This window comes from Gorilla gorilla, chromosome 5, assembly GCF_029281585.2.
Source record: "Gorilla gorilla gorilla isolate KB3781 chromosome 5, NHGRI_mGorGor1-v2.1_pri, whole genome shotgun sequence".
Classification (NCBI taxonomy): domain Eukaryota; kingdom Metazoa; phylum Chordata; class Mammalia; order Primates; family Hominidae; genus Gorilla; species Gorilla gorilla.
Genome location: NC_073229.2, coordinates 99,082,391 through 99,331,200, shown reverse-complemented (window position 1 = coordinate 99,331,200; position 248,810 = coordinate 99,082,391). Strand labels below are relative to the sequence as shown.

The 248,810-nt window shown below is 37.5% G+C and overlaps 1 protein-coding gene across 7 annotated transcripts; it reads left to right on the top strand.

The window, feature by feature from the left end:
- Nucleotides 1-10,936: 10,936 nt before the first annotated feature.
- On the top strand, nt 10,937-133,074 carry COL12A1 (collagen type XII alpha 1 chain). Of its 7 annotated transcripts, none has more exons than XM_063707709.1 (66): nt 10,937-11,421; nt 14,415-14,522; nt 22,323-22,439; nt 24,922-25,065; nt 25,517-25,576; nt 27,462-27,725; nt 27,896-28,060; nt 28,736-28,909; nt 33,116-33,406; nt 33,607-34,209; nt 36,056-36,328; nt 39,733-40,005; nt 42,410-42,682; nt 51,941-52,213; nt 61,524-61,790; nt 62,193-62,385; nt 63,503-63,624; nt 65,559-65,708; nt 65,791-65,910; nt 66,010-66,174; nt 66,752-66,898; nt 69,545-69,684; nt 70,236-70,365; nt 71,797-71,939; nt 72,587-72,716; nt 74,654-74,794; nt 75,886-76,011; nt 79,086-79,225; nt 79,467-79,599; nt 79,707-79,727; nt 80,464-80,606; nt 83,187-83,316; nt 84,045-84,184; nt 84,620-84,749; nt 85,960-86,102; nt 87,062-87,191; nt 87,808-87,950; nt 89,616-89,745; nt 91,565-91,684; nt 92,762-92,908; nt 93,664-93,780; nt 93,941-94,087; nt 94,631-94,705; nt 96,593-96,732; nt 98,566-98,689; nt 98,853-98,996; nt 100,493-100,657; nt 101,985-102,023; nt 102,120-102,258; nt 104,288-104,430; nt 104,717-104,826; nt 108,859-109,008; nt 111,518-111,595; nt 112,721-112,807; nt 114,207-114,260; nt 115,323-115,418; nt 115,963-116,016; nt 116,364-116,417; nt 120,720-120,773; nt 122,204-122,275; nt 125,881-125,916; nt 126,017-126,083; nt 127,107-127,295; nt 128,231-128,299; nt 129,656-129,826; nt 132,035-133,074. In XM_063707709.1, the coding sequence occupies exons 2-66, from the start codon at nt 14,450-14,452 to the stop codon at nt 132,208-132,210; spliced, it is 9,357 nt and encodes a 3,118-aa protein (XP_063563779.1). In that variant the 5' UTR covers nt 10,937-11,421; nt 14,415-14,449; the 3' UTR covers nt 132,211-133,074. The 7 variants fall into 7 exon arrangements, with proteins under 7 accessions (XP_063563779.1, XP_063563782.1, XP_063563783.1 ...); XM_063707708.1 differs by having other exon boundaries at nt 10,988-11,421; nt 74,654-74,790; nt 75,882-76,011; XM_004044298.5 differs by having other exon boundaries at nt 10,988-11,421; nt 74,654-74,790; nt 75,882-76,011; nt 130,844-133,074.
- Nucleotides 133,075-248,810: the final 115,736 nt, after the last annotated feature.

Here is a 248,810-nt window from a genome sequence, read left to right as displayed (position 1 = left end):
CAGGAGTTAAAGAATTTCTGAAGACCATAGCGCAAAGGAGATTCCCTTGTGCTTGGCAGCTGGTTCTTCAGACTAAGTGGAACGAGTCCAAATTCCAATGAAAGTCTTATTAAAACTGACGTCAGACAGCAGGAGTATTTGACACCTTGAATAGGATGTGGCTTAGCTTGCTTTTTAGCTACCAAGTGCCCAGCACATCAGTCCACAAAAGGTGACCGACCAGTCACTATCTGCTGAAAAAAGGGATCCATGAAAAAAAGTCCCAATCAAACAAACTGGTAGTATAAACACAAAAGATTTACTTTCTTAAAGGGAACATGTTCCTGCCATGTGCTGAATGTTTGTGTCCCCCATCTCCCAAATTCATATGTTGAAATCCCCAATGTGATGATATTTGGAGATGGGTCTTTAGGAGATAATTAGGTTATGAGGGTAGAGCCCTCATGAATGGGATTACTGCATTTAAGAGACATGATGGCTGTTGTGCACTATGATTGTGACTCTGAACAGCCACCGCACTTCAGCCTGGGCAACATAGCGAGATCCTATCTCTAAAAAATAAAAAGATGAAAAAATAAAAGATATGAGAGAGCTTGCTTCCTTTCTCTCTCTCTGTCTCTGCCATGTGAGGATATAAGAAGACAGCCATCTGCAAATAAGGAAGAGTCCCCTCACCTGAACCTGCCAGCACCATGATCTTGGATGCCACCAGTCTATAGTATTTTTGTTATAGCAGCCTGAACTGACTAGACAGTTTCTAAGTGCTTTATAGCGATTTATTAATGTATCAGCAATGTAAGCTGAGCTAGTATTCTATATACATATTGGGAGTAATTCTTTACATTGGTGCCTCTACTACACAATGTTTGTTAGCATCATTTTGAATTCTAGTATGCATTTAAAATGAATAAAGTGACATTCCTCTCATTATATTGCATAATTTACATTTAATCTGTCAGAATATCTTTTTGTCAATCACTCTGAAATAGTATCATTTTATCTGTCCCCTGCCCCAGCACTTCGAAACTTTCGCTTTGTGTAGGAGAATACAGATGTTTACCATTGGATTTCTATCTATTAGTAGTAGAGTCATTATTCTTTTTTCCTTCTTGCATAGTAGCAGAACCTTAGATTTTTAGATGGACACATGGGTGGCCAGAAATTTCCAGACCGCTCCCTAGCAGTTAGATGGGTCCATGTGACTAAGTTCTGGCCAAAGAGATATAATTGCAATTGTCAAAGAGCAGCTTGTGAGAACCTTCCTCAAAAGACAGCAAAGACCACCATTTGAAACTCTCCCCCCGCCATTTTTTGTCCTTTGCTTCTTCTGGTGCTGAAATTCATACATCATCTCTGAAGTGGGTGCAGCCATTTTGGACCATGTGGTACCTTGAAATGAGGCCTCATGTGTGGAATAATAGGATAGAAGGAACCTGGGTGTCTGAGGACTTCAGAAAACTGGATCAGCTTTGGACTGCCTACCTTTTGATTCTCATGAGAATTTTAGTGCCTGTTATTTCTGTTTTCTGTTACTAGTAGCAGAAACCTCTGATGAAGAAGAGTGCCAGTGGTGGGCACTCTTAGGAGAGGGGCAATTAAAAGTGACTGAGGGAATGCTCTCTTAGATGCAAAGGTGGGCTTGGGAAGTGAGCAGACATTGCCTGTCACAGGACACAAGTCCACTGTGCCGGGTCTGCCCTTTCACCTGCACTCACTGACCTGTGGACACAGGTCTGATGCTGCTAAGTAATAGGCACAGTTGCAACCTCCCCCTCTTCCTCCCTCTGAAGCAGGAGCTAATGATGTTGAGGCATCTGATCTTCTTAGCAGCTCTGTCAGCTGTACTGGGAGTGCTGGGTGGGCCAGGCACATGTAGTGGCATATGTCATCACGTATTGTGGCAAGTTTTGTTTTGCTTTAACTTTGAAAGACTGCAGATGCAGATATGTTGGATTGGTGGCAGCCTTCCACGGCTCTATTCTAACCTCAGTCTTGAGACAGGGAGGCAGTGAGTTCTAACATGTTTTTACAAAATTCATGACATGCCCAGGAATAGGGTGTCTGGAATAATGGAAGGAAGATGAGCCAGGCAGCTGGCATCTAGATTGTACTCCTGTCACTATTCAGGTTTTGCAAATGTGAAACAAGGGAGTGGGTTGCAGGAAGTCTAAGATCCTTTTAAGTTCCGTCACTGTGATAATTTCTATAATCATCAGATCAGGTGTATCACAATTTCATTGCTTTCTTTATAAGTATGCAACTAATCTGCTGAGTATAAATACAGTGAGAAAATATTACCTGTATTTCCTGAGAAGAAATAAAGCAAAATGTTCTCATCTTTGGATATATATTTTAGCATCAATGTTAGTAAGAAAAAGAAATAAATAGCATCTTGAGTGTCCTTTGGGAAATGAAACTGTATCCATGTTTCTGTCTGATTTAAACTTTAAAGTCAGGCCAGGTGTGGTGGCTCACGCCTGTAATCCCAACACTTTGGGAGGCTGAGGCGGGCGGATCACTTGAGGTCAGGAGTTCGAGACCAGCCTGGTCAACGTGGCGAAACCCCGTCTCTACTAAAAATACAAAAACTAGCCAGGCATGGTGGTGCATGCCTGTAGTCCCAGCTACTTGGGAGGCTGAGGCAGGAGAATCGCTTGAACCTGGGAGGCAGAGGTTGCAGTGAGCTGAGATCGCAGTACTGTACTCCAGCCTGGGCGACAGAGCCAGCCTCCATCTCAAATAAATAAATAAACCTTAAAGTCAATGACAACAATGAACTAGATTCCTCCCAGGTGTAACATGGAAGTGGGGAGGGTGGAGGTTTGGGAAGCAGACACGCCTGAGTTTCACACTGGCTTTATGACCCTGGCCTGTCAACTTTTCCTCTCAGTTTACAAGTTTCCTCAGAATAATTTTCCTAACTACTATTGGCTAGGCTAAACCCATAAACACTCACTTGAACCATTGATCTGGGGACCTGTATGTCCTACAAGTGACTGATTAGTCCTTCTTATCTGCCAGTTCTATTAATAGATGACTCCTCTGGCTCTTCTGGGTGACAAGGCTTAGACTAATGTGTGTCAACCCTCAATGAGCATCAGAATTACCCAGCCAGCTTAAAAAATATACAGATGCCCAGGCCCCACCCTGAGAGTTAGATTTAATTATCTGAGGCTGGCCCTTACACATTAGTTCAGATGTTCTCAGTCTAGCCTAGTGATTTTTGTTCGTGCAGCCTGGCTTGAGACCTGTCAGCACCACCCCAAGCCACATGGTGGCCTCACATGTGGGTGAACCAAAAGTGGAAGGAGTATTATTGAGGCACTGCAGGGCCCACACAACAGCCATATGGGGAAAAACCCATTATTTGTCTGTCGAGACCCTCACTTTAGTTCCAGGGTAAAAATCTGAATGAGTATTAGCCACCGCTAGAAAGTACAAGATGAATCATTTCAACTTCATTTTCATCAGTAGTAATAAAAATCATAAAGGCACAAGACTTCATTTCAAAAAAGTGTGTTAGTTAAAACAAACTCAATCCTCAATACTTGGCTTTCTAACTCTACTTTCTTGATGTGAACATGGCCTTATGTGTTCCTAACATCAGAGATCAGGAACTTGTATTTTGGGGGCAATTAGTGGTTTCGTTTTAAAGCTATTACTATCAAGAAAGAAACAAAAATATAAGAAAATAAGCTATTCAATAAGTAAAACTACAAACTACTTTTTTTTTAAAAAGTAGACCTTGTGTGAGAGTTTGAAATAATTTTCTCAGTTTAAACAATGAGTGAGGACTTTATGTCCCACAGTCTTGATGAATCTAACACTTGAGAAGTAGATAGAGGGAGGCTGGAGAAAATTGTTTAAGCATTTCCGAGATGCTTTTTGTATCACATGCAGTGTTATGCATTCAGCCACCCATGAACAAGCTTGCTGGAGAGCCAAGAAATAACAATGGCATTGTTTTCCCTTTGAATAACTCTGCCTGTTGCACAGAGTGCAAATATGTCTTTTTAGTAGTTTTTCGTGGTTTGCAATTTCCTGAAAAAAAAAAAAGAGTATATCACTCTTAAAAAATCTGTATTTGAACCTGAGACACTATTCAAATTGTATTAATATAGCAGAGAGTGTCCAATAAACTTTACTAGGAAAAAAATCCAAGGATTTTGATCATATATAAGGCACGTCTAAAGCCATTTTGTCATGTCCCCCTACAACTGGCTCACCTGCCTCACTTCTCTAATTTTCCGCTTGGCACCATCATCATTCATTCAGTCACCTGGCTTTGCTCCATCATCTTAAGATATTGTCTCGTCTTTACTTCCTAAAGCCAGCCATCTTTCTCTTTGCATGCTGCTGCTGTGAGCACCATACAGAGACTCTCAGTGTCTCTTCCTTGGATTCTGGTACCCCCTACCCCAGTCTCCTTGCTTGCAGGTTGTCTTGCCAGCAAGTTACCCTGAGCCCTGTTGCCAGATTGGACTTGCCTCATGAAATTCTTTATCTGTAGTACAGAGATAAAAATTAAATTTCATGGACTGACAAATACAAAATGCTTTGTGTAGTATCTGAAATACAGTGGGTACTCTGTAAAGTATAGTTATTTCTATATTTAGAGGAATAAAGTCTAGGCTCTCAGCCACTTTTAAGCCCCATTACTATTCCAGTTTTATTCAAAAACATTCTGCTAAAACCACTCTACTTTATTTATTGCCCAACACATTTCCTGCTCTTTGCTATTTTTTCAAGTTCTCATTTTGAACTTTGTGCTTAGAATGCTCACTCCTAGTCCTTTAAAGTCTTCCTTCTCTAGAAATTCCTCAGGGACCACTTCAACATATAGTGCTTTCTCCCTCCCACAGACTTTTAACAATTCTTATTGTTGGGAGATATTTCTCCACAAGTCTCTCACGTTTCTGCATGTCTGTTGGCAGAGGCTCTGACTGCCAGTACTGTAGATGATCTCTTCAAGGGTGTTTGCATACTAACAGCTTTGGAAGACAGTGATCATTTCTGTCTCCAGAGCGAAGGGCAAGTTTGTTTACTGTCCAGTGTGACAAAAACAATGTGTCTCTCCAGGGCAAAAGCCAGGCAGCCTTATTGCCCTCATAAAAGATCCCAAGCTCAGATTCCATTCCTATAATGCAACCCACTGCATGTGCAAGGGTCACCTGTCTCTTCTTGTATCGCCCTGTTGGAACTGGGGCTTGAGAAACTGGTGTGAATGATGACCCTGGCTACTGGCTGCTATTATTGTAAGCAATACAGTCCTTCGTTTTTGATTCCTTGTGTGTTCGGTCAGCACCCATGAAACTACAACAGGTTAACTTGTTAGCTGGCAAGTAGGATAAAATCTCAGATCCTTAATACTTATTGATAACGATTATTATTATTTGGTTGTTATAGCTCCTTTTTTTTCATAACAATCTATTTTTTTCTCTTCCTTTTTCTTGTCATTGATTTGTGGAGGAACTGGTTCAGGATAAATCTTGTAGATTATCCCTTGGAATTTTGCACGTTCTGGGTTGAATTTATTGCTTCCTGTGATGTCATTTATCTTGTTCCTATATACATCTATTTTTCCTCAAATCATTTTTCACATTGATCTTTCAGCTTTCAATTACACTCTGTCTCCAAACTTCTCTCGAGTCATGTTTGGCTTCCACGTATGTTTTTTTCTGGTCTTATTACTATACTTAAGTTTCTTATGGGCAGGACTTCTTTTGGTTTGCCTTTACAAAAAAAACTCCTACAATTCCTAGTTAACATTATGACTAGAGTAACAGCATTTGCAGAACGAGTATTCAGGATAAAAATGATTCAATGAGTCTAATCAGATAACATCCTTTTGCTCTTCTCCACCAGAGGGCGCAATCACATTAGATTTAGGAGCATTTCAAAATCTGGGTTCTTGTTTGCTTTAAATATACCGATGTCAGTATTCTATACATGTAGCTGAATGAATTAGTAAATATATATAAATGAGTTACCAGGCTGGGTGCAGTGGCTCACGCTTGTAATCCCAGCACTTTGGAGGCCGAGGCAGTAGGATCACTTGAGGTCAGGAGTTTGAGACCAAACACGGTGAAACCCCCTCCCTACTAAAAATAAAAAAATTAGCCAGGCATGATGGCATGCACCTGTAATCCCAGATACTCAGGAGGATGAGGCATGAGCATCGCTTGAACCTGGGAGGCAGAGGTTGCGGTGAGACAAGATCACGCCACTGCACTCCAGGCTGAGCAACAGAGCCAGACTCTGTGTCAGAAAAACAAAACAAAACAAAACAAAAACGAGTTATCAAATGGAGACCTGGTCAGGTTACATGTCACCCTACACAGGAGCTCCTACTGAGAGCAATGAAACGTCTTTTGACTATGATTTCATTATTACCGCGTTTCAATCTACTAGGTAATTAGTTTAAAAGCCAAGACCAAATCTTGAAAAATAAATTCCTGTGATTCTTCACATTTTCCATCAATCTGAAAGTGTATTTAAGTATACATATACGACTGCTGACACACAGAACAGTGGCCTGACTAGAAATTCTCCACCTTATGCTACTTTGATGGTTCCAAAGCAAATAGATTGCAAGATGCCTGTGGTGGTGTGATTTAAAAGTACTGAATTTTACGGAAACAAAGGAAGAAGTGGCAGCGGTTTGTTTTCTTAGCTCTTAAGTTAATTCATTTCCTTTTATCTTCTACTTTTTGCTCAAGGAGGTCAGAGCTAACTGGAAAATCAACTCCCAGTAGTACTTGACTTTTATTAAATCTAAATGATTTATCCTGAGACGTTATTGTATGTGGATACCGTGTTTTTTGAAATGTCATAGTTTCCTGTGCAACCACAGTTTTTTTTTTTTTACAATCAGCTTTTTTAGGTTGAAGCAATTATAATTTTTTGAGGTCACATGAGGTTTGAGCTACCAGTTTGCATAGTAAGAGAAATATGATGCAGTTTCTGCTTTCTGCTCCAAAGTTGCTCATTCGCTAGTAGGGGAGGTTATTTCAGTACAGGTGAGCTGGTCTGGGTGAAGTACTTGCAAAGTCCTTTGTAAAGAAGCAGAACTTGTCAAAGAGGCAAGAATGCAGCACGTCCCCTTCCTTCCTTTCAGGGTGGTTTGGTCTCAGGATTCCTAAGCTTTGCTAGTGCAGAGAGGGTGGTTGTCTAAGGCGTCTCATTTTTAATGTTACAACATGTTGAGTGCACGACCTAGGCAGATTTAAATAGGCCACACACATGAAGTTGCTTCAGGTGTCCCAGCTGTTACTTGACAGAATTTTGAGGGCAAGGCCTTGTCTTACTTATCTTCATATCAGCTACTCTGAGCTTGGCACTGTAAATAGACGGTGCTCATTAAATGTATGTTGACTTGAGTTGCACACAGGGATGGGAAGAAGAGGATTCAGACACACAGTTTTTGACTCTTGCTGGTCAGGCTGTCTCTCTGCTTCTGAGAATCAGAGCAGGTGGTGCACTACCTCCTCTCCTCACCCTTTTATTCCAAGGGGCTTGTGAGAGCTTTCTTCACTCAAGACCCTCACAGTTCACACTGGGGCCAGCCTTAAGAGATAGGCAAATACTGCACGTTCAGACGAGGTTTCCCCTTCCTTCTGCACAAATCAGCCAGAACCTGCAACGGAAGTGTTCTAGAAACTGTCTCACCTGTTGCCAGGAATGCCGGCTAAATTGACCTCAAACAAATCAGTGAAGAGGCCCCCATTGCCTTTGAAGAAGTTAAGATTACAGAAGTTAAGGGCACTCTGTAATATTAACTTCTTCCTGAAATCAATATCTCTTCCCTTGTAAACTCACCCTTTCTTTGAAGAAAGTTGAGCAGAGCCTAGAAGCCTTGGGGCAGGAATTTCTGTAAGCAGCTAATTAAACGGCATGAAGAAAGTTGATGCCCTTCTCCCCACTCGTTCTCCCATCCTGCCGCCTCTCAGCCCTGAGAATCAAATACATTAATGAGACTTTTTTTAAAAAAACTCACCCCAAGACTTGGAAACTTGTCAACAACTTCCCAGCTCTACGTTCTCTGTAACTTTAACCTCTGACGCCGGGTTAGCGCTGACCACTAGATAGCGCTGTCGGACAAGAAATCTGAGGGCTCGGAACCGCCGGGAGCCCAGGACTCAGAGGGTGAAGAGGTGGGAGCTGAACAGAGGAAGCGCGAAGGAGGCAGAGCCCGTGATATCGCCTGAGGAATAACAGCCACAGGGAGCTACCAAACGGAATAAATCCAACTGGCTCTTCCCCAGTCAATAAATATCACCAACGGATTCCAAAGGGTATTAGGAACTGGGTGCACCATTGAAAGGGGAAGGATGGAAGAGGGTTACCCGTTCTTTACCGTTTATCACACTGGGAGTCTAGCGTAAAGGCCCCAGGGGACCAAAATGCCAACCTCATGCTGGGAGGCCCCCGGATTGCCTCTTTGTACACATTTGAATTGCACTCGTGTCCCCGGGGAATGAGTGTACTTGAATTAGTTTCTGGAGGAGTCTGTGTAGTCCCCAACCCGGGAGTCCTCTCCTTCCTGTTCCTCTCATCCTACTCTGGAAGTTTTGCCTAAGGATCCTTTTTGTTGAGCTAGAGAGGAAGTTTGCAGGTGGTGGTTTGTGTTACCTACACTCCTTTGCAGCAACTATTTTCAGATACGTTAAATCTAAGTATGTGAACAAGAATGCCTCGAGCAAGAGAAGATGCCCACGCGGGTCCCCAGCACTCTGCTCTTGGCTGGAGAGGGCAATGTGCACGCCCTTGGGGACAGATGCCTCTTCCACCCAGTCTGCGGCCTCCAGCCGCAGGAAAGGGAAGCCCGTGACTGTCTTTGGATCCCCGGAGGGTGACTACTCAACTCCGGGGTTGATAGATGCATTGGCAGCTCGGAGCCAAATCAACAAGAGTTCTCTCTTTTAAACAACAACAACAAATCAACATTCAGAGTTACATGCTCCTCAGTCAACAACTCCGCCATCACACACACACACACACACACACACACACACACACACACACACACACACACACACACACACACACACACACAGAGAGAGAGAGAGAGAGAGAGAGAGAGAGAACATCTGGGCCGAAATACAAACACCAGCCAGCTTGGGCTGGCGTGCAAAGTAGAAGTTTTCCTTTTCCCTTTCTGGACGGGGTGTCGTTATCCGGGGGCTTCCCTGGCCGTTTCAGGCAGCGGAGCAGGCCAAGGGCGCAGCCCTACTGGGTGCCCGCTTGGCGGCCTGAGGGACTTCTCTGTTCTCGGGCTCGGTCTTTGAGGCTGCCACCAGTCCACGCGCGGTCTGCAAGCCTGGTTGGACTGGGCTCCCTGCTGTTTGTGTGTTGGGTGGGGAGGCGAGTGAAGGGCTAGCTTGGGTGCAGACGCCAGCTGTCGACAAATTCGGGGCTCAGTGACACCAGGGCAATGTGGCTGCAAGCCTGATTGGGCGCAACGTTGAGAAGGTCGGGTGTTTCATCCCTGGGACGCGCTCACTCACTAGGGGTTTGTCAGACACTCTGGTTGTGAGGATTTGAAGGGGGAAAATCTTGTGTACTGTGTAGGCTCTTTGTGCGAGCTGCCCAGCTGGACTTCGAGTGGGCTGTGTGGTTGGGGAATGTGCAGAGGCGGCGATTCCTATTTGTCTTCATTGTCTCCCTCTTGTCTTCTCTCTTGCTTTCGCCGGCTTCTGCTGGAGGCAGCCTGTGTGTGGGGAGATGTGCAGAAAGGGGAGCGCCCTACAAGTTCTTGTCATTCGAAAGGCAAGTTTGGAGGCTATCGCGCCTAGTGGAGAGGGAAGGCCAAATTTGCAGACGTCAGAGCCAATGGGGAAGAGAGATTTACATTGGGAGCATGCCCTCCGATTCTACTATGGCGGGCGGTTAGTTCCAGAGAAGCAGCTCCTCTGTTCCCTTGCGCCCCACCCCGGTCCTTTGTTGTTCAACGCTCCCCCAGCGTTACAGGAGTAACCTTTGGGCTTCAAGAGGCCAAAACGGTGCAGGGCCTATACTGAGGTCAGACGTTATAATCAGAATCTCTCCAGTAGCATTTTTCTGATTTCTTGGTGTGAGTGCTCGAAGCTTCCTCCCTTGCGCCTTGTACAATCTGGCAACCCTGAGTACCAGACTCCCTGCCCAGGAACAAGGGGTAGGATGCCAGGATGGAGGGGGCTGTAAGAAGAGGCGACGTTGTTGGTAGAATATCAGCCCCCTATTTGGCTTCTCCAGTATTGTGTGTGGAGGGGTGCTTTGGGGTTTCAAACTTACTCCTCTTCGCCCCTTTGGCCCCGCGAGGTTTTAAGGGCAGAGCTTTCAGTCCGAAGCCTCCGCTCGGGGCCAGGTTTTGCTCTGGTCCCGGTGAGAAGTTTCTGCAGTGGATGCAACTTGTTACTGAGCGGCTTCCTATTCTGAGAACTCCTGGGTTTCATAGCTTTCCTCTCCCTCTCTTTTGGCTCAACTTAAGCCTCCCAGTTCCGTCCTGAAGCACCAGGGGAGTGAGAAAGGACTGGGAAAGCCATCCCATCACTGAGCCCCGCGCGGGCGGCTGTCCGGGTTTCCAATCGCGCTTGGAGATTGAAAAAGACAGAAGGCGCGCCGCGTGTACAGACAGTTAGTTAATGGAAATCCTGTAAATCGGTTTTAAGTGCACCCAGGACAGAGGGGGAGGAAGATGGAGGTGGTGATATCAGATGAAGGATGGAGATCCGCAGGAGCTGGGGTGAATGGGTTACGCATCCTTGCATTTCCGAAAATGGGAGTCGCTCCCCTCCCCATTGTTCTTAATGTAGAAAAATTCATTAAAGAAATCGCAGGGATAGGGAAACCCGAGCTTCCCAGTCCGCCCCAAGTGGCGGAGTACGCGGCTTCCCTTGGCAGGGAACCCGGCTGCGGCTGTCCCCCTCTACGCTCCCTCCCTTCTCCCCGCCCCCCAGCGGGGCACTGCTACTACGGCGATCGCCACCTCACGCCGAAGGAATGCTCGAAGTATGCACACGTTCCCAAAAGTAGACCTCCTTCACCGCCGGAGGAGCATACATCACCCCGTGGCAGCCGTCCACCTTCTCAGGCGTTTCGTAACCGAGTAAACTGAGAGCTGGGAACAGCCCTCTATTAAGTAGCCCGCTGCGCGGAGTCTCTTTCCACTTGGCTAAGGCGAACCGTCCCAGACGCGTCCGCGCGCCGGCAGCTGCAGGCTCCGGCCATCTCCAGTCTTCCTGCCGCACCCGCCTCTCCTCCTGGGATTCTCCTCCTCCTCCTGGACTTCCCCGCAGCTGCCCACGCCTCGGCGGCCGCCAGGTGCTCCTGGAGCGCAGCGCCTATCGCCGGGGCGTGTGGGGGCCACACCGAGCACCAGCTTCTCCGACGCCGGGAAGCCACTGTCGCCGCCGCTACCTCTCCCTGTTGCCGCCGCCTCAGGTCAGCCTGGTTTCTGTCCCCTTTCCCCTACCCCCATCATTCCCAGAGACAACTCGGGAAACGGCGTCTAGCTTGCACCTTGCCCGGAGCGGTGAAGAATCCTGGGCGAGGACAGTTTGGACTTGTAATAGTGTAGATGGGCTAGAGCGTTGCCTTGTATACTGGGATTTGGTGATTCTTTGGGGTTTTTGAGGGAGAGGGGAATGTTGCTTTTCTTAAGAGCTGAGCAAGGTTTTGTGCACGCAAAGCATCCCGTTCAGTGTTTCCGTTTCTAGAGGAGTTTCATCTGTAGATGCTGTCGATTTCAGTGGAGGGCGCGCCGGGTTCTGGGGCGGCAGGGCCCTGGTTATCTCGCGGCTGTGGCTTTGTCGGGGAGGGCAGGCGTGCGGCGGGGGCGCTGGGAAGGTATTTTGGTGACGCACGGTGCGGAATTCTTTGGAGGGCCCGCTGAGTGCTCTGCAGCTCGTCGAGGCTGCACGGGTGTGTGTGGCATCTCGTAACAGATTCCTAGTGGAGTGTTCTGGCTCCTTCCTCCCCTACCTTTCAGAGCATCCGAGATGGTGGGTTAGGCAGCACTAGGGTACTCATTCTTGGCGGACTTTCCCCAGCTCCGGGAGAAAGTCCCCTCTCCGACTCCCTCCCGGTGCATTGGTGGAGGCCCTATTCGGGGTCTGTGAGATCTCCGCGGCGGTTTCCCACTCAGATCCTAGACTTGTGGGGATCAGAAAGCGTGGGTCGCCGGACTCGTTCACCGAGCGGAACAGGTACCCCCAAGCGGGCGACCTCGGGAGCCCTCCAGTGACCAGTTCAGGGCTCCCTGGGACTCTGGGCCAGGGAGACTCTGGATCCGGACTCTGTAGTCTTCTAGTGAATGCTGGGGAAGGATAGGGCAGGAAAGGAAATAAACGCTAAGCTCTCCTTTGGCTAATGCCAAGGTCGTGGTGGGTGGGAGAGGAGGTAGGCGACGCGCACGCGGTGTGTGTGTGTGTGTGTGTGTGTGTGTGTGTGTGTGTGTGTGTGTGTGTTTGTGTGATTTTCTTTTTAACTGGACGCGGGAGTTAAGGAATTGGGTTCTTCCAGCAGGGAATTGGGAGGGGGCGAGTTGGCAGAAGGGGACGAGTCCACTTAGCCCCCACTCCCACCCCAGTGGACTCATTTTTATTCATGAGGGTGAAGTGAGGGAGTCCTCGCTGCCACGTAGGGGCGGCCGCTTTCAGATATTTATGTCTGAGAATGCTCAATGAAGTGTTGCTAAGCATTCAAATGAATGTTTTGGCTAAAAAGGAGAGAAAGCGTTTCTTTTTTAAAACATATATTGACGGGATGCTTGGCTGGCTGGCGTTCCGATATCCCGGCGCGAGATGATTCATTCTTGCAGCTAAGTCGGGAAAGCGATAGGTGGCGATCGAGACCCAGCAAAAGTGTTACCGCTCAGGTTTTCGTTGAGTTCAGCTGTTAAAAAAAAAAAAAAAAATCTGCGCACAGCTTTTCGGTGGGTCGATTGTTCGCCTTTAACTTTTCGCGATCACGACTGCCAACTGAGTTGGAAATTATTATACCAAAGTTAAGGCAAGATGATTGGAACAATGGGCCAGTCTCACCTCTTGCTTTTCACTGATGTAGAAGAGGGTTAGAAATGTCAAACAGTTGTTAATTAGGAAGAAAGAAATTGCTAGACCCCTTAGATACTTAGGGCAGTGCCAAAATTTTAATCTTGGCTTCATAAAAAGGAGCTCCAGGCAATTTGGCACGCCTGCTCATCAGACATTTAAAATGCAATTTACACACAGGCTGAGGAAAGCTGCCCTCATGCTTTGTGCCAATAATTTGGAAAGTCATCGTTGGAGATTGTCAGTTTCTTTTCTCAAACAGGCCTCGACCTTTGGCTCATTTTTGCATTCCGACGCAGGACAGTCTCCTATCCCCCTCCATTTTTCCTGAGGCCTAGGCTGTTGGCTTACAATAATTTATGTACTTCAGAGTCAACTCTTTTTATGTTTTGCCACTGGCAACTTCCCAGTTCAGTTCCTTGCTAGTAGCTTTTGTCTTTGGGTTGAACCCTAGACTATTTTAGGAGATTCCATTCTGTAGACATGGGTTAAGTACCTACTGTGTGCTGGGAAACCACAAAGATGAATAAGATTCTTTGTCTTTAAGGAATTCATAATGTAATTACAAAATTAGAAAAAATCGGAACAGAACATATTCTCCTCTGGGGCATATATACTAATAATCTTCCAGCTTAAATAAACAGTTAAATACAAAGATTATTATTGATAATTTTTATTTAAAAACACGTTGGAAAAACAGACAAAGGTGTCTTGCTTCTTCCATTTTGCTGCCTTATTTGTTATTATGTATTTTGGAGTTGTTTTTCCCTCATCTCAGGTAAAGGATTTATCAGATGTGAAAACAACACAGTTAGCAGGAGGGTCAGGTTTCAGCTGGGCCTTACATATTTCTGTATAATCCATTTCAGATCTTAAAGAGCTGCATATTTGAAAGCAGAACAAAATGAAGAAAAAAGAGAATTAAAAAGGTTTATTATACTTTTCCAAATTACCCTGAGACCACTAAAGTACAGTTACCTAAAGAGTTCAGCAGCTAGGAAAAAGCAGTCAAATAAAATCCCCAGCTGGAAGAGATATTTAGTTGAGTGAGGGATAAAATGACCTCTGAATTAGCCATTACCCAGGCAGGATGAAGTCATGTGAGGGCTGGTAAAGGCCTTCACCCGGGATGCTAAGCAGGACCAGTCTCCAGGAGAACAGGACCCTTTTTAAACTTGAACTTCCTCCTAGGGCCATGATTAAACTTCTGTAGACGAACTTGACTTCCACTGCTTCACAATAGGCCCATTATGTGCTGGAGTAGGCCCTGTGGTTATTAAGGCAGATCTGGTCGGGTTCTGGACTAGGTCCAGGCTCCAGTGCTAACCTGGTTCAAGGCCTGCCCAGACCCAGTTCTGATGCGGTCACTGCTTCCTCCCGCAGATCTCTTCATGCCGCTGTAAGCTCGGAGGCCGAGGATGCGGAGTAGGCTTCCCCCAGCGCTTGCCGCCCTGGGCGCGGCCCTGCTCCTGTCTTCCATTGAGGCAGAAGGTAAAAGGCTCCCTTCCCCTTCACCGAGTGACAATGCAAAATTCGAGAAAGGAAAAAACACATCTTTCTTGCTTCTGTTGCTTGCTCTGTTTTCCCTGCGCTTCGTGCTTTCTCCGGTGGTTTCTCTCCTTCAGAGAAACGCCCCTTTCTCCTGAGGTTTGTCCATTTCCCAGCTCTCAGGTCCAGCTCTTTCGTATTCTGCTTAATGCATTCCGTACAGTGCTGTGTGGTCTTCTTGAGCTTGTCTCTGCGGTGTGCTGTCCACACTGCCACCTGCACTGCCGCCTAATAAGAGGACCAGCCGCCCGAGAGGGGGCGACGGCTGTAATCAGCGCAACCAACAGGACACCTCCGGGTGGCACCCAGGAGCCCCGAAGAGCGGGCGCACTCGCTCGCTTGGCTGGTAACCAACCACCTGGCTCGGGGCTGCGACCTCGGTGACCGAACACAATAAAAGACTCCAACAGCGCTGGCTCTGCGCCTCTGTGTGCTTTGTGGGGAGCTCAGTCGGCGGGGCGGACGGTGCGGGCAGATGAGCCAGCAGCCAAGCAGTTTGGGGGATGATGGCAGGCAAGCGGAGATCCGGGACCCCAGGTGTTCGCACGACCTAGGGTCGCGGCTGTCCCAGTTGGTTAGCAGGGCTCCAAGGCGCGTGGCCTGGACTGGCCCAGCTCAGACAGGTTGAGCCCGGGCCAAGGTTTCCAGCCTGGGAAGCGAGCGCGCGCCGGAGTTGCTGGGCACCACCTCCGGTGTCCTGCCCTTGCTCCATCCTGCCTCCCTCAGGGACAGCCGGGTGCGTCGGACCTTCCCGCGGAGGCAGTGGGGCGCTCCGAGATGGGTTTCCAAAACGGCGCCGTGTGGCCCCTCCTCTAGAAAATGGAGGGCTTTTGTTAGATGTCCCACCCAATTTTATTTGTTGTGTGCACTTGATGTCTTAATTTCTCAGTGTTCATTAAACAAGCCATTTCTATATGTCAACCCCATGGCGGCTTCTGTGGTCCCTCAGTTGTCACTGGAGTCCTGACAAATTAGTTTTCTTATTCTGCAAAGAAAATGGGGTAATGTCATGAAAGATATCTTTTTTTTTTCAATAAAGAAATACCCCTGATGAAGTTAAGGGAGGAAAAAAAACACTTCTGCCAAGTGACAGCTGTGGAAGTTCTGGGTTGAGGTGTGCTTTTTTAGAGGCTGTGAGAAAGTATGGTTGTTTGCATGATTATGCCAAGGTTTTCAAGGTTTCTATAGTGTTGGATTTTCTACTTCAAGACTACAGGTAAAAAAAAAATTAGGGGAAGCAGAGTGTTTCCAAAATGTATGGCATGTTAAGAAAAGTGACAGAAACTTGCTGACTTTTCTTAGCTGATGAATATTTTATGAATGTAGAGGCTTTTCAGAGTGGCCTCTGTGAAGTAATAGTCAGATGAGGTTGCTTTTAATGTTCCTTTCTATGTCGTTGTTAGGAAGGAATTTTATTTGAGGAACTTCTGGAGGCCCTACTACAGATATTTTTAGATAATTCACTGAAGTGGCCCATTTATTGCTCATTAAGAAAATAGTTATTTGAAAATCAGAAAGAGTTGAGAATTCTTAGAAAAAGAATTAGGCTGGAAATGATGTAAGTGGAAAAAATTGATTCTGAATTAGATATTGGCTGGTTAGCAAAGTGCAGTTAGAAAGAACAGCTTACTATCTACATTTCTGATTATTCCCATATTATATTTTATCTTTTAAATTTGTATTTATTTCCATTTGGTACAGCTCTTTTTTTTTTTTGCTTTCTTAAACTGTGTCTTTTCTTGTATCCCATCTCCTTAAGTTAGTATTTAATAATTATATTTTAATAGGATTCATTTTTTGGCCTTATTCTCTAGTTTGGCATTGTCAAATAGAAATATGGTATGAGCCACAAATGTAAGCCACATATGTAACCTACATTTTTTTCTGGTAGCCATATTCAAAATGGAAAAAGAAACAGGATAAATTAAATTTTATAATGTATTTTATTTAACCTAAATTATTTCATCATGGAGCCAATATGAAAATTATTAGTGAGATACTTGACTTTTTTTGTACTAAGTCTTTGACAATTGGGTGTGTATTTTATACTTACAGTACAGTTTATTCTTTAAGTTATTTTTATTTTTCCTGAGACAGAGTCGCGCTCTGTTGCCCAGGCTGGAGTGTAGTGGCTTGATCTCAGCTCACTGCAGCCTCCGCCTCCTGGGTTCAAGTGATTCCCATGCCTTAACCTCCTGAGTAGCTGGTACTACAGGGGTTTGCCACCATGCCTGGCTAATTTTTGTATTTTTAGTAGAGACGGGGTTTCACCATGTTGGCCAGGCTGGTCTCGAACCCCTGGCCTCAATTGATTCACCTGCCTCGGCCTCCCAAAGTGCTGGGATTACAGGCAGCACAGTTAGTTTTGTACTGGCCACATTTTAAGAGCTTGCTAGCCACAGATGTCTGGTTGCTCCCGTGTCGGACAGCACAGCTCTGCTGTTGACTACTAAGTGGTGCTAGGAGCCTTTGAAGGGCTAACAAAATTTGGGGCCCAAAGCCTTTCTGGGGACACTGGGCTGGAACCAGAATTTCTTTGAAATATTTCTGTTGGGGGCATTTCAAAATTTCAACTTGGGACTCTATTTGGTACCATGCCATTTTGATCTGAGTCCTAAAGTAGCCACAGTTACGTTTCTTTTCCTTTCATGACTCACACTTGCACTCTTATATTCATATTATTTTATTACCATTTTCTATGACCTTAATGTTTTGTATATTAAAAACCCAATACCTTTTTGAAAACATTAAAATGTTTTGGTATTCACTTTTTGCATTTCTTCTTTTTTATAGTGGTAATATTTTTGTCTTGTTTTTCTTCTGCTTATCTGTATTAGGAGCTATATTTTTCATACTATGTTATCTTGTCCTATAGAAATAAGAGTGGAAATGACTTTTTTCACTTCAGTATTTATAATTTTTAGCCACTGCAGAGACTTTATCAACCACATCACTGCATAGACTTTATCAACTGTATCTGAGTGGCCTAGAATGTATGAATTATTTTTGGTTCATGTATGATACAGTATGTTAATTATCCTGTAGAAAACTTAACACTTTGCATATAAAGGTTAATGGTCAGTATTCCCTGAGAACTGGGCACTTTTCTAATTAATCTAGGATTAGAGATGAATACAAGTTTTCTGAAAAACAGAGTGTTAATTTTGGTTAGTCTGATTTATAGTTTATAATATATAATGAACAATTGAATATTATCAATTCATCAGTGAGTTGTGGCTATAGCTTTGTCTTGTGTCTAGATTGAGACTAATTTGTATATATTTTTATAATCCTATGTCTAATTTGTGTTATAACAGAAATTTCAAACTAGAGGCTAACATAGAGATCATCTATTCTACTTCTCTCGTTTTCCAAATGAGAAAATGAGGCCCAGAGAGGCTGAATCACTTGGTCAACTAATGCACTTACTTAGATATGAAAAACAGACAAGACCCCAGTCTTCTAGTCCTAGGTTAGTGCTGCTTTGGTCACACTGTGCTTTCTTTGTGCTTGACAACTGGTTGATCCGGAAAGTTTAATGAGAGGGCATTTTGTAATGTGTACAAAATAATCTGTAGCTTATTCTAAAATATTATTTTTTCAACTGATTATTTATGGTACCTTGAAAACTCAAATGAAATGAATTTCTGTATCATGGCAAAGATCATTAAAGTTATGCTAATTTTGCATGGCAAATGTAAATTAATGCCTATAGAATATAGTTAACTCATCACTTATTGCACACTTGTCAAGATTTCTCCTATTAAGGTAGTGTCCTTTCCAGTGTTGTTATCACAGATATCAAACTAAAGATCTTGCTAGTTCATCAAGATATTTTAGTAGTGTATTCTTAGTTTTGATATATCTATAGCGCATTATATATACTTACCAAAACTTATTAGACTCATCTACTCCCTCTCATCCATTTTCCCACCTGTCTATCCATCCTTCCCTTCATTCATCTCTGCAGTGGCCGGTAATTTCTTGGACATAGCCCCTTTTTGGGTGCCCTATTAAAAATGTTTCAAAAAGTTATATATCAAGATGGACACTTTAGTTTTAAATGCTTGAACAAGTGTATAAAGTTAATATACCAAATTTCATCTATATCTGAATTGGAGATACCTGAATACCACATATTTATGTATATATGTATAATAATATGTAATATGTAATAACAATATTACATATGTAATACATATGTAATATGTATAATATATACACATATAATTATACATGTATGTATATATAAATCAGCTACATATAAATATTGTTTATATTTACAAGTATAGGTATATATTAAAAATACGTATATATTAAACCCATTTATGCCTAGTGTTCCACTATTGGAATGCTAAGCATGTGGGAGTGATTTATATCCTACTGCTCAAGGTCATTGCCAAGGTCTGATTACAAAAATTCAAAAAATTGCAACCTCAGGTATAAACGGGTTAAAAGCAACTACATATAAATATTGTTTTCTAAAGTTAATTTTTGATGGAAATATTTCTTCTACTTTGCATTTAATCTAGTACAGTAGAAAACTGTATGTTTTGTAGTCAAACCATGTAATCCAAGTGTTGTTGCCTATTGGCTGTGTTAATCTCTCTGAATTTCACTGATTTATCTGTAAAACAGGGATAATAAGGCCCATCATTGGGTTCTTATAAGGAAAAAAGCAGCAACACAGTAACCAGCTCTCTGCCTGTTATAGAGAACACTCAGCAAGTTTCAGCTATTATAAATCATTCCCAAAATGTCCTAAATCCTGCCAGTTTATGTAACAAAAATTTCATCAGAATGAGTCTTCATAGCATAGCGTTTTGATAACAAAAAACATTATCTGTAAATATGAAATTAAACTATAAGAATAAAGATACTTAAAATTTTAGTCTCTTCACTGTCAGTATTCAGGTTTTTTGAACATATGTAAGGTTGTTATTTATTTGTAATTTTCATTCTGTTTCTCTTGGTTTGGATTCTCATCCTATGCAACTATGGCTCTTTGCAGTTATAATCAATATGCAGCTAGTGCATAATTGAAAATTTCCGGGCTGGGCACAGTGGCTTATTCCTACAATCCCAGCACTGTGGAAGGCCGAGGAGGGCGGATCACCTGAGGTCAGGACTTCAAGAGCAGCCTGACCAACATGGAGAAACCCCGTCTCTACTAAAAATACAAAATTAGCCAGGCATGGTGGAGCACGCCTGTAATCCTTGCTACTCAGGAGGCTGAGGCAGGAGAATCGCTTGAACCTAGGAGGCTGAGTTTGCGGTGAGCCAAGTTCGTACCACTGCACTCCAGCCTGGGCAACAAGAGCGAAACTCCGTCTCAAAAAAAAAAAAAAAAAAAAGAAAGAAAAGAAAGGAAAAGAAAAGAAAAGAAAATTTCCAGCATCAGCATTGTCTTAGGGAACACTTAGACTCTGTGATGATGTGATGGTGTTTATGAATTATTTTTATGTAAAAGAAAATATTTTTAAAATTAATAAAGTACATTTTTCAGCACTGATTTATGTTGACACGGGTCATACACTCACATCTGCTTTATTATTATTTTTTCATGAAACAAACAAATGTACAAATAGAATGGCATGCCTGAAAAGCTGTACATGCAATAAAATCGGCCAGAAGAAAAGTGAAGCGGGCTCTCTGTTGTACCCATGCGGGTTGGCCATTCTTTCCTACTTTGATTCCCACATACCACAGTTTCTATGAACACCTCAAGATCCTCTGAAATGTTAAAGACTTTTCCCCACAGTCAATTTTTCAGTTTATCTGGAATCCTGGTCATTTGGATATCAACAAGGGGGGCTGCTACTGCCCTTCAGCAGTTTTAACCTAATGTCCGCTGCTTCAGGTCATTTTCCTTCCAAGGTTGGTGGTACTGTTTTTCCATGTACTGATTTTTTTTAAAAGCATGCTCAGGCCAGTGTGTCTGCCTTTGCATTAAATTTGTCCTGAGCCATTGCTATTGGAACAATATTTTATAATGATATTTTTAATACCCGTTGTCCTATTAACATCTGTTGCATGCATGTTATACTAAGTGATGAGTACAGCTAAACCTCAAAATATGATTAAAGACTGAAGAATGTTGAGTAATTAAACTATGCATGTAGATTAATAGTCTAATCTCACTGCCTGTGTATGGATAGTAAGAATATAACATTCATTCCAATACTAGTATATCCAATAAAAATAAAAAGCCATCTCCTACAGTTGGACGCAGCAGTCCACTAAAGCAAATGTTTGCTTAATTATTTCCATTAAAACATGTTATTAATATTACATAAATCTTTAACCCCAGTTAAATTCTGTGACTCATGTCTCAAAGCTGCTAGTGTATTTTAATTGACCTTTGAAAAAACCTAAAAGGAAATTGTAATCTCTCAAAACAGATGCAAAAATTCTGACTCACAAGGAATACTTTCAGACTAAAACATTTTAAGAAGAGTGTCGCTGAAAGTCATCTTAATTTGTTGACCTGTTTCAAGAGTAATAATTTTTAATTCATCAACCATGCACTGACAGTGAGTCAGTACAATGCTGCATGATGAGGCATGAACATTGTAGAGAGAATATCATTATAAAATATTTAGGAAACGTCTTTGTGTAATGACTACTGTACATGGAGGCTTTTGTTCATTGTGGGAAACTAAAAACAAGTCAACATTTCATTGACACATGCATGATGCTCTATAGTTTTGTATGTAAACTATTTCTTTCTGTACTTTTCAGTTATTCCTGTCATTGACTTTTCCAAGTTTTTATGCGCAGTCATGTCTTCAGATCACTGATCCTTCTTCACTGTTTTCTTTAAGTTCTGTAAATAAATGTCCATAAATATACATTGATGTTGTCTTTTCATAATTAACCATTGTTTTGTAAAGGACCATACTGGCATTTTAATCTAAAATGCCCTTTCTAGTATGGAGTATACCTGCTGCAAAGGAAATAATAATGTTGGTTTACACCCTGGAACATTCAGCAAGCTGGTGTAAACAGGCAGAATATTAGTTTTATAAACTTTTGAATATCACTATATATTTATAAATTATTAACATCACTTATTTTTGAATACTTGCCTATGAATATGAATATACATTTAAATGTATATTTCCTTGTCAGATATAACTGTTTCCCATGATTCCTCATTTTCATTAAAATATATTTTTCATCTCTGCTACATATTGAAATTTATCAAATAACAATGAATAATTACAAGGCAAATAATGCAGAGAATGAACCAAAACCATTGTTGATTCTTGTCCATATTATGGGAAAAAACATATTATGTCAATGTTTGAATTAACTTCTCTGGTTGTAAGCAGGTTGTGATTTGGCATGCTTGTTCAAAATGCACTCAGCATGTATCGAAATTCCTTTAATTGTTATGTGAATTGTTTGCATATGTGGTTATTATATGTGATTTCATTGTACTTGTATGTACTTGTATCCAAATATGTTTCTATTATGCTTGATTTTGCTGGCCATTCTTGAATGACCTAGCAACTCAAGAATCAAAAGTGTTTTGTGCTGTCTTCTGTAATATGTATACTCTCTGATGTTTTGTCAGCTTTTAGTTTTATTCTTATCCAACAACATATCTTTTATATTTGTTGGAAACAAATTTATGCAAAGACAATTTTAGAAAGCTTTGCTCAACACAATTCTTTATTAATTAAATTGACCATTTTGTGACATTGAAAAGTTTAATAATATAAACTCTCTCTTTTGCAGTTGACCCACCTTCAGACTTGAATTTTAAAATTATAGATGAAAATACTGTTCATATGTCATGGGCAAAACCAGTTGATCCAATTGTGGGTTACAGAATAACGGTGGACCCTACAACGGGTAAGTTTTGAGACTGGGGTTTTAGGACAGAAGCATCATGATGATATAACTCAATCTCCACCTCTTCTCCCATTTCATCATGAAGAAGCTGAGCTTTAGGAAGCCTGAGGGTTTGATCCATGTCACCAGACATTTGCTGAACTCAGGTTTCAGATTTCCAGTCTAGTATCCACTATTATATTTTAATGTTATTGAGTTTAACATGTTTTGCTGTGGTGGGCTGTTATTATTAAAAACTGACTCTATTTTTACCTGATCAGAATATTGTTAGTAACCTTTGATCTTATAGAATCAAATCCTCATTCCTTGGCATTCTTCTTGAATTACTTAATCTTTTCAACGTTTAAAGTATCAGCTGATGAAGTAAGTTGTTACACCTTACCCAGTGTCCTACACATTTCAGTATCCAGGAAACACCATTCTGTGATAATGGTAAACAACCATGATGACAGATAAGAATTTACTTTGGCTAGGTGGATTCCATAGACACTAGGCTGAATCCTTGGAAAACAAAACAAAACTTGTTTTGCTTGTTCTCAGGCATTATCTTTAGTGTTAATAATGTTGCCAAAATGTGGAGAACCAAACTCTATTGATTAATTTTTAGTTCTAAAATGGAATGAGAAAATAACCATTTCCACTGACTGTAAACTAGTTCAACCATTGTGGAAGACAGTGTGGTGATTCCTTAAGGATCTAGAACTAGAAATACCATTTGACCCAGCCATCCCATTTCTGGGTATATACCCAAAGGATTATAAATCATGCTGCTATAAAGACACATGCACACGTATGTTCATTGTGGCACTTATTCACAATAGCAAAGACTTGGAACCAACCCAAATGTCCATCAATGATAGACTGGATTAAGAAAACGTGGCACATATATACCATGGAATACTATGCAGCAATAAAAAAGGATGAGTTCATGTCATTTATAGGGACATGGATGAAGCTGGAAACCATCATTCTTAGCAAACTGTTGCAAGGACAAAAAACCAAACACCGCATGTTCTCACTTATAGGTGGGAATTGAACAATGAGAACACTTGGACACAGGAAGGGGAACATCACACACTGGGGCCTGTCATGGGGTGTGGGGAGGGGGGAGGAATAGCATTAGGAGATATACCTAATGTAAAGAGTTGATGGGTGCAGCACACCAACATGGCACATGTATACATACGTAACAAACCTGCATGTTGTGCACATGTACTCTAGAAGTTAAAGTATAATTTAAAAAATAGTAAAAAAAACAAAGAAAGAAAATAACTACTTCCACTAACATTGGCTAAATGGTAGGAAGAAGTCTTGACTGGCTTACAGTAGAGATGGAAGATGTCAACACAACTTATTACTAGAACTGTGTTTATCTATCTTTTAGCCTTTAAAAATACCAATGATTTTACATGTTGATTTACCAGGAAACATAGCTTTTTTTAAAAAGATGATTTAAAAACTTAAAAAGGGGTAAAAAATTTACTTTTTTCTCTTTCAATCTTTTCTCCCCAAATATATTTGCAGTTAACATATTCATTCCAAATCAGAAAATCAGTTCTAACAGGGTCCATCCAGTTTCTAGATGTTGGGAATAACTGACACCTAACACTTCCAAAACTGGCACTGGGGCTACCCAACCTGGCAGAGTCTGAGTGTCTTGATGTCCTCTGGGGATCTTGGTTGGTTTTGCATGTTCCACCTGCAAACCAAGAGCATTTTTCAGTGGTCTGGTGCACCTGTTATCTTTCCTAATTATTTATATTTTGATGAAAACAATATAATTAAAAATATCATCAGGCACGTAATTCCCAGGAACCACCAGGTTTCCTGATTGAATTGAGAATTAACAGAATCTAGAAGGGAGTACATAACTGCCAAAATATAAGTAAACACCTAGTATACTGGACCTTGAAATATTTGATACCTGCTTAAGTCAATGCAGAGGTCAATGTTACCTATTAAGGCATGTAGCCATTTGAGTATGGAATATGCACTGCTTCCACACAGATTTTTTCCCACTAGGGGTTGGTCTTAACCTATGGGGTTTGTTTTCTTTGAGTTTATTTTCATCTCTTATTTCTCTCTCTCTGCTCTCCTCCAATGCATAATTTAAAATTAAATTCATTTTCTCTGCTTTATCTCTCATTTATAAAACTGTTATCTACCATTAGTCTCCAAAACCAATGAAAGATTTTTAGTTCGATATTCTGGTATACCTTTAAACTAGAAATGTCTTGAATTCTCAAACAAGTATTAAATATGATTGTAACAAATAAAAGCAATACCAGTCCATTTATTAAATTTCTAAAATTCAAAATTTTAGTTTTGGAAGGCAGTAAAAAATAATGTTTGAGTGTCCTGAAAAAATGTATATACTGAATTTTTCAGATTTTGCGTACCTCTGGGAATTACAATGTATTGTGTTGTGTTATATGTGAAAAATGTTTTGTTGCATTCATATTTTTCCTTTTTATATTTCCAGATGGGCCTACTAAAGAATTTACCCTTGCAGCTAGTACCACTGAAACTTTATTGTCAGAACTTGTACCTGAAACAGAGTATGTGGTGACAATAACTTCATATGATGAAGTAGAAGAAAGTGTACCAGTTATAGGACAACTAACAAGTAAGCACACATATAAATTAAAATATTTGTATAATTTTTATTTTGCAGAAGGTTTTTCCAACTTCAGATTTAATCTTTTATGATACAAAATTAATTTATACCAGTACTAACTATTTTTTTCTGTTATCCTAGTTATTAGTGGACATGAATAATTCATTCCTGATTTATAACTCTGGTCTCTGGAAACAGCAGGAATGTTATGAATGAAGACCATTAAAAATGTTAAACTTTGCTGGACAACAATGTGAATATCTTTTTGAAATATCTCAAAAACATCACTAAAATAACTTACTTGTAAGGGAATGATTATTTGGCAGTATTCTATGACCAGCTGGGCAGAGCCATACATTTAAGAGACAATAACAAAAACTAATATAATATATTTATTCTATTTTAAAGAGAATATCTGCTTGGGTTCATTTCCTTTTGTAATAATAAAGTTTTAACTTAGTTCAAACAGGTAGTTCGACAAAGCCAGTGGAGAAGAAACCTGGAAAAACCGAGATACAAAGTGAGTGTTTCTCTTACTATTTTTGCTTAGATTCATGGAAGTCATAAATGTAGGATAGAACAGATGTTCCAATTATATACATAGATTGATCTTATTCCTATATTAATTTCTATAAGCTTTATCTAGAAGGAGCACAGACAATATAAAAATAATGTAAAACTAAGTCATTATAACCTAAGTTCTGACATTCTAGCTAGTTTTTCATTCTACTTACTAGATATTCTTTTCAATGGGAGTGTTTTGAAATTGTGTGTGTCCAACCTTTCCTGCAGGATTTTGGCAGTAGGTGAAAACAAAGCACATCTCAGGACTCAACTCATTTCTCAAAGACAAACTGATAGCAGTAGGTGGTACTTAGGAATATGTGAGAAATACAGGGCTGGAACATGAGAGAGATGCCCTCAGCTAGTGTTCAAAGTAATACAATTGCCATGAAAATACTTTTCTAAGTCTATGTGTATGTTATGCTCTTCTCTAGGTTATTTACATGGCCTTAGTTGATGGTAGTTGTAACCTTTTTGAGAGTCTCTGTAACACACCTCTTATAAATTGGTGCATTTGTAATCAGATGAAAGCAATTTTATTTAGTCTAGATCTTGCAGTTATTAGCCTCCTTTTGTCTTATATTGCTTTTCTGACTTATGGGGATAGATCCTTAAGGGGTTTCTTGGACTTCTAATTTTGTCATCTCATAAAACTTGGATTTATGACCCAGAATGACAATAAAAAGATTATAAACACAAAGGTCTCTTTATCTGGAAATATCCCCTCCAGATCACTGTTTATCATTATTTCAGATGCTAATATTTTCAACAATTATTATTTATTTTAAATTGAGGTATTATGCCAAGTATTGACTTTTTAATAGGCTTAAATTGACCTATTAAATAGTGTGCAAAACTTATTTAAGCATACAACTTGTATTTATTTGGCTTGCAAAATTTTTCAGCACCCTCTCCTTCTCTTCCTAGCCAAATACTTCTTTTATTACCTATCAGCTGACTGCAAGAACAAAATCATCATCAGAAAATTCACTTGGTATTGCATTACAAATACAGATTTTCATAAAACCAACCTGACCTCCACCATAGAAAGAAGGAAAGATAACATATTCAGTTACAAAAGCTGATCATTGTATTTTGATAATTTCAGGATACCACATGGATTTTTAACTTTTGAATAAAAATAATTGTTTACCCTCTTTGTTCACTAAAAGTAGGTTTTAATTGTCAAATTTAAATATATTGATAATTAGGACTATATATTTTGGCTATTTTGCATAATTTTATGCTTGTTTTTACTTCTGTTAGGCTCCCTTAGCCCTCTAGACTAACCCTAATGCAAACTTTAGACAATTATATTGAAAAGTGCAAGAGAATATTAACAAATTAGGTCTTCAACTCAACTGCACTTCCTTGAATGGTACAGCAATTATTTTGTATTTATTTGTTGATAAATACCAAGGAATAAAAACCCTTTGCTTATATTTCTTTTGTATGACTCCTAAATGTTTTATAAAATTTGTACTTGTAAAGAAGAGTGAGGGTATAGTTTATAAAAATGGATAGGTTGATAGCACGAATACTTGGACTTTATGCTTCCGGAGAGCAGGTTATAGATCTATTTATCTCTTTTTGTATAATGTCTTATAAAGCAATTTAAAGACATCTAGTTCCATGAATTCATCTTGATAAAGGCATTGAAAATGCTTCTATGTGTTGTTAGTAAAATAGTATATTTCTTTGTGCATGTGGGTGAAGAACAATCGGTGAATATGTTCTAACGAACAGAATGATTTAAGGAGCCAACATTTTTGCAATGTTAACATGTATTGATGAGCTGATTTAATAAAGCATCATTTAAAAAGATATCAAATGTATTTCAGAATGCTCTGTCAGTGCCTGGACTGATTTGGTTTTCCTCGTGGATGGCTCTTGGAGTGTGGGAAGAAATAATTTCAAGTACATTTTAGACTTTATTGCTGCTCTTGTGTCTGCTTTTGACATTGGGGAAGAGAAGACAAGAGTTGGAGTTGTTCAATACAGCTCTGATACCAGGACTGAATTTAACTTAAATCAGTACTACCAAAGGGATGAACTTCTTGCTGCAATAAAAAAAATTCCATATAAAGGTGGCAACACAATGACAGGTATGTTCTACAGATTTTTTTAAAGTTAAAAATAAATGAAATGTCTGTTTCAGAAAGAAATGATGCATTACCTATTACATATTAAATACTTTTGACATTGTTCACATAGTTTTTGACTTTGGAAAAATTGTGTAGTACAGAGTAAATGAACATGTTTCTTTTCCCTTTAGGGGATGCCATTGATTATTTAGTTAAAAATACTTTCACGGAATCTTCTGGGGCAAGAGTTGGCTTTCCTAAAGTGGCAATTATTATTACGGATGGAAAATCCCAGGATGAAGTGGAAATTCCAGCAAGAGAGCTTCGTAATGTTGGAGTTGAAGTTTTCTCCTTGGGTAGGTTAAGTTCAGTTAATTATTTCCATTTTACAAGTCCTACAGTATACTTAATGTTTAGGAAGATGAAAGATTGATTCCTCAAGGAAGGATGCTATTAGAAGTGTTTACTGCATTTTTATAGTGTAATATTAAAGACTTAAATTGTCTTTAAGTAAAAATTCTGCTTATCTATTTCCCTCATATAACTCCCTTAGCATATGTATTTAGGAAGGTGGTATTCACATTCTTTGCCAGCTCTCTACTTTTCAAAGAATGCTGGGCCAATGATTCTAATAAAGATCCTCCTTGTATTATCATTAAATGTTTTTTATGTGTTTCCTATATTATGTAATACTTGAAGAATTCAGAGGGCTCCAGCTTATTCAGGACTCTGGAAGAAAAAATATTATCTTTACAGATGGCAAAGACATACGATGGTATGGTTGGGATGAAAGCCCACTCTGTTTAACCAACCATTTTTTCCTCTTTGGCTGACCACTATATGTCAAATTACAAAATGTTTTTGTTATCCGCACAGTTGCACATTCGTTATGAAGCAAAGCAATTCTGGCTTATGACTTAATGACGATTTGAATATGTCTTCAGTTGTGAAAGACGGAGAAAACGAAGAACTTCTCCAAGTCAGTTGGCACATTTCCCATTTCAATATGTCCTTATCCTTTTGTTTTGAAGGCATTAAAGCTGCAGATGCAAAAGAACTCAAACAAATTGCCTCCACACCTTCACTGAACCATGTTTTCAATGTGGCCAACTTTGATGCAATAGTGGATATTCAGAATGAGATCATCTCCCAGGTGTGCTCAGGTGTTGATGAACAACTTGGTGAATTGGTTAGTGGAGAAGAAGGTGAGTAGACTGTGTAGCATTCCCCATGTGTTAGTCTTTTCCATTGATTGAGTATTTATAGTTATCTTAGAAGTAGACATATTTATTTAAATATTTCTTCCAGTGATTCTCCAATTGTATACTCCATTGTATTGTTTTTTAGCAACTCAACTTGTTGATACCATTTGTATTGTTTTTCCTTCTGGTGGAACATTCAATAAAATGTATCATTGCACAGTTCTTAAAATTTTTTTGGTGGGGAACAAGTTATGATTTACTCTTTTCTTTAAGACTCTTTTGTGTACATTGAATGTCTGTCTGATTATGCTATTCTGCTACTTGCTTTAATTACCTTGCACTCTGATTTAAACATTGATGGGCTGGAAAGACATTTGCAACTTAAAATAATAACAATGTTTCTGTTAACTAGCTAAGGACAAGGGTTTTCTATCATTATACTCTGCGTAATGTTTTGAAAGCTTTTAAGAATATTTCAAAGATCAGTCAATGTGATCCTCCCCTTAGAAAATTCTCCCATTTCTATTAGTTATTACTTCTAAATACATGGGAGAAAGAAAAGACATTTCAAAAGCATCCTTTTGAACATTAAAAATAACAACCCAAAGCCTTTATATTTTTCCATCATTGTTCTCCTCTCAGCTTGAGAATCGATGTGATTAAACATAAATTCTAAATAGTGACATCTTCAATCATACAAACTCTTTAATCTTCAATCTCTGAACATTTTGTCAAAATGCTCATTGGCCCTAATTCTGTCTCAAAACCTCTCATTACTTCATGGGCTCTCACTCTATCCTTTGTTTTACTGTCTACTATCTAACCTTTTTGCTTTGTATTATTATAAAATCCATCTCACTCACCTCCACTTTTCTGTGATTACTTCTCTTTACTCAATCTTTTAAACAGTTTAATTCTTCCTGCGATGCAGTTGCATGTATGCAAGGGTAGGCCAGACTTTTTTTCTGCCACTGTTGGAACTTTCCCTGTGTAGGGGGCTGGGGCTGCATCACAGGTGTTCACATTTCTCTTTAGTGTCTTCTCTCTTCTGCTGGACTAACCTAAGGCTTCTCTCTTCTGCTGGACTAGCCTGTACTGCCTCTGTATCCCTCAGGTTTGGCCAAATTTCCATGTGACATCTCTGTGGCTTCCCTCCTACTATTTTCTACTTAAACATCATTTTAAATATATATATATATATTTATTTTTAAAATTATTTTCATTTTTAAAACTTTTAAGTTCAGGAGTACATGTACAGGTTTGTTACACAGATAAACTTGTTTCATGGGGGCTTGTTGTACAGATCATTTTGTCACCCAGGTAGTAAGCCTAGTACCCATTAGTTATTTTTCCTGATCCTCTCCCTCCTCCTACCTTGAACCCTCCAGTAGGCCCCAGTGTGTGTGTCGTTTCCCTCTGTGTATCCATGTGTTCTCATCATTTAGCCCCCACTTATAAGCAAGAACATGTGGTGTTTGGTTTTCTGTTCCTGTGTTAGTTTGCTAAGGATAATGGCCTCTAGCTCTATCCATGTCCCTGCAAAGGACATGATCTTGTTCTTTTTCATGGCTTTATAGTATTCCATGGTATATATATACCAATTTTCCTTATCCAGTCTATCATTGATAGGGTTTTAGGTTAATTCCAAGTGTTTGATATTGTGAATAGTGCTGTAGTGAATATACGTGTGCATTTATCTTTATAATAGGATGATTTATATTCCTTGGGTATATACCCAGTAATGGGATTGCTGGGTTAAATGGTGTTTCTGTTCTTAGTTCTTTGAGGAATTGCTGCACTGTCTTTCACAATGGTTGAACTAATTTACACTCCCAGCAACAGTATATAAGCATTCCTTTTTCTCCACTACCTCACCAGCATTTGTTATTTTTTGACTTTTTAATAATAGCCATTCTGACTGGTGTGAGATGGTGTCTCATTGTGGTTTTGATTTGTGTTTCTCTAATAATCAGTAATGTTGAACTTTTTTTGGTATGATTGTTGACCACATGGATGTCTTCTTTTGAAAAGTGTCTGTTTATGTCCTTTGCCCACTTTTAAATGGGGTTGTGTGTTGTTTTCTTGTAAATTTGTTTATGTTCCTTATAGATGCTGGATATTAGACCTTTGTTGGATGCATAGTTTGCAAAAATTTTCTCCCATTTTGTATGTTGTCTGTTTACTCCGTTGGTAGTTTCTTTTGCCATGCAGAAACTCTTTAATTTCATTAGATCCCATTTGTCAATTTTTGTTTTTGTTGCAATTGCTTTTGGCATCTTTGTCATGAAATCTTTGCCAGGGCCTATGTCCTGAATGGTATTGCCTAGGTTGTTTTCCAGGATTTTTACAGTTTTGGGTCTTACATTTAAGTCTGTAATCCATCTTGCGTTAATTTTTGTCTATGGTCTAAGGAAGGGGTCCAGATTCAGTCTTTTGCGTGTGGCTAGCCAGTTATCTGAGCACCATTTATTGAATAGGGGGTCGTTTCCCCAGTGCTTGTTTTTGTCAGGTTTGTTGAAGATCAGATGGTTGTAGGTGTTCAGTCTCACTTCTGGATTCTCTATTCTGTACCATTGGTCTAGGTGTCTGTTTTTGTACCAGTACTATGCTGTTTTGGTTACCACAGCCCTGCAGCATAATTTGAAGTCAGATGGTGTGCACCTCCAGCATTGTTCTTTCTGCTTAGGATTGCCTTGGATATTCGGATTCTTTTTTGTTCCATATGAAATTTAAAATAGTTGTTTCTAGTTCTGTGAAGAATCTCAAGGTAGTTTAATAGGAATAGTGGCCAATCTATAGATTGCTTTTGGCAGTATGGCCATTTTAATGATATTGATTCTTTCTATCTATGAGCATGAAATGTTTTTCCATTGTCATCTCTGATTTCTTAGAGCAGTGGTTTGTAGTTCTCCTTGTAGAGATCTTTCACCTAACTAGTTAGCTGTATTCCTAGGTATTTTATTCTATTATTCACAACTCCCATTGTGAATGGGATTTCATTCCTGATTTGGCTCTCAGCTTGACTGTTGTTGTGTATAGGAATGCTAGCAATTTTTGCACATTGATTTTATATCCTGAGACTTTGCTAAAGTTGTTTATTAGCTTAAGAAGCTTTTGGGCTGAGACATGGCAGTTTTCTAGAGGGATTATATCATCTGCAAACAGGGATAGTTTGACTTCCTTTCTTCATATTTGGATGCTTTTTATTCCTTTTTCTTGCTTGATTGCTCTGGCCAGAACTTCCAATACTATGTTGAATAGGAGTGGTGAGAGAGGGCAACCTCATCTTGTGCTGGTTTTCAAGTGAAATGCTTCCAGCTTTTGCCTATTCAGTATAAACATCACTTTTATGTCCTACATCTGGTTGCTTTTTTGAGGAGGCGATGTGTAAATTTGGGCCTGTTTTTACACACACTTCCTGCAGGTTGATTTGTAAAAAATTATAACTATATCTTCCGGGAAGTTGATTCCATTGACAAATCCAGAATTTTGATATTGTCTGAAATATCTTAAAATACTTTATGTGTTAACTGTCAAATACGTGACTATGTTGTATGTTGAGTAAGGATCACCATTTTTTAGAGGATTGATATGCATGCGTCAATATGCATGTTATAAGCCATTGTTTCCCCTCTGTTTGGTGGCACTGTGAACATAGTTGAACTTTTTTTCTTACCCTGAAACTAGTGAAAATAAAATTGTTTAAAATTATAAGAACCTGTCATTTAAGAACTACTAAATGCTTTCTCTTTCTTGGCATATTATAAAGTATCTTTTAAAGATTACACTTTTATGATGTTATTAAGAGAGAAAAATTCCCTAAAGAATTGAATGAAGCATTGATTTAACAAATATTTATCAAGTGCCTACTTTGGTGCTTGAGAATGAAGACAATGAGTGAATACCAAAACCAGAATGGAAATGTTGGTTTCAGAGAAGAATTAGGCATGAGGTGTCCCAACATTAATTTCTTCCAAATACTTTCTTATTCCATTAACTTCTCAGCAATTTGACTAAAAGCCAAGTGTTGAACCACTTTTGGTTTGATAGGGACATGTGAAATTGGGGACTGAGGAGGGTATTGGGCAACTCTTTTCAATGTATTTAGGATTAATTTGAATAAGGAGATTTGAAGGTCCAAACCTAAAGACCAAATTAGTAAGGTTACATCTCACTGTTATTAAACACTGTCTGCTTGTAACTTTTTAGTTGTTGAGCCTCCTTCAAATTTGATTGCCATGGAAGTCTCTTCAAAATATGTTAAGCTAAATTGGAGTCCATCTCCTAGTCCAGTGACTGGCTACAAAGTCATCCTCACACCAATGACTGCAGGAAGCCGACAGCACGCTCTGAGTGTGGGGCCTCAGACAACCACGCTCAGTGTTCGCGACCTCTCAGCAGACACAGAATACCAGATCAGTGTTTCCGCCATGAAGGGAATGACATCCAGTGAACCCATTTCAATAATGGAGAAGACTCAGCCAATGAAAGTTCAAGTGGGTAAGTCAATGTGTGCATCATTGTATTTGGAATATGTGAAGATCTGTTTGACAGAATGCCTTACTTCTTTGGACTTAGTTTTGAATGAAATATTTGCAATAGTTTTTTTGTTAAGAAGCACGCTTACTAAGAAAGCTAGATATGTATATTTTAATGATTAATATGTATTGAAGTTTAATGTACTTTTTTTCTCTTTACAGAATGCTCACGTGGTGTGGATATAAAAGCCGATATTGTGTTTTTGGTTGATGGCTCCTATAGCATTGGGATTGCAAACTTTGTTAAAGTTAGAGCCTTTTTGGAAGTTCTTGTAAAAAGTTTTGAAATTTCACCAAATAGGGTCCAGATTAGTCTTGTCCAATACAGCCGGGATCCTCATACTGAGTTCACTTTGAAAAAATTCACCAAAGTTGAAGATATAATTGAGGCAATAAACACCTTCCCTTACAGAGGAGGATCTACGAATACTGGCAAAGCAATGACTTATGTCAGAGAGAAAATATTTGTGCCTAGCAAGGGATCAAGAAGCAATGTGCCAAAGGTCATGATTCTTATCACGGATGGGAAATCATCGGATGCTTTCAGAGATCCTGCGATAAAACTAAGGAATTCAGATGTTGAAATCTTTGCAGTTGGTGTGAAGGATGCCGTTCGCTCAGAATTGGAAGCTATTGCCTCTCCTCCTGCAGAGACCCATGTGTTCACAGTGGAAGATTTTGATGCTTTTCAGAGGATATCTTTTGAACTCACACAGTCTATCTGCCTTAGAATTGAGCAAGAATTGGCAGCTATAAAGAAGAAAGGTTAGTAGACTTTGAGAGTAGAAGTTATTTCTTCATGAACAAAGAATTTTTGGTTCTAAAATCGTGGATAATATGCTTGTTCAATTCTTTTTATAGACACGAAAAAGTAACTTTCCTATGTTATTGAAAACGATTGAACTTAGTTTTCTTAGCTCCGAGATATGACTTTCTCCTGGATATGGATCATATTTTAGTTGGTGAAAAAGCTGTTTAGTTGTAAGAGTCATGAGATGTTTCTGTTCCTAGATCCTCAAGCAGGTTTAGGAACAAGTTTTATCATATGTATGTGTCATTTACAATCCAAATCCCATGTATGGGGTGTTCACTATGTGCTGGATACTGAGCTGGGTCCTTCAGCTCAAAGGTGAAGAGAATATAGTCCTGCACCTTTGGATTCTTTTTATGCATTTCCTTTCCTGAATCATTTTGGGCATCATTTGTCACATCTGGAATTTTCCTCATTTGTCTGATCTACTTTTCAATGTTTAGTTAAAAGTCCCATCCCTTGAGTTTGTGTCCTTTTCAGGGACATGGATGAAGCTGGAAACCATCATTCTCAGCAAACTAACACAAGAACAGAAAACCAAACCCTGCATGTTCTCACTCATATGTGGGAGTTGAATAATGAGAACACATGGACACAGGGGTGGCGGCATCACACACCGGGACCTATAGGAAGGTCGGGGGGCTGGGGGAGGGATGGCATTAGGAAAAATACCTAATGTAGATGACGAGTTGATGGGTGCAGCAAACCACCATGGCACATGTACACCTATGTAACAAACCTGCACATTCTGCACATGTACCCCAGAACTCAAAGTATTATAATAATAAAAAGTCCCATCCTTTTCATTAAGCCTTCCTAAACTGTAACTGTCCTAGCACTATCATGCTATCACTTCCACTCAGTTGGCTTTCCTATGTACTGTTTTCTTTTCTTTTTTTTTTTTTTTTGAGACAGGGTCTCACTCTGTCACCCAGGCTGGAGTGCAGTGGTGCAATCTATGCTCACTGCAATATCTGCCTCCCCAGTTCAAGCAATTCTCGCACCCCAGCCTACCCAGTAGCTGGAACTACAGGAGTGTGCCACCACGCCTGGCTAATTTTTCTTTTTTCTTTTTTTTTTTTTTTGGTAGAGATGGGGTTTCCCCATGTTGGCTAGTCTGGTCTTGAACTCCTGACCTCAGGTGATCCACCCGCCTCAGTCTCCCAAATTGCTGAGATCATAGGCGTTAGCCCCCCATACCCTTCCTGCTTTTTTTTTTTGGTTGTTAATAATGTTGCATTCTCTCGTTTCTCTATTTTGACTGTGTGCCCCCTAAGGATATACTGTATGTGTTAAACATTGTCTCTTTCTATGATTTAGTTTAATAACTGCTAAGTTTAATAAATATTTTGTTGTTGGGAAAAATTCCTCAATTTTTACTTTGAAATATTTGTCTGCAAACCACCAAAGGTTAATATCCAAGTACCAGGGATGAATGGGAAAATGTAGATGGTTCATTTTAGGTCTGCTATGGTTTAAATATTCCAATTATGGGCAAGGCCATTCTATTACCACTGCTTTAAGAATCTCAAAATTCACATTCAAATTTAATCAGTCATTTAAATAATAGAAGTTAGTATTATAGATAGTCAAGGTGAATAATCAAGATCTCTTATTGGGTTGTAAGTTGTGGGGGGCTTTCTCTCAATGGTCAAATGTAGATGAGGTACTCAGTACAGTAGTCTCAATGAGCACCATTCTTCCAAATTAATGTAAGCCATTTTATAAACATTGAAATATTGGTTACTGTTTTGTTTTATAGATTCAAGCATTTTTAACTGTCTTTTTTTTTTTTAATAGCTTACGTCCCTCCAAAGGATCTTAGTTTTTCAGAAGTGACTTCTTATGGTTTCAAAACCAACTGGTCTCCAGCTGGAGAAAATGTTTTTTCATATCACATCACCTACAAGGAAGCAGCTGGGGATGATGAGGTCACTGTGGTGGAGCCAGCATCGAGCACCAGTGTTGTTCTCAGCAGCCTGAAGCCAGAGACCCTGTATTTGGTCAATGTGACTGCGGAGTATGAGGATGGCTTCAGCATTCCCTTAGCTGGAGAGGAGACCACCGAAGAAGGTGTGATGGGGTTTCTGCCACTGTTATTCAAAAATGAATAATTTATTGCACTACAAAGTTACAGTTTGTAATAACCATCTGCTTTATAGTTCAGAATTGCCAATGCCTTTGTAAGATTTGGCATCTTTAAAAGACAGCTTTTCATAAATCTTTTTAAAAAGAGAAAAATAACTTTTAAGTAAAAAACCTTAGACTTCTTTTGATGAATTTGAAGTTAGGAGACCTAGAGAACTGTTGATAATTATGGAATTAACTTTTGAAATACTGTTTATCCATCTTTTTTGGTCCCACATTTCAGGAATGTCATGTCTTAAATCTTTCTGAAATTGTTTACTGTACTTACAGAGTTACGGCAAATATATATATGTATATATATTGGTAATAAGTATATTATAAATTATTTTCTTTTTAAAAAGTTGTGGTAAAATATACATAACATGTTTACCATTGTAACCATTTTTTGAGTGCACATTTTCGTGGCATTAAGTACATTCACCTTGTTGTGCTACTATCACCACCATCCATCTTTAGAACTAGCAAAACTGAAATTCTGTACCCATTAAGCAATAACTCCCCATTCCCTCCTTCCCTCTACTCCTGGAAACCACCATTCTATTTTCTATCTCTAGGAATTTGATTACTCTAACTACCTCACTTGAGAGGAATCTTTCAGTACTTGTCTTGTTGTGCCTGGATTATTTCACTTAGTAAATGTCCTCAAGGTTGATCCATGTCATAGCATGTGTCAGAATGCCCTCTCTACTTATGGTTGAATAATATTCCACTGTATGTATACACCACATATCTTTTAAGATGGAGTTCTTATTATGTTACCCAGGTTGGCCTCAAAATCCTAGGCTCAAATGATTCTCTTGCCTCAGCCTCCTGAGTAGCTGGGACTACAGGTGTGTGGCATGGCGCCCTGCTTCACATTTTGTGTATCTCCATTCATCAATGGACATTTGGGCTGCACCCACCTTTTTTTTTTTTTTTTGAGACGGAGTCTCGCTCTGTCGCCCAGGCTGGAGTGCAGTGGCCCGATCTCGGCTCACTGCAAGCTCCGCCTCCCGGATTCCCGCCATTCTCCTGCCTCAGCCTCCCGCGTAGCTGGGACTACAGGCGCCCGCCACCACGCCCGGCTAATTTTTTGTATTTTTTAGTAGAGACGGGGTTTCACTGTGTTAGCCAGGATGGTCTCGATCTCCTGACCTCGTGATCCGCCCGCCTCGGCCTCCCAAAGTGCTGGGATTACAGGCGTGAGCCACCGCGCCCGGCCTGCACCCACCTTTTGTGAATATTGCTGCTATGAACATGGTGTGCACATTTTGCCAAATGTTTTAAGCAGTATTTGTTTACATGTGTACTCCTTACTGGATAGAATTGAATATATTTGGACACACTTTGTTATGTTTGACATTTAAGGCACCAATTTAAGTTGGTTAGTGGAAGACTAAGGCAAGGCAATTATTCTTTAACATAAGCATAGCAAAGTATGACAATAGATGTCAATTGTTCTTTCCTCTTTTGACTGGGAATAGGAGGTAAAGACCCTGAAAGAATAGTGTGAGGAATTTAAGATAGTTATAAAGAAGTATTTGCTGACAGGGATGGTGCACATTGGCATACTATACTGATAAAAGCTGGAGAATCTTTTTTCTCTGAAACATTTTTCAGATAAGATTGCTATTTTTCTTTTTTTTTTTTTGCATGGTTTAGGTATATTTCTTCCTGAAGTCCATCACATAAACTAAATGGCCTAAGAAGTCCTTTCGTCTTATGACTTTTGTGGTCATATAAGGGAGAAGGCTGTATTCAGATATTTCTGAGTTTCTGATGCTTTTCCTGTAATGCCCACACTGCTGCTCGATGACCCTGACCCTTTCTTTTCAGCATTTTGGGAGGGGAATGGGAAATCTGTCTCAAGAGAGGACTTGTCTCAGGGTTTTTGAGTAGAAGTCACTCCATTCCTACACACTCTAGTTTTTGGTCATTGGTCTACTACAATGGAGTTTGGTAAAGTCTTTTCAGTTATATTGTCTGTAATGGAATCTGGGATTTAAATTTTCTTTAGTTGATAAGAAAGTTTCCAATGTAATACTTTCATTAAGCTAACAATTATAGAGCTCCTGCTACGTGTCAGGTGCTCTGCTTAATGTTTTCCATAGATTATCTCATTTAACCACTTAAATAATCCTATAAATAGTCATGTTTTGCTGCTAGGGTAATCTGTGTCTCAGAATTACATATCTATTAAGCTTCAGAGCTAGGATTCCAACCCATCAGTCTATCTGCTGATTTGTTCTGACTCGTTTAATCTTTTTCCTTCCAATACAAAATGAATCATGGGTGTAAGTTGGCCAACTACCATTTCTTTCTTTCCTGGAGAGATATACTTCCTTCCTTTCTCTTCTAGAGAGATATGCTTCCTTCCTTTCTCTTCTAGAGAGATATGCTTCCTTCCTTTCTCTTCTAGAGAGATATACTTCCTTCCTTTCTCTTCTAGAGAGATATGCTTCCTTCCTTTCTTTCTCCCTGGAGTGATCTATTGATATGTTGAATATTTAAATAAACTTCTAAATGTCTGTGTGTTATTTGCCAGGCATGTTGTGCTAGGCTTTCACTCCAGTGGACTGAGAAGACAAAGACCTTTAGTTCATCTTTCCTGAATATGTTGTCTGTATGGACAGTTGGACCCATTGAGCAAGAAGGTCATTTAAACATGTTTACTAAACACAAAACCAAATGATGTTCTCATTTGGGCATAATGAAAAATGCATTTAAAATTATGAGTCTGTGGGTGTTACCCATAGTGCATCTTAGCTTCAAGATGTAGATCTAATGAGCATTCATTAAGTACCTATTCTGTGCTTGTTCCGTCCTGTGTATGGTCGAATTATTCTCCAAGTCAAATGACTATACAGATAAAAAGTTAGTGTGGGACTGACTGGATAAGACGGTTTGGTTGGGTGGGTTGATATGGTAGAGCTGGGTGTTAGGTGTTATTTTCCTAGTTTCGTGAGAAAATGTAGTAAGAGTGAAAGTCTTGGCTGCTTATATTCAAAGAGATGAATTGTTTTTATTCTTGAAGCTTATAGCAGTATAAATTTAGCATTTGATAGAATATTTATTATTTTAAAAGTTTACTATTATATACACCTTTATGTAATTAAAAAATTAACAGTACTTAGTTTCTTTCTGGATATTGTAGAATTCATATTTGCTGTTTCAGAATTTAGTTAATCTCTGGCTAAATGAGTACAGAAACCAGGATGTTTGCAAATAAATTGCTCATGGATTTCTTTAGAGAAATGGTATAATTTAGTAATAAAAAGGTAATTTTTGTATTTTTCATATAAAGTCAGTCAATTTATGTTTTAAAATCTATTTTTCCTTTTTTATTTCAGTAAAAGGAGCACCTCGAAACCTAAAGGTGACAGACGAGACTACAGATAGTTTCAAAATTACTTGGACTCAAGCTCCAGGGAGAGTTTTAAGATATCGAATTATATATAGACCAGTTGCTGGTGGAGAGAGCAGAGAAGTTACCACCCCACCCAATCAGAGGAGGAGAACGCTGGAGAACTTGATTCCAGACACAAAATATGAAGTATCTGTAATTCCTGAATATTTCTCAGGACCTGGTACTCCATTAACTGGAAATGCAGCCACTGAAGAAGGTAGAGGAAATATGCTTATCATATGGTGACAACCAAACTCTTAGACTAGAGGGGAAAATTGGGACAACTATCCAGATAAAAAACTCATGAGACACTTTGTTTCAATTATTTGAGTATGTTAGACCATAGTCCTTTTAGATTTAAGTTAAAATTTTTTTTTTTACTTAATCATGACATTATTTACTTGTGTCAATAGATTTATTTGTTTAATTAATTAATTAATTAATTTTTTGAGACAGAGTCTCTCTCTGTTGCCCAAGCTGGAGTGCAGTGGCTTGGCTCACTGCACCCTCTGCCTCCTGGGTTCAAGTGATTCTCCTGATTCAGCCTCCCAAATAGCTGGGATTACAGGCGCATGCAACTACACCCAGCTAATTTTTGTATTTTTAGTAGAAAGAGGGTTTCACCATGTTGGCCAGGCTGGTCTGAGACTCCTGACCTCAGGTGATCTGCCCGACATGGCCTCCCAAAGTGCTGGGATTATAGACGTGAGCCACCATGCCCGGCCTTGTGTCAATAGAATTTAAATGCTAGGATATAGTCTCAATATTCTTTTAAAAATAATATTATTAAATGTTTTAGTGTGAATTGAAGGATGACTAAGAATTAAAAATCAAACTGCTATGCACCATTGAAATAAATTGTATTTTACTTCTTAAGAAAGATTTTTAAACATTAACTTGTTTTTCTTTAAATAGGATGATTAGGATCCCAGTATACATTCTGATGTTTGTTGAAATTATTAATGTTTAATACGTGATTTCATTGGGGGAAAAGTGAGGCATTCATAATTTTTCATCTTATTTCCTAGCTGTAATGTTTTTAAAATAGCAGTAATAATGCCAAGAACACATTAGCAATAATGAAAAGTTACTGAGTACCTGTCTGGTGTCAGGTTCTGTACAAAGAGCTTTTCATATATTTTGTTTAATCTCTGCATAGACTTTATGTTATTATTATCATCATCTCAGCTTTATAAGAGAATTGAGGCTGAGGAAATTAAATAATAAATCAAGACCACACAGCTAATAAATGGTGAATCTGAGTTTGTGGATTTTACTGTCCTACTGCAGACATTTACAAGGAGTATCCATTCTCTCTTGGTCTGCATCACCCTTCTCTGTCCCACTGCCCTCCCTCCCTCTACATCACTCTCCCCACTCCTACTGCATTCCTCTGCCTCCTCCCCCACTGCATCATGTTCCCACTGCCCACTGCCCTCCCTCCCACTGCATCACTTTCCCTCCTCCCACTGCATCACTCTCCCACCTCCCACTGCATCACTCTCCCACCTCCCACAGCGTCCCTCTCCCTCCTCCCACTGCATCACTCTCCCTCCTCCCACTGCATCACTCTCCCTCCTCCCACTGCATCACTCTCCCTCCTCCCACTGCATCACTCTCCCTCCTCACACTGTATCACTCTTTTTCCTCCCCCACTGCATCACGCTCCCACTGCCCATTGCCCTCCCTCCCACTGCATCTCTCTTCCTCCTTTCACTGCTTCGCTCTCCTCTCTTCCCCCTGCAACCTAGCGCATTAGCCTGTTCTGCTATAGAGGCTTTCTCTTTTTACCTGCTTTCTTCCTCCTCTCTTCCATTGGTGAAGTGTGACTACTTCATTGGTTTTCTCTCTTGCTGAGGGTCTAGGGCTCTTTGTGCTGGGCACCATGATGTGACGCAATACCTCTTTATCTTTCTATTTTCTGGAGTAAAACTAGCTGGCTTTTATATGCTCAGTGGAGAGTGACATAGGGCTGGATTCCTTAGGAACCTTCAAAGAGGACATGACCAATCTACAAAGAAAGTCATGAAATAGCAGACATCACAGCTACAAAAGGATGGGTGGTCCCTCGGGATTTGTACCCAAGACTCGGTCTCACTTAGCTGTTTTTTCTCTTACTTTTTTTCCCCCTAGGGAAAGCAATATGTTTATAATTTATCATTTTTATTATATCAGAATTAGTTCCTGAGTGTTACCTTTAGATGTTCATAGCATTACACTGATTAACTGTTTTTACTGAAGATTTTTTAAAGGAATTAAAATCTGCATTGTAATACTAATCAACATGTATATATTTTATAGTGCTTTGTTCCACTTTTAAGGAAATACAGGGAAACTATTTTATAGGAAATATTGTAACATGAAAGATTTTACATGGAAGATTTTAACCTTTGTAAACACAGAAAAGGGACTGAATATCTTTCCCCTTGTTTCTACTAACATATAGGGTCTGATTTAGAGATGCTTAAGCTTTGTTGGCTGGTCAACAGTTAAAATTGTCGTAGTCTCACCCAGGATATAACTTTGATGTAGTGCACATGCATAAGTAAAGTAACAAAGTGTTTTTCAAGTCATTTTTTTTAAATAATGGGTTTTGATGATGTTGTCATTTTTTAATGAAGTTAGAGGGAATCCAAGAGACTTAAGAGTTTCTGACCCTACGACGTCTACTATGCAATTATCTTGGAGTGGGGCACCAGGAAAAGTGAAACAGTATCTCGTCACATATACCCCAGTGGCAGGGGGTGAAACTCAAGAGGTCACTGTGAGGGGAGATACAACCAATACGGTGCTGCAGGGATTGAAGGAAGGGACACAATACGCCTTATCTGTGACAGCCTTGTATGCGTCTGGGGCTGGAGACGCCCTCTTTGGTGAAGGAACAACACTTGAAGGTAATTACCATCATATTTTCTGAAAATCCAGGAACTTGTTTGTGGTGCTGCCTCTAGGAAGCTTAAAATGTTTGCAGACAATGAATCTAGAAGTGTGCAATCCTTTCTCTTAAAAAGAATGCATATTGAAAAACAAATAACCATAAAGCTCTCTGTTATTCAGAGATGTAGAATGTAAGCAACTGAAAAAAATTAAACTTGATTCAGAAGTGCCTTGGGGAGCTGGATGCATAATAAGGCCAAAGAGATGTGTTTATAGTTCCATGGGTTGGTTGAAAGGAGAATAGGTGTATGACATTCAGAGCGGGAAGGGACCTTGGGAAACATCTATGAAAAAAGGTTTGAATTGCCCAAGTTTATGCAGCTAGTTCTATCTTTCAGATCCAGATAAGAGCCATTTTCTGACTTCCATTCAAGTGCTCTTTTCATTTACCATGCATAAAAGCTCAAGAAATATAAGAATCCAAGTTTCTTTTTTTTTTTTGAGACAGAGTCTCGCTCTTTCGCCCAAGCCGGACTGCAGTGGCACTATCTCGGCTCACTGCAAGCTCTGACTCTGTGGTTCACGCCAGTCTCCTGCCTCAGCCTCCCAAGTAGCTGGGACTACAGGCGCCCGCCACCACGCCTGGCTAATTTTTTGTATTTTTAGTAGAGACGGGGTTTCACCATGTTAGCCAGGATGATCTCGATCTCCTGACCTCGTGATCTGCCCCCCTCGGCCACCAAAATGCTGGGATTACAGGCCTGAGCCACCGCGTCTGGCCAAGAATCCAAGTTTCTATTTGCTTTCTAAGTGATTTCTGAAATTCCGTTCTGTATTAAATTTTCAAAGTGATTGCGATAAAGTACTTAGTAAGAAACATCAGCAAGACTGGAGCGGTTTCCTTGGTTCTTTAGAGTTAATTGTCAGAGGCCTTTATATTTTTTAGGATCTTTTGAGATATAATCACAGCTTAGGTTTAACTCACCACAGCTACTAAGTGAATAATGTAAGGGAGAGAAAATACAAATTCAATTGCACCGCAATGAGAATGGATTGCAACGCTAAAAATCCCATGATGTTGACTCAGTCCTATAACTGGGGGCCTACATGGACTATCAGCAATAGCTTTCCTTCTCTTATCATTATATTTTATATGACTTATTTTAAATGATTATAGGGAGAAAATGAATCTGAAGTATCTTCTAATATGAAATCACAGCGACTAAGCAAAATATCCATCAAAGTTGATGGTTCCAGGAGCTTGGAAGGTTGTAGATATTGTAATTAATGAGACAGAACATACAATAGGCAGTTCTTAGAAACTTCAAGACTTAAGAATGAAAAACAAATAAATAAAAAATACTAATCTAAATAGTAGTGATCGGACAGGCGCGGTGGCTCACGCCTGTAATCCCAGCACTTTGGGAGATCAAGGCAGGTGGATCACCTGAGGTCAGGAATTCGAGATCAGCCTGGCCAACATGGTAAAACCCTGTCTCTACTAAATACAAAAATTAGCTGTGCATGGTGGTGCATGCCTGTAATCCCAGCTACTTGGGAAGCTGAGGCAGGAGAATCACTTGAACTCGAGAGGCGGAGTTTGCAGTGAGCCGAGATTGCACCATTGCACTCCAGGCTGGGCAACAAGAATGAAACTCCATCTCAAAAAAAAAAAATAATAATAATAGTGATCAAGAGTTAAATTTCCATAGTCCATGAAATCTGTTTCTAGAAAAAGATTTAAATGAAAGATTAAACACCAGTGTTTAAAGTACTTACAACTAGAAGGGTCCTAGTTGTACTGCTTAGCTGTGTGACCTGGAGTAAACCTTTAACCCCTCTGGGCCTTAGTTTATTCATCTATAAAGAAGGGATGATTATCCTCCCTCTTTCTTCCCAGAGTTATTGTTGAGATCAAATGGGAGAATGTAAGTGAAATTCATTGGAAACTGTAAAATACTCTATGTCTACAAAATTCATCAAGAGGACATAGCTTATTAACTTTAGATATGATATCTAAAAGCCTCTTGGTATACTCAGGGTTGGGGGCTGCAGATTGGTTCCAAGACCCCTGCATATACCAAAATCCCCTGCATATACCAAAGTCCTCTTATACACAAGTCCAGCAGTCGGCCCTAGGGAACCTGTATATGTGAAAAGTTGGCCCCCGGATATAGGTGGGTTTCGCATCCTGTGAATACTGTATTTTTCGTCTGCGTTTTGTTGAAATAAATCTGCATATAAGTGGACCCTCACAGTGCAAACCCATGCTATCAACTGTATAGCTTTAGTATTTCAAATATAATTGGTAACACAAAAAGTTTTGAAAAAAATAGTAGAAACAGAAATTGCCTTAAATACACAGACATAATCCAAACAAAAAAAGCATGTGATCTTTACAATCTGGGGCAACATCCAGAATTTTGGAGAAATTTGTCCTTTTCTTTGGACCTTTTGAAGTTCTGTTTCTCCATATGCTTTCCGCAATCTTTTAGCTTAGGTTGTTCGTAAGATTTTTTTAGAGGACAAACTTTCACTCTTTATTTTTTACAGGATAGATATAGATTGTATTTGTGAACATTTCTTCTTTATAAGGAGTATCTTGGAAATAATTTAATAGTTTTTCTTCTGGTTGTGCCTTTTAACCTTCTGGTATTCATTTGTGCTTTCTTGCTTTTAAAAATATATTTATGCTCAGTAAAAATCTTCTCGATTCTAAAAATTAAGGCATTTTTGCCAAGAATAATATATTACAAATTGTATTTAACAAAATGTACTTTTTAATTTTACAGGAAGCACATTCTACTAGGCTGTGATTTTTCTAAGCCAGATGTATTGCTCAATTGTTTATAATATTATAGCTCTTCACAAGTGGTATCAAAAACCTATCAACTTGTACGCATGTGTGAGTATACACACACGCACGTGTCTTTGATAAGAAACAATCTCTAAGGGAAACACATAGATAGTAAAATAAATTTTAAAAGCTATTGTTTTCTATTTCCTGAGAAGAAGGAAAGCTAGATAATTTGCAAGTTTGCTTAAAAAAATACAGTTAATTCCTAACTAAATTGTAGTAATTTACAATGGACATTTTGTTCATTTATGCTAAAGTGCTTTACTGCAGTGAAGGATTACCGAAGGGCCTCCAGCCTGATTTTGTTAACATATTTATCCCATTGCATTATGTGTGGTAAACTTGACAAATATGTGAAAGCATAGTTGTGACTAAATGAAAATAATAGAAGATTTTTGCCCCTGGTTATTCCATTTCATTTTATTGTATTAAGTCAGCCAAATCCACATACCATGTACAGGAATAGGATATGATGGTAAATGCAGGGAGTGGAAAGCCCAGAAACAGAGCCAGGCAACTGCTTTTGAGGGCTGCTGTTTTTCTAATTTGTTTTTCTCTTGGGAGAGGAGGTGGTAAGAGCAGAACTTGAAGGAATGTTTCCTTTATCCAGAGGCATGGTGTCAGCCGGCAGGAGCATTCTGTAGGTTGGACATCTTATAGATTACCTCAAATGCATTATGGCTTTCAATTCAAAAGGAAATAAAGTTGTTGTTTTGTATTTTAAAAAAATGTGTAGTGTGGTCTACAACCATCCCTAACTTGAATCTATTTCCTAGTACTTTTTTTGAAATGCAGCCAATGATCAGAAAATTCCCCTGTTGCTGGAAGAGAGATTTATTAGCACTGGCATTGGGGAAGTTCATGGTTGGCTGTAGTACTGTATGCAATAGAATCACAAAGGCAGAGTTTATTACTATTTCAGATCCAAACTTCAGAGGAATGTGAGCATACATCATTAGGTTTGATTTACATTGTTTTTTTCCCCTGTTGTTGTTAGAGCAGTTAGACAATGTAATTACAGAAACACTGCTGTATATGTAATTGAACTTGAAGTTTTGAAAGAAACTTTAATTGCCGCTGTTAGTGCTTGGAGGAAAATCTATTTTTATAAACCTCTCAATAAATACTGCCCATTTTAATTCAGAGATTTACCACAAATGAAGGAGAATTTCAATTTGAAGAATAATATGTTTTCTTGTTAAATTTTTGGGTGTTGTTTTTTGGCTATGGAAAGTATGACTTTTTAGAATTTCCTTTGTTTCAGTTGCTGTAGCAACCTGCTAATGTCCTAGATATGAATGGCTTCCTACAGATCAAACCAAGTGTATTCAGTTGACATTTTGTTACAATGAGGTTTTTAGCACATCTCAGGAATTCTGCATGATGTTGAGTAACATGGGCCCCTTAAAGATGGACTAAACAAGGCCTCTGTGTTTTCCCTGATTTACTGCTGTCTCATAATTTGAAAAATCATACATTCTGGGTATAATAACTCTGACGTTGCCAGGGAACTTTAGCACAGTCACCAAACAGTAATTTCTATTTCCGTTTTCTGTGAATTAATTGCTCGTCAGATAAAAGTTGAAGTCAATGTGGAGAGGTAATAATTATGGAAGAAACACTTTTTTGCTCAAGCTGACTTTGAAGTTGAATGGTAATTTAATTGTTAAGATGTTTCTAAGAACTGTGTATAGCTTAAAGTAACTGAGTTAACTTATCAATAGTGAACTTTGTCCTTTGGAATGGTGGCTGTAATTCACTGGTTGTAAATCAAATGTTATTTCCACATGAATGTTATCCAGAAGCAGATCTTCTGTATTGCTGTGGAAAGTTGGATGACTTTTGAGCTGAGCTCTAACGGAAAAGACAAATTGATTTAGAAGAGAGTTTATGTTACATTTTCAATGTAACTTCTATTTTTGAAAGTGGTAGATGAAACTCAATGAAAGCTGGCTGGAACAATCTATAAGATGAAATGCAGTTTTATTTCATGATGATTAATTTTTCATTTATCATTGGCTAATTTGTGTTATAATTATATTTGAATTGGATGATAATTTGCTTTTCAGAAAGAAAATGGAAAAGGGGTAAGGAAACATAGGAAAGTTACTTAAATGAGGCATTAGTTCCTTGGCTTGGTATGTGGAAAAAAGCAGTGTAGGAATCAACCCCTTCAGGATGTTCAGATCATGAGAAGTAGACCTGTCTGAATTACTTCCCACAGCAGCAGCACAGAGACACATGCAAGCACACACTAGAAAAATGGCTTTTGAATAGATGTAACTATGTTTTATAATAAGGACAGAAATGCTGAGTAGCCAAATTTCAAAACCTGATAGAGTTTTATACCTTTAAACTTATGACATTTATACCTATACTGGTACTATACTAGGAAGAATAAAGTGTAAGGGAAAACTGTCAAGATAGAATCAAAGGAATGGTAATAAAGGAATATCATCATTATAGATGATGACTTGTTTGAAATGATTGCCAGAATTTTTATTACCAGAGATAAAATTAATAGAGAGAACACAGGCATATATCCAGAACAGAAGAGAGCAAGTACTATGAGACTAAACATTATTCAAAAAAACCCTAAACAAACCCCAGCACCATAAGACACATATTTGTAAATCTTGGGGAACAGAAGAAAGAGGAGGACCTCAGAAGGGAGGGAGCCTCTGCTAGAGCAAAAGTAGATCTAGGTTCAGGGAAAGGTAGTGACTACATGGCAAAAAGTCTACTAGGATTGCTTTCTGTTCACTGCCACTGTTTCTACGCCTTCCCCTTTTGAGGAGCAGTAACCTCTCCTAGAGATATTCTACAGACTGGTCTTCTGACATCTTTACGTTCTTCTCCCTCTCTCTTTCCTATTCCCTCTTAGGTACTCTAAAAAGGGACTCTTGCATAAACCCAATATAATGAAACTAAACCAAAACAAGTCAGATAATTTCTTCCTGTTGTTACTGATGTCTGGAGCTCCTCAGATTCAGGACAAAAATGACAATGTATTGAACCAAGTAAATGCCTTGCTAGGTAACACTTAGAACTTCATTCATGTGAAAATGTGCTCAGCTCTTCAATAAGAGGCATGCGTGTGTTCAGAGCCATTTCCTGTTGAGACAAGATGGAGGGGAGAAGAGAGCAGTGAACATCCCACATGTGTCCATGGAGATGTGATGAAAACCTTAAATCATCTCCTCTGTTCTCTGAGGGTCAGCCTTGAGATTATTTTGCCGCCTAAAGCAGTGAATTTCTGTACATGGCAATATAACCACACAAAATACAAGCCACCCAGCAGTCCTACAGAGCATCATGTGTGTAATGATTTTGACCAGTTTACTTTCACCATACCTGTCTTTATTTTGAAGGGGCACCATTTCTATGTGAAAGCAGATTTGAGGTTCCTTCCCACACTGATCCAGCACACCTCCCGAATAAATGCTTCTCTAGACCTCAGAGAGGAGAAGCAGAGAGAAGAGCAAAAAGGGGAAAGAATAAAGAATTGTAGAGGTTTTGGAATCACAGGGCAGATTTAAAAGATATTTAGAAGGCACCAGTACTTAGGTGCATCCCCAAATATTCCCATTTAATTGATTTGGGTAGCGTCCAGCCTTTGTTTTTTCAGGCAATTCTGTTTATCGGTTCAAGTCCAGTCCAGTTATTTTGCTGCTGAGGGCCCCAAGGCCCCAGGAGGTGACATAGCCTGTTGGTGACCTGCTCAGATGGTTGCACACCTGGCCCCAAGACCAGTTCGGCCACTTGCCAGCTTCCATCCTGCCAACTGTACCACAGGGCGCAATCCACTTGCTTCATTTTTTGGTAATCTAATGTTTGGCCAAACCAAGATCTCATTTTTTAAAAATTCAAGGGCTATACATTTACTTGTTGTGAGTACAACTTATTCTCAAAATTCCTGGTTGTAATGTAACAGAATATTCAGCCCTCCTCCCTAAAAAAAATTATCAATGTGTTTGGGGAGCAGTATGGATTTAATATTTAGGAATATTCTTATCAAACTGACTGATTGACATGTAAGAAACCCATATGAAGCAGTTTATCGTCTCAATTGTGGTGTCTCGATTGAACTATCTTTCTTCTTTCTTTGGAGTCTATGTTGCTATGTCACTAACATGGAATGTTGTAGTGACAGTGCCTGCCTTTACATACCACAGGCAGAAACTACAATTTTTAGTGAGTTTTTTTCTGAGATTGAGAACTTACTCAGTATTCACTCAAAATAGTGTTGTCATGCCATTAATTAGAGCTTAAAAATATTTTTTAGTTGATTTTTAATTTGCATCTTAAAAAGTGCTGTTGTAGATTATTTTCAGGGTATCGATAAACCTGGGGAAAGGTCTTCATTGCATTTTACTAGTATTTTGTTCTAGCTTTACAAGTCTTGAGAGTGTTAAAATAGTTGATTAAAATCCATAGGAAGACATGTCTTGTGATCTTAGATCCTTTTGTTTTAAGCCCAGAAATATCTTTGTGAATGTATTTTTGCTTCGACCACAATTCTCTTCCTATTATTTTTCTCACAGTGAAATCACTAGCCTGTGTTTATGAGATTGATGTCTGTTGTCATGGAAATAAACAATGTCACAAATTTAGTGCTGTAGAAAGAAAAATAGGTTGAGAAGCAAAACCTTTGGGAAAAATAAAAGCTGAAATTGTTTTAAAATTACCCCGGTGTTAATTTGAAAGATAATTCCCACATTCTAGTTAACCTTATTTGTCTGATACTTTTTTGAAACGTCGTTAATGCAGCTCATTTAAATTCAAAATTGCTTTCAAGCAAGGTCATTTCACAACAGCTGTTCCTGACTGCAATCTAGGAAATTTAGAGGAAAAGGCACATATTGAAAATGGTATATATCAAGCAAAGGAAAAACGTGCTGTACATTTAAAACTTAGAGACTAGTTGTTGGGATATCGATTATCAAAACAAATAAAAAACAAAACAAAGAAACCCACAGCCAAACCAAATAAAACAAACAGTTTTAAATTGTACTTTTATATTCCAAGTAGAGAAAATATAAAGGTGTATGACCATTTACATAGTAAAGACAGCTAAAGAAGACTTTCAAATGGGAATTAACCTCAAGAGCTGAGGGTAAAAATTCAATGTGCTCTTAAAAATAAGTATTCTTTGTTCCAGTGAAATATGTAACTAATTTCCTTCCAGGGATGAGATGTGCTGTCAGCAGTTAAAGTTATTTATAATGGAGTTAGAATTTTCCATTTGGGCTTGGGGTCTGGTAGGCTGCCCAGCTTCTGTTTCATTATTTTTCCCCCCTAAATCCACCATATATGATAGGTTTTTGTCCACCTAGATTTCTTTTTCATTCATTGTTATCTTTACTTTTTGTGTTGAAATATAATTGTTAAATTATGACTGCGTTTAAGATATTCATTTTAACTCTTCGAGTTAAGTAAAATAATAGTTTTAAAAATTCTTGTAAGAGCATTATATATCATTTGCATGAATATACAACAATTACTGGTAAAATGTATGCTGGGAAGCAGATAGATTTGTATTTATGTCATACTGTGGCATAAACCCTAGTAAAGGTAGACAATATAAAGTGACCTGTATATTTATCTTACATTTAAAATATGGAGAGTGAGGGTTTTATTGAAAGACATCTGTGCCTCCTGTTAAGTTGAGGTTTCCATATTTTTCCACTTGGGTTGTATGTTTTTTGAATGAAAGAGCCAAAATTTAGTAGCAGACGTTTTTGATCAGCTAGAACAAGTGGTATGTTTTATTTTGGTGACTAATCACTTTTAAGTTTTCCAGAAGAATTGGTTGTCTTTAGTTTTGTTAGGGTTAAGCTATATTGAAAGTTTGCACTGCTACATTTTAAACTGCATGAGCAAATAAAAGTTTCACCAATAAACTGTTGTTTGCATTAAGTTTTGTAAGTGATATGAGATTGTTGCAGTTGTTGTAAATCATGCATTGAAACTGAGTTTATTTAAATTAGATCAGAGAGGAAAAGATCATGGTAAGGAAATAAAGATCTTTGTGAACAATGGGCCATGTCACAAGGCAGGCAAAAATGTGATAAAATTCTGGGACTTAGATACATTTTTTTTCCTTTGGAATTTTTTTTTAAAGACAAATACTCCTTCAAATTTGGATGTCAATCTTGTCCTGAAGGACAAGATTATCTGACGAGGCATATGAGGGCGAAGTTAAGAGGTAGGAATCAAATAGAATTCTAAAGTTTTATTGCATCAATCTATTCCACAGACAGAATAGGATGGACAACTCAGAAAGAAGAAATAGGCAATTTTAGACAAATTGAGTGTGAGTCCAGCAAGTCAGAATCTCTACCAGGATCAATGAATATAATACTTAAATACCTACTAGACATTTTAAAAAAAGATTCCCTTTTAATTTCTGTTCTAGAACGTGGTTCTCCTCAAGATTTAGTTACTAAAGACATCACTGACACATCAATTGGGGCCTATTGGACATCTGCTCCAGGAATGGTTCGCGGTTACAGGGTGTCATGGAAATCACTTTATGATGATGTTGACACTGGAGAGAAAAATCTGCCTGAAGACGCAATTCATACGATGATAGAAAATCTGCAGCCAGAGACCAAATACAGAATTTCAGTATTTGCCACTTACAGCAGCGGAGAAGGAGAACCTTTGACTGGAGATGCCACAACTGAATGTAGGTAACATTATGGGTGTGTTTGGGTGTGTGCTGGTGCTACCCAATAGTTATCAGCTCAAGTGACATGCAGTTTAATCACTTGAATGTTTTTTCTTTACATGATAAATGAAGACTGAGGAATTAGGATCTTTAAAGAATTTGGCTTAAATTCAGAGTAGGTTAGTGTCTAAAAGTATATCAAATTTTGAAATATCGAATCTCTTTCAACTACCTATATTTGTCTTTTTTTTTTCTGGTGCAATGATTGACTAGATAGAATACCCAACTAGTAAAAAGACCAGAAGCTATGAAGCGAAGAGAATTCGGGCACATTTGTATCGCTGCATGATCTTTGTCAAGTTACTTAACCTTCTTTGAGCCTCAGTTTCCTAATCTGTAGAATGCAGATAATAAATCTTGTCTCTTAGAGTTGTGAGGATTGTATAAAATAGCAATATACAAAGTGGCCAGCATAGTGCCTAGCCACTTAGAGATGACTGATAAATGATGGGTGGCTATTGAAACTATGATTATCATACAACCAAGACTTAACTTAGTTTTTAAATTTTTTATTTATTTTTATTTTTTATTTTATTCCTATTATATTTGGTAAGGCCAAATCAAAAGCCCACTCAATTTCCTGATGGCTCAGATTTACCTCACTCTTACTAATATTCTTTTTTTGTAAATAATTATGAATGACCTATCATAATCATCTGGCTGGTGAAAGATGTGTCAGGATATCTTAATTCACTGTCCTAAAAGGTTATTTGTTTAAGTGATAATCATGTGTCAGTGTAGGTTCAGCAGTTGTAACAAATGTACCACTTTGGTGAAGGATATGATAATGCAGGAGGCTGTGCATGTGTGGAGGTGGGAAAAGGTACATGGGAAATCTCTGTACCTTCTGCTCAATCTCTGTACCAAAACTGCTCTAAAACAATACAAAATCTATTAAAAACAAACAATTGAAACCAAACCAAAGCAAACGTCATTTGTTAAGCATGGGCATTTCTAAGCATTTGTAGGAGAAAACTTTAATCCTTTTGTTTTGGGAAGGTTTTAGGAAAAGGAGAAAGACTGGGCATTCATGCATTTCCTTCTATAAAAAAGAAGTAGAGGAATTTGGTGATTTTTCTGGCAAAGGAAGAGAGAGGGAGAAGTGCCATGAGCAATTTCAGTTAAGTCCTATATCTTGGTTTTAAGTTGTCCTTAAACTAAAATCTTTGTGTCTAAGTTCATTTTCTTTTTATCATTTGCAAGCTCAGTTGGATGTTCAAGTTTAAATTTGTATCTTAATTCACCAGATTTTTAAAAATCAACTTCGTTATAGGAAATTTAAATATGTGAGAAGACATAGTTCTCAGATATTCACATGATTGGTTTCTATGGTAGTAAATAAAATCTTGTGTCTGGAATATATTGGCTGATGTAGTTTAAGAACATGGTAGATAGGCCGGGCGCGGTGGCTCACGCCTGTAATCCCAGCACTTTGGGAGGCCGAGGCGGGTGGATCACGAGGTCAGGAGATCGAGACCATCTTGGCTAACGCGGTGAAACCCCGTCTCTACTAAAAATACAAAAAATTAGCCGGGCGTGGTGGCGGGCGCCTGTAGTCCCAGCTACTTGGGAGGCTGAGGCAGGAGAATGGCGTGAACCCAGGAGGCGGAGCTTGCAGTGAGCCGAGATCGCGCCACTGCACTCCACCCTGGGCGACAGAGCGAGACTCTGTCTCAAAAAAAAAAAAAAAAAAAAAAAAAAGAACATGGTAGAAATTAATTCTCTACTTTTGAGGAAATTCACTTGTCAAGAGAAGCTGTATTGTAAACTTAGGTCATATATGACACATAAAGCTAAATTTATTTGTAGGAGTACAGATACAGTTCATGTGGCTGAGAAATTACAAAAGTATATGTATTTAGAGGGATTTTTTTCCTCCAGAAATTATCCTCCATTTTGTCTTTTTCCAAAAAGTTGGAGGCTTCAAATAATTATTTGGAATTTAAAATGTCTACAAGAGATGTGTTGTCGCCAAAAGCAAATATGGTGGCAGAAACTAAATAAACCTCTGTATCTCAGAAGATGAGCATCTAAGAAATTTTCAATATTTCTTGACTAATTGCTTGATTTAAACATTGATGAACAGAAAGTCCTATTTTTTTCCCAAGTTAACTTTTTTTTTATTATACTTTAAGTTCTGGGGTACATGCGTAGAATGTGTAGGTTTTTTACATAGGTATACACGTGCCATGGTGGTGTGTTGCACCCATCAACCCATCATCTACATTAGGTATTTCTCCTAATGCTATCCCTCCTCTAGCCCCCTACCCTACTACAGGCCCCGGTGTGTGATGTTCCCCTCCCTGTGTCCATGTGTTCTTATTGTTCAACTCCCACTTATGAGTGAGAACGTATGGTGTTTGGTTTTCTGTTCTTGCATTAGTATGCTGAGAATGTTGGTTTTCAACATGATCCATGTCCTTGCAAAGGACATGAACTCATCCTTTTATATGGCTGCATAGTATTCCATGGTGTATATGTGTCACATTTTCTTTATCCAGTCTGTCATTGATGGGCATTTGGGTTGGTTCCAAGTCTTTGCTATTGTGAACACTGCTGCAATAAACATAAGTGTGCTTGTGTATTTATAGTAGAATGATTTAAAATCCTTTGGGTATATATCCAGCAATGGGATTGCTGGGTCAACTGGTATTTCTAGTTCTAGATCCTTGAGGAATCACCACACTGTCTTCCACATTGGTTGAACTAATTTACACTGCTACCAACAGTGTAAAAGCGTTCCTATTTCTCCACATCCTCTCCAGCACCTGTTGTTTCCTGACTTTTTAATGATTGCCATTCTAACTGGTGTGAGCTGATATCTCATTGTGGTTTTGATTTGCATTTCTCTAATGACCAGTGATGATGATCTTTTTTTCATATGTCTGTTGGCTGCATAAATGTCTTCTTTTGAGAAGTGTCCACTAATATCCTTTGCCAACTTTTTCATGGGGTTGTTTGATTTTTTCTTGTAAATCTGTTTCAGTTCTTTGTAGATTCTGGATATTAGCCCTTTGTCAGATGTATAGATTGCAAAAATTTTCTCCCATTCTGTAGGTTGCCTGTTCACTCTGACGATAGTTTCTTTTGCTGTGCAGAAGCTCTTTAGTTTAATCAGATTCCGTTTGTCTATTTTGGCTTTTGTTGCCATTGCTTTTGGTGTTTTAGTCATGAAGCCTTTGCCCATGCCTATGTCTTAAATGGTATTGCATAGGTTTTCTTCCAGGGATTTTTATGGTTTTAGGCCTTACATTTAAGTCTTTAATCCGTCGTGAGTTAATTTTTGTATAAGGTGTAAGGAAAGGATCCAGTTTCAGCTTTCTGCGTATGGCTAGCCAGTTTTCCCAACACCATTTATTAAATAGGGAATCCTTTCCCCATTGCTTGTTTTTGTCAGGTTTGTCAAAGATCAGATGGTTATAGATGTGTGGTGTTATTTCTGAGGCCTCTGTTCTGTTCCATTGGTCTATTTATTGCACTTCACGTTTTTGGTACCAGTACTGTGCTGTTTTTGTTACTGTAGCCTTCTAGTATAGTTTGAATTCAGGTAGCTTGATGCCTCCAGCTTTGTTCTTTGTGGGTAGGATTGTCTTGGCTATGTGGACTCTTTTTTGGTTCCATCTGAAATTTAAAGTAGTTTTTTCTAATTCTTGAAGAAAGTCAATGGTAGCTTGATTGGGATAGCATTAAATCTATAAATTACTTTGGGCAGTATGGCCATTTTGACGGTATTGATTCTTCCTATCTACAAGCATGGAATGTTTTTCCATTTGTTTCTGTCCTCTCTTATTTCCTTGAGCAGTGGTTTGTAGTTCTCCTTGAAGAGGTCCTTCACATCCCTTGTAAGTTGTATTCCCAGGTATTTTATTCTCTTTGTAGCAATTGTGAATGGGAGTTCACTCATGATTTGGCTGTTTGTCTGTTATTGGTGTAGAAGAATGCTTGTGATTTTTGCACATTGATTTTGTATCCTGAGACTTTGCTGAAGTTGCTTATCAGCTTAAGGAGATTCTGGGCTGAGACAGTGGAGTTTTCTAAATATACAATCTTGTCATCTGCAAACAGAGACAATTTGACTTCCTCTTTTCCTAATTGAGTGCCCTTTATTTCTTTCTCTTGCCTGATTGCCTTGGCCAGAACTTCCAATACTATGTTGAATAGGAGTAGTGAGAGAGGGCATCCTTGTCTTGTGCCGGTTTTCAAAGGGAATGCTTCCAGTTTTTGCCCATTCAATATGATATTGGCTGTGGGAGGCCTCTTTTGAACAAGGAGCAGATGTGGCAGGAATGAAATGTTCATTTTTAGGTACGATTGGCCCTCCATATTCTCAGGTTCCACATGTGCAAAAGTAACCAACTGCTGATAGACAATATTTTTTAAAAAGCAATAAGAAATAACAATGCAACAATAAATAATAATGCTAGTAAAATACAGTATAATAATTATTTATATGACATTTACATTGTATTATAAGTAATGCAGAGATGATTTAAAGTTCAACAAGTTCTCGAATAATATCATAACATTGATGAGAAAAAAGAATTGATTCCTGGTGGGGGTCACCATCTGTGTGGAGTTTGCACATCCTCTCCATGTCTGTGGGTTTCCTCCAGGTACTCTAGTTACCTCCCACATCTCAAAGATGTGCATGTTAGGTGAGCTGGTGCGTCCGCATGGTCCCAGCCTGAGTGAGTGTGGGGGTGTGTGTGTGTGTGCCTAGGATGGGGTTCTCCCTTTCGCCCTGAGCTGCTTGGACAGGCTGTGTCCACTGTGACCCTTAACTGGAATAAATGGGTGAATAATTATGTTACTGGTTTTCATTTATCTTTCTTAAATGTGTATATAGCTCACACATACATCAGTGTTTCGTATGAGAAGTGTTTTGGTTTTTATTGAGAAGTTTGGTGATGTTTTTGTGATCAGAAATATGATGTAGGAACTTAACTCTTGTTTATATTAATTAACCTCTGGAAAATTGGTTTCTTTATGTCAGTTGTTCAAAGTTGCAGTTTCCAAGAAATTATTTAACGTTAGGTGAGGGCTTACTGTATTAGGGAGGATATGCATAGGTTTATGCAAATACTACGCCATTTTATATCAGGAACTTGAGCATGTGAGGATTTTGGTTTCTATGGGAGATCCTGAAGCCAATCTCCCATGGATACCAAAGGGCGACTGTATGTGAAAACTGCTGAAATGTCTAAGTAAATAAGAAAGAAGTCATGGACCTTTCTTTGTTCTACCACCACTTTGTTGTTGTTTAGAAAGTATTTTCAGAAATCTGAGTGAGATCTGCTATTTGGATGGTAGAGGAATCCTAAGGTGTGGATAACTCAGCAGAACCCCGAGCCCATGCTCCTAGAGTTTCACATATGCTTCCAAGAGGGCATTTTGGGAATGTCTTTAAGATTGCTTTCACCTGAAACTCAGGGACATGGTATGCAGACCGTTGATACAATGAAACGAATACATTGATACAATGAAAATCATGAATTGGGGTTAGAAAGCCAGCAGAAGGGACACTTTCTATTGCCCTTCTAATTTATGGCAGCTGGCTTAGCAGTGGTACAGTGGATGTTTGAAAGTGTCTGGTGATAGTTACTAACACATGAAAAGAACTTACAATGTGAGAGGGTGTAACAGCATTTAATGGCATGTGGTATCCAATCAGTGATGTAAAAATTCTTGCTCTTTGGTTATGGGAAACCAACAAGGGTTTTTTTTTTTCTCCCTAAAATCCAGTTTCCCATTAAAACTAGGATGAGATATGCTGTACTGTATTTAATTTCTGTTTCTTTATTTTAAAGAGTTAATTAAAAGGCAGGAATATAAGTGAGGTTGTTAAAGCATATCAAGGTATGAGATATCACTTTTGGCTGTTATTAACATGTTTAAATTTTGAAACATTTTAAAGCTTGGCATCCCATTTTTTTTTGAACTTAAGTTTCTTTAAACATTTAAAGCTTGGCATCCCATTTTTTTTTTGAAACTTAAGTTTCTTTTTAGATCAACATTCATAAGATTTAACTTTTTATTTTTCTAAATTCTGAGTTGTGTGAAATTGGTTTAAAAATTTTGTAAGAGAGAGAATGTCTTGTTCCACTGAGTAAAAATTTACGAGATGAAACAAAAGATGAGAAAATGTATTGTAGCACAACCCCTTCTAGAAAACTGTTAGACACCCATCAACTTATTTGATATTTGTGACAACTGGTAATGCTAATAATCCAAATAGATTGTTTTTCTATATACTATTCTTTCTTGTACTATTTTCAAAACTCTAGGTAAAGTCTTTAGATTTTTTTGTTTGGAAATACATATATATGTTTATATAATATATATTTTTATATAATAATATATATTTTATATATATAAACTTTTTTCCTTTTAATAGTTCACTTACCTGGAGAATAATAATAGCAAATTGATGATTAATCTAAATAAATTTTAATATTTCCAGAAAGTAATGGACTTCACTGAGAGCTCTCTTAGTTTCTTTAAACCTAAAAATAAAAATTGCAGCCAATATAATTTTGATTGAAATTATATTTTTTATCTCTCAGAAGCATAATTCATAACCATCATAACCATATATTGAATTTGCCTACTTTATCATTCTTATCTTTGTCCTCTATACATATTATGTGTTTTAAAAAAAATATGGCTGCTTTACAGATTTTATTTTTATTACTGATTTTAAGCAATTTAATTATGATGTGTCTTGGTATAGTTTCTTTATGTTTCTTGTGTTTGGGGTTCACTAAACTTCTAGGATCTGTGAGTTTATGGTTTTTATAAAATTTGAACCAGTCCATCCCATTATTTTTTCAAATACTTTATTTATTACACCCCCACTTTATTCAGGTACTCCAATTAATTACACATATATTAGTCTGCTTGAAGTTGTCACACAGCTCACTGATGCTCTGTTCATTAAAAAATTTTTTTCTTTCCTTGTGTTTCATGTTCTATTATAATGCCATCAAGTTCACTAATCATTTTTTTGTATTTTCTAATCTGCTGTAAATATTATCTTGTGTATTTTTCATTTTAGATTTATCTTTATGTCTAGAAGTTTAATTTGAGTCTTTTTATATGTTCTATATCTCTAGTTAAAATGCTTAATCTTTCTCCTACCATTATTACATATGAAATATAGTTATAATAAGTGTTTTAACATCCTTTTTAATTCTGTAATGTATGTCATTTCTAGTTCTGTTTCTATTGATTGATTTTTCTTCTTATTATGTGTTGTCTTAGTTTGGACTGTGATAACAAAAGGTATTACTATTGACTGAGTGGCTGTAACAACAGAAAGTTATTTTCTCACAGTTTTGGAGGCTGGAAAGTTCAAGATTAAGGTCTGGCAGGGTTTGATTTCTGGTGAGGGCTCTCTGCCTGGTGTGTGGTCACCTTCCTTTATGTCCTCATATGGCCTTTTCTCAGGCTGTGAATGTGGAAAGAGAGAGAGAGCTCTTTGGTGTCTCCTTTTTTTCTTATAAAGTCACCAAGCCTATCAGATTAAGACCTCACTCTGATGACCTTATTAAACCCAAATTGCCTCCACAAAGGCCTCATGTTTAAATGTCATCACATTGAAGACTGAGACTTCAATATATGAATTTAGTGGTGGGAAACCTTCAATCCATGATACAAGTCATAAGTTTTTCCTTTTTGGCATGTCTTGTAACTTTTATTAGATGTCAGATTTTGTGAATTTTATTTGCTTGGGTGCTAGATATTTTTATGTTCTTATAAATATTCTTAAGTTTTATTCTGGAATACAGTTAAGTTACTTGGAAATAGTTTGATCTGACATTTGCTTTTAAACTGTTTCAGTTTAGGACTAATTTTGCCCCATTATTGAGACAATCACCTACTAAATATCCTACATGATGTCCCTACAGTTGTGAGGTTTTCTCTTCTGGGTAAGGGGAACATTTCTAACCCTGTGTGAGCTCAATAAATTGTTCCCTGGGCTCCTTTGGGGTGGTTCTTTCCCTAGTTTTGGGTGGTTTTCTTACACATGTGCACTGATTATCCTAGGTTGAAGACCAAGTATTTTCTCTGTGGCACTCTCTCATTCACAGTACTCTATTCTTCAAGTTCTGGTTGCTTTGGGCTCTCCAGACTTGCAACAACATCTTGACAATTAAGGGAGGCCACCAGCCTCCATCTGGATTCCCCTTTCTTTTACTGGGGACTGGAAATTCCAAGCAATAGCTGGGCAATCATAGAACCTATTCCCCTTTGTTCCTTATCTCTCTTAGGGATCAGTGTCCTGTGCCAGCTGATATCGTGTCTGAAAATTATTGTGTTTTATTTTTCTTAGGTTTTTTTTTTTTCTGGGTTTCTTCATTGTTTCAAATGGCTCTTGACCACTTGAACACGAAATTTTCTCTTACAATCAGGAAAGATTCTTTGCTGATTTTGAATTTTGTTTAGCTTAATCTTTTTCTATAGAACATGTTTATGTTCTTTTGAACACTGATTATTGAACTGAATAAAATGGTCCTGCTTATGAACTCTAATTACGTCTAAAAATAGGATGTTGTAGGTTATTTGTGGCTGTTGGTTACTTATTTCATATAGCGTTATTAATAATTGTGAAATATTAGTAAAACAGAATTTAATAAATAATTACATATTATTGATTACATATTAAGCAAACACTATTTACAGATAGTGCTTTCTGAAATACTCAGCATATACCAGTTTATCTTTAGAGCCCCTGAGATATTTTGAAGTGTTAGTTTCCTATTCTTTTGTGCTCATAGTCTGAAATGTGAGTGGCAATCATAAGAATGGTGTGAACTACAGTCACTCTGGCTAGTTATTTATGGATTGCAACATTTTCTGAAAAAGTTCAAGTAAAATGTCCAACCCTGCATTCATAATTTTTAGTATTCTCCACAGCATTATTACTGGATAAATTCTTTACAGATGGAAATATAATAAAAATTCTAAAACCTTATCTCCGGAAATGGATGTTTTCTTTACTAAAGTCTCTAGAAGGCAAATAGGAAATCTCTGCAATATGAACTTCCATTTTTTAGTATTAGCTAGATAAAATGAAAACATCTTACTGAGATCTTGATGAGATTAGGCTCACACGCCATCATGAATTTATGAGAGATTACAATGCTAAGCAATGGAACAGTGTACATATTTAAGAAGCCACAGAGAGTTTCTTTTCACATAAATGAAGAGGTGGACATACATTGTTTTTCAACATGGTATACAGTTTAATCTTCCTTTTATCTCACAGTATCTCAAGATTCCAAAACCCTGAAAGTAGATGAAGAAACAGAAAACACAATGAGAGTTACATGGAAACCAGCACCAGGGAAAGTCGTCAACTACCGTGTTGTCTATCGCCCCCATGGGGGAGGGAGGCAAATGGTTGCTAAGGTGCCCCCCACAGTCACTTCGACAGTGTTAAAGCGACTTCAGCCACAGACCACATATGACATCACAGTTCTTCCTATTTACAAGACGGGAGAAGGAAAGCTTAGGCAAGGATCAGGAACAACAGGTACGAAATAATAATTATATTTTGAGGGGGAGAGAAGGTAATGTTTTAAAAGATGACTTTGGTATGTCTACTTCATTTGTAAATGTTTAAAACTGATTCCGTAATAAGTTAAATTATAATTATTAGACAATGTCTAAATAACATGTTATTTTTACCAATCTAGTTCCTGGTAAAATGATTCTACATATTAATGTTCTTATGCAAATCTAATCTGAATTGTGAGAATTATTTACACTTCTACTTAGCTAGCACTCTGTTATCTGGACTTCTATGGAACATGCTATTTTGTGCTACCGGACTTAAACCCTTTTTATGGATATGCATTTCTGTGGGGCTAATAAAAAAGAAACCCCAAAGCCTAGTCTTACAGATAACATTTTAAAAATCTTTTTGTCTTTACAGCTTCTCGGTTTAAGTCTCCTAGAAACCTGAAAACATCTGACCCAACCATGTCAAGCTTCCGAGTGACTTGGGAGCCTGCCCCTGGGGAAGTGAAGGGTTATAAAGTCACATTCCACCCTACGGGGGATGACAGAAGACTGGGGGAGTTAGTGGTTGGACCCTATGACAACACAGTTGTTTTGGAGGAACTTAGGTAGGAATTAACTACGTTTGTATCAAAGGGTGAAATTAATTTGTTTAAAAGGTTGAATAGCTTTTGTAAATTAGTAGGCTTTACACAAATATCACTTATATGTCTGTTTGCCAGCAAAGTATTTAAAATCAGCTAAAGCTGTTTTCTTATGCTTGGTGCTGCTGGAGTTGAAGTTAGGATTCAGGGGTCAGCAACAGAATTTAGGCCTCAGCAGGATTTTTTTGTAATGTTTAATAATTTTTGTTTTTAAGGGATCAGAATTGGTGTTTTCAATAACACCCTGCTTTTAAGAAATTAATGTTCTTATTACACAATGTCACCGAAATTGTAGCCATGTGGAAGCGTGGGGGTTCCTGTACCTTTTGGCAAGGTTTGAGGGACTCATGCTGAGATCTTGAGTGTGAATCCCCCTCCAGTGTGCCATACAGGAGAAAGAAGGCAGGACCTTGTGGGTGCCAGCTGGCAGGAAAGGGCAAGGCTGGGCTCATGAAAGGTCCAGCTCCAGGCTGTGCAGTGAAAAACAAGGAAGTTGCAGTTTGAACAGCACCCTACATTCATTACAGTAAAAAGAATGAACTACTGTGTGTAGTCTTCTGGGAAGTTTGTTTTTCAATCATTCATTCAAGACTATTGAAATCTATATAAATGCTTGTGATTTACTGTTACCAGAGTAGGGAGTATAAAATTTATTGAGCTTACTATGTGTCAGGCATTGTGTTAGGCATTGTCTTATGTTACCTTGCAAGGTACAGCACTTCAATTATTTTCTTAAAGCCCATTGCTTAGAAACAGTAAGATTAGAGTCTGACCCTTCCTGACATGCTGAAAGGCAGGGTAGAGACTCTGCATCTGCTAGAAAGGCAAGACAGAAACCAGTGCTGTGAATTCTTAGTGTTCTCTGGAATGATTGCTGTCTAGTTTCTCTTGACACCTCACAGGGTAAGCATAAGTGAGAAAGAGGCGGAAATTATTTTTCTTCTCTTATAATGTTGTACACTATAAACTCTTCACAGTGAAAGCTTGTAAATCAAGAAGAATGTCTTTAACAAAGCAAAAAAAAGTGCTACGACTTGAGCCTATGGTTCTCACAGGCTATATATATACTTTAACATTTTAGGGCTGGTACCACCTATAAAGTAAATGTTTTTGGAATGTTTGATGGAGGAGAAAGCTCACCACTTGTTGGACAAGAAATGACAACCCTTTCCGACACAACTGTAATGCCAATTTTATCTTCTGGTAAGAAATTGAGTTACATTCCTCGAGGAAAACAACTTAGGAAACTATTGCAAATGTGAACTGTTAGGGTATCATACAATGGAAAACAATGATACAAATTTTACACTAAAATTTATTTCAATAATTTACATACTTAGCAAAAAAACTTCTTCAAACATCCAGTCAAGCATGCTTTTTGACAGTATTTTTTTATACTTCTTTTATCAGCATTGCATTATGTCATACTTAAATTATTACATAAATCTATTTTTAAGAGTAATATATAATTATTAATGTATTAATAATTATTAGTGATGTAATTAATGTAGTAATTTTAAATTATGTAATAATGCATAATTTAAAATTGTGCATTAAATTTATTAATGCATTTAAATATTAAATTTAAAATTATGCATTATTGCATAATTAAGCTCTATTATTTAAAGAGTTTTTACTAAATGTAGATATTGTACCTTTTTCTATTTTTAGTGACTAAGATGCAGTTTTCTTTTGTTAAAGTCATTGCAGAAATGTTTTATTTGGGCTGGGTAAGCAGTGTTAGGTTACATAAATAGGTGGGCAACTATGACTTGGGAAGCAAAATGGTAACATAAGCCCCTTAGATTTTCTGTCCCTGCCACAATTACAGCCTTTATGAACATAAAGCTAGTTTTTAACATTCTTAGAGATGGAGGTGGTGGACAGAGTTTACTTCTGATAGTTTTCATTATTGCTAAAAAAGAGTAGATCTGGGCAGAGCAGGAGCAGGCTTGTAAGGGCTTATTTCCTTGGGATAGTATTTGGGAATCCTTAATCCTGATATAGTATATAATATGTGAGTGACACATTTGTATTCTGTAGTGTGATGAGCATTATTTAATTTTTTCCAGTGATTTCTTTTGTAATATAAAGACCAAATGCTAACCTTGTAATAAACTGGAAAATTTATAGCTGGTAATATAAGCTTTTGGGAAGGAGAACATTAAAAAAATGGATGTGGACAAAATCAAGTGTCAAATCTTGCTGTTTTGCATTAATGTTCTATTGTTTCTCTTATGATGATATTAACTGACTTATATTTTTATTTTGTAGCTTGTACACTGAGGATGTTGGGATTATTTTCTCTTTCCAAAGCTTTTCCTTTGTATCAATGTTTGTGCTTATCTTTACAGCTCTCAATTTGTATATTTGTTTGCATACTTTTCTAAATTGTCTTCCTTCTTTCTTGATTCTTTAAATGTGCAAACTTCACCATCTACATTTACCTGATTTTTATTCATAGTAGATCATAAATTTAAATGATTAATAGCTAAATAATAATATATCAGGGTTTAAAAAATATATCTTTACCTCAAAAAGGTATAATTTTAAAAGTTATGTGTCTAATCCTTCATATATATGTGGTAGTTACCTAACAGCTTAGCTATTTGAAAAGATAATTTTTGGCTCACAAAAACCTTTTTTTAGTTTACATGTTTTATCAGTCCATCTCATTCTTGTCTGCTATGACCATTAAATATTGCAGAAGAATGCAACATCTAATGATTTGACTACATTACAATTTTATTAAAGTTATTAGTACTTCATAGTTAGACAGCTATACATTCTCATTTATTTATTTCAGCCTTTGAATTTGTGAGCCCATCAAATTTTCAACAATGGCTTAATTCAAGTCTCCAGGTTCTATGAAAGAGGGCAGGAAATCGAGTCAAAGATAAAGGAAAGATTGGCTACTGAAATAATCTTTGGAGGAACTGCTGACTCTTAAGACTGTTAATTGAGGTTAATAAATCAGATGGACATATTTTCAGAGTCTTATACTCCACATCACCGAGCTAGACCATAGTACTGAGACAGGCAACACTGAGGATCCAGGGAGTGGCAGAGGTGTGACAAGGAAGTACCCTTGCCAACAATTTGCTTCTTACTGTCTTGTCTCATGATTGCCATGTCAGGGATGGAGTGTCTCACCAGAGCTGAGGCAGACATTGTGTTGCTGGTGGATGGATCATGGAGCATCGGCCGGGCAAATTTTAGAACCGTGAGGAGTTTCATTTCTCGTATTGTGGAAGTCTTTGACATTGGCCCCAAAAGAGTACAAATTGGTAGGTTCTGACAACATTGGAGCCATTTAGACATTTTTATCTTTCTGTTTCACATGCACTAATGCCAGCGGTGTCATTTTAGCTCTTGCTCAGTATAGTGGGGATCCCAGAACAGAGTGGCAGTTAAATGCGCACAGAGACAAGAAGAGCTTGTTGCAAGCTGTGGCAAACTTGCCATACAAAGGAGGCAATACTCTCACAGGTGAGTAAGGACTGTCTGACACTCTTTCAGCTCATGCTTCTGGTTAAGGTTTGTGGCTGAATGGTGATGTGACTGATTCTCTTTTAAAAATCCCACTAGGCATGGCTTTGAATTTCATTCGCCAACAGAACTTCAGGACCCAAGCTGGCATGAGACCTCGAGCTCGAAAAATTGGTGTGCTCATTACTGATGGAAAATCACAAGACGATGTTGAAGCACCTTCAAAGAAACTCAAGGATGAGGGAGTGGAGCTGTTTGCTATTGGTACGCACTGAAAAGGACAGTGATGCCCCTGGGCTTACAAATGTGCTGAGGATATTTTTCGTAGTTAGAAGTTTTATCTGAAGCATGAAAAAAAACCCCATTTTTTTCTATCACATAATTTATCAAAATAATGTTCCAGGAAGTTAATTCATTTTTTTCTTCTTTTTTTGGGACAAAACTACATGGTTTCTTAAATGAAAATTAGTAGATCAAGAAGAAAAATGTGGTATTAATAGGATTCATAAAAACTCCTACTTGGTTTTCCACAGAACCATGTTTATTTTTGATATCCATTATTTTACATTCCAGAAAAAACACTGAAGAGAGTCTTTTTGGTGGGAAATTGGTGCTATATACATTTAGAAGAAGCCAATTTAAAAGAGCTTTCAGTTTGTATTATCCTTTGTTTCTGTTTTATTGTTGAGAAAAATAATATGTATGTTTTAGTTAACTAATTATTAAACTTTCATAGTTGGCCGAAAGCAGCCATGAATTAAGAAAGCCGTAAATCATTTGCTTCATTCCATTAATTTTTTTCTGAGAAGTGCTTTTAATTTGTATATATCCGTTTTTGAAGGTATTAAAAATGCTGATGAAGTCGAATTAAAGATGATTGCAACTGATCCTGATGATACCCATGCATACAATGTGGCAGATTTTGAGTCACTCTCCAGGATAGTGGATGATCTCACCATTAATTTGTGTAACAGTGTCAAAGGTCCAGGTAAGTTTAACCCTGAGTTTCTCTCCCTCAGCACTGCTGGTATTTTGGGCCAAATAATTATTCTTTTGGGTGGGGGGGAGGGCACTATTTTGTGCATTATGAAATGTTTAGCAGTGTGAAAGGCCTCTGCCGGTTGGATGTCAGTAGCATCCCCTAAATTGTGGCAATTAAAAAGATCTTCGGTTGTTGCCAAATGTCTGCTGCAGAAAAAAACTGTCCTCAGTTGAGAATCACTGCATTAGTCACTGATTTTTTTTTCTGATTTGTTTCTCGTGATGGCACCTCAATGACTTCTAGCTTATTTGAGGATATATTTAGTTTATATCCTGCATACCTGCACCCTCCCCCACACAACATATATATAAATGGGAAGGGGTAGCAAGAGAGGGAAGGAGAGATGCTTTCTTTTCTGGTATATACCTATTGTCTTAAAGCAACTTCACTCCATTTAGTTACTACATTGCTATTGGATGGTTGTTCCCAGACTCTTGTTTTCCTCAGTTTTGGTACCTTTTTTTAATTTCCTAGTGTGAGCAGGAATGAAAGAGCAGTCTTTATATCTGACTTGCTTTGCCTCAACTGTAGATGATCAGATTTGAAACTTTACACTTATAATCCCTAAATATAAAGAGAAGCTACAATTTTACAGTGTAGACATTTAGAAATTATATAACCTCTTTTTACCAGTGAAGAAACTGAGATCTGGAGAAAAATTACTTAGTCTGGGTCAAATGTTTAAAGATGTTTTTAGGGGTATTAAAAAAGTAGATATAGCTAAGGAATTAGGATATTCAAATAAAATTATAGAACTGGATTTATACCAAGAAAGGATGGTGCATAATGATTACTCTCTGTGCAAATAATGGGACAAAACATGGTAATCACCAAATTTGAAGGTTTTTTGAAAATTAATGATAAAAATTATGGCTCTTATGTGAGAAAAATTTTATTTAAGTACATGTAGATTATGGTAAAATTGTCCTTTATTAATTTAATTTGGTTTTGGAAAAGTTGGAATAAGTTTAAGAAATAATGTGGTAGAAATGGTTCACTTGCTCTGGGTGCTAGGGGTTTGTTTATTTGAATGTTCTCTCTTGGGTTTCTTTCTCCTAACTTTTGCAGATTTTCTTTTTTGAATTTTGAACAACAGATTGACCTTTTCCCTGGAGAAGTAGACCAGCCTGGCAGCCAGAATTTGTAGGCTTCTGGCTCTTGATTAGCTGAGAGAGTTGTAGTTTTATTCCATTGGAGAGAACTTTGAGTGGGATGAAAACATCTTTTATCTGTTTTGCTTTTTTTAAAAAATGAACTATGTAATAGTTCCATTCATTCTAGTTTCCCAGACAGTAAAATTGCTTGATAATTTTGTAGGTTTGACTCTTACCCAAGTACAATAAAAGTTAAGATACTAAGAATGGAAAGGCTTTCCCCAGTTTTGGCTTGCACAAAAAGTAGAAAGAGTTTACATGAGAATGATTTGCCATGCTTATGGAGTTATTGGATTAATCCCTTTCTCTTTTAATTGTTATTTGGGCCATTTTCCTGTTAGACATATTGAGCTAAATATTTCTATTTTCGTCAGCATTTATTCCAGACACTGTTATGTATTAGTCATTTCACCTATATCCACCCACAGGGAGCACAATCACAGGCGGTAGGTTGTTCCCAGATTGAAAAACACGTGTTTGTTTGCACTCTCTCCAGTGATACAGTTGTCAGCTTCCTTTGTTATGCAACTAGATCCTGTTAGAGAATAGAATGAATGAAAAATCAATTCTGTCCTCACAGAGCATAACCTTTAGTTAAGGAGAGAAGACATGAGTATATAGAAACAAAATGATAATGAGGGCAGGGAAGTTGTGTGGTGCCAATAGTGATAGGGACAATGGAGAAGCTAAATTGTCAGGACCAAAATTCTTATTTACTGATTATATGTACAAGGGTAGAGAGACAAGAAAGTATCAAAAGGTGATTCAGAGGTCTTGTATTAGTCTGTTCTCATGCTGCTAATAAAGACCTACCCAAGATTGGGTAATTTATAAAGGAAAGAGGTTTGATTGACTCACAGTTCCATGTGGCTGGGGAGGCCTCACAATCGTGGAGGAAGAGCAAGGGAGGTGTTACATGGTGGCAGGCAAGAGAGAGAATGAGAGCCAAGTGAAAGAGGAAACCCTTAGAAAAGCATTAGACCTCGTGAGACATTTACTACCACTAGAGTAGTATGGGGGAAACCACCCCCATGTTTCAATTATCTCCCTGTGGGTCGCTCCCACAACACTTGGGACTTATGGGAGCTACAATTCAAGATGAGATTCAGGTGGGGACACAGCAAAACCATATCGGGTCTTGAGTCTCAGTGACTTGTAAATTGGTAAAGTTTGTAAGGAAGAGGAGGATCAGGTTTTAAGGAAAGACAACGAGCTCATGTTTTAATCTTTTGAGGCTAGAAAACCTTTTAGTTACCTATTCATAACGGTCTTACAGGTGATGAGCCTCTAATACAGATTTATTGTAGCTACTTAGTATGTGAAAAGAAGTGTGTGAAAGCTTAGAATATGGAGCATAATATTGTTTCAGTGTCATTTCAAATATTGTCACCTTTCTACAATAATGAGAAAAGTGTATACCCTTTATTTCCATGTGTAGGTGATTTGGAAGCACCTTCTAACTTAGTTATTTCTGAGCGAACCCATCGTTCTTTTAGAGTGAGCTGGACACCACCTTCTGACAGTGTGGATCGATATAAGGTGGAATACTATCCAGTTTCTGGAGGGAAACGTCAAGAAGTGAGTAGGAACACCTACAACTTACTTCTTCCTGATGTTGAGATTGGGTCCTCCTCATTAGGACTCTGAGAATAATGTTAGGTGAGGGGCAAGAGGGATGAAGAGGGGCCAGAAATGAGTCAAGAATAGTGCTTTCTATTCTTGACTTTGCTAGGCAGGCATTTCCATCTGGCTTTAATTAAAGGGAAAGAGCTTTGCTTAAATTGTTACGGTTTCTAAGAATTGTAGAATATCACTATTTTTTTCATTAAAATCTAATTAGAAGATGCTTGATTTATTTATGAATTTGTAGTAGAATCAGAGAGTTAGCAAGGAACATTGAAGATGATCTATTTTTACCCATTCATTTTACAAATAAATAACAGCTGGGAGAAAAATTATATGAATTGTCCAAGACCTCATTGTAATCTGATAGTTTCCAAATACAAAAGACAATGGTCTAATTGAAATATAGATTCTAAGCTCACTGCAGTTAACTACTTTGTAAGTATAGTAGGAAAAAGGGAACTGATTATACATATGTTGTTGCTCTGTTTAATTTTTCCCCCTAGTTTTATGTGAGTCGAATGGAAACTAGCACAGTGCTGAAAGATCTGAAGCCTGAAACTGAGTATGTTGTCAATGTGTATTCTGTGGTAGAAGATGAATATAGTGAGCCTCTGAAGGGGACAGAAAAAACCTGTAAGTCAGATTAAAAAATTGTTTCTCATTGCTTTCTTTTCCAAGATAAAGCATGATGGCCCATTTTTGCCTACCTTCCAAATAATTTCTTTATTTAACATTCATTCTATAAATATTTACTGAGTGCCATCTTTGTGCAGGTGCCCAGAAAATACTCAGTGGTTTTATACTCCTGCTGGCTGATCCTGCCATCATGGAGCTCCACTGTGGAATAGGGGGTCACTGCCATAATAATCTAGAGGGAAAACAACCTTTAATGGAGTTATTCACTTCTTAGAGTCTTTAGACTTTTGCTTTCAAGAAAATCTCCTAAAATGCAAATATACCTTTCAGGGGGATAATTTTACATTTTACTCTGTTGTTATATGTTGACATTTTTTTAAGGAATAAAGCACATCAGGAGTAAGATATGAGGAAGGATACCATGTGGGGAGTGGGACTAAGATCAGGAAGAAGAGCGTACAGAGATACCGATTTCACTTTTACTAATGGCCAGCGCTCCCGGCTGCCAGTGAGATCTTCTCTTTTCTTTCTGGCATCTGGTCTTTTCTAGAGAAACTCTAAGTGCTTTGGCTTTGAGTAGCGCTTTTGGGGTAGATGTTCCTTGCTCCTATTCCTGGTAATGCTTCCAGAGACATATGAAAATATTCTTTCCTACTTCTTGCTTCTTGGTTGGGCTCTAGGGGGAAGAAGGAAAGCCACTTTTAAGAAGAAGGAGTGAGCATCACTCTCTAGAGCAAGAACTGACTTTATGTACTGCTCAAGTTTTAGGTCCTTATCTCTTCTCTTATATCCCTTTATATTAGACTATAGGAGGTGAGAAATAATGTATTTTATAACTTGCAGGATTAATATGATAATTTCTTAAAACTTTGAACTCAATCTTTGAACAAAAAATAATTGGAAGCAATATGGGTGTTATAGGGAGATTGTAAACTTTTTCCTCTGCTTCATGGGTTTATCTTCAAGAAGCCTATAAATCCCTGATGTTCCAGTTACTGATGTATAGTGTTCTTATTTTAAATTTATTTTTTGAAGAAATATAAAAAATAGTGTTGATTACATATATATAAAGTTCTGTGATTGAAGAATAGAAATAGTCAACTTAGTGATGTTCCAGAAAAAGAGAGTAACGTATCAGGAAGTTGGTATCTATTGTAGAGACTCACTGGAATGCCATTTGACACCTGAACTTTAACATTTTCCTTCTACAAAATAGTGGTAATGTGCAGTCTTGAATATGAAGTGCAATGAGCAATGTAAATTGGATTTTTTTGGGGCAATGGGAAGGATTATATTAACTCTTATTGATTTCTCACAGTAACCCACTGTCTAGTATATACAAATATCAATAATTGAGTACAAAACAATGGTTAAAAATGAGTGGAATGAAAGGAACTAGACTGATGGTCTGCTTTTCTGTTTTGGAAGTGCCAGTGCCTGTAGTCAGCCTGAATATTTATGACGTTGGCCCTACCACCATGCATGTGCAGTGGCAGCCTGTGGGAGGAGCTACTGGCTACATCTTGTCATACAAACCTGTTAAGGACACAGAGCCAACAAGACCCAAAGAGGTGAAAGATGTTTGTTTCTTTAACATTGGGTCTTCCCAAGACTTTATAGCTTTATAGTGCCTATTATACTGCAGTTACTTATGAACTCATTTATAACTTTACATACAAAATGGAAAAATAGAAAAGTAGGTTTGTGGTCTGCAACACATTGTAGAAAACATTGGCATGGACTGCCCACGGTGACTGACGCCTGTGTAATCTCAGCGCTTTGGGAGGCGGAGGTGGGCAGATCACCTGAAGTCAGGAGTTTGAGACTAGCCCGACCAATATGGTGAAACACCGTTTCTACTAAAAATACAAAAATTAGTCGGGTGTGGTGGCAAGTACCTGTAGTCCCAGCCACTCAGGAGGCTGAGACAGGAGAATTGCTTGAACCCGGGAGGTGGAAGTTGCAGTGAGTTGAGATTGAGCCACTGCACTCCAGCGTGGGTGACAGAGTGAGACTCCGTCTCAAAAACAAAACAAAACAAACCAAAAAAAAAAAAAAAAAAGAAAACATCAGCATGGAAAAGGAGATGTAATCTTATAAATGAAAAATACAAGCTGTATTATAATCTAGTACAAATAGACTTCAGTTGACTATTCCAAAGGTAAATGGAAAAGTTTGATTTGAATATCTTATTTCTGCTCCGCATATCCATGTGCAGGTGCGTTTGGGGCCAACAGTGAATGACATGCAGCTGACTGACCTTGTTCCCAACACGGAGTATGCAGTCACAGTCCAGGCTGTCCTGCACGACCTCACTAGTGAACCTGTCACTGTTCGGGAAGTCACCTGTAAGCTACTGCTAGTTTTATTTCCCTTCTTATTGCTGTGAGCGTAATGTTCATTAGAATTTATTTCATGTGATGCTAACAATAATTTGATAATTTATATACAAAGTCACAGAGTTATTACTTTTGATAATCAAATTTGAGAATAAATGTCTCAATTCTAGATTTATGGAGGCATCTCAAATTCATTCTAGGATGTGCATTTTTTTCACATTGAACATGCCTGAAATTGAAGTGTTTTACAATCAATGGTGTCTTACTATTATTGCTCTTGGCTAGGTGCCAATCAGAATGTACAACATAAGACAGTGGTGCATCTTATGAATGATGTTGTCCTAGATCCATGAAATATGACATATAGCATTGATGAGAATGGGAATGTTGAGTGAGTGTAATTTTGGAGGAAGACATTGGGTTTAATATCAAGGTGCTCCAAGTTCTTGTTGATGTAGAAACTCTGTGGCACATATGATTAAGTCTGTTTCAGTTAAGTGAATTAATCAATTTACCCAATGCAAAGATATATTGATCCCCTATTATATGCCAGTCACTGGGCTAGATGTTGGGAATACCACTATGAAATTATACAAAGCAGTATAGACCATATGGACTCCTTCCTGGTTTGCATTTCTCTTGTGTGTGTTGGTCAGCCTTTTGTGTACTTCTGACTTGTTTTACTAAGCATTTAGGTGCTTTTTTCTTGAAGCGTGACAATGATTGCATTTACCCACTTACTGCCTCTTGCCTTACCCAGCCGGTATTTTGCTTCATGCTTGGGGAGATTGACATGCTGGGATAGATGAGCTGGCTTAAATTTAATGAGTCTTGGCCCGCACTTCTGAGAAAATGAAGAGTTTTGAAGGCACTTCAAGGAGGAAAAAGGGACTAAGGAAACAGAGCATGATGGGGCAGAGAAGAGAAAGGTCCCCTACAGGATGGGTCAGTGTAAATTAATTGACAACAAACAAATATTTATTAATCCTCCTTTATATGTTAGATCTTGTCTGGGGCTGGTGGTTTTGTGAAAATGGGATAGTGGCAGATGGAAGGAATGGGGAGTCAGCCAGGGATAGAGACTCATGTTCTGAAAGTGCTGAGAGAGGAGACCCAAAGTCACAGTGAGATTAAAAACAAATATGGTCACAAACTTGGGTATGGTGCTGGACTGGAACAGTAGAGGAATGGAGGGCAGAGAGAGATACACAAGACAAAAATGTTGAAGAGATGGAGGCGCAGAAATGTGGAAGTGGAGCTATAGAGTTAGGAAGACAGATGTAAAGAGTCAGAATGAGAGACAAGTTAAACTAGTCAAATGGGCAGCTGGAAAGAGTGAAATACATCTCATATTACAGGAGAAAATCTCCTCATTCCTTATCCTCCTTACCCCTTTTATAATGGAAAGTTATGTTAGATTTGGTAAACATTTACCATTTGGATTTTCTTCTAACAATTTAGGTGTCTGGATTTTCTTATAAGCTTATTGGATGCTTAATGTTGGCTCATCTTCATTCTTCACTCTGTAACTATTTTTTTCTGTCACGTTCTTGAGGGTGCATAACTCTATTGATTTTGTTTTCTGTCTTGAGTTGAATATCTGATAAAGAAACATGAGCTGTACATTTATGATGAATTATGATTTATTATGGGGTTGAGTAGCAAGAGATTATTTAAATAATGTGGAAGAAGACTAATATATAATTGAGAAGTTAGCCTTGTGATAACAAAAAATTAAATATATTCTATTTTTGAAAAACCTTCTTAAGAAGAATTCAGTCTATCTGGTAGAATCATGGTACTTTTATCATCAGAATCATTTTTTTCAGTTATTTTGCCAAACACCTTTAAATTTTCTCCAAACAACTTCTTGAAAGCTTGCATGGATGCTTTGGAGCTTTGTGGTTGAGAAGCACATCTGGATTTAATATCTCATGCTTCTCTAGTGCCTTTACCCAGACCTCAGGATCTGAAACTCAGAGATGTGACTCACAGCACTATGAATGTCTTTTGGGAACCTGTGCCTGGAAAAGTGCGTAAATATATTGTTCGATACAAAACACCAGAAGAGGATGTCAAAGAGGTAGGTTGAAGATGATAGTAGATATGAAAATATTTGTTTTCCTAGTAGGTTTAAAAAAAGAACTTTATCAAGTATGGATGATAGCATGTTTTGAATACTTGTCACTTTGTTAACACAGTGTTGAAAACTTGTGATATTAATAAAGCAGTTTTTGAAAATCAATGATATATTGGACTGTCTTGTCAAAACAGAAATGTTTTGCTGTGTGATATTAATCTCAAAAAGATCATCCCTTGGTAGATAAAAAGTTATCAAATCTAAATGGTATTTCCTTCCCATCCAGATTACTTATATGGCTCTCTATTCTAAGAATTTCTAGAAAATGTCATGTTTCTAAAAATAAAAGGTAGCAAGAGGTTGCAGCAATGAAGAGGAGCAGTTTGTCAGATAACAGGAAGATAGGACACTAGAGAAGGACACAGAGAAAGGAGCAGTATGTTGTTAGAGGGGTGTCCTTTTGGGAGTGTTCTTTTGGGAGTTCCGTGATGACCGGACTCAAAGTTAGAGCAAATTAGAAGGGCTTCATGAACCAGCAAAACTTGTGTGTGCTTGAGGGAGTATTAATGTCAGAATCTCAGAGGCATTTTTGGAACATAGGAGTCATTTCTCTAAGCACTCAGTGACTGGTTCTGCTGGTCATTTGTGGATTATACAACAGCTACTTTATACATGTGCACACATTTATTTCATTCTGCATTTCCATTTAAAAGAGGTACAATGGCCAGTGGATCTCACAAGATTCTTGTGCATAGCAAATGAAGTAATGCTGTGCATAAGAGACCATTGCTGAAAGAAATAATGCAGTGATATAAAGGGAAACAGATGGAAAAATGGTTAGGTTTTTTGAATACATAGGCAGTAATTATTTTCTAGACAGTCATGTGCCATATGATCTAGTACATACATTTTTTTTCCAGTTTGGAAATATTTAAACCGTGTCCAGTTTCTGGATTCTCATGTAAATTGGAAAACACTGCTCTTTTCTGATCACAGATTTTATATTCTTACGCTGACAGGTACAGTAAACAACAGAGAGATGTCAAAAGTAAACTCTTTGTAAAAGTAGTTCCCCTGCTCTGTTACTGTTACAGGTAGAGGTGGACAGATCAGAGACCAGCACTTCCCTCAAAGACCTCTTCTCACAGACCTTGTACACAGTCAGCGTTTCTGCAGTACATGACGAGGGGGAGTCTCCTCCAGTGACTGCTCAAGAAACTACCCGTGAGTTGTGCTCCTGCTCCACTGATAATGGGAAACAACACTTTACTTGCATGTGTAACACAATTTACTGGGTCATTTTGTTTCTTAATGCTACCTTTGCCAGTGTTTAATAATGCTTGGATTCATAGATTGTTTTTCACTTATTTTTTTGTAACAAGGTGTCCCATCTTCTATCTTTGCATCCATTCCTTTTATGATACTTTCCATCAGCCACTGTCATTAATTTATCTTCCAACTACAACTACTTGATGTGCACCTGTGTATGTGTGTGCATGTATGTGTAGTGGGGTGGGCAAGTTTTCTTGACGTATGTTGCACATTTGCTTTGGAAAAGATGCATTATTTATAAATTTTTTGGGGGTATTTTACTATACGTGAAGTGTTATCAAGGGTAAAAAAATATAAGCATCTTTGCCCTCACCAGTTCATGATTTAGTTGTGGAGATAAGAAAAAATTAACTGAGAATACATGGGATCATGTAAGGAAGGTCAGGTGGCACTGAAATTGTGTGCTGTCAGATTTCAGAGGAAGGGGCGACTGCACTGTAAGTGGAGTGCTGGGGGAGACTGGGCAGCCTGCCCAGACCCTGCTTCCTGCTCCATCGGCTGCAGCTCCTGGAGATGTCAGTTCCTCTCCCTCTCGTGGTGTCTCCATAGTATTTAACACAGTCATTATTGCCTGTTGGTCTTTTGCTATGGATTCTACTTCCCCCTTGCTCTCTCCTAATGAAGGAAGAGACATTTTGCTCAACTTTGTATCTCCAGTGCCTGGCACATAATAACTTAATCCAGTGCTCAGCCCATTACATAAAGCAAATAGTAGTAAAAAAAACATTGAGGCCTAGAGCCAGCAGTGTTCCAAACAAAAATAATGGGAGTTGTATATGTAGTTTTACATTTTCTGGTGTCCACATTAAAAAAGGCAAAAATAGATGGATGAAATAAATTTTGGTAATGTTTTATTTAACCCAGTATATCCAAATATATCCATTATAATTTCAACAGCTATCAGTACAATAATTATTAACGAGACATTTTACCTTTTTTCTGTAACAGTTCTTCAAAATCCAGTGTGTATTTTACACTTAGAGCACATCTCAATTCAGACTAGCCACATTTTAAGTGCTCGATAGCCAACTACGTGTGGCTAGTGGTTTCCATTATGGACAGCACAGGTCTAGAAATTTAAGCAACTTGCCCAGCCACATCCAGTAATCTATTGATGGGACTGATACTATAGTCTGGAACCTTTTCCTCCTTTCCAGAAAATTCCTCACCAAAGGCTCAATGGCATGTTCTTTAGTGCCCAGCTGCCTATACCTAATTAGGGCATCTTGTCAAATGTTATAACCTGCTTTTTTTTTTTTTTTTTTTTTTTTTGAGACAGAGTCTCGCTCTGTCACCCAGGCTGGAGTGCAGTGGCACGATCTCGGCTCACTGCAAGCTCCGCCTCCCAGGTTCACGCCATTCTCCTGCCTCAGCCTCCGGAGTAGCTGGGACTACAGGTGCTGACCACCATGCCCGGCTAATTTTTTGTATTTTTAGTAGAGACGGGGTTTCACCGTCTTAGCCAGGATGGTCTGGATCTCCTGACCTCGTGATCCGCCCGCCTCGATCTCCCAAAGTGCTGGGATTACAGGCGTGAGCCACCGTGCCTGGCCATAACCTGCTTCTTAACTTCAGACATATCCACTTCTCCCTTTTTGACTCCGCTATTTTCTTACCATGTGAGATCTCTTAGCAATTTCATTTATTTTCCTGGCTTAAGTTCTTACCTGGTAAGGGTCATGGCTGGAGCTGAGAATTGATGCATATGCATCAGTAGACTGACAGCTTTGCATAAAAATAACATAACAGGTGTAGTGAACAGAAAAGGAAGTCAGGAAGAAAGGCTAGTGAGACAGGTAATTCAGTATAGTAGATTAATATTTTTAGTATATATTTTCCCTTAAGATTTCCAAATAATTTTCAGATACATTTAAAGTACATTCTTAATGCTGCTTTGTTTTGCAGTTGTGCTGGTGGAAATAGTACCACTCTCTTTATCTCAATGGGCCTTTTCATTGTAATTATTAGAACAAATTTTTAATGGCTCTGGGGTTTGTGTAATTAGCTTTGGTTACCAGAAAATAGAGAAATAAGTGACAATGAAAGCTCAGGAATGGTGGCAGACATGAAAAAGTGCTTGTGCTGCAAAACAGCCAGAGGACCTGGTCAATGGAGGGGTTGTGAAAGGGGATTTCAGCAGTCATTTGGGTCTCCAGGTGTTCAGTTCTCTGAACAGGGTCAGCATGTTCTGCTTCATATCATGTTTAAGGTTAGTGATCTATAGGAAGAAGCTATGTGTGGGTTACCTGGATCGTAACATGCTCAGAGTTCCTTTCCTGTGGCAATATTCCTAGATTGGAATTCACTGTATGTGTAGCAGTATGTATGTATGTTCTAATCAATTGTCAGAGTGCAATACTTTTAGTGTTGTTTACAGCTAGGCAGACATTCTCATTTTTAAACTGCAGTGGTATGTGTGTTTTTAAAAAATAAAAATGAAACTGTTTCCTTTGAGTATCAGAACAACAAATTATGAACAATAAATGAATAACTATTTCCTTGAGCATCATCTTTAATGTATAATATATTAGCATACCTAGTTTATGACATTCTCGGTTAATAAGGACTTCTTAACCCAGAGTCTATGTGTCTTTGGGGTTATTGATAGACTGGAGAAGGTCCATTAACTCTCTGATATGTGGCCAAGTTTGTGCTTTGTGTATTGTGTATTGCTGTGTGAAAGAGTCCATAGTGTTGATTTGATTCTTAAAAAGTTGGAGAAAGGTACCAAATGGTATCTTAAAAAAAATCATCATTTAAATAGAATATCCTTAATAACCTATTATATCCACAGAATGCTTGCAGTTTCCAGAGCTCTAGGAATTGGTGAAATATTTGGTTCTAAGCAATGTATTCAATCAGTTTTCAGATGTCCATTAATATAAAACAAGGCAGTTTTTATTATATTAAATTGCATTTGTAGCTCACATTCAAAAACTTAGTCTGCTTGCCTTTTCTCATGATAGGACCCGTGCCAGCCCCAACAAACTTAAAGATTACTGAAGTAACATCAGAGGGTTTCAGAGGGACTTGGGATCATGGAGCTTCAGATGTGTCTCTCTACAGAATAACTTGGGCACCTTTTGGAAGCTCAGATAAGATGGAGGTAGTTAACTCTCTTTATCTTTCTGTCTGTCTTTCATGTCCCATTTAATTTGTAAGGAAGCTTACTTTAAAGAAGTATTACTCTTGTTGTCAATAAGCATTTATTGACATTTGAGCTCATGACATGCATCAGAGCAGGAGGAACATCTGGCTAAATAATGTAAATAAACTGCCATTGAGTGTGTATGATGTAAGTGGAGACTTACTTTTGCGTGGGTATGTTTTTGTCCTCTTTCTCCAAGACCATCTTAAATGGAGATGAAAACACTTTGGTGTTCGAAAACCTGAACCCCAACACCGTCTATGAAGTTTCCATTACTGCCATCTATCCTGATGAGTCAGAAAGTGATGACCTGATTGGCAGTGAGCGCACACGTAGGTGTTTAGCTTTCAAATAGGACATTGATATTTTAAAGTTAATTTTTAAAAAATAGGGCTACAGCTATATTAGTAATGTGTTCCCAAATTCTGTTTTCTTTTAGTGCCTATCTTAACAACACAAGGTAAGAATTTAATTTGATGAATTGTTTGAATGAACAAATAATGAATGAATGTATAAATGAAAAGTACCATAAGATACATAATAAATAGGTCATCTGCTTTTAAATCTTAAGATGTTCATTGAGAACTCTTTTACGTAGGCTTTTCTTGAAAAACTTTGCTTTGCTACTACTTGTTTTGGAGTGTATTGATCAGCTTGGGGTGCCATAACAAAAGATTAGACTGGATGGCATAAATAACAGAAATTTATATTCTCACAGTTCTGGAGGCTGAGAAGTCCAAGACCAAGGTGCTATTCAATTCGTTTCTGGGTGGTAGCTTTCCTCCCAGCTTATAGCTAGCCAGCCTCTTTCTCAGTCTGTCTCATTTTCTCACTCTCTCACATGGAGGAGAGAGAGAGAATAAACTCTCCAATGTCTCTTTTTACAAAGACTAATCCCGTTATGGCAGCCCCACCCTCATGACCTAATCTAGCCCTAATTACCACCCAAAGGCCCCATCTCTAAATACCATCATATTGGAAGTTGGAACTTCAACATGTCACGTTTGCAGGGACAGAAGCAAAATGAAAGTCCATACTAAGGAGTCATTTAAGAATCAATAACCATTTTTATTAAGGGAACGAATTTAATTATAAACCCAGAGGCATAGAATTCTGATTGCCTTGGGAGCTGTATATATTTTAGGGGGAGGCATTGTTCTGTCTGCTTACTCTGTTTTTCAACAATCTTCTTTCAGCTCCCAAAAGTGGCCCACGAAACCTTCAAGTGTACAATGCAACATCTAACAGCCTGACTGTTAAGTGGGATCCTGCTAGTGGTCGTGTGCAGAAATATAGGATCACTTATCAGCCTTCCACAGGGGAAGGCAATGAGCAAACGGTAATTTTTTAATAAAAATTATAACTTGGATTAATTCTACCGTTTCTCTTCAAACTCTTTTTCCCCCTCAGTGCTTAGTTAGTCATACTTACTTTTTAAGGGATATTAAGATTTATTGCATTGGATGGAATAATCTGACTCTTTAGCTGGCACTCCACGTGGAGTGCCATCATGGAGACTCAATGGATGTTCTCATGAGAGATGATAGTTGTTCTTCATCACAGCCCCAAAGCATGAGGCATGTGCTTCAATGCATCCATAGTTCCTTTAAAAACTATTAGTGCTGGATTATCCATGACGATATCCAGATAGTTTTTGAGTCTATGTTGACCTTCCATTCCTCTCTCTAACTTAATCAACTGCTGAAAGTTTGCTAAACTTACCTATAATGTTTATTTTCTATTTATCTCATTTCCCCCTGTTTTTTGCATGTCATAGGGTATCTTCTAGATCTGGTGTTTCTAGATGTGGGAGCCTGTTAACCTAATTTACACTGTTTTTCATTTTTCTATTATCCAGATGGAGGTCCCCAAGAAAGATGGTAGGACTCGAAACTCAGTCTTCATCCTCTTTCTCTTCCCAGTCTTTCCCTATTTAATAGAACCTTTGTCCATTTTACCTCCCTTACTTTAGTTGTCTGGTTTTGGGCTTTCTACAACTTTGCCTTTTGTGAACTATGTAATTAGAACTGCATGTATTATCCTAGGTCAGGAAGCCTCATGATTTTTACATAGGTATGATTATGTTTTCTGATTCATTTCAAAATAAATCTCCAGTTTTGGTGAGGTACAGAGTTTTATTGACTTTTTTGGCTAGAATATTTTCTTATATAGCCTTAGAGACACATGTGTTATTAACCTTTAATCATCTGACTTGCCGAGCTCAAGCAAATGGGTCATTTCTCTTATCAGTTTAGAGGTATTAGCCAAGGTAGGGGTTGGCATTAATCTAAGGTGTGTGGTTAAAGATCTCCGATACTACCCAGTAAGTAAGCTTAGCTGAATCAGAAACCTTCCCATCTCTAGTGTGACTTTGAGTTGGTCTTTTGAGGCTTTTATAGCTCCAGTCTTAGGTAGTGTGATGCATTTGGACTGAGAATTTGTCTGTTTTAGGTAAATAGATTATCATTAATAAACTTAATATCAACTGTAATCAATAGAGATTTATATGAAAATAAGACAAATTAGATGGACTGATATATTAACTTCAGAAACAGAACTTCTTTTTTTTCTGTGGCATGCCAGATTTTGGTAAAACTACAAATCAGGAGAAGCTTGTTCTTAGCATTTCCCATCTTGGGGGCATTGATGTTCCAGATGCTTCTCCTAAGTCTCTTTTACTGTCTTTCAGCTGTTTGTTATCATAAAGAGTCTCGTAAACTTATCCTCTGGAAAGTATGAAGCCCTTAAGCTTTGTTAGTCTTTGGGGTACTTGGATTTTAACACTAGTCCGTGAAATCATGAAAATGATGAATAACTGATGCTAGAATTATTTTGGGGAGCTGGATGGGAGAGGTAGGTAGATGCCCCTCTGCTTACTCATAAGAGCAGTTCTCCTAAGTAGGCTTTCAGATTTGTTATGTATTAAGTTTTTATCAAAATGGCTTATACTGGTATTGATACTTTTCTCTCATAACCTCAAATATGAAATTTATTAAAATTAGCCACGGTAGTTCAGTTTGTCCGTATTGAGGATGATGACCGTGATTCACTGGGTTTTTCTCTGGAATTCAGACTACTTGAGTGGATGGGTGCTAAGTTGGAAACATCTGGTTTGTTCTAGCACATCCAGCCATCTACATGTGCACTCATTTTGGGCAGTGTGCCATTTTCATGCGATTTTAATTAGTATGACATAAACATCTGAATTCGGTAGACTGTTAATAAATTGTACAAATTTTCTTTCAACAAGATAGCTAGATGGCCTTAAGTAACGAATAAAAACTTTAAGCTCCATAATTAGAGTAAATTGAAAAGCTTCATACCACGGGGCTGGTATCATGGAGACAACTGGAAACCCCTGATTGAGTGTGGCCTGGCAAAAGGTCTGGTCATGTCGTTAACACAGCTAAGGCTGTTAGAGTGACAGTGTTCTTGGGGGAAACACCAAGAGCTTTATACTGTATGCTGAATCATTTTAATGTGTTTCTAAAGCAAATAAAAACATCTGTTAAAAAAGTAAGAATAATATTAAGTGGTGTGGAGCCTCTAAAATTATGCAATTGTTTGGTATCTTAAAGTCCCTTTGTAGCTCACTTATGATTAATCCCCCCGCCCCCCTTTTTTTTGAAGAGTTCTGTGAAATGTGTTTTGGATGAAATTTTGCAGTGCTGGTGGCTAGCAAGTTGAAATATCTTTTTGGGGTCGCCAGTTTAAAGCTTGGAATCCTTTTTATGATTTGAGGTGCATATTTTACATTTGAAGTTATACCACAAGGTGTATGTTAAACCTTTACTGTGGTATGTAATTCTGGAACTTGACAAGGGTCTCAAACAGCTTCCCTGTAGAAAGAGCTTTTTCTAACAGATTAGTGAGATGGAGAGAGCAAGGCTAACACTTACCAAGACCCTTTTTACTCAAGACCACAATAGGAGGACGGCAGAACAGCGTGGTCCTGCAGAAACTGAAGCCAGACACTCCTTACACTATCACCGTATCCTCTCTGTATCCTGATGGTGAAGGAGGTCGGATGACGGGAAGAGGCAAGACCAGTAAGTGAAACCTGAGTTCCTATAGCTTCTTTAATAGCTACTATTAGAATGGAATCATCTCTTTATCTGGAAACACTGGGGTGACACAAAGTTTTACTAATATTTAAAAATTCATTTAGAAATAATATTAATAGTTTTTTCTTTTTTTTTTTTTTGAGGTGGAGTCTTGCTCTATTGCCCAGGCTGGAGTGCAGTGGCACAATCTTGGCTCACTGCATCCTCTGCCTCCCAGGTTCAAGCAATTCTCCTGTCTCAGGCTCCCGAATAGCTGGGATTACAGGTGCACACCACCACACCCTGCTAATTTTTTATATTTTTGGTAGAGATGGGGTTTCACCATGTTGGCCAGGCTGGTCTTGAACTCCTGACCTCAAGTGATCCACCTGCCTTGGGCTCCCAAAGTGCTGGGATTACAGGCATGAGCCACGGTGCCTGGCCATATTGATCGTTTTTAACATCCTTGCTTGGAATTACTTGTCTCTGTTTGTGGAGAAAGATGTTACTTTCTAGGATAGAAAGGTGCTCTAAGACCAAAATGTCTTGTGGATAGATGAGACATATGCATCAGGCTGACGCGGACACAGTGTGTGTCGTTTATTCACTACTTCAACAAATGTTTGTGCGGTGCCTGCTATGTTCTAGGGTGCCTGGGAGATATCAGTGAATCTGTGTTTCATGTGTGCTTGATTGTTAGCACTATACTGTGATGGGATTTCTGTGCATTTCAGAACCTCTAAACACTGTAAGGAACCTGAGAGTGTATGACCCTTCTACCAGCACCTTGAATGTCCGCTGGGACCATGCAGAGGGAAATCCTCGTCAGTACAAGCTCTTCTATGCACCAGCAGCAGGTGGTCCAGAGGAACTGGTAATTATTTCTTGTAGTAAAAAATGCTAGTTTGTTTAAATGGTAGCTGAGTGATTTAAAAGTGGAACTGAAGGAGTTAACCAGTTTGCTTTAGAGCTGAAGAATTTCATATTCATTTAATAAGACTTGATAGAGGGTAAATAGTTGATGCCTTAGAGCCTGGGTAACAGAGGGATTGTGGCCAGGATTCTTCCCCCTGGCCAGGGGAAGAAGTGGCCGTTCTGGGAAGTTCTAAGTGGGGAGTATTGGGTGGCTGGAGGGGTATAGGGAAATATGTAACCTCTTGTAACAGGTCATGTGGGGGCTTATTATGACATCCTAATATTACAGAACCTACTTCTTGACTTGGTCTTGAGTTGGTATTGTGTTATTTGAATTATTATTTCTTTCACAAATTTTTCAAGTCAATGCTTTTTGTTTTATTAAAATCTTTAGGTACCAATCCCCGGGAATACCAATTATGCCATTCTCAGGAATCTGCAGCCAGATACCTCATACACTGTGACAGTAGTTCCCGTTTATACTGAAGGTGATGGGGGACGCACATCAGATACTGGAAGGACATGTAAGTAATAAAGCCAAAAAATTAATTTTTCATCATAAGTGTTGCTTTTCATTATAAAGACCGTAAAGGCCCATTAAAGAGAATTAGGAAAGTTTGGTGTGACAGAATTAAAAACATAAAAATTAGCCATAGTTTACCTTCCTAACACCAAATGTTAACATTTTGTGTGAAATAACAAATTTATAATGGCATCTTCTTTTGAAATAATTTCAAGATTTGTAAAGGTACATATAATCATCAGTATACTACTTTGCTTAATCTCTTTCACTGACAAAAATTCATTGAGCTTTGCTTTCTGCTTTATGAATTGTTGTGAAGGACTTTACAATTGGCTTTCATAGTGCGAATTGTTGAAATCTGTTCGGCACATTACTTAATTTCATATGTCTTTGGTTTGTTTGTTGAAGTGCTTTTTTGATCTTAAAATCTGTATGCTTTCATTTAGGAAGCAGTTTATGTGGTTTTACTGTTTTTTGTAGTATTGCTTAAAGGCTTTTGTGCAGATTTAGAAATATTTCTTTGGCTTTAAAAATATACTTGCTGATAGTTAAAAGGAACCAAGCATGAATGGCTTCTTTTGGTTAAGGATTAGTGGTCTAGGAAGATGATGTTATTGGTTAAATTAGAGTTTGGAATTAGTACATCAATTTAATTGGTAGCTTTTTCTAAGTTCCTATTGGGGCAGTTAATTAAGAACTGGGTATATCTTATTTTTCTCTCCTTTTACCTTTTCTATTAATCACAAAGATATTGAGTAGCAATTTGTTAAATGAAGAAGTAATGAATGGTTGAAACTAGCTGACTGAATCAGATGAGCTCAATAGCTGTTGTCAGATTTTACTTAGAAGGCAGACTCTTAAAAAATGTCTCTTCTTCCTCTCTCCATTACTTATGTTAGAAAACTGAAACTACTTTTCCTATTTCTTTTCTCTATCCCATGACCCTTTATGGCCAATCCAGTTCCACCACGTTTATTAGCTTGTTTTTAATTGAATACAATGTTGCTTCCTTATAGACAAAGGCCATACTTGCTAACTTTAACTAAATTTGGATTTGGAGAGTTTTAATCTGCCTTTGTGTGTAGGTAAGTAGAAGTATAAAGAAGATAGCATTTTATCCTGTTACAGAATGTAGGTTCTGGAAAAGTGATACAAAAGCTTGAGATATATAAACAGACTTAAAAAATAGATGTTGGCCTTCATTTCCTCAGTGATGAGAGGACTGGCAAGAAATGTCCAAGTATACAATCCTACACCTAACAGCCTCGATGTTCGCTGGGACCCTGCACCAGGACCTGTGCTGCAATATCGCGTTGTGTATTCTCCTGTGGATGGCACAAGACCCTCAGAATCTGTAAGTAATTTTGTCATGGAAACTGCATTTCCTGATGAATGTAGTCACATGTTTGTGTCATGTTTGATAGCCTGGGAGAACACAAACCACAAACATGCCAGTGTATAATACTTAAATTATTGTTTTTGATGACTTGAGGTAGGTGTATTAATTATAGGGTTAGTAAGAATAAAAAGAATTTTGGGAAAATGTGAATTAGCTGGATGAGTTAAAAACCCCAGTAATAAATGTAAATCATTGCTAGACCTTGTCAATATGTCTTTGTTATGAAAATAGTTTAAAGTTTACCTTCACTGGTTCTTACAAGTTGCCCAATCTATCTTTAATTCATAACATTATTCAGTTTTGTAAGTAGACTAACAATTTAGAAATCAGAAATTGCTAATTTCAATAAGCATAGTATCAGAATACCTAAGGGAAAATAAACTTATGAACTAATTTGACTTATAGTCTTTGCAAAAATAAACAGTGTTGACAAAGATAAACAAATGATTAACAATATATGCATTTGGTAAGAACACTGATTTTCATGTCCATGTATGGTAGGACATATTAAGACAACTTTACCTGTATGTATTGTATGGAGTCTCTATTTCAACACAAAATCTCCCCCACCACAATAAGAGTTCCTATTCTTGTGTATTTAACATGCAGGATGTTTTTTGGGGAAATATCATGAGCCTTGCATGTTATATTTGAGAATCTTTATAACAAACATAAATGGAGATAACTGAAGCTACTAAGGGTCAAGGATGAGGTCACTTTTTTTGGAAAGGGAATTTCTGAGGACAAATTTTGTTTAATGATACGGTCTGCGTGGATCTTATGGAGAAGCACAGTTGGCTTCTGATGTGTCTGGGCTCAACATTTTATTATAAATACTATTGTGATGACTAACTGAAGACTTGGTAAGCATTTGAGTTGTTGTCAGGCAGAATTTGGCATTTCCTCCCCTGCAGATAGTGGTGCCAGGAAACACGCGCATGGTGCATCTGGAGCGGCTGATTCCGGACACACTCTATTCCGTGAACCTTGTGGCTCTGTACTCGGATGGAGAGGGAAATCCCAGCCCTGCCCAGGGCCGAACGCGTGAGGCAGAAATCCTTTCTCCATTCCATTCCCTTGTAGCTAGATTGGCAGGGCTTCTCTGATTGAGTGAGTGGTGAGAGGGGGGTGGTGAGAGATGGGTGCTTTCTGCCTGGGATCCCCTACATTTACATTCCAGGCGAAAACATTGGGTCTGTGACTGTTGTTTGTGTGACGTGAACTTCTGTTTGTGTTCTCATTTGGGACGTGAGTTAAGGAGGGGTTTCTCCCCTTTTTCCCCTCTTCTGCTCTGCATCGTCCTTTTTTCCCCTCTTTCTACTCTGCAGTGAATCGTCTTACCAAATGGGGACTTTGGAAATGTGAGGGTTTAGTCTTTATGTTTTATTGAATAGATATAGTTATAGTGGTTAAAATAATTCCCCCTTTTCCTAGTCTACCTTTCAAAGCTAGCTCTAGGTCACTGAAAGTTCAGCATGTAACCATAGCTCTGAAATACACTGTTTATGATTTCACATTAAAACCATAAATGTATATTTTATTATATGGGAGGAAACATCTGAGTGAATGGTGAATGAAACACATGCCAGCAACCTCCTTAATCTGACCTAGGTAATGCTCACAGGCAGGCAGCAAACTCTATTGTATTTTATTTATTTAGTACCACGCAGTGGACCGAGGAACCTGAGAGTCTTTGGTGAAACAACCAATAGCCTCTCAGTAGCCTGGGATCATGCTGATGGGCCAGTTCAGCAGTACAGGATCATCTATTCTCCCACTGTTGGTGATCCAATTGATGAATATGTAAGTCTGATACTCATTTATTGGCACATTTTATCATCTTAGCTGAATGGACAGTGAAGTTAAACTTCTTTAGAGGTATGCTGTGAGTACGGTTGAGTCCTTGATAGTCACACTTTAGGATTTTCTCTGACATGACTTTGGGACCACCCAAATGTGCTTACTTAGTCTTTCTGGCCTCCCATACCACAGAGAAGCAATGTCTTTGGGCTCATTTTTATTCTAAAGACAGATAGAAAAACTATCTTATCACATGATTAACTGAACATTTCTAACCACCTAATGACACCACAGGAACCAAGTTTAGTGAAATATGATACCTATCATTCTGGAATGTCTAAGTTAATATTCAAATAATGTATTTATCCAAATCTTACCCTTTCCTCAAATCTAATTCCTCTACAAGGTCTCCCTTAAATATTCCAGTGTTAATTGATCTCTCTTTTCTTTAAACTTAACATTTTGCGGTACACTTTAGTTTTGGAATATAAATACTCTCCTATTAGCTTCAAACTTTTTGAGTGTCATAGTTTGTCTTTCCAGAACCAGATTCAAGTTTCTGGTAGCTTACTCATAGCCCTCACTATGCACATCCATTTGTTATGAGTGGAAAAATGGAAAAACTAACTGCTTTATTTGAAATTTAGTGATTAATTGCTGTGATACGTTTGCAGAATATTGCACAAGATGTTGATTGTAAATTAGGTCTGTGGTTTGCCATCTTTTTACCACATAGATCGTCTTAGATAATTTTCCCTCCCTGAGCCCCATGTGATGAAATATTTCATCTACTGGAACTTGATATAGTAACCTTTAATTCAAGTCCCTATTTTTATTAATAAGAAACACACGTAACTACCATTTATAGTTTCTGATCAAAATGAGATAAACAGTACTACTACAGTTAGTTTGCCAAAGCAGAGAAACTCATGGTTAGTGTTTGTTCAGCCTTGCTATGGACAAATATGCAATTTCCCTTTACTTTCCGAAAACATTAAAAATACAATTTATCATTTGTAGTTATAGGACTCCAGGCCAGGATTCACTGGCATACCTTATCCATGTTGTTTGTAGAAGCAAAGCATAGGTTTGGAAGAGAGATTGAGATGTCTGGTTCATTTCCTCTTCGAAGAGGTAGTTGAATGTATTCCCATCTGTTTCAGCTAACTAGTGTCAGCCAAACTGATATTTTTGAGGCCAGAAACTTAGTCAGTTTTTGCTCACCAGTGGATTCCCAGTAGCTAATACCTGTCCCACTGTGCCTGGTCCACAGCGGGTACTGGGTACGTATTTGTACATGAAAACGGAACATGTGATGATGAGATCTGAAGGAAACAAACTTACTACTGAGTGCTGGAATACTCAGTAAGGTGTTCTGAAGCATACATGGCATTGCTTTTAATACAGTTTTCTTCAAAGATGTTAAGTCACATGGCTGTTAAGTGGCTGATCTGGGATTTGAACCCAGAGCTGTCTGATTCTAAAACCACTCTCCTATGCTGCAGAGAAGAAGTGAAGATAGTTTGTCTTGTCATGAGCATTGTGTAACAAAAATAAAATGTGAAAAAAACTACCATTACTATTTATGGGAATACATAAAACAATACTGTCTTTTGATCTGGAAGTCTTCTAGACGGTAATATATTTATAATTTAACTTCCTCTATAGACCACAGTCCCAGGCAGAAGAAACAATGTAATACTGCAGCCCCTGCAACCTGACACTCCATATAAAATTACTGTTATTGCTGTTTATGAAGATGGAGATGGTGGCCATCTAACAGGAAATGGAAGAACTGGTAAGTGTTTTGTACTCCCCCCTTTTTTTTTTGCTTTGAAATTGTCAATATCTTAATGTTACTTTTATACCTTTTAAAACCTTAAAATTTTATCTTCACCAATACATCTCAAATACCACACTAATATTATTTTTATTAGACATTAAATTTTGTCAAAATGATGACATGTGAAAGGAATTTGTTTTTAACTTTTTAAAGGTCCACTAAGAGAAGAAAAAGAAGACCATCTACATATTTTTATTTGCTTAAGATAGTTTTATTTCTTCTTTGGAAAACTATTGCATATTCTCTGAATAATGTTTCAACTGGTATGGTGTCAGTTAAGACTAAATTGTTAAGTCAATATAGTATCAGTAAGAAATATTCCATTGCGATTGAATCTTAAGTCATAAATACAGAAGTGAGATGATCAGCAATCATTTTCTGTCTACAAATTTAGCTTTTTCTAAAAAAGAAAAATGTATTTTTTATTGTACTAAGCAATTTGCATAGAATTATCAATGTTCAGACCCATTTTTACACTATACTGGTGGTAATTTCTTAGGGTTTAAAAATTCTCTAATGTGGTTGCTTGCTACAGTCACCTGAGGAGCTTTAAAAATATTTATGCCTGGGTTCCACTCCCAGAGATACTGATGTAACTGTGTGAGGTGTGGGCTGGACCTGCTGATGTTCTAATTAATGTGCAGCAATGGCTGAGAGCCACTAGTTTAGCATAAAGGTAGGATGAACTCTAGATCTGAGTTTTGTTACTGGTAGATATTTGCATTGCTGTTTTACACTTCATTCACCAAAAATCTACTTAAGTAACATGACTTCAGGTGTCTTTCTGCAGTCACTTGCCAAAAGTCTTTTTGTGCTTAAATGATCTTGACAACATTACAGAATTTGAAGAGGTGACATTTGAAAGCTCCTAAGGGAAAAGCAGGACTAGAGTTGACTCAGCTCAGTCTCTCAAGGTCAAGAATCTGTATTTATTGATATTGTTGTCTACAGCACTGAGTCAATGGAGACTCACGACTCGATGATTTTAACGACCTCACTTTTTAAATTTTCTCAGATTTTAGACTATATTTTGGGACTCTCCTGGGGAAAATGGCATATTTCAGAATTTCATGCTATCAAAGTGGATTTTTTTAAACTAGATCTTGGATTTCCCAGGAAGGGCCAAAGTCATGTTTTGTTTTTCTTATGAAAAAGAAGTTTTTCAAGTTGGATTCGTTATTTGCTCAATGCTGTGAATAGTCAACTCAGCAACTACTTAACATACTACCTGAGCAGCATTGATTTTATAAGTTGTGGGCTTGGGGGAAGTATCTCTGGAAGCTTAAGGATTTATTCTAGGTAATGCTGGTGGAGGATAGAGAGGTACAGGGAAAAAACATTATTAGGTAGCTGGGGTGGTTTTGGGCAAATAATATCTTATGTATTTGATGAAGTGGTTGGACTAGATAGTTTCTAAACTGCTTTCTGTTTCCAACAATCTGTAATGTATGACATTCTAAAAATGGTTTGAGATCTCTTTTATTTTCTATAATCCTGAGTCATAGAACACTTCCGCTCTGGATACTGCTTCCTGCTGAGAAGGCTGCTCTGGAAATCACTAGTTCTTGAGTCTATTTGAGTTGCTGTTTAAATTTGGAGAACTATTAAGCATTTTTTGAATACTTCAATGCCTTTTAATTGTTTTCTGGATAAAGACATTATGGGATATTATGAAATTGCTCCCATTGGGCTTTCCTACCGATACTTTTAAAGTTTTGTGCTCTCCCTGTGTACCAATAAAAGGTCAGTAATGTGTGTCAATGTTTGTTTTCAGTGGGACTCCTTCCTCCTCAGAACATACACATCTCTGACGAATGGTATACAAGATTCAGGGTGTCCTGGGATCCTTCACCTTCTCCAGTTCTTGGATATAAAATAGTATATAAGCCAGTGGGTAAGGAAGTGCCTTTGTCATCATAGAAATGTTTTGGAGGGTTATTTGCATATGAGGGTATTTTCTCTTTCATCCCCCACTATTGGGTTCTCCTGAGAGTTCAGATCACACCAAGTTTCCTGTAACCAAAGGCAATGTTTTTGGCAATAACATTTTAAGCCAATCATCTAAAGTACCATTGTTATTATAGAAGTAGATGAAATTCTTATTAAATATCATGATTAAAAAGTTTGACTTGGTTCATAAAGTTGCACAAATCAAAGATGCCTGTCTTCAGACATCCTATATGATCATGAAATAATGCATATTACATCAATATACCTCTGTATTTTTCCCACTATGCCCAGGTATTATTTTATTTTGGGCATAGATTCCATGCAGCTTATTCATGACAGCCTTGCTTTCAAACCCCCTCTGAAAATTTCACCTAAATTAGTATCACCTTGATTAAATTATTTGTTATTTTTGTTTTAATATTTTGTCTGTATTCTTAGAGAAACTGGAAGAAAAATGCAGATTTGTTAGGGCATCTTCCATATATCCAGCAAGAGTATGAACTAGAAAAAACATGAAAGAGAGATGGCAAGATAAAGGAAGTAAAATTTGAACCTGTGTAAGAAATAGAAAGAGAACTTAAAAAAGAAAGTGGGGTTGGTAACTAAGGACTTTAGCAGCCAAAGTATGTGGAATGAGGTCCAAGATAGAAATTCTTAGATTATCTCTACAATAAATGAAAAAGTGTCAATTGGACACCTACTATATGCAAAACACTATGTTGGCAAAATAGGGCTTGAGAAAGAAGCTTGAGAATTCATTCACTAAAGAAACATTGATTATATACCTACTATATTCCAAATACTGTGCTATGCTTTGAGAATAGGAGGGTGAAGAATTCAGTGTCTGCTTACAGTTTCATATTTGTCATATAACGTAGCATGTGCCCCAGTGAGTAAGTGTATGAGGACTATGGAATTAATCGTGTTCATAATACCCTTTGACTATAAGATCTTTAATTTTAAGCAAAATTTCATGCTATTGATGGCATGTTTCTGTGTATTTTTGTGGTTGTTAATAAAGGTTCCAATGAGCCCATGGAAGCCTTTGTTGGAGAAATGACATCATATACCTTACACAATCTCAATCCCAGCACCACCTACGATGTGAATGTTTATGCTCAATATGATTCTGGACTCAGTGTCCCCTTGACAGATCAAGGCACTACATGTGAGTCATGGATATTTTCATGGTTGTGAGAAAAACTATAGTAGAAATTACCAGGTCAGCCTGTTTTAATTTCCTGTTTCTGAACATATACATATTTCCTCAGCATTATGTAGGCAGGCTATTTTGTGTCTGGTTAGACAAAATACCTATTCAAATACATAAATATTATAGTTGAGTATATAAAAATGTATATGGTGAGAAATTTGTGTATTTCACATAAAATATTATATTTTGAATTTTAAAAGATAAAAATTATAGAAATTGTCATTTTATCCATGAATGACCTGTAAAATTAGATCTGTGATGCTACTTAGTTCTTCTTGACATTTGATACCAAGATATATATTACCTAAATTCATTGATTTAATTTGACTTAATTATTGAATCATGATTAGTGTGATTCAGTCCACAGATATATTTTAAGGTCACCATTGCTTTGATAACTATTTAACGACTTAGCAGATAGCCTTTTAGAAATAGTTTTCATTATTTTCCATGAGATGTTTTTGAAATTCTTAGTTTTGAGAGGGACTATATGGAATTTCCTTTCCTTGAAAATCAGCGAAAGAAAGGGGGGTCTGTTTTGGCAGTACCACATTTTCAAATATGATTCATGTATGTTTCTTATAAGGAAACATAATACAATTTTGAACTTTTTTTCAGCCACAGTGAAAGTTTGAAAATTGTGTTATGATTAAAAGTACATTTTTTGCCTCAATTTACAAAGTAAATCTCTTTCTTTCTTTATTTTGTAGTATATTTAAATGTAACAGATCTGAAAACTTACCAGATTGGGTGGGATACATTCTGTGTCAAATGGTCACCTCACCGGGCAGCCACCTCCTACAGGCTAAAACTAAGCCCTGCAGATGGTATGTGTGTAAAAAAGAAAAAAATGATCTGGAGCATGTAGTGGAAACATTTTAAATTTCAGTAAAGAAGATGCCATTTTGTTTATAACAATGCTATATAAAATTTTTTTGAAATATAATTGGTGATGACACTGGCATTTTCCTTTGTTGTCATAATCAGGAACAAGGGGACAAGAAATTACAGTGCGTGGATCAGAAACCAGTCACTGCTTCACTGGCCTTTCACCAGACACTGATTATGGTGTCACTGTTTTTGTGCAGACACCAAATCTCGAGGGACCAGGAGTCTCTGTTAAAGAACATACCAGTAAGTTTTTGAGGAATCTGGAAAGCTTTCATAAGGCTTTAGAATAGAATGCTCTAGGTAAGGAAGACTTAAGTGAATCCTGTGCAGGTACCTCTCCGTAGGGGTAGCAATAATGATGGGATGATGGCAGGTTCCTGAATGTGGAGTCTAAAGCTGGTTCAGGACCTTTTTCTGTAGCAATTTGCAAGTTGTCCCTGTTATCGAGCTGGTGCTACCTTGAGGAAGGGCTAAAGGAGGGAGAGATGGCTCTCGCTGAGAAGGTGAATTCATATTAGTGACTTTTACTCATTTGACCCTATCTGAAGGCCTTACATTTTCCCTTTAGATCTTTATTTTCTGTAGCTGTAGTGGATGTTGAATGACTACCAGTGACATCAATTTGGATGGAATAAAATCCCCAGCATGTCAGTACCGATGACAATGGTGTCTCATTTTGTATGACTTGATTTGGTATCCAGGATTTAAATTGCTCTTAAAATTTACTTTCTGGGATATCAAATGTGCACATGGTGTGTTTTTATAATTATTATTTTTAAATTTTAGCTGTGAAACCAACAGAAGCCCCTACAGAGCCACCCACACCTCCTCCCCCTCCCACCATTCCACCAGCCCGGGATGGTAAGTACAGCTAAATAGGCAATACGTTCAGCTGATAGGGAGTTACAGACTTCTTATTTATGCTGCATGTGCATCATTTACAATTAATATAGAACATTTCTGATCTATTATTGCTGCTGAAGAGTTTTTAGATTGAAAGAAAAGATTACCAGTAATTTGTTTCTCTCCATCTCTGGGCACATTTTGGTGTGAATAAAATCAGTCATAAATTATTCCAGATCTTCAGCTGGAAGTCTGTTTCCTCAGTTTTACAGATTTAGGTCTTCCATGGTCCATAGTTACATGGTGGACATTTCTTTCTGCTAGCTGCTGGCATCAGTAAGCGCTGTGAACCCTTTTGGCTATATTTGCGACCGAAGCCCTGAGGCTGTTGGCTTTAAAATTCCTGGTGTCCAACCTGAGAAGTTCCCTGGATTATACAATGCTAAAAAATTTTCCATTCACCAAAATTTGAAAGATAATTGTAACTTGCAGTGAACTGGTGAAACTACATACTGATTTATTAAGGTTGATCTCTCAGCATTTGAGGGCAATTCTCTAGCACTTTGTCAAATTAAATTTAGTTAAATAACTACTGTATTATTCTTTTCTCATATGCTGTTTCCAGCATTTAATAGAAAGCATTTCAGATTATATTTTTATTTTATCTTAGAAGGATGTAGAATGTTACAACTTCGTTAAACCTATTATATAAGTAAAATTAAAAATTAAAAGTGTATTATTGTAGGGTAAAATAATAATGGATTCCTTTAAATTAGATACAGAAAGAAATTCAGTAAATAACCTTGGTTTAAAAACAAGTTTTTTCTTTTTAAATAGGCTTTATTTTCTAGAGTAGTTTTAGGTTCATAGCAACATTGCAGGGATGATGCAGAGATTTTTCATCTCCCAGACAGACTGCCCTTCCCCACGCATGCCCAGCCTCCTCCACTATTAACATCCCACATCTGAGTGGTATGTTTGTTACAACCGATGAACCTACATTGACACATCATCACCACCCAAAGTCCACAGTTTGCGTTAGGGTTCACTCTTGGTGTTATACTTCTATATGTTAAGTTTTTATAAACTAAAATTTTGTTAATTGTTTTTGGAATTTTTTCTTAGCCTCTAAATCTAGATATTCCAGTAAAAATCTTCTCCTTTCCTGCATATGATTCTAGTGGCTTAATTTAAATTTTACAAAGGACTTGGCCAGGTGCGGTGGCTCACGCCTGTAATCCCAGCACTTTGGGAGGCCAGGAAAGATGGATCGAGACCATCATGGCCAACATGGTTAAACCTGTCTCTACTAAAAATAGAGAAATTAGCTGGGCGTGGTGGCACATGCCTGTAGTCCCAGCTACTCAGGAGGCTGAGGCAGGAGAATCACTTGAACCTGGGAGGCGGAGGTTGCAGTGAGCCAAGATCATCGCACCACTGCACTCCAGCCTGAAGACAGAGCAAGACCCTGTCTAAAAAAAAAAAAAAGGACTTATTTGCATAAAGTCAATCTTTAATAATTACATTCCAAATCTCCAAACTTTTTATTTGATTTCTCCTCTCATTTATTGTTCAAAACTACTTGAAGAGTTCCATTAAGTAAGATTGTATCTTTGCATAATGGATCTAAACAAATGGAGTAATTCCAGAGCAGGTATTGAGGGTCCCCACAATGCTTCTTAAATTTATTGTGCATGTGAGTCATCTTATTACTGCTGGTACTGATTCAGGAAGTCTGGGGTAGGACCCAAGATTCTGCATTTCTAACAAGCTCCCAGGCAGTGCTGTTGCTGCAGAACCACACTTTGCGTAGCAAGGTGTTATACTGCATTTTCAATTATGTGATTTCATTTAAATGAAAGAATTCATGAGATTTGGGGCTTCCTCTGCTTTCTTTTTTTGCAGTATGCAAAGGGGCCAAGGCAGATATTGTGTTCTTGACTGATGCCTCTTGGAGCATCGGGGACGATAATTTTAACAAAGTTGTAAAATTCATCTTCAATACTGTGGGAGGCTTTGATGAAATCAGTCCTGCTGGGATTCAGGTTAGTGTCATTCCGCCAGTGGCTACTCATTTGTGATGTCTTGCCTTTCCTTTGAACTTCTCTTTTTAAGTAAAAAGTCTTTTCAATATAAACTCTGTTTTGACTTTCTCTTATTTGCTATTTCTTTTATTCATGTATATTTGGGAGGGAATTGGGTATAAATGATAAATAAATAGAAAAATAAATGTTCCCTTAGTTTTTATCTTTGGCTAGATGATATTCCTGTTGGAGAACTTAGGGGATTCTAAGGGACTCTAACTTCCTGCTTAAAACTTCCAATCATGACACATTTCTATAGAAGTTCATCCAAAGTTCTGGATATTAAATTCTTTGTGATTGTCATCCCCTGTGAAGTTAGAAGAATCAGTGATAAACAGTGACTGGAGTGGGTGTGTGGAACTTGCTGCCTCTATCATTACTTTGCAGATAATTACCTCGACCAGAAGAAGGTCCATTGTTGAGCTAAAGCGTATTTCATTTGTTTTTTTAAAAGGATAACTACCAATTATCTTGCTCTGAAATCACTCCAAATATATTTGTTATACTGAAGTACTTAGAGAAGTTTATATTTCCATGAGGGGCCTCAAAGAATAAATCATCATGTAACCCTAACACAGTTAAAAGACCCGATTAAAATTTCACCCCCTCTGGTGAGGTTCCATGATGGCTTTACCCATTCCATGCTTTTGAAGAATTTTGTCTATATTGCTGCATTACAACAAATATCACTTCATGTTGTCATTAACTGTGTGACTCTGTTCTATCTAATCTTCTATCTAAATCATTGACTCCTTAAAGCAAGAGACTATCTTTTTAAAAAACAATTCTCTCCTTTTCTTTCCCATTTCTTTGGTGAATTTTCTTCTTTATTTTGGCAGTTTGATCATCATTGTGGCATTATGAAAATAAGCTATTTTGAAATAAACCACAAACAATTTCATCAACAAAACTTGTCCTCTTTTATGGAATAGTAGTATACTAAATTTCAAATCCTCAAATAATCCTCTAGACATTGATCCAACCCAAGAAGAGTAAAAATTCACCCTAGTTATATTCTTAATTTAATGTGGTTATATTCTTAATTTAACCACATTAATTCAACAAGCAAGCTTTTTTTCATCTTTTTAGGAATTTGTATTTCTAACAAAAAATACTGATCATATTTTATTAACATCTATGTACCAGTTACTTTGTATACAGGATTATTAGTCTTTAAAACAATCCTAGAAGGTAAGTATAGTTATCCTCATTTTACTGATTAAAAAAATCCATTGTCACATAGCTATTAAATGCCAGAGCTAGGATTTGAACCCAGTGATTCCTGAGTACAAAGTCTGTACTTTTTCCACTAAATCCCATTTTCAATGAGTTTGTGATGAGGGATGATTATAATCACACATGTGACATTTTTGTATTGCCATAAAGAACGGATATAGTCAGTGGGAAGTAGCAGTTAGCTGAGTCAACTGTTTAACCAACATTTGGATTTGAGATGGTATGTTCTCATGTCTAATCCTGGGATCTCACCACTCCCCAGCTTTATTCATCCCTTTCTATGTCCTAGAGAAAGGCACAACGTGAATATAGTATATTTTCATTATTAATGTCAATTATGACAATTTCATTGAAGATTGAAAATTAAAGAATTTAATGAGACAAGTGCAGTAGGTGTTGTAATATTAGCTATAAAGAGCTTACAATATTCTATCAGGTCTGAGATACTTTTTACACCCCCCCCCCCCCCCGCTTTATTCTGCAGCTAGAGAATCATTTGAAGATTGAAACATAAAATGAGATGACTTATGCTCACTGCCAAACCACATTTTCCTTCAGGTTTCATTTGTGCAATACAGCGATGAGGTCAAGTCTGAGTTCAAGCTGAACACGTACAATGACAAGGCCCTAGCCCTTGGGGCCCTCCAGAATATTAGGTACAGAGGAGGAAACACAAGAACAGGTATGTGTCTATGTAGATCTTTACTCTCCAAGCATTTGTAGTGGCAGAGCTGAGTGTATTATCTCATGCTAATATCCAGATTCTTATCAGTTGGGTGTGACTAATGGCATTTGGGTAGTTTTCACTGAAGTGACACTAAAATTTTCCATGCCACATTCTGTAGGCAAGGCCCTCACGTTTATCAAGGAGAAAGTCTTGACTTGGGAGAGCGGCATGAGGAAGAATGTCCCTAAGGTGTTGGTTGTGGTCACGGACGGTCGGTCCCAGGATGAGGTCAAGAAGGCAGCTTTGGTCATCCAGCAGTCAGGCAAGCACATACGTGAATTTGATTGCACTTGCAATTTTAACGTTTTTAAATGTTCACAAATGATTGCAAAAGACTAAATTTGCTGATGTTACTTTATTGTTTCTGTTTCACTCTGCACGGTATACCTTTGTAATGCTAGTTTATATTTAATTATGGAATGGTTTGCAACTACTCAAAAATGACATGGGGTATTCTTTGTATAAGATGTGGTTCAGGATTGACAAGGAGCAAACCACATTTTCCCATACTGGCTGGAAGGCTACAGAAAGCAATGATAATGAGATGATGCTAGAGCAGGCTTCCTGCCGTAGCAGAAATGAATCTTGATACTGCTTCCTGTGCAAGGAGAGAAAAAAGGAAGCCTTTAGCTTTAGCACATCTTTGCAGATGCAGACTTAATGAGTGCTAAAAGATATGTTGCAAATAAGGAGTATTGAGGTCTTAGGGAGTCATCTCTGGGATAGATCTTGCCAATCAAATATACTGAGAGCCTCCTGGTAACACTGTTCTTTGGATTAGTTATTTAAGATCATTAGAGGTGAAAGTAGATCTTTCCAGTACTTGCATTAACAGCCCCCCTACCCCCTGCTGTCCCAAGCAAGGTCTATGGTGGATATATTTTTAGAGAGAATCTTATGCATAATTTGTTGTAGTAAATTATAAAGTAATTAAATGGAACTTGTCATCTGTACATGCATGATTCTTTGGCTAAAATTATGAGTTATGATTAGTGCTAAGTCATACTGTCTTTTTTTCAATAGAGGTTGTTCTTGCTGATCTTTTATAAAATGTATTGCCATTATGTTATACACCTTACACAGATTTCTGCATGTTTGTGACTCCTGGTAGATTTAAGTTTGGGCTTATAAATATTTGCTTCTCACGTTACCTTATTTATATCTAAATATATTTCTAATTCCTTATATAGCTTTTTGCCCCCTGATGTCAAATTTAGCTTTCGGAGTGAAAAATGTGCTTATTTGTCATAGCCTAAATTTGCTTATTTGTCATAGCCCGTCTGTTGCCAGTGAGAGTTGTAGATTCCATTTTCAAGATGGCCAGAGTTCTGCCTTTGAGCCTGAGTTTCCTGAGAAAATCAGTTTCAAGAACCCAGATTTTAAAATAAGCCCATTCTTGACTTCTGAGTCACATAAGCTTAAAATATTAATGGCTGCAGAACTCATGTGTGTATCAGGACTGTGGATCTGTGGAAGGCAGTGTGCACCACATGAAGTCTTTCTGCTATTAAAATCTTCCTATTTGAATTGTTGGGATTTTATCTTAAGGAATCAAATTAAATGAATTCTTTAGACCAGAAAATAGAAAGACCTGAAAAAAGTATGTATTTATTAAAGAGAATTCACGTCAAGTAAAAGGACTTGCTGCATACATTAAGAAAATACAGCATCATTTCTGATAAGAAATTTTTTGCATTGTTCTAACAACAAGGACAGAAAAAGAGATACGTGATTCATTCTATAAATGCTACTTTGCAGGGTTCAGTGTCTTTGTAGTTGGTGTGGCTGATGTCGACTACAATGAGCTTGCCAACATTGCCAGCAAACCAAGTGAACGGCATGTGTTCATTGTGGACGACTTTGAATCTTTTGAGAAGATCGAAGACAATCTTATTACATTTGTTTGTGAAACTGCCACTTCAAGTAAGTCACAGTCAACGTGGATCTATAACCTCACTTATTCTGAAAAACAATTACTTAGTAGACAATTCTATATCCTTTGTGGGATCAAGTCTGTGCATAAATAGATCCTGGGAAATCACTTGAGAACCTGATGAATCACTGTTCCTATTGCGATCATGCTAAATGTGTGCTTGTCAGAAATCCATTTTTAGCCTTGAATATGTAATTTCCTTGTGTGGAAATAAAGTGTTTTAATATATCCTTTTCCCACCACCCCAATGCCTATGACATTTGGTTAAATTAATCTCAGCCTCAAATTGCATATAGAAGGCATTTCTGTGAGATGAAGGTTTTCCCCATTAGTAATCAATTGGTATTTGTTCTGTCAACATCCGTGCTTCAAGAGAGCAATGAAGAAAAATGGTTCCTCAGAAATTCATTTGGTTCCCATTTGTTTGTTTGGGTTTAGATTTTCAAGTTCAGCTTTTTAACTACAGTGAAGAACCAAAAATTGATTATTTAAGTCGATTTATTCTTATCACCATCCATTAACACCAATTCTTGGGGTATAGGTTATGGAGGCAATTAATCCTCCATAATTACCAGGAGGCAATTTATCCTACATAATTGATCAGGGGTCTGTGGCTAGTCCAGACCCCTGATCCTAGACAGGGCTATGCTTTACAAATATAATATTCCCCTCCATTAAACCTTATTTTAAAAACAAGAACTCTGGTTAGAGTAAACAAACTTTGTTGGTTTACTATGAAAATTTATGCTGAAGTTCGGAGTGGAGCTGCACTGGTGAAAGTGAGTAGGGGGCTGGAGTGGTTTCTCTTCTGTCCCAAGTAGTCCTGGATGCAGCCATCTGGTACCCTCAGCTCTGAGGGGTCCAGAGCAAAAACTACTGCACACTTGTTACTGTTACATGGTGTTTGGTAGCCAGTGTGAGGCTTGGAGACTTGGCAGAGAAGTGGGTTGGGGATGGACAAGCTCCTCCTACCTTTGCAGAAATCTAAAATTCCCTGGGAGGGAAGTTCTTTAAATCTATTGAAAAATGTGAAAAATTCCTCCTGTAATTCTATTTTATTATTTTTAAGAGTACTGTAAAAGTCCAATTGGATTAGAGAATGTTAGGGAAATATTTGTTACACTGGTTAATAGTATAATTTCTCCTACACGTAGGAAATGTACAAGAAATAATGTATAAAATATTAAATTGAGAAGTTATTTTAATAAATGAACAATGTCATTTATTACTTGAAATACGTTCATTGCTACTTTCTGTGCATATATAATTTGTACATCGTGTTGGCGAATCATACTTAAAGAACACTGTACATTGCAGGTTGTCCTCTCATTTATTTGGATGGCTACACCTCGCCAGGTAAGCATTTATACTTTGGGGCGAATTAATTTCCAGATTTAAGCAATAAAATAATTAAAATGTACTCCGTTTAATATTTTCTTTTCTGATGTAAAGGTTTTAAGATGCTTGAAGCATACAACCTGACAGAAAAGAATTTTGCTTCTGTACAAGGAGTATCTTTGGAGTCAGGGTCTTTCCCCAGCTACTCAGCTTACAGGATTCAGAAGAATGCGTTTGTGAATCAGCCTACAGCGTAAGTGTGACAACAGGAGGTTTTCCTTTTCTTAAGACCTGCAAAAAGTTCTTGGAATATTTGCTGACTTCCCAGAATCCTGGGACTTGTCGGAAGACTGCTTATGGATGACCCTGATTGGTTTTCTTAACTACAGTTAGGCTAATTGTTTCCAGGTTACATAGTTGTTTGCACACGGGAGACTAAGACTCAGGCCTCGTTATTGCCAGATCCAAGAAGCTCATGCTGGTAACAGATTACTGACCCTTTTGAATTTAAGGCTAGAAAAGCTGTTAAAACAGGAAGGCAACTTAATATTTTGAACATCTCTTCCTGTGGTGCAGAATACTGGATGGAATAAGTGCAGACTGAGAGCATTCTTTTTAGTGTTTCAGACCTCTAGAAAATGAAAGGTAGTGTTTCTTGTCCATGATCAGACAGTTGGCATTTAGTTTTTATTGGCTGATGCTCTAGCAATCTGTTGTGTAGCTGTAGATGTTATTTTACTTCATGAATGTTTGCACCTGAGTGTGATAACTGAAATCTGTATTTCTTATTCATTAAAATGAAAACTTTTTATGCTGAAAAATATGTTTGCCAATTTATGGAAAGAAAAGAACAATGAGAAATAAAGGTATTGTAAGCTCAGGACAGGGTCAGGAATGATGTCTGAAATATGAAATGCTCTGAGAAAGCTGATGGAAAATTCAGACTAAAACCAAAGCTAATTTATTTTAAGAGGCAGAGATTGTATTGTTGTAGTTTGACCACATTGTAAGTCTCTAACTCCTTTAATGGTTAACCATGTTGGCTCGGAGTTCTAGGTTTTTCAGTGAACTGTAATACCCAGTGTTAACTCTTCCAGTCAGCTCAACGTATGATTTCTACATTTTAACTTATGACAGCCTATTGTTTTCTCAAGCATCAGAACTTTTGGCTGAAAGGAAAGAAACATAAATACAATTACATAATTTTTTCACAGGCACTAATTAAGGAAGGAGAAAAATGGGCTAGGTGAGAGACGAGTTGATGTGAAGAAAATATTTTTAACATAGAATATTATAAAGATAGTTCTTGAACATATAAAAGACATCATGTCAGCTTACCCAGAGCATATGTTTTAAAAGCAAGATGGCGTTAGTGGTGTGGTATTAGGACATGAAAGCTTTGTGTCCTCTATCAAAATTCATGGAGGAATAGCTTCTTTTCTATGAGCTTATTATCTGGTTCTTTTTCTTACCTTCAGGGAGAAAGTGTTATTAAATGTTCTCAGATAGAAAACCATCAATTCCGCTTCAAAGATTCCCCCAGAACAATGATTGACTAAACTCTGGAGGGACACATGGGACCAATTTTTTGTTTTTTGTTTTGTCTTACAGCTGAGGGCCAAGAAACATTTTCTTTCAATCAATTCCCATCCTTTTATCATCACTAAATGTTTGCACATGTATATGGCCTTCATATTTAAAATGGATTTTGTTTTTGGGAATATATGAGCTCTGGGGGTGATTTATTTGATTTCAGGGGAGAAATTTGGAAGTGTAAAAAGTATTACTGATAGGGAGGGAGAGAGAAATTAAAACCTTAAGCCATTTTATGATCTCATACAGCTGACATTGGACATTAAGTATATTTAGTAAGATTCATTCTCTTTAAATGATACCCATAGTCATAATGTTTATCATTCTAAAATTATCATATAATTTTATAATACTCTGTGTCTAGAAAAATTAGTTATTAATAGTAGGATAAAAGACTTTTGTAATTTCCCAGGCTTTTGTGACTTTATCAAATTAGAAATAATAGATTATAATTTACATAACTGGTCTTTAGTGCTTGTTCTTTTGATGTGCTTCCTAAATTTTTCTCCTTCTAAGGAGAAGTCAGAAGGAGCCAGATTAGTATAAATAGCCTCTAATACTACCCATATGAGATTCTGGTGCAAAGATTTAAAAGAGTATCTGTTCTTGATGTTAAAGCAATCAATCTTTCTTTCTTCCTTTCTTTTTTTCTTTCCTCTCCTTTTTCTTTCTTTTGTTTTATCCAACAGAGACCTACACCCAAATGGACTCCCTCCTTCATACACGATTATATTATTATTCAGACTTCTCCCAGAAACTCCCAGTGACCCTTTTGCAATTTGGCAAATCACAGACAGAGACTACAAACCACAAGTTGGAGTGATTGCAGATCGTAAGAATTTTTATCTTAAGGCACATGAATACTTAGTTTTGATTGTTTTTCTTTTCTCTTTTAAAAAACTTTCTGAATATAGACTATATATATATTTATTTGCTATATACTTTTATGTTTGAACTTTTCCAAGTATAACACATCAGTAAATATCCTAATTGCATTTTATCATAACTGAAATTATTATATTTTTAAAGAAATCTCTCCAACAAGAATTATTTGCTAATACTTTAAATAAAAAGTATACAATGCATATGATTTAATAACACTTTTATGTTGATTACAGCTTCTAGCAAGACGTTATCATTCTTTAACAAGGATACAAGAGGCGAGGTGCAAACTGTTACATTTGACACAGAAGAAGTAAAGACATTATTTTATGGAAGTTTTCATAAGGTAAAAACATAAGATTATTTGAGTCTTATTTCTAGAAAAAAATATAAAACAAATTTATTATTTATTAAAATGTCATGTTAAATTGGCAGAATTATAACTATGTCTTTTAAAAATAAAATCTTGTTTTAGAGAATTTGGTTAATTCAAATAATATTTAAAATAAAACTATACTAATCAAGAGATAATGAGTAACATTTTGATTTACTTTTAATGCTTATTTCTTTTTAAAATTTGAATCATACTATATATAATATTATCCACCTACTTTTCTGCTTACCATTTGGTTATGAATCTTTATGTTATTTAGTTTGAAAAGCTTAATTTTAGTGGATTATATTTTAATTGATAATATTTCTTCTGCTTGCTTTTTATTGAAAAGTACAAACATGCCAGTGAAATGCAGAAATTGATATTTCTTCTGCTTGTATTTTATTGAAAAGTACAAACATGCCAGTGAAATGCAGAATAATTATTTTTATCAATCCAAAAGTTGTCAATATCTACCAAAATAATTAAGATAGATGTTTATGAGATTAATTTTTGTGTGAACACACTTATTCTTTAAAAACACAATTCTCTAGAAAATCTTATTAAAAGTTCTAAGATGCATTCTAGGGATTGTCTATTCTTGATCATCTTAATCAATTTTCTGTATGTCAACATCCAGCAGATAGTAGAAACTTTTTTTTTCAGGTTTCTAAAGGACAATTCGTTGACAAATAAGAAGCACTTCTTACTTAGAAAATACTGAAGTTAGAAGCATTAGAAATAAAAAGAACGATCTAGGTTAGGAATGGAAGTTAGTAATAGACTTTTTAAAAAAACTTCTATTTTAAGTTCAGGGGTATGTGTGCAAGATGTGCAGGTTTGTTACATGGGTAAACGTGTAATGGGGGTTTATCATACAGATTATTTTGTCACCCAGGTATTAAGCCTAGTATCCATTAGTTATTTTTTCTGATCCTCTCCTTCCTTTCACCTGACACCCTCTGATAGGCCGCAGTGTGTGTTGTTCCCCTTTATGTGTAGGAATTGACTTTTTAATAGTATTTCTTCATCCATTGGATTATGTTAACAGGAATACCAGTTGTTGCACAGATGCTTTAAAATTTCTCCAGTGTGGCATGTAGAAAGATTAGCCCTTATACATAAAAGACAGATGTTTCCAGTTCAAGCTGATTCTCAAGTGAAAATTGAAGAAATTTCTTCTACCTGAGTAGATTTAGCAGTATTTCTTACTGTTTCTACTCCTGAGGAATCTTGCTTTCTTTCCAGAGTGTTGTTCTTATTCATTAATCAGATTTTTGATAAGGATGGTAAAGGACTCTCCTCATCAAGCTCAAGGAAGCTTCAATGTACATATTAGTGATAACAAAAAAAAAGGAAAAACAAAAATCCCTGAGTACAATCGTATATCTACTTAAAGGTTTACAGACCTCCATAGTGAAGTGCAGTAAAATAAATGCCTCATCAGAAAAGCAAGTTCTAGTTTAGCAAGTGTTATTGGCTTCAACTGATCTTTATCTGATCTTAGATGTTGAATCTGGCAAAGGTCTTATGAACTTTTGTGGCTCAGTGAAACTTACATTTGAGTAACTTGCTAAAAAGGACTATTTTTATTTTTCCTTTCATAACCACTGAAGATATTGAGAATCTGATCATCCACTAAACCACTGATAACCATTTGGTAACTGTTATTTTAAAATTTCCAACTGTCATGGAATGCTTCATTTTATCTGAAAATTTTAAAAGGCAGTATTTTTTAGAGGTCTGTAGTGATATTAATGATTGCAAATCAGACAATTTTTTTTGACATTCTCTTCTTTATACCATTTGCCTCCCCAGAAAGGCATTTGCATTCTTGGGTTTTATATAATGCCTATTTTTTCTCCTCACAAGCTCTGTCTTTTCTTTCCAAATTCTCTACCTTCTTCTTTGTTTTTTTATTTTAATAATCTTTCTTTTAGTTTCTCCTTTTTTCCCACTGTGCTCTTTTTTCTCCTCCATTCCTTAAACCCGTTCTTTCTTTTTAAAGAGCTTTATTGAGATGTCATATAGAAAAATTGTATATACTTCAGCTGTATAATGAGATGTTCCGATATACACATACATTGTGAAATGATCTCCACAATCAAGCTAATTAACATCTATTACCTCTACAGTTACCATTGTGTGTGTGTGTATGTGTTGAACCAGTTTAATCTAAGATCTAGCATCTTGCAAATTGCAAGTATAAAATACCCCCATCCCATTGACCCACTCTCATCTCATCAATTCAAGTACCACCTTCAATCACTCTCAGCTGTTCACATTTTTTTACTGAGCCAAGGATTCAAGCACTCTTTCTTCACTTTCCATCTAATTCCTGAATTGAAGTTTTTCAAACTTGGGATGAGAATGAGCAATATTTCAAGAGCAGGAAATTAGTGACAGGGAGAGGGAACTTTGGGGAGAGGGATTAACTAAAATAGTTTAATTAAGGAATGACAGACAGTTATCCATTCCTGGGGATTCTCTTGAAAAGCTTTTTTTGTGTCTCCCTTCTATTGTTGAAAGATGACATGGATTCATATGAGACATTTATAATAAGAAAGAGAACTAGAATGGCAGAGTCTGGGAAGGGAGATGAGTGACAAGAGGGTCCCTATTTTTTTCTACTGGTCTGGGACCAACAACACATCATTTAGGAAATAGATTGGTTACTCTACACACTTGGCACAATGATGTACAGATGAAGGGCCCAATCTGAAATGTAACTATGCATTTGTTTAAACTGCAGTAAAACACACTGAATACCTTATAGCAAAATGTGCTTTTAGAATGTGTTTCTCTATGGTTAGCATTCAATGACAAGTGTTCCTGGAATAATTTTGTCACAAATTAAAAATTCTGAAATAATTTTTCTGGATACTGTGGTTTTTCACATGCCTTGTCAATGTTTGCATCTGTGGTTGTTCATATATGAGCCAAAAAGTTTTGGTTCTTATTAGATAAAAAATATCCTAGCATGGTGTTCTTCTTGAGTTCAGTATTAGTTGATTGTCCTGGGGGCATTTAAACTTTATTTTTAGTAAGTTATGTATTACTTTTATATAAAAGAAATATGGAATTTATATTTATCACAGATGCAGTAAACTTATGGTTTTGTGGTGATTTCATGTGGGAAAAATATTTAGTTTAAAAATACTTTAGAAATTATTCTTATGCTTACTGACTGAGAGCATTTAAGGGAATTTCTGTTCCTTTTAATTTGCTGCCAAACTTTTCAAAGTCATCATCAAGGGCTTACTTGAGTATTTGTGCTGTGATAAGTAGAAACTCTGAGCATAACTATAAAGACAAGGATTACCCAGGACCATTCTTTACATTGTTGAAATACAAACATTTTATTAATTATCTATACTAATAGAGTTGTTAACATTCTGTGTGTCTTCAGTAGCAAACGAAAAATAAATCAATATAAACTTCTTTCCTTAAAAGAAAATTGAATCCTGAATTCTATTGATTTCCAGAGTTGAATCCCTATAGAAGACATGTGCTAGTTCTTTACTGTATGAGGTATCTATATGGTATGCAGATTATTTCTGCCTGAGATTGGGGAACAACAAACTGAAAGTTGAATTTAGTAAAATTAGCGGAAGACATCTGAAATTTCTTTGTAGCGAATATAATAGTATATACATGATTTATTAACCTCTACTTGGGTAGCTCTTTATAGCTTACAAAGTCATTTCATCTACTATATCCTCTCTGGTCATCTCAGTAAGAGTAGATAGTGGGAAAATAAGAAATTATGCATGTGTATGTGTTTGTAGGAAACTGAGACCAGAGGTTAAGTGGCTTGTCTAATTTCATATTATTAGCAAATGATTTCATCAACAGTGCCAACTGCTCTTGGATTTTCAGAGTAAGACTTTTGATTTAGGATGAGAATAGCTTAAAAAACTTCAAAAAAATCTGATCTAAACTAATGCAGAGTCAGCTAATTTTTTAGTGTAGAAATTTTATAATGGAAACAAATTATCTTTTTAGGTTCATATTGTAGTGACCTCAAAAAGTGTTAAGATTTACATTGACTGCTATGAAATTATAGAAAAAGACATCAAGGAAGCTGGAAATATAACAACTGATGGTTATGAAATTCTTGGAAAACTCCTTAAAGGGGAAAGGAAATCAGCCGCAGTGAGTAACACATTTTTATTTCTCTTGGTACCTTGTGTTAAGATTGAAATGGCATTTTTCTAAACAACTCCTTGAGTTTTATTTTATTCTATTTTTCTCAGTGAGTTTTAAGTTGTCAAATTTCTTGGTCAGATCAAAACATTGGAAGAAGTACATTGAGAAAATATGTCCACAGAACATAATAATGTGCTTTAACTACTTGCTAGAAACAAAATAAGATGTCAAGGCACCAGGGAACACCATGTAGTCATTTTGAAACAGGATCAAATTGGAGAACACCACACAAAGAGTTGCCAACATACCCAGTGAAATAGAAAATAGTTCCTATTTTGTTCTTCAGCAATAATTGTTAATACAGATTTGTACAATCAGGATATTAAGCATTTGGGGACACTAGTTGCAACTTTCACCAGAGCCCACATTTGCTCACAGAGGAGCCATTCGGCTGCCTGTATCAAAAGGATCAGTGGAGTAGGGCAGCCAGCTGACCCCATTACTCACAACTTTCACTATCTCAGGTTTGAGGCAGGAGCGTGCCAACCCCTATCTAGTAGGGAATGCTATCTAGTAGGGAAAATTTAAATCTAAAGTTGTCATCATACCAAGCTAATTAAATTCATATTAAATGTCAATCAAAGCCAGGCACCATTGCTCATGCCTATAATCCCAGCATTTTCAGAGGCCAAGGAAGGAGAATTACTTAAGGCCAGGAGTTCAAGATTAGCCTAGGCAACATAGTGATACCCTGTCTCTATAAAAAAGAAAAAAAAAACCAATCAGCTGAGTGTGGTGGCATGTGCCTCTATTCCTAGCAACTTGGGAGGCTGAGGTGGGAAGACTGCTAGAGCCCAGGAATTTGCAGCTGCAGAGAGCTATGATGGCATCACTGCACTCCAGCCTGGGTGACAGACTGAGACCCTGTCTCAATCAATCAATCAATCAATGTCAATCAATAGACCTATTGTCCTAAAAGCAAAGCTAGCCTGTTTGGCTTCTATAGTTATTATTTTAAAAATGGCTTTATCTATTTAATTTAGCTTTCTTCCACGGACAGGATTTTCTTCTAGATTCAAAAGGAAAATTTTTATTCCACAATATAGAAACAATTAGTTCAAATGTAATAGAATTTTGATTAAAATCCAAACCTTCTGTTGAATATTGAATCTGATATTTAAGTATAAGAATTACATCAGGTTTTTAAAAGAATAACATTGTCTAAACAACTTTTTACTTTTTATCAAAAGTAGTTTATTTTTAAACTATAGAAAGATATAAAATATATGCTATCTTGAAATAGTTGAGGATATCAGAAAAGTTATTGGTCAAACCCTTGGTAATAATTTCTAAAAAGAAGAGCATCAATTGTAGAATAAGCGAAGAATTGTTTCTTTAATTTACTTTAATGTTACTTTTCTATAAGGGTGGGCTCTTAAAGCTTGATGTAGGCTGAGTGTGGTGGCTCATGCCTGTAATCCCAGCACTTTGGGAGGCCGAGGCTGGTGGATCATTTGAGGTTAGGAGTTTGAGACCAGCTTGGCCAACATGGTAAGACCCCGTCTCTACTAAAAAAACAAAAATTAGCTGGGCGTGGTAGTGGGCTCCTGTAATGCCAGCTAATTCGGAGGCTGAGGCAGGAGAATCTCTTGAACTCAGGAGGCAGAGGTTGCAGTGAGCCAAGATCACACCACTATACTCCAGCCTGGGCAACAGTGAGACTCCATCTCAAAACAAAACAAAACAAAAACAAAACACAAATTTGATTTAAATGTGTGGGGGCTTCAAATTCATTTAATTACAGAAATTAATATTCTCTTAAAAAATAACACAAGGCTGGGCACCATGGCTCACGCCTGTAGTCCTAGCATTTTGGGTGGATCACTTGAGTCCAGGAGTTCAAGACCAGCCTGGCCAACAGGGTAAAACCCCGCCTCTATTACAAAATACAAAAAAATTAGCTGGGCATGGTGGCGCATGCCTATAATCCCAGCTACTCGGGAGACTGAGGCACGAAAAGCATTTGAACCTGGGAGGCAGATGTTGCAGTGAGCCAAGATCCCACCACTGTACTCCAACCTGGGCAACAGAGTGGGACTCTGTCTCAAAAAAAAAAAAAAAAAAAAAAAAAAAAAAGAAAATACCTAACAAACAAGTGGAACAAAACTCACTCAAACATTGCATTTCAGCCAAAGAGGTGTATCAAGAGTGGGAATCTCACATACACCTTTCACTTTTCTATCTCTTTCTCGTAGACATATGTTCAAACATCGCATTTTGGCCAAAGAAGTGAATCAGGAGTGGGAATCTCACATACATGTTTCACTTTTCTATCTCTTTCTCATAGGCATATGTTTTCATGTTCTTTCCTCATGAAGTAAGGATCACATTGCTCTCAATGGCTCACACCCTTGAGAGAGTATGTGTGAGAAGTTGGCAATGTTAAAATGTGGAAGTGCCAATATAAAATGTTTTTCATGCATCTTTAGCTGATGTTGCTGTTGGTTGTTTGCAGTTCCAAATCCAGAGTTTTGACATTGTCTGCAGTCCAGTGTGGACCAGTAGAGACAGATGCTGTGATATTCCCTCTAGGGTAAGTAAAACAGAATTGAATTCTGCCATGGCTTTAACAGTCCCCCAGGAATAAACCCTTGTGCCTGGGAGAGGAAGTAGCACTCCACAGTTGTATCTTCAGGATGGAGCTAAAAGACACGCAATGTGTGGGTACGCACCAGCTACTACAGAAAAGCCAGTGCCTGTGTGATCCCTCCCTCACAAGCTGGTAATACACAGACTGTATCTGGAAATTCTCCGTAAGAGAAAAGTCCTGCTGAGTTAATGTGTTTGATAAGCCCACTTACTGTAAAGCCCTCTTATTGCTTGTAAAATATCAGCATTTTACAAAACAAGCCAGCACCTTTCTGGATGACTAAGGTTTTTAGATGGTAGAAATAACCATAGTATTTCTTTTTGAGATGATGACTTTTCTTTAATAATATCTATGTAGGTGGTAATAGTTACAAAGTTGAATGTTGGTGATGGATTTGAAGCTTTTGGCCAGCAAAGACCCACATACATCCACAGGAAGAGTGTGCATTATTTATTCAGCAAATATTTATTGAGCACCTATTATAAGCTAGGCACCAATCTGTGTGCTTGTGTTAAGCCAGTAAAAAGTGAGTATTCCAGTGAAAGGCACTGGGAGAGAAAGAATTAACAAGGACGTATATACTATATCATTGAGTGAAAGTCCTAGGATGCATAACAAATCAGGGCAAAGGGACAGACAGTGATGGTAGGTAGTAGCAGCCCTCAGTGATAAGGGGAGATTTAAGCAGAGACCTGAATGAAGTGAGGGACAAAACAATGTGGATAATGGAGAAAGAGGAAAGAATTTTGGATTTTTTTCCAAATGGGAATTGATATTTGAGATACACAACAAGTCTCTAACACTGGATTAGAGGAAATTGGATTAAATTACCGGAGATCTCAGTGGTCTTGTAAACATTTCTTTGTCAGTGAGGTTTCCTAACGTAATGCATAAAATAAAGGCATAAAGGAGCACAGCAAGTTTCAACATAAGACTATTCATAATGATAATTAAAATTATTTCTTTAAGTTGGGAAACAGACTTCCTTGTGCATGTAAGTGGGGGTGGGGATGGGAAGTCATTTTTTTCCTCTAAATTTAAAGGTAAATATTCTTTTCAAAATTTCAGAGAGATGAGGGAAAATGCCCTGCTTTTCCAAATTCTTGCACATGTACACAGGACAGCGTTGGACCTCCAGGACCTCCAGGCCCTGCAGTAAGGAAATTGAAATAGTTCCTCTGGTTTTTCCTTTGAAATCTTTAGAGTGATTATCTATTTGCCAATATGGAGTCAATAAAATACTTCAATTCATCCAGGTTTTCTAGGATAGAGCAAGCTAAATTGCAGACCATCATTTTAGTATATTTGGACATCTGAAATGGAGTAAATTGGGAAGAATATTTGATTCTGACATTTGACATATTTCTTCAGCCATGCAAGAATGATAATATTGGCTAGTCTTTAGGAGATTTTTTCTTAAAGATATGAACCTGGATTTCCATCTGTAATTACATGATTGAAAATTCCTTACGTCTCCTGAAAGCTTCTTATATGTTTGGTATAAAGCCACAGCTGAGAGGCTGACCCAAGAACAACTTGTTGAGAACCTAGAACATGTGCATCTTATGTAGCAGACATATCATGAGAATAACATATAGAGAGGGTAATTTACACATGTGATATCATAAACTCTGGGTTTGGAATAACTTGAGTGAGAAGACTATGACCAGATTTATGCATTGGTTGGGAGGGAAAGCCAAGAAAGTGCAAGGCAAAACGTTGAAGATTGCAGTGATAGAGTTCATTGATCAATGTGAAACCCCTTGAATTAGTCTATCCAGTATCTGATCTGGGCCAGTTTTGAGGATAGCTCTAATCTCCCTTGGCTTCTTTTAAGAAAATATGTAATTAACACAGGAGGAGCTCAGGGATTCACAGAACATGAAAATTTACTATTCTTGGGTCATAGCAAATAATGTAGACTGATTTTAGGTTAATTACAAGCCAGCTCCTCATATATAGAATCAAAATGCCACTGGGATTACCATTCTTTTTTTCTAGTAACAGTGATTTATATTTATAATCATGAAATTATGTCCTGGATGTGACTTAGATGTTTTTGAGATGTTGGGATTTTTTCCCCTGTAGTTGTGAGGTAACATGCTTGGATGTCACTGTGATATTTATTTCCTCTTTGTTCAGTTGTTTCTGAATTCCTGTTACGTACATGTTCTAATACTCTGAGCGATTTAAGATACTCTTCTTTTTGCCCATCATTTTCCCCAAGGAATGTAATTCACATAAATCCAAAGCTCATTTTTCTCTTTATTGTATACAAGTAGTATAATGTTTGCTTTTCCCAATAAACCTCAAATTTTCAAAAGAAAATTTGAAATTTGAAATATAATTAAAAAAAGACACTCAGAATGTACAAAGTTTTGAAATTCTCTTGCCTCACATATTTGTATGACATGAAATATTTGCTTCAATAGTTTGCAAGCAGCTGTAGAATAATAATTGTCTGGAAATTGCACTTTTTCTTGAAGAACTTTTTGTATATCAACTTCTTCCTATTTTCCTATGTTCACACTACTATGTGCTCTATGTATTTTAGGGAGGGCCTGGTGCTAAAGGTCCCAGAGGTGAAAGAGGTATCAGTGGGGCAATTGTAAGTATATTTTAGAGTGCATTTAAATTTTTATCTATATGTTGAGATCTGGTTGTTCAAATTTTCACAAAGGGGGTATGTGATCTTGAGCAAGTCAGCTCAGGTTCAGTGTGCCTCAGGTAATATAATTACCTCTGTCTTATCTCTGGATGTCATAATGATGGATTAGACTAGCCAGAGAAAGAAATGCATAGGATGCATGTCATAGCTGTAACAATTACACATGGGGAAGCTGCAGAAGATCTTTAAGGCCTTGGCCAGAACATGGGGAAGCAGAGGGGGTACCCACACCCCACAGGGAGCAGAGACCTGCTAGGGAGCTGGAGCCTGTTGGGAGCACTGCTGCTGCTTTTTTCACCAGTCTCAGAAAAAAATGCTGAGTGGCTGCGTATGTGCTCACAAGGGGTCACCTGCCCCTTCTGCCAGCTCCACACTGGTTTTCTGTAAGACAACTCAAGCTTCTCAGGGGACTATTTTATGAAGATAATGTGTAGTTTTTGGTCATAATATAATTAATGATAAAATAACCCCATTAGGAAAGGGCAAGATTAGGATGCTAACCCAGGCCTGATGCCAAGGTTGTGCCTTTTCCATCTAGACAGATTGCAAAAGAGCTCCAGCACAGGGCACCTCATCCATGGGCATCTTTTCTTTCCTTGCTTGATTTATATATCTTTTAGTCCCAGAAATAAGCTGAAGTCTAAGAGAAATGAGGACTAACTTAAAATAAATCAAATCCAGTGAAACTTAAGCATTTAATCTCATATAAATCTATGAAAATTAATATATGAATATATTATATGCAATGTATTTTATTAAAAAAATCTATTTCTAATAGGACTTTTATGGAAATGTAAGTGTTCTTGTAAATTTATTGTACTTTTCAATAGTAAAGGGAAGAAAGAAATTACATTAATGAATATATTCATAGATGTAGATTCTTAAAAGTTTACAAAGATTATGATTGATGTCTTAGAGTTATGATGACAAGTGTCTGACTAAATGTCAGCACTGAAAAGGTATTACATTACTTCGTGGTTGTCTCTCTCTTGTGTATTTTAGGGGCCTCCTGGTCCTCGTGGAGACATAGGTCCTCCAGGCCCCCAGGGTCCTCCAGGCCCTCAGGGACCCAATGGACTCTCTATTCCGGGAGAGCAAGTAAGCACAAAGCCTTTCTGTATTAAATGAGAATGGTGGATAAACATTTAGTTAAATGAATCTTTTCTACATTTTGCCAAATCAAATGTTTTCTCAGATAATTCAACGAGGTTAGTCACCGAGATAGCAGCCTCTATGATGACTGTTATTTTAGATATGTAAATAGACTATGTAATAATATAAAACTGTGTAGAAAAAATTACTGCTACTTATTTGACTTTATTAAACATTTTCTTATAAGTAAAGTAGATATCCCCTATGTTAAACTATATTCTTTTAAGGTAGGTATAATATCCCATAATTATATAAAATTACCCCATAACATTGTAAGTAGAAATTATAACACAGCATTTGTAGTTTAAAGAGTGAGCATTAATTCAAAAAAGGTTTATTCATCTCCTTTCAAAAATACCCTTCTGTGCTCATTCTGAACGCTTACACTGGATTTATGAAGTGATGAAGATTTCATAAGTGACTCACGTCTTCCTTTTTTGCTTAATCTCTGTGAAACGCCTGAGAACTGTTTTCCCATTGCTCACTCTAGGGTCGCCAAGGGATGAAAGGTGATGCTGGAGAGCCAGGACTTCCAGGCCGAACAGTGAGTTGGTCTCTAAGTTGCCCTGTCATGTGCTATTTGAAAATTTCCTTTTCTAGTGCCTCAAAAGGTGAACCCAGATTAAGTAGCAAAGCAGAAGCCTGGATATGTGTTTCACCTCATTTCCATTTCATACCCTGGTCTTAGCTTTCAAGTTGGTGCTATTCAATTCAGGTATCTGCTTGTTGACTGAGCATCTACTGTATGCTTGGCAATGTGCTTGGCTCTGTTCTCCTGTTTCTATTCAGAGTCTCTGGAATTAAAAAAAAAAAATTTGGAAAATAACAAGGATTCTCTCCCACACAGGAAGTATATTATAATGTTTCACTTGTTTGTTTCCTTCTGTGCAGGGAACCCCAGGATTACCTGGCCCACCAGGACCAATGGGACCTCCAGGAGACAGAGTAAGTTTTCTTGAGCAGGCTACAATGATGTTGGAAATGATGTCACATGGTTGCCTATTAATTAAGAACCCTTCAAAATCCAGTTTGCAAGGCTGGTAATGTATCTTGTGGAAAGCTGCAAAGCTGCAAAGCTAATGTCAGTGGACCATCCAACATCAGATCAATCTCAAGGTCTTTGAAATAAAGTGGTGGGACTCCAGGGGAGTCTTTGAAATTTTAATTTTCAGAAAATTTCTTACCATATCATATTCATAAAAAGAAGTCCAGAAAAGGAATTTTAGCTGATTAAAAAGAGATTCAAGAATCTCAGCAAATTGTTTTAAATCTTAAAATTAAAATCTTAGTTGTGAGGCCGCTTTTCTGTAACCATGAGGGTAGCCTTGACTCCCATAGCACTTTCTACAAACTCAAGACATCCTGTCTACACCTTTAGAACTCAAATACCACTTCTAGGCCTTGATGGTGGGGTAGACAGCTGGTATTTAGTAGGGAATTTGCCTGTTGGTAGCAGCTTTCAGGTTTGGTCTTGACTTAGCATGAAAGCAGTACAGGAAACCCAGTCTTCTCTAGGATAAGTTAATAAGAAGCATGGTGAACATGACCTCTATGTTCTGTTCATCAATAATGTGAAATATTTGGTTCCATAGGAGACCACAAATGCTTTAATAAAAAGAACCCAGAAATTTTAAGAGTTTCTCAGAACAAAGGAACTAATGACTTTTCAGCGTCTTATGGTTCCAATAATAGTCTGAGAGTAGTTTGTATTTTGATTAATCAATCAAGTTAAAATATATGACTAGCAGCAGGATCTGAGGAAGCCAGTACTATAACAGCTGTCGTTAAACATAAATCTATCAACCTTAACACCTCCAAGACACCATTGGGCAGAGAGGTAGGCCATTCAGAGGGAGCAAAGATTTGCCCTAAGATAATACAAAATGGTAGATGATATGCCAGTGAACTTTATTTGTTCCCATGCCTCCTTTGAGTTTGGGGGAGAGATAAGAGAGAGGTCAAAGAGAAAACTGTATTTTCTGGGATATGGGATGTGGAGGTAGTTCTGACATACACATCTTCTGACTCTTTTGAGACTGGCACTTTAGGTTTTTTTTTGAATTCTTATTTTACAGTAAAGGACAACAGTGAGAGTACGAGGGTGACAAGTCAGTCTTCTTTATTAGAAAATAAACCCCAGAATATTGCAGCTGAGAAGTGGCAATGGGCTTACTTGCTTGCTGTTGCTACGACTGAAACCTTGTTTCCATCACATCCACCCCAATGTGGGCTTCATGCAGACACACGGCGGGTTCCCTAGCACACTTCCCAGCAGGACTATCTTTCTGGACTGGTGCTCAGACAGCCATCACCATCAGGCAGCATAATTGCATCCCTGAAAAGTAAGGGACTGGAAGGGACTGTGCTCTTCCATTCTCAAATTCTAATATGCGTCCAGCTTTGTGGTGAGGCCACCCTGGGATGAGGGCAAGAGAACTTTTCAGGAAACTGTTCTCCCTTTTCCTTCACAGCCTGTGTACCTACCTACTGCTTAGTAAACTACCACTAATGCAAAAAGGAGGGTGCATAGCTGGTGGGGTATCAACAATTTTAGAACATTAGAGAGACTTTGAGTATGGGAATCTCAGCTGAAACAAAACAAAACAAAACGTGAACTCAGTAGTGGAAGTGAAGAGAAGGAAGCACGAGAGATCAAGGCCAAGGGTTGTGGTGAGGAATGAAGACTTGTTAGCAGGATCAAGTAGGGAGAAACAAGATACAGAGATTGTCTTCAGCACAGACGATTTTTGAAATGAGGCACAGTGCTGGGGGCTATTAGAAAGTAAAAAAAGAACCACATATACAGGTATCTGTACATGTGTATCTATGAAAATGGCCATCAGTCTTCTCAGCCCCCTCACTTGGGTAGAAGTGGAAATAACTGCTGTGGCTTGCAGCAAAAAATGAAGAATAAAATAAAATTGTGGCACAAAGTTCTGCAGATGGCATAGTGGGTAGCCTTTTTGAGTACTTCATAATAAATCTTCTTCACTCCAATTTACAAATATACTTCCTCTAAAAGGAAATGGTTGATCAGAAAGTTCTTAGACTGACTAAAGGAGGATTAATTATTTAGAAATATGATATTTACCATAAAAAATGAAAAAGAACATCCTATATAGTAGTTGAAGAAACTTGGGTGGAAGAAATTTTATTCAAATTGTCCGAGCAATATTATAGGGAATTTTTTTCTTAAGTGGCCCTTAGAAGTGATATTGGTGTTACATCAGATAGGCTTAGGATCTGTTTTTTTGTTAATCAGGCCTAGATCTTCCAGAAAACAATCTGAAATATTATCCCTAAAAGTTTCTGAAAAAAGTTTTTTTTGGGGGAAGTGGAATATTTCCAACAAATGTAAAAAGAATAATTTAAACTTCTATGGTAAAGTCAATGTACTAATAAAAAGTGTGGATAGTTAATTCAGGAAGAGATCCAAATGGTCAACTTTTGTGAAAATCCAAGAATATGGATGAAATGATTACTTTCATTCTCTGCGGAAAATGAGACAAAAATCTCTGACAGAGGAATGCAACAACTCTAAAAAATGACCTGACTCAGAAATCCTCGGCTGGATTTCAGAGATCTGCTGTTGAGAGTGAATGCTAACTGGGTAGCAGGATGACTCATTCCAGGCAGAGGTCATTTGGCACTGTACAGAGAGAGAGAGAGAAAATAACACATAAATGCGGGCGCACGAGCCAGAGATCAAGCCTGTGGGGAGATGTGCTCTGTTCCTGCCTGGTGAACTGATGCTGAGGCAGTTCTGGCCTTTGTGTGTGTTGAAGAGAGACAGAGCACTACAAAAATTAACTGCTTATTATCAGGATTGAGGATTTCCTCTCTTTTGAGTGGAGGTCAGTTAAGACAGCTTTGCCTCTGTTTTTTTTTGAAATAGGGTCCCACTCTGTCACCCAGGCTGGAGTGCAGTGGTGCGATCACAGCTCACTGCAGCCCTGACCTCTCGGGCTCAAGTGATCCTTCCACCTTAGCCTCCCAAGTAGCTGGGACCACAGGTGTGTGCCACCATGCTTGGCTATTTTTTTTCTTTCACTTTTTTTAGTGACAGGGTCTTCTTATGTTGCCCAGGCTGGTCTTGAACTCCTGGGCTTAAGCAATCCTCCTGCCTTGGCCTCCCAAAGTGCTGGGATTACAGGCATGAGCCATTGCACCCAGCCCACCTTTGCCTCTTTTGGGAGAGGAAGAAAGAAATTCACCAGGAGTGGAGACATAAATAGTCCTGCTCTAACTGTCTGACAGTTGCTCAGGAAATGAGGAAGGGAGTTTTCTAATTAGGTGGTCAGGATTTTCCATATAGACTTCTCTATGTCTGTATGTATGGCAGGGTATGAAGACTTGAGAGCATGTGTTAAAATAATTTTATTATTTATGTTTAATGTATATTCTTAGATAAGGGGGAATTTAAATGTGTAGTAAACTTTCATGTTAAGTATTTACTACAGAGCTTAATATTTGCATATTTGGTAAAGGAATGTTTTATAAAATTTGACAATTCCATCTTAAGGAAATTTTAGGCTTTAGAACATGATGTATTGACCAGTACATATTATAAATATTCTATTAAATATATGGCTAAAATATCTGGAAGCTGTGGTAAAAGCAATAGGGAGAAATTCTTATTGTTTTGTTGGGGCTAAAGGGTGCTGATATGATGGAAGAGAATGAAGGCGCAGAGAACGCACCAAAGGGAAAAATGAATTTCTAAGCTGAGAGTCCAATTCCCAGCAGACAAAGGAAGACTCTGCCACCATAGTATCATCTTTTATGATACCGCTTGCTTTTCTCAGTAACTTTCCTTTCCTCTCACCTGCATCCTTCCTGGGCCAGCCTGTGGACATTGACTTTTCCATAGAATGGGTAAATCTTCCTTTAGACTTCTTTATGCTATTACAAAAACAAAAAATAATATCTTCATGAAGGGAATCTGCCTTCCTGGGAGAAAAGATTAGTTTGGCTCTTAAAATTGTTTTATTTATAACTATACAAGTGAATGAGCATAGAAATTAATTATTCAGTAAAAGGCATAAGTTAAACTGAAAAGATTTTTTAATTTTTTAATTTGTTTTTATTTTTTTGCTGTTTGTCTTCTTATTGAAAGCTTACCTCCCAAACAGCAATGTTGGGCTAAATCCTTCTCTTCAGCCTTCAGCTTTAGCAACCTGTTTAGCATCTTTTCTTTTCACTTGCTCATGACCTCCCTAACTGTAATTACTTTCATTTTTACAATAGGGCTTCACTGGAAAAGACGGTGCAATGGGACCCAGGGGCCCACCAGGGCCGCCGGTAAGAACTAAATGTGTCTCATTTTTGTGCCCTTCACTCCCACCCTCTCACCTCATTTTGCTAGTAACCTGCCTTTGAAACACATTCCATCTGTGCTGTGGAGTATATCATTGAGGGAACTGTGTTTTTATTTACCTACATCAAAATGTGCTAGAGAAAACAGACGTGTTAAAATACGGAATCTTTCAGTTTAATCAAGTTACACTTGAGAAAAAGAAAAAGAAATCCCTAACTAACTGGCTACCAGCTGGTTGGTGCCTCAGTTTCTTCATCCCTACATTAAGTGGTTGGGTTTTATAACCTTGGTGGTTCGGTTATTTCCTGTTACAGAATTTTAAGAATCTGTGCCTATAACATTTAAATTTCAAGAACTTTATTATTGAACAGCCATCAGTTGTTCTGAGGAAGTCAGTTTTATCTACAACTAAAAGGGTCTTCAACGTAAGATATTGGGAAAATACTGAAACTAATGATTTTGAAACTGGCATCTGTATACTTGCATCCAGGTGAGATCCCAGTAAAATTGTTTGAGGTGATGGATAGCCTGCATGTCTGTGTGGCAGGATATGAAGACTCAAGAGCATATGTTAAAATAATTTTATTATTTATGTTTAAAATATAGATCTTTAGGTAATGGGGGATTTAAATGCACAGCAAACTTTCATGTTAAGTATTTACTATAGAGATTAACATTTGCATAATTAATGGAGTAAAGGATTGCTTGACAAAATCTGAACATTCCATTTTAAGAAAATTTTAGGCTTTAGAACATGACATATTGGCCAGTACATATTATAAACATTCTATTAAATATAGGGCCAAAATGTCTGGAAGCTGTGGTAAAAGCAACAGGGAGAAAATCTTATAATTTTGGTGGGGTTAAGGGTGCTGACAGGATGGAAGGGAATGAAAGTGTGGAGAATGCTCCAAAGGGAAAAATGAATTTCTAAGCTGAGAGTACAATTCCCAGCAGACAAGGGAAGACTCTGCCACCATGGTGCCCAACTTAGCAGAAAACTGGCCACCTTCTTAATTCTTTTCCAGCCTAAATTTTCAACCTCTGTGTTTTGAAAGATTGTCTGGTCTCGTAGTAGGAAACTTAAAAAAAAAGGGAATTGCTTTCTGCACATCCACTTTGTAACCAATTTACTAGGATCATAGTCTTAAATTGTGAAACTGATTATATACATATGCATGTATTTTTCAACTGGTCTCAAAATATATTTTAAAACTATATAGTCCATAAGGATTGCACTGTAGTTGTCAAGAGTTTTTTATTTCATGTTATCTTAAAATTTGGTTTTATTTTTCCTGAATGTGTAATTATGAGTTGTTTCATTTAAACGCGTTTAAAACAGGCTGTATTCATTTACTTTAGATGGGATTTTCCCTTTGTCATAACAGTCCCCTTCCCTCTCCATGTGTTGTAGGGAAGCCCAGGCTCCCCAGGAGTCACAGGACCAAGTGGGAAGCCAGGAAAACCTGGAGATCATGGCAGACCAGTAAGCGGACAGCTTGCATGTCTACTGACAGTCGTTTCACTGTGGAAATAAATAATGAGAACTGCAAGACTTTGTTATATTTAGGTTATCTCTGCTGTAATGTGTTTGAAGCATTTGTTGAAACCATGCTAAACTCATGGATTTGACTTGGTACTAGTTCTAAATTTTTCTCTCTGGGTTGTTATAATATTCTGGGATGAAAATTGTGGTTACTGGGTTTCTTTAAAAGGAGAATGGGATTATGAGCCAAGACACATATTTCTGCGCTGTATAAACACTCAGAGCTGGGTCAGCAAAATGATTCTTTTTAGTTAGGAGTGGTATGCTGCTTAAGATGGAAAAATACATGACGATGGTGCACAGCGCCTCCATCCCTAGCTTGCTAATGTTAACCCTTTTGTGGCATTATCCAGCTTTCCATTTATTCTTTTGTATCTAGTTGAGGAGGCTAGAACATCAGAACCAGAATTAAAATTATTTATTAACTTTATCATTTTACTTTTTTAATACTGTCCTGCCCCAATTTATACCCCATTTAACTTTCTCTTATGCAGATATTTTGGTTAAAATAATAGTTGAGATAGTAGTACACATATTTAGTATTTCCAAATTAGTATCTCCAAAACTGAATTTGAAGTTTCTAAAATATACACAAATATTTGTAATGAGTGTTGGGCTTCATATTTTTTACAAGCTTTTCCTTTTTTTGTATTTATGAAGTGTGAATTTATTTAAGCAATTTTTTTTGTCCAAATAGCATCCTGAAATATAAAAATTTATCTTAAAGACAATTAAGTCCAACTATTAGCAGTGACAAAAATTTATCAGGGCTCTTCTCTGGACAGAATTTCCCCTTTTTAAAGCATTGTTCAAATTATACAAACCCAAGTTAAAAAAAAGGTAATTTCAGAGAGACTTAGAACTGGACATTTATGTGATATGGCTTGCCTTGTATGATTCATAAAATTAAGCAAGCAACATAAAGATAGAAGACTCCCGATATATTAGGTTAAAAAGAATGACAAAAACCATAATTACGTTTGCACCAACCTAAATACTTTAAAAACTGTGTGTACCCTAGCATGTGACTTTATTACTTTCTTTTCCTCAATGGATCATGGTAGAAACTTTGCAAGTGCAATTATAAGTATATGAAACTTTTCTACCCATTCAGCATTTCATTTTGTTTTACTATGACCTCAATAGTGTCTTATATAAGAATATTACTCATATAATTGATGGCTGTAGCTAGAAGCCTAAAAGAAATGTCTACAGCTATTACTTGAAATATGATCTCTAAATATCAGCAATAAAGATGATTTCTACAAATCATGAACAATAGGACAATCTCAGAGTGCCAATAAATTAAAAAAAATCAGAACAATCTCAAAATAGCAGTAAATGTAAAAAATCCTGCATTTGCAAAATGCTCCAAATACAATATTAGTGTTTCCACAAAAATCTAATACTTTTGGCAAAGAAATAGATAACTCCAGTTTTTCTTACGATAATTATAATTTGGTATACATTTATTTAGACCCCAGCACTTCCCCTTTTCTCCTTCATTTTCCTCGTCCTTCAAAAGTAGCAAATTTCCTCTTTTTTTCTTCCCTATTTTATCTTACCTTCCTCTAATTAATGAAACCAAACATAGCATATAGGTATATATAGGTCTTAGCAGAGAGCTTGGCTTAATCATTGTTAGCTTATGTCATTAGCTATTATAATCAGTTGATATCTTCTTGCTAACTTATAGTACCTGATATTCTATAGGAGATGTTTCCATGAGATGTTTATAGAATACTTCATTAGTAAACACATATTTGTTTAGTGCCTACAATATGCTAGCTAGTGTTCTAGGGTCAGGTGATATAACAGCAAACAAGACAAAATTCTTGCCTTCATAGACATTCTGGGGGGTATATAGACAAAACCATGTAAATATAGGTTCCCGTGATAATGAGTGTTATGAAGAAGAAACAGAGTAAGGGGTTAGAGAATGATTGTGCTGGTGGGAAGGCAGCTATTTTGGATACAGTCATCTAGGAACCTCTCTGACAAGGTGACATTGGGATGAAATGAGGGAGAAAGCTATTTGATCTATGGAAAGAGGGTTCCAGGCAGAGGAAACAGCATGAATGAAAGCCTTGGCTGAGGAATGAGACTGACATGTGAAAGGAACATCCAACAGGTCTGGGTACCAAAGTGAAGGGAGTTAAATGGAGAGGGATAAAATATGAGGTCAGATAGCTAGGCATAGATGATCATATGGACCATGTAGCCCATGATAAGGAATTATTATTTTCCTCTAAATCTGATGGGAATGGGATGGGTGGCTCTTGGAGCCAAAGGAGTGACATGATCTAATTTTTCTTTAAAAAATATCATTCTGGTTTTGGTGTGGAGAATAGACTATAATATAGCAAAACGGGGAGAAGGGAGAGCAGTTAGGAGGGTATTGGAGTAGTTTCAGGCAAGAGTCTTGGTTTGGACTGCAGTGGTTTCCATGGGGATGGTGAGAAGTTGTTTGGTATGGGACATTACCTGATTTGTCAATGATTTAGATGTTCCTTCGGTGATAGCAGTTGGCAGCCTGGAAATATATAACTGAAAGACAAAAACTTGTTGCACTCTAAGGAAAACTTTTCCAATATCTCTTATGGTGAGAGGCTTATGACAGTGTAGGGACAAATATTCTATGCTTGTATTTAGATGTAGGATCAGATTGAGTTATTTAATAAAAGAAAAACCCAGTTTCTTTTTTTTAATTGTGGAATTTTTTTATTATTATACTTTAAGTTCTGGGGTACATGTGCAGAATATGCAGGTTTGTTACATAGGTATACGTGTGCCATGGTGGTTTGCTGCACCCATCAACCCATCACCTACATTAGGTATGTTTCCTAATGTTATCCCTCCCCTAGCCCCTGACCCCCCAACAGGCCTGTGTGATGTTTCCCTCCCTGTGTCCATTTGTTCTCATTGTTCAACTCCCAATTATGAGTGAGAACATGCAGTGTTTGGTTTTCTGTTCTTGTGATAGTTTGCCGAGAATGATGGTTTCCAGCTTCAACCCAGTTTCTTTTATCTCAAATGTACAAAGAATCACTGGATGAAGTTAAAGGATATATATTGAGCTAAGGAGCTGACAACAGCGTGCTGGTTCTTAGTGAGACTGAATGGAGACTAATCTCATGGACGTTCCACAATAAGCAGCTCAGATAACCAACTATGATGATATAAAGCAAAGTATGGCAGTACAAGGGCAGTCTTCATATGTATTTTAGTTCCATATGTATCATGAATTGCATTGTAAAAAGTGTGCATGGTCCATAACTTTTACAATTGTGACCACAAAATTCACATCTGTGCACTGTTTTGGAGGACATGTGCTTCAGAGAGAGAGAGAGAGAGAGAGAGAGAGAGAGAGATTAGATTCCTTTTTATAGAAAAGCAGAATGTGAGTAACATGGATATAAATGTGATGTGTCATTTTGCTAATGCTTTAGAAAACAGAACTTGTTCTCTTTCATCATTATGTCTATTCATGCATCATTTTAAAGTATGTTTGTCAGTTTCTAATGTATGTAATTCATATTTTTCAGGGTCCATCTGGGTTGAAAGGAGAAAAAGGTGATAGGGTATGTATTTTTAAAAAATCTTATGTTTATTTTGTGTGTTAAACGTTGAAGTCTAAAACTATAGAACTAATATGCTAATCATTCTCATTAATTCAACAAGGGAGACATTGCTTCCCAGAACATGATGCGAGCAGTTGCAAGACAAGTCTGTGAACAATTGATAAGTGGTAAAATTTCTTTTCTTTTTACTGTATGAATTGTTTTAAAATTAATTGCAGGAAAATGCAGAGTTTGAGTCATAAAGTTTCTAAGAGATAGATTTCTCTTTCATTTCGTTTGATAAGCTCTTGTTCTTATACATTGTCAGTTTTGTATCTGATTAGATGAAGTTAATGATATTTTAAAGATTGTCACTAAGATAAAATAATAACCCAAGGTAAAATAATAGCAGTAAACTTAAGTACTAAGACATTAGATATTTTAAGTTAAGATGTTTAAGTCATTTTATGACCTTAAGGAAGGGGGCCCACCAAGATGAATTTGATCAGTGAAAGTTGATTTTGGTAGGAAACTCTCTCTTGCCTGTTTTTCACAGGCTCTTCTTATTCCATAAGGCCTGTTAAGTAATGAAGCTCAGTACCTGCAGACTGGTGTGGGCCTTAAACCCATAACTCACTCTTAGAGAAGTCTTAATCAATGTTTTCCGAAGTGCGGTACTGAGGAACACCTGCCTTAGAATCACTTATGTTGCTTGTTAGAAGTGAGTTCCTGCACCATGCCCTAAGCTTAGTGAATCATTGACTTTGGAGATAAGGCCCAGAAATACAGATTTTTCAAGGTGCCCCACAGGCAATTCCAGTTTGCACTGAAACCTGATTATCATTGCCTTAGATATACAAAAAATTGTAGAATTATCTAATTATAAAAAAGGTTTTCTTTTGAGTGATGTCACCTGGTAAATCTCAAGACTTTATTTCAGAGCCATATTAAACTTTAACAACTCTTTTATATTTGTAGTAATGTTTGTGGCTTGTAGGTCAGCATTTTGTGGAAACAGTTATTTATCAGGGACCATTTTGTCCTCGATGATTAGACTGTCTTAATTTTATTTTTAGGATTCTAATTAGATTGTTTCCTAGAGGGGTTGCAGAATGGAGATGGATTTCACTAGACACTAAGAGAAAACAGTTTCACTCTCTCATCCGTCCTTTATTGGGTTTCTTACTAACAAGCCTTATTTCTGCTTGTAGGTCAGATGAACAGATTCAATCAGATGCTGAATCAGATTCCCAATGATTACCAGTCCAGTCGCAACCAGCCAGGCCCGCCGGGTCCACCGGGACCTCCTGGCAGCGCAGGAGCCAGAGGAGAACCTGGGCCTGGGGGGCGGCCAGGCTTCCCGGGCACACCAGGGATGCAGGGACCCCCTGGGGAACGAGGTAGGCATTTCTGGCTTCTGTATTGGGATAAAGGAAGGAATTTGCAAATGTAGGAGTTGGGACAGGTTGAAGGCATCTGAAAGGTGACCTAGGCAAACTGCTTTCACTAGTCTTGTTTGGACAGCCTCAGAAGAGCTGTTAGGCAACTCATAGGCCATAGAGATCCATGTCTTAGAAAAATGGCATGTTTTTATCAGATCTCAGTAAAGATAATGCTATTTTCTGACTTTTGTTGTTTTTAATGGGAAAAACTCTATCTTGGCAAACTAAATCAGCTACCCAAATCTTATTACTCTCTGTGACTGCGGCAAGAGTCGAGAAGCAACTGAATGTTCTTAGGCAGCCCTAGAGTTTTAGATCCAACTTATTTTGGTTCCTTTATTCAGGGTCTGGCACTGGTCTTGTATGTTTGTTTGGCTCTAATTTCATGGTATAGATAAGTGCAGTTGAAGGAAAAGGAGAAAAACAGGACTATTTGATTCCAGATATTTCAGGATTCTGGGTATCCACTTTTGTCAAAGGAGTACTTAATACTCTAGAGAAAACCTACATATTTCTATAATTCTACTGGTTTGGCTGCTGTACTAATAGGGCTACTAAAGATAAAATACCTTTAATATGTTTTTCAATGAGATATTATAACAATATCTTCAGGATTACTGTTACTAATTACTATTTAAAAATATATTAGACATGTTTGTTTGCTTCAAATAATTTTTCCCCTGCCTTGTAGCCAAATTTTTTCTTGGCCATAAATCTAGAATTACACAAATGTCTAGAAAGAACTTGGCTTAAAGAGTGAACTTCTGTGAAAAATTAGGTTCTGCTTTCACTAAGGAAATGAATTACTTGAATCAAATATTATCAGTTAAGATGAAAATTACATGTTTCCAGATAATTTTTCCCCTGTGCTTTCTCTTTTTCTCCTTTCTTAGGTTTGCCAGGAGAGAAAGGTGAAAGGGGTACTGGATCTCCAGGACCTCGGGGGCTGCCTGGCCCCCCAGGTAGGTTTGCTAGTATTTTAAACAGGCAAACAGTATAAATACCGAGAGGGCACACCATCCCGAAGAGATTCACAACTTCATCCTGTTATTCTTTTTTTTTTTTTTTTGAGACGGAGTCTTGCTCTGTTGCCCAGGCTGGAGTGCAGTGGCGCGATCTTGGCTCACTGCAAGCTCCACCTCCTGGGTTCACGCCATTCTTCTGCCTCAGCCTCCCGAGTAGCTGGGACTACAGGTGCCTGCCACCACGCCTGGCTAATTTTTTTTAATTTTTAGTAGAGACGGGGTTTTGCCATGTTAGCCAGGATGGTCTCGATCTCCTGACCTCATGATCCGCCCACCTCGGCCTCCCAAAGTGCTGGGATTACAGAAGTGAGCCACTGCTCCCAGCCAACTTCATCCTGTTATTATAGCATAAAGCATTCTTATTACCAGGCATATGTTTTAGCAAGAAGGTCAACCTCCATAACTTCATTTTCATGTTCCCTTTGTTAAAAAAATGAAAAGTTTCTATTAGGCATTAACTATAACATTAATATATGATGAAATGAATTTTAGTGACACAAAGGGTTGCTATTTCCCCTTTCTCTCTCCTTCCTTCCTTCCCTTTTCCTTCCTTCCTTCCTCCCTTCCTATTTGTTTTTTTTTGGCCTCATAGCCTTTAAAGATGGTTATATTTCCTGTTTTTTCCAGTAGTCTTCAATATGGGGCTATTAGACTGAGAAAACATAGCCTCACTAAAAGGGCCTGAGATATTGGTAAATTTCATTCACTGTTCTCCCAAAGCATTTTTATATTTTGGATAGGACTACTAGATGTCTGTCTGATGCATTTTATTTACTAGGTTGTAAATGATTTCTTTTTTCATTATAAGGCACATGATACCCTTGCAACCAAGGACAGCCCTATGGCTAAATCTTTCCATTTATGTTAACTATAACTATTGATCCAGAAACAATATTGCTTTGCATAGGCTGGAGGTGTGGAGCAGACGCTGCCTTCTTTTGATGGCAGCTCAATGTGGCTGCTTAACAGAGCTGTTTCCTTCAGGTGCTCTTTTCTCTGTGAGAGTGGGAGCAAACCAAAGAACTCACTGATATCTCTGGTTTGGCTAAATTTTTGCTAAATCATGTTTTCTGGAATAAAATACTTCTGGCATTAACTCTGATGAGTCACTGGTAAGAGAGTTCCATCACACCTTGGTTCATATTGGGTATTTCTTAAGGAAACATTTTCTTACCATACAATAGTAAATTGTCTAATTTTGAGACAGTGGAGGTGCCACTTAAAGTATTGGTGGCTACCTCAGGAGTTGTATTTGACAAGAGGGGAAATATATTTGTTTTAACTCCACACTAGGTCCACAAGGAGAATCCAGAACAGGTCCACCAGGGTCCACAGGTTCAAGAGGTCCCCCTGGCCCCCCTGGCCGTCCTGGAAACTCAGGTATCCGAGGACCCCCGGGTCCTCCTGGATACTGTGATTCTTCTCAGTGTGCCAGCATCCCATACAACGGGCAAGGCTATCCAGGTACGTTGTTGCCATTGTAGGAACCCCAACTCACCTGAAGTAAAGAACTTTATGGAAATGAAGCTCCTTAGGATTGAAGGAAGGTTGCTTTGAAGATGTCTTGAAGATAACAACTCTTTCAGTTCTGATTATATAATAATAGTGTTTGCTATCATAGCACACAACATTATTTCACTGTTAGGATTGAATTATTTTCTTTTTTCCCTATGTTTCTGCATTTACCAAATCACATCATAAACCTCCCCTTACTTCTCTTGGGACTTCAAAGCATGCTAGTAATTGACTTTTTTTTTTTTTCTTTTCCCAAAGATTGGGAACAGGGATTTGTTAAATACAACTGTAAAATGCCAAGAATATGTATTTAAAAATTGTTTTGGGAATCTAATTTATGGGTAAACTATGTAATAATATGGTATAGACAACTGAACATAGTTAACTGTCCCATACTAGCCATGGAATTAATATTCATAAAATCTGGGACTTAATAATTGTTTTTAAAGGATTTTTAATGAAATTCTAGTGTTTGACAATTGTAGAGGGCAGAAGTCTCCTATACTTGATTTTGTGGGATGTGAGGACTGGGGAGATATGCCAATCTGGAAATAAGATAGTCATGCTGTGGTCAATGGCGACCATTTCATTAGTGCACCCTCAAGCATCTTGCAAATTTAAAAAATTATACTGCTGTTTGATATGATTTGCTACTTTCAAATAGTGCATGAGTAGTTGAATATCTAAATATCTATATATCTATATATTTATATGCATAATTACATATGACCAAAAGTAATAACAAATCTTAATGTATATTTCCATGCAACCCATTCAAAAAATTGCAGTTTAATTCTTTATAAATTTAAATTACCACCTCCTTATGGGATGTGAGAATAACTAAAAATATATGGATATATATATATATATATATACTTTAACCATTACATACGTAGATGGATGTGTATTTATATTTTTTACTTAGTCATTCAACTTTTAAAAACTATCATCTTTGACCTGTTTCAGGTTCCGGCTAACACATTTTCTAAGTCGCCAGTGCTGCTTACAGTTTGAATACATGAAAATCCTGTTTCTGAGATGTTTGCGCACGTGCTTATTAGGAAATGAGTCTGTATGGAAATCTCACCACAGATAATGGTTAACGAACCGGGTTGACATCACAAAGGAGGGTGGAGACTCTTTTTACTAACTTGAATGAGACAAAAGCAGTGGTGTCAGTTTATAAGCCTGATGCATTTCAGTAATAATGTAGAAAGACATTATTTTAAAAAAGTTCCAACACACAGCCATGAGGAGCCTCAGTTTTGAAAGAGGTGCATAATAAAACTACTAACCAGAGGAGACTATGCCATTTTAAGAAAAACAATTAACCTGGTTAAAGAGAAATGTCTTATGTAAATAATAAACTAATTGTGGCTTGTAAATGATTTGTATGTGATCCTGTCGACTAAAATCACTTAACAATTCTTCAATAAGCTTCTGCATCAAAGCCTGCCGCTTGCTCTATGCCGGAATAACACCAAATGGAATCTCCTCATCTCTTGCTTGTTAGCGATGTGTCTGATTCAGGGCATCTGTCTTTTTGTTACTTTTTTGTCCGTGTCCTCTCATTTGGGTTTTGTAACTGCAATTTTCAAACCAAAGTTTAAAATCACCTTTTCTTCCTGTTTTGCTGTAGTCACTGGTGTTCCTCACCCACCAGCTGTAACTCAGTTTGTGTGAGGTACAGCCACAGAAGATGTCATGTACTGTATATTACCTGGTGATAGTTGCTTTTCACCCCCCGAGTTCAGTTTCTAGGAGCCAATGAAACTTCCCCTCACCTCCTCATCTTTCCAAGTTGTTCTTTGAATTGAGGAGTTTGAAGGCATAAACAGTTACTTGGGGATTTGCGAAAATCCTACTTAGTTACTGCGTTTACAGTTCTTTGGCCCAGTCTCTGACCCTTCCCAAGTATTTGTGCAATGATTGTGTTTACTGTTGGATTTTTGAAGGTTTTTTTTTTTTTTAAGAAAGTGCCATTTCATTATTTGATTATCACCAAATTATCTGGAAATAATTGGGACATTGTAACTTATCTATTTATAGTTATGAGATTAAGACTGGAGTGCCATCACCGCGGGTGATGATTTAGCTTTTGCTGTGTGTGTGTGTGCCTTCCAAATCATGCCATAATTGTAATGTTGAATCGGACAGAGCCTTACGTGCCCGAGGGCGGGGCCTACCTGCCTGAGCGCGAGCCCTTCATCGTGCCGGTGGAGCCCGAGCGGACAGCGGAATACGAGGACTACGGCGCAGATGAGCCTGCAGAGGAGCCTCCTGAGCCCCACCGGCGCTGGCGGCGCGCCCTGCCCCACGGACCCGGGCAGTGAACCAGAGATCACGCGCCGCGCCGCGAGGCTTGGGGGAGGTGTTGAAATTCTCATTTACAGGTCAGATAGAGCAGTGTACGTCTTTTCTGAGGTGTTTCTTCCAGCGTTGCTCATCCAGGAGTACCCTTTCTGATTGTAGAGAACCTTGTTTCTGCAGGAAGCCTAGCTCCAAGCACGCAGTCTGTAGACATTTTTGCCTTTGCCCTTGAAATGCTTGCAAAATACTTTGTTAACAAAAGCTGCAAAGAGAGAACATGCCGTGTGCCTTTAGTTAGCACAGCGGGCAGCCTCAGTGAAACTCTTAGGTTAAGCAGTTAAGTCCTGGAACCCAGAGCTGCTGTGTATTTCGAGCGGGCAGTTTATCTTTTGCTATACTTATTTTCAATTCAATAACACCACGATTCGAATAATTCCCCTCCTAAAACCAAAAAGGAGGGAAACGTCAACTCCATTGCAATTATTTATCTTCCTCTTCTATCTCTGTTATACACCGGGGCATAGAATGCTCGTATACATCTCTTTAACAACCACAAACCTTAAGCCATGTAGATGAAGTTAGTGCATCAACGGGATACAGTTCCATATTGCCTTAAACCTCCTTGTTTTAGACACACTAACATTTATACCAAATTGCAGATTATTCTGCAGAGATGGAATTGCATGTTTGTGTTGTATATTTAGTATGAACTTTTTTCAGAATATAATATTTCTTAGTTATCAAAAGCAGTTGGAAAACGTTTGCAAGACTATGAACATAGAATTGCTGCTTTTATATTTTAACTGCAGATTGTGAATTTCACTGCCTTATATTATTTATTTCTGAAACAAAAGAGGCATTTTTCAATAAAACTACTGAAAATTTGACATGGCATGTTTCTTTCTTTGAAGGGCCTTTTGGACTGCCTCAAGTGGTTGTTACAACAAACAAGTTCATATCCTTGGATACGGTTACAAATCTTGCTAATACTATTAAATTATGCTAAATAACTTTAGATTTTTAATGATACGGTGAAGTCATAGAAAGAGAGTGGTGAGAGCCTTAAAAAGCCCAGCAGATTCCAAAGGCTTTATTAGGAATATAGAGGATGTGTGGGTTGGTGGAAAAACAACTATGTATCCTAGGATACCCCAAACAACCAAATAATCTCTAATAACCCACACGATTTCATATGCATTTAATCACTTTTCTATACCATACTTAACCCAAAAACATGTTTAATTGCTAGAAGGAAAATTCCATAATGGAAAATTTTACATTTAGCGATGCCTTGCTTTTCCACTTACAAATGCAATAAAACCATTCTAAATATCAAGGAAAACAATGTAAATGTTGGTGTGAAAGAGCCAATATCAATTAAAGAGAGAGGAGTAGTGATAGAAAGTTTTCCATAGACCAAAACATCTGAATTAAGTACCTCCTGGAGATGAGGATCAAAACGAACAGATGATACATAAATGCATTACATTTAGGAGACGTCAAGCAGGTTGCTAAACTCATAGCATTCACTTGTAATTCCCAACACGTGCACTTTTGAAGCTAGAAGATACTGCTGAGACTATCCCAGACCAACCCAATTCTTTTGCTTTGCTGGGAAGAAACAGACTGCTAATTAATATTAGAACAAGACTAAGACTCTGGGCCTTGTGATTCTTAACCTAGTTTATCACTAGATGGCCTCCCCCACTCCCATCTTCTTACTCTCTGGGCAGAAGCTTTCAAACCTCCAAGTTCCATCAGTTTATTTTGATTAGTTTCTGACTCATTGGGGTTTCTGATGCTTCTTGATGAAGAACATGTGTATCAAGACCCTGAAGATGGGTGGGTCCTCAGCCACTGATCTGGTGGAGTCCCAGGGCCACGTGGATTCAAGGCATAAAGAAATTGAACCTTCTATCACTGGCTAGATGTGGGTTTGATTCTTGATGTTGGCAATGCACTGATTAACCACTTTCTATTCTGTTCTGGGAACTTGGGGCCGAGGCAATCCAAACCAGGGGCTAAGCACAAAATTAATAACTAGCTGAGATGCTTGTTGTGATTTTTATTTTCATAGTATATTTACTTAATTGTGTTTGCTGGATTCTGTGTTAAAATTACTTTTATAATCCTTGATTGAGCACTTACGGACTAAACAATGGGGAGAAGAGGACAGATAGTCTGTCTTTAGAAACTCACGGAAAAACTACAAGAAATCTAACATGTAGATGCTGGTTTATTTATCCAAACTTTTTTTGAGGAGAATACAGAACAACTTGAAACACTTTTTCTAGCCTTTTCCATTTGGAAGCATTATAAGAAATTCCTTATGTGCAATGTATATTTGGAACTAGGGCTCTCATTTTTTAGAAAGTAGCCTGAAATAAACGTGGGGAGAAGTTATAGCTTCTCATGAAGTCTACAGTGGGAAAGATTTCAAAATTTACGAATAGCATTTATATGGGTCCTAATTTCTGAGTATTTTTATAGACTATTTGTGCAATGATTTAGCAAGTTTAACAGAAGTTTGCACGTATATTTTCTTAAATACATGAGCATCCATTTTTGACTTTATACAGAATTTTGCTACCTGGGCAGTTGCCCAAGCTTACATTTTATTTTTTGTGCAAAAAAGGTCAATATAATCGTTCCTAAATATTTGTTATTCATTATATCTTTTACATTGCATTTGGCACATACAATTCTTCCTCATTTGGTTTTAATCATCATTTCTCCCTAATAAAAAGGGGTTTGTGATTATACTGTCCTCATGGGGTCTGCCTCACAAACACCGGCTAGTTATATACAAAATTGCTGCAGTGACTTTTATTTTCCAAGGCAATATTTTAAATACAAAGTAATATCGATCTTTATCTTACACCTGTGGTCAGAAAATTGATTTAGATCTGAATATCTATTTATGTAAACATTTATTAGCTTTTCCACTCTTAGATCAGGCTGCTGAAGGCTATTGGAAAAAAAAAATCACATGGACTAGCTTTTAGAGAATGACCTGTGTTTCCTGTCCCTAACCCTGATCTCTTGCCTAGTTCTATGTCAGTATATTCAGCTGTACTGCATGCCCCTCCTTCAGTTCCACAGACACCTCAAACTTAACACATCTGGTATTTATTAGGATTAAGTTCAGCTGTGAGTAACAGAAAGCTACAAAATTATAGTGGCTTAAAGAAGTAGAAATTTCTTTATTTCTCATGTTTGAGAAGTCAAGGAACCAGGCTCTTTCTATCTTGCTGCTCTGCTTTTTGTGATTTCCATGGCCAAGTTAGGCTTATGGTCCAAGGTGGTTAATAGAGACATAGCTGTTATGTCCATATTCCCCAGCAGGAAGGAGAAAGAGGTGAAGAATATGCTTCATCTTTTAAAGACACCTCCTGGAAGTTGCAAACACAATTTGTATTACATACCATTCACCATAACTTAATCATTTGGCTACATTTAGCTGTAAGGGAAATGGGAAATGTTTTCTTTATTCTGGATGGCCATGTGCTCCATGAAAATCAGCTACTCTGTTACTATGTAAGAGGGGAAATGTCAAGTGGAGGTAAACTCAAGGCTTTAGTTTTTCATGCAATGTCCAGATCTGAACATTTCTCTCCATAAATATAATTTTCCTCCATTGTCCCCACCAGCCACCAAGTTACTCAGGCTAGAAATTTGAGAGACCTTGGAAACTTCCTTCTTCTCACATCCAATTAAGTCTAGCTGATTGAACTCCTACATATCTTAATCATCTCATTACTACTCAATTTTAGACCCTTGAGATTTATTGTCATGACTATAATTCATAGTTTCTTGAATGGTTTCCCTTCCCATAGCCTTGAATTCCCTTAAAAAAATGTCTTCTACACAGCTGTCAGGGTGATTTATCTAAAATGCAAGCCTGACTCAACAATATCTCCTGCTCAACATTCTTCAGGTGGCATACAGATTTCCCTGCAAATCTTGACTCTGCCAATTTCCTATTCCTCCTGTCTCACCAACTTTTACACTGGACCACCTAGAATTCCTATTCCGTTATTAACAAACATCTCCAAATCCTCAGCCTCTATAGTGAACAATCCCAGCACCTCCTGGATTGACTCTGAAAATACCGCAGAGACTTTTTATGCCTCCCAAAGTTGGTAGGTGGGGACATGTCCTCCTCACTTCTCAGTGCTGTTTCCAGACCAATAAGTCTTCCTCCTCCTACAAAAAGCCTTTATCATTGGAGGCTCACAGCTAACTTCACATCATTATAACCTATTTACTTTGCAACGTAGTAGCTGATTTTCATGGGGTACATGGCCATCCGTAGTAAAGCCTCCAGTAGCAACTTTAGTACGTGGCTTTCAGTGCTTTTCTCCATCCTTATATCTGCCATCTTCTGGGGACAGTTCAGCATCCATATTGGATGACAAATTCAATGTCCTCAATTATTTGACCTTCTTATTTTCAAGAACTTACTGTTTTTTTTATAACTCAGCCTCAGCTACTCAGTATCTCCAGGATCTTAACTTGAACTTGAATTCATTACAAACTGCCACAACTTTGAAATCACTAATTTAGACGCTGAGCTCTTCTGGGGCTTCCAGCTCATCTGCTCAAGTACCCCACTGCAGCTGTTCCTCAGCTTCATCATGACACCCAATGCAGTGAATCTTCTATGTTCTTCCATCCATCAGTCCCTCCTTGTCTTCACTTCCTTTCTTATCCAGCTTGGAATCCATGTCTTCCTAAAACACTGTTTATTGAACAGCCTTAACTCTAAGGGGGTACAAAACCAGCTTTGTTTGTCTTTAGCCACTGCTTTCAGTTAGGTTCTATGAATACTATTTTTCTATCTTTTACCATACCTCAGACAGATCCATTTCTTTTGGATAATTTTAAGCATGAGTACTGCAATTCAGTCTATTCCAACTTAATCCAATTGAAACTTTTAATCTCAAACCTGGCTTAGTATTTATTTTCCTTTCTACCTTAAAGCCAGATCTTAGACTTAGGACTGGGACTGCAGAGTTGGATATGTCAGCTCGTTCACTGGAGCTTCTCCAGATTTAGGTAGGGGAAGCATACTGAACGAAAAGGAGTTAAGATTTCTTCCACATAACCTGTGCCACTAGAATCCTCTTTTGGATGTGGCAGGTGCGCAAACGCTGCCGCTCTCATGGGGCTTCTCAGGGGGCCTGCAGTGGGCCCACCTACTGCCCATTTATTTTCAAAATGACCTCTCCTAATGTACACTCAGCTTTTGCTTCCATGAAATGCCTCACAGCTACTTACTGCTAAGGTCCATTCCCCTTGCCTAAAGTTCTCTTAAGAAGTATTCCAGCAGGATGGCTCATGTCTGACTACCTTCCAAACGTCCATTTGACCACAGCAGACTAAAGCATCCTTGTTAAGCCAAATAAAAGGAGTCTTCCACCACAAATGCTGCTTCTCTTTGCTTGCCAAGTGCCATTCATGTTTCTCCCTTCAAGAACATAAGCCGGTAGGCTAGGTAATCAAGTCTGCTGTGTAATAGATACCCACTTACAGAATAACATGCCCTTATAGGCACTCCTCGATCTCTGTGACTGATTCCCTTAGAACCTCCTTCACATGGTTCACTTGGGGGAGGGTTCGAAGCACTCTTTCTACAATGGAGGGTAAAAGCCACAACTCTGTCATATAACAATGATAACCTGCTTCAGTGGATTCTTCTTGACTCTCAATCTTTTGCAAATATAGACTGCTTGGGTGTGGTGGAGTGAAAGTTTAGATGGAAGAGCCAGTTCTGCTAATTCTTAGAAATCCTGTGGGAATATGCTTTATGGTTTTCTTTAGAATGTGGGTGGAAAATTCTAAAGAATTTTCTTTAGAATAGCTAGAATCTTTATAGCTATTTGGCCAATTCCGAGTCAAAAGGAAAAATACTGTTTAGCATTTTGGTACCCAAATAAGCCAAATTCCCTTGCTATTTTATTCTGTCAAAGGTGCATATTAAAACCCTAACTGTAGATGATCCCAGCTGGTTGTAATCTCCATGAGTGTACCCAGATACTGAGCACAGTTGAAGAAAATCACCTGTTGGGTCAGATTGTTATGTCTATAAAAAAATCCATGATGATCAACCTCAGCTTGCCTGCCAACACTGCTTAGTAATTTGACCAGCCTTGTTCTCAACTATTTCCAAAAAATTTTAAACTTGAACTCTGTACCCCATTCTGATCAGGAAAGTTCATGCTACTTCTCATAGAAGTGATTATTTCATATAGGAATATGAAGCTAAACTGGAACATTACCTTTCTATGGCAGGCTATGAGAACACCTGCATCTGCACATATCCTTTCCTTCTGCTTCATCAAAACAGCATCCCCATTGTTTGAACTCTGGATCCCTTTTTATTCTTCCTTCCACAAATACTGAATTAAGCATTTGTTAAGTGATAGATGCATTTCAGATGGTGCTGGGGTTCTATACTGAACATAGAAAAACCAAGACAAAGTCTCTTTTCTTATGGGGATCTCATTTTTATAGTCGGAAAAAGACAATAAATAAATAGGCAAAGCATATAGTCAGAGGGTAATAAGTGCTATGAAGGAAATTAAAATAGGCGGGAAGATGGAGAATGGTGGGTGTACATGGTATGTGTGCTAGTTCAGGTAGACTGATCAGGAAATGCTTCTTTGAGCAGTGACCTGAGGAGTGGCTGAAAGCATGAGGCTCAGTTCTGTCTGATTATCATGTAAATTGGATGCTTTCACAATTATATAGATAGATTACCAACCATATCCTTAGAGTGATAGTTCTCAACCTTGCTTCCAGCCAGGACGGGAAACTTTCTACTTCTGTCTGTAGCTTCGGGTATCACCTTTAAGCTGACTACTGTATCTTTAGTTCAGTCCTCTCTTTTGAGGCATGTATATCCAACTACCTTGGTACATCTCCAGTTGGATGCTTTACAGGTATTTCAAATTTGATCTGAACAAGGGAAAATCCTGCACTCTCCCCACACTAGCCTTTCTGCAAGTTTTTTTTTTTTTGTCTTTGTGAGTGGTATATCTATTCTCTCAATTGTTTAACCCAGAGACTTAAGAATTAATATGACTTCTCTCTATCCCTCACCTCCCCCATCCTCCAGTCACTAACTCCTTTTAATCCTATCTCCTTTCTATACAGTTTACCTCCCTGTATCCTCCCTGCTGCCATTCTTTCCCTTGGCTCCATTGTCTTGTCTGGATTATGGAGGAGTCTGTATTTGATCTCTTCCATCCACTTTTACCTCCTGCCAATCCATTTTTCTCACAGCATAGCAGCCAAAATGATTATTAAGAATGCAGTTCTGGTCACGTCATTGCATTCCTTAAACTTGTCTAGTGGTATCTAGTCCAGAAACTTTATCAAGACTCAAATACCAGTGGGGATTTGGGCTCTTCCTATTTTTTGACATTATCATACCTCACTTACCTCTTCAGTTGATTTTCTTCAACAATATTGAACTTCCTGCCCTATCCTTCCTTAACCTTGAGCCTTCACTATTTTCTTTTTTTATTATTATTATTATTATTATTATTTTTTTTTTTATCTTTTTTTTTATTATACTTTAAGTTTTAGGGTACATGTGCACATTGTGCAGGTTAGTTACATATGTATACATGTGCCATTCTGGTGTGCTGCACCCACTAACTCGTCATCTAGCATTAGGTATATCTCCCAATGCTATCCCTCCCCCCTCCCCCCACCCCACAACAGTCCCCAGAGTGTGATATTCCCCTTCCTGTGTCCATGTGATCTCATTGTTCAATTCCCACCTATGAGTGAGAATATGCGGTGTTTGGTTTTTTGTTCTTGCGATAGTTTACTGAGAATGATGGTTTCCAGTTTCATCCATGTCCCTACAAAGGACATGAACTCATCATTTTTTATGGCTGCATAGTATTCCATGGTGTATATGTGCCACATTTTCTTAATCCAGTCTATCATTGTTGGACATTTGGGTTGGTTCCAAGTCTTTGCTATTGTGAATAATGCCGCAATAAACATACGTGTGCATGTGTCTTTATAGCTTCATGTCCAAAACACCAAAAGCAATGGCAACAAAAGACAAAATTGACAAATGGGATCTAATTAAACTAAAGAGCTTCTGCACAGCAAAAGAAACTACCATCAGAGTGAACAGGCAACCTACAACATGGGAGAAAATTTTCGCAACCTACTCATCTGACAAAGGGCTAATATCCAGAATCTACAATGAACTCAAACAAATTTACAAGAAAAAAACAAACAACCCCATCAAAAAGTGGGCGAAGGACATGAACAGACACTTCACAAAAGAAGACATTTATGCAGCCAAAAAACACATGAAAAAATGCTCATCATCACTGGCCATCAGAGAAATGCAAATCAAAACCACTATGAGATATCATCTCACACCAGTTAGAATGGCAATCATTAAAAAGTCAGGAAACAACAGGTGCTGGAGAGGATGTGGAGAAATAGGAACACTTTTACACTGTTGGTGGGACTGTAAACTAGTTCAACCATTGTGGAAGTCAGTGTGGCGATTCCTCAGGGATCTAGAACTAGAAATACCATTTGACCCAGCCATCCCATTACTGGGTATATACCCAAAGGACTATAAATCATGCTGCTATAAAGACACATGAGCCTTCACTATTTTCTTTACCTGGAACATTCTCTATCTTCATTTGGTCGAGCCCTACTATTACATTCTTTACATCACTCCTGTAATACTACTTTCTTTGGGACATCTTTTCTATTGCTTCCAAAGTTCAAGGTTCCTGCAATGTATATTACCATGTTCTTTCCCTTTGATACCTTTTATCATACTAGTACTTCTTTATTCAGTGTTTGCCTTTTCCTGTTGGATGGCAAGTTTTGATGAGGGCAGGCTTTTGTGTGTCCAGAAGCCCCCACAATGCTGTTATGTAGGTAGTCTGCAATAAATATTCGTAGAATGATTTCAGGCGAAACAAACTCTTTTCTCCTGATATATAAGGCTCTATTTAAAACTCACCAGAATGTTGTATGAAAGTTGGATAATTCAAGTGTCATTGGACTTTATGTCTGTTTTGTTGCAGTGCAGAGGAGGATGCCTCTGGGAATGTTTTACCCTGTATGGGAGCCATTAATGACAGAAGCCCTAATTATCTCTTACTTTGGGCTATTATATAATTGGGCTTATTTTAATGATGTTATTCTATATTTGTAAATTCAAGGTAACCTGAGTGGGGGTAATTGGATAGACTATAGGAAAAATTTTACCTTCTGTTCTTTTAGGTACATAACTGGAAAATAAAGTATAAAGATTGCTCCAAAGCCTCATTGAGCTATTAATTAAAAAAAAGCCTCAGGTGTTTGGGAAATACCACAAAGAAGAATGGATGTTTTATCTTCTTTTATAAAAAAGTTGTTTTTTTTCCCCCCAAGCCACTCTTCAAAGAGTCAACACCTGGCAGGATGGTTAGACAATATAATTGTTATAAAATTGATGTTTTGTTGAGAGAGGTACTGTTGGGAACTGTTGTCACTCATTGAAGCTTCTGATTGTAGTTAAAGTTACTCCATAACTTTAGCTTAAACATAGCATAAAACAAGCATGCCAAATGGAAAGTACCTTTACCCAGAACATTTTCTAGGGTTGCCAAATTAAAGCGGATGTGAGATATTTATCAGTTTAAATTTCTGGTGTTTAGATTACTCAAAGCAAATGCCACTGGAACATGCTGATTAAGGTCAATTTATTAAAGTGGACTCCAACTAACAAACGTAATTCACACATTTTTTCTTTTACATATACCTTCTAGCTTTGGATTTTTCTAATAAAATAAAATGTATTTTGTTTTCAACCTTCTTAGTTTCTTGATTATTGTATTTGGAACAGAATGCAAATTGTAATTGTTGCAAAAACATATAAATATTAAGAGAACTTCTAATGGAGTTATAAAATATTTTCCATTTATATTTTCAAGACAGGAAATAAAATAGACTTCTAACCTATTTTGTGCCTGGCATGGTACTAAGTGCCTTTAAGACAGCCAGGTGGGAAGGGGTTCTCAGAGAAACTCCAGCCGGCGTGCGCACTGGGAGGAGTGCGCGCTGGGGTGGAGCCACAGAAGTTCGTGCCTTTTGCAGTGGGGAGGAGCCTGGCCCTTCCTCTTCCTGGGTGTTACCTGGAATTCAATCTGCCAGGTGGGAAGCATGTACTAACGAGACTCTCAGTCTTCCTTTGTGGAGAGTCCCTGTTTCCTTTTCTTTTCCCTTTTCACCCAATAAATTCCTTTTTTCTCCTCTTTTAAATTATATGTGAGCCTTTTTTCATGATCGTGTGACGAGGACCCCGTCTTTAGCTGAGCTACGGAGAGAGTCCTGCAACACCTTCATGTAGACATTCTTGTAAGTATTATTGTCCTCGCTGTACAGATGAGAGAAAAAAACACATAAAGAAAATTAAACTGTTACCCAAGGTCATGCAGTTAGAAAAGGGAGGAGGTTTCCAACCTGTACTTTCTTACTACGCTGCACTGTCCTCACTGTTTATCTGCGGTGATGTAGGCATAATCCTGTTACTAATACAAATAATAACGTAGTTAGGAGTGCAAACTTTGCTCTCACACATGGATTGGAACCTTGGTGCAGATGCTTTCTAACTGTGATCTTAAGAAGTTTCTTAACATGTCAGTTCCCAAGTCCTGAAAACTTGGGCCTCATGCTTACTTCTAGAGTTATGGAGAGATTAATGCCAATATTAGCAATTTTTTTTTACCATATTAGAAAATTAATGTAGATACAAATCTTGTGAAAAGGCATTAGATACTCTCCCGTAGTGGTTATTCTAGTTCATAAGGGTTGTTCTAGTTCACTTGTTGAGAGGAAGTTTTCTTACTTTCTCTTCAGTTTTCATTCCATTATTTTAAATGTTAGCACCTGTTTCTCCTTTAACAGTAGATTATAGTCTTTTTCACTCTTATCAACAGAGTTAGAGAAGATAATATTTGAACATGTCTAGCATACTGGTCACTAAATAAATGCTGTCTTCTCTCCCCACCGTTGCTATCCAATAGTTCCATAAATTGGTCTCAATATAGCAATTGGGTTTCTCAATGCTTCTTGGGGGTCATGGTGAAGACCTTTGTATAGGATCTGACACCAGAGGCATCTAATATTGTTTGTCTTGATTTAGCCAGATGGAAGAATGTGGAGGAGGAAAATGAAGGGATATAGAAACAGGACAACTCTGGGAATAGTTTTATTTTCTTGACCTCTGTCAGAAGTTGTTAATAAGGATAGTTTCACAAATTTTAAATCAATTGAAATTAGGTATTTCTTAAATAACATTGTGTTCTTAGGTTATAAAGCCAAGGGTTATATTTTAAGAATAAAATAGTAAGAGCGCAGCCCACCTGAGGATTGACAGTGCAATAGCAAGGCTCTGGAGCCAGGAAGACCTGGATATGAGTCTGGACTCTGCCACTTTTTAGCTGCTTTGGGAGAGTAACTCAACTTCTCTTTACTTTCCTAATCCATCAGATGGGTATAATACCCATTTATTATACCCACTAACAGAAAATAAAATTGTGTTGGTGTAAGAAATCACTCCCTTGCAATATTGTATTTGAGATAATACATTTATAAACATGTATACATATATAATCATATATAGTAATTGATGTAATTTTTAATAGAAATTCCTAAATAAGTAGAATTGTTTTTTTTCCTATATTTGGCACAGGAACTATTTTCATGTGGTTGTTTTGTTATTGATTACAATAAGTAGGATATCAGCAAACTGTTACAGAGAATGTTCCAGAAACAAATGTACATCTCAAATGTTTCTGAGAAATGTTTCTTTTCTCAGAAACATTCTGTTTACTATGTCTAAATTATAGCTCATTAGAAATTGCTTCTCAGTCCTCAAGTTATTCAGCTATTTAGCAGAATTATCTTTGTCATGACATATTTCTTAGTAGAGATATATCTCAAGTCTAGAGGACTTCTAGTGAAGCTGATCTGCAGAACTCATGTAAGAATTAGGTGCCATCATGTTAGTAAAGGCAAGTGTTCAATAAATGGTTAGTATTGTTACTAGAAGAAATGTCTTATAAGACTATCAATTCAGATAATGGCACCAAGGTATTATTTACTATCCAAGCTGGATGCAATTCGGTTGTTTACCATAGCTTAATCTTGGGTATTTTGAATGCTGTCTCAAATTGGGCTGGCTATTAAGTGGTTATTGACTGTATTATTCCTTAGATTTCCATGTTCAAGTATTTTGTTCTACAGATCAATAAAATATATATCTAGAAAGTCACTTTAACAAATTTAGAGCTTAATAACCTACTTATAAACAAAGTGAATGTCTCTTGGCTAAGTTTCTAGTCACTGAAAACACTCTCCTTAGCCATCCTGGGACACATGAACTTCAAATGGACCTTGTTTGGGGTTTTAATTCTTGTGGGCAGGCAGCCCACTGAGTACTTTCCATGTGAAATCCAGAGTCTCTTCCTGGAACTTGTGAGTAGAGAGGAACTTCCTTAAAAATCTGGTCCAATTTCTCATTACATTTTTTGTCACCAGTGCACTGAAAATGACTGGCAATTCATATGTGAATTCTGCAGTGAAATCTTACTAAAGAGATTGTTAAAATCGAGTGTAACAATATGAAAAGAATCATTATAGATGATATGAGAGTAACTGAACCAAGTTGGCAGGGTGGGTGAAGGACAGTGGGACACTGGGTAGAAGAGAATCTTCTTGGAGAAGATTATATCTGAGCTAAGACAAAAAGAAGAAAAAGACTTTCATTTTATCACTGTTAAAGATGGTACTAATTTGAATCTGTTTTGTAAAATATGGTCTCATTATTCTTACAACATACTGAAAACAAATATATAGAAAGATTATATTCTATAAAGGCCAAGCTAGTCTTTGTTGTGATAGAAAGTGATGATACTTATTTCTGATTGTTAATGGGTGGCTTACATTTAATTTGATTAATTAATAATAGCAAACATTTATTAAGTGCTTTATTATGTGCCATTATGGTGCAAAACACATAATAGATGTTAAATGACTTAATATATGGAAAGCCCTTAGATTATTTACTGGCACATAATAAATGCTCAAAAACATTTTTAGCAATTATTATAAATTTGTCTTATATAATCGTATAATGGATGAAGGGACAGAAGTTTAGAGAGATTTATGTGCTCAAGGTCACAGAGCTAATAAATCACAAATTCGGGATTAGAATTCAAATATCTCTAACTCAGAACCCAAACTTTGAATCATTGTGATGCACTCCCCAGTTTATTAAAATTATTCTCAAGAACATGGAAGCTAAATTCAGATTAAGTAATAGAAAAACATGAGCACATCACTTCAAGCTAGACTATTGTCAGGCAGTTTGTTTTAAGTTTTGATAATGTGTATGTTGTAAAGAGCAAACATTTATTTATCAGTGAAATTTAAAACCTCAAGATGAAGCAGATGGGCATATACAGGGACTAAAGATGTACCAGGAGCCTGATACTACTTGTAGAAAAAAGTCTCAGTGTGATAAATGAAATTGTGTTGGTATAAGAAATCACATAGTGGGGAGCAGATAGGCCAACATAGGAGTCAGTAACAGCAGGGGCAGTCCCTGAGAGAGCCAAGAAGCAAATCTGATGCTCCCTAGGTTATATGCGGGATTTATATCATTTTTGACTCCTACCATAGATCTGCAAAACCTTGAAGCAATTCACTAATCAGCCACATTGATCAAACTCCAGCCAAATAGGTGTCCTGGGTTTTGTTTGTTTATTATTTACACTCCCTACTTTCTTTCAATTGCTTTTCTCCCCTTCATTTCTTTCCCTTTGATGCATTAATGAAATCTCAGAAAAGCAACTCAATTTGAAAGTAAAAAAAAAATCATAAAATCTTTTCTTGAAAACCACAGCCTTTACTTTCCTGGCAATTAAAGGTGCTCTGAGATGGAACCATGGGCCAGATTTATATTTTGAAAAGGTGGAAGATCTCTCTTCTTCTCGGCTGATGTTGGCTTATTTCTGGGGCTCTAAGAAATTACTTCTGAGATCTACCACCAAATCTGCTCCTATCAGACTGAAATTCCAGCATTAGGTGCTTCTTTCATAGCCTCTGTAGCACAGAGGGAGAGGGTCTTCCAGCATAGTTAAAATGAAGCAGAGAAAAAAAAAGTCCACTTCTTTAGTGGTTATATGAGGAATTCCTTGGATATTGTTCCCAGTGAAATAATCATAAGTAGTGAAAATTATTTAATTTGCAAGTCTTTGAAAATTGTCCTAAGGGCATATAGCAAATGAAGCAACATTTATTCAAGAGAATTTACTTTATTATGGTAAGAATAGCAAAAGTCTGTTGTTGAGCCAAGAGTTGCTCCTTCACTTCCTCTCCTCCTTGCTACCTGGACTCAGCTCAGTTTGATGGCATTTCAGATGGGTATGACCAACTAAGTGCTTTCCTCCCCCAGCTCCCAGTCAAGGACTAAGGTATTTCCCTAAGAGGATTAGGAAGCCAAAATCTCTCATATTCTCTAGCCTCATGTTGCAGAGGCTAAATTCTAGGCAAATAAAGCTATGAGGTAAGAGAATCTCTTTCTTTATTAAGGATCCACTCACCAGATGGAGACCATACTCCTGATACAGCAAGCTGTCAAGACCAGGGCCCTGAATACTCTCACCCAAGCTCTCCTGCAAGGTTGAGGTTGCATTCTAGGAGAGGAAAGCTGAGAAGACCAGAGGCTATCACCTCAACCAGGCCCTAAAGCAGAGGTTTTACTCTAAGAGAAGTGGGCTGTCTTTCCCCAGCCCTGAGAAGTGGTCTCAGAAGTTTTGCCTGGGGTGTAGGTAGGGGGTAGAGATGGTCCAGGGAGATAGAGCTCCCAAGTTATCCCTAAAGTAATTGACTTTATTTAGAACAAAGTGTAGAGATGTTCGAGCCTAAGGATGCTCTTGAAAACAATGGAAATTTTGGTGATATGCAATTTATGAGAGACAACTAGCTCTATTAGAGCAACAAGATAAACCCTAGGTCAGATAGATTACCAGAGAGAACAGCTGAGAAAAGCCTGCCTGGAGTCAGAATAAACCTCAAAGACTGCTCAAAAACTCTGTCTACAATGGGGCCAGAAATGAATTGAATTAGACTGTGGAGCAAATGATGCCCCCAAGACATTGTGGAACACAAAAGAAAAATCAGCTGGCAATTAGTGGAGCTTAATGGCTGGGTGTAATACCAACAGGGGCAGACAGGTTAATTAAGATGTCAGGAGTCTTAATTTAAGACTCCTTAATTTAAGACTTAAAGAAAGTCAAAGAGAGCTCTGTTAAAAAACTGTTATTTTAGGGTCACTATGTACACCTCTTGAGGAGAAACATCAGAGGCTTCACCCTGCAAGGGAAATAGATTTCACTAGAATATTCTAGCTAAGTCACTAAACCAATAACAAGAAGTTTTTGGGAGAAGTAGAAATCAGTATTTAGAGTTACCACAATATATTACTTAAAATGTACAGTTTTCAACAAAAAATTATAAGACATGCAAAGAAATAGGAAAGTGTGACCCATATGTAAGAAAAACCAGGCAAGAGAAACTGAGAGGGCCCAGATACCTATGAGGGTCAGATATAACAAAGATTTCAAAACAGCTATTATAAATATATTTTAAAAACTAGATGGAAACATGAATGAAGAAATAAAGGGAGATGTGATGACAATGCCCCTTTAAATGGAGGATATCAATAAGAAAATAAAAATTATAAGAAAGAATCCAATGGAAATCCTGGAGTTGAAAAGCACAATAGCTGAAGTCAAACATCCACTAGAGGGACTCAACATTAGATCTGAACTAAGAGAAGAAAGAGTTAATGAACTTGAAAAAAGATTGATAGAGATTATACCCACTACATGCCCACAAATTACATGATTTAAACAAAATAATTTCTAGAAGGACACAAGCTATCAAAACTGACTCAAGAAGGAATAGGCATTCTGAATAGACCTATACCAAGTGAAGATATTGAATGAATAATCAAAAACTATCTAAAAAGAAAGTCCCAGGCAACAGATGACTTCACAGGTGATGTCTACCAAACATTTAAAGAAGCATAATCATTATTTAGAAATTCTTCAAATAACAGGAAAGAACATTCTCAATTTATTCTATGAATCTAGTATTACTCCAATACCAAAACCAGACAACGATATCATAAGAAAAAACCAAATAAACTATCTTTGTTCATTTGATCTGCTTTAAGAAAATATCTGCCACGAGTGATCTATAAACAACAGAAACTTCTCACAATTCTAGAGGTGGGAAGTCCAAGATCAAGGAATTGGCAGATTTCGTGTCTAGTGAGGGCCCTGTTCCCTGCTTCCAAGATGATGCCTTGTTGCTGCACCCTTTAAAAGGAACAGATGCTGTGTCCTCACATGGTGGAAGGCGGAAGTACAAAAGGGGCCTAAGCTAGTTCCCGCTAGTCCTTTTATAAGGCACTAATCAGTTTATAAGAGTGAAGCCCTCATGACTTAATTACTTCCCCAAAGGCCTTGCCTCTTAATACCACTACAATGAGAATTGGGTTTCAATGTGAATTTTGGAGGGGATACATTTAAATCATAGCACAAACAAAACCACAGACCAATATCTTTTATGAATGTAGATGTGAATATCCTCACAAAATACTAGCAAACAAAATAAAGTAGCATATAAAAGAATTTATATACTAACCAAGTGAGATTTAACCCAGAAATTCAAGAAATGTCTAACATTTGAAAACTAATGAAATGCACCATATCAGCAGAATAAAGGACAAAAAACACACAATCATCTCCACATACTCAGAAAAAACATTTAACAAAATGTAACCTCACTTCAGGATAAAAACACACAACAAACTTGGAATAGAAAGAAACTTCCTCAACCTTGTCAAAGGAATCTATAAAAATCCCATAGTTAAAATCAAATTTAATGGTGAAAAAGCCAGTGCTTTCTTCATAAGATCAGGTATAAAGATGTTTGTTCCTGCCACTTTTATTTAACATTATACTGAAGGTTCTAGGCAGGGCAATTAGGTAAGGAAGAAAAAATAGAAGTCTTCCAGATTGGGAAAAAAGAAACAAAACTGTATCTATTTGCAGATGACATAATGTTGTATATAGAAAAATCCTAAAGAATCCACTAAAAAGACCATGGGAATTAATAAATGACTTGAACAAAGTTGCAAGATTTGGGGTTAATATACAAAAATCAGTTGAGTTTCTTTACACTAGCAATTAGCAATCAAAGTTAAATTGAGAAAGCGATTCCATTTGCAACAGCATCAAAAAGAATAAAATACATGAATAAAATTTAACAAAAGAAGTACAAGACTTATATCCTGAAAGTTGAGAGAATTTAAAGATGTCCTAATTAAATAGAAAGACATCCCATATTCATGGATCTGAAGACTTAACATTGTTAAGGTAGCAGTACTCTTCAGACTGATCTACAAATTAAACACAAGATTTATTAAAATCCCAGCTGGTTTCTTTACAAATACTGACAAGTTTCTCCTAAAATTTATATGGAAGTTAAGGAGCCTAGAATAGTCAAAACAACCCTGAAAAATAACAAAGCTGAAGGACCCACATGTTCCGATTTCAAAACTTACTACAGAACTACAATAATCAAAAAAGTGTGGTGTTGACAAAGGGTAGCCATATAGAACAATGAAATAGAGTTGAGAGTCCATAGGTAAACCTATACATTTATGCTGAATTAATTTGGAACAAGAGTGCCCAGACAATTCAATGAGGAAAGAAATAGTCTTCAATGAATGATGCTGAGATTCCTGGACATCCACATGCAAAAGAATGATATTGGATTCCTTGCTTATACTATACACAAAAAGTAACTCAAATTAATCCTATAGCTAAACATAACAGGTAAGTTTATAAACCTCTTCGAAGCAAATATAGGTATGGATCTTTCTGACTTTGCTTTAGGTAAAGTCTTCTTAGATTTGAGCACAAGCAGCAAAATAAAAATTAGACAACTTGAAATGTATCAAAATTAAAAATGTTTGTGCTTCAAAGGATACCACCAAGGTGAAAAGATGACCCACAATATTAGAGAAAATATTTGCAAATCATATATCTAAGAGACTTATATCTAAAATATGTAAAGATGTACAATTCAATAATAAAAAGACATAACCTATTTAGAATGAACATCACATCTCCATAAACATTTTTCAAAAAAGATATAAAAATGACCAATAACCACATGTAATGATTACCCATCGGGGATATGCAAGTCAAAACCACAATGAAATACCATTTCACACCCAGTAGATACCTATAATCAAAGAGAATAAGTTGTTGGCAGGGATCTGGAGAAATTAGAACCATCATACAATGATGATGAGAATGTAAAATGGTGCAATTGCTTTGGAAATATACTGAGTAACTGTATTAGTCTGTTCTTATGCTGCTAATAAAGACATACCTGAGACTGGGTAATTCATACAGGGAAGGTTTAATGGACTCAGAGTTCCACATGGCTGGGGAAGTGTCACAATCGTGGTGGAAGGTGATGGAGGAGCAAAGCCACATCTTACATGGTGGCAGGCAAGAGAGCTTGTGCAGCAGAACTCCAATTTATAAAACTGTCAGATCTGGTGAGACTTATTCACCACACCAGAACATTACGGGGAAAACTGACCCCATGATTCAATTATCTCCACCTGGCCCCACCCTTGACACATGGAACTCACTACAATTCAAGGTGAGATTTGGATGGGGACACAGCCAAGCCATGTCAGTAATATAATACACAATGCGTGAATATAGTAATTATTACCAAATATACTAACTATAGTAGAAACCAGTCTAGAATAGAAAAGCAAAAGTAGAACCAGGGCTGAGCAGAGGCCAGAAACTCAGGAAAATTGGTGTCAAAGACTTTTGCTTTTGAAGATCAATCTCAGCCTCTACAGGTACTTAGCTTGCTCCTTGCCTATCCGACCTTATTAATGCTTACATTCAAATCCTATTTTAGGTGGGGTGGGCTGGATTACATGTTAAGTTGTTATTACTGATCTATACTCCAGGGCAAATGAATTTTGAAAAACAGTTTGATTAAAAAAGTGGGGAAGAATCTATAAGACATCAGATATTGTAGAAAGTAGAAGATGAATGAGATTGCAAAGGGCTAAGAAAAGGAGTTAGAGGAAGCAGGAGCCTTCCCAGCTAAGATGATGACTCAGCCTAGCGCGCTCCTTGAGTTGCCACATTTTTGTAGACGTGAATTCTATAGACAAAGGTTTCACATCATATGGGCAGGCTGGTCAAGAAAGTCTTGTTTCTACTTTTAATGGGGACTCTTGGGGCCAACAGCTGTATCAATTGTACATGTGTGACAGGCCCAGTCTAGACCAAATCATGAAAAGCCAGGACAAAGTCCTTTGTCTGGGATTTTGGCAATACTTACTGGAGAATATGGGGCTATCAAAATGTATCCTAGATATTTTCGGTTTCAATGGTTTCCACTTATGTGGTTCAAAGACTCTAGGTGAGTGATTCTCAATTATTGGAGCATTTTTCCCAGGAAAGGGGTGAAGATCATATTAGAATTTGAGGGATGGCAGTGAGTGGATATTTGATGATGCAAGTTCAATATACTTATTCCATTAGTAACACAAATTACAAACAATGAGCGGTTAGTGGAAATATGCAGGAGATAGAATGAGAAAGCACTGTTAGAAACATAGGATAGAAAGTGTTGATAAATAGTGCTGTAGATCAATAGTATATACAAAGAGATCTGGGAACAAAGGAGGCTCCTCTTTTGTGAGTCACAAGTGTCCTTTGAGTCTGTGGAGTAGTGGAGCTGAGACACCATAGGACTCAGTGACTGTGAGTGCTGAGGAAAAGTGTGAGTCTGGCAATTGAAATGCCTTGTGTTGATTCCATGTTCAGGCCTTTTTCCAGCTTTTCCCATGGAGCTTCTCAAGAGAAGGACATCGAAAATTCTCACTTGGTCTATGTAGTCTCTTTGGGAAACTCATACTACATGTCAGAAAGTACCTGGCTTAGTAACATGCATTTCCTGATGCTAGATGATTGGTTGGCCAGATAAAAATGTCATATAGTTTTAGGAATATTGGAGGTCATGTGCTTTTTTTATAAGTAAGATTACACAAGGATAGAATTTCAAGTAAAGTATTAAGCTGACTCTTTTAAATTGGAATGATTCAGACCTTTATTGTCATGAAGTATACCTCCAAAAATTATAACCATTAATTCACAATTATAACCATTAATTCACAAACCTAAACAAAGTGTGTTGGTTATTCTCTTTTTCCCTACCTTTCAGCCCTACTCCCTTCAGATCTGTTATCCATTCTGGGACTCTGAAAGCTGACTTCCTAGGAATAAATCACTTGGGATCTTTCACTCGTTGGCTTTGAGTTGGGTTCAGGCAGTGGGAAGCACCAGCAGGAGATCAGAGGGAGGAGGAGACAGCTATTCTTTGATGTCCCCTCTCTGGCTAGCTGTGTCCTACCGCATTGCACCTCCTGCTGGGCGTCTTCCTCTCCTCAGCTCCAGCTCTCACGGGGCTCCCACAAGGACGTTTTCTCATTGCGTCTCTTCAGCGTTGGGGGTGGTAGTGCCTTCCCACTAGCAAGTTCCTGTTTCTAGTTTCTGGATGCTTCACTATTGTTTGATAAGATTGCCTTAACTTGCTCACACAGCTGTAAATCATCTATTAAAGTGTTAACGTTTACAGTCTCTAGGAGAAATTTCTTCTGGGACTCTGAATAATACACAAGGAGCCACGTTTTAAGAAAACTACACAGGATTAGAATTAGAAGTGGATTGCCTACAAACTAGTTCAGTGATCTTTGTGAAAATGCTTCAGCTTTTCTGAGGCTTTATTTCACCTCATGTAAAAAGGGCAGGAAATTATCTTCAGACCTGAAATCAAATATGGCATAAATGACTGAAAGAGAAAGTGGCAGGTTGGGCTGGATGACAAGCCTTGCCATTTTTAGATAGTGGAGACAGATACAAGCAGGCCATATTGGAAACCATCGCAGGTGCTTTAGGGCAATTTTATCTTTGCAAGAGAAGAACCAAGAGACAACTTTATTTCAAGCCAGATGTAACCTAAGGCTGGATTTCCTCTTGATAAGGAAAACTGATACAATGGCCCAGGGAGGTTGGGGAGAACTGGAATTGTAAGGTGTTTATGTGGGAGAAGGCAGCCTTTTCCTTGATTCTCAAATGCTATAATCAAAGAGAAGTAAGTCACTGACTAGATAGTGGGTTGCCTTCGTTGCTAAACTGCATGTGCTGAGACTTGTAGCCTTGAAGATCTAGAGTGTTTGTGGACTCTCACCTTAGAGTTCTAAGTCCACTTCAAGCCCCAGTGTCTTGGTTCATTTAGTCCTGAGACTCTGACAGCTTCCACTCCTAATGAACTTTTTAAAATCTTATGTTTTTGACCTCAGTTTTCAGAAAGCACAAAAATGGATTATTTAAAAACTACCAATACTTTGTGTTTTATTTTTAAAACCACATAAATTTTCAATTCAACCAGATTTATTCATTATGGAGGGCTCTAATTTGCTATTAAAAGTTTCTGAAAAGGCTAGCTACTAAAATGTCAACTGTGGGGTTGAATGAGAGAGTGTGGAGGGAAAGTAAGCAGAGAAAAACCAATGCTGAAATTGGGGGAGAGAAGAAATGAGAGAGAGAGAGCAAGAGCGAGAGAGATTCATTCTGCTCAAAAATGGGAAAAGGAATGATGGCCACAATATGTTAGTTTGTTGACTAAATCTGGAAGAAAGAAAAACTGTCTCAGTGATATTTTAAGAACTTTTCATTGAGTATTGAATTTGGAAGTAAAAGTTCCTAAAGAAATGCTGTAGATGTTGATTCACCAAAATATGATATTTTAATAAATATTGGATGAAAACACGAGAAGATTCAAGGATAGTTATCTAACACAATTTAATAATTTTTCAAAATATGAACAATTGAATTAATACCCACCATTTGATTTTCTTCATTATTTCTCATTTATTATGAGAAAGAAAAGAAGGTTAACTGAGATCAGCATAGGCATTCTCACTAAAAGTGAGAACAATCATTTAATTGACATCTGTGCTTGGAATAGCTTCTCCAGGTGTAAGAATCCTTCAGCTTCCAAAGCTAAGGAACTCTGTAACACCAGTGTTATTCAGCTTGAGTTTTGAAGCTCTTCCAGCTTTTATCAATTATGTTTGGTTTCATTCAGGGTATTTTTTTTTTTTTACCAACTAGCATCATCTGCACATTAGGGTTCTAAAAGATTCTCGTTTCAAGGGCAGCTTGAGTCAATTTAGCTGTGAATCAATTCAATTCTGATAAGCTTTGGCATATCAGAACAAGACCCAAATGTCTCATCCTATTAGTATGCTATCTTTTGGTATGCATGCTGTTTTTATTCACAGCACTTTGTTTTGTTGTCATATTCATTTTCCTTGTTGCCTTATCCATAGCTCATGTTTTCCCCCTGCAAAACCACCAAGAAATTATCTTAGGAAAATCAATAGAAGGCCTGACTTTTGGTATAGAAGCCAGCAAAACCTGGAGATGTAGGGAAGAAAATTATGTTGGAGAAACACAAAAGAGGGATTGGTGGACCAATTCTCTAACTTCTGATGAATATAATTAAGATATTATTATTTCCTGATAGTTATCATAGATTATAAGGAACTTCTATTTCTCTAAAACCAGAATAATTAGCTCTCTGAAATTATAGAATATATATATCATCTGATTATTCTGGTGCTTTAGTTGTCTTTATAGAAGTAATATGTGACAGACATGAGAGTTGATCTGAAATGAATTTCTTGAGTCCCCAAGTGCCTCAGAAGCTTTAGTGATAGTTTCTAAAGGCCTTTTAAATGATTGGCTTAAATTATAATTTTTGAGTGGCTTTTTACTTAAAAAGTGTGATGATACCCATAGGTACTGATAAGCTCTTCAATATTTCAACTGGAAGTAAGCAAAGTAAGTTGGCAATAGTGGCTTCAAAATAGTACATAATATAATCCAACATATAGTTAAACTGAAAGTCAAAGTGTGCCCATCATACATACGATGTTGGGTATTTCTCTTGATGTTTCATTGGTGTTGTTTCCATTAGGATTCTAAGAATTTATCAGGTTCCACCAAAGATAGAAATTAGGTAGATTACCAAAGATAAAGATTAGGTTTCTCTAAAAAAAGATAAAAAACTTTAGACTGAAACTTAGGCTCATTTTGCAGTTTGCAAAACATACCAATGAGGCAATATCTTTGGGATTTTACTATATTCTCAGGTAAGCACATTGCATCATAACTAGGAGACTTTAGTTTCCTAGAGGAAAGGTATGGCTGGTAGAAGGAACTATTTGTAAAAGGTTTGAAGGAACATAGAGTGGGGGAAGGGGAGACTGGACAGGCATAGGGAGAGTTGGGAGAGGAAAACAGAAACCAGATGGCAGAGAAAGGGTCTTGAGTGGAGGTGATGGGGACAAGATGGGAGATAAATTTGCCCCAAGTGTGATCAGGCCAGATATGTCCATTTATTTAATTTAGGTTTTCCTCTGGCACACCTGGGTCTCATAGCTGCTCTGGAATTTTCCCCTCCAGCCACAGGCTGGGTAACAGAGAAGCAGCAATGAACCAGAGGGGAGAGAATGAGATTGGGGGCACCAGGTTAGAGTGCTTTTCTTACTGGAGGATGATGACTACTTTCCTCAGTTCAAAGGGGAAGCTAAACTTGTGTATAAAATGTCTGTTAGGTGACCTGTGAACATATTTGTTTGTATGGAATCACTAGACCAGAAAAGCAGCAGCTCTTTCTCATTATGCATCTGTTTTTGTTCCCTTTGCAGCATTTAAGACACATTTACATTTTCTAGCCAACACTAACTAAATGAAAACTCAAATCCCACAAATTTTAGTGGAGGTGTTATATTATTATTAAGGAATTTTTCTTCACCTGTTTCTCACTTTTATTTTTCATTAGAATTTTGTAGATGGAGACTGAAGGCCTCTCTTGAGCATGCAGCTATGCTCACTGTTCAAATGGGTAATCATTCGTCTAAACCAGTTTTACCCTCAAGGGAAGGACAACAGAATAAAGCAGACAGTTCCTGCCCCAGGCACAGTGTGTTCTCATTTAAAACTATATCAAGATTCCAACTGAGACTGTTGTCCTGGTGATTAATTTTTAGATACTACTGAAAAAACTATCAAACAAAAAAGCTTCTCAATCTACACTAAAGGAAACCCACGTTATAGATGTGTTATTATTAAAACACATAGTAGGCACTAGGATATTTAATGAATAAATGAATGAGCAAATGTCCTCCTGGGAATTGAATGACTTACCCTGTAGCAATATGGTGTTTCAGTATAAAGTCTAAATTGCTTGGACATGTTTCTTTGTGGGATTTTTCACTGCTTTGGTTAGATTGTTTTTGTCAGCTCCTCTCTGCCTGATAGCGAATCTAAGGATTTTCAAGTGCAATTTGTCAATCTTGAGCCTCTATTTCAACAGAGCACACCTAATTTTTTATTACTAATTAATTTATTTAGAGGCACTGGGCCAACCTCTTTTGGTAAACTGATGAGTGGGAGACTCCCTGCAAACTCTCAGCTTACAGTATAGGATAAGCTCTCAGCTTACAGTAGAGGATAATTACTTAGGAAATACAAAAGTAACATCATTTGGAACACAGCTTAAATAGTAGTCTATTAGCTATCTAACACCTTTATCTGAATAAATTTTCAGAGAGTTCTCAAAATGTGGCACAATTTACTAGGTTTTTCCTGTCTGCCTGTAAACTATCACATTTCCCCTTTCAAAAAATCATGCCTTTTCCACATGTTGTCTCATTCCTTCCTGTCACTGCCACACTTTTTGGAAAATGAAAAGTCTTTTCCTGTTGCTTCCATCTCTTCTCTGTCAACTTAAGTCATGGGTCCATGGATTATGACCTGCATCCCCATGACTTTGCTCTAGTGGCCCTGCAAGGTCACTAGGGATTGCAATATACAAAGGCTTTTCTGTCTGTATATTCTCTTGATGTTTGTTACATAAAACACTATTAGCCTCCTCCTCTTTCTTGAAACTCTCTTTTCCTTATTTCCCATGCCATTAGCATGTGGCAGTTCTGCTACCTGAATGGCTGCTGTTGCTTGTCTCTTTTGATGGATATACTCTCCTTTGTATACTAAATATGTAGATAGTCGCAGGGTTGTTTTGCTTGCTCTGCTTCCATTCTTCTTTCTTCTGGTTCTAGCATCTCGGTGGTTTTCCTTCAGAGAAGCAACTTCCACCTCATCCTCGGCCATGTAGTCCTGGAGGTTTTAATGTAGCTCCCTGATTCTGAGGCTCAGCACCTGGCCCTGGCCTGTGCAATCAGCATATTCCATCCAATTCTTCCTGCCTGAAATCCCCCTCAGTGATTTGTTGGGACATTGTTGTGTGACCTGAATTCAGCCAATCATTGTCAGCCCTGGAACATTTGCTAGAACTATTGGGAAAGAAAGCTTTTTGTTTCTGGCAGTGTTGACTTTTTACAATATAAGTCTAAAGCTGCACATGACAGTTTTACCTCTGTGGAGGAAATGAGGTAGGCATTTACCTAGGGGGAAGGAAAGAAAAAGGGGCTACAGGGTAAAGAGGGCATCTGTGCAGAACGACAGGGCCAAAGCAAATGAATATCTGCTCAGGGGTGCAGTAGCCTGAAGTAGGGTGTTTGAACCCAAATGATGGGCTTTTCATTTCAAATGGGCCTTTATTTCAAATATAATTTATTTAATTGCACATTCATATAATTTAAATTGTAATAATTTTAACAATTGGTTCACAAAATTCCTGAAGATTTAACAGTGGATTCCAGCCCACTCATGCCTCTAGTTTACCATATCTGTTGATGTTTCTTGGCTGAACACATTATTACTACCATGGCTACTGATATGGTTTGGCTTTGAGTCCTCTCCCAAATCTCATCTCAAATGGTAATCCCCACGTGCTGAGGGAGGGACCTAGTGGGAGGTGATTGGATCATGGGGGTGGTTTCCCCCATGCTGTTCTTGTGATAGTGAGTGAGTTCTCATGAGAACTGATGGTTTTAAAGTGTGGTACTTCCTTGCTCTCTCTCTCTCTCTCGCTGCCATACAAAATGTGTCTTGCTTCCCCTTTGCCTTCTGCCATGATTGTAATTTTCTTGAGGCCTCCCCAGCCATGCAGAACTGTGAGTCAGTTAAATCTCTCTTTTTTAAAATAAATTATGCAGTCTCAGTATGTTTATAGCAATGTGATAACAGACTAATACAGAAAATTGGTACTGGCAGAGTGGGATACTGCCGTAAAGATAACCTGAAAATGTGAAAGTAACTTTAGAACTGGGTAACAGGCAGAGGTTGGAACAGTTTGGAGGGCTCAGAAGAAGACCGGAAGATATGAGAGAGTTTCGAACTTCCTAGAGACTTGTTGAATGGTTTTGACCAAAACGGGGATAGTGATATGGACAATGAAGTCCAAGCTGAGGTCTCAAATGGAGATGAAGAACTTCTTGGGAACTGGAGCAAAGTTCGTTCTTGCTATGCTTTAGCAAAGAGATGGGTGGCATTTTGCCCCTGCGCTGGAGATCTGTGGAATTTTGAACTTGAGAGAGATGATGTAGGATATCTGGCAGAAGAAATTCTAAGCAGCAAAGTGTTCATGATGTGACCTGGCTTTTTCTGAAAGTGTTCAGTCATGTGTGTTCACAAAGGGATGGTTTGAAATTAGAACTATGTTTAAAAGGGAAGCAGAACATAAACGTTTGGAAAATTTGCAACCCATTTTCTGGGGAGAAATTCAAGCTGGCCACAGAAATTTGCATATGTAAAGAGGAGTTGAATGTTAACAGCCAAGACAATGGAGAAAATGTCTCCAGGGCTGTCAGAAATCTTGGCAGCAGCCCCTTCCATCACAGGCTTGGAGACCTAGGAGGGAAAAATGGTTTTGTGGGGTGGGCCCAGGACCCTGTTGCTCTGTGCAGTCTCAGGACTTGGTGTCCTGCATTCCACCTGCTCCAGCTCTGGCTGTGGCTAAAAGGGACCATGTACAGCTCTGGCCATTGCTTCAGAGGGTGCAAGCCTTGAGCCTTGGTGATCCACATGGTGTTGGGCCTGCAGGTACACAGAAGACAAGAGATGAGGTTTGGGAACCTCAGCCTAGATTTCTGAGGATGTATGGAAATGCCTGTATGTCCAGAGAAGTCTGCTGCCAGGGCGAGACCCTCGTGGAGAACTTCTGCTAGGGAAATGCAGAAGGAAAATGTGGGTTTGGAGTGCCCACACAGAGTTTCCACTGGGGCACTGCCTAGTGGATATGTGAGAAGAGGGCCACTGTCCTCCAGACCCCAGAAAGGTAAATCCATCAACAGCTTGTGCTGTGCACCTGGAAAAGCCACAGACAATTAATGCCAGCCCATGAAAGCAGCCATGGGGGCTGTACCCTGCAGAGCCACAGAGGTAGAGATGGCCAGGGGAGCCCACCTCTTTCATCAGCATGACCTGGATGTGAGACATGGAGTCAAAGGAGATTTTGGAGCTTTAACATTTAATGACTGCCCAGCCAGGTTTTGGACTTGGATGGGGCCTGTGACCCCTTTGTTTTGGTCAATTTCTCCCATTTGGAATGGGAACATTTACCCAATCCCTGTACCCCCATTGTATCTTGTAAGTAACTAACTTGTCTTTGATTTTACAGGCTCATAGGTGGAGGAGACTTGCCTTGTCTCAGATGAGACTTTGGACTTAGACTTTTGAGTGAATGCTGGAATGAGTTAAGACTGGGGGACTGTTGGGAAGGCATGATTGGTTTTGAAATGTGAAAAGGACATGAAATTTGGGAGAGACCAGGTGAAGAATGATATGGTTTGGCTCTGTGTCCCCACCCAAATCTCATCTCAAATTGTAATCCCCACATGTTGAGGGAGGGACCCTGATTGGATCATGGGGGTGGTTTCCCTCATGCTGTTCTTATGATAGTGAGTTCTCACAAGAGCTGATAGTTTTAAAATGTGGCATTTCCTCACTCTCTCTCCTGCTGCCATGTAAGATGTGCCTTGCTTCCTCTTTGCCTTCCGCCATGATTGTAAGTTTCTTGAAGCCTCTCCAGCCATATGGAATGGTAGGTCAATGGAACCTCTTTTGTTTATAAATTACCCAGTCTCAGCTAGTATCTTTATAGCAGTGTGAAAATGAACTAACCTAGCTACCAAATGATAATTATAATTCAGTGTTACTTCTCACTCGTTAGTATTCAACTCTAAATACCAGCTTTCTCTCTTTCTTACTTATTTATGTATGTGTTTATTTATATTAGTCTGGACTCATCAAGACTTATTTAATATATTATACTCCATTAATATCATTATTTCTTTTGATGCTCAAATTGTCCACAATTTGGTATGTGGTAGGTCCTTTAAGCTGGTGCCTATTGTGTTTTGACCTATCCTAACAATTCTTTTAGGACTTTTTTTTTCAGGATTTTAAGATTTTAAAAAATTATTTTTTGTTACTTTCTGGTGTAAGAAGATTATTCTCTGTATATTTACCTGTTGTCTCAATCTCCCATGTATGTAACCATTATCTCATTGCTGTTGCCTCCTGGAACATGATCACCCTCCCTGCAGCCCACTCCAGGCCTCCCTAGAGGCCACTGCAGCGCTGCACAGACATTCAGTTTGTCTGGGCCCTGAACACTGTGTGGGGTTGTTGCTGACCTTGTCCCCATGCATAGATGCCCTCCTTGCCTTGCTTCGGCTCTGACACCCACCCCCTGCCTCACTTCCCCCTGTGTGGACTTGGTCAGTTTTTATTTTATGCTTTCATATATTTTAGACTCAACTTGTTACTATTTTGTTGCGAAATTTTGCACTGATAGTCTGGAGTTGGCAAACTCCTTAAAGGATCATACAGTAAATATTGTGGACTTTCAGAACACATGTTTTCTATCTCATCTGTAACTGCTTGACTCTGTCATAGCAAGCAAAAGGATATGGTTGTGTTCCAATAAAACTTTATTTATAGATGGTTAGCCCATAGACTACAATTTGCTGACACTTGGTTTCTGTTTAGAAGGTCTGCAGTTTTGGTCTGTAGTTTTATTTTTCTTAAATGCCTTTGTCTATTTCAGTATCAGGGCATTGCTGGCTTGATAAAATGAGTTTGGAAGTGTTTCTTCTTCTCTTATTTCCTGGAAGAGATTGTGCAGAATTAGTATTATTTCATCCCTAAATGTTTGTTAGAATTTGCCTGTGGAAAAACCTGGGCCTAAAGCTCTCTGTTACCTTTGACATCTCTGTCACAAACTGGGTTCTAGAGACCAGGAAGCTAATCTCATAGCAATCAGGAGGGGTGCTTGGTAAGACTGCAATAGTGAAGCTTTCTCATTTTCTCTGACCAACCTTTTTTTTTTTCTTGTAAAATCAAGCAACTGATTCTTGAAAGAAGAGTTTTTTCTTTTTCTTTTTCTTTTTTTTTTTTTGGCACAATGTGAACTTTTCTCTGAAATTCCTAGATGGGAATTTAATTTCTTTATTATAAAAAATAAGCCAAATTTTATTTTTTTAATTTAAAAAACTGTGAGAAAGGAGTTAAGATTATATATACATATACACATATTTTTCTCTCTCTCTATAAAATCTCTCATATATATGAGAGAAAAATAGAGCTATATGATATATATATAATATAGTAATATATATAATACTAATATAACATTACTTATAATACTATGTAGATAGATATAGATCTATATATCTCTCATATATATGAGAGAAAGAGACTGAGAGAGGGAGAGGGAGGAGAGAGAGAGCACGAGGTGGGGAGAGAGATAAAGAGATGTTGCAAACCCTAGCAAGCAGATAATAAAAAAGATATTCTGACATACCTTTTATTACCATATAAGGCACTCCTGGTCTTAGGTTAATATTCTGGACTTGCCATATGTTAAAATCTTACGGTGACATATCATTTCTCAGTCACAAATCCTGGATTTCAGTTGAGATTACTCAAGATATTCTAGTGAGAGGAAAGGAATTCCAGGCCCTTCATACAAGGCTGATCGTTTATCATCAATGGGATATACACAAAGAAATGATCCTTCCTGGATGAATAAAATGATTATTGGCCCAAGTAAAGAACATTAAAATACTGTCACTTACATGTAATCAGCAACACCCTTGACCTGCTGGAAAGGAGTAATGTTTAAAATATATGCGTGTGACCTGTAATAATCTTAAGGACATTCATCTTCCCTGCTTTCTGTCACTTCCCAGTTAAACTTCTCTCTGTCAGGTGCTGTAATAAAAATGGCTGAGGAAATCAGGTTACAAATTTATGTTCACCCTGCAGATGTGTCTGCTTGAAGTGTATTTCATTGCTACAAACAGATTAGGAGAACAAAATCCAAAATTAATGATCTTTTTGTTCTTGGGAATAATACATTCCCTAGCAGTGAATGAATCCCTGTCCTTTGACTTCACTGCCAAGGGTATTTTTGTGCAGCTCAGTTTGTGATCTGAATGATATATTTCTGTCCCAAGGACTATGCCAAAAGATACTGCATACTTTCTTAGTTTTAAGTCATCCTCAGCCCGGCCTGCTCCAGCCATTGCCTTGTAACACAAATGCTGTACTGGGTTTCTTACCTTTGTTTCTTCAGAGTCACTTTCTCTCACTCTCAACCCTACTCTGTACCAAGCAGGGTGACCTTTTGGGATTACACCAATAGCCTCCTTTGCTTGGGTTTGGCCAACAGGGAGGCATTAATAGATGATCCAAGTTGGGAAGGATCCCCCAGTCCCCTCCTTGTGGGTTCTTAACTGGCTGATTATGTCCCTCAACTGAGGATCACAGTTCTTATAAGATGGCTTTCTCCACACAGCTCTCTCAGTAACCACTGCCTTCCTTTTCCTCTTCCAGCTTAGGAGTGGTAACTAGAAATACTAGCCCAGAGGCTCTTGTAGTTTCCCTATACCCTACCCTCACTTCTGTAAAGTAATTTTATTAAACTCTCCTCATATTCTCTTTATTTGACTGTGCCATCTGTTTCCTGCCAGGACCTAGACTGATACAGAAGGATCATTACAACAAATCTCTTTTCAACCATTTTTATCTTTCTGATGCCACACCATAATACTTTTTAGCTTAGCTTCCCTGGATTGAAATCAATTTATCAGAAAATCCCTGAGGGCAATAGAAAAGGTGAAAAGTCAAACTTGTATTTCTATTAGGTACCTAGTTTTGTGTACCTGCAAAGTTAATTGAATATAAGCTAGTTAAAGCATTTTGCCCAAGATTCTGCTCCGTAAGTTTTTGGCATTCACTTTATTTGTGGCTATGTATTCATCTGAAGCACCTTAGTGCCATGTTTGACCCTCACATTCTAAATAGAACAAACTTCTCTCCTTCAAGACCTCCCCAAAGAAGAATTAAGAGATGAGGAAGGGTCCTTTGGAGTCCTTTGTGTGGGAAAATCTGGATGAGGTCTAGGGAAACTTCAGTAAGGGTGATGCTTGTTTTAAAGATAGACATTTAAAAACAGACTTGTGTTTATTACAGCACTACTAATAATAATCAAGATATGGAATTAACCTAAATGTCCCTTCATGGATGAATGGATAAAGAAAATGTGGTACATATATATAATGCAATACTCTTTGGCCATGAAAATGAATGAAATCCTGTCATTTGCAATAGCATGGGTGAAACTGGAGGGCATTATGTTAAGTGAAATAAGCCAGGCACAGAAAGACAAATACTAGATAATCTCACTCATACGTGGGATGTAAAAGATTGTTCTCATAGAAGTAGAAAGTAGAATAGTGGTTACCGGAAGATAGAGACGGTAGGAAAGATGGGGAGATGATGAGCGATTGCTCAATGAGTACAAAGCCACAGTTAAATAGGAGGAATAAGTTATGGCACTCTATTGCATATTAAAATGACTAGAATTAATGATAATGTATATTTCAAAAAAGCTAGAAGTTTTTGAATGCTCTCATCACAAAGAAATGACAAATGTTTAAGGTGACAGATATGCTAATTACCATTTGATCAATTTATACCTGTATCATAACATCACATTGTAACCCATAAATATGTGCAGTTATTATGTGTCAGTCATAAATGGAAAATAATATCTGCCTAATGAAATTGTTGTGATAATGAAGTGAAATATGCATATGAAGCATTGTGCACAGTGCCTGACACAAACCTTCAAAAACTGTTAGTGTTTTTTCCTTTATAATTATAAAGGTGCTTACAATTTTGAAAACTGTGCTCATACATTGGAAAGGAAAACTTTATGAAATTTCTGTAAAAAAATACTCATGTGTCAATGGATGTACTTTCAGAAAATAACTTAGTAAATAACTGTACTCATTTGAGATACCCTCCCCCTTGGCTCTAATTTTTGCAATGAGTAGAAAACAGATCAGAACACAGATTCTTCTTTCAGTTTCTGAGAGCTAAGATATTAGAGATCCGGATTACATTTTCTCCCCTAGTTTGTTAAATACTCACAGGGAAAAATAAATCAAAATGAAATTGCCACTTTAATAATATAAATCTTTCCATTTTGTGCTATAGGATGTCTGTGTTAACCATTCAGATCTTATTTTAAAGCCTTCAGATAATCCCTATGAAGTTATTGCTGTATATTGTTATGACCTGGAAATATACATAGATTTTTTTGTTAATTAAAAAATGTCAGAAAGAAGGGCTGATACCATTCTTCCAGGATGTTGTGGCTTGTAGATTGTCAGATAATGGTGTACCTGCATTGTCATATGTTAACTAAATTGTGACCCTTTTCAAAATCATAGACCAGAAATGGAATTCATTTATCTGGAAAAATGCTTGCATCTGTGATTCTTGGTGGAATGGTAGCTTTGCTGAAGGATTGCAGAGTGCTAACTTTTGATGTGTGTTTGTTGGAAGAAAGCTGAATTTATTCCACATTAATTCCCTTTCAATAAGATTTTCTTTCTGTCTAGTTGAAATAATTTTTGGATACATTGATTAAAAAACAGCATATTCCATTTATTAGTTAATATTACTTTAGATATAAAGAATTTTCTCTGCAACTATTTATAGTAATTTTTTTGAAGTTTGGATTTAAAAATCAAAAGTGACAAATTACTTCATGTAACTTTTATACTTATGATTACATTTATTTCTTCATCAGATTCATAACAAGCAACAGTGGTTGTGATATACAAAGGTGGCAGGAGTTCTTATAACCAGGAAAGGAAATTCTCCTGTGAGAGTCATTACTGCGCGTAGATTAGTTCTTTCTTTTCTTTTCTTTTTTCTTTTCTTTTCAAAAGATGTAAGATGGGGAGAGGTTTTTGAGCAGTTAGGTTTGTGGAGAGGCATACATGACATTTCCCTTTATCTCAAATTATGAATCTTGAACTGTGCATTTCCCAGGCTGTTGCAAAAGATTCTGGAGTGAGCCTTCTTTACTATTAGAGACATATGGACTTACATTGCCTTTGCAGTCACATTTTTTCAGAGTGTGTGTCGAACAAACTGCACATGTAGAGTTTTATGGATTAATTTAAACATCATGAGGAAAGTGCCCAGGCCTTCCTAGTTATAGGACCTCATTTATTATAATAGCAACAGCAACCATCACTTTCACTGAAAACTCATTTTCTGTTATCCATGGTCATGAGTTTCTCAGTGTCTTTATTAATGCCATTTTAATGCCTTTTTCTTAAAGTGTTAAATGATTGAGGGCTGAAGTTGGTGGAGATTCTCTGTATTTAATTAAAATAGTTGTTTTATGAGACTGAGAACTTAAAGTTAGGCTGTTGTCTGGGGTCTTTAAGGAATTCTTTTTAGATTTGTGCAAGGCAAAAACAAATAAACAAACAAACAAAAAACAAAAAAAAAACAGCTCAAGGCATTTGTTTCCATTTTCTTGGGGAGAGTATTCACTTTGTCTGCTTAAAAATTAATGATATCCTTGAATTGATACTCCAAGCCTCTTTTTCATAGAAAAGATCCTTTATGAAAAGTGTTTTTTAAATATTTGTATTATTTATCAAATAATATTTAAGAAAGTATTAGGGTCTGATTATAGCTAGGACATGCAGAGATTTCATAGGCTCAAACCATCAACAATCTAAACAAGAACGAGATTAAAAAGTGTTAAAAACCACTAAAGTAAGTTAAAAACCTGGTACCAGTTAGTTCAGGCTTCTGTTGTGACATAAAATTGTTGAAATATCAGTGGTCTTGATCCAGCAGATAGAGATGGTGCCGTTAGAAGTTTAAACACTTTTCATCAATGCCTATCCATCTCTGTTAGGAATTTATGTAAGCTTCATGGGATGATTCCAACCCACTTCACCAAGAGACAAGATAATTTCTCCTTTTTGAAGTTGTCAGGCCTAGTCAGTGGCTACTCTGAAACCAAATAATATATGACATAAGATTATTTCCCAAGATGATTGGCTTGTTTTATTATCTAAAGTTTGACTCTTTCATATGCCCCCTGAGATGCGGACTGGCTCAGAAGCACATGAAATAAATACATACAACAAATCCCTTATTTTGAACATGAGGAGAGAACATACTATTTTTATTAGTAGAAAAATATGATTCCCTTTGACCAAACAAAGGTTCAAAAGAGATTTACTTATTTATGGCTTGATGGGGTACTCAGTGTTTAATCTTCTCTGGGCAGCCTCAGGTCTCTGGCTGGCCCTGAGGATCAGACCATCCACTAATTTCCAGTTTCTGACCCAGGCTGGTCTTACAAGGCTGTAGTGAATTGGCCCTACCCAGTTTTTTAGCATCCAAGTGCTGGGTTCCATACCTGAGTTCAAGGTCTGGTACTCTCGCTAACAGAGTGGCTTCCTGAGAGAACTTTAAACTTTTGGGTCACAGTTTGTTTATCTGCAAAATGGGATGAGGCTGTGGGAAGAGGATTGATTTGCATTGCCTGGGAATTCCCCTGAGTTTTAACCTTCTTAAAATTTACTAATTTTGTTGAATTTCCATTGTTTATTTTGGTAGGATATAATTATTTGATTTTTGGTTAAACATGAAACTAATCTTTAAAGAAGACTTAGTCTTCATATCTAAAAGGGAAAAATGAGTTAAGTAAAAATTATCTCAAGCATAAAAGTCAATATCCGTCATATATCCACATTATATCCATCCCAGTCATATAAGCTATATCCATCTTTCCCCCATTACCTCAACCCATCACTTACCAAGCAGGAGAAGATTTTATTCAGATGTGGCCACTGATTGAACCAAAATTGAACATCTGACTCATTTGTGTTCCTAGAGCAAAGAACTGTGCCCACACATAGCTTATTATCTGCTCAGATTTCATTTTGCCTAAATTTATAATAAGAGACACAGACACAGAGAAGCAGATGGTTGGGGTTGAGGAAATCACAATGGAGTGTTGGAGCTGGTGACCCAATTGTACTATGTACTTGACTAGAGTCCGACTAAGTTAAGCAGATATGGGGACACTTTAGAGGGAATCAGAGATGAGGGACCACTAGCCCTGTGAGGGGCAGGAGGGCTTTCAGGGCTACACTCCCAGTTTCCATGATGTCTGGCAGTGCCTGCTGTTCCTTGAATCTGTGAGACCCCCTTATCCTTTCCACTTGACTTTAGGCAATTTCTGTCTCTTGTAGGTGGAAGAGCTGTGAATGAAACAAAGATAAAGACATTATTATGAAATCCAAATGAATTGGAATGAAGGGTGAATAAAAGCATCATGCTTTCCAAAGAACCCTGGTCCCATACCTGGGTTCAAGGTCTGGTACTTTTGCTAAAGTGGCTTCCTCAGAGAAATTTAGACTTCTGGGTCACAATTTGTTTATCTGTAAAATGGGATGAGGCTGTGGGAAGAGGTTTGATTTGCATCATCTGTAAATTCCCCTGAATTTTAAAATTCTTGAAATTTACCAATTTTGTTAAATTTCAACTGTTTGTTTTGGAAGGATTTAATTCTTTGATTTCGGGGAGTTTTAGAGAGTAGAAAGAGGAAGGCAAAGATGAGAGAACGATGGAAATCCAGGAGTAGGGCCTTCTGGATTGAAGATCTAAGGGCCTCAGTCAACATTGAATATGACATCTGAAAGACATGAGTATCTGACAGAGCATAAGAGTGTCCCTTTTCCCCTGACATGTCAAAAGAAAGACAGGTTGACTAGGAAACGAAAGTTCCTATCTGCTTTAATTACCCACAGTGGGAACCTTTTCTCTGGGATTTGAACATTTCCATTCTGACTTCAATGACTAATAGTAAATTATTTTCCTGCTGGTCAAGAAGCTGAAAGGAAATGTAGACCTTCTTTGATCATCTCTGGCTAAGTGGCCTTAGGGAGATAGAGTGGATGTAAGAATACTTACAGGGAAGCTGGAGGGGTCTCGTGTGCTTCTTCCCCCAATCCACTCAAACCATCCCCAGGTTTAAAAAAAATTCATTAAAAATTGATGAATAAAAATTATATATATTTGTGGCAAAAACATGTTTTGAAATATGTATACATTGTAAATGAAAATGTGATATATATACACAGGAGAATATGCTATTTAATCTTAAAATAGAAGGAAATGCTGGCTTTTATACCTAAAATTTCATTAGTGATAGTAAACACTAGCCTCTAGATGCTAGAGTCTCAAGATTTCAATTTAAAGTTAAAATTGTTTCCTTTTTGGAGTATTAGCAAGTTTTTCCATCTTCCCCCACTCACCCTCCCCTCCCCTCCTCTCCCCTCCCCTCCTCTTCCCTTCCTTTCCCCTTTCCTTTCCTCTTTCCTCTTTCCTCTCTCCTCTCTTCTCCTCTCCTCTCCTCTCCTCTCCCCTCCTCTCCCTCCTCTCCTCTCCTTTTTCCTTTCCTTTCCTCTTTCCTTTGCTTTCCTTTCATTTTTCCTTTCCTTCCAATTAATTTTACCAAAATAATTACCAGAATTCCAGGGGTTAGGGGCTAGGGAAACAGTTAGGGGCTAGGGAAATAGGCAAGGGGATGGATGAAGGAAAGAAAGTAAGGAAGGCTGAAAAAAAAATGTTCCCGTCTGCATAATTGTGCCAAGGGCCTATGTGGTAGGCACAGCGATGATTCCCAAAGATGTTTATGCCCAGTGTGTTACCTTACATTGCAAAAAAGATCTCAAAGATGTGATTAAGGGCATGGGCCTTAAGATGGAAAAGATTATTTTGAATTATTCACATGGGCTCAGTCTAATCACAGGAATCCTTAAAAGCAGAGGACCATTCTATGCCGTAGCCAAAATAAGAGGAGATCTGACTGTGGAAAAAATTACCAGAGAGATAAAACACTGAAAGCATTTAAAATGGAGGAAGGGGACCATCAGCCAAGGAATGCGGGTAGTGTCTAGGAGCTAGAGAAGGCAAGGAAACAGACGTCCCCCTACAATCTCCAGAAAGTAATGAAGCCCTGCAACACCTTGGTTTTTAGCCAATGAGACCCGTGCTGGGCTTCTAACATGCAGCAGTATAAGATAACAAGTGTGTGTGTGTGTGTGTGTGTGTGTGTGTGTGTGTGTGTGTGTGTGTTTAAGCCCCTGAGCTTCTGGTAATGTCTTACAGCAGCAATAGAAAACTAACACAGCATGCGCAATTATGAGTAGTGCTATGTCTACCTTCTCCCTAGAATCATGGTCTTCATTCCTGATGGTCAATTCAAGGTTGGCAACCATTCATGATTTGTAGCTTGGAACTATTTCCACTGAACAAGAACTCAGAAGGTCATAGTGGAAAGAAGACCAGAAGTCGAGATACATGGGTTTAAGTTTAGGCTCTAGGCTCTGCCACTTGGAAATTGTGTAACATGGCACAAAAACCTTGTGGCTCCAGTTTTTCTCAACGCAACAATAAGAAGTTTAGATTAAGATAATCTCTAATTCCTTTTAGTGTGGGCCCTTGATGATTTTTCTGAGTGCCTGCCTCACTCAGTCACTCAGAGTCAATGTTAATGGCAGACTAAACATAGTTGTGCTTATTTGGTGAAGAATGGGTGTTTAAATGTATTTGTCAAAAAGAAATGTGTTATCTTAATTTTTCTTTTTTTCTCACCAAGGAATGAGATTTGAGGACTACTTAGGATGTGAGAAGATTTAGATTAAATCTGGGACCAGAAACTTCCAGTTTAATTTTCAGCAGAATATTAATTACCTATTTTACATTATTGGAGGATAGAATTTATTGGTCCACAATCTTTTTTTCAATATGAAATACAGATTCCTTGATATTATATTTTTTTCTTATTTTTACCTCAATCAGGAGTTTTGCCTTTCTAGTTTGCACAGTATTAGGTTGTCTTTTCACTTAGAGTATTCTCTACTATATTTTTGATATGATATTTATTCTGCCTCAATATATTTATTTACATTTTTTTACTCATTTGATTAATTTCAATAACTTTTTTATCCATGGATTTTAAAAAACCTATTAACAAAACCTAAACTTTCCTTAAGTTCTTTTTCGTTATTTTGCCAATTGGCAAAATATTTTGTTAAATAGTTTATTTGTTATATGTTGGATAGCTTTAGCTACTGAGGTGGAGAAAATATTTGTTTTTGTTTAGAGTAATTTTGCATGTCAATTATAAAACCTTTACTTTGGAAATTTTTATTCATCTTTATTGTCAGGGAATTGAACATCAGGAGGCTAGACACATTAGAGAAGAAACTCCCTTTTTAATTTTTTCCATCTGAAAATTAGATATTTATATGAAATACACAAAACATGCCTTAAAGTAATAGTGTGATTCATGTAAACTGATATGTAATATATAGGAGCATAAAATCATGGAATATCAGAGTTGAAGGGACTAAACTGTTATTATCATTATTATTACTTTTTCAATATTCTTTTACTGTGGTAAGAATGCTTAACATGAGACCCTCTTAACAAATTTTTAAGTGTAAAATACAGTACTGTTAATTGTAGGGACAATGTTGTACAGCAGACCATCAAAACATATTTATCTTGCATAATTGATACTTTATATTCTTTTATTAGCAACTCCGCATTTCCTCCTCCCTGCAACCTTGAAAACCACCATTTTACCATCTGATTATCAGTGAATATTTTAGATACCCTATATAAGTGAAATCATGCAGTATTTGGCTTTCTGTAATTGGCTTATTTCACTTAGCCTTGTAATGTCCTCAAGGCTCATCGATGTTTTTACATATTGCATGATTTCCTTCTTTTTTTAAGGTTGAGTAATATTCCATTATATGTTTATACTACATTTTCTTTCTTCATTCATCTGTTGATAGACATTTAGGTTATTTCCATATCTTGGCACTTGTAAATAGTAATGCACATTGCAGTACTAATAGATGTATTTGAGATCCTAATTTCAATTTTTTGGATAACTACCCAAAAGTGGGATTGCTGGATCATATGGTAGTTCTATTTTTAATTTTTTGAGAAATACTCATACTTTTTTCATAGTGGCTTTACTATTTTGCATTCTCAGCAATAGCGTGTTAGGGTTGGAATTTCTTCACATTCTCACCAGCACTTGTCTTTTGGTTTTTAAATAATAGCCATTCTTTTTTTTTTTTTTTTTTTTTTTTTGTTTAGTTGGAGTCTGGCTCTGTCACCCAGGCTGGAGTGCAGTGGCGCAATCTCAGCTCACTGCAAGCTCTGCCTCCCGGGTTCACGCCATTCTCCCGCCTTAGCCTCCCGAGTAGCTGGGAATACAGGCGCCCGCCGCCACGCCCGCCTAACTTTTTGTATTTTTAATAGAGACGGAGTTTCACCGTGTTAGCCAGGATGATCTTGATCTCCTGACTTCGTGCTCCGCCCTCCTCGGCCTCCCAAAGTGTTGGCATTACAGACGTGAGCCACCGCGCCCGGCCAACAATAGCCATTCTTACCAGGTGTGAGGTGTTATCTTATTGTGGTTGTGCTTTGTGTTTTTCTGGTTAGTGATGCTGAGCATCTTTCTATACAACTGTTGGCCATTTGTATAGCTTATTTAGAGAAATGTCTATTCAAGACTTTAGCTCATTTTAAAATCGGATTATTCATTTTTTTGCTATTGAGTTCTATATATATTTTAGAAATTAATTCATTTGATATAGGGTTTGCAATTTTTCTTCATTCCTAAGGCTACCTTTTCACTCTGTTGATTGTTCCCTTTGCTGTGCAGAAGTTTTTAGTTTGATGTAGTCCCACTTGTCTTTTTTTGCTTTTTGTCTGTGCTTTTGTTGTTACTTTCATAAAGTCATTGCCAAGACCAATATTTGTCCAATATTCATCAGGAATATTGGCCTTTAGTTTTCTTTTCTTATGATATCTTTGTCTGGTATGATACCAGGGTAATGCTGATCTTATAAAATGAATTTGGAAGTGTTTCCTCCTCTTCAATTTTTTTGAAGAATTTGAGGATTGATGTTAATTCTTCCTTAAATGTTTGGTAGAATTCATCCATGAAGCCATCTGGTCCTGAGCTTTTCTTTGTTGGGAGGCTTTTGATTACTGATTCAATCTCCTTACAAATTTTAGGTCTATTCAGACTTTCTATATCTTCATGACTGAATCTTAGTAGGCTGTATATTTCTAAAAACTTATCCATTTCTTCTAGGTTACTCATTTTCTTGGTATAAAATTATTTATAGTAGTCTCTTATGATCTTTTTTTATTTCTGTTGCATCAGTTATATTTTCTTTAATTTGTGATTTTTTAAAATTTGAGTCTTCTCTCTTTTTTTCTTAGTCTAGCTAAAGGTTTGTTGATTTTTTTTGGTCTTTTAAAAAAAACCCAACTCTCAGTTGCGTTAATGTTTTTGCTATTAGTTTTCTATTTTATCTATTTCTGCTCTAATCTTCAGTATGTCCTTATTTCTGGTAACTTTGGACTTAGTTTGTTCTTTTTCTAGTTCCTTGAGGTGTAAAGTTAGGTTGTTCATTTGAGTTCTTCGCTTTTAGTATAGATGTTTATCACTATACATTTCCCTTTTGGTACTACTTTTGCTGAATGCCATAAATGCTAGTATGTTGTGTTTTCATTTTCTCAGAATATTTTCTAATTTCTCTTTTGAATTTTTATTGGACCCAATGGTTGTTTAAGAATATATTGTTTAATTTCCACACATTTGTGAATTTTCCAGTTTTCCTTCTGTTAATGATTTCTGGTTTCATTCCATTGTGGTTGGAAAAGATGCTTGGTATGATTACAATCTTAAATTTTTAAAGACTTGTTTTGGGCCCTAGCATGTGATCTATCCTCAAGATTTCTTGTGTGCTTGAGAAGAATGTGTATTCTGCTGCCATTGGGTGGAATGTTCTGTATATGTCTGTTAGGTCAATTTGGTCTGTGACATTGTTAAGTTTAATATTTCCTTGTTAATTTTCTGCCTGGATGTTCTGTCTTTTATTGAAAGTGGGGGTATTAAAGTCTTCTATTATTATTTTATTCCTGTCTGTTTCTCCCTTCAGATCTGTTAATGTTTGCTTTACATTTATGTTCTTGTGTTGGGTGCATATATATTTATAATTGTTAAAACTTCCTGGTGAATTTAACTTTTTATCATTATATAGTGTCTTTTTTTGGTGTCTGGTGCCTTTTTTTTTTTTTTAACTCAGTGTCTATTTTGCTAAGTGTAGCCACCTCTGCCCTCTGCTCTCTTTTTGTTGCCATTAGCATGGAATACTTTTTCCATCCTTTCACTTTCAGCCTGTGTTTGCTGTTAAATCTAAAGTGAGATTCTTGTAGAGGACCTATAGTTATAATAGATCTTGTTAAAAAAATCCATTCGGTGGGAGAATATTTTTGCAATCTACTCATCTGACAAAGTGCTAATATCCAGAATCTACAATGAACTCAAAAACATTTACAAGAAAAAAACAAACAACCCCATCCAAAAGTGGGCAAAGGATATGAACAGACACTTCTCAAAAGAAGACATTTATGCAGCCAACAGACACATGAAAAAATGCTCATCATCACTGGCCATCAGAGAAATGCAAGTCACAACCACAGTGAGATACCATCTCACACCAGTTAGAATGGCAATCATTAAAAAGTCAGGAAACAACAGATGCTGGAGACGATGTGGGGAAATAGGAACACTTTTACACTATTGGTGGGACTGTAAACTAGTTCAACCATTGTGGAAGACAGTGTGGTGATTCCTCAAGGATCCAGAACTAGAAATACCATTTGACCCACCCATCCCATTACTGGGTATATACCCAAAGGATTATAAATCATGCTGCTATAAAGACACATGCACACGTATGTTTATTGCAGCACTATTCACAATAGCAAAGACTTGGAACCAACCCAAATGTCCATCAATGGTAGACTGGATTAAGAAAATGTGACACATATACACCATGGAATACTATGCAGCCATAAAAAATGTTGAGTTCATGTCCTTTGCTGGAAACCATCATTCTCAGCAAACTATCGCAAAGACAAAAAACCAAACAGCTCATGTTCTCACTCATAGGTGGGAATTGCACAATGAGAACACTTGGACACAGGAAGGGGAACATTACACACCGGGGCCTGTTGTGGGGTGGGGGGTGGGGGGTGGGGGGAGCAGGGAGGGATAGCATTAGGAGATATACCTAATGTAAATGATGAGTTAATGGGTGCAGCACACCAACATGGCACATGTATACATACGTAACAAACCTGCACGTTGTGCACATGTACCCTAGAACTTAAAGTATAATAAAAAAAATTGAAAGGGGTGATAATAATGATGATAATAACACAAGCCACCATCAATAAAATATCTTCTTTTGAGATAAAAAAAATCGACTCAGGTGTTTTATGTTTTTTGATTGGGTATTTCAATCTATTTACATTTAAAGTAATTATTGATAGAGAAGTATTTACAGTTGCCATTTTGTTAACGATTTTCTATTTTTCTTGTAGTTCTTTGATCCCCTTTTTTTCCTCTTGCAAGCTTCCTTTGTATCTTGTTGTTTTTCAGTATGGATATGCTTTGATTCCTTTTTCTCTTCAATGTAACTTTTATAGGTATTTTCTTTATGGTACCATGGGACTCACAAGAAATATTTTATAGTTATAATAGTCTACTTTAAGCTGATAATAATTTCAAACACATACAAAAACTCTACACTTTTAATATTCCCCTCCCACTTTATGTTATTGATGTCATAACTTACATCCAGTCATATTATGCATCTGTTAGTATATATTTTTAGTTGTAGTTGCTTTTGATAATTTTAATTGTCATTGCTTTTGACTTTTAAACTGGAATTTAAAGTGATTGTGTCCCCACTACTACAATAATACAATGTTCTGCATTTGTCTTGGTATTTGCCTTAACAAATGAGTTTTTATACTTCTTTAATACGATTGTGTTGCTGTTTAGCATTCTTTCATTTCAACTTGAATAACTTCTTATAGCATTACTTGTAAGGCAGATCTAGTGGTGATGGACTCCCTCAGCTTTTGTGTGGAATAACTTTATCTCTGTTTTATTTTTGAAGGATAGTTTTGCTGCATATAGTATTCTTGTTTGTTTGTTGTTTTGCTTTCAACACTTTCAATATATCATTCCACTCCCTTCTGACCTGGAAGATTTCTTCCGAAAAATCAGCTTATAGTCTTAGGAGGCTCCCTTATATGTGACAGGTGGCTTTTCTCTTGCTGCTTTCAAAATTCTCTCTCTCTCTTTTTTTTTTTGAGATGGAGTCTTGCTCTGTCTCCCGGGCTGGAGTGCAGTGGTGTGATCTCGGCTCACTGCAATCTCCATATCCTGGGTTCAAGTGATTCTCCTGCCTCAGCCTCCAGAGTAGCTGGGATTACAGGCACACACCACCACACCCGGCTAATTTTGTATTTTTAGTAGAGATGGTGTTTCACCATGTTGGTCTTGAACTCCTGACCTTAGGTGATCCGCCACCTTGGCCTCCCAAAGTGCTGGAATTACAAGTATGAGCCACCATGCCTGACCCTCAAAATTCTCTTTGTATTTGACTTTTGACGATTGAACAATAATGTATCTTATTTTAGATTTTTTTGGGTTTATCTTATTGGGGCTCTTTAAGCTTACTGGATCTGATGTTCTTTTGCTTCCCCAGATTTGGTAAGTTTTTGACCATTAGTTCTTTGATTATCCTTTCTGGTCTTTTTCTTCTCTCATCCCTGAACTCTCCTAATGCATATGATAGTCTTTCATATGGTGTCCCATACATCCCTTAAGCTTTCTTCATCATTTTTAATTTTTATTTCTCCTCAGCCTGAATAATTTCCAATGACCTTTCTTTGAGTTTGGTAATCATTTCTTCTGCTTGATTTAGCCTGCTGTTGAATCCCTGTAGCACATTTTAAAATTCAATTATTGTATTCTTCATCTCCTTGATTTGTATTTGGTACTTTAAAATATTTCCAATCTCCTTGTTGAAATTCTCGCTTTTTTCTTCTGATCTCACTGAACATAGCAAATGATGGCTGTTTTAAATTCTCTATCAGGTAAATAAAATAACTTTGTTTCATTAGAGTTGGTTTCTGGAGATTTATCTTGTTTTTTTTCTGTTTAGAATATATTTCCCTATTTTTCTTTTTCATTTTCCTTGACTCTCTGCATTGTTGTCTGTGCATTAGGCAAAACAGTCATCTCTTCCAGTCTTCACAGACTGGCCTCCTGCCTGGGAAGATCAGCCCAGCCAGAGATCCTGGAGAACTCTCCAAACTTTGTGCTGGTTCAACATGCTTTCTTTGTTCTTAGAGACCCCCTAGGCAGTTATAACACACTGTGTCCTGTCAGTGCTCCAAGACAAACAAGACTGAAACCCATTCCTCAAGAAGCTTCCCCAAAAGTTGGCTCATGGATGCTCTGTCACGCAACCCCTCCCTTCCACAAAGAGAAGCTGAAGCTGAGACCTGGGTTTTTCACCTATTCACACTGTGTGGATCTGTGTGTGGGGCAGGGCAGGGAGTGAAGGAAGGTGGTGATTAGTTGTGTGCTAAATGAAACCACTGTCTCTGCTCTTACTTGCCTCCAGGTGGCTAGATTACGCTGGGTCTTATAAATGCTCTAAGTTATACAGAAGCCAGTCCTCTGGATAACACCAAAAAGTTGGGGCATTTGATGCATAATTCACCTTTTTTCTTCCCCAGGGAAAGACTGAGAGATGGCTTTTTGTCCATTCCTTCTGTGCTGAGCCAGGCTGAAGGCCTGGCTATGGTGACATATCAGCCTGCACTGCCATCTCTGTTTTCAGTGACTCCAGGTGGGTAGATTTTTCTGGGTCTTGTCAGTATTCCAAGACAGGCTAGACAGATACCTGTCCTCTGGGTAACCCCCAGAAAAGTTGGGGCATTGGACATGTAATCTACCTCTTTCCCTCCCAAAGGTGAAGTTGAGAGCTGAGGTTTTTCATCCGCTCATGGTGTTGAACCAGAGGAAAAGGTATGGGTCTGTGGCGATGCCAGCCCACACTGTTGTCTTTGTTCTCACTGCCTATATAAGGTCATATTAAGTCAGATCTCACCTCCATGACAGGCTAGACAGAAAACAGTCCTCTGGGTAATCCCTAGGGAGGAACTGGGATCTGAAGACTTTTGTTATCTCATTCTGTGCTGATGCAGTGAAGGGGGCTATGGACTATGGCAACTGCTAGCCCAAATCAGTATTTCGGTTTTCACTGGCCTTAGGTGGCTATAATAAGACAGGTATTTCAGCATTCCAAGACATGCTAGACAGAAACTACTCCTTAGGGTAACCTCTAGAAAAGTTGGAGCATTGAACATGTTCACCTATTTCCCTCCCTGGGAAGAAGCGGGGAGCTGAGTTTTCTTTGATCATATGGCACCGTCCTGGAGGTATCAAATTTTTCTACCCCAGCTTTGATGTGAGTAGTTTCATGCACACCTGTGGCACAGGAACCTCTCAACTGGTTTCTAGGTTTTGGAATTTGTCCATCAACTCTTTTTTTTTTTTTATTTTGAGTTTAGGAGTGGAGGTTTAATAAGCAAAAGAAAGAGAAAGGAGAACAGCTCTCTCTCTTGTGAGAGAGAGGGGTACCCGAATGGGAATTCCCCATCAACTGTTGTCAAATTGGTGTGTTTGTGGGGGGACGAAGGGTCTAGGGCTTCCTATTTTGCCATCTTGCTGGTGTCACTCTGTCATTACTATTACGGAAATGTTTACTAAACCTAAAATTATTAAAAAGTTAAATCTTAAGTGTAAAATAAACTTAGAATGGATAATCCAGTGTATATAAGTAATAAAAACAACTATAAGGAAGTTTACATTTATTTTATAGTTCTTTTGGAGTTTAAATTTTGGATTGCTAGTACTTCATGGTTATATCAAGTCTAAAACAAGCCATTGGCTGTTTAGGGACTGATGTAGAGCAATGGCAACACTGACATTGGGCTCAAAGGTTGGGATATGTGCCCCAGTGCTGGCTTTTCCTAGCTATGCAGTCTTGTGTAAGCTATTTTATTTCTCTGATCTGCAGTTTTCTTTTACACCAAATAAGGCTATTGATAAGCAGCTTAATGGCTTGTTAGTAATAAATGATTTAGATACAAAGTGCCTGGAATATAGCAGGCATTCAATAAATTCTTATGCTTTTGTGTATAAATCCATTTAGTTCCTAAAGCATGATGCTTCTACAGCACTTTCCAAGAAAAGTCTGAGGTTTGTTTATGGCATACATTATATTCTGTGAGGCTTAATGCTTCATATCCCAAAATGTCCTGTAAGTTAGAATATATATTTGAGTAGTGGACTATCTCACCTGCATTGCAAGCAGTACAGTAGGGAGATAATCTACATGAAAGTACTACAGATATGAGGCCACTGCATTGTTTACTAGAAATATTAGATCTATATTTGTTGTCTACTGGTACTAAGTGCATTGGAATTTGTGACACCAATTTTTATATTTGCTTCATTTCTATTTTTTCTTTTTTCTTTCTCACTTATTTTCAATTTATACTATCTTGCTGTATTTTGTATAACTTTGTGCAATGCCATCACTCCATTCCAGAACAAAGTAGGTTACTAACAAACGTGTATGTACATATGTGTGCATATATGCACACACATTAGATACTACTAGTTTAAAAGATTATACAACACTCAGGAAGAAGTAGGTAAGCTTTTGAACCCTTTCTTATTTCTACATGGTGTACCTCAGATTGTCCTGACCAGTTGGATATGAGTTTCAAGATGAGGAAGAATTACATTTGGGCATCATACTAAAAAATTTCCTCCTTAGAAACATTGCATGCCTAATTTATGAAAGATTGAGCCAATATTACCAAATTTATGGCCATTTATGACAAAATGTGTGATACACGCTGTTCTATAGATTAAACAAAGTAGCATTTAATTATCTCAATGATGATTCTTGATTTTCTGAATTACAAAATTGGGAGAACTTGACCCAACAGTCTTACCGGCGATCTTTCCAGCTTTCCCAGGCAAGGCATACTTCTCGAGTTTGTTATTCGTTTGCATCTGGAATACATTGCTACAGGAGAGCATGGGAGTCTTTATGTGTCCTGGGTTTCTTCAGGGGAACTGTTCTAGAAAATTTGATGCTTGGGCAAACAATATTTCAGTTTCGGTTTTATATGGACTCATTTATGGATTTAGTCTCAGTGATACTTTTTATGTCTATTAGACCCAAGGTCTCATTCTGAGTGGCTTTCCTTTTTCTGACCATCTTTACTGCATGTATTCAGTTTGTGACAGCATGATACTTGCAGAGATTGTTTACCTTATCAAGCAATCTCTGGTAGAGAATCAAGCAATCTCTGGTAGAGAAAATATAGAAAAAATATTTGTTTAAATTTAAATATTTGCTTATTTTTCTAGATATCCCTAGCATGCTAAAAAACCTCTATGATCAACAAAATATTAATATGGGAAGAGAAAAATAGATAGAAGGAATAAAATACATACAGCAAAAATATTTTCCATTGTGTATAGAAAGTTAATGTATTATAAAGCTGATAGTTCAGTAGGAAATAAGTACTTATCTACTAAATGATGTCTTTTCATAATTGGCTATCCATGTGGAAAAAATTAAATCCTCATTTTATGGCACACACAAATATAAACTCCAGATAGATTAGCAAGTAAAAAACGAAAAGCAGAATAAAAATGTGGAGGAAAATCTGTGAGAGTTTATGTACTATCTAGAGCCAGGGGAAACCTTCTCTACCAAAATCAGAACAAAGAAAATATAAAATATAGAGATATGTGACGATATAAAAATTAAGAGCTGTTGTAGAATTATGTGCTGTTCTTAATTTCTATTCTTGAACTTCATCCAAAGTCATTTGATTGGGCTCCTTGGAAAACACACAATATTTGAAATTTAGCCCCCAGAAGAGCAAAATTTGTGGCTAAATGTCCAAGAAAAATACTTCAAAATAATGACAGTAAGGGACACACTTTAATCACTTTAACTAGGTCAAAAGAACAAGTCATTTCTTAATGAAGATCATACTCCAAGATCCTGTCTATGAAAGAAAGTATCAAATGTTCAAGAAGTAACAGAAACGGGAAGTCTGAAGGGCTGCAAATCTCAGAAATTATCCCAAAACAAAGCCAGGTAAAGGATGGAAAGTGAATTTTAATCCTTTATAATCAGAGGTGGTACAACTTTTCCAGCCAGGTCAGACTTGCCAAATCTTGAGGGAACAGACAATGAGGACAGAAGCATTGGTGATTTAGTGCTTTTTGCCACTGATAGAGCTTTACATTAGATTATCTTGAATTTCTGTAAAGGAGGCCTCAAAAACGAATAATTTATTTTAAGCAACATTATTTTCAAAATGGGTCCATTTAATTCTACAATATTTAAGCACTACAAAAAATGTATTAGATATAAGGTAAGAGTTATCTTTCATTTTCCTGCCCTTCCCAATGGTGAACACTTCTACCAGTTTGCCTTGTGATATCTGTCTTTTGCCTGTACACTTGCATGCATATGAGTGCATATATTTGTATTCAAAAGTGTACATACATCATACACACTTAACATCCAAATGACAACATGTTAGAATCCATTGTTACGTAACTTGAGTTTTTATTTAGCAATATGTCTTTTGTGGAATGTCTGTTGTGAATACATGTAAACGGATATATCTGATTCCTTTCAATAGCTGTCTAGTATTCCTTGGAATGGGTATCATGGGGAAAAGCAGAATCAGTGCTCAGGGATTCTTGAGCAACACTCTGCCTCCAAAGTCTGGTTACCCATGATACATATTTGTTTGTAGACTCTCTATTATGTTGCATTGATTTATTTTTTTCTTTTTAAATATTTTGGCAGAGCTCATATATTTTAAAACTTATAACTTGATAGTATATTTTTATATATAGTTGTATAATTTGAGAATTGACATTTTATAAAATTAATTCTTTCTATCAAAAAACATACTGTCTTTGCATTTACCCGTGTATTTTTTAAAGTGACTTTTAGTCAGATTTTATACTTTGTTCCGCACCGGCTAAATGTATTTATTTATTAAATTTTCTAGTAAATTATTGTCCAAGTTTAAGAGAATGTTGAAGTGTTGTGCTCTAGCTCCAGCTATTATGCTGAACACAAGTTTTCATTTGTTGCATTTTCAAAATAGGTAATGAAATTATTCAAAAATAAGGACATCTTGTCTTTTCCTTTCCAGTAATGTATTTGTTATAAGGGCTAGGACCTTCTTCACACTCTTGAATACAAGAGATGAGAGTGAACAGTCTGCATTTTCCCAAGCTTTTTGGAATTGTTTTTTATGTTTCATCATAGAGGATAATATTTGCTATGAGTTTCTTGTAGCTAATTTTTGACATTAAAGATATTTCTTTTAGTACTGACCTCAGTTTTTTTAAAATTGAGAAATGAGGATTGGTTAATATGGCTTGTCATTTTATCTATTTTTAACATTTGTTAAAATGATCAGGTATTTAGATATTTTCTCCTTCAATTCCTTTTATTGGTATACTCTATAAAATTGTATATATACAATTGCTGGATTTAATCTTCAAGTAGTCTACATAGTAATTTTTGTAGTATGTTCACAGCAAGCACGGACAATGGTTGTCTTTTTCAGTGGGATACTTGTCTTCCTCTAATTTTGGTGTAATAGTTATGCTACATTGTATAATGATTTGGGCTACTTTACCTTTTTAAATATGTAAATTGTTTTAAATATATGTCAATAACTGATTTTATAAAGATCTATTAAAAATTTCCTATAAGACTACCTAGGACTATTGTGTTTTCTAAAAAGGACAGATCCTTGACTATTTCTTTATTTCTTATATGATAGATTTTCTATCTACTCGGGCCAACTCTGCTAATTTTTACTTTCAAAACAAATCAGCCATTTCATTAACACATTCAATACATTGATATAAATAGATTGGTATATTTGCATTTTCTCAGAAATTAAAAAATCTGTTTCTGTAACTATATTAAATGTACTTTTTTTTTCTTTCTCTCTCTCTCTCCCTCTCTCTCTCTTTGTCTCATGGCCCTGCAGATTTTTGTCTACTCATTTTCTAAAAGCTTTTGATTTTAAGGGCAACATGATTTTTCTTTTTCTTTTAATTTAATTTCTTAAAATTTTTTTATTGCCTACTCTTCCTTTTTTCATTTTTAGCCTCTTTTTTTTAATAATAAAGGACACAGGGCTACAAAATTTCTTCTGCATATTGCTTTAGTCTTACTTGATAGTTTTTGATAGTAATGTATTTCTTTGTGGGTAGTCTGTCTTTTTCTCTGGGTATCTTTCAGTATTTTCTTTTTGTATTTAATGTTCTCTACATTATGTATGAATACGTATCTTTTTATTCTTGGTTAGCTCCTTCAATCTGAGCAATCATGTCTTTTTTAATGGTGGAAAATTCTCGGCCAGCATTCTCCTGCTTTTCCAGTCTAGTTGGCAGAAATTTTCTAGTCCTTATTTTATGGACAGATAAACATTTCCTGGATTCCAAGTTTAATTCCAGCTTCTGTGTTGCCCTGTTCCTGTGGTGTCATTACCTCTCTCAGGCTTATATACTTCTGAGACTTCCAGGAGTTTCTATAGGTGACTCTGGTTTTGAGTTTTCTTTTCATTTCTGGCATCTGTAGGTTTTATTTATTTTTTAAATTAAATTAAATTAAATTAAATTAAATTTTTTATATATATATTTTATTATACTTTAAGTTCTAGGGTACATGTGCACAACGTGCAGGTTTGTTACATATGTATACATGCGCCATGTTGGTGTGCTGCACCCATTAACTCATCATTTACATTAGGTATATCTCCTAATGCTATAGGTATTCCTTTTTTGCTTTTGAACATTTTTCCCCCAGTAATTTATACACGTTTCCAGTGGGGGAATGGACTTTTAGCATCTTCCTACTCTACTATAGTGGCCAAAAGTTCTCAACTTTATTAGTCCTTATTTCAAGCCACTTCAATTTTTTTTCTGAATATAGAGCAAACCAGCTAAATAAAAATAAATCCTTACATATATTCTCAATTAATCTGCCCCTGAAGCAAGCACATTTCTATTTAGAGGTTTCTAAAAGCATTAATCACAATCAGGTATAATGGAAAATCCATGGACTTTGGGCTCAAAACCCATGAAGTTGAATTCTTGTTTTGTTGCTTATTGGCTTTTCATTCATTTTGTTTCTTTTGAACATAATTGCTTTATCTTCTAAGAGGAATAAAACTACTTCCCTGCCAAATTGTTGTGAGGATTGATAGTAATATAAATGAAATCCAGAGATTAATAAATAGTGTATACTAAATAACTGATAGCTACTATTTTCCTTTCTGCCCTATCAGGAAATAGACAGATGTTGCAACTTCCCTGTGTTTCCAGATCTTGTGTTGATAAAAAGGGTGCACACATAAGGAATAATGGTATATCTTTGGGCCCAAAAGTATTTAGCAAGATTCCCTTATGCTGTGTTTAAAGAAACACCCAGATTCATTGTGTCACACAGAATCTTGGGCAGTTTCCATGAGCCGAATTGGCTATCGGGGAATAGCATTTGTGGGAGTAGTACTGTGGGAATTGTAGAAGTGTTTGTGGGAATAGAAGAAGAAGAGATTCAAAGAGCAGCTCAGAGAATCTACCATCACCCATCCCTTACTCTTTTTCATTGTTGTGTGAAGTTCTTCAATTTCCTCAGCCACCTCTTTCACTGCAACAACTCCTGCCCTGAGCTCACCTTCATCTCCATCCAGCAGGGGCATCAATTTCTGGACACACACACAAACACACACACACACACACACACACTATTTAAGTAAGGATACATACAGTGTAAGTTATTTTAATCTTCTTTTAAACTTCAAAAAATATTTTATAAAAATAAAATGACAATTAAGAAGATTTTGTTTTGTTTCCCCTGAACTAAGCCACTTAACAAATAGAACATACCTAATCTGATGTCTTGTAAGAGTACATCTTACTTTGACAAAATTCAACAACCCTTCATGCTAAAAACTCTCAATAAGTTAGGTATTAATGGGACGTATCTCAAAATAATAAGAGCCATCTATGATAAACCCACAGCCAATATCATACTGAATGGACAAAAACTGGAAGTATTCCCTTTGAAAATGGGCACAAGACAGGGATGCCCTCTCTCACCACTCCTATTCAACATAGTGTTGGAAGTTCTGGCCAGGGCAACCAGGCAGGAGAAGGAAATAAAGGGCATTCAGTTAGGAAATGAGGAAGTCAAATTGTCCCTGTTTGCAGATGACATGATTGTATATCTAGAAAACCCCATCATCTCAGCCCAAAATCTCCTTAAGCTGATAAGCAACTTCAGCAAAGTCTCAGGATACAAAATCAATGTGCAAAAATCACAAGCATTCTTATACACCAATAACAGACAAACAGAGAGCCAAATCATGAGTGAACTCCCATTCACAATTGCTTCAAAGAGAATAAAATACCTAGGAATCCAACTTACAAGGGATGTGAAGGACCTCTTCTAGGAGAACTACAAATCACTGCTCAATGACATAAAAGAGGATACAAACAAATGGAAGAACATTCCATGCTTATGGGTCGGAAGAATCAATATCGTCAAAATGGCCATACTGCCCAAGGTAATTTATAGATTCAATGCCATCCCCATCAAGCTACCAATGACTTTCTTCACAGAATTGGAAAAAACTACTTTAAAGTTCATGCGGAACCAAAAAAGAGCCCGCATTGCCAAGTCAATCCTAAGCCAAAAGGACAAAGCTGGAGGCATCATGCTACCTGACTTCAAACTATACTGCAAGGCTACAGTAACCAAAACAGTTTTGGTACTGGTACCAAAACAGAGATATAGACCAATGGAACAGAACAGAGCCCTCAGAAATAATGCCACATATCTACAACTATCTGATCTTTGGCAAACCTGACAAAAACAGGAAATGGGGAAAGGATTCCCTATTTAATAAATGGTGCTGGGAAACCTGGCTAGCCATATGTAGAAAGCTGAAACTTGATCCCTTCCTTACACCTTATACAAAAATTAATTCAAGGTGGATTAAAGACTTACATGTAAGACCTAACACCATAAAAACCCTAGAAGAAAACCTAGGCCATACCATTCAGGACATAGGCATGGGCAAGGACTTCATGTCTAAAACACCAAAAGCAATGGCAACAAAAGCCAAAATTGACAAATGGGATCTCATTAAACTAAAGAGCTTCTGCACAGCAAAAGAAACCACCATCAGAGTGAACAGGCAACCTACAGAATGGGAGAAAATTTTTGCAATCTACTCATCTGACAAAGGGTTAATATCCAGAATCTACAATGAACTCAAACAAATTTACAAGAAAAAAACAAATAACTCCATCAACAAGTGGGCAAAGGATATGAAGAGACACTTCTCAAAAGAAGACATTTATGCAGCCAACAGACACATGAAAAAATGCTCATCATCACTGGCCATTAGAGAAATGCAGATCAAAACCACAATGAGATACCATCGCACACCAGTTAGAATGGTGATCATTAAAAAGTCAGGAAACAACAGGTGCTGGAGAGGATGTGGAGAAATAGGAACACTTTTACACTGTTGGTGGGACTGTAAACTAGTTCAACCATTGTGGAAGTCAGTGTGGTGATTCCTCAGGGATCTAGAACTAGAAATACCATTTGACCCAGCCATCCCATTACTGGGTATATACACAAAGGATTATAAATCATGCTGCTATAAAGACACATGCACACATATGTTTATTGTGGCACTATTCACAATAGCAAAGACTTGGAACCAACCCAAATGTCCAACAATGATAGACTGGATTAAGAAAATGTGGCACATATACACCATGGAATACTATGCAGCCATAAAAAATGATGAGTTCATGTCCTTTGCAGGGACATGGATGAAGCTGGAAACCATCTTTCTCAGCAAACTATCGCAAGGACAAAAAACCAAACACCGTATGTTCTCACTCATAGGTGGGAATTGAACAATGAGAACACATGATCTAAAATTCTCTTTTTTTGCTGTGTCTCTGCCAGGCTTTGATATCAGGATGATGTTGGCCTCATAAAATGAGTTAGGGAGGATTCCCTCTTTTTCTATTGATTGCAATAGTTTCAGAAGGAATGGTACCAGCTCCTCTTTGTACCTCTGGTAGAATTCGGCTGTGAATCTGTCTGGTCTTGGACTTTTTTTGGTTCGTAGGCTGTTAATCATTGCCTCAGTTTCAGAACTTGTTATTGGTCTATTCAGAGATTCAACTTCTTCCTGGTTTAGTCTTGAGAGGGTGTATGTGTCCAGGAATTTATCCTATTTATCTATTTCTTCTAGGTTTTCTAGTTTATTTGTGTAGAGTTGTTTATAGTATTCTCTGATGGTAGTTTGTATTTCTGTGGGATTGGTGGTGATAACCCCTTTATCATTTTTATTGTGTCTATTTGATTCTTTTCTCTTTTCTTCTTTATTAGTCTTGCTAGCCGTCTATCAACTTTGTTGATATTTTCAAAAAACCAGCTCGTGGATTCACTGATTTTTTGAAGCATTTCTTTGTGTCTCCATCTCTTTCACTTCTGCTCTGATCTTAGTTATTTCTTGCCTTCTGCTAGCTTTTGAATGTGTTTGCTCTTGCTTCTCTAGTTCTTTTAATTGTGATGTTAGGGTGTCGATTTTTGATCTTTCCTGCTTTCTCTTGTAGGCATTTAGTGCTATAAATTTCTGTCTACACACTGCTTTAAATGTGTCCCAGAGATTCTGGTACATTGTGTCTTTGTTCTCATTGGTTTCAAAGAACATCTTTATTTCTGCTTTCATTTCGTTATTTACCCAGTAGTTATTCAGGAGCAAGTTGTTCAGTTTCCATGTCGTTGTGTGGTTTTGTGTGAGTTTCTTAATCCTGAGTTCTAATTTGATTGCACTGTGGTTTGAGAGACAGTTTGTTGTGATTTTTGTTCTTTTAGATTTGCTGAGGAGTGCTTTACTTCCAATTATGCGGTCAATTTTAGAACAAGTACGATGTGGTGCTGAAAAGAATGTATATTCTGTTAATTTAGGGTGGAGAGTTCTGTAGATGTCTATTAGGTCTGCTTGTTGCAGAGCTGAGCTCAAGTCCTGGATATCCTTGTTAACCTTCTGTCTCATTGATCTGTCTAATATTGACAGTGGGGTGTTAAAGTCTCCCATTATTATCGTTTGGGAGTCTAAGTCTCTTTGTAGGTCTCTAAGGACTTGCTTTATGAATCTGGGTGCTCCTGTATTGGTTGCATATATATTTAGGATAGTTAGCTCTTCTTGTTGATCCCTTTACTGTTATGTAATGGCCTTCTTTGTCTCTTTTCATCTTTGTTGGTTTAAAGTCTGTTTTATCAGAGACTAGGATTGTAACACCTGCTTTTTTTTTTTTCTTTCCATTTGCTTGGTAGATCTTCCTCCATCCGTTTATTTTGAGCCCATGTGCATCTTTGCACGTGAGATGGGTCTCTTCAATACAGCACACTGATGGGTCTTGACTGTTTATCCAATTTGCCAGTCTGTGTCTTTTAATTGGGGCATTTGCCCATTAACATTTGAAGTTAATATTGTTATGTGTGAATTTGATCCTGTCATTAAGATCTTTGCTGGTTATTTTGCCCGTTAATTGACGCAGTTTCTTCATAGCATCACTGGTCTTTGTAATTTGGCCTGTTTTTGCAGTGGCTGGTACCGGTTGTTTCTTTCCATGTTTAGTGCTTCCTTCAGGACCTCTTGTAAGGCAGGCCTGGTGGTGACAAAATCTCTCAGCATTTGTTTGTATGTAAAGAATTTTATTTCTCCTTCACTTATGAAGCTTAATTTGGCTGGATATGAAATTCTGGGTTGAAAATTCTTTCCTTTAAGAATGTTGAATATTGGCCCCCACTCTCTTCTGGCTTGTAGGGTTTCTGCCGAGATATCAGCTGTTAGTCTGATGGGCTTCCCTTTGTGGGTAACTCGACCTTTCTCTGTGGCTGCCCTTAACACTTTTTCCTTCATTTCGACCTTGGTATATCTGACATATATATATGTGTGTCTTGGGGTTGTTCTTCTCAAGGAGTATCTTTGTGGTGTTCTCTGCATTTCCTGAATTTGAATGTTGTCCTGCCTTGCTAGGTTGAGGAAGCTCTCCTGGGTAAGATCCTGAAGAGTGTTTTCCAACTTGGTTGCATTCTCTCCGTCACTTTCAGGTACACCAATCAAACATAGATTTGGTCTTTTCACATAGTCTGATATTTCTTGGAGGCTTTGTTCATTTCTTTTTACTATTTTTTCCTCTAACCTTGTCTTCTCACTTTATTTCGTTAATTTGATCTTCAATCACTGATACCCTTTCTTCCACTTGACTGAATTGGCTGTTGAAGCCTGTGCATGCATCACAAAGTTCTCGTGCCGTGGTTTTCAGTACCCCTCAGGTAATTTAAGGTTTTCTCTACAGTGTTTATTCTATTTAGCCATTCTTCTAATCTTTTTTCAAGGTTTTTAGCTTCCTTGCAATAGGTTTGAACATCCTCCTTTAGCTCTCCTTTAGCTCAGAGAAGTTTGTTATCACTGACCTTCTGAAGCCTTCTGTCACCTCATCAAAGTCACTCTCCATCCAGCTTTGTTCCATTGCTGGTGAGAAGCTGTGATCCTTTGGAGGAGAAGAGGCGCTCTGATTTTTAGAATTTTTAGCTTTTCTGCTCTGGTTTCTCCCCATCTTTGTGGTTTTACCTAACTTTGGTCTTTGATGTTGGTGACCTACAGTTGGGGTTTTTGTGTGGATGTCCTTTTTGTTGATGTTGATGCTATTCCTTTCTGTTTGTTATTTTTCCTTCTAATGGTCAGGTCCCTCAGCTGCAGGTCTGTTGGAGTTTGCTGGAGGTCCACTCCAGACCTTGTTTGCCTGGGTATCACCAACGGAGGCTGCAGAACAGCAAATATTGCTGCCTGATCCTTCCTCTGGAAGCTTCGTCCCAGAGGGGCAGCCGCCTATATGAGATGTTTGTTGGTCCCTACTGGGAGATGTCTCCCAGTTAGGCTACATGGGGGTCAGGGACCCACTTGAGGAGGCAGTCTGTCTGTTCTCAGAGCTCAAATGCCGTGCTGGGAGAACCACTGCTCTTTTCAGAGCTGTCAGACAGGGCTATTTAAGTCTGCAGAAGTTGTCTGCTGTCTTTTGTTCAGCTATGCCCTGCCCACAGAGGTGGAGTGTAGAGGCAGTGGGCCTTGTTGAGCTGTGGTGGGCTCCACCCAGTTTGAGCTTCCTGGCTGCTTTGTTTACCTACTCAAGCCTCAGCAATGGTGGATGCCCCTCCTCCAGCCAGGCTGCCACCTCGCAGTTCCATCTCAGACTGCTGTGCTAGCAATGAGCAAGGCCCTGTGGGCGTGGGACCCACTGAGCCAGGCACAGGAGAGAATCTCCTTGTCTGCCAGTTGCTAAGACTGTAGGAAGAGCACAGTATTTGGGTGGGAGTGTCCCATTTTTCCAGGTACAGTCTGTCATAGCTTCCCTTGGGTAGGAAAGGGAAATCCCCCGACCCCTTATGCTTCCTGGGTGAGGCGACACCCTGCCCTGCTTCAACTCACCCTCCATGGGCTGCACCCACTGTCCAACCAGTCCCAATGAGATGAAACAGGTACCTTAGTTGGAAATGCAGAAATCACCCATCTTCTGCGTTGGTCACGCTGGGAGCTGCAGAACAGAGCTGTTACTATTTGGCCATCTTGGAATGCCCACCAAAGCATTGTTCTTAAAGACTTTGCAGGTCTTCATTTAATTTCTACAGTGTCCAGGTGAGATTATTAATTTGATTAGCTCCATTTTATTGATTAGAAAACTAAAGCAGAGAAGCAAAACAACTTACCTAAGGTCATTTAGAAAGGATACAATCAAGATTCAAACATTGGTAATCTTGTTCTAAAATCTGTGCTTTTTTACCACTATGCCATGCTAACTCCCACATAATTCAAACTAAACAAGATTTGGGTTCAAATTCTGACTATGTTCTATATTCACTGAGCAACCCTGGAACTAGGTCTCAGTTTTGTCATCTGTGAAATAGGGACAATAATACCTATTTTACTGGATTGCTTTGAAGATTGAATGAGATAGTTTATTTAAAGGGACATATCAGAGTTCTGCTACAAAGTGGATAGTAAACAAATACCAGAGCCTTCTTCCCCTGTTACATTAGTGTTAAAACATTTTATGGAAAAAAACTTATTTTCCTCAAATGTGGCCTTTTTGAAACCTAGTTAAAATATTTGGGAGAGGATGTCTTACTCATTTTTTGCATGCTTTAAGATTATTGTAAAGAAAAGTGAAATCAGTACCTGTGAGCATAGAAAATTAATCATTCTCTCCTTTCCTTCACTTGCGCTTTGCTTGCCACTGCTTAATGGTGACTGTTTTTTTAATAATAGGATGGTAGAGCTGAGATTGAAAGAGATGTATTTGTGGCTCTTTTTGGAATTTTAAGTCCAAGAAGGTTCCTTTGATTAAATATTTTTGTAAATTTTCTTGAAAAGATCTTTGTTTGCTGACTTTTGAATGAAGAATTATACAACACAGATCCCACATCTTGTAATAAGCTAAACCCTTAGTGAAAATTACTCTAATAAGAGAACCATATATAAAGAATTTTGTGGTGAAACTGGCATATAATGGAGGGATCCATTTCTTAGACATCACTCAGATATGCTCCTCCAGCAGTAACTGGGTTGTTTATTGAGATGAAGGGTTCAGGCATTTCTGATGTCTAAATCTGATGGCTGCAAGTAGAGAAAAGTACAATTAACTCAGCGAACTTAAAACCACATTCCTCCATCTGTTGAGTCCCTTGGTGTCAGGCTGTGAGGAACCAGTGCTGTGGGAATGGGGCAGTAACAGATGGCTGACAAATGTGCCCTTCTCCTTCCACCACTGTCCTTTAGAGCAGCTTAGCTTGAAAATCTTTAACATGTCATACATTTATCTGGTATTGGATACATGGGAAAAAGTCAGCATTGTGCTCTGTGTGTCACAGGCTGTGGGTTTGGCAGGACACGTGGATGGGTTCTCAGGCCACATAAACCCACGTGAGGAAGGGTAACCAAATCCCTTTTCCATTTCCCACCCATACACATGTCTGCAGAAGAACAAGACTAAACAAAATGTTCTTTTTTAATCCAAAATCAAAACAAATAGAAGGATGAGTGGGAGGAAGATTTGGTCAAATTTACTTTAAATGCCTCCAGAAAGAGGCCCTAGCACAGTAAGTGAGAAATTCTTTGTTCCCATGTTTGAAGTGTCAGTACACTTTCAATGAATGTTTAACCCATAAAGTCTTCTTTATACAAATAAAGCTCTTACTTAGTAACTTCTATCTGCCCCTTGTTGCAATATGTGCTGTAGGTCAACTGGGTGTAAAGCCTGTCCTCAAAGAGCTTGCCATTTTCTTTTTTGTTATTTTATATATGTCTTCTGGATAAACATAGCACAGGTAACACAAGTGTTCATATCTGCTCTCTTTCAAAAATCTACTAAAATAATAAGGGAATAAAACAAGTATAAATTTGAAAGGATAAAGAGACAGAATGAAGAGGTAACAGGCAAGAGAGGGCAACAAGTTTTTGGAAGCTAGATATTAAAGAGAGAAAGGTATTTAAAAGACAGGTACAGCTGAAAGTGTACTTTTGGAAGCTACATATTAAAGACAGAAAGGTATTTAAAAGAAAGGTACAGCTGAAAGTGTCCCCAGAAGGGATACTATAGGAAAGCAAGCTGAGTTTTCTCTGCAGAACATAGCAAAGGCTCCAAAGACAGAGGTTCCAAGTGCAGCAAAGATCATGGGGTTAAAAACAAGAGAGGTTAATTGACAATTTACATAGGAAGCAAACTCTCAGGTGTTTATTTTCTCCCGGAACATTGTGAGTACTCCTCTCGGAGTGTAGAAACCTGCGCTATTTCTTTAGAGACATTAAAACCAGATTGGCTCTTCATTTAGGGAGGAAGGAGCGGAGGAGTGAACTGCTTCACTGAAAAAGGGAATCAAGTGGTCTTTATATTCAATGGTGAGCCACACTGCTCCTAACTCACTGCTGCCTACCAGAGTGCTGGTTCTCAGGCATACATTTCTCAGGCAGGAGATTGGAGAGTCCTTCTCTGGAGAAACTGAAAAGATGAAGGTATTCTGATATAGGAGGAGCCTCAGTAGGAAATCCATCTTGTTATCTATGCATCTGGTGAAGCCAACCATTGACAATTCCCTGTCCCCCTCCACTGCTAAGTTTCCCTTCTCATCACCTCTTCCTGCATGGAGTGTTCCAATTACCCGTTCAAGCCTTATTCTTAAACATGAACTGATATCCAAGGATGACCAAAAAATATTTAGCAAAAGCCTCCTTCACTGAATAGAGGCTATAACAATTTAACAGGAAAAAGGAAATAAATACAATAAAGGGATAGAAGAAAGCTTTTTACAAAACCTTGAGTTAATATCCTCAGAGAAATGAGAAAACACTGCATCCATAGTGTTAGAATAGGATACTATAAAGAGTAATATTGAGAAGCAAAAAAGACTCATAGGTATTAAAAATATCATATCCCAAATTAAAATTAAATAGAAGTGCTGGATGGTGATATTGAAGAAATATCTAAGAAAGCAGAATGGTGTATAAAAAGATAAGAGAAAATAAAAAGAAAGAGAAAATTGAGGCTCAATCTAGCTTCCAACAGGCTTGTGGAGGCAACATTCATTTAAGAGAAATTATAGAGGACCAAAAAATTAAAAGAAATTTCAAATAATCAGTATAAGGGCATGCATTTCCATATTAAAGGGCCTGTCAAATGTCCAGAATAAAAAAAGACCCACATCAAGATTTATTAGGAGATACAAAATCCTGAAAGCATCCAGATTGATAAAATGTCATATTTTCAATCTAGAGCTAAGAATGGCATACATTGATCTAAGAAAGTTTGTGAGCTAGAAAACAATGGAGAAGTACTTTCAAAATTAGGATGAAAAACCATTTCCTCCCTAAAAATTGTAGTTCTCAAAAAATTATCTGTCCTGTATTTTTTTTCTTTTCTTTTTTTTTTTTTTTTTGAGATGGAGTCTTGCTCTGTCATCCAGGCTGGAATGTAGTGGCATTATCTTGACTCACTGCACCTCCGCCTCCTGGGTCTTCTGGGTTCAAGCCATTCTCCTGCCTCAGCCTCCCCAGTAGCTGGGATTACAAGTGCCCACCACCATGCCCAGCTAATTTGTATTTTTTTTTTTAGTAGAGATGGGGTTTCACCACGTTGGCCAGACTGGTCTTGAACGCCTGACCTTGTAATCCACTCACCTCAGGCTCCCAAGATGCTAGGATTACAGGTGTGAGCCACCGCACCTGGCCCTGTCCTGTATTTTTTTCTTAAAGAACCACAGGAGAATATAAGAAATAGAAATACAGAACCCAGGGAACATAAGAGGTAAAAGGATTCTCAGCATATTGGCCAAGAAAAGTTTGAGGGTGATAGCTATTTCTGTGAATGATTAATTACATACTCATAATTATGTAATATTAGTTGGCTATCTCAACTAAAAATCTGATATATTAGGAGAATGGGGGAAGTAAAGTCAGGTTATTATTGTTGGCGATATTGGGAATGGTGATTTTGCTATAAAAGAGTAGAATCCTGAGATAAAATAATAGGAAGTGGTGTTTAAACTTGATAAATTAAGGAATAGCAGTATAAGCACATCATTTGGTGTCATAGAGTTGAGTGCCATAAATTTGCTAAAAGCATGAAATTAGTTGCTTCTGGGGAATAGAACTCTTTTTAGTAACAGTGAGGCAATATTAATTTTTTATAGCTTTTTAGCACTATTAAAAATTTTTAATCTTGTGCCTGGATAAAATAAAAAATGCATATAAAACTATTTTATGCTATTTGTATTATATCTGTTACAATAGACTGGTTATGCCACAGTAACAAACAACTCCAGACTTTCAGTAGCATAATGCAAGAAAAGTTTATTTCTTGCCCATGTCTTCAGGTGAGTCAGCAGAGGTATCTGATTTGCATCCTTCTGTAGTCTCTCAGGAACTCAGGGATGAAAGCTTTGTGGGAACATCACTTTCACAATCATTGCAGTAGTGGGAAAGAAACTCTGGAAGTTTCTAGTTGGCAATTAAGTGCTCTGGCCACACTTCACTTCTGCTCACAACTCATTGGTCAGAACTAGTCACAAGGCACCATCCCACCACAAGAATGCCAGAAAAGTTCATAGTTCCATCTGTACAAAAGGTAAGAAGAACCAAATATTAGGAAGCAGAATGACTATCACATGTGTTTTACCATTTCACTTCAGTCTTTTTCCCCATCACTCTCCTTTCAATTTTCTACTCCCCAACCCTGGCAATTGGTGTTAATCCAGTGACTGTCTTTCTATTCTTTGTGTTTTTATAAAAATGCAGCCATTGTATATATATGTTGCTCTGCACCTTGCTATCCCTACTTAGCAATGTAGCGCGAGTATTCTCTAAGGTCAAAATATTTTGATCTAACTAATTGCTATATAATATGGCACAAATATGCTGCAATTTATTTAATCAATCTCCTATGGATGGACATTTAGAGTATTTCTGGACTATTGTCACAGCAAATAGAATGACAATGAACAGTCTTATACTTACATCTTTCCATATTAGAACTTTATTCTGTTATGATGATTCATGGACTTTGGGAATCTGTGTAATCTTTTATGTTCCTTTTGCTAAATTGATGGGTTAACAATTTAATTATGGAGATATGACAAATGTCCTTGAAAAGACTGGTAATTAAGAGCATATGTAAATGAGAAAAATTAAGTGCTAAGGCAATAAGAGAAATTTTCAAGAGGAAAGCAGCTCTCGAACTATAAGTAAGTCAAAGAACGTTCCAGAGGTGGAGACCAGCACAAACAACCTCCCAGAGGCAGGGATGCTGCTGCCAAGTTTGTTGAACAGCAAGATATGCTTACTTAAAGTGGAAAACATATGCAGGACCATGGGGAAGAGACAGTTTTGGACTGGTGGGCTGGGAGAGAATTGTAGTGAGTATTATGATAGAGGAGAGAAATTTAGACCTAAAATGGGAGGCAATTGTCAGCTGGTATAGATTTTTCCACAGAAAGAGACTTAATAGGAAGAAGTGCTTAAAAGAAGACCATTTTGGCAGAAGTTTATAGTAAAATTGAGTGGAGAAGAGCTAAAATGTTGTATTATAATAATACAGGCATGAAGGGGGTTTTACATGTCCAGTCAACATTTCCTTGCATTTAACAAATATGATTTTGCTAAAAGAAAGGATACAGTAGCATAGGGTTAAACTGTATTTTTGTTTGTTTAAAAGTCCTAAACACTTACCAGAATAGCAGAAAACAAAAGAACAGATAATTTAGGAAAATAAAAGCTGTAAGTAAAAGTAAAGGAATGAATAACATTAAATTAAAACATTCTGAATTAAGGAGAAAGCAACTTTATACAGCAAAAGGCAACAAATAATTTGGCAAGGCTGTTCTCTGTATAAACGCAGCTGTCAGTAAATAGGGGAACTCAAAGTAAAGCTACTTCCTAAGATGAGTAATATATGGTACAGCTACTACATGAAGGAAATCTTAATGTGGGTTAAACTTTTGATATATTTTTGACCTATGAATTCAGTGCTACATAATTTGTTTTTTTTCCATTTCAAAAATGTTATATCTTTGAGGCCTTTGTTTTAGACTGTAGGGAAAACAGAAGTGCTAATTTTAGAATGTGGAGTCAAGCAAGAAAAAATAGTACCTGATAATCATACAGGCTAATGGGAGAATATAGAAAAGCAGATGATACACAGAATTTTTAGAGATGTGTATTATATGTGAATAGACACAAACCCTTTTTATGCCAATAAAATAGACAAGTCACTTACAGGCCAATAAAAGTTGAGCAAATTTTAAAACCAAACCAAAAAAACATGGCTTTTTTTTTTTTTTTTTGAGACAGAGTTTTGCTCTTGTTGCTCAGGCTGCAGTGCAATGGTGTGATCTTGGCTCACTGCAACCTCCGCCTCCCAGGTTCAAGTGATTCTCCTGCCTCGGCCTCCCAAATAGCTGGGATTACAGGCATGCACCACCACGCCCAGCTAATTTTGTATTTTTAGTAGAGATGGGGTTTCTCCATGTTGATCAGGCTGGTCTCGAACTCCCGACCTCAGGTAATCCTCCTGCCTTGGCCTCCTAAAGTGCTGGGATTACAGGCGTGAGCCACCGTGCCCAGCCATATTATTTTTTTAAAATAAAAAACATTAAATTTAAATTTTATCATTTTCAGGTTTCATTTTTTTGATACTAAAATATACCTAATGACTTTCTGGAATTTCTTATCAGCTTTCTGCATCTCTTTTTGCAACAGTATAGAAGGAACCATTTGGGCCCTCAATTTTTTCATTCTTAGGTGACACTGAATTCTCAATTAAAATTTCTCAGAATGTACAGCAGTTTTAATAGGTAATTCCAAAGGGATTTCTTTCAGTATTTTATTGCATTTTTTTCTAGGAAAGGGTAATGTAATATTTGTGATAACTACTTCTGGTTTTCCTTTCTCAAGACTGGTTTTGTCTACCTGCCCTGACTTATGGTTCCTTTTACACAGGCTATTGAATATTAGCTATGTGTATGTAATGTCATGATTTATCATTTTTTTCCCTCTGACCCCACAACCTTTGAGTCATATCCTCCCTCAACATGTAGCCTTCACACTCATGCCCTAGTCCTTCTTTTTGCATGTAAACTTTAAAAGACTTAAATGTCATACTGGTGCAGTTCTGTCATCCAATCAACTCATAAGCCTGTTTCTGATAGCAGCATCAAAGGGCATTCTGTGCAAAGTCATGGTTTCCTCATGGCACCAACATCAAAAGATTACAAATTTAACTTCCAGAGCAATTTTTCCCAAATATCTCAGTTTTAAACATTAGTGCCTATAAATAGAGTATTCATTGCTTTATATAAATTATATTGGTAAACTACTGAAAACTGCAAAGAGAAAAAGAACAGGTTAGAGAGGAATTTAATTCCTTTCACATCCCATTTTCTGTTCAGCATTCCAGAGTTAAAGTGCATACATTTTTCTGTATAGTTAATTTCAGATAGGAAGTTAGGCATTTTAAGAGAATACTATACTGTGGTGAGATGACTGGGATGGACAAAAATTTCCTTTCTAAAGTAACTTCCCACCTCCTAGTTTGGTGCTTCTCTAACTCTTCCCCCTTATATCTACAGACTGATATCTTTGTAAAGTATAATGAAAACTAGTAACAAAAGTGAAAACAAAAACATACAAATTACAACACCCCCAATTTAATGATAGATTTAATAAACATAAAATTACTTTGTTAAGTTCCTGTAAACTTTGTAAATGCTCACATCAAGTTCTGTACTTAATCTCAGATAGCAGCAAAGAGCTCGGGAACTAGCACTAGACAGTGGCAGGCCACACTTTGAGGAAGACTGTCATTGACCTTATTGCCAGTCAGTATTTTCAATTTCCCAGGATAGAGATCTTCCAGTTTGTGGAACAGAACATGATCAAAGAACAAAATTAATGAAAAATCAAGAAACAGTGCCTTAGTCTGTTTTTTGTTGCTTATAATAGTGTACCTGAACCTGGGTAATTTATAAAGAAAATAAATTAATTTTTTTTTATAATTCTGGAGGCTGGGAAATCCAAGGGCGTGGCTCAACATCTGGTGAGGGCTTTCTTCCTGGTGGAAACTCAGCAGGCTGGAAGTGGCACAGAACTTCACGTGGTGAGAGGGCTAAGTGTGCTAACATGTTCACTCAGGTTTTTCTTCCTCTTGTAAAAGCCACCAGTTCCACTCCCACGATAACTCATGATAGCCCTCATGGTTCAGTGACCTCTTAAAGGCCCCGCCTTTCAATACTGCCACATTAGGGATTAAGTTTCCAGCACGTAGAAATTGGAGGACACATCAAGCCACAGCAAATGGCATACATTAGGCTCTGAAATGTACACACCTCTCAAAGCACCAAGATTGGCTTAGTAACTGAGCCCTGTGATAACATAACTCATGTGGTGTGTGAAGGCTGAATAAAAGCCCCCTGCAAACTCAACAAAACTACAATATGTGCTTTGGAATGTGATTTCAAAAGTGCCTATTTCTGTAAGGAGATGAATAAAATTATAGCTCCCCAAAATACTTTCTTTATTGTTCAGAAGAAAGTTTCTGACAAGCCAATTTGAGGTAGAAGGTAAGGCCATAAGACACCAAAGAAGGACAGACTGTTCTGTGTGGTATCATGTAATCATCAGTTAAGTCTATAAACTTTGAGTATGAATCCAAGCTCTGCCACTTACTAGAACTGTGAGCCTTCAAATATAACTTCTCTAAGAACTGCTTCCTGTATATAGAAAAAGGGGAGATATTAGTGTCTACCTTATAGGGTTGCTGCTAGGAGGACTAAAATATGGTACTCAGTACGTATTAGTTATTATTGATAATAATAAATTATTTCATATGTCAACAGTATCACTACAAACTCAAGGTTGTGGGGCAGATATACTTTTAAACATACTTGCCTTGTATTACATATAACAGCATTTCCCAAAATCTTATGCAGAAAACCTACTGTGTTCCAAACAAAAAGGCCAATTAAATTTGGGATACTCTGACTGTTTTGAGATATATTATAAGACACATTATTATATCAAGGTTTCTGGGAAATCATGTGCAAATAATCCTGTGCAATTTTACTTAATACATCTATTCCTAAAGCTATTTGATCACAAATTTTTTAAAAGGAAAAACATAACGCTAAAAAGAATTAACATGCAATACATGCTTATTGTGTGCCAGGTCCTAATAGAATAGTTTGCTTATTTAATATTCACTGTGGAATAAGTACCCTTGGTATCCCCATTTTACAAGAGAGATTAAGTAACGTGTTCAAGTCCACACAATTCAGAGGTGGAAGGTTAGGATTCAGAACCAAACATTTAATCTCTGGTGACCTCATAGTTAACCATTTTACTTGTGGTTGCAGATCATGCATTTAATCTCTTCCTGGGATCTAGCATTATACAGAAGATACTTTAGGAAATTCTGATTTTGAATAATCTTTTGTTCAGGCTGGTATACTCAGGTGATTTGTACACACCACATTGTTCACACACCTATTTTTTTTACCCTTACGCCTTGCTATTCATTTGCCTCTTTTTCCTCCTCTCAAAATTCTACACTTTATCGTTGACCCTGGTTAAATCTTTTCCATGTAGTCTTCCTTGTAGTTCTAGCTATGGTGGTCTCACTTTCTCTGAATTCCTAGACACTTAGCATCTGTTTCACCAAATTAACACTTCATTATTAGACAGATGTTCTATTGAACTCTGGATATGCCATTAATGTGAATCTTGTCTTCTTAACTACCATGTAGATCTTTGAAAATAGGAACCATTTTATGCTGAAAATTCTAAGAATATAATAAAGGCATGTTTATTTGAATGTTTTTTACTTAATATCTGGAGCTGTTTCAAGTTTACTTGGTATGTGTCCCAAGTTGCTAGCAGGAAGGAAAAAACATTTCTATCTGTGGTCCTAACAATGACCGTGCAAAACAGAAATGATCACCTTTGTTCTTTCATGTAAGTGAATGATTCATAAGTTCAATTGAAAATCACATTTTTTTTGTAGTTGTAAATTATAGCAAATGACTAAGCCTATGGTCTTGAAATTGATAATAAATATTATTAAATATATTCATAGGGAATAGAACTTACCTGTTAAAGTCATATTTCATTTATTTCCTAATTTGGTTACTAGAGTGACCTATTTCCCAGGTGCAGTAGGAAAGATCTGGTGACAAAACTATTTCAAAACTGAATCACTGGAAAATCCTTAAAAAGTCATTTTATTCTCTTCTCCTTCCACTGAGATGTATGCCACTTATAAACTGCAGAGAGATTAGGTTTTATGCTTGTGTAGGATTGGACATGGCCCAAAGCTGTGTAACTTTTTAAAAATAGAAAACATTCAAAACATTGAGGAGGTGGGAATTCTTCTGAACTCATTCTGTAAGGCCGGTATTACCCTGATACCAAAACCAGACAAAGACACGTCAAAAAAAGAAAACCATATGCCAATATCTCTGATGAATACTGATGCAAAATTCTCAACAAATATTAGCAAATCAAATTCAACAATACATTAAAAAGACCATTTATCATGACTAAGTGGTGTTTATCCCTGGGATGCAAAGACAGTTTAATATATGCAAATCAATTAATGTGATATATCAACAGAATGAAGGATAAAAACTATATAACCATTTTAATTAATGCTGAAAAAGCATTTGATAAAGTTCAATATCCCTACTAAACCCTAAAAAAAGATACAGAAGTAACATACCTCAACATAATAAAAGCCATATATGACAGACCCACAGCTAGTATATTAAATGGGGAGAAACTGAAAGCCTTTTCTCTGAGAACTGGAACATAACAAGGATGCCCACTTTCACCACTGTTATTGTACATAGTACAGGAAGTCCTAGCTGGAGCAATCAGACAAGAGAAAGAAATAAAGAGCATCCAAATTGGAAAGGAAGAAGTCAAATTATCCTTGTTTGCAGATTATATGATCTTATGTTTGGATCTTATCAACATACAAAGATCAGTAACATTTCTATGTGCCAACAGTGAACAATCTGAAAAAGAAATAAAGTAATCCCATTTACAATAGCCACAAATAAAATAAAGTACCCAGGAATTAACCCAACAAATGAAAGATCTCTATGATGAAAACTATGGCGCATTGCTGGAAGAAATTGAAAAGGTTGTCAACAAATGGAAAGATTTTCCAGGTTCCTGGATTGGAAGAATCAGTATTGTTAAAATGTTTATACTACCTAAAACAATCTAAATATTCAATGCAATTCTTATCAATACCAATGACATTCCTCACAGAAATAGAAAAAAACAATGCTAAAATTTATATGAAACCATGAAAGACCTAGAATAGCCAAAGATATTCTAACCAAAAAGAACAAAACTGGAGGAATCACAATACCTGAGGTCAAATTATACTACAGAGATATAGTAACCAGAACACCATAGTCCTGGCATAAAAACAGACACATAAACCGATGAGACAGGATAGAGAACCTAGAAACAAATTCATACACCTACAGTGAACTCATTTTTGACAAGGGTAACAACAACATACACTGGTCAAAGACAGTCTCTTCAATAAATGGTGCTGGAAAAACTGGATATCCATGTGTAGAAGAATGAAACTGGACCCCTATCTCTCACCATATACAAAAATCAAATCAAAATGGATTAAAAACTTAGATCTAAGTCCTCTCATGATTGTTGTAGCACTGTTCACTATAGCTAAGGTTTGAAAGCAACCTAGGTGTCCATCAACAGATGAATGGATAAAGAATGTATGGTACAGATATGCAATGGAGTACTATACAGCCATAAAAAGAATGACATCCTGTCATTTGCAACAACATGGATAGAACTGGAGATCATTATGTTTAGTGAAATAAGCCAGGCACAGAAAGAGAAACCTCACATATTCTCACCTATTTGTGGGATCTAAAAATTAAAATAACTGGGCCGGGCGCGGTGGCTCACGCCTGTAATCCCAGCACTTTGGGAGGCCGAGGCGGGTGGATCACGAGGTCAGGAGATCGAGACCATCCTGGCTAACACGGTGAAACCCCGTCTCTACTAAAAATACTAAAAATTAGCCGGGCGTGGTGGCGGGCGCCTGTAGTCCCAGCTACTCGGGAGGCTGAGGCAGGAGAATGGCGTGAACTCAGGAGGCGGAGCTTGCAGTGAGCCGAGATCGCGCCACTGCACTCCAGCCTGGGTGACAGAGCGAGACTCCGTCTCAAAAAAAAAAAAAAAAAAAAAAAAAAAAAAAAAATTGAAATAACTGAACTCATGGACATAGCATGTAGAAAGAGGGTTACCAGAGGCTGGCAAGAGTAGTGTGGGAGTGAGGAGAGGGAGGCAGGATGGTTAATGGGTACAAAAAATAATAGAATAAAGAATACCTAGTATTTGATAGCACAACAGGGTGACTATAGTCAATAGTAATTTAATTTTACATTTTACAGTAACTGAAAAAGTATAACTGAATAGTTCGTAGCACTAGGATAAATGCTTGCAGGGATTGATGCCCCATTCTCCATGATGTGATTATCATACAGTGCATGCCTGTATTAAAACACCTCATGCAACCCATGCATATCTGCACCTACTACGTACCCATAGAAATTAAAAAGTAAAAAATTTTAGAAATAAAAAAATAAAAAATAAAAACACTCAAGCCTTTCTGTATGTCTTTTTTTAGCATATGACTCCTTATAGTAGAATTTTTCACTATAAAAGAACAATATATAAGAACACTATAAAAGAACAAGTTTTCTTTTCTTTATATATATAATTATATATTATATAAATATATAATTATATATATAATACTTTAAGTTCTAGGATACATGTGCATTACGTGCAGGTTTGTTATATATATATACATGTGCCATGTTGGTGTGCTGCACCCATTAACTTGTCATTTACATTAGGTATATCTCCTAATGCTATCCCTCCCCCCTCCCCCTCCCCCACAACAGGCCCTGGTGTGTGATGTTCCCCTTCCTGTGTCCAAGTGTTCTCATTGTTCAATTCCCACCTATGAGTGAGAACATGCAGTGTTTGGGTTTTTGTCCTTGCGATAGTTTGCTGAGAATGATGGTTTCCAGCTTCATCCATGTCCCTACAAAGGACATGAACTCATCATTTTTTATGGCGGCATAGTATTCCATGGTGTATATGTGCCACATTTTCTTAATCCAGTCTATCATTGTGGACATTTGGGTTGGTTCTGAGTCTTTGCTATTGTGAGTAGTGCTGCAATAAACATACGTGTGCATGTGTCTTTATAGCAGCATGATTTATAATCCTTTGTGTATATACGCAGTAATGGGATGGCTGGGTCAAATGGTATTTCCAGTTCTAGATCCCTGAGGAATCACCACACTGTCTTCCACAATGGTTGAACTAGTTTACAGTCCCACCAACAGTGTGAAAGTGTTCCTATTTCTTCACATCCTCTCCAGCACCTGTTGTTTCCTGACTTTTTAATGATCGCCATTCTAACTGGTGTGAGATGATATCTCATTGTTGTTTTGATTTGCATTTCTCTGATGACCAGTGATAATGAGCATTTTTTCGTGTGTCTGTTGGCTGCATAGATGTCTTCTTTTGAGAAGTGTCTGTTCATATCCTTTGCCCACTTGTTGATGGAGTTGTTTGTTTTTTTCTTGTAAATTTGTATGAGTTCATTGTAGATTCTGGATATTAGCCCTTTGTCAGATGAGTAGGTTGCAAATACTTTCTCCCATTCTGTAGGTTGCCTGTTCACTCTGATGGTAGTTTCTTTTGCTGTGCAGAAGCTCTTTAGTTTAATTAGATCCCATTTGTCAATTTTGGCTTTTGTTGCCATTGCTTTTGGTGTTTTAGACATGAAGCCCTTGCCCATGCCTATGTCCTGAATGGTATTGCCTAGGTTTTCTTCTAGGGTTTTTATGGTTTTAGGTCTAACATTTAAGTCTGTAATCCATCTTGAATTATTTTTTGTATAAGGTGTAAGGAAGGGATCCAGTTTCAGCTTTCTACATATGGCTAGCTAGTTTTCCCAGCACCATTTATTAAATAGAGAATCCTTTCCCCATTGCTTGTTTTTCTCAGGTTTGTCAAAGATCAGATAGTTGTAGATGTGTGGTATTATTTCTGAGGGCTCTGTTCTGTTCCATTGGTCTATATCTCTGTTTTGGTACCAGTACCATGCTGTTTTGGTTACTGTAGCCTTGTACTATAGTTTGAAGTCAGGTAGCGTGATGCCCCCATCTTTGTCCTTTTGGCTTAGGATTGACTTGGCGATGCGGGCTCTTTTTTGGTTCCATATGAACTTTAAAGTAGTTTTTTCCAGTTCTGTGAAGAAAGTCATTGGTAGCTTGATGGGGATGGCATTGAATCTGTAAATTATCTTGGGCAGTATGGCCATCTTCACGATACTGATTCTTCCTATTCATGAGCATGGAATGTTCTTCCATTTGTTTGTGTCCTCTTTTATTTCATTGAGCAGTGGTTTGTAGTTCTCCTTGAAGAGGTCCTTCACATCCCTTGTAAGTTGGATTCCTAGGTATTTTATTCTCTTTGAAGCAATTGTGAATGGGAGTTCACTCATGATTTGGTTCTCTGTCTGTTATTGGTGTATAAGAATGCTTGTGATTTTTGTACATTGATTTTGTATCCTGAGATTTTGCTGAAGTTGCTTATCAGCTTAAGGAGATTTTGTGCTGAGATGATGGGGTTTTCTAGATATACAATCATGTCATCTGCAAACAGGGACAATTTGACTTCCTCTTTTCCTAATTGAATACCCTTTATTTCCTTCTCCTGCCTGATTGTCCTGGCCGGAACTTCCAACACTATGTTGAATAGGAGTGGTGAGAGAGGGCATTTCTGTCTTGTGCCAGTTTTCAAAGGGAATGCTTCCAGTTTTTGCCCATTCAGTATGATATTGGCTGCGGGTTTGTCATAAAATAACTTCTTATTTTGGGATACATCCCATCAATACCTAATTTATTGAGAGTTTTTAGCATGAAGGGATGTTGAATTTTGTCAAAGGCCTTTTCTCCATCTATTGAGATAATCATGTGGTTTTTGTCTTTGGTTCTGTTTATATGCTGGATTACATTTATTGATTTGCGTTTGTTGAACCAGCCTTGCATCCCAGGGATGAAGCCAACTTGATTATGGTGGATAACCTTTTTGATGTGCTGCTGGATTTGGTTTGCCAGTATTTTTTTGAGGATTTTTGCATGGATGTTCATCAGAGATATTGGTCTAAAGTTCACTTTTTTTGTTGTGTCTCTGCCAGGCTTTGGTATCAGGATGATGCTGGCCTCATAAAATGAGTTAGGGAGGATTCCCTCTTTTTCTATTGATTGGAATAGTTACAGAAGGAATGGTGCCACCTCCTGCTTGTACCTCTGGTAGAATTCGGCTGTGAATCCATCTGGTCCTGGACTTTTTTTGGTTGGTAAGCTATTAATTATTGCCCCAGTTTCAGAGCCTGTTATTGGTCTATTCAGAGATTCAACTTCTTCCTGGTTTAGTCTTGGGAGGGTGTATGTGCCAAGGAATTTATCCATTTCTTCTAGATTTTCTAGTTTATTCGCATAGAGGTGCTTATAGTATTCTCTGATGGTAGTTTGTATTTCTGTGGGATTGGTGGTGATATCCCCTTTATCATTTTTTATTGCATCTATTTGATTCTTCTCTTTTTTCTTCTTTATTAGTCTTGCTAGCGGTCTATCAATTTTGTTGATCTTTTCAGAAAACCAGCTCCTGGATTCATTGATTTTTTGAAGGGTTTTTTTGTGTCTCTATCTCCTTCCATTATGCTCTGATCTTAGTTATTTCTTGCCTTCTGCTAGCTTTTGAATGTGTTTGCTCTTGCTTCTCTAGTTCTTTTAATTGTGATGTTAGGGTGTCAATTTTAGATCTTTGCTGCTTTCTCTTGTGGGCATTTAGTGCTATAAATTTCCCTCTACACACTGCTTTGAATGTGTCCCAGAGATTCTGGTATGTTGTGTCTTTGTTCTCGTTGGTTTCAAAGAACATCTTTATTTCTGCCTTCATTTTGTTATGTACCCAGTAGTCATTCAGGAGCAGGTTGTTCAGTTTCCATGTAGTTGAGCGGTTTTGAGTGAGTTTCTTAATCCTGAGTTCTAGTTTGATTGCACTGTGGTCTGAGAGACAATTTGTTATAATTTCTGTTCTTTTACATTTGCTGAGGAGTGCTTTACTTCCAACTATGTGGTCAATTTTGGAATAGGTTTGGTGTGGTGCTGAGAAGAATGTATATTCTGTTGATTTGGGGTGGAGAGTTCTGTAGATGTCTATTAGGTCTGCTTGGTGCAAAGGTGAATTCAGTTCCTGGATATCCTTGTTAACTTTCTGTCTCGTTGATCTGTCTAATGTTGACAGTGGGGTGTTAAAGTCTCCCATTATTATTGTGTGGGAGTCTAAGTCTCCTTATAGGTCTCTAAGGGCTTGCTTTGTGAATCTGGGTACTCCTGTGTTGGGTGCATATATATTTAGGATAGTTAGCTCTTCTTGTTGAATTGATCCCTTTACCATTATGTAATGGCCTTCTTTGTCTCTTTTCATCTTTGTTGGTTTAAAGTCTGTTTTATTAGAACTAAGATTGCAACCCCTGCCTTTTTTTTTTTTCCATTTGCTTGGTAGGTCTTCCTCCATCCCTTTATTTTGAGCCTATGTGTGTTTCTGCATGTGAGATGGGTTTCCTGAATACAGCAGACTGATGGGTCTTGACTCTTTATCCAATTTGCCAGTCTGTGTCTTTTAATTGGAGAATTTAGCCCATTTACATTTAAGGTTTATATTGTTATGTGTGAATTTGATCCTGTCATTATGATGTTAGCTGGTTATTTTGCTGGTTTGTTGATGCGGTTTCTTCCTAGCATAGGTGGTCTTTACAATTTGGCATGTTTTTGCAGTGGCTGGTACCAGTTGTTCCTTTCCATGTTTAGTGCTTCCTTCAGGAGCTCTTTTAGGACAGGCCTGGTGGTGACAAAATCTCTCAGCATTTGCTTGTCTGTGAAGGATTTTATTTCTCCTTCACTTATAAAGCTTAGTTTGGCTGGATATGAAATTCTGGGTTGAAAATTCTTTTCTTAAGAATGTTGAATATTGGCCCCCACTCTCTTCTGGCTTGTAGAGTTTCTGCTGAGAGATCAGCTGTTAGTCTGGTGGGCTTCCCTTTGTGGGTAACCCGACCTTTCTCTCTGGCTGCCCTTAACATTTTTTCCTTCATTTCAACTTTGGTGAATCTGACAATTATGTATCTTGGAGTTGCTCTTCTCGAGGAGTATCTTTGTGGCGTTCTCTGTATTTCCTAAATTTGAATGTTGGCCTGCCTTGATAAAAGCTTGGGGAAGTTCTCCTGGATAATATCCTGCAGAGTGTTTTCCAAGTTGGTTCCATTCTCCCCGTCACTTTCAGGTACACCGATCCAACGTAGATTTGGTCTTTTCACACAGTCCCATATTTCTTGGAGGCTTTGTTCATTTCTTTTTATTCTTTTCTCTCTAAACTTCTCTTCTCACTTCATTTCATTCATTTGATCTTCCATCACTGATACCCTTCTTCCAGTTGATCAAATCAGCTACTGAAGCTTGTGCATTCATCACATTGTTCTCGTGCCATGGTTTTCAGCTCCATCAGGTCCTTTAAGGACTTCTCTGCATTAGTTATTCTAGTTACCCATTCGTCTAATCTTTTTTGAAGGTTTTTAACTTCTTTGCGATGGGTTCGAACTTCTTCCTTTAGCTCGGAGAAGTTTAATTGTCTGAAGCCTTTTTCTCTCAGCTCATCGCTCATCAAAGTCATTCTCCATCCAGCTTTTTTCCATTGCTGGTGAGGAGCTGAGTTCCTTTGGAGGAGGAGAGGTGCTCTGATCTTTAGAAATTTCAGTTTTTCTGCTCTGTTTTCCCCCCATCTTTGTGTTTTTATCTACCTTTGGTCTTTGATGATGGTGACGTTCTGTTTGTTAGTTTTCCTTCTAGCAGTGAGGACCCTCAGCTGCAGGTCTGTTGGCGTTTGCCGGAGGTCCACTCCAGACCCTGTTTGCTGGGGTATCAGCAGCGGAAGCTGCAGAACAGCGAATATTGCTGAACAGCAAATGTTGCTGTCTGATCGTTCCTCTGGAGGTTTCATCTCAGAGGAGTACCTGGCCCTGTGAGGTGTCATTCTGCCCCTACTGGGGGGTGCCTCCCAGTTAGGCTACTTGGGGGTCAGGGACCCACTTGAGGAGGCAGTCTGTCTGTTTTCAGATCTCAAACTCCGTGCCCTGTATGTCTTAATTCAATTTCAAAATATTGGTTTACTGTTGTTTGGACATTTTCTGGGAAGTGTTAGTATATGACAGTGGGATTTTTTAAAACATAATCTAAAACACGCTATGAAATAAAAATGACTGCAAAATCAAAATTTTAAAGCAGTGAAAACGATTCTAAAATACAGAATATAGAAATGTTTAGTAAAAGGCATTCTACAAATTAGTGGAAGTAGGACAAACTGGGAAATCCAACCAGTGAATTGTTCTGGTCTTGAAAATGGGGTTTACCATGTACTATTGAATGAATGTGTCCCCCAGATTCATATATTGAAATCCTAACCCTTGAGGTGATGATATTAGGATATGAAGGCTTGAGGGTGGATAGTTAGATCATGAGGTTGGGGCCTGATGAATGAAATTTGCTCTTATAAGAAAAAACACAACAGCTTCCTCTCTACTATGTAAGGATACTGCAAGAAGGTGCCATCTGCAAACCAGGAAGGTGACCTTACCAGGCATCAGATTTGCTAACATCTTGATCTTAGACTTCCCAGCCTTCAGAACTATAAGAAATAAATGTTTATTGTTTAAGCTATCCAATTTATGGTGATTTGTTATAGCATCCTGAACTATAACATCATAAAAATTCACTCGTGGAGTCAATTTGCCATGATCTGATGCATATCGAAACTTCAATATGCTTCCAAGGCAAAAACCCCTTATTGGTTTTGAGAAACATATGCTTGTGCATGGAGCAGAATGCCATGCATTCCTCTTGTCTCATACTCCAGCCAAGTGTTCTCTGTACTTCCCAGTTATCGTATGACCTGCTCAGCTTCAACTTCCATTTGGTAGAACTGGCTGCAGCATTTAACTTAGTTGCAGTCCAAACAAACTTTTTCCCATTGCTCTGAGTCTGACGGTGATGTGTGCAGGATTTGCATGTATACCCCCAGGGCCAGATGCTGTAGAGATCCAGATAGACTGAGGCTAGTGCCTAATGAGCCAGACAGTTAGTCAGCAGACAGTTGTAAAATACATAAAGGTGGCAATATGGTGAATGCTGGGACAGCCCACTCAGGTACTATGAGATGTAGGGAAAAAGTGAGAAAATACTGCAAAAAGAGTTAACATTTGAGGTGGAGAAGAAGAGGTAGAGATGGGCAGGACATCCTGGGGAGTGGAAACAGCCCTTGCTAAGGCACCAGAACATGAAGTGTGAGCTTGAAGAAACAGCAAGGTAGAAATGAGAGGGCAGATGCCTGGCGGTGTTCATCAGAATATAGAGTTGCAAATGTAGGTCAGGCCCTAATTTGTTTTACCATTTGTCTTCCTTAGTATTTTCATTAGTATTTGCTTTGTGTCTTCCATCAATTAATACAGTGCCTAGAAGAGAGAGATAGATTTCTACTTCCTTTATTTTTTCCTATCAGACGTCTGACAAATATTTGCTAGATGCTGACTCTCTGCACAGAATCATGTTAAACTGAAATGATTTGATAAGTTCCACACAGTGTGTAAGTAAACCTCTATGCAAATCCTTGTTCACAATAATAAATTTCAAGATATGAAGAACCTATTACTATTTAAACAATTTATTCTTTTTTTAAAAAAAGTGTTATTGTGTATGTTTAAGGTATAGAACATGATGTTCTGGGACACAGATAATAATAAGGCTAGGGAAGTGGAGCAAAGTGAAGCAAATTAACATATCCATGGCCTCACATAGCTTCCCCTTTTTTTAAAAAAAAATTATTATTATTATACTTTAAGTTTTAGGGTACATGTGCACAACATGCAGGTTTGTTACATATGTATATATGTGTCATGTTGGTGTGCTGCACCCATTAACTTGTCATTTAGCATTAGGTATACCTCCTAATGCTATCCCTCCCCTCTCCCCCCACCCCAAAACAGTTCCCGGTGTGTGATGTTCCCCTTCCTGTGTCCAAGTGTTCTCATTGTTCATTTCCTACCTATGAGTGAGAACATGCAGTGTTTGGTTTTTTGTCCTTGCAATAGTTTGCTGAGAATGATGGTTTCCAGTTTCATCTATGTCCCTACAAAGGACATGAACTCATCATTTTTTATGGCTGCATAGTATTCCATGGTGTATATGTGCCACATTTTCTTAATCCAGTCTATCATTGTTGGACATTTAGGTTGGTTCCAAGTCTTTGCTATTGTGAATAGTGCCATAATAAACATATGTGTGCATGTGTCTTTATAGCAGCATGATTTATAATCCTTTGTGTATATACCCAGTAATGGGATGGCTGGGTCAGATGGTATTTCTAGTTCTAGATCCCTGAGGAATCACCACACCAACTTCCACAATGGTTGAACTAGTTTACAGGCCCACCAACAGTGTAAAAGTGTTCCTATTTCTCCACATCCTCTCCAGCACCTGTCGTTTCCTGACTTTTTAATGATCGCCATTCTAACTGGTGTGAGATGATATCTCATTGTTGTTTTGATTTGCATTTCTCTGATGACCAGTGATGATGAGCGTTTTTTCATGTGTCTGTTGGCTGCATAGATGTCTTCTTTTGAGAAATGTCTGTTCATATCTTTTGCCCACTTGTTGATGGGGTTGTTTTTTTCTTGTAAATTTGTTTGAGTTCATTGTAGATTCTGGATATTAACCCTTTGTCAGATGAGTAGGTTGCAAAAATTTTCTCCCATTCTGTAGGTTGCCTGTTCACTCTGATGGTAGTTTCTTTTGCCGTGCAGAAGCTCTTTCGTTTAATGAGATCCCGTTTGTCAATTTTGGCTTTTGTTGCCATTGCTTTTGGTGTTTTAGACATGAAGTCCTTGCCCATGCCTATGTTCTGAATGGTATTGCCTAGGTTTTCTTCTAGGGTTTTTATGGTTTTAGGTCTAACATTTAAGTCTTTGATGCATCTTGCATTAATTTTTGTATAAGGTGTAAGGAAGGGATCCAGTTTCAGCTTTCTACATATGGCTAGCTAGTTTTCCCAGCACCATTTATTAAATAGAGAATCCTTTCCCCATTGCTTGTTTTTGTCAGGTTTGTCAAAGATTAGATAGTTGTAGATATGTGGCATTATTTCTGAGGGCTCTATTCTGTTCCATTGGTCTATATCTCTGTTTTGGTACCAGTACCATGCTGTTTTGGTTACTGTAGCCTTGTAGTATAGTTTGAAGTCAGGTAGTGTGATGCCTCCAGCTTTGTTCTTTTGGCTTAGGATTGACTTGGCAATTCGGGCTCTTTTTTGGTTCCATATGAACTTTAAAGTAGTTTTTTCCAGTTCTGTGAAGAAAGTCATTGGTAGCTTGATGGGGATGGCATTGAATCTATAAATGACCTTGGGCAGTATGGCCATTTTCACGATATTGATTCTTCCTACCCATGAGCATGGAATGTTCTTCCATTTGTTAGTATCCTCTTTTATTTCATTGAGCAGTGGTTTGTAGTTCTCCTTGAAGAGGTCCTTCACATCCCTTGTAAGTTGGATTCCTAGGTATTTTATTCTCTTTGAAGCAATTGTGAATGGGAGTTCACTCATGATTTGGCTCTCTGTTTGTCTGTTATTGGTGTATAAGAATGCTTGTGATTTTTGTACATTGATTTTGTATTCTGAGACTTTGCTGAAGTTGCTTATCAGCTTAAGGAGATTTTGTGCTGAGATGATGGGGTTTTCTAGATATACAATCATGTCATCTGCAAACAGGGACAATTTGACTTCCTCTTTTCCTAATTGAATACCCTTTATTTCCTTCTCCTGCCTGATTGTCCTGGCCGGAACTTCCAACACTATGTTGAATAGGAGTGGTGAGAGAGGGCATTCCTGTCTTGTGCCCATTTTCAGAGGGAATACTTGCAGTTTTTGCCCATTCAGTATGATATTGGCTGTGGGTTTGTCATAGAGAGCTCTTATTATTTTGAGATATGTCCCATCAATACCTAATTTATTGGGAGTTTTTAGCATGAAGGGTTGTTGAATTTTGTTGAAGGCCTTTTCTCCATCTGTTGAGATAATCATGTGGTTTTTGTCTTTGGTTCTGTTTATATGCTGGATTACCTTTATTGATTTGTGTATGTTGAACCAGCTGTGCATCCCAGGGATGAAACCCACTTGATCATGGTGGATATGCTTCTTGATGTGCTGCTGGATTCGTTTTACTAGTATTTTATTGAGGATTTTTGCAACGATGTTCATCAAGGATATTGGTGTAAAATTTTCCTTTTTAGTTGTGTCTCTGCCCGGCTTTGGTATCAGGATGATGCTGGCCTCATAAAATGAGTTAGGGAGGATTCCCTCTTTTTCTGTTGATTGGAATAGTTTCAGGAGGAATGGCACCAGCTCCTCCTTGTACCTCTGGTAGAATTCGGCTGTGAATCCATCTGGTCCTGGACTTTTTTTGGTTGGTAAGCTATTGATTATTGCCCCAATTTCAGAGCCTGTTATTGGTCTATTCAGAGATTCAACTTCTTCCTGGTTTAGTCTTGGGAGCGTGTATGTGTCGAGGAATTTATCCATTTCTTCTAGATTTTCTAGTTTATTTGCGTAGAGGTGTTTGTAGTATTCTCTGATGGTAGTTTGTATTTCTGTGGGATTGGTGGTGATATCCCCTTTATCATCTAGTATTATTATTATACTTTAAGTTTTACGGTACATGTGCACAATGTGCAGGTTAGTTACATATGTATACATGTGACATGCTGGTGCGCTGCACCCACTAACTCGTCATCTAGCATTAGGTATATCTCCCAATGCTATCCCTCCCCCCTCCCCCCAGCCCACAACAGTCCTCAGAGTGTGATGTTCCCCTTCCTGTGTCCATGTGTTCTCATTGTTCAGTTCCCACCTATGAGTGAGAATATGCGGCATATGGTTTTTTGTTCTTGCGATAGTTTACTGAGAATGATGATTTCCAACTTCATCCATGTCCCTACAAAGGACATGAACTCATCATTTTTTATGGCTGCATAGTATTCCATGGTGTCTATGTGCCACATTTTCTTAATCCAGTCTATCATTGTTGGACATCTGGGTTGGTTCCAAGTCTTTGCTATTGTGAATAGTGCCACAATAAACATACGTGTGCATGTGTCTTTATAGCAGCATGATTTATAATCCTTTGGGTATATACACAGTAATGGGATGGTTTGGTCAAATGGTATTTCTAGTTCTAGATCCCTGAGGAATCGCCACACCGACTTCCACAATGGTTGAACTAGTTTACAGTCCCACCAACAGTGTAAAAGTGTTCCTATTTCTCCACATCCTTTCCAGCACCTGTTGTTTCCTGACTTTTTAATGATTTCCATTCTAACTGGTGTGAGATGATATCTCATTGTGGTTTTGATTTGCATTTCTCCGATGGCCAGTGACGGTGAGCATTTTTTCATGTGTTTTTTGGCTGCATAAATGTCTTCTTTTGAGAAGTGTCTGTTCATGTCCTTCACCCACTTTTTGATGGGATTGTTTGTTTTTTCCTTGTAAATTTGTTTGAGTTCATTGTAGGTTCTGGATATTAGCCTTTTGTCAGATGAGTAGGTTGTGAAAATTTTCTCCCATATTGTGGGTTGCCTGTTCACTCTGATGGTAGTTTCTTTTGCTGTGCAGAAGCTCTTTAGTTTAATTAGATCCCATTTGTCAATTTTGTCTTTTGTTGCCATTGCTTTTGGTGTTTTAGACATGAAGTGCTTGCCCGTGCCTATGTCCTGAATGGTATTGCCTAGGTTTTCTTCTAGGGTTTTTATGGTTTTAGGTCTAAAGTTTAAGTCTTTAATCCATCTTGAATTGATTTTTGTATAAGGTGTAAGGAAGGGATCCAATTTCAGCTTTCTACATATGGCTAGCCTGTTTTCCTAGCACCATTTATTAAATAGGGAATCCTCTCCCCATTGCTTGTTTTTCTCAGGTTTGTCAAAGATCAGATAGTTATAGATCAATGGAACAGAACAGAGCCCTCAGAAATAATGCCGCATATCTACAACTATCCCTTTATCATTTTTGATTGCATCTATTTGATTCTTCTCTCTTTTGTTCTTTATTAGTCTTGCTAGCGGTCTATCAATTTTGTTGATCTTTTCAAAAAACCAGCTCCTGGATTCCTTAATTTTTTGAAGGGTTTTTTGTGTCTCTATTTCCTTCAGTTCTGCTCTGATCTTAGTTATTTCCTTCCTTCTGCTAGCTTTTGAATGTGTTTGCTCTTGCTTTTCTAGTTCTTTTAATTGTGATGTTAGGGTGTCAATTTTAGATCTTTGCTGCTTTCTCTTGTGGGCATTTAGTGCTATAAATTTCCCTCTACACACTGCTTTGAATGTGTCCCAGAGATTCTGGTATGTTGTGTCTTTGTTCTCGTTGGTTTGAAAGAACATCTTTATTTCTGCCTTCATTTCATGATTTACCCAGTAGTCATTCAGGAGCAGGTTGTTCAGTTTCCATGTAGTTGAGTGGTTTTGAGTGAGTTTCTTAATCCTGAGTTCTAGTTTGATTGCACTGTGGCAAGAGAGACAGTTTGTTATAATTTTTGTTCTTTTACATTTTCTGAGGAGTGCTTTACTTCCATCTATGTGGTCAGTTTTGGAGTAGGTGTGATATGATGTTGAAAAGAATGTATATTCTGTTGATTTGGGGTGGAGAGTTCTGTAGATGTCTATTAGGTCTGCTAGGTGCAGAGCTGAGTTCAATTCCTGGGTATCCTTGTTAACTTTCTGTCTCGTTGATCTGTCTAATGTTGACAGTGGGGTGTTAAATTCTCCCATTATTATTGTGTGGGAGTCTAAGTCTCTTTGTAGGTCTCTAAGGACTTGCTTTATGAATCTGTGTGCTCCTGTATTGGGTGCATATATATTTAGGATAGTTAGCTCTTCTTGTCGAATTGATCCCTTTACCATTATGTAATGGCCTTCTTTGTCTCTTTTGATCTTTGTTGGTTTAAAGTCTGTTTTATCAGAGACTCGGATTGCAACCCCTGCCTTTTTTCGGTTTCCATTTGCCTGATAGATCTTCCTCCATCCCTTTATTTTGAGCCTATGTGTGTCTCTGCATGTGAGATGGGTTTCCTGAATATAGCACATTGATGGGTCTTGACTCTTTATCCAATTTGTCAGTCTGTGTCTTTTAATTGGAGCATTTAGTCCATTTAAATTTAAAGTTAATATTGTTATGTGTGAATTTGATCCTGTCATTATGATGTTAGCTGGTTATTTTCTCGTTAGTTGATGCAATTTCTTCCTGGCCTTGATGGTCTTTACAATTTGGCATGTTTTTGCAGTGGCTAGTACCAGTTGTTCCTTTCCATGTTTGGTGCTTCCTTCAGGGGCTCTTTTGGGGCAGGCCTGGTGGTGACAAAATCTCTCAGCATTTGCTTGTCTGTAAAATATTTTATTTCTCCTACACTTATGAAGCTTAGTTTGGCTGGATATGAAATTCTGGGTTGAAAATTCTTTTCTTAAGAATGTTGAATATTGGCCCCCACTCTCTTCTGGCTTGTAGAGTTTCTGCTGAGAGATCAGCTGTTAGTCTGGTGGGCTTCCCTTTGTGGGTAACCCGACCTTTCTCTCTGGCTGCCCTTAACATTTTTTCCTTCATTTCAACCTTGGTGAATCTGACAATTAAGTGTCTTGGAGTTGCTCTTCTTGAGGAGTATCTTTGTTTTGTTCTCTGTATTTCCTGAATCTTAATGTTGGCGTGCCTTGCTAGTTTGGGGAAGTTCTCCTGGATAATAACCTGCAGAATGTTTTCCAACTCATTTCCATTCTCCCCTTCACTTTCAGGTACACCAATCAGATGTAGATTTGGTCTTTTCACATAGTCCCATATGTCTTGGAGGCTTTGTTCATTTCTTTTTATTCTTTTTTCTCTAAACTTCTCTTCTTGCTTCATTTCATTCATTTCATCTTCCATCAGTGATAGCCTTTCTTCCAGTTGATCGCATCGGCTCCTGAGGCTTCTGCCTTCGTCACATAGCTCTTGTGCCTTGGTTTTCAGCTCCATCAGGTCCTTTAAGGACTTCTCTGCATTGGTTATTCTAGTTATCCATCTGTCTAATTTTTTTCAAAGCTTTTAACTTCTTTGCCATTGGTTCGAATTTCCTCCTGTAGCTCGGAGTATTTTGATTGTCTGAAGCCTTCTTCTCTCAACTCAGCAAAGTCATTTTCTGTCCAGCTTTGTTCTGTTGCTGGTGAGAAGCTGTGTTCCTTTGCAGGAGGAGAGTGCTCTGATTTTTAGAGTTTCCAGTTTTTCTGCTCTGTTATTTCCCCATCTTTGTGGATTTTATCTACCTTTGGTCTTTGATGATGGTGACATACAGAAGGGTTTTTGGTGTGGATGTCCTTTCTGTTTGTTAGTTTTCCTTCTAACAGACAGGACCCTCAGCTGCAGGTCTGTTGAAGTTTGCTAGAGGTCCACTCCAGACCCTGTTTGCCTGGGTATCAGCAGTGGTGGCTTTAGAACAGCGGATCTTGGTGAACCGCAAATGTTGCTGCCTGATTGTTCCTCTGGAAGTTTTGTCTCAGAGGAGTACCCGGCCATGTGAGGTGTCAGCTCACCCCTATTGGGGGGTGCCTCCCATTTAGGTTACTCGGCGGTCAGGGACCCTCTTGAGGGGGCAGTCTGCCCGCTCTCAGATCTCCAGCTGCATGCTGGGAGAACCACTACTCTCTTCAAAGCTATCAGAGAGCGACATTTAAGTCTGCAGTGGTTACTGCTGTCTTTTTGTTTGTCTGCGCTCTGCCCCCAGAGGTGGAGCCTACAGAGGCAGGCAGGCCTCCTTGAGCTGTGGTGGGCTCCATACAGTTCGGGCTTCCCGGCCGCTTTGTTTGCCTAATCAAACAACTAACTCAGCAATGGCGGGCGCCCTTCCCCCAGCCTTGCTGCCACCTTGCTGTTTGATCTCGGACTGCTGTGCTAGCAATGAGTGAGACTCCGTGGGCATAGGACCCTCCAAGCCAGATGTGGGATATAATCTCCTGGTGTGCCGTTTTTTAAGCCCGTTGGAAAAGCTCAGTATTAGGGTGGGAGTTACCTGATTTTCCAGGTACCATCTGTCACCCCTTTCTTTGACTAGGAAAGGGAATTCCCTGACCCCTTGTGCTTCCTGGGTGAGGCGTTGCCTCACCCTTCTTCAGCTCTCGCACGGTGTGCTGCGCCCACTGTCCTGCACCTACTGTCTGGCACTCCCCAGTGAGTTGAACCCGGTACCTTAGTTGGAAATGCAGAAATCACCCATCTTCTGCATCGCTCATGCTGGGAGCTGTAGACCGGAGCTGTTCCTATTTGGCCATCTTGGCTCCTCTCTCCCATAGCTTCCCATTTTTTGTGTGTGCTACAAGAGCTACAAAATCTACTGATTTAGTTTGAATCCCAAATACAGTAAAATTTTATTATAGTTTTCATGTTGTACATTGGATCGTTAGACTTCTTCATCCTATGTCATCTACTTTGTATTCTCTGACCTACATCTCCACACTTCCTCTGCCAACCCTGTTTGTTTTGTTCTCTATATCTGTAAACATTTTTAAATGAAAGTAATTAAAAATATTTTGCTGATAGCATAATAACATGTAAATATTTATTTTTGTAATTCTAAATTTTGAAGCCTCTTGATTTTTCAGGGCAGAGAATATTTATAATTTTAGAATATATTTTGTTACCCAATTCCATCATTACAAGTACCTGTTATAAAATTTATCACAGTTTAGACTGAAGAAATAAATGCTTTTCTTTGGCAATTTAATTATGATGGCATAAAGAGACACAGCTTAATATACGTATTCATATATGTATATATTTTGCAGGAAAATATAGTAGGTAAATCACATTTTGATAAATCGCATAATAGGAACAAGATATTTAACAGGTCCCTAGTTTGACTGCTTTTGTAATGTGAGTACTTCTCTTCACTTGGCTTTTTTGGGTAAATTTAGATTTTTTATGTATCAATTACAATTGATGGATGGTGCATATCATCTTTAAAAATAATTCAAAAGATTTCTCATGACCAAATATATATTATTGTATAACTTTTAGAAAATAATAAAGGTATTTTTAAACTAAGGCTGTCAATGAAATGTAAATTAATTTCACATTATTTAAATGCATGTAGTGGAAATTATGCTCAGGTGCTGTTTTATTGATTTTTTAAAAAAGAATTGCAATTCACAAAAGACCTAAGTATGCCAACTCTAATAAAAGGATTTAAGTAAGTGGATTTATAGAAGTATAGTGAATGGTATTTTAGCTGGAGTATTGGACATATTAAAAGTTTCAAGAATTAAAGGACAAGAAAATCTGATTTATCCAGATATGAACTCTCAGCATGTCAGAGTTAGTGGTTCGTATTTAATTCAGAATCCCTGTTTTTAATATAAGTGAGGTTTCCAGCAGTTCTAGTGGGGAGCATATAATTGCCAATGTAAACTCATGCCCACTGTTGAGCCAGGAGCCAGGCAGGATGAAAGAATTGAGAAAAAGTGTGAACTCCTGCAACTTAGACTAATAGCCAGCTAAATCTGAGGCTTAATTAACCCATATATTTATAGTATATTTTCACAAAATGGTAGCTGGAAGTCTGAAGGTAAAAATGGAACTACTTGCAAATCCATCTGGAGACTGTTAAATATAACTTACTGATTTTTTAACATGAACATTTTTTCTTGTTCTCCTGACTCCTTGGAAATATAAACTTTTATGCATGGTTGCTGGTACTCATTGCCATCAACTTCAGTCCTTCTGCAACTGATGTCCTATTATAGTTTTTTTAAAAAGCTCACAAAAGATAAAAAAAGATATCAGCTAACACAATATATTTGCTAGCAATGAAAAAAAGTTATTTATGTGCTAAATGGGAAGTAGAAAATATTTTATTATTTTTTATTATTATTTAGAGACAGAACCTTGCTCTGTCACCCAGACTGAAGTGCAATGACATTATTATAGCTCAGTGCAGTCTTGAGCTCCTGGGCTCAAGTGATCCTCCCATCTCAGCCTCCCAAGTAGCTAAGACTACAGTTGTGTACCATCACACCTGGCTAATTTTTTTTTTTTGCCGGATCACATACTTTTTATTAAAACCAACTTTGTATTAATACATTAGAAGGTAATTTTCTGGTGATACATTATTTTATTTTATTATACTTCAAATTCTGGGGCACATGTGCAGAATGTGCAGGTTTGTTACATAGGTATATACGTGCCATGGTGGTTTGCTGCACCCATCAACCCATTATTTACATTAGATATTTCTCCTAAAGCTATCCCTGCCCTAGCCTCCTACCCCCCGACAGGCCCTGGTGTTTGAGGTTCCCCTCCCTGTGTTCATGTGTTCTCATTGTTCAACTCACACTTATGAATGAGAACATGTGGTGTTTGGTTTTCTGTTCTTGTGTTACTTTGCTGAGAATGATGGTTTCCAGCTTCTTCCATGTCCATGCAAAGAACATGAACTCATCCTTTTTTATGGCTGCATATTATTCCATGGTGTATATGTGCCACATTTTCTTTAGCCAGTCTATCACTGATGGGCATTTGGGTTGGTTTCAAGTCTTTGCTATTGTGAACGTGCCTCAATAAACATATGTGTGCCTGTGTCTTTATAGTAGAAAGATTTATAATCCTTTGGGTATATACCCAGTAATGGAATTGCTGGGTCAAATAGTATTTCTGGTTCTAGATCCTTGAGGAATCGCCACACTGTCTTCCACAATGGTTGAACTAATTTACACTTTCACCAACAGTGTAAAAGTGTTTCTATTTCTCCACATCCTCTCCAGCATCTGTTGTTTCCTGACTTTTTAATGATCGCCATTCTAACTGGCATGAGATGGTATCTCATTGTGGTTTTGATTTGTATTTCTCTAGTGACCAGTGATGATGAGCTTTTTTTCATATGTTTGTTGGCCACATAAATGTTTTCTTTTGAGAAGTGTCTGTTCATATCCTTCACCTACTTTTTGATGGGGTTGTTTTTTCTTGTAAATTTGTTTAAGTTCTTTGTAGATTCTGGATATTAGCCCTTTGTCAGATGGATAGATTGCAAAAATTTTCTCCCATTCTGTAGGTTGCCAGTTCACTCTGCTGATAGTTTCTTTTGCTGTGCAGAAGCTCTTTAGTTTAATTAGATCCCATTTGTCAATTTTGGCTTTTATTGCCATTGCTTTTGGTGTTTTAGTCAGGAAGTCTTTGCCCATGCCTATGTCCTGAATGGTATTACCTAGGTTTTCTTCTAGGGTTTTTATACACCTGGCCAATTTTTTAATTTTTGTAGAGACTATGTTGCCCAGGCTGGCCTTGATCTCCTCCCCTCAAGCAATCCTCCCATCTTGGCCTCTGAAAGCACTGGGGGATTTTAAAAGTTTTTTTTTTCTTTTTTTTCTGTTCTGAGTCTGAAGGAAAAATGTTTCATGAGTACACTGATAATAGATCATATTCAAAATGCAATTTTATTTTTGTTTGTTTCCTTTTTCTTTTTATGTACATATTATTATCAAATTTATTTCCTGTGTCTTTCTAGGCTCTTTGGAGAGTATTTGCTTAAGAGATCTAATTGATTCCTGGCTGTCACTGAGTGTTTTGGGAGAGCTGGGAGTCTTCCTTGTGGAAAAGTTTTTAATTACATGTTTAATTTCTGTGATAGATACATGATTATTCAGATTTTCTACTTCTTGTATAAATTTTGGTAGCTATTTTCCTATTTCTCAATTTCATCTAAATGGTCAAATTTATTGGCATGAAGTCATTCATAGTATCCCTTATTATCTTCTTAGTGTTTGTAAGATGTGTAGTGATGGTTCCCCTTTTTATTCATGATATTGACAATTGTGTCTTCTCTTCTTTTTTTCTGAACAGCCTTGTTAGTGGTTTATTGATTTTAGGAGTCTATAGAAAACCTAATCTTTGTTTTTGTTGATTTTTTTTCTCTGTTGTATTGTGTTTACCATTTTATTAATTTCTCCTCTTTTTATTTTCTCCCTTTTACTTTTTTTAATTATTATTATACTTTAAGTTTTAGGGTACATGTGCACAACGTGCAGGTTTGTTACTTATGTATACATGTGCCATGTTGGTGTGCTGCACCCATTAACTCGTCATTTAGCATTAGGTATATCTCCTAATGCTATCCCTCCCCCTCCCCCCACCCCACAACTGTCCCGGGTGTGTGATGTTCCCCTTCCTGTGTCCATGTGTTCTCATTGTTCAATTCCTACCTGTGAGTGAGAACATGAGGTGTTTGGTTTTTTGTCCTTGTGATAGTTTGCTGAGAATGATGGTTTCCAGTTTCATCCATGTCCCTACAAAGGACATGAACTCATCATTTTTTATGGCTGCATAGTATTCCATGGTGTATATGTGCCACATTTTCTTAATCCAGTCTATCGTTGTTGGACATTTAGGTTGGTTCCAAGTCTTTGCTATTGTAAATAGTGCCATAATAAACATATGTGTGCATGTGTCTTTATAGCAGCATGATTTATAATCCTTTGTGTATATACCCAGTAATGGGATGGCTGGGTCAGATGGTATTTCTAGTTCTAGATCCCTGAGGAATCGCCACACCGACTTCCACAATGGTTTAACTAGTTTACAGTTCTTTGGGTTTATTTTTTTTCTTTTAACTTTTTGAAATGAGTAGTAGGTAACTTTTTTGGGTTTTTTTTGCCTTTTCCCCTTTTCAAGTATATTAATCTCCTACTAAGCAAGGCTTTAGGTACAGATCACAAGTTTTGGTATGATGTATTTCCAGTACCATTTAGTTCTAAGTGTTTTGTAATTTCCACTGTGATTTCTTCATTGACCAATGTTTTATTTAGTGCTTAATGAATAAAGTTTTTTTAAAATTTCATATTTCTCCTTTTCAGTTATGTGTATTTAGTAATGTATTCTTTTAGTTTTTAACCCTGATTTAAAACACATTTTCAATTAATTTCTAGAGTCTAATACAAGTGAGCGCTTTTATCAGATTTATAATGTTAAATCTTAGACATTCATGTACCACCCACTGCCTTTTAAGTTATTGCTGCTTTTTTGTTGTTATTTAAATTCTACATACAGTTTAAATCCCATACGACATTATTATATTTTTGCTTTCTACTGACATACTAATTTATTTATTCCCTTTTTTGCTTTGTTTTGTTTTGTCATAATATTTGAAGGGCATATTTTCAAATGTGTAGAATTTAAAATTGATAACTATTTTCTTTCAGCCCTTGGAAGTTATGATTCCATTATTTTCTGGCTTTCATCATTCTGTTTAGGAGTCACTTTTAAGTCTTGCTGTTTTTTGGAGGCAATTGTTTTTTATTTGGTTTGCAAAAAATGTATGGCTACTTTTAAGATTTCTTTTTTTGGCAGTTTTGCTATGAGGCGCCTGAATATTGTTTCCTTTGTGTTCTGTTTTGAGTTTGTGGAGCATTTCATGCATGCTGTTACTTAGTGACTTTCATCAGGTTTTTGAAAATTAGCTATCTTTTCTTCAAATATTACTTCTGCCCGATTTGCTTTTTCTTCTCCTAAAATTCCATTTACACATACGTTAGGCCTTTTCACCCTGTCCAAATATATCTGTATTTTCTATTCTCTTTTTCTTTCCATATGCCAATTTGCATAGTTTCTATGGAATTGTTCTATCTCCTGTTTTCTCACGGCTTATTCCAGTCTGTGTTTAAACCCATCAGTTAATTTTGTTATTAATTTGTCATTGAAGTGTAGGATTTCCACTGGATTTTTTTCATCGTTCCAATTTTATGGCAAAATTTTCTGTCTTGTCATTTATTTTCCAATGAATTAGAGTTATTTTCAAATCTATGTCTGATAATCTAATATATAATTCATTTTTGGCCCTATTTCTATTGTTCATTTTCTTACTTGGCCCCAGTTTTAGGTATTTCTGGTAATTATTTATTGAACAACTAATTTTGTGTGTTTGTGTATGAAAAAATTAAGAAGTTCTGGAGACCATTATCTCATTCCTGAGAGGATTAATTTCAGCTCTGCCAGATAGAATAATGAAAGGTCATCTTTGTACAAAGATGGAGCTAATTCAAATCTGGGTTTAAGCTCTTATATAGCCTCATGCATTTACAGTTAGGATGTAGTCTTAAAATGTAGTCCTTCAGAGATTTTAACAAAAATTCTGGAGATCACTGAGGAATTGACAGGATCTTACACATCACTTAGGAATTGACAAATGCTGCAGAAGAGGCACAAAATGTCAGGCATTGTTAGTCCCAACTTGCTGGAACTTTTATTTCAAATTCTCCTGCATTGGCAGCCTCGAGCTCCAACTTCTGTGTCCTCAGCATTATATACTGTGGGAAGCTCTATTTCCCATTTCAGTTTTTTGGTCATTTTACTTAGCAGAAAATACGGGAAAAAGTTTAGAATTTTAGTCACTTCAGTGTGTTGCCCATATCTATAGGATCTTGGCCCCTTGTGTTCTGGTGGCCTTGGTATCTCTGTGATGCCTCCATACATATATATTTTATACTTTGGCATCTTCTCAGTTGTTTTAATGTGAGTTGCTTAGTCTGCCACAAGCTATCGTATCCTAGACAGAGGTTCTCTCTGAAATTGATTTTAAGTTAAATCTTCTCTTGACAGTCCCTCTTGTACCCCACAGGCTGTGGAAGTGCTTCATTGTGCTTCTCCTACCCTTACTTCTTCTCTCCTAATTTGTTAATGACCATCAAAAGGATGGGGGAAGGAGAGAGAGGACATACGTTAGTCCCTCCTTGACTGTCAGTGTAATGAGATGATTGACGATTTTATTCTAAGTCTAGTAGGAGTTTAAAATGGACTCTTTCTCTTGGGGGACCTTTGGCAAGTTCTTCTGAGGGCCCACTAAAAATGTTTATCTGCTCTTCTTGGGTCTTAGTCAGTGCATTTTGCTTCAGTGGGCCACTCTGTTCTCACACTTTGGTTTTCTGGTGGTCTCTGGGATGGTCTCTTTGTATCTGGATTCCGTTGCCTTTCCAGGCATTTGTCTTTGGCAGAACTCAAAATGGCTCCATATTGGTTCTTTCTCTTACAAATCCCACATTTTGTTCATGAGATACTCAGAATCGTTGCCTCTGCTGTCTGTGAAAATTTAACTGGTTTTAAATATATTCTACTCTTTTTGACTTACTTCCCTGGCTGATAGCAGTCATTTGCTTTCAGATCATGTACGTGTTTTTATGTACCATACAGCAACCGACTGCAACTCCCCCAGATCCCAGGAAACACATACCAAGCCCTCTGATTGGTCTCTTTGAAGTCTCTCTACCTGTGGGGAAAAGCACATCCCACATCTCTCACTGACTTATGGTACACTAGCAGCCCTTCTAAAAGAAATCTCTATCTCAAAAGATAAAAACAAAAATAAAAAACCTCTCTTAAACTCCATCTCTTTACCTTTTTACACTTACATTTGTTTTCTAGAGCTGCCATAATAAATTACCACAAAGTGGGTGACTTAAAACAATGGACATTTATTGTCTCACAGTTATGGTGGCTAAAAGCCCAAAATCAAGGTGTTGGCAAGGCCCTGCTCCCTCAGAAACCTGTACAGGAGTTGCCGTTTCCCAGCCCCTAGTAGTTTGCTGGCAATCCTTGTCATTTCTTGGCCTGTAGAGGCATCCCTCCAGTCCTCTGCCTTCACATGGCATTCTCCCTGTATGCCTTTGTCTTCAGATGGACATCTTATAAAAACACCAATCAGATTGAATTAGTGCCTCATCCTGCTTCTGTATAACCTCAACTTAACTGTATTTGCAATGGCCCTATGCCCAAACAAGGTCGTATTCTTAAGTACTGGGGGTTAGAACTTTTAGAAACACACACACACACACACACACACACACGTATTTTTTTTTGGCAGGGGAGACACAATTCACCTACTTTTAATTTCTTCAAATTCGTTTATTTCATAACTCATTTTGGTATCTGTTATTTATTGCCTGTGCCTCAGTTGAAACTTCCAATTGAGCACTTTGTTAGAGTTGAGTATAAATTGTGTTATGTCTGTCATTGTAGAAATACTACTGGTGAACAGTATTGGTTAATATGGGTTTAGGCAAGATGTGAACCATCAAAGAATTATAAAAAATTTCAAGTGACACCTAGGCGAGTTTTTTTTAAAGGTAACATTATAGTTAAACATTTTTAGTGAGAGATAATTTCAGTTATCTGATGTTGTGTGAATTAGTAATTGTGAGGATAAGATGGCCTCAAGCTGAAACAACTCTAGAAATTTTAGTTGGTTAAAACTGGAAAACCAAACCAAACAAAAGCAAAACAAAATCCCAAGTCCCTAAATGTAATATTTTCATAGTTAGTGAAGGTTGCCTACACCTCAAATAAATCTTGCTTTTGATGCATTAGTGCTCAATATAATTATATCACTTCTTCAATGGAGCATTCCTTGTATGCTTCAAATATGATAATTATCACACAGTAAAAGTTGAAACATAATTTTTACAGTCTTTATTATTTCAAGATAAAGTGATAAAAGACCAGAACATATATTGGGCAAAAACTCTGAAAAGCACTTAGGAAAAAATTCTGAATTTGCAAACTGGACTTTTGTGGCCAGTGAGAAAGGCAAGACCCTTCAATTTTCATTTGGTAAAAGTTGGAAAGAAAATTAAGACATTATTAACCAATATGGTTCCTACAGTTTGAAGGGAGAATGACTTGCCATGCTGCCATTTGCGGAAGAGTTCAGACACAATGAAGGCATCAAATAAAGATAATTTAAACATTCAAATAGTGCTAAAAAACTTACAATGAAAAAAGTATATTCCTACTGAATTATTTTTTCATGCTATTCCACTTTCAAGAAATAGCTATTAATTCTTTCAGCTGCTTCTTCAAGAAATTACCTCCATAATTATAAATAAAATAACATGTAGTCATGCATTGCTCAACAATGGGGATATATTCTGAGAAATGCATTGTTAGGTGATTTCTTCTTTGTGGAAACATTATAGAGTGTACTTACACAAACCTAGATGCTATAGCCTACTACACACCTAGGCCATATGGTATAAGGCTATTGCTCCCAGGCTACAAACCTGTGCAGAGTGTTACTGTACTGAATACTGTAGGCAGTTATAACACAATGGTAAGTATTTGTGTGTTTAAACATATTTAAACATAAAAAAGGTCCAGTAAAAGTATGGTATTATTATCTTATGGGACTAGTGTTGTATATGTGGTCCATTGTTGACTGAAACATGGTTTTGCAGTGCATGACTATGTATGCATAGTGTTTTTTACTGATTCAGCACTTTTAGACGTTATCTATTGACTTCCTATGTGGCATATAAGGATTTTTTACTCTGTTGCACCTCACTTTTTCCAGAATAGTTATATCACAAATTTTAATTAAGTATTTTCCTTATTATTATAATGGTAAATATTGTTCACTAATCAGCCATGTAATACACATTTCTGTTCTCTTTCTTTCACTGTTGTTTGTATTTCCTGGAGTTAATTGTCTCAGTTCTTTCATTTGCTTAGTTTTCCTTGAATCTATGACTAAGTCTCATCACATCATTCAATTGTTCTGCAGATTACTTATTTTTAAAATTTCCTATTTGGTAAAACTGCTCAAGTAATCTTTAACTCCTGTGTTTCTTTCTTTTTCTTTGGAGACATACCTTCTGCTGCCCTTTATATTCCTTCTCCAATCTAGATTTGCTGTGCAGGATAATAGCTGTCATCCTGGGACTTTGTGTAGAAGTTCCAGGAATTCTCTTTGCCTTGCTCCTGTGTTAGGTTCTCATTTGCAGTTCCATGTCTTTTTCTTGTTTTTTTTGTTTTGTTTTGTTTTTCTCTCCCCTCCCCGCCCGCATTGTGGTGAAGAAGATTCTCCAATAGATTCCTAAAAAATAGTGCAATAAATGCACGGGAAAGAAATAATTAGAAACCATGAATGTCTGAAATTGTTTCCATTCTACCCACACACTATATTGATAGCTTGATGAGACATACACTTCTAAGTTGAAAATATTTTTCCGAAGAATTTCATAAGTGTCACTCTATTATTTTCTAATTAACATTGCTGTTAAGAGCTCCAGTGACACTCTTATTCTCAATTCCTTGCTTGTGACCTACTTTTGTTTTCCGACAACTTTTAAAATCATCTCTTTTCCTGTAAAAATTTATGGTGAGAGATTTTAGAATGGATATTTAAAAATCTTCATTGTCCTGAATATTTTCAGTTGGGAACCTTGTGCTTTATAGTTTCGCAAAATTCTCTTTTATTATTTTTTCCATCAGTTCTGACATCCTAATAGATTCTGACATCCTACATTCTTCAATGTTATTTCTTCTTTCTTTTTGTCTATCCTTTTGTTTTTTTTTTAAATGTTTATCTTTCATTTTATGTTTAAATTTTTATGTTTGCTATCATATTTGTAATTTCTAAAAGCTCTTTTTACATTTCCTAATCTCCCTTAAAATAACATATTGTTCTTTATTTCATAAATAGAATACACTTTCTTATCCCTGAGGGTGGATGATATAGTTTTATTTTTAAAATCCATTTTACCATGACATGTGTTGGATTTGGATATGATCTTTTCTGGCAGGATATGAAGTCTTTCTGCTCGGAAAGTACTCCAGTCTTTTTAATCTCCCATTGAAGCTATAAACTTTTCAATAGACACTTCATGCATAGTTGGCAGCTCTGATTTTAAAAAGTGGAATGGATAGCAAAAATAGGAATTTGGAGTAACAGAAGTCCTGGGTAATCCTAAAATAATGCACATAGAGAAGATATTTAAGACAATGGGTATAAATCATATTTCTGAGAAGTGGGAAACATGCCTTTCTTTCACAGATCTACTAGTGAATTATCATCTAAGCTATCTTAATAGAAACCATAATGATGTAAATCCAAATCACTACTAAATAAATGAAGTGTTTCTGTGAAGTTAAACCAATTAATACTGCCTGTTTCTAAATCAACTTCCTATGAGCCTTTCTGTTAAAAGCACTTCCATTCTGACCATGCGGCTTTAAAACCTGCCTTCTTTCTCACTTCTTCTACTTCTGCAACAGTACTTATCCCTTCTTTCTCTTTGCAAATCTTACAAGCAGGACTTTGGTTCAACTTTTATTTAATTAATTAACCTCTGAAATAATCTTCACACTTTTAGCCTTCTCCAGCACATCTTGAAACACTTTTGCCAAATTTACCAAATTTAGCTTCATCAAGTGTAATTCTGATCATACACTCTTTTGCAAAGAAAAAAGTCCTTTTGTAGGCTACTCATTGTCTACACAATTAAGTGTGAATTCCTAAACTGGGCGTTGAAGGATATCTACATATCCTTTCTATTTGTCCTCTGCTATTTTCTTCATATATTGCATACTCTATTAGAGTAATAATGCTCTTCTCTTGCAAATTCATATGGCTACATGACTCGGCAAGGAGGGTTTTTAGTGATGTAGGTCTATACATTTTGTTTAAACAAGTTTATTGAGGTATAATTGACATATAGTAAACTGTATTCAAAGTGTACAATTTGAAAAGCTTTAACATATATGCATACTTGTGAAACCATCACTACAATCAAGATGATGAACATATCTATCACTCCCAAAAGTTTTCTTGTACACAGAAAGAGGGCCTGGGATCGGCCCAGAGAAACAGAAGATACTCGGGATGTGGATCCCCCCACTGTGTGGCAGGTTTATCAGCCTCTGATTCTGCCTACACAATTTAGGCCGTAAGATGGAGCCCTAGCCAGAGAATTTCAAATAGTTGCAGCCAAGTGTTTGGCTCTCTTCTGAAATTGGAAAAAGGATGATTTTTTTTTTCTTTCACTTACTTACTTTCCTGCAAGAGTGTGAACTTGTTTTCTGCAGCCAAAACAAACAAGCTTGAAGATGATGATATGTATCATACCCAACCACAAAAGCAAGGGGATTATCTGAGGCATAGCAAATGGCTTTGGCATGTTTCCTGGTTTCTGCCTGTGCAACACACCTGATTAACTACAAAAATAGTCCTATAAGCAATGGAATTCTCTTTCTCCTCCTTTCCTCCCTGCTTTTCCTCCCTTCAGTATGAATTTGGGTGTGGACAAAATAATTCCAAATGGAAAGTCCAATAATGGGTCTCTATGATAGAAGATTACAGGGGCCTGCACTTACATGCAAAACCCTGGGGTGTGAGCAACCACCCTGTCTATTGCAGACAAAACACAAATCATGAAGACAGTGAGCAATAACTTATTTTGGCATGAATATTAGCCACATCCAAGTGCAATCAATGTTAGTCATTCTCAATGACACCCAATTTCTTTCTAAAGACAATACACATAAACATATAGCCATATTTCACATTTTTTGTTGTTTTGAGACAGTTTCTGCTCTTTTGTTCAAGATGAAGTGCAGTAGTGTGCACATAGTTCATTATAGCCTCAAACTCCTGGGCTCAGGCAATCCTCCTATCTCAGCCTCCTGAGTAGCTGGGACTATAGGTGTACACGATCAGGTCCAGGTAATTTTTTTTTTTTTTTGTAGAGATAGGGTCTTCCTATGTTGTCCAGGCTGGTCTGAAACTCCTGGCCTCAAGTAGTCTTCCCTCCTTGACCTCCCAGATTGCTGGAATTATAGGCATGAGCCACTGGGCCTGGCCTCTATTTCATGATTTTAATAAGAAAGATCATTATTTCTTGTCCCTGACAATATGGTGCAATCAAGATTTTTACATTAAATATTTGAGAAAAATTACCGTTTAGATATTTCTGAAGTGTGAATACCTTGAGCAGGGCTGAATGCTATTCCTGAAGAAGTTACTGGGCCCTTTACTCTCAAACAGGCATTTGAAGTAGGGGTCAAGATCTAATAGTCTGAGACTATTTAAGGGTTACTTGCAAGGGGATCTACCAAGGGGATAACATAAAGCCACCACTTAAGGGCTTGCAAGAACTACTGGAAACCTTCTATCTGTAAATTCGTGAAGTGAATAATATATCATTGCAAATGACCACTATGCTGGTACTTTCAAAATAAACTTTTTGTTGAAGTATAACAGATAAAGTGCACAGTTTAAAAATGTATGGCTGGATGAGTTTCCACAAAGTGCATATGCTTACATAATCACTCCTTTTATCAAGAAGCTGATCATTGGAATCCCGTCTTGCCCCTTCCTGATAAGGTAACCACTATTCTGGTATGTAACACCATTGATTAGTTTCACGTTTTGGAGATTTATACAAATGGAGACATAGAGTATGTATTTTTTTATATTTTAAGGATTTATCCATATTATTGTGGGTAAGAGTTGCTTATTTTTCTCGTTGCTGAATAGTATTCCATTATATGAATATTTACAATGTATTTATTTGTTCTTCTGTTGATAGACATTTGATTTTTTTCCATATTTGTCTGTTTTTGACCGTGTTACTCTTTAAATTTTTATATGTGATTTTTGGTGCACATTAGAATGCATATTGAGGGTCATTATACTTAAGAATGGAATTACTGGTTCATAGAATTACCTTTTTGGTAAGCACATATTTACCAAAGGGTAAGTACATATTAACACTTTCCATTGTTTTTCATTCCTTACTGCATTTACATGTTCCATATAATTTTCCTTTCGCTTGAGAATTTCATTTATGATTTTTTTTCTTTAGACTTTCTAGTAAATAGTTTCTTCAGTTTTTGTTTGTCTGGAAATATCTTTATTTCACATTCATTTAAACAGCTATCTTTGCAGGGTATAGAGATCTAGACAGTTTTTTTTTTTTTTTTGCATTTTAAGGCTATGATTGCATTTTATTATGGTTTTCATCCTTTCTGCTCAGAAGTGGAATGTCAGTCTTAATGTTGCTCGTTAAATATTAAGTGTCTTTTTAATATGGTTTACTAAATATATTTTTCTGTCTTTGGTTTTTAGCTGTTTTATACTGAAAAACCATTGCCTAGGTATAGTTTATTTTATATTTATCTTGCTTTGGGTTTCTTGCACTTCTTGAATCTATGGCTTATGTCTGTCATTAACTTTGGAAAATTCTCAATTTTCATCACTTAATGAATTACTTGGGATTTTATTTATATAGCTTTTTCTTCTGTGAATAAAAATAGTTTTATTCTATTCCAATTTGGAAATCTGGAAATAAAATCCACCTTTTATTTTTCTATTTGGTCAAATTGTCCTGGTTATAATCTCTACTATAACATTGAATAGGAGTGGTGAGAACAAATATCCCTGTTTTATCTTAGAGAGAAAGCACTTAGTCTTTTACCATTAAGATGATGTTAGCTGTAAGTTTTTGCAGATGCCCTTTATCAGATTGAAGAAGTTTCCTTCTATTCTTACTTTGTTGAATTTTTTTTAAATCAGAAACTGTGTTGGATTTTGTTTAATTCCTTTTATGTACCTGATCACATAGTTTTTGTATCTTATTAATGTGGTGAATTATATTAATTTTGAATATTAAATCAACTTTGCACTCCTGGAATAAATCTCACTTGATCATGGTGTATAAATCATTTTATAGTTAGCTAGATTCAGTTTGCCAGAATTTTTCCATACATATTCATAAGGGTGAATGGTCTGCAGCTTTTTTTTTTTCTTGTTATATTTTTGTCTTTTTGGCATCAGGGTTATATACTGGTCTCATACAATGAGTTTGGAATTGTTCCTTCCCCTTCTATTTCATGGAAATGTTTGTGAAAAATTGTTATTAATTCTTTTTAAAATGTTTGATTGAATTTACCAAGGAAGCTATTTAGGGCCTAAGATTTTCTTCCTGAGAAGTTTTAAAATTAATAATTAAATTTCTCTACTTGTTATAGATCTACTCAGATTTTCTACTTCTTATGTTAGTTTTGGAAATTTATGTCTTTCTAGGAATTCATCCATTTCATCTATCTAATTTGTCAGCATACAGTTCTTTGTAACATTCCCATATAATCCTTTTTTTTCCCCTGAAGGTCTATAGTAATATCCCTCTTTCATTTCTGATTTTTGTAATTTGAATCTTCTCTCTTTTTATCTTGGTTAATCCAGATAAGAATAATTACTCTTTACTTGATTTTAGCCAAAAGGCCAAGAATTGTTGATAGATAATTACCCTTTAAATATTATTTCTGCTCAATTTTATCTCTTGTTTTCCTCAAGGACTAAATGACACATGCATACACATATTCACTATAACTTATACGTGTCACATTCTATTCTGCATGTTCTACATATACTTTATGTTTTAGTTTAGAATTTTTTTTACTGATCTGTCTTCTAGCTCACTAATTCTTGCTCCAGTGACAGCCATTCTGTAAATTAAACTTATTTACTACATTACTAATCTAGTTATTTTTATGTTTGATAATTTCTATTTTATTTTTTCTTATAGCTCAATTTTCTGATTAAAGTTTCAATTTGTCATCCATTTTCTTAAAGATATTAATCACACTTATTTTAAAGTCCACGTATGAGAACTCTAAAATCTGGATCACCTCTCAGTCTGTTTTTAGTCTATTTATTTCTGGATCTTATTTCTTGGGAGACTTGGCGTATTATTCCCTTCTTGCACTGCTATAAAGAAATACTGGAGACTGGGAAATTTATAAAGAAAAGAGGTTTAATTGGCTCACAATTCTGCAGATGCTAGCATCTGCTTGGCTTCTGGGGAGACCTCAGGAGCCTTAGAAACATGGCAAAAGGCAAAGGGGTAGTGAGCGCTTCACATGGCTGGGGCAGGAAAAAGAGAGAGAGAAGAAAGGTTCTACACACTCTTAAACAACCAGTTCATGAGAACTCACTCACTGTTGTGACACAGTAGGAAGGGGGAACATCCACCCCCATGATCCAGTCACCATCCACCAGGCCCCATCTCCAACACTGGGGATTACAATTTGACATGAGATTTGGGTGGAGACACAGATCCAAAACATATTCTACCCCTGGCTCTTCCCAAATCTCATGTCCTCATATTTCAAAACACAATCATGCCTTCTCAACAGTTCCCCAAAGTCTTAACTCGTTCCAGCATTAACTCAGAAGTTACAGTCCAAAGTCTCATCTGAGACAAGGCAAGTCCCTTCTGCCTATGAGCCTGTAAAATAAAAAACAAGTTAGTTACTTCCAAGACACAATGAGGATATAGACATTGGGTATATACTCCCATTCCAAAAAATAGAAATAGGCCAAGAGAAAGTGGCTACAGGCCATATTCAGGTCTGATACTCAGCAGGGCAGTCATTAAATCTTAAAGCTCCAAAATCATCTCCTTTGACATCATGTCTCACATCCAGGGCACACTGGTGCAGGTGGTGGGCTCCCAGGGCTTTGGGCAGCTCCACCTCTGAGGGTTTGCAGGGTACAGCCCCCAGTGGCTGCTTTCATGGGCTGGTGCTGAGTGCATGTTGGAGATGGGGCCTGGTGGAAGGTGACTGGAACATGGGGGCAAATTTTCCCCCTTGCTACTGTGTCACAACAGTGAGTGAGTTCTCATGAACTGGTTGTTTAAAAGTGTGTAGAACCTTTTTTTTCTCTCGCTCTCTCTTTCCATTCTTTTCCAGATGCATGGTACAAGCTGTCAGATCTACCATTCTGGGATTTGGAGGACTGTGGCCCTCTTCTCACAGCTCTACCAGGGAGTTCCCCAGTGGGGACTCTGTGTGGGGTCTCCAACCTCCCATTTCCCCCCTGCACTGTCCTAGTAGAGGTTGTCCATGAGGGCTCTGCTCCTGCAGCAGACTTCTGCCTGGACACCCAGGCTTTTCTATACATCCTCTGAAATTTAGGCAGAGGCTCCTAATTCTTAGCTGTTACACTCTCCACACCCACTGGCTCATACTATGTGGAAACTGCCAAGGCTTGTGGCTTGCACCCTCTGATGCAGTGGCCTGAGCTGTATCTGGGGCCCCTTTAGCAACTGCAGGAGCTGGAGCAGCAGGGATGCAGAGAGTAGAGTCCCAAGGCTTCACAGGGCAGCGGGGCCCTGGACCTACCCCACAAAACCACTCTTCCCTCCTAGGCCTCTGGGCCTGTGATGGGAGACCTACGGTGAATGTCTCTGAAATGCTTTTGAGGTCCCTTCCCTATTGCCTTTGCTATTAGCATTTGCCTTCCTTGTAGTTGTTCAAATTTCTGCAACCTTCTTGAATTGTTCCCCTGCAAATGGGCTTTTCTTTTTTACCACATGGCCAGGCTGCAATTTTTTAAAATTTTTATGCTTTGCTTCCCCTTTAAATAGAAGTTACAGTTTTATGTCATTTCTTTGCTCACACATATGAACATAGGATGTTAGAAGCAGCCAGGCCATAGCTTGAATGCTTTGCTGCTTAGAAATGTCTTTCGTGAGATACCCTAAATCATCAATCTCAAGTTCAAAGTTCCACAGATTCCTAGAGCAGGGGAGCAATGCAGCCAACCTCTTTGCTAGGACATAACAGAAATGACCTTTGCTCTAGTTCCCAATAAGTTTCTCATTTCCATCTGAGACCTCCTCAGCCTGGACTTTATTGTCCGTATTACTATCAGCAGTTCAGGCACAACCATTTGACCAATATCTAGGGAGTCTCAAATTTTTCGTTGTCTTCCTGTCTTCTTCCAGGCCCTCCAAACTCTTCCAACCCCTGCTTGTTACCCTGTTCCAAAGCCACTTCAACATTTTCAGTTATCTTTATTTCAATACCCTACTCCTGGTACCAATTTTATATTAGTATTCTTGCACTGCTACAAAGAAAGATCTGAGACTGGGTAATTTATAAAGAAAAGAGGTTTAATTGGCTCATGGTCCCACAGGCTATACAGGAAGCATGATGCTGGCATCTGCTTTGCTTCTGGGGAGGCCTCAAGAAACTTACAAACATGGCAGAAGGCAAAGCGGGAGTGAGCACTTCACATGGCCAGAGCAGGATGGAAAGAGAGGTGAGAGTAAGTGCTACACACTTTTAAACAACTAGATCTTATGAGAACTCATTCACTATTGTAACACAGTACCAAGGGAAAAGTCTCCTCCCATGATTCAGTCATCTTCCACCAGGCTCCATCTCCAACACTGCAGATTACAATTTGACGAGAGTTTTTGGCAGGGACACAAGTCCGAACCATATCATTTGGAAATTTTTGACTGCATACCAGCCACTGTAAATATCATAGAAGTTTTGGGTGATACTGTCTTACAACTCATGAGAAGACTTATTCTATCCTCTGATAGGAAGTCAGAGTAGGGACAGACCACCTCAATCCATGAGTTTTCTCTCTTGATATTGGGTCATTAAGTATAACATAACACATTTAGGAAACAGAACAACTTTATTTTAAAGAGAGTAGGTTTTTTTTTTTTAAATTTTAAGATAAAATCTAGGAAATTAATCTTTGAAGGTTTTACTTCAATATTGGTGGCCCTACAAAAGTCAACATAATGTTTGATTAGAAAGCATTGATGGAAAATGTTACTGTGTTCATTTAAGCCATGGGGTGCTTAATACTGGAATAATGCAGAGTGTTTTGCTCGCTGTCCCTCAGAAAGGTGGTAATTGGCAGGAACTTAGACCCTATTCCCATAGGTGCTGAATAATGCTTGGTCATTAAATTGACCACCAGAGCTGATTATTTTGAGGACAGTACTGTCTAAATTCTAGGATTGTTTTAAAGACTAATTATGGGACCAAACAAGCACTGAATACCCTATAAAATTTACATTTAATATATATTTATGGATATCTGTCAATGATTTATAAAAATGATTTTTTAACATACTCTTCCCTCCTTGCTCTCCTCTCCCCATCACTATACACATCCGTTGTTGCCTGTTTGCATGTTTCCCTGGGCATCAGATCTCCCTTTAGCTGGTGTCTCTATACTACTCATTCTAATAACTGATTATTCAACATTTAGCTGGCCTATCTTCTGTAATGCTTATATTTTTTAGGTTACCATACCTTATAAATGCTTATGTAAACCTCTTGCCTCAGTGTTACTTGAGAAGAAACTATAGTAAAGTTTATTATCAAGTAAAGTCAAAGTCAATTCAGACAAATTCCAAATCACTGAAGATTTGGATAGGTGACTTCCCAGAAGATTTGGATAGGTGACATGAGCTTTAAAATTGTGAACCGATTAACCTAAGGCATTAAACATGGAGATAAAGAAACGTTGAATATGGCTTCAAGGTCTCTCATGTTATAAATGTAAAAATTGAAAATCTGAAGACAGAGGGAACTTTATTTTCCATAGCCTATTATTTTAGAATAAAGTAAACCAATTTCCTTCCAATTCTTTTGCAAATAAAATAAAGAGAACCTCATTCAGTTCAATTAAGTACTATAATGTTTTTATTGTTTAACTTATAGGATTCGAGATTGTTTATCGGAGCGACTTCAAACAGAAAGGCCCCAAACCTCTCAAATAAGCCAAAATCTTGGCATTTCCCCTATCCAATAGAGTTATTTTCAGGGTTAAGTGGTGTTAATGTTTTTAGATGGAAACAACCTCAATGGAATATGGAATCCTAAATTTTCTTTATAAGAAAGCACTTTTTACTGAGCTGGTGAGAGTGCTGACATTTGAAATGCACAGGCATGGTTAGTTGGTGATATGTTTAGACTGGATTAATTTAAGGGGAGAGAAATTTTAAAGGTTGTGCATGAGCCAATGAAGTTGAGGAAGTGACTTGGCAAGGTTTAAGCATGCAGCTTTCTGATATCCAGAAAAGCATTTGTTAGTGCTAAGTCCTAATGAAAGAAATATATCTTTAACAAATTGGCTACAATTGTAGTTGTTTTCCTCCCTTTAAGAAGCTGATGAGGCCTGTCCTTTGGATCATCACAAAATTAAGAGATCTATGCATTTTTAGTAAATAACCATTGTGTTCCTACTTCTTCCAGGAAGAAACAGCTTCTTAACTACAATTACCCCTTCCAAAGAAAGATTTTATTTGTGAGAATCAATTTGAAAATTGAGTAGGAATTGGTATTTTGTACTCTTTATACTACAGAAGGAAACTTAATAAGTTAAAAAATAATAGTGTAGTGTGATGCCTCCAGCTTTGTTCTTTTTGCTTAGGATTGCTTTGGCTATTATTGGCTTTTTTTTAGTTCCATATCAATTTTAGAATAGTTTCTTCTAGTTCTGTGAAAGATGCCATTGGTAATTTCATAGGAATAGCATAGAATCTGTAAATTGCTTTGGACAGTATGGCCGTTTTAACAATATTGATTCTTTCTCTCCATGAGCATGGAATATTTTTCCATTTGTTTGTGTCATCTCTGATTTATTTCAGTTTTTTATGGTTTTCATCGTAGAGATCTTTCACCTCCCTTGTTAGCTTTAGTCCTAGGTATTCTATTCTTTTTGTGGCCATTGTAAGTTGGATTGTGTTCTTGCTTTGGCTCTCAGTTTGGTAACAGTTGGTGTATAGAATTACTACTCATTTTTATACATTAATTTTGTATCCTGAAACTTTGCTGAAGTTGTTTATCAGATCTAGGAGTCTCTCTGGACAGAGACTATGGGGTTTTGTAGATATATAATCATATCATCTCTGAAGAGAAATAGTTTGACTTCTTCTCTTCTCATTTGGATGACTTCTATTTCTTCCTCTTGCCTGATTGCTCTGGCTAGGACTTCCAGGATAGGACAATAAACAGACATTTCTCAAAAGAAGACATACAATACACATGACCAACAAACATATGAAAAAAAGGCATAAAATCACTAATCATTAGAGAAATGCGAATCAAAACCGCAATGAGATACCATCTCCCATCAACCAGAATGGCCATTTATAAAAGAGTCAAAAAATAACAGATGCTGGCAAAGTTGTGGAGAAAAGGGAATGCTTACACACTGCTGGTGGGATTGTGAATTAGTTCAGCCTCTGTGGAAAGCAGTTTGGAGATGTCTCAAATAACGTAAAACTGGACCACTATTTGACCCAGCAATCCTGTTACTGTATATATACCCAAAGGAGTTTAAATCATTCTGTGAAAAAGACAAACACACACATTTGTTGATTGCACCACTATTCACAGTAGCAGAGACATGGAATCACCCCAGATGCCTATCAGTGGTGGACTGGATGAGGAAAATTCGGTACATATACATCGTAGAATACAAAGCCGCCATAAAGAAGAATGAAATCATGTCCTTTTGCAGCAATATGGATGCAGCTGGAGGACATTATCCTAAGCAAGTTAACACAGGAACAGAAAACCAAATACCATGTGTTCTCACTTATAAGTGGGAGCTAAACATTGAGTACATATGCTGATTACCTGGATGATGAAATAATCTATATACCAAACCTCTATGACACACAATTTACCCGTGTAACAAACCTGCACATATACCACCTGAACCTAAAATAAAATTTGGAAAGAAAAAGTAATAATAGTGCAAACAGCTAACTTATTTTATAGGACCAATTAGCAAACTGAATATGTTTTGTTAGATACTTTGATGAAGAAAAATAGTTTTCTTATTCAATTAAGGTTTATAACTGAAGGGCTGAAATCCTAAGAAGAAACTCCTTTGGTTTATTTTATTGAAAACTCAGAGACCTTGCTTTTGAAAATTAGTCATTTTCATCTTTCCAATGCATAGGGTGGGAATCAGTGTGCTCAACAGGATACGTGCCTACTTCAGGGAGACCTGTTTTTCAGTTGCCTCTACAAGAAAGATATTTTGGCCTATCACCACTTCATCACCAGAGAAAGAATATTTTCCAGGAGTCAAGGAGTAACTTGGAAAAGTTGGATGGGACCATTTGAGATAAAAAAATTGGCATTTTCTACATATGTCTTGGGAATTCAGTGTGGACACAAATTATCTCTCTGGGGAAGTAAAAGCACAGGAAGCCAGACAAAATAACAAAGTGCTATTAGGACCCTACTAGGTGCCAAATCATACTCTAAAGTTGGTCATCAAAATGTTACATTGTTAGTATCCAAATCAATGGAACAGAATAGAAAATACAGAAGTAGACCTTAGTAGTCAGAAGAATTAGTGTATTATCCATAAAGGTGGTCCTACAAATTAGTAGTAGAGAGGATTATTGGGTCATAATTTAACAAAATTGTGCTGTGATGACTGGATGATATTTGGAACATATAAAGTTAAAATATTACCTCATTTTATATGCCAAAGTAAACTCCAGATGGGTTAAAGAGTTACATATAAAACCATGTTTTGAAAGAAAAATATGAATAAAATTCATCTAATTTAGACTAAAAATCCCTCTAAGAATAAAAGCCATGAGGAAGTACCAAATATTTAAACTACATTAACATTCTGGCATACAAAGTTTAACAGTATCACATTTATCTATGTAAGAAAGCAAAAAAGCATCAAAATGAAAAGATAAATGTGGCAGAGGGTTAATATTTTTCTCACAAGGAGAGCTGTAAAAATCATTAAGCAAAACAAGGCTCCAATAAAGTATGCTCAAACAACATAAAAAGAAGAAATATAAATGGACTATAATGGATACTAAAAAACTTCAAATTCATCAGTAAGTGAAAATTCAAATGCAAATGGGATCATATTTCACAGATCATATGGAGAATGATACTAGGAATGCTGGCAAGGATGAGCGTAGGGAGCTTAGTCCCATCCCACATTGGTGGTAGGAATATCAACTGTTATTAATGTCTGGAAAATAATACAGCAATGTGTGCTCTCTAATGAGGAGTACTTTATTATTGTAATTATTATCGAAATCAATTATTTTGTAAAAAATTATTAATTTTTATTTTAGATTCAGGGGGTACATGTGTAGGTTTGTTAAAACGATATATTGTGTGATACTGTGGTTTGGGCTTCTAATGATCCTGTCACCCAAGAAACAAACATAATACCTGATAGGTAGTTTTTCAGCCCTTCCCCCTTCTACCTGCCCCCCCTTCTTGAAATTCCCAGTGTCTACTGTTCCCATCTTCATGTCCATGTGTACCCATGTTTAGCTCTCACTTATAAGTGAGAACACATGGTATTTGGTTTTCTGTTCCGTGTTAACTTGCTTAGGATAATGGCCTCCAGCTGCATCCATGTTGCTGCAAAGCACATGATTTCATTCTTTTTTATAGCTTCATTGTATTCCATAATGTATGTGTACCACATTTTCTTTATTCAGTCCACCATTGATGGACTCCTGGGTTGATTCCATGTCTCTGCTATTGTGAATAGTGCTGCAATCAACAAATGCGTGTGTGTGTCTTTTTGGTGGAATGATTGATTTAAATTTCTTTGACTTAAATATACCCAGTAATGGGATTGTTGGGTCAAATAGTAGTCCAGTTTTAAGTTATTTGAGAAGTCTCCAAACTGCTTTCCACAGAGGCTGAACTCATTTGCATTTCCACCAACAGTGTATAAGTGTTCCCTTTTCTCTGCAACCTCATCAACGTCTGTTATTTTTTGACTTTTTATTTATAGTAATTCTGATTGGTGTAAGATAGTATCTCATTGTGGTTTTGACTTGCATCTCTCTGATGATTTGTGATGTTGAGCATTTTTTTCATAATGTTTGTTGGCCACCTCTATATTTCTTTTGAGAAGTGTCTGTTCATGTCCTTTGGCCACTTTTTAATAGGGTTATTTGTTTTTTTCTTGTTTATTTGTTTATGTTTCTTATAGATTTTGGGGCCTCACTGTGTTTCCCAAGCTGGAGTGCAGTGGCTATTTACAGGTTCAATTATTGTATACTGCAGCCTCAAACTCCTGGCCTCAGCGATTCTCCTGCCTCAGCCTCCTGAGTAGCGGGGATTAAAGGCATGTACCACCATGCCTGGCTAGGAATGATTCTTAAGAAATTATCACACTTACAGTCAAATGCTACTGCACAAGTTTTTTTTTGCCATATTATTTATAGTGAAAAATAAGATGAAAATGAAAAACTTGCTATGTGTTCAACAAAAATAAAATTATCAAATAAAATAAATGAAACATATAATTATTGTAAGTTATGTTTTTAATAAATACTTAAGAACAGGTAAAAGTGCCTATAGTTTGATATCAAGTGATACAAGGCAGGGTAGAAAGTTTATAATAAGTACTCTATTAATTTTGTAAAATTTTGTGCATGTATGTGCATATGTAAATGTATAGGATAAACTGGTTGAAAATATATTAAACTGTTAACAGTACTTTCTTGTGGGTGGTAGGATTACACGTTTTAATTTTTGTTATTTATACTTTATTATTTTTACTATTTGTACATGAAGTTTGATTTGTTTTTCATGAGAAAAAAAGTACATTTTTAAATTTAGCATTCACTACTTAGTAAAAGAAATCAATTTACTTGAAATTTTTAAACTTACAATGTATCATGATGAGCTATGTAAAAGTGACTAATGTCTTGATGGATATCTGTGAATCAAACATTTAATACATTCCTTACATGTTTTAGCAAGGGAGGGACATCCTTGTTCTTCTCCCTCCAGGTCTGTCTCTTCACCTTAAAATGTGGCAAGAATAGTGAAACAATGAATTTCTTCAAGTAAATGGTGCAATGCGAAAAAAAAAAATTCCAACATTTCCCCATAGGATGTTGTCATCCATTTTACTCTTGGCAAGACACTGATGGTTAGCAAATAGAGAAGTTGTCCCTAAGGTGACAGGCATTTATTTCCTCTGGTAAAGGCAACATTTATCCCCTCAAATGGAAAAACTGGCAAAGCAGTGCGATTAGGAAATTAAACCCATAAGCATTCTATTGCTCCCTTTCACCTCTGCTGTACTTTAACTCTCCCGTTTGCTGTCAAATCTCTTGAAAAACTGGTCTGCATCCGTGTCCTGGTTTCCTCAGCTCTTCCTCCACCTTTCCGCCTCCAGCAGTGTGACTCCTGTCCTTTCCATTCCTCTAGAAGTGTACTCTTCTTTGAGAGACTGCCCAGTACCCAGATCCAAATGATCTTGCCTCAATTTTCTATCTTCTCGAGCTCTCTAAAACATGTAAAACTAATCACCAGTCCCTTTTATTTTGAAACAGTTTCTTCCCTTGCCCCTGGACACTGTATCACCCATGTTAATGGAGGGTACTCTTCAAAATTTCATTGGCTCTATGTATTTCTGTCTTTGTAGTCTTGGGGAAGAGGGAGGGCAAAATTATATTCTCTTATTTTAATTATTACTGCCTTGAGATTGCTATTAATAGTTTATTCATTTCTTCCATTATCATGATGATGATGATGATGAAGAAGAAGAATATCAACCTTCAAAGTATCTTAGATGAATTAACTAATTTAAATTTCCCAATAATGCAATGAGGTAGATACTATTATTTTCCATATTTTTCTAATGAGGAAATTGACACACAGAGTTTAAAAAACTTGCCCAGATCATGGAGATAGTATGAGGCACAAGCAAGATTCAAATCTTGGAAACTGTACTATTAACATTCTGTTATAATACTGTTTACGCCCTTAAATAAATTCACATTCAAGTATGGAGAGGCACACAACTAAGCAAAATCACAACACGTGGTGATTGTTATTATAAGATATGGGAAAACTATTAGAAGCATAAAGTAAAGGCATCTAAGACATTCTGGATATTCAGAGGAGGCCTCCTGAAGCTTAATTTGCAACATGAAGATGGTAAAAGTCAAACATGAACACACCAAGCAGAGAGAACTGCATGTACAGAGATAAGAACACAATGTAAGAAGCAAGCATTTGATTTTTGAGGAATTGCACTTCATCTGATTTTTCTTTATGAGGTAGATTCTCCAGAGTGGCAGAATATAAGATGAGAGATATAGGCGGTGGCCAGATCACACAAAACATAGAAACCAGGCTTAAGGGGCTGGGCACGGTGGCTCATGGCTGTAATCCCAGCACTTTGGGAGGCCAAGGTGGGCAGATCACGAGGTCAGGGGCTCTAGACCATCCTGGCTAACACGGTGAAACCCCGCCTCTACTAAAAATACAAAAAATTAGCCGGGCGTGGTGGCAGGCGCCTGTAGTCCCAGCTACTCGGGAGGCTGAGGCAGGAGAATGACGTGAACCTGGGAGGCGGAGCTTGCAGTGAGCCGAGATCACGCTACTGCACCCCAGCCAGGGCAACGGAGCGAGATTCCGTCTGAAAAAAAAAAAAAAAATCATGTTTAAAATGCTGACTGTTTTTCTGAAAGTGATTGGGTGGCCCTGATGGATTCTAAACTGGGTAGAGACATGACGAGACTTTCATTTTATGAAAGTGACCCCTGGAGCCAATACCAAGGATGGAGAAAACAAGCTGCCGGCAGGGTGAATGGGTGATCCAGGGAAGAGATGAGGGCCACAACTGAGACATGCGCATTTGCAAGGGAGGTGAGGGTCAGACACAACCTTTAGAGGGTGGAATCCACAGAAGTAGTGTTTGATTATATGTGGGGAAAGAAAGGGAGGAGTAGAAGTTAAGGATGACTTTCATGCTGCAGACTGGGGTGGAAAATGATCTCGATTACTAAAATGAGGAATCAAGTAGGGGAAGCAAGTCTGTGGATGAAGATGAGGAATTCAGTTCTTGAATGCTGAGTTACAGTAGGTGACTGAGTAGCAGAATAAAAAGGAAGCTGCAAATGTAAGTCTTAGAGTAGGATGAGTGGATTTGGGAGTCCTGGATATGTGAACGAATGGTAAGTCAGACCATTTAGTGGGAATAAGAAGAGGAGTCAGGCAATAGATTCCCCAGAAAATATGGATATTTAAGGGACAAAAGTAAGCAGAGAAAGCATCAAGAGAGTCAGAGAGAACTGCCACAGAAGTTTTTGTACAGTTTTGTTAAATTTTTCGAGATTCATAAAGGGCTGACCAGTGTCCTGTTTACTTACAATATAAGTCTAAATTCCAGGAAGCCCTGGTGAAAAAGCAGGTCAGGAAAAGAAGAGGCAGAGCTGAGGAGTTGGGCCTTCTTGCTTTCTTTTGTTTTCTAAGTGGCAAAGAATAGGCTGTTCTCAAAGGATAAACAGAAGGATCTACAATGAGGTGTGCAATAGTTCTGCTGGGCTGACCATCTGTGCGAGAAGAATTGAAAACATAAAAATAAATAATGGTCTCTCCTGAAGTGATATGACAGCTTAGGACAGGAATTTGGCTACTTTTTATTTTTTGATTTAATATTTCCAAAATAGCTTTTCTTTGATCACTTTTCAATTTAGATTTTGCTTTTAGAATCATAAAATCATATGACACAGAAATTCCACCCAATTCTACCCAAGAGAAATGAAAATAAATATACGTCTATACAAAAGCTCAGAAAATGAATGTTCACAGCAATGTTATTCCAAATAGCCAAAACTGGAAACAATCTAGCTGTCTATCAACTAGAGAATGGATAAACAAAATGTGATATAGCCATACAATGGAACACTTTTCAGCAATAAGTGCTGAACAAACTGCTTGATATATGCTGTACATGAATGACTCTTAAAAAATTATGTTAAGAGAAAGACTGAAATGAAAGTAATAGTTGCTTGGAATTAGGGATGGTAGCAGGAATTTACTGCATGTGGGCTGAGGGAAATTTTTGAGATGATGAAAATGCTCTAAAACCATAAATTTACTAAAAAAGTAATGTATACAGTTACAATGGGCACATTTTATGATATGTAAATTATACCACAATAAAGCTTTATGTACCATAAAAATCATAGATTCATATCTTATGGCTGAAAGAGATCATCTATCCAACTCTTTGTCTCAGATTCTTCCAGTTTTTTCCTGCCTATTTCAAGTTATTCCTCTTACTTTGTTGACAAGCTTCTACACATGATGAACTTTATTTAACCTGGCTAGGAGACAGAGTGGATCATAGACCCTTACAGACATGTTGAAACCTTGTAGTTACCTTCCCAAATGACTAAACCTGTATACTTTAGTAACTGAAACCTCTGTAGTTATTTTTCCAAATGACTAAATGGATTTGGCTGAATCTCATATCCAATACTACCTACAAGATATTTAAAAATTACAAAAATCAGTTTTTGAAGGTTGGGACAAAACTTGTTAGTTGTGACAAAGTTTATGTTGCTTGTTGATTTTCTGAATTCCTTCCCTTGTGTTAATTACAATATTGTTGGCTAATCGGGAAATTTTAAGAATTCTTGAAGTTTGGATATGTTTCTCTCTGATTTTTCCTTCTAGAAGACTAATTCTCTTTCATTTTTGACATGTAAACTATTTCTGGTGAATCTTACAAATTGTCGAAAGGAAGATCCTTGAAAATCATATGTATTGTTCATTATTCTCATTTACCTATGAGTGTCACAGTTTACTAATGATAAAAACAGGATCACAGGCTAGTGTAGGTTTAAAATTCCTAAGTGGTTTTTATGGTATTCTTCAAAGCTTTTATTCTAGTTACCTATTACCTCTTTTGAACTCTTCTCTCACAGTCAGACTTGTTTATCTGATTCCAAGTACAAGTGTTCATTTGGATGATTTACAGACACCTGTCCCTCAAAGAGTGAAAAATTGTGTTCTCCCTGAAATTGTGTTCTGTTGGATTTCAAGTCATAGCTCCACTATGTGTTAGTTTTACGATCTTGTATAGTAATTTATCCCCTTTAAGCCTTAGTTTAATTATCTATAAAATGAGGATCATAATAGTATCCATTTCATTGGTTTGTGGTAAATATTGAGATAATTTAAAAAGTACCATAGACTTGATAGCTTATAAACAGCTGAAATTTATTTCTCATAGTTTTGTAGGCAAGAAGTCCAAGATTAGGGTACCAGCATGGTCAGGTTCTGGTAAGGACCCTCTTCTGAGTTGCAGACTATTATCTTCTCATTGTCTTCTTACATGGTACCAAGAGAATAAGAGAGCTTGGGGTCTCTTTTATAAGGGTGCTAATTTCATTCATCAGAGCCCCACCCACCTAATTACTTCTCTAAGGCCCCATTTTCTAATACCATCATGTTAGGGGTTAGGATCGCAACATAAATTTGGGGAGGCACAAAAACATTCATTCTGTTGCAGGTATCTTCATCAAGTATCTCTGAGCTGTGATATTAGCTGTTGCTCCTGGCTGTGCACCTTCCATTCCTGATTTTCCTACAAGGTTCCATGAACTAGATTCTTTTAATAAATTCCTTAAAAGTTTTTTCAGTAAGTTTCTTCTGTGGTCTAATGTGTCCCCTCTGAAACTTATGTTGAAATTTGATTTCCAATATGGCCGAATTTGATTTCCAGCGTTGGGGGGTGGGGCCTAGTGGGAGGTGTTTGAATCAAGGGAGCTTTGCTCTCATGGGAGGCTTCATGCCATTCTTGTAGTAGTGAGTTCTCACTCTTGAGCATCTGGGTTAGTTCTCACAGGAATGAATTAGTTCCCATGAGAGTGGGTGGTTATAAAGTGAGCATGCCCTTGAGTTTTGCCCCCTTGCATGTAGCTGCTTCCCCTTTGACCTTCCACCATGTGATGACGTAGAACAAAAGCCCTCACTAGAAGCCAGTGCCATGCCCTTGAACTCTCCAGCCTGCAGAACTGTGAGCTAAATAAACCGCTTTTCTTGCTACATTACCCAGTCTTAGGTATTCTGTTTAGCAACACAAAATGGATGACAGTTTGTATTGTTTGCAATTAATAGCCCTAACTGATAAAGCTGTAGAAAACTTTCATCAAATGAAAGCTTACATAGAATACGGAATGTGTAAAACAAATAAGCATTTTTAAAAATGAGGAAATCCAAGAACAGGCAAGATGATTAACTTACTTATGGAATTGCAGCCAGTGGGAGTGACTTTTATGGTGATTTGGGGGGAAGGAGGTTTGATGGTCTGGAGTAATGGAAGCTGCCCAGGTTCATTGGGCCATATCACTTTGGCCATGAGTGACTGAGGCAGCTGTTTTCTCATGGAAGTTGAAGAAAGAGTAAACTTCTTTCTTATTACTTACTTCTTGAGTTTTCCCAGGGAGGGCCTTGTAGTCTGCTATGTGGACTTTTCACTAGGGTACTCTGTAGGCTTCCCATATGGCACCGTCCCTTTGTGAAAAGCACAAGGGGTGGAAGTGGTGAGGTGTGGTTGGGAGCTGATGTTGCACAGTTTGTTGTAGTCAGCCTTCCCAACTAGGTCATACAAGTAGAAAACATGCTCTCATGCTCTTAAAGATAGAGAATGGCTTCAGGCTGCAGAATTTAATGAGACAATTTAGGTGCCAGGCCAGTCACAGCTTTTGGAAGGAGAGTGTACATGGACTAGGTCTTCTACACTATAGATTACTTGATAATTACAGTGTGTAGCTGGTTGCATTCTATACCACAGAGCAAGGAAATCTCTTTTTGCCAAATGTCCAGAAGGGTTCACCCAAAGTCATGACAGGTGTTTTTATTTCACTTGCAGACTTCTTTAAAAAGCTCTTGGCATGAATAAGTATTTGGCATGGAAGTTAACCTGAAGGGAGTTCCAAGTTGCAGAAAGCCTTTTCTTTGGCTAATAAAATTCCTCCACCTCTTTCATTACCAATATCTTCCCTCTGCTTCCAGGAATTTTTATTTTGAGAGGTCTCAAACTGGCTCACACCAACATCTGCATACTGAAAGCTTGATTCTGTACTTTTGAAGATTTTAGAGGTAGATAATATATCCTCTCTTGCTACTTCCATATTAAATCTGTGCCTTATCTCAGATTCTGGGGCCTCACTGTCCTTGGTTGGCCCACAGCCACATTTCTGTAGAATCGAGACACTGATAAAATGTGCTTATCATATGAGCTTTTGTGGGTTAATTTTTAAGCGTTTCATATAAATCTCTTCTTTATCTGTTTGGTCACTGTTCCTTTCCTGACCATTTACTTCCTTTGTTTCCAGCCTTTTTCCATTGTTTTTTTTGCCCTCTGCATCATTGCCGTTCTTCAGGGTAGTGGGAAGGAAATGTATTCATGTTGTTCTCTTTTTTGATTATGATTCTCACAGTTCTGCTAAATACAAGCACAAATACAAAATAAGATCCTTCATAGAAGTGTTCAAGGACATGGGCAGCACAATTCTCTCACGTCTACTTGCATCTGATGGGAGTTCACTGCTTGGTCATGACATTTCTCAGGGTGGAGGGGACTTTTTGAGGGGTATTCCCTGCCTCAAGGAAGACTTTAACCTACTTCGTCCCACATAGATTCTTTGCCAATGGGAATTTTATAACCTCCTCTAGTGTCTACTGATGTCTCATGAATTTCTGCCTTCTGTTCAGACATGTAT

Coding starts and splice junctions, on each gene's coding strand:
- COL12A1 (XM_063707709.1), top strand. CDS start 14,450: ATGCGGAGTAGGCTTCCCCCAGCGCTTGCCGCCCTGGGCGCGGCCCTG. Junction 116,418..120,719: donor TGGGACCTCCAGGAGACAGA/GTAAGTTTTCTT, acceptor TTTTTACAATAG/GGCTTCACTGGAAAAGACGG. Junction 120,774..122,203: donor GGGGCCCACCAGGGCCGCCG/GTAAGAACTAAA, acceptor CATGTGTTGTAG/GGAAGCCCAGGCTCCCCAGG.